Source organism: Macaca fascicularis, chromosome 11 (assembly GCF_037993035.2).
Source record: "Macaca fascicularis isolate 582-1 chromosome 11, T2T-MFA8v1.1".
Classification (NCBI taxonomy): domain Eukaryota; kingdom Metazoa; phylum Chordata; class Mammalia; order Primates; family Cercopithecidae; genus Macaca; species Macaca fascicularis.
The window spans coordinates 66,452,159-66,740,516 of record NC_088385.1 but is presented as its reverse complement, the minus strand read 5'-3'; the positions used below and the strand labels follow the sequence as shown (position 1 = coordinate 66,740,516).

Genomic DNA, 288,358 nt, shown 5'->3' with positions numbered 1-288,358 from the left:
ATTGTTCAGTTTCTTTGACAGGGCATGGTCTTGCCTGCCATAGGGCTTTTGACTATCCTGTCATTTCTATTTAAAGTGCTCCTCCCTCCTTTGTTTATCCGAGCCAAATCCACCCATTCTTAAGGTATTTACTTTAATATAATCCTCTTAGGTAAATCCTCTGTGGGTAGGTTAAGGCTTGTTCTTGTTTCCTTCTCCCTTGTTCCTTATATTCCCATTAAACTTAACTCCACAATTAATTGCTGTCTACTCCTTCCACTATATGAGTAAATCCACATCTGTTTGTGTATCCATTTATTTCTAGTTCCTAGAGCAATGCTTGCCACATAAGAAGCCTTCAATAAATATGTGTTGACAGACACCTACAAATTCAATGTTTTGTAAATTTATATAACAAATACTATATCTCTGTAGTCTAGTAATATGGGAAAGGCTGGTGTGCAGAACTGTTTAACAATAATTATATACTTCAACTCTGAAAATTTTTGTTAAGTCATTCCATGCTGCAACAAGTTATTATTTGAGAATTTTAAACTCATGAAGCCCTACAGTGAGTTTGTTTCACAATATTATCTTCACTTCAAGACAGTTTTGACTTTTCCGTCTCAAGTGTTTCAATACCATGTGTTTGTGCATTAAAAAAAAAAAAAAAAAAAAAACTGTTATTCAAAGACACGTTGTGGGGCTGAAGACCAAATTTGTCCTTTCTATATTATCTTTCCCTGACTTTAGCTTCATGTACTATTTCATGTACATGAATAGTACATGAAGGAATAATTTCCTTCAAATCTTTGATCCATTTTGCATAATCTTCATACTGAGTTAAAATAAAATCTTGTTTCCAAGGAGTTTAATAGGCGGTTAAAATATAATTGGCTAAATGTGCTGGCATCAGCATCCCAGGAATGTCTGCCCCATCTGCGGAGAATGAAGTTTGTGAGTGTATGAGTTGCTAAGTGGCCTACCTTTTTTTGCAAAGCACTAACATCATGGTTATTTCCATTTGTGCTTTTAAAAGAAAGGACTTAACTGTATGTTAACATGGTTAAAACTTGTAGTTGGGGAATGGCAAATTCATCTTAAATTATGTGCCTATCCAGAATGCTTAGTTGAACAGGATTCTGAGAAGTTCTCTGAAATATAAAGGGAAGCACATACGGACATTGTTCTAATGAGATACAGGACTAGCTGGATTTCTTCAGCTGATTAAGAATCCCTAAGCCCAGCTAGGAAGGTGACCACATCCACCTTTAAACATGGGGCTTGTAACTTAGCTCACACCCGACCAATCAGAGAGCTCATTAAAATCCTAATTAGGCAAAAACAGGAGGTGTAGAAATAGCCAATCATCTATTGCCTGAAAGCACAGTTGGAGGGACAAGGTTCATGATATAAACCCAGGCATTCGAGGCAATAGCAATCCTCTTTGGATCCCCTCCCTTTGTATGGGAGCTCTGTCTTCACTCTATTTCACTCTATTAAATCTTGCAACTCCTTTCTACTGGTCCGTTTGTTACGGCTGGAGCTGAGCTTTCGCTGGCCGTCCACCACTGCTGTTTGCCACCCTCGCAGACCCCCGCTGACTTCCATAAAACTATATCCCTCTGGATCCAGCAGGATGTCCACTGTGCTCCTGATCCAGCAAGGCCATTGCCAAACCCATTGCCACTCCCAATTGGGCTAAAGGCTTGCCATTGTTCCTGCATGGCTAAGTGCCTGGCTTGGTCCTAATCGAGCTGAACACTAGTCACTGGGTTCCACGGTTCTCTTCCATGACCCATGGCTTCTAATAGAGCTATAACACTCACCACATGGTCCAAGATTCCATTCTTTGGAATCCATGAGGCCAAGAACCCCAGGTCAGAGAACATGAGGCTTGACACCATCTTGGAAGTGGCCTGCCGCCATCTTGGAGGTGGCGGCCACCATCTTAGGAGCTCTGGGAGAAAGGACCCCCGTAACACTAATGCATATATATAACATGTATAGAGGTGTACATACATTTAATATGTTGTATATATATTACATATTTATGTAATCCCATAAATTAGGAACTATTATTATAGGAGAAAACTTAGTGAAGATGCTGAGTTCCTTGCTGAGATTCACAAATTATTTCAGCCAAGGCAAATTTTACCACAAATGTAAGATTATGATGATAATGATGATGCTTACACCTATTACTGTGGGCTCTTCGAGGTCTGCATTATTTACATAGCACTAATTTGAACCTAAATAGCCTAATACTAGAGCCCATGTGCTTCAATACCAATGTACACTTTGCCTTTGGCTAAGCTAGGAAAAGTGTTTTGGTCAATGAGCAAAATCTCCTCTCAGCATCAGAGGGAGAGTGTTGGTACTCACATCAGACATGGTTGCACCTGTACTAGTCTTTTAACACTAAAATTGCGCCCTGACCTTTGAACTGTCTTTAGGCAACAAGAACAATAATCCTCATTAAGGCAGGATAAATAGAGAGAAAGAAGCTTAGTTGGGTTGGGCAAAAAAAGAGTTTTTCTTTTAACTTTAACTATTTACTACATAGCAAATATTAGCTAGCTGTTTTCATAAACGTTCTGCATTCATACTAAATAACTGTTGTTATTACTATTTTAAAGATCAAAACTAAACTGACATTCAAAGAGTATAGGTGACTTGCAAAATTGTATATCCAGTAAGTACTACAGAAGGCCAGATCCTCATATGCTAAGTTCACTGCTCTTTTCAATACACGGTCTCTGCCTAATGTAATTAAATTTACATCTGAATACATGGGAAATTTGAGATTTTAAGTCAGAGGAATATGCTTGTCAAAAATATAAACTCAGTACAATGAATAGCTCCATAAAACACTTCCTAAAGAGTGTAACATCTTAATCCTTTAATATCTCTAAACTTGAATCAAAAATAGAAAGCCCTTTAACTCATTTTCAGTCCAGGATAAATACAAAAAGCTAACCATGGAAAGGGCATTCCAGGAAAAGAGAACACAGCAGCATTTGCTTGGTGTGTGCTAGACTGTATAGTAAAGAATTTGGCCTTGAGCAAAGAGAGGTCTGGCCTTGTCCCAGACTCCTTGCAGGCAATCTCCAAATCCTCGGAAGTTCTTCAGTGATGAGTGTCTTTGTTGTTTATGATGGGACCCTTGGGCCACACTATAATCATGAGACTCAAGGTGAGCCCTTGTGGACCACGTGATACCAGCCTGACTTCCAGGAAGAGGGTGCAGAGAGCTGGAGACTGAGTCAAACCATGTAGAAAATTAATCGATCAATTATGCTTACATAATGAGAATCCAATAAAAATTCTGGACAATGAAGCTCAGGCAAATTTCCCTTGTTTGCAGTCCTCCAAGTGTATTGTCACACATTGGTGTCAAGAGGGTAACATCCTGATGACAATGGAAGCTTCCTTTGGAACCTTCGAAGATTCTGTGACTATTAGTTTGGCTGGTTCTCATTTGTATTATTTCCCTGAAATAAACCATAACTGTGAGTGTAATAGCTTTCAGTGGGTTCTGTGAGTCCATCTATTAAATTATCAAAACTAATTTTGATTTTAGGAACCTTATTCAAATTGTAGTCAGTGTCACCAGTGAGGGTTATCTCTTGTGAACTCTTTCCTCTAACTTTGTAGTTCTACTCTAACTCCTTGTAATACCTGTCAGATGCCTTGGGCAGAGGTGGAAGTTCTGGGGATTTTGTTTCGAAACCTAGACACTACAGCAAAAGAGAAGGGATGTGGGCAAAATTTAGGTGAGTGTCTATTGATAGCAAAATGTTCACCAGGAAGAAGCAAAGGAGAAAAACAATGGAGTCTTAAAAAGTTCTTACATAACACACTCTAACACAAAGAATTATGCATGTGGGAATTATACATGTGAATACAGTTTTAAGTGATCAGTTATGACTGTTATGACAGGTGGTATAGCTTTTCTTTCATACCCTCAGAGTCTGAATTCTTCAGATTCTTCCATGAATTGTTCATTTTTCAATTCTAATTTGTTCATTCTGGGCGGAGCCTGATGAAAAGATTAGAGAGAAGGGAAAAGAAGAAGTATGAAATCAGAAGGAAAAGAGATCCTGATTTTGTGGTCTATCTTCACATAATCAGACCTTTTACATTGACTAGGAAGAATAAGAATAAAAGAGGAAAATCTAGCTTACCATTTATATGTATCAAAAAAGTCTATAACCAAGTTACACACTTAGATATTGTAACTTGAACAATTGTTATTTCTATAATTTACTTTAATATACTTTGAGTTTGAAAATGCAGCATATTTGTGCATAAGTTAACTTGTATCTATTCTCTAGGTAGTTGTTAACATTTTTAAGTATGTTTATCAGGAATCCACACATCAAATGAGGTTAAACTAGCATTTGAAAAAAATCATAATCACCTTTCTACATTCCAAAAGCAACTATGGGCAAATTTCAAATACTGATATTTAAATGTGTACTAGAAATTTTATTAATTAGTACAAATAATGCTAGAAATAATTTTTAATTTTTAAAATGAGTCATTTTCAAGATAAATGGCTGGAAATATTTTACAGATGAGCCTAATTTTTTAAATGGGTTATAACAATCTAATGAACACAGAAGCTTAATATCTTCAGGGTAACTTTTTAAGTCTAGAAATATCTTTTAACTAAGTATTCTGTTGCAAAGTTTAGCAGGCCCTACAGTCAGAATATTATTGCATTATTGTTTTCTATTGAAATCTTTTTTTTTGAGAAGGAGTCTCGCTCTGTCGCCCGGGCTGGAGTGCAGTGGGGCATCTCAGCTCACTGCAAGCTCCACCTCCCGGGGTCATGCCATTCTCCTGCCTCAGCCTCCCAAGTAGCTGGGACTACAGACGCCCGCCACCATGCCCGGCTAATTTTTTTTGTATTTTTAGTAGAGACGGGGTTTCACCATGTTAGCCAGGATGGTTTCAATCTCCTGACCTCATGATCTGCCTGCCTCCGCCTCCCAAAGTGCTGAGATTACAGGCGTGAGCCACCACGCCCGACCCTATTGAAATCTTTCTACAAAATGTCTGAAAGCCTATGATTAACAACAGTTTGTACAATTATAACTATATGCATATAAATATATGTAAATAAATATGCAAATAATCACATATATAAATACACATACATATACACACACTTACACATACCTATGTATGTGCATAGGTATATACATACCTGAGTATATGTATGTATACACACCTATACATACCTATGTATGTGCCTATACATACACAAATATATATGTGTGTGGAGATACATGCATATATATGTATTAATAAGAGGCTTGTACATAACAAAATTCATTCTGAGAAGACTTGCTTTAAAACCACCAGGTAACTTAATTTGGGGGAGGAAACAAAAAGTTTCTGCCACCTGTATTTGTAAGGATTCATTACTGTTTATCAAAAATAACCGAAATAGCCAAACTGAATTAAGTTGTCTTGCAACAATGTTTAAAAAAATTTATCTCCATCATTTCTAAGCCAACTGATATTATTAATGAATTCCCACTAGCTGAAAAACAAGAAATAAAACTAAAAATAAAATAGTGTTGAAACAATTTATTAATATTTCTCTCATAAAAATATAAACACGTTTTGGGTAATTTATCAATTTTATTATATAAAATCCTCTTTTTCTCAGATCTCCTATTTTTCCCTCTGTTTCTTTCCACAATGGTGGCTGGATACATGGAAGAAAGGAAAGTTTCTGAAAGAGTTATAACCAAGGAAGACTGGATCTAGAAAAGTCTTCTGGATTATTCAAACTCTATTATCAAGCTTGAATTTCAACTATTCTTCTGAGATATATACTTGTATATTCACCTCCATTCTTGACAGCTATACTAAGATAGCTCGTAAATATGTCAAAACAACAAAGTCCAAAGATTGTTTTTTTCTATACCTAAACCTCCTCCTCCCCCAGTGTTTCTCATCTTAGTAATGTCTCCACCACACACTTCATTGTTCCTGCCCCAAACATAGAATGTGACGTAAGTTCCTCTGTCATACCCATATTGTCATGTAGACTTGGCTATTTCTATTATACACCTATTCTATCCTTTCATATTTATCTCCAAGTTGCCATCATCTCTCAACCTCACCTACTATAATGGCTTTATCACCATTCTACAGGCTTCCATGGTTACAACTCACAATCTATACTTCACACTGAAGTCTTAGTGATCTTTTCAAACTTAAATCAAATCATGTCACTACCATGCTTAAAATCTTCCAGTGGCTTCTCATCATATTTATATTGTACTCACATAGGTGATATACTTTTAAAAAAGAATTTGATATGTCTCTTGAATACTTTTCCAACCATAACAATGTATGTTGTTTGTGCTATAGAATTCCCTGCACTCTAGATATGCTTGTGGTATAATTTCACATGTTCTTCTATCCCCACATATTTCTGGTAGCTGGTAGTTACCTCTAGAGGTTTGGTGTGATTCCATTCTTCTTGTTATTTTGTGGTTTTCTTTCTTTTTTTTTTTTCTCTATTTGTTTTTCCCCATGATATCAGGAGGTACATAATGTGAAGTGATTCCTCTTTTGGTCATGTTAACATTGATATGAACATTTAGGCTAATAATGCTAAAATCTATTAGCCTAAATCTTCTATTAAAAACTTTCATATCAACATTTCTCCTAATATTTTAGCATCTATTGATGGTCATAAACTAGCTCCATTATTTCATTAGGTAGAAGTCATATTTATTATATGCCAAAAATCAGTCCACATTGTCTTACTTCAAAGGAAGTTTTTTACATGAGTTTCTATGAACTATGTATGCAGAAAAGTACTGTAGTGTTTAATTAATAGAGACTTCTTAGCCATAGCCTAATGGAATTTTACTCTTTTGTTAACATGATGGAGTCTGAGTTGCTTTTTAATGGCCTTATACAATTGACTCTTCCCATTAGAGAGCAACATTCTTTGCTGTATATTATTTTTATGCATCTATAAGGCAATTTGTGTTTTGAAAGCACTTTGTATTTTACCTGTCATTATCTGGCTATTCTTTTGTAATTCTTCTTTCATACAGAACATAACATGAAATCAGATAACAAACTAGAGAGTAGCTTATCCTTCAGTTGACGCATACACAAAAATTCACACAATTTAGCTGAGACATCAACTGAGAAGTTGGTCATACAGAGAACAGCATACTATCATTCCAGTCAGAGAGGACAGCCAGTGCAAAGAGCCTAAAGAAGGAATGAATTTGTCTTCCTTGAAAGCCTGAGAAAAAATTAATGTGGCTACAGCATACTTAGTGAGAAGTGGAATTATATGCAATAAGATCATATGAGTGGCTAAGGGTCACATCATATATGTCTTTCAGTGGAGGCCATGATAAATAATTTGAATTTTAATTGATTCACCATGAAAAGGAATTGCGAGGTTTGTGTATGGTGGTGACATGATATTATTCATGTTGTCGAAAGATTAATTTAGATTGGTGCTATGTAAAGAAAGTATGTGTGACAATGAAATTAGAAGGATCAAATAAGAAGGCAATTGCAATAGTCCAGGGAAGAGACAGCAGCCTGGTTTGGGTGGCAGCAGTAGATATGGAAGAAACAAGGACAAGTTCAAAGACTATTTGGAAGTAAAACTAATAGGAATTTCTGAGGTATTGGATGGAGCCATTGCTAGGGAAAATGGAAGAATCAGGGTAAAACTCTGCCTACGCAAATAGAGGAAACTGAGAAGGAAACAGTTCTGTAAAGTCCCGGTTTGAGCTTGATAATAATAGAGTTAAAAATGGAGTTCTCAATAGGTGGTTAGATATTTGGCTTTAGAATTCTGGAGGTTAGCAGCTTAATAAACAAATTTTGAATCCATCAGCAAAAAAACTGATGGCAGTGTGCACCTGTAGTCCTAGCTACTCTGGAGACTGAGGCAGGAGAATTGCTGGAACCCAGGGGGCAGAGGTTGCAGTGAGCTGAGATCGTGCCACTGCACTCCAGCCTGCCAACAGAGTGAGACTCTGTGTCAAAAAAAAAAAAAAAAAAAAAGTAGGAAGAGAGTATGGGTAGGAAACAGCGACTGACAATGTCTCAACCCTGGACCACTTCAAATATTTAGAAGTTAGAAGAAAAAGCAGCAAAGGAACCTGAGAAGGAGCTGCCAGTGAGGGAGAAAATTAGAACACTGTAATATCAAGAAAGCTGAGAGGAAGTTGAGAGCAGCAGAAGTAACTATTGGCTATGGCAGCATGGAAGTCATCTGGGACTTTGACAAGGAATATTTCATAGGGAAAAGGCCCAGACATAAAAATGACATGATTTAAAGTTAATCATAAAGTACACTAAGATAAATAATCTGTTTGAGTAACAGAAATATGTGGAACACAAGAAGGAAAAACAGCCCCATTAAAATCCTTGAAAATGAGAGACTAACATATGGGGCTTAATGGTTGGGTTTGTCTCTGTTCAGAGTAGACAATTTTCTTCTGCTGTTAAAGAAGAAAAGACAGAAAACATTGAGAGTGGTTGAAGGTAGGGTGGTAAGCCATTTTGTTTATGCTTGTTTATTACAAACCTGAGGATGTCAACTTAGTGTGAAGATCCAGAAAAGAATGTGGAAACTTAACGAGCATAGGTATGCAACAGTTCTATTGGGAATGGAGATTTAACAAGGGATGGAGATAAAAGTTTAATCTCAATGCCCATTTGAGAGATATAACTCGGACATAGCAAGGACGAGTTTTGTCAGACAACAATTTGGAGTGAAAAAGGGGCAATGGTATTTAGGGCATTTGCAAAGAAGTGATTATGATACTGGAAGCTACTGAGGTGAGGGAGTGATAAACAATGAAAGTGTTATGTGAAGCATAAATGAAATGTCTAAAGAGAGTAACAAATTCTGAAGTAATGCTTAGAGTAAGTGAGATGGATGAGTAGAAGTTGGTAGTTTAAGAATGTACACTTGCGGCTGGGCGCGGTGGCTCACACCTGTAATCCCAACACTTTGGAAGGCCGAGGTGAGCAGATCACATGAGGTCAGGAGTTCAAGAATAGCTTGGCCAACGTGGCGAAACTCCGTCTCTGTAAATACAAAAATTAGCCAGGTGTGGTGGTGCACGCCTGTAATCCCAGCTACTCGAGAGACTGAGGCATGAGAATCACTTGAACCCAGGAGACGGAAGTTGCAGTGAGCTGAGATCATGTCACTGCACTCCAGCCTGGGTGATAGAGCAAGACTCCATCTCAAAAACAAAAACAAAAAAACAAAAAAAAACATGTACACTCTAAAGTGGAATTTTGAAGGAGGAACAGCAGACACTGCAAAGATTTGGGGGAACCTCTTATGAAAGATGAAATAAAAATAAGTTATCATCTGTAAAATAAGTGAATGAAGTTAAAAACTCATGTTTGTGATGATTATTTCAATAATGCTTATGTAATATTATCACATTCTTTTAAAAATAAACTTTTGCTATGCTTGTGGCTATGTGTTACAAATGCCCTAAGCAAGAGTTCTGGCTACCTTTCAGATTTTTTAGCGCTGGGCTGCAATTTCTGTTGATGAGTAGTGAGACAATGCATGAGTGAAAAACCATAGGTTAATTGATTAACATCTCTACTTGTAGTGTTGTAATCTGCAAAGAGGGGGACAATGCTACTTAACTGGATGGGTGGATTGACAATCTGTGTGTGTGTGTGTGTGTGTGTGTGTGTGTGTGTGTGTGTGTGTATGTGGGCATTGTACTAGAGGTGTTCAATAATATTTACTTATGTTTGCACTCTGGTCCTGTTTTCAAAAATGCTATATCAATGTTTGCTTAAATACATTTACAGAATCTTAGGTTAAACAATTCTAAATATATGGTTTTGATTTTAAAATATTGTCATTGGTGGCATGGGAAATGAAGAGACATTAGTTAAAGGGAGTAAACTTTCATTTATAACATAAATAAGTTTTAGAGATACAATATACAATGTGGTGACTACAGTAAACAATATTATATTATATACTGGAAATTTGCTTAGAGAGTAGATATTAAGTGTTTAGCCACACATACAAAAAATAACTATATAAGGCAATGGATGTGTTAATCAACTTGAGTATGGTAATCATTTCACAATAAATATGTATATAAAATTATTATATTGAGCACCTTAAGTATATATGCAATTTTTATTTGTCAATTTTGCTTCAGTAAAGCTGGTAAAAATATTATTATACCTTTTTTCTTCAGGACCTCCTAGGATCTTTATTTTACTTATGCATATTATGATTAAAGAGGAGATTGATTATATTTATTCTGAATTCTACAAAAATTTATTATGATTAAAACTATTTCTAAGACACTGAATTTCCAAGGATCACACTTTAGGAATGCTGAGCTACACTGTCTCTCAGAATATCTTTTTCTCAAGATAATGAAAATATCATTTCTTTTTAATACATGGACTGAGTTTGAGTATTGAGAGCAAAATGTAGTTAAGATTTGTTGATATAGGCCGGGCGCGGTGGCTCATGCCTGTAATCCCAGCACTTTGGGAGGCCGAGGCAGGCATGGATTCGACATAGTGAAACCCCATCTCCACTAAACATACAAAAATATTATCCGGCAATGGTGGCAGGCACCTGTAGTCCCAGCTACTTGGGAGGCTGAGGCAGGAGAATGGCGTGAACCTGGGAGACGGAGCTTGCCGTGAGCCGAGATGACGCCACTGCACTCCAGCCTGGGCGACTGAGCAAGACTCCGTCTCAAAAAAAAAAAAAAAAAAAAGATTTGTTGATATAATGATTAAGAAGAAAGGATGCTATGGTTCTTACCCTCAAGGAACTTAAAATCTAGTTACTTTTGGTTATTTAAAGTTATCCCGCAAATATTCTTCAAGGAATACTTTTTATCTATCCTTGTTTCCTGGCAATAGTACTCTCTAAATAACATGTAGCTAGTAATTAATTGTTGTAACAAAATGACAAGGGCTTAGGGTGCAACTCAAAATTGTCAAATACCAACATTCCCAGACAGATCACATATGCTGCAAATATTCTCATCAACATCTTCAAAGTAAAGGCAATGACTTTGTTAGACCTTTTACAGACTAGACAGAAAGATTGAAAAAAATTAAGAAAATCAATACATTGTTTTGCAAACTGGCCTACAGTCAGACAGCAGAGACTTCAAGCCCCAAGCCAAACTTAAAATCAGAATTTCCAATGTCACGTAACCTTCTCAATGAGCAGAACTGAGATAATAGACATGAAGCTCCCATTTACTCAAGCACTTTGATTAGAGCTATCTGTGTGCCCAGCTCACCATTCAAAAGATAGAGCCACTAACAATTTCCACCTCCAAAGGACATAACTGTTCTCCTCTTAGAGAAAAGCCATACACAACACATTATGTGGAGAAAATGAATCACTGTGAAACAACCCAGAAATGCCATGGAAAGAGAGGATGAGAATAGGTTATGAACTTACATAAACAGCCTGAAGCTCATCCTGTAGTTATAAAATGATATTCAGAAGGGGTGATGAGTGATGATAAGATCCTGGGTGTTAATGATTGCTGCAATCAAACATACAGTAGACCAGATCATGAGATATACCTGTGGGGGCTGATTCATATGTGTGGTAGTTGACTTATCAATCTCAGGAAATCTCCAAGTATTGTCCTGGACCAGCATCATTGGCATGACCTGGGGACATGTTACAAAGAAAACTTCTTGGATGCCCTTTTACACACCAGCTGAATCAGAAATTCTGTGGGTGGGGCTCAGTAATCTGTAACAGGTCCTCCAGGTGATTCTCATGCACACTAAATTTTAAGAACTATTGATCTCTCCAAATCATTTTAATAATTTGCATACTAATGTAGTCTCTTCTCCGAAAATCCTGCCATAAAACAGTTCTGTACTTTTTCACATGGTTTGTCCACATTTGGCAATGGCCTAATCCAAGGGGGGAAGATGAAAGAATGTTGATGAAAGGCAGCCAGAAAGGAGTCACTGGCCTCAGTTTTCAAGCTAGGCTATATGTATGCAAACAGTGATGCGACAAGCAATGGTCAGTGATTAGCAGATTTGGCCACAACTACACACAGCTGTAGGGTCACAAGCATCATCTTTGTTGGCAAAAGCTACATAAATAAATCCTTAATTATAACGCCTGTTGCATACCTAAACAAAATGAACCATTAGTATTTAACTTATCATTTTGAAAAGTTCTATGGACTATGAAATGTTGAAAATAAATCATATTATGAGCCATTTTTCAGCAAAGAACAATAATAAGACACCATGGGATGCTTGTTGCTAATAGAGGGATATTTCATGAGGCCTTGTGGAGGAAGATTTTTTTTTTCAGACTTCACATTCATGAGACAGCACTTGGTTAGCTGCCATTGTAAACCCATTAGGAATACGCTAACTAGCAGCCAAAGAGAGAAACCTGTGACAAAATGATGAACTCAGGCAAAACATATTTAGGTTTAGAGTCTCTGAAATGTTTATCCCACCCCAAACATTCCCTACTATCAGCTTTGGCATGGCTCTCTGCTCCATCATAAGGTGGCTCTTTTCCTGCTGCTTAGTTTAGTCCAGGAGGGACAGCAGCCAAACTTGCCCTGTCCAAACATCAGCTGGCTGCTTATCTGACCACAACAGCTCCATGGGACAAAGTTCCTCTCCTAGAGATAAGCAGTCCCTTCCATTCTGGGAAACAATTGGCTCTGGAAATGTAGTATGTGCAGAGCAAGATTAGTAAGAAAGTAGAAAGAGAAGCCAGAGTAGGACATTGTAGAGAAAAAGGGATAAAGATGGAAGGAGAAAAGGAAGAATATTCTGCTTTATCAGAGACTAGGATTGTAACCCCTGGTTTTTGTTTTTGTTTTTGTTTTCTTTCCATTTGCTGGGTAAATATTTCTCCATCCCTTTATTTTAAGCCTATGTGTGTCTTTGCACATGAGATGGGTCTCCTGAATACAGCACACCAATGGGTCTTGACTCTTTATCCAATTTGCCAGTCTGTGTCTTTTAATTGGGGCATTTAGCCCATTTACATTTAAGGTTAATATTGTTATATGTGAATTTGATTCTATCATTATGTTAGCTGGTTATTTTGCCCATTAATGTATACAGTTTCTTCATAGTGTCAATAGTCTTTACATTTTGGGTTATATTTACAGTAGCTGGTACTGGTTTTTCTTTTCATATTTAATGCTTCCTTCAGGAGCTCTTGTAAGGTGACAAAATCTCTCAGCATTTGCTTGTCGGTAAAGGATTTTATGTCTCCTTCACTTATGAAGCTTAGTTTGGCTGGATATGAAATTCTATGTTGAAAATTATTTTCTTTAAGGATGTTGAATATTGGCCCCCCACTCTCTTCGGCTTTGTAGGGTTTCTGCCGAGAGATCTCCTATCAGTCTGATGGGCTTCCCTTTGTGAGTAACCCGAACTTTCCCTCTGGCTGCCCTTAACATGTTTTTCTTCATTTCAACCTTGGTGAATCTGATTAGTATGTGTCTTGGGGTTGCTCTTCTTGAGGAATATCTTTGTGGTGTTCTCTGTATTTCCCGATTTTGATGTTGGCCTGCCTTGCTAGGTTGGAGAAGTTCTCCTGCATAATATCCTGAAGAGTGTTTTCTAACTTGGTTCCATTCTCCCTGTCACTTTCAGGTACACCAATCAAATATAGATTTGGTCTTTTCACATAATCCTGTTTATTCCAGGAGGGACAGCAGCCACACTTGTCCTGTCCAAACAGCAGCTGGATGCTTACCTGACCACAACAGCTCCATGGGAAAAATTGGAGGCTTTGTTCATTCCTTTTCATTCTTTTTTCTCTAATCTTGTAATCTTGCTTTATTTTATTAAGTTGATGATCAATCTCTGATATCATTTCTTCTGCTTGATTGATTCAGCTATTGATACTTGCGTATGCTTCATGAAGTTATGCTGTGCTTTTCAGCTTCATCAGGTTATTTATGTTCTTCTCCAAACTGGTTATTCTAGTTAGCAATTGGTCTAACTTTTTTCAAGGTTCTTAGCTTCCTAGAGTTGGGTTGGAACATGCTCCTTTAGCTCAGAGGAGTTTGTTATTACCCCCTTTCTGAAGCCTACTTCTGTCAAATCATCAAACTCATTCTCCATCGAGTTTTGTTCCCTTGCTGGCGAGAAGCTGTGATCCTTTGGAGGAGAAGAGGCATTCTGGTTTTTGGAATTTTCAGCCTTTTTATGCTGGTTTTCCTCATCTTCATGGATTTATCTACCTTTGGTCTTTGGTGTTGGTGACCTTCGGATGCAGTTTTTGTGTAGACATCCTTTTTGTTGTTGTTGATGCTCTTCCTTTCTGTTTGTTAGTTTTCCTTCTAACAGTCAGGACCCTCTGCTGCAAGTTTACTGGAGTTTGCTGGAGGTCCACTCCAGACCCTGTTTGCCTGGGTATCACCAGCACAGGCTGCAGAACAGCAGAGATTGCTGCCTGTTCCTTTCTTTGAAAGTTTCGTCCCAGAGGGGCACCTGCTAGATGCCAGCTGGAGCTCCCCTGTGTGAGGTGTCTGTTGACCCTTGCTGGGAGGTATCTCCCAGTCAGGAGGCATGGGGATCAGGGACCCACTTGAGGAGTCAGTTTGTCCTTTAGCAGAGCTTGAGCACTGTGCTGGGAGATCCACTGCTCTCTTCAGAGCTGGAAGGCAGGAATGTTTAAGTCTGCTGAAGCTGCGACTTACACTCCCACACAATAATAGTGGGAGACTTTAACATTCCACTATCAATATTAGACAGATAAACAAGACATAAAATTAACAAGGATATTCAGGACTTGAACTCAGCTCTTGACCAAGTGGACCTAATAGACATCTGCAGAACTCTCCACCCCAAATCAATAGATTGTACATTCTTCTCAGCACCACATTGCACTTATTCTAAAATTGGCTACATAATTGGAGGTAAAACACTCCTCAGTAAATGCAAAAGAATGGGAATCATAACAAACAGTCTCTCAGACCACAGTGAAATCAAATTAGAACTCAAGATTAAGAAACTCACTCAAAACCACACAACTACATGGAAACTGAACAACCTGCTCCTGAATGACTACTGGGTAAATAACAAAATTAAGGCAGAAATAAATAAGTTATTTGAAACCAATGATAACAAAGATACAACACACCAAAATCTCTGGGGCACAGCTAAAGCAGTGTTGGAATGAAATTTATAGCACCAAATGCCCACGGGAGAAAGTGGGAAAGATCTAAAATTGACACCCTAACCTCACAATTAAAAGAACTAGATAAGCAAGAGCAAACACATTCAGAAGCTAGCAGAGAACAAGAATAACTAAGATCAGATCAGAACTGAAGGAGATAGAGACATGAAAAGCCTTCAAAAAATCAATGAAACCAAGAGATTTTTTGAAAAGATTAACAAAATAAATAGACCTCTGTCCAGATTAATAAAGAAGAAAAGAAAGAAGAATCAAATAGACACAATAATAAACAATAAAGGGAATATCACCACTGATCCCACAGAAATGCAAACTACCACCAGAGAATACTATAACACCTCTATGCAAAAAGAAACTAGAAAATCTAGAAGAAATGGATACATTCCTGGACACATACACACATAAATTGATGAACATATCTCAAAATAATAAGAGATATTTATGATAAACACACAGCCAATATCATGCTGAATGGGCAAAAACTGGAAGCATTCCCTTTGAAAACCGCCACGAGAAAAGTATGCCCTCTGTCACTACTCCTATGCAACATAGTATTGGAAGTTCTGACCAGGGCAATCAGGAAAGAGAAATAAAGAAATGGTATTCACATAGGAATAGAGAAAGTCAAATTGTCTCTGTTTGCAGATGATATGATTGTATAATTAGAAAACCCCATTGTCTCAGTCCCAAACCTTCTTAAGCTGATAAGCAACTTCAGCAAAGTCTCAGGATACAAAATCAATATGAAAAAATCACAAGCATTCATATACACCAATAAAAGACAAACAAAGAGCCAAATCAAGAGTGAACTCCCATTCACAATTGCTACAAAGAGAATAAAATACATAGGAATTCAACTTACAAGGGAAGTATAGGACCTCTTCAAGGAGAACTACAAACCACTGCTCAAGGAAGTAAGAGAGGACACAAACAAATGGAAAAACATTCCATGCTCCTGGATAGGAATAATCAATATTTTGACAATATACAAACTGTCCAAAGTAATTTATAGATTCAATGCAATCCCCATCAAGCTGTCATTGACTTTCTTCAGAGAATTAGAAAAAAAAAAAAAAAAAAAAAAAAAAAAAAAACTACTTTAAATTTCATATGGAACCAAAAATAGCCCATATAGCCAAGACAATCCTAAGCAAAAAGAACAAAGTGGAGGCATCATACTACCTGACTTCAAACTATACTACATAGCTACAGTAACCAAAACAGCATGGCGCTGGTACCAAAACAGATATATAGACCAATGAAACAGAACAGAGGCCTCAGAAATAATGCCACACATCTACAACCATCTGATCTTTGACAAAAACAGGCAATGGGGTAAGGATTCCCTATGTAATAAATGTTGGGAAATCTGGCTTGCCATATGCAGAAAACTGAAACTGGACCTCTTCCTTACACTTTATACAAAAATTAACTCGAGGTGGACTAAAGGCTTAAATATAAGACTTCAAATCATAAACTCCCTAGAAGAAAACCTAGGCAATACCATTCAGGACATAGGCAATGGGCAAAGACTTCATGACCAAAACACCGAAAGCAATGGCAACAAAAGCCAAAATTGACAAATGAGATCTAATTAAACTAAAGAATTTCAGCATAGCAAAAGAAACTATGAGAATGAACAGGTCACCTACAGAATTGGAGAAAACTTTTGCAATCTATCCATCTGACAAAGGGCTAATATCCAGAATCTACAAGGAACTTAAACAAATTTACAAGAAAAAACAACCCCATCAAAAAGTGGGCAAAGGATATGAACAGACACTTCTCAAAAGAAGACATTTATGCAGCCAACAAACATATGTTAAAAAGCTCATTATCACTGGTCATTAGAGAAATGCAAATCAAAACCACAATGAGATAACATCTCATGCTAGTTAGAATGGCAATCACTAAAAAGTCAGGAAGCAACAGATGCTGGAGAGGATGTAGAGAAATAGGAATGCTTTTACACTGTTTGTGGGAGCATAAATTAGTTAAACCATGGTGGAAGATAGTGTGGCGATTCCTCAAGGATCTAGAACCAGAAATACCATTTGACTCAGCAATACCATTACTGGGTATATACCCAAAGGATTATAAAGCATTCTACTGTAAAGACACAGGCACATATATGTTTACTGCATCACTATTAACAATAGCAAAGACTTGGAACCAACCCAAATGCCCATCAATGATAGACTGGATAAACTGTGGCACACACCATGCAATACTATGCAGCCATGAAAAAGGATGAATTCATGTCCTTTGCAGGGACATGGATGAAGCTGGAAACCATCATTCTCAGCAAACTAACACAGGAACAGAAATTCAAACGTTGCATGTTCTCACTCCTAAGTGGGAGCTGAACAATGAGAACACATGAACACAGGGAGGGGAACATCTCACACTGGGGCCTGTCAGAGTGTTGGAGGGCTAAGCGAGTGATAGCATTACAAGAAATACCTAATGTAGGTGACAGGTTGATGGGTGCAGCAAACCACCATGGCATGTGTATACCTATGTCACAAACCTGCGCATTCTGAACATGTATCTTAGAACTTAAAGTATTAATTGAAAAGAAAAGAAAAGAAAAGAAAAGAGTAGTTAGGGAAGATAAAGCAGAAAGGCAAAAGGGAAAACAAATTATTATTATCCAAGCTCAAAAAGGTTATACAGGATTTAGAATTCTTGCACACCATGTATCTCTCTTTCAAACAACAGCAAGACAATAAAATATTGATACTTTATTTCCATACATTAGCTCTACCTGTATGAAAACAAAACAAAGTTTATCTACCCAATACAATATAAATTATCCTTTGCATTAATTTCTATCAGTCTTTTAAAATTTCTTACATTAAATATGTAACAAATTAGGTCTGTGATTAAGGATATTTTAGCAGTATCACCCAATTTGGGCAATTAACTTTATGCCATATTGGTAAAATGTACCTACCTTTAAGACCTGATTTTATTCTGTAAAATAGCTACAGTTGAATAAGTTTATTCTCCAACATCTATTTTTCAGGGAAGATTGAAGTGATAAATATGGTTGAGTCTGACTTATAGTTCCAGGGGAATCTTTTTCATTCAACTTTGTGACCCACAAAATAGATCACTTTCATTGACTGCAGACATAACATTCCACTCAGGTGAGTTCATCAGGTTGAGTTGGGAAAAAAATTTCACATTTCTGTTCAAGGAATTATTTCCAAATTTCCACTTATCTTTAATATAAGTCACAAAACACCCATGTAGATGATTTAGAAGAGTACAATTAATGTAACTATTTTAAATGCCAATTGATATTAATCATGATGGATATCCTCCAGTTAATCTCAACTAATCTCAAAAAGAAGATTCTGCCTCAGTATATCCTTTGTTTATCTTACTGTAAATAGTAGGACTTCACAGATTTTTTTTACAACTTTATTTTTTGTCACAAATATTTAAATTTTATGAAATCAAAAGTCATGATTAATTCTAATCAAGAGGTAAATACTTTGAAAGCTTTCTACTTAGTTCAAGTGTATAATTGCATTTTCTTTGCTACTCACAAACATTCTCTATACCAAAATATAGTATTCTTATGCCATTTGCTAACGGTAACATTATCCTCCCCCCCAAAAAAAGTCAAACCATCCTAATTTTAAAAATAAGTATATAGCATTCCTGAACATCATATTAATTCAAAATCAGCAAATAGGAAGAGAGATATTGCATATTTCAGCATGCAAATGTAGACACAGATCAACAATTTGGTTATGCCATACAAATCATCGTTGTAATTCATAAAAGTCAAAGCAATTGTGCAATATGAAATTGTGTAATTTTCTTCCTATTGCAATTTATATTTCAATTATCCTGGTTAAAAATAATTTGTCATATTTGTAATGACTTCCAGGAAAAATAAATTCATTAGCAACTCTTGAATTGCAGTTGAAAGATCAACTAGCCAAGTTTTAGTTAGTAAATATTTTAATACTGCCATCTGAACATAAATGTACATTTGTCAACTTACTACTCAAGATCACTCACCTAACCAGGCGCGGTGGCTCACGCCTGTAATCCCAACACTTTGGGAGGTTGAGGCGGGCGGATCACGAGGTCAGGAGATCGAGACCATCCTGGCTAATATGGTGAAACCCCGTCTCTACTAAATATAGAAAAATTAGTCCGGCGTTGTGGCAGGCGCCTTTAGTCTGTTACTCGGGAGGCTGAGACAGGAGACTGCCATGAACCCGGGAGTTTGTAGTTAGCCGAGTTGGCACCACTGCACTTCAGCCTGGGTGACAGAGCGAGACTCTGTCTCTCAAAAAATAAAATAAATAAATAAATAAATCACCTGATGCATTAACTTTGACGGGAGAATCGGCTTCTCCCTGTTGACTCAGTGATCTGTTTGATAGAGAACACCACCTCTCAAAATATAATTTTGAGGATCATTTGGATACACTACAAAGCAGCGGTTTGTTCCTCTGAGATGGTCTTGATACTTTCCTACTTCCTCAAGCTCCTTCCAGCCAACCTCTACTTTACCTTCATCTTCTGGGTATATCTACCTCATCCAGCTCATTCAGATGTGTGCTGTGCCTTTCATTCTCAATAATGAGAACAAACCGATTCCTTAATATTGAATGAATCTGACAAGCACATTTCAGACATGTGAGAGACTCCAGTAGAAACAAAGCTTTTGTTTCTCTTAAGCTTTATGTTAGATTTTATTTTCAAAAAAGGAGTCTTTTTTTTTTTTTTTTTTTTTAAAGACAGAGTCTTGCTCTTGTTGCCCAGATTGGAGTGCAAGGGCGCAATTTCAGCTCACTGCAACCTCTGCCTCCTGGGTTCAAGTAATTCTCCTGCCTCAGCCTCCTGAGTAGCTGGGATTACAGGCGCCCACCTCTACACCCAGCTAATTTTTTGTATTTTTAGTAGAGACGGGGTTTCACCATGTTGGCCAGTCTGGTCTCGAACAAAAAGGAGTCTTCTTAAACTGCTTCAGTGTTTCCAAAAATTGACCCAATTATTGCATTCAGAGCACTAGGATAAGAGGGCTTCTGCCTAGAGTGTGCTAGTGACTTGAAAATGAAGGAATTAGGAGGGACTTGGCTGGAAAGGCCTATAGTAAGTTACTTGCTTTCTAACAGCTAATAAATGCACTGCCATGTTTTAAATAAACTATCTTAACCTACAGTCAATAATTCAGGAAACATCTAATTGACACAAGACGATAAATTCTCCTCTATGGAAACAACAGGTTTTGCCTATTTCCCTCAAGGTGCTTGTCTCCAGGAGATGATGGTAACTGTTCTCCATTATTCCCTATAATACTGTTATAAATCTGTAGACTATACTTATAAAATTAAAATATAGTACCTGCAAGTTTTCTAGGTAGTTATTTGCATCTGTTGTTTCATTCTTATGCCTTAATAAAAAAGCATTGTAAAGACCAGTTACTTTTCATTTTTTTAATAGAAGTTGTTGCTTTCAATAGAAGTGTTCTTTTCTAAGACTACAGGATGAGGTGGTAACCAAGTGAGATAAAATTTCAAGAGAGGACAGAATGAGGAGTCTTCACAAAAATACTGTGTTAGAGACTAGGAGTTGCAATACCAAAATAAGAACAGAGATTTGAGTCTTGAATTTTTTTTTAAAATATGCCTGTAGGAAAATTCAAGACTAGCGGCAAAACCAGGCAACCTAGGAAAAAGACAACCGGGTCATGTGTTTCAGGGTTAGTCTTGGGTTCAAATTAAGTTCAAGATTGGGGAGACTCTTAAAGTAGTAGGAGAATGTCAAATGTTAAGGTTTTAATGGTTGCAGAAACTCCAGGAGCTTAGAACAATTGGTGTGATGGTAATCGGAGTTAGAGCCTAAGAAATCAGTGCAAGAAATCCTGAAATTCGGGGAAATAAATAAGGCCATGGGTTATATATTTAGAACTCACTTAGAGTTCTAATTTTCCATTTCTCAATATAGCTAATGAGTCATCAAGTTCTATCAATTAGAACTTTTTAAAAACTCCTCTGTATGATCATTGCACTCGTCATTTCTCTCAATTAATACAAAAGCCTTCCTGTAGGTTTCACTGTGTCCTGCTTTAACTTCCTCTGTCATCCAAACATCAGGGAAAGTGACCTTTCCATTCTAGGAATTCTTATCTTAAAGCGATCAATGGCTTTCCATTTCCTTTAGGATGGATTGCCTTGACTCTGCCAAATCCCTTACAACTACCTGATCCCAGTTGCTCTTAAGTGTGCTGGTATTCTCCAGAGAAGCCAGGGTGTCTCAGGGCTAATCAGCTTTACACACTTCACTGCCTCTGCCTCCATAAAGTGCCCTTCACCCACCTCCATATTTATCAGGTCAGTTTCCACTTGTTCCTCTAAACTAAACTCAGGCTTTCTCCTATCTGAAAAGAGTCTTTGTTAGCCTCACATCTGCCTCCCCACGTCCTATTTTTCTTAAGTGTTGTTGTTTTTATGATCAAATCTATAATAACATATTAAGTACTATACTGTAGCTAGTGGTTTGTTAGTCTTTCTCACTATTCTGTGTGGTCAGGGTATTTTTCATTTGTCATTTGCCATACCTAGCACAGAAATCTTAAGTAGGTCTCAAGTAGGTTTCAAGTAGCTTTCAACTTGCAATCTAACTCCGAGATACTATCTATCCAGGACAGACTGTTGAGAAGAATCAAAATCATACTTCCCAAAGTAACAGGATTGATTAATGATGTCCATCTTGAGCCCTAGTTGTAGGAATAGCAACATGAACATCATATATTTGCTCTCTGTGGTCTAGCACATAATACATTCCCACAGTTTGGGGTGAATAGTTTAATGAAAAATATGCAGAAATTAAGAAAGAAGAGTAGTAACGTTACACAGGACCAAAAGCAAAACTGAGCTAATGTTGGCCCAAGGGCATTAAGCTTCTTCATGCCTGTGGACAAGATTATTACTGTTGGAATATGAAGATGGCTGAATCAATATATTTTGGTAATGCAGGAAGAGATCTTAAGGCTGGAGTGCAAATAACATGTTCTCAATATTCTAACTCCAAACACAAAGGAAGAATTGTCATAGCTAGCCAATGATATACACTAAAATTGAAGATTTTTGAATGGAAGAATAAAGCTTCTTGAGGATCTACTGAAGAGATAGATTTGTGGAATAATCAACATAACCATTTTCAGTGTCTCTGTAAAACTAAACTACTACAGTTATGGAAGTAGCTGAGTGAGGATAAGGGATGACTACCAATGCCCTTAGTAGACTCAAGACAATATTAAGGCAAGGTTCACCGATCTTAATATCTTATATACATATATACAGACATATGTGTGTATATATGTATATTAGATTTATGAAGCTAATAAAATTAAGATCATTATTTAAAACTAGAATTCAAAGAGACTTTGTTATGCTCACTAGCAACTCCATAATAAAGACAGAGCGAGCAAGTGCTGAAAAACTACCTATTGGGTCCTATGTTCACTATTTGGGTGACAGGTTTGATAGAAGCCCAAATTTTAGCATTAGTCAATATATCCATGTAACAAATCTGCCCATGTACCTCCTGAATCTAAAACTTTAATAATTTTAAAAGAAGCATCTATATACAAAGAGAAATAAACTTCTTGTTTTGTCTCTCACATTTAAGAAAATTCACTTTGTGTTTCTTGGCCTTTTTCTGCTTATTTGAAAAATGATGGTGTTGAAATAGGATGATCAACTTTTAATAACTCCTTTGTTATTAAATTCTTCAAATCTCATGAGTCATTTGGCTAACTAATAATACATTTACCTTATGCATATTACTCATCAATATTTTAAGATTAGTTGATATTAAGTAACAATTATTTTCAAAATTCTCATGTTATATAAAAAAGAAACAAAGCATTGTGTACACAAGATCGATTATTTTTAAAATGCATACTGTAAAATGATTTCATTCATTATTAACTTGGCTTTTTTTTTTTTTTTTTTTTTTTAAAACTCCAAGTACTGTCAAATATATTACAAAATGGCTTGGTGAGCACAAATTTAAGGTGAGAGTTGGGTTGCCTGATCATTGCTGCTGATGCAGTGGGGTAGATATTTACCTCTTTTGTGAGGAAGAACTGCTTCTCAAAATCTCAATTCTTTTCCTTTGTTTGAGGATGGAGGTAGACAGAGCCCACCTCAAACAATAGAATCTGAAATTGCTTGATACTTGCCTTGCCCGCTTCTTCCAAAGCTGGCCAGAAGCTCCTGGAGAAACAACCTGGAGGCCAGCACTGGCAGCCTCAGAGGCAATGCAAACTTTTTCCAGGGCATAAGAGAAGGGTGCTGCCATTGGAGCTGGCGTGCAGTTCAGGAGGTGGCTGGGCCTCAGATATGCAGTCCAGGGCTTGGCAGCATGGCAGCAGGGTCCTCACTGAACTGGTTTCATCATGTTTAACTGTGGATATGGAAAACTTTCGATTGCTTTAGCCTTCTCAGTGAAACTGAATTACTCAATATTCTTACCATAAATTTATTTTGCTGCTTTAATAGATTGGAACCAGGCTATGATGCTTGCAGTTAATGTTCTGAATTGGGCCAAGTATGTATAGTCATAGACACTTGTGCAACAAATTTTAGTTGTGATTTTGACAAAATAGATTGATTACAGAAAAATCTGTTTTAAAGCATATATCTATTTAATAGTGTGTCTAGAATATTGAGTTGTCCAATACTTTATTAATGTGTGACATTGGGAAAAGTAGGGACAAAATCCTGCTTACCTCAAAAGACTGTTTTTAGAATTTAATTAAAAACATATACACAAAATATTTCACTGAAGTAAACATTTTATAAATATGATCTACTATTTATAATAAATGCATTCTAATGTTGCAATAGAAAGAATATACTTTTTTAGAATTAATTTGACATTTAAATTTTGCTTCTGCTTCATTCTGATAATGGTGACAATTTTTTTAACATTGTTTAAATAATTTGTTTAAATACCTCATCTTGTTTAAATCATTTGTTTAAATACCTCATCGTATGATTCACAGACTTACATATGTGAAATAACCTAGGTAAAAGGTTTAAACAAGTAATATCAGAAGCTACCTATTGTATACAATATTTTTTAGAATATTATATTAAGTCTTTACAAAACTTGATTTTATGGTGCGAAGGATTGAGTCAGAGAGTTTAAGTGATTGCCTGGAGCTACACACCTAGTAAAGAGGACAATCTGTAATTAAACTCAAATCCATACAACTCAAAAGCCTTTGTAACTCATGCATGAGATGCATAGTAAGTACTGAATACACTTTAGTTCCTATACTGTTTTCTTCTTAATTTGAACAAATATATTTACTTGATAAAAAGATGGTGGGGGGAAGCTGAGTGATAAATTATAACAACAGAAAAGTGACTGGAGATCATTGGTCTCTTGTTGTCTCTGCCCAAGGATTAGAACATGCAAGGTTCTAATTAGATGCAGTGTCAGAAGGTCATGTACACTCATAAGAGACTTCGAGTGAAATCTCCTTTTCTTCACATCTCACTCTAATAATGTGTCTGGCTTCCATTTACTTTTCTGTATAATAGAGGTACTATTGGTATCTTTATAAGGAATGAATGAAATAAATATCAACTGTACCTAGACTGAAAATAAAATATATTAAGTTTCCTTTTATTAGGAGAAAATAATACACAATTGGAATCCTCGACCCAACTAAAACAGCATCTAATTTAGCTAGACTTGGGGCATCAGCAAAAACTGTGAACACTGTAAGTCAAAAATAAAATTCTAAGCCCCATCAGTCAACTGTATGGACCCCTCTTCTAAGCTAAGGGCATTCCAAACTTAACGTGAAACACAAGTTTGGGTCGTGATGGAAATGGGTGGTCAGACATACCTCATTATGCCCTCCTCTCTTTGGAATTCAGGCACAACTGACCAGTATTAACATTAAAAGAAACCTTAGGACAATCTATTATTTTTGAAACCTGCTACCTGGAGACTTCTTTTACAAAATATAAACCTTGGTCTTCACAACCTGTTATCTTAACCAACGAACTCCCTTCTATTGATTCCAAGTCTTTAGATAAACTCTTTCGGGCAATTGCCGATCAGAAAATCTTGGAATCTACCTATGACCTAGAAGCCCTCCATCCGGCTTTGAGTTGTCCTGCCTTTCCAGACTGAACCAATGTACAGCTTACATGTATTGATTGATGTCCTGTGTCTCCCTAAAACATATAAAACCAAGCTGTAACCCGACCACCTTGAGCACATGTTCTCGGGACCTCCTGAGTCTGTAATAGGCATGTCCTTGATCTTGGCAAAATAAACTTCTAAATTGATTGAGATCTGTCTCTGATACTTTTGGTTTACATCTCCAATAGTAAACAAACCGTTAAGCTTAGTCTCTGCAATTATCAGAAAATTGGATGACCATTATGTATGTTGCTTTAGTTTTCTATGGTTCGTCAATGCAGCAGATATACAGAACCACGACTAGACATTCTGGCTTCATGGCATCATTCATTAAGACAATTGGCAGAGAAAACTCATCTAATTCATGTATTGGTTTGAATTATCCTAGGATACATTGATGTGTATTTGTACAAAATTGTTTTTTTCTGCCATTTACTCACTTTCATAAAGTGAGTATTCAGTTTGTCTGCTTTCACTTATTTTAGACCCCAAAGTATTCAGCCTTGATTTATCATCCCCCAAATCCAAACAAGCACATGCAAACCGACCTGTTGTTTCAGGTCCTAAATACTTTTACATTTTTCCTCTTCCAGCTTTACCACATAGGCTGATGTCAAGCTCGTATCATCTCTCGCAACTACAGCCTCCTATTGACCCCACCTGCATTCAATACTGGGCCTGTCAAATGCAGTCTCCACACAATTCATGGAATGATCTACACAGATGCAAATTTGATCAGGTCATTCCCAGGTTTAAAACCTCAACAACCCCACATAGCCTGAGGCTAAAACTAAGTCTCCTTAACAGGACAGAAAAGTGAAAAGTTACCATATTTTAACCCCTCATGCCACTTTATCTTATATTTTATACTCAAGTGACACGGAACTACTTGCAAAGTCACAGACATGCTATGCTAGTTCTTACTCCCATGTCTTTGCTCATGTTATTTTCATGCCTAGAATGCTTTTATTCCACCTTTGGTCTAGCTAACCCTCATCATCCTGTAATATTTAGCTTTGGCATTATTTCCTCCAAGAAGTTTTCCTCATCTTTCTCTCACCACCAGGCTGATTAGGTGCTTCCACAGCATTTTGTGTGTATCTCTGTTGCTATCATTTCCTCGATAAAAAGTAGTGGCTCACGCCTGTAATCCCAGCACTTTGGGAGGCCGAGGCGGGCGGATCACAAGGTCAGGAGATCGAGACCACAGTGAAACCCCGTCTCTACTAAAAATACAAAAAATTAGCCGGGCGCGGTGGCGGGCGCCTGTAGTCCCAGCTACTCAGGAGGCTGAGGCAGGAGAATGGCGGGAACCCGGGAGGCGGAGCTTGCAGTGAGCCGAGATCGCGCCACTGCACTCCAGCCTGGGCGACAGAGCGAGACTCCGTCTCAAAAAAAAAAACAAAAAACAAAAAAAGTAAAACAATCAACTTGCCTATTTACTTTCGCCTACTTTTCTGAGAACTCCTTTAAAACAGAAGATATATGATCATCATCTTTTATGTCAGCACCTAGCACAATGCCTGAAATGTTGCCTAGAAGATGTACAATAAATGTTTGATTAAATGAATATGCTCGTGGCATAATCTGCCAGAAAATTTGTTTTCTGCTCAAATTTAAATGCCTTAGTGAAATTTTTCACATTTATGAGCTGATTCATATTTTGCTTCAAGTCCAGTATGAAAGCATTACAGTCATAGAAGACTTACCAGTTAGCAAAGCTCTGTTCTTGGTACTAGATACAAATGCAGATGGACCCCTTGAGAGCTTGCCTTGCAATTAACATTCCTAGAGGAGATTTGGATGGAATTTTTATATTGAGTTCTTTCAACTTTGGGGGGTTTTTACAATGAACTAATTTAAGTCAACTTTAAATATGTCCCACCAAATTCTCTGGCAAGGGCAATGTGGTCTTGCTAACAGCAAAAAACAAGCCTGAAACTGGGTCGTCTTGGATATAAAGAAAAAAAAACATATTATTTTTCAAAAAGAATGAGTAATGAATAAAAGGCTGATAATGGTTTATTTAAAAGAAAGAAAAGAAATAAAATTCAAGAAGCTATTCAAAAGTCCCAGATTTCATACCAAAGACATAATGGTCTATTCTCATATAAATAAGTTCATTACAATGAAAAAAAGAGTAACCTTTTTCCCTTCTGAGTTCAAGTCTCTCCAGCAATGGCTGAACTCTTATTCATTAGTTGACTAATGATGAAAGCTTACTTTTTACTAACACTGTATAAAGGCCAAAGGCAGACGTTTGCAAGTGTAAGAACTGGGCTCAGCATTATGTGTTAAAGGAAATAAAAATCAAAGCAATTTAGACCAGGAGAAAGAGCTTTCAAAGAATAGCATTATCTTTAGAAGTCCTAAGAGTAGCTCCTCTTTTTTGTGATCCAACTAGTCAACAAATAATTACTGAGGAAATCACATGTGAACAGCACTCAGGGTATGGGGCAGGGGAGGGGGACAGGGAGGATAAACAATGGAACAAGGGAGCCCTTTTTACATGTCAGGCATGGTTCTAAGTACTTTGCATAAATTAACTCATTAATGATTCACAACCCAAGGAGGCAAGCACTATTATTATCTACATCTTACTTATGTGAAAATGGAGCTGCAGAACTGAAATAATGTGCCCGGTTTTCAGCTTGTACTCTGACTGCAGTGTCCGGGCTGGGGGTAAAATGATTAGGACAGAAATAGACATCACTCCATGAGTGCCAGTGCCACTCATGAAAATAAAAATATGGGTACTTGTAGAGTGATGTCTGTTCCTGTGATATTCATATATTTGTCTTAGTCACCACATCATCCCTGGCAGGAGAAAAGCGTTTGGCAAATTGGAGGCACTCGGCAAATATTTACTGAGCAATTAATTAAATAAAGGCATCATTTTAGAGGGTTCAGAAAGATAAAAGAAAACGGGAAGAGAACAAATTTATTGACTGGCCTTCTTTGGGATGGACACTATCACTCCTCAATCAGTAGCTTGGTGGTGTTGTTATGAACAAGAATTCTGGTACTAGACTAGCTGGTTTTAAATCCTACCTCTGCCACCCTCTAATCATGTAGAGTTGGGGACACCTACTCTCCCTATGCCTCACTGCCCTCATCAGTAAAATGGGGATAACAGTAACTACTCAAAACATTAATATGAGGATTAAATAAGTGAATACACCAAAATGTTTATTAGAATAGTACTTTTGCAATATTAGCTATTATTGCTGTTAGCTACATTTAATTTAACCATAATTAACCATATTTAATACCCTAACTAGAGAAGAATCTAAATCAGCTCTGCTTTGGACAGTGTATGGCCTGTAATAAATGTTTACATTTCCATTGATCATTAGAATATCTGTTTTTATCAAGACTGAGTAATATAAATGTTCCTTGACAAGTGACACAGATCCTGTACTCTCAGGTTCCATATGTTTGAATTAAATCTGTGTGAGAGCAGTAGTGGCCTAAAATCATACTAGGGGACATCTGCTTAACAGCTTGTTGAGAGCATCAGACAGGCCTTAAGAGAGAGCCCAGTGAATTGAAGCTTACCTGTTAGCTGACATTGTAATTGGAAGTTCTCAACAGAGCAACAAAGTAATCAACAGTCATTGAAAATGGATGGCCCTTTAATTCTGAGCAATGGTCCCTCTGGACCACGATTCAAGCAAAATGACACAACAGCACAGGGCAGTCTGCCTTACTGACTTCAATGCTATGTTCCTAGGCGAAAGACAGACCAAATGATGATGCATTTTTCATCTCTTCCCAACTCTTAATTTTTTCTTTAAGTCTTTTTTTGGTTTTGTTTTTGTTTTATATTTTTGATACGGAGTCTCTCTCTGTCCTGCAATGGTGCGATCTCAACTCACTGCAAGCCCCGCCTCCCAGGTTAAAGTGATTCTCTTGCCTCAGCCTCCTGAGTAGCTGGGATTACAGGCACATGCCACCAAGCCCGCTATTTTTTGTAGTTTTTGTAAAGATGGAGTTTTATTATGTTGACCAGGCTGGTCTTGAACTCCTGGCCTCAAGTGATCCACCCAACTCGGCCTCCCAGAGTGCTGGGATTACAGGTGTGAGCCACTACACCAGGGCATTTTTTTTTTCTTTTAAAATACTTGTTTTTATAGGAAGTAACTATTGTGTTTCTCTATGGTGGGGGTGGGGGGTAGAATGGAGATTCTCTGGCCGTCTATAATTCATTCTAAGGACAAAAAGGATTCAGGTCTCGAGCTTTTTAGCAAACTCATTTTCTCTATACGGTAAAATCAAATAATTTTCATCCTCTCTCCAAGGTTGATTTATTTCATCCCTGAATCAGCGGAAAAGAGGCACATTAAATGATAATCATGTGCTCAATTTCAGGTTGTTAGACTCTCACTGTTGACCTTTGTATGTTAGCCTGTTTATGGAAACAAATCATGGGGAATGCAGTCAGCAAATTTAGGCCTTTATGAAAAAAGGAAATAAAGCTTCAGACTTAAGCAAGAGGCTATGATAAAAGCACTTGCTGCACAAATATATTTAGTCAGTAAGACAGTGAACTAGAAAACCAAATTAGGATCTTTAATATAAAAATCTAGAGCTTAGTGGGAAAGGCTTAAAGAGAAAACTCACTGAGCTAGTAGAGTGATTTGTTGTAGAAAGCAATCCCATTGAACATGATGTAGATTTATTTCCTAGTCTGAAAGAATATAGAAGAGAGTTACAGGACAAAATAAAGCTTCTACAACTCTTGACTAAGGATACTTGGGAGACAAACAGAAAATAATAACATTTAAATTTGAAGAATGTCAATTTTTCATTTTTGATCCAAAGTAGAAAAAAGGGACATATCAACATATTGTATACATTTAAATATAAAATTTGAAATGCTATACTTACTATATTATCCCAAGAATAAAACAGTGTATATATTTCCAGATGCTTGCCTGAAATTTCTTAAAATTTTTTTTTTTTGTCAAAATGAGAACAAATAAATTATTATATTGGAAGTCGTAAATGGGTAAAGGATTCTAGAATACTAGGAGAGAAACAGAGTAAATTGTACCAGTTGTTATTCACAAATAAAGCTTACACAATTCTCATTAGAAAGATAATTCCAATAGTCTATTAGTTGAGGCATTTTAGACACAAAGTACTTTGTCTGATATTAAGACTTCTTGGCAAGGAGTGGCATTTGAAAACCTGGAAAAGCCTGCCTTACTGTGTAAGTTTAGTAAGAGAAACCAAAAAAGGGTAGTAAGCTGAGTGGACTTTATGTCTAGGGTGAAAGAAAGTATTTGTAGCAGCAACATATCAGAGCTAGTGAGATAGTCATGAATATTGAGAAGTTTTAAAGTACAGATGGTAAAATGAAAAAGGATAGATATGAGACTCCTCTATATACAAAAACAAATACAAATTCCAGAAATAAGTCATAGTGCCAGAAGTGGAGGGTCTTGAGCTACAGAAATGTTCGAAGGAAGTAAGAAGTGGACAGATGTATGAAAGGAGAGCCTCAGAGGATTCCATGGTTGAGGTGATTCTGAAGTCTCTTCTCCATAGACAGACCACGCAGTTCCATGCTCTTCTTCAAATAGGTTTTTCTGGTAGTACAGAGGGATTACAAATGCAACTAAACACCATCATTCATGAGGACCGTAAAAGCTTTCCCCATAGCAGGATGCAATCATAATTGTTAATTCAAGTAGATGAAGCATTCATTCATCCTCCCATTCATTCCGCAAAAATAATGCATGGAAAAGGATTTGCACAGTACATGGCAAATAGTCGTTCTCATTAAAGGGTGACCAACATAATTCTTTTCCTTCTTCCTTATTAGTATTATATTAGTATTAATATTAAAATTATTATTACTACTATTCTTATTTTTACTCACTGCCAAATTCTTGTTCTAGACAACCAATTATTAAGAGCAATAACTATGATTAACTTTTTTTTCCATTAGCACCTGATATTGCATACAAGACATAGCTGACTGGCATTCAATGACTGTTGAATAAAGACATTAATGATGGAAAGACAAAATACAGATGTCTTTGCGAAGGTGTAGCTTAAGGGCTTGTAGGCACCTATAAATCAGTGTGATTAGTGCTTTAGTAGAGATCTGCACAGGGGGTTGTCAGATCACAGAAGATAATTAATTAACCCAGGGAAGTTAGGAAGCAAGACACTCAGAGAAGACACAGCATATTTGGAGAGTAATAAAATAGAACTGCTAAAAATGAATAATACAACCACTGAAACTTAAACAGACAAAAACAAAGCAATTTAAATGTTGAAGAGAAGATGAAGCATAGGGAAAGAAAAACTTAAAACTTAATGACCCATAATATTCTTGAAATTAATTTAACAAATATTTATTGAGAAGCTACTATGTGCAAAGGTTTATTCCAGGTACCAGGGTTACATGAACTAACAAAGCAAAGTCTACCATCATGTTTCTAATTCAAATGGAGGAAGCAGATAATAATCCAAAAACCACCAGAAAATATTTATAAACATAATATAGAAAGAAGCACAATAACAAGGAGTTAAAGGGGTAAGGAGGCAATGCCAGCCTGCTGGTGATGGTAGTATTAAGAACTTATTATATAAAAGTTAATAAGCAAAAGCCTCTATAAGAATATGACTTTAGAGCAGAGAGTTACAGGAAGTGAGGGATCAAATGACTCAGATATCTGGGGGAAACGGATTCTCAGAAGGAAATTACAGATGCAAAGATCTTGAAGCAAGAATGAACTCTGACAGAAAGAGGAAAAAATAATCACTCAGAAATAGGCTGAGTGGTGGTTACAAGGGAGTCAGCTAATCTCCTTCTATGCATGGTAGATAATTCTTGTCTCATGATTGTCTTTGCTGAAACTTGTTTTTATCTTTCTTTAGAAGGGTTGGACCAAACTTGGTTTCTGCTTATGCAGTTGTTTAGTTCACTTTCAAATGTACATATTTATAAATACATTTTATTGAGGCTTTGCTAAATGGCTGTTTCTCACTTTTTTTTTTTTTTTTTTTTCTGGGGACTGGCTTTTCTCTCCAAGTGGCTCCTCACCTTTCTGATAATGTCTTTCTGATACGAGTTCTATGTTCTTTGTTCATTTGTCTCTCTTGTGCGCGATCATGGTTCTACCATATTTATGATGTTGTTTTGCCTTTGCACTCTCTGTTATTGTACTAATAAAGGAAGAGGAGAGAGATCATCTTTCATAGGAAGAGCACTTTTCTCATTAGGGCAGAATCATGATGCCTGTGTATTAAGACTTCATGGCTTAACTGCTTTGTGCCTTCTGCCCGGGGATGATAGTGCCATATCCAGACAATCTGAATATGTGATCCTATCAGCAAACATATCTATTTTGTGGCAATGGAGTCATCATGTACAATAACTTGCTACTATTGAGCATTAAACTCATTAAATGAAAAAAAAAATGCCCAGCGCATCCTCTATAACAAAGACCTACTATCCTGGGAAAAAGAGCTTCCCAGAGTTTTATCACACCCAACAGGAGCGGCGTTTACCCAAGGGAACTTCATTCCCATCTAGCATTTCTGTCTCACCTGAAAGGGGAGAACAAAGCTAAGAAATACTGGTGTAGATCCCAGCCCAGGAACACAGGTCTAGTAAAGGACTAAGATGCCATCATAAGATTATAGAAGGATTCCTTTAATATACATACTACCACCACATCAATAGGGTACTAGTATATACAATAATAGTAATAGTGGAGTACAGTTTAAAAACTGCAAGGCACAGATACTCTTTACATATGAGTTTTTAGGAAAGTCCAAAGACAGTAGAGAATAAAAAACAGAATCTCATAGAATATGAAGTCTCTGGAACACATAGCTAAAGCAAATGTTGAACATAGTACAACTGCTAGCCAAAATAACATAAAACCTCACACAAATGGCCATATACCACCATTCTTATTATCTAATACAACACGTAAGGCTTTCAACAACAGAACATTTCAACAAAAGTAAAACATGTTAAAGAACAAGAAACATCAGTTCAATATTTAAAAATACCATTTACAACAGTACCAAATACATAGAGAAGCTGCATGTGGAAAACTACCAAACTTCGATGAAAGAGATCAATGCAGATCTAACAAATGGAAGGATATTTTATGTAAATATTCCACCAGATTCAATATTGTTGAATGTCAGTTCTTCCCAATTTTATCTATAGAGTCAATGCAATCCCAACAAAAATTTCAGCAGGCTATTTATAAATATTCACGAGCTCATTCTAAAGTTTACACGGAAAATCAAAAGACCTAGAACAACCGACCTAATACCGAGGGACTTAACACTAGTTGATTTCAGGACCTACTCTAAAGCTACAATAATCAAAAGAGATTGGTATCAACAAAAACAACCAAAAATAGGCACATAGCCAGAAGTGGTGGCACACACCTGCAAACTCAGGAGGCTGAGGTAGGAGAATTGCTTCAATCCGGGAGGCAGAGGTTGCAGGTTGCAGTGAGACAACTCTGTTGCCCACTGCATTCCAGCCTGGACAACAGAGGGAGAGTCTGTCAAAGAAAAAGAAAAAAAGCCCATAGATAAGTCAGTGAGAATAAAACCCAAGAAATATACCAAAATGAATGTGCTCAACTGATATTTGAAGAAAGAGTAAAAGCAATTCAACCAAGAAAATATTGCATGTTCAGATAATTGAATGTCTGTATGAAAAAGGGGAGAAGGACATCTAGACACAGACTATACACTTTTCACAAAATTTAGCTTGAAATACCTTGCAGACTAAATGTTAAACTATAAAGCTTCTAGAAGAAAACAAGAAAATATCTCAGTGACATGCGTTATGGAAATTTTTTAGAATAACACAAAAGGCCCAATTTGTGAAAGAAAAACTAATAAAAGACTTAATTAAAATAAAAACTTTTGCTTTATGAAAGTCATTGTTAAGAGAACAAAAAGATAATACTAGGAAAAAATATTTGGAAAATACAGATCTGATAAAGAATGTGTGTCTGAAATATACAAACACTTAAAACTCAAAAATAAAAAAGCAAGCAACCTAATTTAAAAATGGGCAAGAAATCCAGAGGCACTGCAATATAAAAGATAAACAGATGGAAAATAAGGATATAAAAGAATGCCCAACATCATTTTCCATTAGGGAACTGCAAATCGAAACAATAATGACATTCCAGTACACACCTATTAGAATGGCTAAATTCCAAAAAACTGACAATACCACATACTGGCCAAGATATTGAGTGGCAGAAATTGTCATTTATTGCTGGTGGGAAAGAAAAATCATACTGCTACTTTGGAAGACATTTTGGCAATTTCTTTCAAAGTTAAACAAAGCTTACTATATATCCAGTAATTTTTTCCTAGACATTTATACAACCGATTTAAAACATAAGTCTATAGAAAAACATGCACACAAATGATTTTAACAGGTTTTTTTTCATAATCACCAAAATCTAGAAGGTGATTTTTCATAATCATCAAAATGGCCTGCAATAGGAGAATAGATAAACTATGGTATAGCCATGTATTGGAATATTATTTGACAATAAAAATAAATTAGCTATGAAGCCACAAAAATACATACATGAACCTTAAATATGTATTGCTAAGTGGAAAAGAAAATCTGAAAGGGCTACATACTGCATGATTCCATTTATATGACACTCTGGTAAAGACAAAACTATACAGACTCACAATATCAGTGACTGCCTGGGGCTGGAGGAGAAAAGGGTAGGGCTAAAAAAGGAACAGGTGATCTCCTATAGTGGGGAAATTATTTTGTATTATATTGTAATTGTAAATATATAACTATGCATTTGTCAAAACTCATAGAGCTTTCCAGGACAAAGAAGAATGTTAATATATGCAAACTTTAAAAATCATTTAGCAGGTAAGAGGATCTCAAGATGGAATGCAGAATGGGACAAAACAATCTAATTGTACTACAAAGACACTAAATTGAAAAGGAGAAAAGTTTTGGAAATTAGTGGACTGTAAGACTAAAGGCAAAAGGAACTATACTTCAGCCCTACATTTGAGTTAATCATTTTTTTTCTCATAAGGGCACAGATGAACAACTTTGAAATCACTCTACATGTATACTGAAAAGTAAATAAACGGATAACAAGTAGTTGAAACCAAGTTCTCATTGCTGGAGTGGGAATTTTCAGACGTGCAAGGAGAGGAGACCAGTATGATTCATGTGGTAATGGATTAAAGTTTGAGATATCACTATGATCTCATTTTTAGCAATATAAATGCAAATGGTTACATATAGAAATATGCATCGATAAGTAGATGTACATGGGTTACATGCACCGGTTAATTTTATGTGTCAGCTTGACTGGACTAAGGAACGTCCAGAGAGCAGGTAAAATGTTATTTATGAGTGTATCTGTGAGTATTTCTAGAAGATATTACCATTTGAATCATAGACTGAGTACAGAACATCACCCTCACTAATGTAGGTGAACATCATCCAATAGGGTGAGGACCTGAAGAGACAAAAAAGGCAGAGGAAGGGTTTTTTGAGCTGAGACTTTCATCTTCTTCTGTACTCTGACATTGGTGTTGCTGGTTCTCAGGCTTTCAGATTTTGGTCAGATTTTACACCTGTGGGCCCCAGTTCTCAGGTCTTTGGGCTGAATCACACTACCCACTTTCCTTGTTCTCCAGTTTAGAGATTGCAGACTGTGGCGCATCTTAGCTTCTATTGGGAGTTGTAATCCAAATGGTGTAATTTGAGCAGGCCTCTTTGAAAAGCTGACATTTGAATTGTGGCTTAAAGGAGATGAGGAGGTGAAGACAGGAGCCACAGTAGATATCTGGTAGAAGTATGTTTCTAGGAGAGAGAAATATGGGTGGGAACACCTAGAAATGGGTGGTGTTTGGCATCCTCAGAGAGAAGTGAGAAGGTTATAGAGGGAACAAGGTAGCAAGACGTGAGGTCACTCAAAACGATTGATTGTGGATGCACAGATCTTGGAAGACCTCTGATTTTTACTCTGAAAAAAAATAGGACCCTTTGATTTATCTCATTTTATTTTATTTTATTTATTTTTTGAGACAGGGTCTTGCTCTGTTACCCAGGCTGGAATGCAATGGAACAATCTTGACTCACTGCAGCCTCGAACTCCCAGGCTCAAGTGATCCTCCCACTTCAGCCTTCTGAGTTGCTGGGACTATAGGTGTGTGTCACATGCTTATTTTTTAAAAAACATTTTATAGAGATAGTGTCTCCCTATATTGCCTAGGTTGGTCTTAAACTTCTGGGCTCAAGTTTTCTTTATGTCTTGGCCTCCCAAAGTGCTGGGATTTCAGGCATGAGCCACTATGCCTGACTTATTTTATTTTAACAAGAGGGATAGTTAGGAAACATCATGAAAAAATCATGTGAGGGAGGCAAGAAACAGAAAGACTATGTTTATATTGAGAGATGTGTCTCTAAAGAGCTATGGCACTGTGATCTTTATCCACATGAAATATAGACAAATTAAATTCAAGTAACTAGTTTGAGTCATCTAACTTCAGCCAGGAAGCAGGCAATCCATTTAACCTTACTGATGGTAACAATGCTTCTAGCGAATGAAGAAGAGGGGTCTCTGTAGAATCTCTAGGAGTCAGCAGTGATACCCACCTCAGGCTTAGCAACCACAGAGTAACCCACTGGCACTCAGCCGCCAGCAGCTGTTTTAGAGTCCTCCATTGCCGGGGGATAAACCTAACTTCCCTCTCCAACGGAAAGGTTAGGGACCAAAACTAGACTTGTGGAGTGACGATGCCCTTAAGATGCTTTCAATTATCTTGACGAAAGGCATCCTTTGAAGGAAAGAAAGGTTTTCTCACTAGAGGAGAGAGAAGATTTTGGTAAAATATCTTCAAAGTTAAAATAAGTACAATGTTATTTTTATCACAAACTAATGACCCGGGTTATATAATTGTATTTCAGCGTAAGCTTCCCAAGCATATATGGTCTTCCCATCTTACAAAATACTCTCATTATTTATGTTGAAAGATAAGGTGGTATAATTTTATTTTATTTTATTTTTCTGATGGAATCTCACTCTGTCCCCAGGCTGGAGTGCAGTGGCATGATCTCGGCTCACTGCAACCTCCGCTTCCTGGGTTCAAATGATTCTCCTGCCTCAGTCTCCTGAGTAGCTGGGACTACAGGCACTCACCACCACACCCAGCTACTTTTTGTGTTTTTAGTAGAGATGGGGTTTCACTATGTTGGCCAGGATGGTCTCAATCTCTTGACCTTGTGATCGGCCCGCCTTGGCCTCCCAAAGTGCTAGTATTACAGGTGTGAGCCACTGCACCCGGTCAGGATAAAGTTTAAAGGACAGTAGAAATGGTTAATACAATGAAGGCCTCCTAATCAAAGTGCTGTCTTTCTATCCCACTGAGTTTCAATCACAATCTGCATGAGAATTCTTGGTTTGCCCAATTGCTTACCCTGTACAATTATTTTATAATGGAGAACAGTTTACTCAGGTAGTCCAGAATTATAGTGGTTAAGAAACCAGACAGGAGAAAGCCGAAGAATATACATGGATGAATAAATGGGAGGATGGATGGATGGATGGATGGATGGATGGATGGATGGATGGATGAAAAGGAACAAAAGAAGGAAGAAAGGAGGGGGGGAGGGAGGAAAGGAAGGAAGCAAAGAAGGATGGAAGGAAAGGAAGGAAGGAAGGAAGGAAGGAAGGATTATTAATACATAGATGTATATCTCACCTCCGTTATTTTTGCAATATATTCTCATTTTTGTGTGTAATTTACTGGGAAGAAGAGAAGGTGGTGAACTGCAGAGAAATATTAAAATATATTTAATACCTTCAATGTCAGTACCAACACAAATTATGAAACCATTTTACTTTAAAGCAGGTTTGCATGAGGAATTTTTGTCAGAAGTACGTAATCAGATAATTTCTCCCAAATTAGAAAGATTCTGCATCCCTGAAGAGGGCACTGCTACAAATTAGGATATGGTGAAGAAAAAAGATTATATTATGAATGACAATAAAGACTAGACAACAAGAATTGTTTGCAATCATTTAAAAGGCAATCCATTTAAAGCACATTGAAAGCTGCCCTTACTCAAGTGTTGGGTCAAGAACAGAGAAACCAGGGATATCCTAGCCCAGGAGGCTATTTCATGAAATTGTGACAAGGCACTTCCTCTAGGCAGGCATATAGCCTTAAGCAGGCACATGGCTTGGTTCATGGAGTATGGAATGGATTTCATCACATGTGTCCACTAGGACGAATACCCCTGAATACAGGACCTGAATATTACAAGACCAAAAACTGGGTGAAGAGAGAATGCTCCTCCTGCTTTACTCTCAGTAATAATTCGGTGAAAGTCCTCAGAGCCACTACAGTAGCACTGAACCTGAGCACTGGGTGTGAAAGTTAAAAAACTACTCTCCAGGAACTTAAAAAGAAAAAGAGTCTTACACATAGACAATGGAAGCTAACTGGCATATACAGGAAAGAGAGGAAAGGGGATTCTGGCTACCATTTAACTTTTGTAATTAGATACCATTTTCACTGACATCAGCTTCTGGTGGCAGAGGTGGTACCAACTCTTAGTATACACCTTGCAGAGTTACTACCAAATGTTATGTTTTACATCTATGCCTCATAAGAAACATGAAGAGGAAATAATTATTGAAGCTGCATAGGCAGGAGAAATGTGTTTTCCTCTTGTCCACACTCAGTAAAGCATTAACAGAATATTAGTACTTATATTTAGTTTTTCATGACAGTGAACCTAGGAGTCACTAGAGACCAACTGCTGGGTTACTCTCTCTAGAATGTCACTGATTAGAGAACTAAGTGTTAACCATATGTTACTTTATTTGTTCACTTCTTTCTTTGAGGAAATAATTGAAAAAGACATAGAATCACTCAGGGTTTTCATATTTAGAGTATGTTGATGGATCCTGAAGGATAGAAAATGAAAAGTGAGTTGAACAACTTAACCAGAGAAAATCCACTATATGTCAGATGTAACATTACACAATGAGAATACAATGGTTAATGGGATACTGACCTACTCTGGAGAACTTAGCAATCTGGAGCAGTAGATGAAGGTGACTTTCATAGCACTCTGTCTGTACGAGACTGTGCTAGCTGCTTCAGACACATATGTGATTTACTCTACAAAAGACCCAGTGAGAGAAGTATTTAATTATTCCTTCTACATAGAGGAAATTGAGGATGAGAGGACTATAACTTGTCCAGCATAAAAGAGATGGAGCTGTGATTCAAACTCAGTATGATTGACGTGAAGTTTATCTACTTTATTAGTCTCTTCTAAGTTCAAAACTTATCCTTTTATTAACTCTTTTTTACTTGGGTTTATATTATGACAATTATTGAGGTTAATTTTATTATAGGACTATGGCTTTGAGTGGAGGTTTCATCTACTAATTAGGCATATTAACATAAAAGCACACAAGACATTGTGCTTATTATCACTTGACCTCTGTATAGTTACTGTTAATGAACTTGTCAAAATACCATCCAAGTTCAACCATTAAAACTTCAATTTTAAAGTTAGATACAATTTTAAGGTTAGAGAGGTTATGTGAGGTGACATTCTAGCTTTTATTTACATCAATGAATATAAATAATCCAGTGTTGTTAAAGGGCAAATCTGTGTGAATTGGTACTCAAAAAGTAAATGTACAACATGAATTTTAATTCTGAAGTCCCTACTTTTTTTATTAATATACTTGAGAGAGACTTGAAAGTAATGAGAAGTTATTTTTTTTTAACCATAGCTTAGCCTTATAAAACAAACCTCTTCAAGTGGTACATGAGTTTATTCTTTAACTACCTTTCATACATAACAGTCTTTATGATGGCATTATTTAACATCTGAGTGCCAATAGTTTACCTTCTGTTGTGTGAAGAAGAAGCCACAGCTTTTTTGGCTTCCAATCAGTAATAAAGTGTGCAGGAGTGTAACAGATGCTGACTATTTAGTTGTGCAGTTTGAGGTATTATTGCAGGAGGATTGAGCTGCCACACGCTGTCCTAGACAAACACGCTGAGTGCCATGTGCAAGACATATTTCAAAAAATGTTTTCTCCACATCATTTCCAGGATGTAAAAATGCAGAATCTGGAACCTAAGGCAAAACAGTAGTGTGAAGACATGATGTCAAGTATTTTATCACCATAGTTATTCTAAATTTTCCGTGATACTTTTCCTATAACCTTCTCCCTCTGCAACTTCAAAGCATTAACTTCTTCATACTCCATACCCGGTTCAGAAAAATATACCTCCTCATTTACAAGGAGCAAAACAGATGAATTAGATTTTTCCAATATAGCATTAGGTGGGATGTTTTCCAAAGTCTGAATGTATGATAAAGGGAGAAATTTGTTCCTTTTAATACGTTGATGCATCCTCTTGAGACAAAGGACAACAATTATGGAATCTTGGAACTTAAAATTCCCATGTAATTTCACCTACTTGACTTATGGATGAAAGAACCAAAATGTAGATGGTGGAAGAGCCAATAGCAGAATCTACTTTCCTTGCCTTCCAGTTTAGCTTTTCTGTATAGCTCCAAGAAGGGTGTTTGCACATCGCATTTCCATCACATTGGAAATATGGAAACCAAAAAATATTTGCTAGCATAATAGGGAATTTTCCCTCCAGTCTTTTTGTCATTTTTCCTAAGTAATGTATGAAATACTTGGGTTTTATTTTTATTTATTTATTTTTTTTTACAAAATTTGTCTTCTTTCATTCCTCATCTTTATCAACACTGCAAGACCTACATGACATCCATATATTTGATTGTAGCCAAAGTGCACACAAACAAGAGAGAGTTTGCAAGGGCAGAGGCTTGATAGACATTTCTATTCTGTAAAAGGAATTCTATACTAAAAAACTGTCATAATTCAGCTGGTTGATTGACCCACCCCCTACCTATCTTTCTTCCACTGCTTTGTGGTTGTGGCAAATGTTATAAACTGTCGATGGTGAAAGAAGTAAATTGTGTTGTGAAGATTTTGTAGTTTTTGCAATGTGTTTGTTTAGTTACTTATTACACCTTTTTATTTTACGTTTAATTAGCATTTGTGTTTTACAAACATATTTGAAGATCAATAGGACAATTTTTAAAGATGAGAGGTGAGACAGGAAAATTCCAGGCCTGTGCCTCTGGGAAATTAATTTAATGTGGTTATTGATGGGAAATTAAAATCTTATATATGTTACTTCACTGCAGTAGTGGAGCAGGGGACACAAGATCACCTGTTTTTGCAAGGAAGGTTACTTATCAACCTGTTTTGTATGGGTTGGTAATTCACATCTTCCTATTCTGTTGTGCATGGCCTATGGAAAACAACTTTCAAATGCACCAATGGCTCCACCAAACTCACAGCCATTTTATAAGTAAAGGTGTTGATTTTTTAAAACAACAATTGGAAATTCAAAACAAACAGTCAGTTTGAACAGCCTGAGAAGCATTTACTGAGCAACAAACTTCTTGCCCAGAAAAAGAAAATTAATAATGCCAACATGTAAAATTAGAGTGAGGAAAATGCTACAATATGCAGTATAACAAAATGAAATGATCCCACTTTCCAATAGTAAATAAGGTGATGTATTGATGGTGGTTCACATCATGCTGAGAAGGTTGTATGTAATATACTGAAAACAACAACTTCTCTCTCCAGGTTGTTGAGTCAACAGATTTCACCAATAAATGTCATGCTGTAGCATATGTAAGGTTTGTAAATAACATTGACATTTAAGAAAACTTTTTCTGCTACAGAGAACTACAGGAAACAAGCAAAGGCCAAGATATATTTAAGAATTTTGTAAACAAAAGATTTGTCTCGGAGAACTGGGTTGGTATCTGCATAGACGGTGTACCTTCAACAGTTGGCTTTATGAGAGGTTTCACTTCACTTGTAAAATAATGTCACCATACACTGCTTTTTTTCACAGAGAGATACTGTGTCAAAAAATTCTTGAAAATGAAATTTATAAGAGAATCCTAGATGACCATTTTATTTAACTTTATTAAACAATGATTGTTCACTTGAGAATGCTTTACAACTTTGTAAAAACCTGGAAAAGAGCTAACTCTCCTGCTGTATACAGAAATCTGAGGGTTTAGCAGAAAAAGAATTATTTTTTTGAGATGGAGTCTCGCTCTGTCGCCCAGGCTGGAGTGCAGTGGCCGGATCTCAGCTCACTGCAAGCTCCGCCTCCCGGGTTCACGCCATTCTCCTGCCTCAGCCTCCTGAGTAGCTGGGACTACAGGCGCCCACCACCACGCCTGGCTAGTTTTTTGTATTCTTTAGTAGAGACGGGGTTTCACCGTGTTCGCCAGGATGGTCTCCATCTCCTGACCTCATGAACCGCCCGTCTCGGCCTCCCAAAGTGCTGGGATTACAGGCTTGAGCCACCGCGCCCGGCCAGAGAAAGAATTCTTAATAGAATGAGTTGAAAGCTAAACTACAGATTTTGCTGAGTGTTTGAAGATGAAAAATAGCTACAGAAAACCAGTCTGCTTAATACATATTTTTTTACTGCATGAACCAGTTGAACAAGTCTCCATGAAGCTCTTCAGAAAATGCCTTGACTTCATATGGTAAGAGTATTAGATTTAAAAGCAAATAAAATATTTTGAAAAATCATGGCTCCAAAAGGAAATCTTGAAATGTTCTTACTGCCTCTTGGTCTTGATAATGAGGAAATATATTTGCGGATCTTAAGTTGTAATTGAAACTACCTAAACAAAACAGTACAAAGTTGAACAGCATCTTCCCAATGACCTCATTTCACAATGCCTGTATAATAGAGTAACAACCCTTTCTTTGAATCTTCTCAGCCTGAGAACTTGACTTGGAGAAAAGAAGAAGAATGCCGTGAACTGTCTAATCATATGTACCAGATAAGATTTTCCAATCTGTCCCAAGACAAGTCCTCTATTTCTGTGAAAAGAGAGTAACTTGCCATTCATAGGAAAATACTGAAGAATTTCCTGCAGTTTGCAGCTCTTCCATGTGTGAGCAAGTTTATTCTTAACAAGACAAGCATCAAGAGTAAGGATAGAAATTGTCTCATTTCAGTTGATAATGAGATCCATGTGCACTCATTTCAAGTTTGACTCTGAAGCATAAAACAAACAGATGGTTTTTAGTAAACAGGTAAATTCATTTTATTTGCTTTCAAAAATAACACTATATATCTGTGTGTGTGTATGTGTGTGTGTGTTTGTGTATTCCTAGAACATTTTTTTAAAAATGCATGTATAATAAGTTTGGAAATGCTAGATCTATATTTGAGGCTAATCATGTCACTATTTGAAAAAAAATGGTTCTCACTCATAGGGGGGAACTGAACAATGAGATCACTCGGACTCAGGAAGGGGAACATCACACACCGGGGCCTATCATGGGGAGGGGGGAGGGGGGAGGGATTGCATTGGGAGTTATACCTGATGTAAATGACGAGTTGATGGGTGCAGCACAGCAACATGGCACAAGTATACATATGTAACAAACCTGCACGTTATGCACATGTACCCTACAACTTAAAGTATAATAATAATAAATAAATTTAAAAAAAAAAAAAAAAAAAAAAAAAGAAAAAAAATGGGTTTTTTTGAAGTGTTATTAAAAGTTCGGTCTTCATTCATATTGCTTTGGACAAAAAGGTTTTAGTAGAGCTACTTAAAACATTGCCAAAAAAATTTCACGTAGTAAATAACACAAGTTAAAATCAATTTACAACCTTTAATTTAAATCAACCTCTAGAAATAAAAAACTTGTTATTTAAGCCAGTAGTTTAATAGAAATTCATTATAATATATGTTCTTCATGAAAAGAAAAAATAAGATAATTTAATGAATAGTAAGCTAAGTTTCTTTCCCTCAAGAAAATTAGACTCTAAAATTCATTTTTAGTTTTTTTTTTTTTTTTTTAACTTTTATTTTAGGCTTGGAGGTATAATTGCAGATTTGTTATATAGGTAAATTGCATCTCATGGGGGTTTGAGTTACACATTGTTTTGTCACCCAGGTGACACACATAGTACCTAATGGGCATTTTTTCAATCCTCACAATTCTCCCTCCATCAACCCTCAAGTAGACTCTGGTGTCTGTTGTTCCCTTCTTTGTTACCTTCTTTGTTGTTCTCTTCTTTGAGCAGAAAACCAAATACTCACTTATAAGTGGGAGTTTGACTTTGAGTACACCGGACTCTCGATGCTTATAAGTGAGAACATGAGGTATTTGGTATCTCAGTTATAAGTGAGAACGTGAGGTATTTGGTTTTCTGTTCCTGTGCTGGTTCACAAAGGATAATGGCCTCCAGCTCCCTACATGTTGGTGCAAAGGACGTAATCTCATTCATTTATGGCTGCATAGTATTCCATGGTATATATGTGCCACATCTTTATCCAGTGTACAATTGATCTAGGTTAGTACATCAGATCCATGAAATAATACTTAAAATAGAAATTGTGTAAGTTGTACTCCAAGACTGCTGATCACCTAATTTCTATTTAAGTACTTGCCATATTGTAACATACATAAATATAATTCTTTGTTGTGTTTTTCTATTATTTTGGTCTGTTTTACCTAATTAGCATATATACTTCCTATGATCAGAAAACTTATCTTTTTACATCAGAAATACTTTGCCACTTGAAATACTTTCTGGTACATAGCAGTTACCCAATAAGTATTTGTTGATAAATAAATATTTGACCATCATAATTTCCTAATTTTTGATAAGCAAGGAGTATATTTCAAAGTTTTTTAGAGTAATGGTTCAATTATAGGAACCCTAATATTTCAGCAAAAATGCATAGTTAACATTTTTCACAATTTTTGCATAAAGATTTAAATAACGTAGAAAACAGAGGCAGAACCTTTTGTATTTAAACTTAGTATTAGTACTTAAATTATTAGAATTTATCCCAAAGTGCGTTCAAAGAGATATAAACACTCTAAATAGTTCCTCAAAAAAACCTCTGAATCTCTCCAAAGTATCCGCTAAAGAAGGAAAAACACTATTTACTAAAATAAAATTATGTAATTTCCTTAATCGTGACCTTTTCTATCCATAACTGCAGTTATACAATCACATATGATACTTTAATTTCATAGTCTTATTCACATTTCTTATTCACATAATCTTATTCACATTTATGTGTTATATCTTGTTCTCAACTATTCTAAGTTTATATTTCAGCTCTTATTTAAAAATTATCCATGTGCCTGAGTTAGGTTTACATGAAAAAACTATTTTAGGCACCTTAGCAATGTCAACAAGAAAGTACATTATTTAATATTTATTGGAATGTTTTTTGGTAAGTGATTCATTGAACTTATTATTATGAGTCATTTAATATTCATCAACATTACCTAGAAAATGTATACAGAATTGAAATTAATAAATATTAATTTTTCATCTGCTTTTTGCAAAGTTCTCTGCTAAATGAAGTAAGGAATGTAAACAGTGTCCAAGCCATGTTTCCTGCCTCTTGGTAATTTGTAATCTGCAGAGGTGATATGCAAATTTAACTGACTGCAATAAAAGACAGTATGTAAATTTGTGTACATAAGTGGTACAGAAAACAATTTTTTCAAGAATTCATGAGAGGCATAAATAACTTTAGAAAAGAAGTCAAGGAAGGCTTCATAGGAAAGGCGGCCCTTGAGTCAGGCTTTGAATAATTAAAAAAAATAATAAAAATAGAAGTAGATAAACCAAGACCAGAAATAGAAACAAAAGGGTGAAATGACCAGAAATAACATAACTGGACTTTGAGTGGACTTGCCTTGGGAGATGTGCAGGGATTGTGCTGAAGAATATGAGCAAGGTAAGCAAGGAATGGATGGTTTGAAGATATTTGAATGACGGGCCAAGGAAGTTAGACCTCAAATAGTAATTAATTGGATGATATCTGAGGCGTTTGGAGGAATTTTATTCTGATCATCATATGAAGTGTGATTTAGAGAAGTGAGAGATTAAAAGCAGAAAAACCAATTAATAATCTCTAGCAATAAACGGTCGTAAATTAATAAAGGCCTTGACTAGAGGCGTCGGTAATGTTCATGGAAAAGAACATTATAATTTTTCTTGCATTTTCATAACTTTTTCTGGATGAACTTCATCAAAATATTCCTGGAACTTGAAATCTATGTTTATTCTCCTGTATCCAATTCTGCAAGTCTGAATAAGTGAAATGAGTTTCATAAAGTTGATATGAACTCATTAACTTCATCAGCGAAGGTGTGAAAGGCTGCAGTCTTACTTTTCCTAGCCAAGTGGATTGTCTATAATAAAACACCTATCACTTCAGGGACTTTAAATTAGCAAGCCATCTGGCAGAAAAAAAAAATAATGAGGACAGCATTACTCATGAGGGAGGGCTTGCGTTTGACTCAGAGGGCTAAACAGCACTGAGGATGATCTGATTATATATTTTTTCAAGCTAAAAGTTTCAGTTCTTATTAAAATATCGTGCCTCTAAGGGTCACATTTGAAAATAGATCTCTGTGTTGTAAAACCAAAAATATGCATGCAAAAATGGACAATTGTTAATTAGATGTAGACCCCATTATTTTGTTCAAGTGTATACAGTACCCTGTGAAGTTCTCACTGTTGTTCATATTCACTCTCTACCACATGCAGTACCTGTTCAGGCCCGCAATGCACTATTCAAATTACTTATCTGCAGGGTCCTCTTGACGTGGCTCACCTGATGATCCAGGCCTATCACTGTTTCAGAAAAACAAAACCTAGTATGGGAGAGGGTGAGAGGGTTTATTCACTGCCAGATGGTGAAAGAGTGATGGGTTCAGCCTTTCAGAAAAACAATTTGGCAATATTGTTGAAAAACAATAGGTCTTTCCAACTTTTAACCTATTAGTCCCATCATACATTTGCTCAAATAATAATAATTAACAAAATTTTTTAAAAACCTGATTGTCTAAGAGTAGGTCAATAAACTAGTATTTTTGCAGACTGAAGTATTATCATGCTTATGACAGCTGAGGGGGGGTTGGGGCTATCCTTGGACAGTGAGTAAGTGAAGAGGCAGAGGACCAGTTTATTTGAGCCTCACATTCTCAGAGACTGAAATTTAGACTTCTCACTTTATATCCATACAGCATAAATATAGTCATACATTGATATTAACAGAATCAAAATACATATATATTTCAATTATACATACACATGTTCATTTATTTTACAACTTTATTATTTATTTATTTAATTAATTTATTTTTTTGATACAGAGTCTCGTTCTGTCACCCAGGCTGGAGTGCAGTGGCAGCATCTCAGCTCACTGCAAGCTCCGCCTCCCAGGTTCACGCCATTCTCCTGCCTCAGTCTACCGAGTAGCTGGGACTACAGGCATCCGCCACCACGCCCGGCTAATTTTTTGTTAATTTTAGTAGAGACGGGGTTTTGCCGTATTAGCCAGGATGGTCTTGATCTTCTGGCCTCCTGATCCGTCTGCCTCGGCCTCCCAAAGTGCTGGGATTACAGGCATGAGCTACCGCGCCCAGCCTATTTTACAGCTTTAAACTTGTGTCACACTACCTGATGAAAACTCTTGGATGGCAGGTCTATAAGCAATAGTTCTATAGACTTTTGTAATATCTGAATGTTCTGTTATGAATATATATTACTCTATATATAGAAAAACAAGCAATAAATGCTGTATTAAAGAAAACACTGAGGAGATGAGCGACTTTTAGGGTTGTTTTGCCCAATTCATTTTAATTTGGTACACGGAGCACAGCAATGTAGGATGTCTAATAATAAGCATCTTAACACAAATGACAGATGGACTTTTCCCCAACACTAACATTATTCCTGGCTGTCCGACTTATATAATGTAAAACTATTTTTATTGCTTCTGAATAACTGTACTTAGTTATTCTTTGCCCTGTTTGGCTTCCTAGACACATGAGTTAGTTGTTATATGCAATTCTCATGTATACATATCCTTGTTTTCCAAAATACCATTATAATTATTTAGCTTGAATTATCCCATAAACAGAACCTGAGACACAAATTTAGGTACAGGTATTTTACTTGGGAGTTCATTCCAGAAAGCTGAAGAGAAGAAACACAGAAAATGTGACAGAAAGCAGGAACACTAATGAAAGGTGAATTATTGAGGTCACAGTTGTAGGCAACAGGGTTTCAACTTAGCCACGTCTTCTGACAACTATGTAGAATGCCTCCAAACAGCATCCACGTGAAAGATGGCTGAGGTGTTTATCAGATCACAACCTCTCAAGCATTAACAGCCCTGAACTGCCAGCCAATGCCTGCCCCTGTGAGCTGACTGGATTTCTGCCTCTTCAGGGAAAATTGTGAGACAGAAATGCAGCAAGATTCTTGACTCACACTCAAGAAGGGGTACCGTCAGCATGCAGAGAAGTATCTACCATCACTACAACTAAAATTAGGAGTGAAGTAAGACGATGTGCTGCAGGCCAGTAAAAGCATCTTATCCAGCCCACTCATACATCACCCAGATCTACTTGTAACCCACATCAATTATATTATGTCAATTAACTCTTCATGAGTTAGCCGCATTTCCTTAATAAGACTCAATAATTAAGGTTAATGAGAAAAACACAGTGCCCACTCCTGCAGCTTTTCCTGAGGTGATAAATAATGTTCCTTGTCTCCAATCTCTACCACCCATTTACCTTTGTCCTAAATCAGCATGGTAGCTGATTTAGGCGTTTGTCCAGTCAGATGATGGAGTTATTCCCTGAGAAGTCTGAGACTTTGGTTGCCTTTTTCTTTTCAATGACTGATTAATGAGAGATACACTACTAAACTTCCATATTCTAGGTGGTATGATTCAAGACTTTATTCCTGAGGAGTCTGAGCATTTGGTTGTTTTGCTTTTGTCAAGCTATGGAAAGTGCAATTTTCCATTCAGTGTTATCAGGCAGGCATGGGAGCTCCAAGAAATGCTTCAGTCAATCTCCAAGTTCCAGATGCACTCCTCCCCATTTTGGTTTTGTAGCTGTGAACCTAGATCCTCATAATAATCAGAATTCATTTTTCCCCACCAGCATAGTAAGCATTTTCTTTGCTGGTCTTCTCACATTTGATGCTCCCTATTACCATGCAGCTATCATAGTTTTAGTTTCAGTGAAAGTGTCACTCTGTTCATTGGTGGAAGTGTTCCTCTTCTAGAAAACAAGGACTTTTAAGTCAACAGAGTCTAAAGTTGTAGGGATAAGAAAGATACAGTATGTAGGTAGATCTCTGGACATAATAGTAAGAGGGTCTGATTCTACATATATCCCTTGATTGCAAGGCCCATATATTGCGAGTACTTGGGACACAATAGTATTGAGTCAGTGCTTTACAACATTTTAGAGAATAGCACCCCAGCTCCACCAGCTTTTATCCCTAAGCTGGAACCTCGTGTGAGCTGTGTAAGGATCATTACAACATTATGGCTACTACCAGGTGATGCAACGCATTGTACTACAAATGGAGCCCTTGGTGATGCACTGGTTGTATATCCTTAGCCACAAAATGGGAAGATTACTGATAGCACTCCCAGGAGCTGGACACCAAATCCTTCCTAGAAGGAAAATTGAAGCAGCACATGTCCACAATCCCATTAGTAAGTCGTTCCAATATCTCTGGACACCACATAAACAATTTTTATAATCAATTCCAACTTAACTTTCCAAACTGAATTCCTTCAACTCTGATTTACCCACTGATTTATTTTTTTTTCCAGCCAAACCATAAAACTTTCTTTTGGAGATATACATCCAATTATTTAAAGATTCTGGGGTCCTTTGCTCATGCTGTTTCTTCTATTTGGAATGACTTTGCCTTCAACTCCACATGATAAAATACATCTTTCAAGGACTGGTGCAATGCAGTCTCAATTACCAAGCTTTTGCTATTCCCCCTTTTCCACACCATCTCTCTTTGTTCCACTACAAAACTTTCTGCACCACCACAAAGTTGCAATATTTTTCTCCTTCTCGGAAAAATCCATAATCTCTCGTCTATATCTCTGCCATACCACCTCCTATCATGTTATTTATGTGTCCAAGTTAAAACTGTGGCCCTGGGGTTCAGTCTTTGAGCATTGTTGAGCTTAAAAAGCATTCCTCTTATGCCTCCCCTTTCCCCCTGGTTTTGTACAGCAAACACCCAAAGAACAGCGAATATCTCCTAACAGGGGAATATAGTTTCTGGAGGGACAAACGCTAACTGCTTAAATGTTATCCCATCATAATGTCCTGTTTCTATCTTCCCTAACAGGAGATTAACTCCTTGAGGGCAGGAACTATGTCTGATAACACTATTCCCCTCAGAATAGTGACTGACACATATTAGGCACTCAATAAATAACTGAGTATGCAATATTTATCTCACAGTGGTGTTGAGAGAATAAGAGAGTAAAGAATTTTTAAATATGTACTATAAAGTATTATCCTTATTACTATTATTATTATTTACCATGACCAACTGGCTTATTTTATTGAAGAAGAGGGCTATGTACAGTAAACAATGTGAGCAAGATTTTTGAGACCTGGAGTTAGAAAGAACATCCCCCTTTATGCACATCTGTCTTCTGAAAAATTAAGCAAATATTTTTTAAAACCCCCATGGTTACAGAGGGTAAGAGGAAGAAGACATCAACGTAAGACCACAGTGGTAAAGAGTCCATGTGTGTGCTGGGTGGCCATGAGGCAATGGCTACACAAAGCATGCAAGCATGTGTCTCTCTTTCATAACGATGTATATAAATATAGATATTTGTTATTTTTTTTTTACTCTTTCTAGCCTTTCTGCCCTATTCTGCTTGCTTCTATCATCAAATAATGAAGGCAAATAGATGAGATCTCAATAAGACACCTCCAAAATGTAACAGACTCACATAAACTGACTTCTGGATCTTCTGAACTATTAAAGGATTCAGATATGTGCTATATATCTGGGGTCCTTATACATTTATTCCAGGTTGAGTTGTGTTGTTGGATTATTCATTATCTGCTTAGCCTCAGGGTCATGGTTTATCACTTCACGTCTTCAGGGTTGCTGGGTCACATGTAATGGGGCAGAATATAATGTGTGTAACCATCTGTTTCTTCCTTTTGGTTGAATTATATTCTAGAGGCTGCAGAGTGGTCCTTTAGAACATTAGCAGACCTTCTCTCATAGTGTAATTGTGCAAAATTGGCTTCAGCTAGAAAGATTTTTTTTTTTTTTTTTAGTACATGCTAGATTTGGTACTGTATATCATTTATCAATATACTCATGTCCCATGCTATTCAGAGAAAGTATAATATTTTTATTTATTGTAAGACAGTGCTAAATCCTAGACTTACTTTGTTTATGAATTAAACTAGCACATATTTCTAAAATAAATAATATGGTATATTCTAGACACAGTACTTAGGGCTTAGATACAATAATAATATAGCTATGGTCTTTTCCAATATGAAGTTTACATAGGGGAGAGGAAAAAAGCAAGAAGACAAGCACATGAAATAATTATACATTGTGCTTGATGCTCTAAATACTAGCTGAAATAGGAAATGACAGGAAGTGGGGTGACACTGGGGAGGGGTTTCACTTTAGATAGGGTAGTTGAGGAAGGCTTGTCTGATAAGGTGACATTTAAACTGAAACCAAAATATAGGAAAGAGATGAGACATTTGAAGAGTTTAAGGAAAATATTTTATGTTGAGTGTCTGAAGAAAGTGGAAAAGCAAAGGAGGAGATAAGAGAGGAAAACAAAAGCAGTGATGCAGGGCCTTGTACAACATAGGGGAGAGTTTTGGTTTGTTATGAGTGAAAGAAAAATGATGATAAAGTTTTAAACACTAGCATGAATCTATTTACATCTAAAGGAGTTGGCCCTTGTTTTAGAGAGTATATTGAAGGTAGAGGCTAGGAATGAAGAGAAGAAACCACCTAGGAATCTGTTATCATGGTTGAAAAAAGAAATAGAAGTGCCCTGGATAAGGATGGTGGCAGTGGAAGCAGAAGTGGGAGAACTCTAGAACTTTTTTGTAAGGAGAAACAATAGACTATACTGTGTAGGAATTAAGAACAAAGAAATTTTGACTTGCTATAGGAAATTATGTTGTGTTTATGCAACAGATTGTATTATTGTTCAAAATGATATCCTTTAGAGGATTTAAAGTCCTCACTCCATTAGCATCAGTATTGATCATATAACTTGCTTTGAATATTGAAATGTAAAGGGAAGTGATGTATGCTACTTCTGAGCAGAACTTAAAGGACCATACTATAGCTCCAACCATTGCTCTGCCAGAGGAAAAATGTATCCTCAAAAGGGGCTCTCTTCTTTTCTGGATTCTGAAATAAAGGATCAGAACCATAGCTGACCTACAACTGATATGTCATGTGAATGGGAAATAAGTCACCAAGATTTGAGATTTGTTTGTTACTGCAACATAATTAGTGACTAAAATGATGTGCAACTATTCAAAACTCAATACATTTTAAGCATTTTGTCACTTTAAATTATGTCTACAACTTGTTTTTCTGTTTCTGTTAGTTATTGCATGGGTCCAAGAAAAATTTGGAAGATTAATAGATCTACCTCCTTCCAAATTCTTTCAGTTTCCAATGTATCAATATCTGACTATATAACTCATTGTAATTCCCATGGTTGTTTCTTCACTTGGCAACATTGGCACTGAAGACAAAACATTTCAATATTTTCTGACTTAGGCTAGCAGGAAAATAAATTGAATTCTATAGAAACGTAAACCACTTAGAAGAATTCACTGATGGTGTGCACTTTCAGTGTCACATAATTTAGATAACAGTTTATTACCTCTCCACAGGCACTACTCTCAGAAGATATAATTAGTCAGGTATGGTAGCATGTGTCTGTGTTTCCAGCTCCTGCAGAGGCTGGGTGGGAGGATGACTGTCTTTTCACTGTATATTCATACGGCAGTATGTGCAAATGAGCTCCCCTGTGCCTTCTTTCTAAAGTCACTAATCCCCCATTCATAAGGGCCCTACCCTTATGACCTAATAGCCTCCACAACAGCCATGCTTGCTAATACTATTGTCTTGGGAGTTAGGATTTCAACTTATAACATTTGGGGACACACAGACATTTAGATCGTGGCATCTCCCATTATTTTCTCTCATATATTTATCTTCCGACAATTTGCTGCCCCTAGAAGCCCAAACCCCTTTTCTTTTGTCTTGCCACTTCTCCAGAAATTTGTCACTCTTTGTTAAGATGGTATATAAGCTCCCAAATCAAACCACTTCTTCGAGTTATTCACCACTGAGTTCTCTCGTGCATATGCATGTTGTGTGCATAAATAAACTCTGTCTTCTGCCTTGTGCTAATCTGTCTTTTGTCAGTCTAATTTGTAGGCCCTATCTGTTGAATATAAGAGGATAGAGGAAAAAAGTTCTTTTGTCCTTCCCATACATGTATAAATATAATAATAGAACATTATTATTAATGATTATGTCTCAGACAATTTTTTTTTGTTGTTTTTTGAGACAGAGTCTCACTCTGTCGCCAGGCTGGAGTGCAGTGGTGTGATCTCGGCTCACTGCAAGCTCTGCCTCCCGGGTTCATGCCATTCTCCTGCCTCAGCCTCCCGAGTAACTGAGACAGGTGCCTGCCAATGCACCTGGCTAATTTTTTGGTATTTTTAGTAGAGTCAGGGTTTCACCATGTTAGTGAGAATGGTCTTGATCTCCTGACCTCGTGATCCACCCACCTCAGCCTCCCAAAGTGCTGGGATTACAGGTGTGAGCCACTGTGCCTGGTCTCATACAATTCTTATGTACTCATTAGATACAGTGTTTTTTTTTTTTTTTTTTTTTTTTCCCCACAACTATTATATTTAACCAGAGCTTTTCACATATATTTAATTTGTAGCATATGGGGAGAAATTTGGAGGATAAAACACAGTTTTAATTGCCAATTTTATACTATAGAGGGAGTTTTAAAAATTGTAAAAGAAAATCACTTTAATGATGTTTTATTGTTTAAAGAAGTAGATGATTATTCTGAAAATGATTACCTGGATACTATCACAAGAAATTAATATTCAATATTAACTTTTTAATGCTTGAGTCCTTAAACATATGTTAAAAACTAAAACTTACAGGTAAATTTCTTCCGATGTGTCTGCACAAATACCTCTTGTTGGATCGAAACACTTAATTAATGTAAAAATTTTCCTGTTGTGGATTCTTTCTCACAGTTTCCCAATATTTTTCTTCTTGATCATCCTGATTTCTTTCTACTATTTTTCTTTGTCACTAAAGAACATAAATATTTTCTTTTAGGCAGCAAATCAAACAGTGAATTTCTACCAACTATGGATTATTAATTAGGCTTGGATATTATATTGTTTCTCTGTTATTCTTTTCTAATATGCAAAAAAGTGGAGAAATTGAGGATATTTTGTGTACCAGAAGGAAGCTAGGTATTCAAAGTCTCCCTCTTCCATGATTTGCACATTTAGGCATGCCATGTAACTTCTCTCTGTTGCATTTATTTCATTCAAAAGAAAATATTTTTATATATCTCAGCTAAAAATAAGGAGATATATGCCATTATATCTTTTTAACACTTACCAAAGACACAGGAGTAAAAGTCACAATTTTATTAGACTACTGACCATTTGTAACTGATCACAGTAGCTCATGGATGTGGACTTGCTACCTATTTTGTACATATGTAATTATATATTTAGTTTTCCCCTCCCATATTCAGCGTTAATAAAGCACAAATTTAAAATATTAATTGTAGGCTGGGTGTGGTGGCTCACACCTATAATTTCAGCACTTTTGGAGCCCAAGGCAGGCGGATCACCTGAGGTTAGGAGTTCAAGACCAGTCTGGCCAATATGGTAAAACACTGTCTCTACTAAAAATACAAAAATTAGCTGGGTGTCATGGTGCACACCTGTAATCCCAGTTACTCAGGTGGCTGAGGCAGGAGAATGGCTTGAGCCCAGCAGGTGTAGGTTGCATTCCAGCCTGGGCAACAGAGCCAACACTTTGTCTCAAACAACAACAACAACAACAACAACAACAACAACAAAACATTCATTCATACAAGAAAATATTAATGTAAAATACAAACATCATATTATAGGGTTACCTCAGTGGTTAGTTGTTCTCTCATTTTAATTTTAAATAAGATGATCTACCTTCATCTTCAAACTAAAATAAGGCTTAAACTTATGCCTCTTCATTTATCAGTTCTAAAATACAGTTCTTCAGATAACCTTTAAAGGACAGGATATTAAGAAGATTAAAGAGATGTTTAATAAAATTTATCCCTAACTTTGGGAATTTTAAATCTCTCATTTTAAATACTGACAATACCTCACTATCTATGCCCTGAGATTGTGTCTCTCCAGCATCCTATCTTATCTTTTCAGGGTGCATTTCAAAAACCATAATAATTTTCCCTAGCCAAGCTTAAAACCAGGCACCTCAAAAGTTGATAAGCAACCTCCCCCTACCCTACTTTATTCCTTCTTGGCTCCTTCCCCTTGACAGCTGTCACATATTCATTGGTTAAAGTATAATTATCAAACTAATTCCATGGATTCTTTTTCTGCCTGTGTTTCTTGTGTCTTAGGCTGGGACAGCCCTTGGGTCTGTGAGAGATTCAGATTTTATCTCTATTTCTATCATGGCCTGCAGTAGACTTTGGTGATTTAAGTTAGAATATTTCCAGTCAGACTTTTATAAATTTTTACTTATAACAAGCCAGACTGATGATTTTCATAAGACACGCTTCAGTGCCCAACCGTATGACTGCAAGGCACAGGACAGATTTCAGAGAAACTCCTTTAGCTTTCTAAATGATGTGACTTCATTTCTTTCTCAGGACACACCAAAAGTAATCTTCCATTTTGTTTTAGTTGCTTTCCAGCAACTCTACAGTTTAATTAATTTCTCACATAGCTTTAAAATGTGACAAAGTCTAATCATTCCCAATTGTCTGTGCTGCCTCAGGGGGTGCAGCAGGGATTAAAGGAAAATAGTCATGGGTGATGTCCTTCTCTACTGCTCTCTCTCACCTCAGCCACCCCCCACTTATATTCTGTTGATTTAGAGTAATAAAGATTTTCACCCACAGTGTGTGGTCGTCGTCTTCTTCCTCTTCCTCTTCCTCTTCTTCTTCTTCTTCTGTTTTTTGGAAGGGGAGGAGATCCTCAGCAGGGAGAAATGTTTTATGGCTAATTCTACTAGGTAAAAAGATTCAATCCCTCCCTCTCCTCTGAGGGCAAATGAAAAGGTGTAATCTAAATAACCACTTATTAATTTTATCATTGAGATAAGAAGATGAAAGATAAGATAATGATAATAATTTCTCCCTTTTCAAGCTATATTTATATTTCCTTTGGATTAATCTGTAAATTCAATCATTTTGTTTTACAAAAGGAAGGAATGCTAATATTAGGTAGCACTCAGTATCCTAAAGTTCTTAATTGGTTACAATTGGAATAAATTGACCTTAACATTTCATATGTCATAGAAATAAAAGTAAAATGCTATAATTGTGTCCCAAAACCTGCAGCATCTCTATAAATGAAGAAGATGTGGTTTAATAGAATCCTACATGAAGATGAGTTAGGTTTCCTTGATTGTAATTAACAATGTGATATGTACATCTAAGAGGCTAATGTGACCTTATGCTGCCATTAGTGGCAGTAGAGTGCCCAGAAGAAATGATGTGATAGTTTAACAGCTTTGGACTTCTAAGGAATTCTGCCTCATTCTGAAGACATGTTCTTTCCAAGTGATTATAATGTTGAGATGACTTTTTTTCCTACTTTTATTTTGGGTTCAGAAGGTACATGTGCTGGTTTGTTACATGGCTCAATTGAGTGTTGTTGAGGTTTGGTGCATTAATGATTCCGTGACCAAGGTAGGCGAGCATAGTACCCAATAGGTAGCATTCCAACCCACACACCCATCTCACCTTCCCCCACTCAAGCAGCCTCCAGTGTCTCTTGTTTCCATTAAGATGACTTTAAATAAAATGATAATCAAATATATTTTTAAAATTTAAAATATGAAAAACATATTTATGAGACTGGATGGGATACAAAGAATATTATAGTTTATTTACTTGAAGAACAGTTTAATGAGAGGTGATATGTTTATTCTTATCTTGCTATCACGCTTTCCTCATGCCGACATGTTAAGTTCAATTCATGTTTATTGAGTGTCTACCACATTCCTGGCAACATGATGGGATTGAGAACTAGAAATAGATCCCGGTTTTGGTTGTTGTCATTTGCTGTTATATGACCCTGGGAAAGTATTTTACTTTTTTGTATTTCATGCTTCTGAGCTGCAGTATTCTCAACTGTAATATGGGCATGATATTACCTTTTTCAAAAGGTGGTCAAGCATTAAATTAGGTAATGTATGGAATGTAACAGAGTTCAGCTCATACAAGCTCCAGATATGTATTTCTGAGTATTGTTCATTTCATATTAGTATTCAATGTATTTAGCAGGTTCTCAGTGGAATGAACTAAGACCAAAGGGTAAAAATTGCTGACATATTTCTTTTTTTATGGAGTTTTTTTTCTTTATTGAGAAATGTTAAGACTTGGGTACACGAAATAAACCAATTTATTGGAGGACAAATCAAAACCCACAATAGAAAAAAAAGTTAACACTGGGCCACAGCAGAACCCTGAGACCATATTTGTATAATTGAAAAATTCTAGGCACTTCATAATTGACGTTTTGATACAAAATTACCTATTAAATTTGCAATTTGTAGTTCTTGGTGTTGAGGTCCATAGGACAAGCTAGGAAGTCTTCAAACCTTGAGCTGAACTTCATGAGGGGTTAATTGGCTTTTGAATCGATTTTTCCTTGTCTAACAGGTAGCAGCAGCAACAGCGCCCACCTTCTGGGCAGCTTCTTTCTTGGCATGATGAGCCTGTAGAACTGCTACCGCTTCATCCACCTTAGAGTGGAGAGACTGGGGGAACGCTAACATGTGCAGCAGCTCAGAGTTGTCGATCTCCAGCAGTATTCCCGTGATATTCCCCGTCAGGTTTGAATGCATTGTTTGGATGAGCGGGAACAAGCGTTCTCTCAGCATCCGCTTCTGTTCCTGGGGGTGTGCTGCGGCCAGCGTGGAGGCAGTCAGTGGCTCCTGTCCCCGCACTTGGACCTCAGGCTGGGGTGCCTGCAGAGGCTGTATGGCAGGATGAGGGCTGCGAACACTGGAGGCGTGTTTGTAGAGGGAAACAGCCCCAGCCCGGGGAGCAGCAGAGGCAACAGCCGCGCGCAGAGCTAAGTTCTGCACAGCTGTGGGAAGGCCTCCAGACTGGCAGCTGCTGACATATTTCTATTCAAATAAGCAATAACTCTGTGTTTCCCCCATTTTAAATGGTTTTAAAGCATATTTTAGTTTACAGATGCCTTGGAAATTCTGATAAAAGCTATGAGTCCCCTCTCCATATATGTTCATGCATAAATAAACACAATCACAGGCACACCATTTTGTTAAATGTTTCTGGAGATAGACTGGGTCACTAACATTCTTTCCTTAGTTCATGTCTTCAATAGGTAAAACTTAAATCAAATTGGCAAAATTAGAAATTTTACAAGGAAGTGTGAGGAATGCTCTTCTGTTGGGAAAAAAAAATAGTATTCAAGAATCATCTGTCAGGAATGCTGCTAATATTGCGCTTTCTATCTCTCTAGGTGACAATGTGATAAGCATAATAGAGAAGAGATTGAATATGTTATCTCAAGTTGTTCAATTAGAAATTAGAGTTCATCAAGAAATATCCTAAAGACTTACTAAATATTCCCTAGATATGACATGACACATATGTAGAAAGTTAATTATTACTTATTTGCTGAAATTTAGCATTTCATTTCCAAGCATTACTTTGGGATCAATTTTAGGGTTTGGGTTTTGTCAATAGAACAAAGTCAGTTCTGTTACATTAATTTTCTAAATCTTTATAAACTCATGGTCACTTTTGCTAAGCATACAAATATTAAGCTCTCATTTAATGTAATTTGAAATTTCAACTAAATATTTGAATAGATTGACAATTTTGAAAACATTTTCCAATTAATTTTCTCCTGAGGATTCCAATATGCCTCTCTGCATGCTCATTCCCCCCATATATTGCCCTTGTTAACTCCAGAGTTTGCACATACCTACCTAATGTTTTTATATCTCTGACCCGGAGGGAAGCAAAAATAAATAAAGAATTAGAGTAATCATTCAAATTATTCTAACCAAACTTTCTCTTTGGTTATTGTGGTACTTAACATCTTCACCCAGTAGATCTCCTCCTCCTGTCTGATAACCTAACCTGGCCCTTGACCCCAGGGGTGCCATGTGACCCAAGTTGAAAGATTCATAATCTATAAACAGGCTTCAAGGTATTGGTCCAGGGGTAGGCATAATAATCCAAGAAGGGACAATAAGAATCACTCCTCTGGCTTTTTAACTGGAACATGTGTATGTGTTGGAGTTGGAGCTATTATGTACACATGCATGTTTAGAGGATGGTGAATATCTCTTTCTTCTATGGATATAGAGTTTCAGGAATATAGGCCCAGAATATATTTACCTGTCACAAAGACAGAAAGAATAAGCCTGCCACACAGAGAAAAGCAGAGATGATAGACAGCAGAGTATCCTGAGAGTGCCAATTTCAATGTGCCAGAGATGCCCTGAGGCTTACAATTCTTCCTTCAATTCTGTGAAGTACTCTGATATCTTGTGTGTGTGTGTGTATATATATGTGTGTATGTGTGTGGGTGTGTGTGTGTGTTTGTGTGTGTATTTGCTTAAGATGGATTGAATTGAGTCCCAACCATTTGCAATTGTTATGGCCAATACAATTGCTAAGAATCCCAGGTTATTATAATACAGTTATGTGTCACTTAGCAATGGAAATATGTTCTGAGAAATGTGTTATTAGGCAACTTCCTCACCATATGAACATCATAGAGTGTTCTTACACATACCTTGAGAGTATAGCCTACTACACATCTAGGCTATATGTATAGCCTACAACACATCTAGGCTATACGTATAGCCTATTGTTCCTAGGCTACAAAATTGTACAGAATGTTACTGTATTGAACACCACAGGCAATTATAACACAATGGTAAGTATTTGTGTATCTAAATATAGAAAAGGTACGTAAAAATATGGCATGAAAGATTTAAAAAAGTGGTACTCCTATATAGGCCAGTTCCATTATAATCTTATGGGACCACCATCGTATATGCAATCCGTCATTAACTAAAATGTCATCATGTGGTGCATGACTGTGTGTGTGAGTGTGCGGATGACTGCATCTATTATGCTTTGCTTTATTAGTGATATATTTGGACTTCTTTTTTCTCATACTAGTTTTTAAAAAAGTATTATTTAGCTAATATGTTATATAAAAAACCTGTGAGATAATAGTTAGAACTTTAGAGAAATATGTGTGATTACACTATTTCCTAATGTAAATATACAACTTGACATATATTTTTCTTAAAATAGTATTCAAATGATTAGTATCATATAATCATGTTTACAATTTAATTTTCATTTGCTAGAACTTCAAGCTAATATTATATAAAATTAACAACACCAAGCTTAAGATTGGCTTTTTAATTTTAAAACAAAAATTATGTAAACAAAATGTATAAAGAAAATTATGTGAAGAGGACAATGGGAAAAACTGCTGTAAATAGATTTTCTTATAATTAACTTGAAAAGTAAAATATAGTATGAAAGTTTGACTTGGTGATAGTGAATATAATTATGCTCTATATTTAGTTATTCTTTAAAATAGGAAATGATTACATTCATCTCAACTTAGGGTAATGAGCAAACATAATTTTAATATAGTGCCTTTCACATAGAAGTCAAGAAGCTTGATATGATGATAATGACAATTATATTTTTAATTTGAATCTATGAGGCATAAGTTATCTCAATTAAAGCAAATTGGAAATGAAGAACTATAATCAATAGAAACATAGTAACTTAATGTCATCATTTTTTTTTTTTTTCCAATACATAGTAGCCATTTTGTCTTTCAACCTAGCAACTCTTCCTCTCAGGCATAAAATCTCAAATTTCCTTCAGGAAAATATCCTCCATTCAAACTCAGACCACAAGGTTCAGGAGGGTCTCTGTCACAAGCTAAATCTCTGCATTTGAGATTTAGCCTGGCCAAGCAAAGCCCTGAACTGCCTTAGACACAGGGATTGGTTGAATGATGAGCATTTGGCCAACTATATTGAAGCAGAATTCTGGGGCTTGTGAGGAGCCACTAGGACGAAATGGTCACTGTTTTGCTAGACTTGAAGCTATGATCATGTATGTAAGCCAGGAACAATTGACAAACATTTTGAAACTATAAGAAGTCTTAGAATGTAACCTGTATAGAGGAAGTTGATACTGAGCAATGGAAAAAGACTCAGTCCTAAAGACTTAAGTTGAGATCCTTGAATCAAGTGGCATGTCAAGTGATTTCTGAGGAAGAAATTTCTTTTACTTATCTAACTTGGGTGCATTTTTTTGGTCAAAAATGGAAGACTGTACTTATAAACTAGGCCTGGAGTTGATTTTTTTAATGTTTTATAGATGTTTATCTAATTCATAGTACTGGTTAAGTGAGGCATAATCCTATATAATTTTACTGTCAATATTCCACACTGTAAACTAAGTTGAGACTTCAGTAAATTCTCAAAGATAATCAGTATGGATGCACAGTCATCTCGTGCATTCTCAGCACTTTATTGATATTCTTTTTTAAGGATGAAAGCATGATGCTTGCTGTTAAGAAAGTTATAGTATATTTTGGAAGAAAATAAAGATACATTAAGCAAGAGCAAGTAAAATGCTCTCTGTGTCTTACAGTGCTCCCTATGTCTTATAATTAAGTGCTCTGAGTAAACACATCCCCTCAGGGTCTGTGTACCGTACCACACAAATTACATGTTTCATCCACTAGGGGGCTGAATAGCAGGCAACTCTTTGGTTAGAGTAGCATTGTAAATTTAGAATTTAGTGATTAGACAAAGGGCAAAACCTAGGGAGATTATTAGCAAGGAGAGGAAGATTATTTGCTAGCAGAGGATGAAAATACTTGAGCTTGATTTCTATGTTAATGGATGATAAGATAGGAGCTTGCAGGAGGATCAGGGGACATTTGATGAGGAGCAAATAGCAAATAGTCCCAAAGCATTTTGCACATAGCTATTCTACATATTATAAAGATGAAATTTTGGTTTCTGGTGTGTTTACATAATTTTCCCTATTTCAAATACAAGTGTAGATTATCTTTCTGAGCCTATTATAATTTTGTTCAAAAATTAGAATGTGTGGAATTCGGTGTGTTAGAAGAATTAAATGTCAAGGTTCCATCTTAAATCTTATTGCAAAAATCAATAGCTGAAAATCATTGACCAAACCTTGGTAAGCAGGAGTTTATCAGGTCAAGAAATGGGAAAGAGCATTATAGGCTTATGAAATAGCATGAGGCAAAAAAAAGGGGGGGGGGGCGGGGCAGACTTATGAAAATAAAGAGACACATGGGTCTATATTTTAGAAATGATAAAAGGACTTATTAAGAAATAAGTCTGGAAAGCTAAGTAGTGATAGCTAATGAGGCATTTTTATACCATGCTCTTGATATTGATCTTTTTATTTTACAAAACAAAAACGTCATTGAATATTTGGAAGGATGGTGGTAATTTGATAAGAATCTAGGTAGAACACAAAAGTTAAATAATCATGGGGAAAATTTGAGTGAAAGAATAGATATGGAATATTTATGGGATATAAAGAACTAGGGGATTAGATAAAGACCTATGTGAATTAGAACAGGGACCACAGGTGGAGTGTGGTAATGTCCATGGAGATGGTAGAGCCCTGTTGATTGATTTGTGACATTTTTATTGTTTTTATTTTCTATCTTTATGAAAAATAATTGTAACCAATGCTACTTTCTCTTAGTGTACAAGTCAAAGTCCTTTATCTGATCACCAGGTTTCTAAAATTGGTCCCTAATTCCCTCTAAGATCTCATCTGCTGCTTTCTCCCTTTTTTCTCTGTTTGAACCCTGCTGAACAACACCTTGCCCTTTCTTGAACATGCCAGATGTACTCCTGACTTAGAGCTTTTGCACTTACTGTTTTCTTTGCTCAGGATATTCCTTCTTCAGAAATCTTCATGGCTTGTTTCTTCACCTCCTTTATCTTTATATGCAAACATCACCGAATTTACATTTTCTGTTCTATCTAAAATTGCAACCTCTTTATCCCCCTTCCTTGCGCTGTTATTTTCTTAGCACTTATTATGTAATGATTTACCTTTACATATGTAATGATTTACCTTTTTTGTTTGTTTTCTCCACTAGAAAATTATGTGTTCTAAACGTTTTACTATTTTGTTTACTGCCATAAACTTAGCATTTAGAACATCTCTACAATTATAAGTATTCAAATATATTTGTCAAATGCATGAAGTAATATGTTTTATGGTTTATATAGCTGTTTATGTGCTTTTAATATTTTTATTCATTTGTCATATATACCACCCTACCACTACCACTTGTGAATTTGTCCAAATTTGTGTGCAGAAAACCTCTGAACACAATATACAACTCCCCCATGCCCACCAGGCCCTGTTCCTAAAAAACACACGCACAAACACACAAATGCACTTTCCTTCTCCCTTCCTGTCTAGGAGAAAATATATGAGAAAAATATTTTCTATTTTGACTTAATAACCTTGTGGATGAAAGCTATATTACATAATGTTTTTTACCTAATTTTATCTATTAGGTGAAATTCATTCATATATATTAAGCTAATCTATGTAGCTTATTATGTCAAGTTCCACACCGTGACAGGCACCTAATATTTATCTGAGCTTCTCTCTCTCCCTCTCTCTTTTTTTTTTTTTCTTTTTTGAGACAGAGTTTCACTCTTGTCATCCAGGCTGGAGTGCAATGACACAATCTCGGCTCACTGCAACCTCTGCCTCCTGAGTTCAAGTGATTCTCCTGCCTCAGTCTCTCAAGTGACTGGGATTACAGGCACCCACAACCACACCCAGCTAATTTTTGTATTTTTAGTAGGGACAGGGTTTCTGTCCTACTAAACCATGTTGGCCATCCTGGTCTCGAACTCCGGACCTCAGGTGATCTGCCCACCTTGGCCTACCAAAGTGTTGGGATTACAGGCATGAGCCATCGCACCCAGCCTGTCTGACCTTCTGTTATTGTTACTAACCTGTTAGAAATAGATGAAAGGCCCTTGAGCTCAGGGGAGACAGAGTCTACGGAAACTTCAGGGAAGAATCACCACTGGACTGTTTAGGAGTGGTCACATTGTCACCCAGTCAGTTCTGGCTAGTGAGATGGCAGTGGGATGCTCCCCAAAATAGACTTCAGAGAAAGCCCCTTATTTAATGATTGAAGGGTCACATTCAATTGGCACAGCCCTTTTCCCTCTGCACTGCATCACTTGCACTTTCCCAATCATCCTACCTGGAATGATTGGTGGGAGTGATGGTGAAAGGTGCAGCAGTCATGAGGTGATAAATACAGTGAAAACCATTTGTCAGTACTAAGACTTACCAAGCAGAAAGTCAGAAAGACTCTTGGTCTCTGATGACATCACTCAGACTTGAAACAGCTCTTAGGCAGCTATTTCTGGATTTCTTGTTACATGAGGGGGATAAAACTTATTTGCATAGGCCACTGCAATTTGGTTTTGTATTTCTAAATGCATTCCTAATTACTGCAGTAGTAAGTTAGTGGTTCAAATATGTTGATTAGTTTGTGTTAATTAAGAGTACTATAATACATAACTTACTTATCTGCAATACTACATTCCTTGTGAAATCCTTTATTTGATAGCGATGAGTTATATTAAAGTAAAAATGGAACTGTTAGGGAACTTCATATGTAATTTTAATTTATTGACATGGGTTAATGGCTTCATGAGGTAAAATTATATTTGAGAGGTAGGATCTTATAATAGATAATAAAGGCTAATATATATTGCTTATTACAAGTGAAATAGAGTTTTAAGTGTTTCACATTTAATTTTCCATCCAATTTTTAAGATAACTCTATTAATTTGTATCAAATCAAATGTAAATCCATTACTAAATATGTCTCAAGCTCTCTTTGTTGTATATATATCATTTTTCCACAAAAGTTTCTCTAATTTCCACATTGTAAAATGTTCTGTATCTGTTAACGGAATGTTACAAAATTAATATCACCCAAAATAGAACTGCATCAAGATAGTTTGGTTAATAGGTGAGACTGGTACAGATTAATTATCAATGCCCCATTAATATGTACTTTAAATGCAAGCACATAAGTCTTCCCATTATGATGACCAACAATTTTCAGGTTGATAAATTTCAGAACCATTTCCTTTTCTTATTATTCAAAAAATGTAGTTTTAATCACTATCTTGAAATAAACTGTGTGATAAAAGTTCAGGACAAAAACGAAAATATTGAACACTATACTTGCATTTAAAATAATGATTAGAAGATGAGATATAATTTAGCAGCAATTTTTTAGAAAGGATGGGGTGAGATTAGTTTCTAGCCCAGCATCTAAAAACTTGGAAGTCACTTCTCTGTTCTAACCACAAGTAAAACACTGAACAAACCAAAAATCAGCAACTCTTCTTAGCTCTATAAGAGTGAAGATCAGGGCGCAAGCTGCTACCCTCTTGCTCAAATGGAGACACCAACAGGTAAATACAGATAATCACAATTTATGGAAGCAGAAACCATGAGTAATAACTTCTGCAGGAACCACTGTCAAAGGCATGTAAACCAGAGCAACTCCTTCTTAAACAGGAGCTGGGGAAAATAAGGTTGAAACCTACTGGGCTGCACTCCCAGACAGTTAAGGCATTCTAATTCACAGAATAAGATAGAAGGTCAGCACAAAATACAGGTCATAATGACCTTGCTAATAAAACAGTTTTCAGTGGAGAAGCCAGCCAAAACCCACCCAAAGCAAAATAGCCATAAGAGTCACCTCCGGTCGTCCTCACTGCTGCACTCCCCCCAGCTCCATGACAGTTTACAAATGCCTTGGCCATGTCATGAAGTTACCCTATATGGTCGAGAAATGGGAGGCACAAGTAATCCACCTCTTGTTTAGTATATCATCAAGAAATAACCATAAACATGGGCAACCAGCAGCCCTCGGGGCTGCTGTGTCTACGAAATAGCCATTCATTTATTCCTTTACTTTCTTTAAACTTGCTTTCACTTTGCACTGTGAACTCAACCTAAATTCTTGTGTGAGATTCGAAAACCCTTTCTTAAGGTCTGGATCAGAACCCCTGTCCTGTAACACCACTGCCCAGGTAGCAAACCTGAATTGTACTTGAATTGCTAGAGGCTCAATGAGGAAAAATCTGAGAGATAAGTACTCTAGGGGGACCCAGCCATCAGAGGCTACCACACGCTTTTATAAGACTTACCTCACAGAGCTCTGCCAGGTCTTCACAGTGAATATCAGACTAACACCTTATGCTTCTGGCAGGGTGAGGGGAAAATGAACCATTAAGAAATACCTCAGAGCATTCAGTTCTTAACAAGAAGAAACTAGTTAATCAAAGCCTAACCTTCTGGAGTTGTATCCAAGTCTAAGTGACCCTAGCTAAGAGAAATAACCAGCTCCATCCAGCTCTAGCCATCCTGTCCCACAGAAGGGGAGGAAAGGAAATTGAGAAGCTGGTGAAGTTCACCGTCCAGACACAAAGGCTCACTAAAGACTGAAACATAAGAAGAAGACTATAGAATGCTCCCCTCCCCCACACCTTACCACCACATTACTAAAGGCCTATTTACATCCATTTATTTTACCCAGTTATTCATGTCTGGATATCAGGAAAAGATTATAACACATAATAAAAGGTAAGAAACAAAACAAAAGGCACATTTTAAAGAAACAGCAAGCATCAGAGTCAGACTCAAATAAGGCAAGGATGTTGGAATTATAGGACTACAAATTTAAAGCAACTGTGATTAATATGTAATGGGATTTAACAGATAAAGTAACAATCTGCAAGAACTTAGGTGGCAATGTAAGCAGGGTGATGAAAATTCTAAGAAAGAATAAAAAAGAAATGTTAGAGATCAAGAACACTGTAACAGAAATGAAGAATGCCTTTGGCAGGCTTCTTAGTAGGTGAGAAATGACGGAGAATAGCTTCTCTGAGCTTGAGGATATCTCAATAGAAACTTTAAAAACTAAAAAGCAAAGCTCCCTGAGAGAGAGGAGAGAGAGAGAGACAGAGACAGAGACTGAGAATACCCCAGAATATCAATGAACTGTGGGACAACTATAAAAGGTATAACATATGCATAATGGGAATACCAGGAGGAGAAGGGAGAAAGGAACAGAAGTAATATTTGAAACAATAATCACTAAAAATTTATCCTATTTGATGTCAGACATCAAACCACAGATGGAGGAATTTCAAAGGACACCAAGCAGGAGAAATATCAGAAAAGCTATATCTAGGCATATAATTTTCAAAGTACAGAAAATTAAAGACTTTTTAAAAAATTCTGAAAGAAGCCAGAGGGGGAAAACACCATACTTATTAGAAAAGCAAAGCTAATAATTGAATCTAATGTCTCAGAAACCATGTAACCAAGAAGACAACACAGTGAAATATTTAATGTGTTGAGAGAAAAAAACTGACTGATTTATGATTCTATATCCTATGAAATTAACTTTCAAAAGTGAAGAAGAAACATAGAGTTTCTCAGAAAAACAAAAATTGAGGGTAGTTGTTACCAGTAGAACTCCCTTGTAAGAAATAGTAAAAGAAGTTCTTTAAAGAGAAGAAAAATTATGTAGATCAGACATTTGGATCTACAGGAAGGAAAGGAAGAACATCTGAGAAGAAATAGGTGAAGGTAAATGTAAAAACTTTTAGTTTTCTTATTCTTAATTTGCCTAAAAGGTAACAGTTTGTTCAAAATAATAATAGCAACAATGTATTTGATTATGTATGCATGTATATATAGAGAGATATATCTTTTTCTTTTAATTTTATTTTAAGTTTTGGAATACATGTGCAGGATGTGCAGGTTTGTTACATAGGTAAACGTGTGCCATGTGGTTTGCTACACCCATCAGTCCATCACCTAGGTATTAAGCCCCACAAGCATCAGCTGCTTATCCTTCTGCTCTCCCTCCCACTACCCACCCAACAGCCCCCAGTGTGTGTTGCTCCCCTACCTGTGTTCATGTGTTCTCACTGTTTAGATCCCACATATGAATGAGAACATGCAGTGTTTGGTTTTTCTGTTCCTGTGTTAGCTTATTGAAGACAATGGCTTCTAGTTACAGCCATGCCCCTATAAAGAACATAATCTCGTTCCTTTTTATGTCTACAAAGTATTCCATGGTGTACCAAGTTTTCTTTATCCAGTCTATCATTGATGGGCATTTGGGTTGATTCCATGTCTTTGCTATTGTGAATAGTGCTGAAATAAACATACGTGTGCATGTATCTTTATGATAGAATAATTTCTATTCATTGACTATATACCCAGTAATGGGAGTATATACCCAGTAATCATCAAGCTGTCTTCCACAATGTTGAACTAATTTACATTCCCACCACCAGTGTAAAAGCATTTCTATTTTTCCACAGCCTTGTCAGCATTTGTTATTTCTTGACCCTTTAATAATCATTATTTTGAATGGTATGAGATGGTATCTCATTGAGGCTTGGATTTGCATTTCTCTAATGATCAGTGATGCTGAGGTTTAATATATGTTTGTTGGCCACATAAATCTCTTCTTTTGAGAACTGTCTGTTAATGTCCTTTGCCCACGTTTTAATGGTTTTTTTTTCTTGTAAATTTGTTTAAGCTCCTTGTGGATTCTGGATTTTAGACTTTTGTCAGATGGATAGATTGCAAAATTTCCATAGGTTGCCCGTTCACTCTGATGACAGTTTATTTTGCTATACAGAAGCTCTTTAGTTTAATAAGATACCATTTGTCAATTTTTCCTTTTGTTACCATTGCTTTTGATATTTTTGTCGTTAAACTTTTTCTGTACCTATGTCCTGAATGGTATTGCCTAGATTTTTCTTCAAGGGTTTTTATAGATTTGGGTTTTACATTTAAGTCTTTAATCCATCTTGAGTTAATTTTTTAAAAGGTATAAGGAAGGGGTCCAGTTTCAATTTTCTGTATATGGCTAGCCAGTTTTCCCAGCACCATTTATTAAATAGGGAATCATTTTTCTACTTCTTGTTTTTTGTCAAGTTTGTTGAAGATCAGATAGTTGTAGATGTATGATCTTCTTTCTGAGATCTCTATTCTGTTCCATTTGTCTATGTGTCTGTTTTGGTACCAGTACCATTCTGGTTTGGTTACTGTAGTCTTGTAGCATAGTTTAAGTCAGATAGTGTGAGGCCTCCAGATTTTTTTTTTTTTTTTTTTTTTTTTTTTGCTTAGGATTGTCTTGGATATACAGGCTCTTTTTTGACTCCTTAGAAAATTTAAAGCAGTTTTTTCTAGTTCTGTGAAGAATGCCAAGGGTAGTTTAATAGGAATTGCATTGAATCTATAAATTACTCTGGGCAATATGGCCATTTTTATGATGTTGATTTTTCCTAACCAGGAACATGGAATGTTTTTCCATTTGTTTGTGATTTCTATTATTTCCTTGAGCAGTGGTTTGTAGTTCTCCTTCAAGAGGTTACATTGCTTGTTAGCTGTATTCCTAGGTATTTTATTCTCTTTGCAGAAATTGTGAATGAGAGTTCATTCATGACTTGGCTCTCTACTCATCTATTGTTGGTGTATAGGAATGCTTGTGATTTTTGCACATTGATTTTGTATCCTGAGACTTTGCTGAAGTTGCCCATCAGCTTAAGGAGTTGTGGGGCTGAGACGATGGGATTTTTTGGTATAGGTTCATGTCATCTGCATACAGAGGCAATTTGACTTTTTATCTTTCTATTTGAATGCCCTTTATTTATTTATCTTGCCTAATTGCCCTGGCCAGAATTTCAATACTACGTTGAATAGGAGTGGGGAGAGAGGGCATCCTTGTCTTATGCTGGGTTTCAAAGGGAATGATTCCAGGTTTTGCCCATTCAGTATGATATTGACTGTGGGTCTGTCATAAATAGCTCTTATTATTTTGAAATATGTTCCATCAATACCTAGTTTATTGAGAGTTTTAACATGAAGGGATGTTGAATTTAATCAAAGGCTTTTTCTACATCTATTGAGATAATAATGTGGTTTTTGACTTTAGCTCTATATGATGAAACATGTTTATTAATTTGTGTATGTTGAGCCAGCCTTGCATCCCAAGGATGAAGCCAACTTTATTGTGTGGGTAAGCTTTTTGATATGCTGCTGATTTGGTTTGCCAGTATTTTTTGTTTGTTTTTTGTTTTTGAGATGGAGTCTTGCTCTGTTGCCCAGGCTGGAGTGCAGTGGCGTGATCTCGGCTCACTGTAAGCTCCACCTTCCGGGTTCAAGCCATTCTCCTGCCTCGGCCTCCCTAGTAGCTGGGACTACACGCACCCGCCACCACGCCTGGCTAATTTTTTGTATTTTTAGTAGAGATGGGGTTTCACTGTGTTAGCCAGGATGGTCTTGATTTCCTGACCTCGTGATCTGCCTGCCTCGGCCTCCCAAAGTGTGGGGATTACAGGCATGAGCCACTGTACCCAGTCAGTTTCCCAGTATTTTATTAAGGATTTTTGCATCGATGTTCATCAGGGATATTGACCTGAAGTTTTTTGTTGTATCTCTGCTAGGTTTTGGTATCATGATGATGCTGACCTCATAAGATTTAGTTAGAGATAAGTTCCTCCTTTTCAATTGTTTGGAATGGTTTCGGAAGAAATGGTACCAGCTCTTCTTTGTACCTCTGGTAGAATCCATCTGGTCTTGGACTTTTCTTGGTTGGTAGGCTATTTATTACTGCTTCAATTTCAGAACTTGTTATTGATCTATTCATGGATTCAACTTCTTGGTTTTATCATGGGAGGGTGTATGTGTCTAGGAATTTATCCATATCTTCTAGATTTTCTAGTTTACCTGCATAGAGATGTTTATAGTATTTTCTGATGGTTGTTTGTATTTCTGTGGGGTCAGTTGTGGTATTCCCTTTATCATTTTTTATTGCGTCTATTTGATTCTTCTTTATTTTCTTCTCTATTAACCTAGCTAGCAGTCTGTCTTATTAATATTTGAGAAAAAAAAGCTCCTAGATTCATTGATTTTTTTATTTTTATTTTTTATGTGTGTCTCTATCTCGTTTAGTTCAGCTCTGATCATAATTATTGTCTTCTGCTAGCTTTTGGATTTCTTTGCTCTTGTTTCTCTAGTTCTTTTAGGTGTAATGTTAAAGTGTTGATTTGAGATCTTCTAGCTTTCTGATGTAGGAATTTAGTGCTATAAATTTCTCTGTTAACACTGCTTTAGCTGGAACCCAGAGATTCTGATATGTTGTCTCTTTTTTCTCCTTGGTTTCAAAGAACTTGTTGATTTCTGTCTTAATTTCAATATTTGCCCAGGAGTCATTCCAGAGCAGGTTGTTCAATTTCCATGTAGTTTTGAGTGGGTTTCTTAATCTTGAGTTCCAGTTTTATTGCACTATGATCTGAGAGACTGATTGTTATGATTTAAGTGCTTTTGCATTTGCTGAGGAGTGTTTTGCCTCCACTCATGTAATCAATTTTAGAGTAAGTGCCATGTTGCACTGAGAAGAATGTATATGCTGTTGTTTTGAGGTGCAGAATTCTCTAAATATCTATCAGGTCCACTTGATCCAAAGCTGAGTTCAAGTCCTGAATATTCTTGTTAATTTTCTGTCACAATGATCTGTCTAATATTCACAGTGGGGTGTTAAAGTATTTCACTATTATTGTGTGGGCATCTAAGTCTCTTTGTAGGTCCCTAAGAACTTGCTTTATGAATCTGAGTGCTCCTGTATTGGGTGCATATATATTTAGAATTGTTAGCTGTTCTTATTGAATTGATCCCTTTACCATTATATATTGCCTTTCTTTGTCTTTTTTGACGTTTGTTGGCTTAAAGTCTGTTTTGTCAGAAACTAGGATTGCAACCCCTGCTTTTACCTGCTTTCCATTTGCTTGGTAAATTTTCCTCCATCCCTTTATTTTGAGCCTATGTGTATCTTTGAACAGGAGATGGGTCTCTTGAATACAGCACACCAATGGGTTTTGACACTTTATCCAATTTGCCAGTCTGTGTCTTTTAATTGGGGCATTTAGCCTATTCACATTTAAGGTTAATATTGTTATGGGTGAATTTGATTCTGTCATCATAATGCTAGTGAGTTATTTTGCAGATTAGTTGATGCAGTTTCTTCATAATGCCATTGGTCTCTATGTGTTTTTGCAATGGCTGGAACCAGTTTTTTTGTTTTTGTTTTTTTCCCCTATATTTAATGCTTCCTTCAGGAGCTCTTGCAAGGCAGGCCTGGTGGTGATGAAATCCCTCAGCTTTTACTTGTCTGAAAAAGATTTTATTTCTCCTTCACTTACAAAGATTAGTTTGACCAGATATGAAATTTTGAGTTAGAAATTCTTCTCTTTAAAAATGTTGAATATTGGCCCCCACTTTCTTTTGCTTTGTAGAGTTTCTGCTGAGAGATTCAATGTTAGTCTGATGGGCTTCCCTTTGTAGGCGGCCTGGCCTTTTTCTCTGGCTGCCTTTAACATTTTTTCCTTCACTTTGACCTTGAAGAATCTGATGATTATATGTCTTGGGATTTATCTTCTTGTGCAGGATCTTACTGGGGTACTCTGGGTTTTCTGAATTTGAATGTTGCCCTATATTGACAGGTTGGAGAAGTTCTCCAGGATGATATCCTGAAGTTGTTTTCCATCTTGGTTCCATTCTCCCATCTCTTTCAGGTACTCCAATTAGTCATAGCTTTGGTCTTTTCTCATAGCCCCATAGTTCTTGGAGGTTTCGTTCATCCCTTTTTATTTCTTTTTTTTCTAATCTTGTCTGCTTGCCTTATTTCAGCAAGATAGTCTTCAAGCTCTGATATTCTGTCTTCAGCTTGATTTTTTGGCTATTGATACTTGTGTTTGCATCACAAAGCTCTTGTGCTATGTTTTTCAGCTCGGTCAGGTCATTTATGTTCCTCACTAAACTGGTTGTTGTAGTTAGCAGCTTCTGTAACCTTTTATCATGGTTTTTAGCTTCTTTTCATTGGGTTAGAACATCTTTACCTCAGTGAAGTTTGTTATTATCCACCTTTTGAAGCCTATTTCTATTAATTCATCCATCTCAGCCTCTGCCCAGTTCTTTGTCCTTGCTGGAGAGGTGCTGCAATCATTTAGAGAAGAGACATTCTGGTCTTTTGAGTTTCCACCATTTTTTTTGTTGCTTCTTATCTTCGTGAGTTTGTGTAGTTTTGATCTTTGAGACTGCTGACATTTGGATGGGGTTTTTGTTGGGACTTTTTTTGTTGATGCTATATTGTTGCTTTCTGGTTTTTTTGTTGTTGTTGTTGTTGTTTGTTTGTTTTTCCAGTTAGGCCCCTCTTCTGTAGGGCTGTTGCAGTTTGCTGGGGGTTCACTTCAGGCCCTCTTCACCTGGGTTCCCCCTGCACCTAGAGATATCACCCAAGGAGGCTGGAGAACAGCAAAGTTGGGTGCTTGCTCCTTCCTCTGTGATCTCTGTCCTTGAGGGGCACTGACCTGATGCCAGTAGGAACACTCCTGTATAAGTTGTCTGGTGACCCCTGTTTGGTGGTGGGGGGGGGACTCAACAACTCAGGGAGCAGGGGGCTGGGACCTGCTTAACGAAGCACTCTGGCTGTCCCTTGGTGGAAGGGGTGTACTGTGCTGAGGAGAAAACTAGTGTCTGGGCTGCTCGAATTCCTCAAAGCTAGCAACAGGAAAGACTAAGTCTGGGAGATCAACCCACCTTTTCCCCTAGGGGCTCAGGCCCTGGGAGATCAGAGTTCTGTTCCTAAGTCCCTGGTTGGTGTTGCTGAAGTTCCTGCAGGGAGGCCCTGCCCACTGAGGAGGGATGGGTCAGGGTCTGGCCTAAAGAGGCAGTCTGGACACCAGCTGCCACAGTTGGTGGTGAATACCTCTTGGGTGCAAGCCATCCCCTTTTCCCAGCACCAGCGGGGAACAATGATGACCTGGAGCTGTAGTAATGGATGCTGCCATTCTCCACCAGGAGTTCAGCATTTTAGGCAGCTGGCAGTGACAGTGATGGCTGCCATCTCTCCCCTGGGGAGCTCAGTTTTCTTAGGCAGCAGGTAGCTGCAGTGATGGCTGCCACCCTCTCTCAGGGAGCTCAGATGACTCAGGCAGCAGGCAACCACAGTGATGATGGCTGCCCCTCCCCCTGGGAACTTGGTAGTCTTAGGCAGACTCTCAGCTGAGTGGCTGCTGAGAATCTGACCAGCTCTATGGTTGGGACCCAAGGTACTGGTAGTGTAGGCTCACAAGTGGGATCTCCTAATCCATGGGTTGCACAGATTTGTGGAAAAAGCATGGTTTCCAAGTCTGGGTAGCACAATCACTCACCACCTCCCTTGGTTAAGAGTGGGGGCTCCCCTTGCCCTTTGTGGCTCTCAGGTGGACTGACATACCACCCTGCTTTTCTTTTCCTTCTGTGGGTCACATCAACCACCTCGTCAGTCCTGATGATAGAACCTGGATACCTTGGTTACCAGTGCAGGATTTGCATGCTGTTTTCATTCTTTTCAGTGAGAGCCTTTGACTACAGCTGCTTCTAGTCAGTTATCTTGGCCCTGCCCTCCTGCATGTATATATTCTTATGCATGCTTATGTATAAGTGAAATGAACAACAGCCATGATACAAGGGATGGAATAATTGGGATGATTTTGTCATTATAAGGTACTCACACGACCCATGAAGTGGCACAGTATTTTTGAAAGTGTACTTGAATTAGTTGTCAGTATTGTAAGTTCTAAGTTAACCACTCAAAAAAGTAAACAACTGTTATACTTAGAAAGAGGAGAAAATAGAATAAAACGCTAAATTAAAACCACAAAAAGCAGAAAAAGAGTGAAAGACAAACATAGGAACAAAGAACAAGGGTAACAAATAGAAAATAGTAAGAAATTGGGTGATATTAATCCACTAATATCAGTAATAAGTCAATGGTTTAAATGGACCAGTTAAAAGAGATTGTTACACTGGATCAAAAAACAAGACCCAACTATATATTGTCTACAAAAAAAACCCACTTTAAATATACAGATGCATATAGATTAAAAGTAAATAGATGGAGAAAGATATAACATACTAACACTAATCAAGAGAACAGAGGTAGCTATACTAATTTCAGACAGAGCAAAATTCACAGAAAGGAAAGTTGTCAAGTGAAAAGAAGGGCATTGCATAATGATTAAAGAATCAATTTTCTAATAAGACCTAACAATCTTTAATGTATGCACCTAACAACAGGTTGTCAAAATACGTAAGGCACAAACTGATAGAATGATAAGGAGAAACAGATGAATCCACCATTATAGTTGGAGACATCAACCCACTTCTATTAAAAATGAACAGATCCAGCAGGCAGAAAATCAGTAAGGACATAGTTGAACAACATTATCAATCAACTGGACATAATCTGCATCTATAGACTGCTTCAATCAACAATAACAGAATATGCATTCTTCTCGAAGTCACATGGAACCTTTACCAAGACAGACCACATTCTGGGTTATAAAACATATCTTAACAAATGTCAAAGAATAGAAATCATTGTCTGCTCTCAGGCCACAATGGAATTGAACTAGAAAGATAGCTGGAAAATCCCTAAATATTTGGGTATTAAACCACACACTTCTAAATAAAACACAGATGGAAGAAGAAACCTTAAGAAAAATTTTGAAATATTTTGAACTATACTAAAATAAAAAAAAAAAAATCAAAATTTGTGGGATATAGCTAAAGCAGTGCTTAGAGGGAAATTCATACCCAAATTTATACATTAGAAAAGAAAAAAGATGTGAAATAAACCATCTAATATTCCATCCTTAGAAAACAGGAAAAAAAAGAGAAAATTAAATCCAAGTAAGTGAAAGAAAAAATAATAAAAGAGCAGAAATCAATGAATATGCAAACAGGAAATTAATGAAGAAAATTAATAAAACCAGAAGCTGGCTCATTAAAAAGATCAATAAAATTGTTAGGTCTCTGGTCAGGCTATGTAAGAAAAATAGAGAGAGAGAAAACAAATATTGCCAATGTTAGAATGAAAGGGAAGACATCACTATAGTTCCTATGGACATTGAATGGATAATAAAGCAACACTATGAACATCTCTACGCTCACAAATTTAATAACCTAGATGAAATGGGCCAATTCTCTGAAAGACATCTGCCAAAACTCACATGAGAACAAATAGACAATATGAATAGGCCTGTACCGATTAAATGAATACAATCAGTAATTAATAATGTCCCCAAACAGAAAGTATAAGACCCAGTACTGTCTTTGTTCACACATGGCATAGTCATTTATGTAGAAAATCTGAACTAACTGACAAAAAACTCCTGGAACTAATAATCAATTATAGCAAGGTTGTAGAAAATAAGGGCAAAATAAAAAGTTCATCACTTTCCTATATGCCAGCAATGAACAAGTGACATTTGATATTAAACACACAGTACCATTTATATTAGAATCTCCCAAATTAAATACTTAGGCATAAATCTAACAAATCACATACAAGATCTATGTAAGGAAAACTACAAACATCTGATAAAAGCAACCAAAGAATAACTAAATAAATGGAGATATATTCCATGCTCATTGATAGGAAGACAATATTATCAAGATATCAGTTATTTCCAAGTTGATCTACAGATTCAGTGTAATCCCACTCAAAATCCCAGCCAAGGGGGTGGATCCATGATGGCTGATTAGACACAACGATGGTCTGTGGCATGCATGGAGAGGAATGTAAAGGAGCGAATGAATTCAGCACCTTCAAATGAGATATCCAGGTTCTTACATTGGGACTGACTGGAAGAACATCTCAATCCACAGAGAACTAAGAAAAGTGGGCAGGACCAAAGGAACCCCCACCCCCAGCCAAGGGAAGCGGTGAGTGATTGTGTGAGCCTGCTGGGAAACCAAGCTTCTCCCACAGATCTTTGCAACCCACAAAACAGGAGATCCCCTAGTGAATCCACACCACCAGGGTCTTGGGTCTGATACACAGAGTTGTGTGAAGTCTCAGCAGAGCAGCTGCTCACACACTCACAGAGACCCAATAGTTTTACATAGTCCAGCCCTGCGATCCTTGGCAAAGTGGGAAATCCATCTGTACATATCCCCAGGAAGAGGGCTGAATCCAGGGAGCCAGGTAACTTTGTTCTGTGGGCCCCACTTCTATGGTACCTCACAAGTTAAGACCCACTGGCTTGGATTCCAGCCAGCCAATGGCAGTGGGTTGGAGTCTGCCTGAGACAGGTCCAAGTTCCCTGGAGGAGGGGTGGCCACCATCTCTGTGGTTTGGTAGACTCAGCCACTCCATTCTGCCAATCATGGAGAATACAGATGGTTCAGATGAAAACAGATCCCCCACAATGCAGCACAGCTGCCTTGCCAGATTGTGACCAGACTGTCTCTTTAAGTGAGACCCTGATTCATCCCTCCTCACTGGGTGAGACCTCCCTGTGTGGCTTTGGCCACTCCAGCAAGGGTTCTACTGACAAAGCGATCTCTCCCTGAGACGGAGCTCCTGGGGAGAGGGGTGGCTGTCATCTCTGCGGTTCAGTTGACTCAGTCACTCCAGCCTGCCAGGTTTGGAGAATAGAGGTGGCCTAGATGAGGAAGGGACCCTCCCACCCCTAACACAACACACCTGCTCTACCAAAAAACAGCCAGACTGCTTCTTTGGTTGGGTCCCTGGTTCCATTACTCCTGACGGTGTGAGACCACCCAGTGTGAGACCACTTCCTACAGGTAGGGCAGGCTGGCAATGGGTCACTACTTACCTGGGACCAAGTTTCCAGAGGAAGAAGCTGACTGCCATCTTTGCTGTCTCACATCCTTTGCTGGAGATACCTCCAGGTATGGGAGAAACCAAGTCGACTGAAGTCTGGAGCGAACCCCCAGCAAATTGAAGTAGCTCTAAGGTAGAGTGGCCTGCCTGTTTTAAAAACAAAAACAAAAACAAAAACAAAAAAACCGAACAAACAGAAAACAACAACAACATCAACAAAAAGATCCCACAAAAACCCCAAAGGTCAGTAATCACAAAGATACAACGTAGATAAGCCCACAAAGATGAGAAAGAATCGATGTAAAAACACTGAAAACTCAAAAAGCTAGAATGCCTTCTCTCCCTCAAATGACTGTAACACCTCTCCAGCAAAGGCACAAAACTGGGCTGAGGCTGAGATGGTTGACTTGACAGAAGTAGGCTTCAGAAGGTGGGTAATAATGAACTCCGTGGAACTAAAGGAGAATGTTGTAACTCAATGCAAAATCCTAGACAGTCATTTTGTGGATATAAATAAACTTTCTAAAGTTTAAATGAAGAGGCAAAGCCCAGAATAGCCAACACAGTATTGGAGAAGAATAAAGTTGAAGGACTAACACTACCTGACATCAAGACTCACTATAAAGCCACTGTAAACCGAACAGTGTGGTATTGGCAAAAGGATGGACAAAGAGATCAAGGAAACAGAATAGAGAGTACAGAAATAGACCTACATAAATACCATCAACTGATCTTTGACAATGGGAGCAAGGGAGGCAATGGAATACTACGGAGAAAATTCTTTTCAACAAATGGTGCTGAAACAACTGAACACCCACATTGCAAAAACAAAACAACAATAACAAAATGAAACTAGACACAGACCTTAAATCTTTCACAAAATGTAACTGAAATTGGATCATAGATCTAAAAGTAAAAAACAAAAACATTTAAAACCCCTGGAAGATAAGAGAAAATCTAGATGATTAAGGGTTTGGCAATGCCTTTTTAGATGCCATCCCAAAGGCACGATCCAAGAAAGAAAGAAGTGACAAACTGGACTTCATTAGAATTAAAATATTCTGCCTCACAAAAAACACTGTCAGGAGAATAAGAAGAAAAGCCACACACTGGAAGAAAATATTTGCAAAGGACATATCTGATAAAAGATTGTTATCCAAAATATACAAAGAAATTTTAAAACAATAAGAAAACTAACAACCCAGTTTATAAATTGACCAAAACTCTAGACTAACACTTCACCCAAGAATATACACAGATGGAAAATTCTCATATGAAAAGATGTTCTATATCATATGTCAGCAGGGAAGTAAATAGCAATGAGATACTACACACATATTAGAATGGCCAAAATCCAGAGCACTGATGGTACCAAATACTGGAGAGGATGTAACACAAAGCCTCATTTAAAGCTGGTGGGAATGCAAAATGGTACAGCCACTTCAAAAGACAGCTTGATGACTTTCTATAAAACCAAACATTCTCTCACCATACAATCCAACAGTCATACTCCTTGGTATTTAATCAAAGGAGTTAAAAACTTATGTCCACACAAAACCTGCACAAGGATGTTTTTAAGCAGCTTTATTAGTAATTGCCAAAAGTTGGAAACAACCGAGATGTCCTTCAGTAGGTTAATAAATTGGAACATCTAGACAATGGAGTATTACTCAGCTTTAGAAAAATTGAGCTTTGAAGTCATGAAAACACATGGGGGAGACTTAAGTGCATATTCCTAAGTGAAAGAAGCCAGCTGAAAGCACTACACTCAGTAGGATTCTAACTACATGACATTGAAAAGAAAACTATGGAGCTAGTAATCAGTGGTTGCCAGGGTTTAAGGGATATGGATGAATATTTGGAGTACACAATTTCAGGGCACTGAAACTACTGCACCATGCCAAAAGTGAACCCTAATGTAAAAAACTATGATCTTTGAGTAATGATGATGTGTCAATACAGTTTCATCAACTGTGACAAATTTACTACTCAAGAGGCTGGGATGGGGAGTGATGTTGATAACCAGGGAGGCTATGCATGTGTTGGTGTGTCCAGAATTGGTGGGTTCTTGGTCTCGCTGACTTCAGTAATGAAGCCGTGGACCCTCCCAGTGAGTGTTACAGTTCTTAAAGATGGTGTGTCGGACTTTGTTCCTTCAAATGTTCAGATACCTCTGGAGCTTCTTCCTTCTAGTGGGTTCATGGTCTCACTGCCAGGAGTGAAGCTGCAGACCTTCAGGGTGAGTGTTAACAGCTCATAAAGGCAGCATGGGCCCAAACAGTGAGCAGCAACAATATCTATTGTAAATAGCAAAAGAATCTAGCTTCCACACAGTCCAAGGGGACTAGAGCTCACTGTGCGTGATAGCTCCTGCAGTCTGCTTTTATTCCCTTATCTGGCCCCACCCACATCCTGCTGATTGGTCCATCATACAGAGAGAGGACTGGTCTATTTTACAGAAAACTGATTGGTCTATTTTACAGAGAGATTATTGGTCCATTTTACAGAGAGCTGATTGGACTGTTTTGACAGAGTGCTGATTGGTGTGTTTACAATCCCTGAGCTAGGCACAGAGTGCTGATTGGTGCATTTACAATCCTCTAGCTAGACCTAAAAGTTCTCCAAGTCCCCACTAGATTAGCTAGACACAGAGCACTGATTGATGCCCTTACAAACCTTGAGCCAGACACAGAGTGCTGATTGGTGTATTTACAATCCCTTAGCTAGACATAAAAGTTCTCCAAGTCCCCACTAGACTCAGGAGCCTAGTTGACTTCACCTAGTGGATCCCGTGCCAGGGCCCTGCAGAGCTGCCTGCCAGTCACCTGCGGTGCACCACACTCCTCATGCCCTGGGCGGTTGATGGAACTGGGCACCAGTGGAGCAGGGCGGTGCTGGGGAAGCTCGGATCACGTGGAAGCCCCCGTTGATGGGGGAGGTTCAGGCTTGGTGGGCTGTAGGTCCTGAGCCCTGCCCTGCAGGGAGGCAGCTAAGGCCCTGCAAGAACTGCAGTGCAGCACCCGCCAGCGGCACTGCTGGGGAACCCAGCGCATCCTTTGCAGCTGCTGGCCCCGGTGCTAAGCCCCTCACTTCCTGGGGCCCAGTGAGGCTGGCTGGTGCTCGCAGGGCGGGGCTGTGGAGCCCATGCCCACCGGGATCTTGCACTGGCCAGCAAGAGCCAGGCACAGCCCGGGTTCTGCCCATGCCTCTCCCCCTACACTTCCCGGCAAACAGAGGGAGCCAGCTCCCCCCTCGGCTAGCCCAGAGAGGGGCTCCCACAGTGCAGTGGCAGGCTGAAGGGCTCCTCAAGTGCCACCAAAGTGGACGCAGAGGCTGAGGAGGGACCAGAGTGAGGGCTGCTGGCACACTGTCACCTCTCATTGGGGCAAGGGGTATATGGAAAATCCCTGGACTTTCAATTTTGCTGTAAACATAAACTTGCTCTAAAAAAATGGTCTATTTTTACAAAAAGTCCAGAGAATAAGAATAGGCTGGGAAGGGGTTTGAGGGGAACTTCTGTGATGCCAGTAATGTTCTCCTTTTGAACTGTGTTAGTTTATTCTGTATAAATCTATTAAAATGTATACTCATGAAAAACAACAGTAAAAATTCATTTCAACCCTTAGGAATTCATTGTATTTTGGGCCGTGTCTGACTTCTGTTGACATTATCAATTATGTACATTCAGGCAAAATAAATGCCCTTATTTTGGTCTGGTGTGGGAAATTATGTGTTGATTAGCATTGAGTAACAGCATTTAATGGAAACTTAAGAATATATAGTATATATTTCATTTCAAAAGTTTAACATGAACGTTTTTAATTTTAATTTAATAAGCAATACAGGTTTTTTCTTACATATTATAGAAATATATATGCATGTACTTTCCGAGAAACAGCACAGACCTGCAATAAAAATTAGTGATAAGAAATAACTAGAATATAGTAGGAATAGAGTACAGAGGAACATGGACAGGGTTAAACTGCATAATTCAGACAAAAGAGATATTCTGATTTTATTGCATCCTTCCCACCAAACTTTCTGTCCAAAAAGAATAAATAAAGCTTAGCAGATAGAAGCACTTATGATCAAGGTAAATGTTGAAAAATAAGTAGCACCTTTGGTCATCAGAATGATTGTCGACATTTCCAGGAAGCTAAAATAGAGCATTTCTGATTTTGAAAAGAAAATAAAACTAATTAATTTGTATCATAAAGTTTAGCTGTTGCATATTTCAGTATTTGCATAGAATGTTTGACTGACAATGTAAAAAGGATTCAAAACAGAGTTTCAATTTTAAATAAAGAAAATGCTACAGGTGTTTTGTTTTCTATGTCTTACTTTTAAAATTAGCCAGAGAATTTCTTGAATATACACTCAGCCTGCATCATAGAATACTGTAGTAGCATTTTAATAATCAGTATCTATCAAATCATTTCAATAAAGGAATACTCTACGCCTGGCACTTTGCTAGATATTAAAGTTGTCATTATAACTAAAATAACATCCTTGTCCACAAGGAGCTCACAGTCCAGTAAAAAAGAGATGAATTTGAAAATATATTTGAGGCCGGGTGCAGTGGCTCACGCCTGTAATCCCAGCACTTTGGGAGGCCGAGGCAGGAGGATCATGAGGTCAGGAGGTCGAGACCATCCTGGCTAACATGGTGAAACCCTGTCTCTATTAAAAATACAAAAAAATTAGCTGGGCATGGTGGCGGGCACCTGTAGTCCCAGCTACTCAGGAGGCTGAGGCAGGAGAATGGCGTGAACCTGGGAGGCGGAGCTTGCAGTGAGCAGAGATCACACCACTGCACGCCAGCCTGGGCGACAGAGCAAGACTCAGTCTCAAAAAAAAAAAAAAAAAAAGAAAAGAAAAGAAAATACATTTGAAACTGTAGGCAAAATATGTACCCCCACAGAGAAATTCAACATTTGGTTTCAAATTTGTTATGCAGTGAAAATTACAAACTACAACAGAGATTTCTCTAAAACATTATGTTCATGTAACACCGTAGTATACCTGAAAGGCAAGAACTTAAATAAGTGTGCCGAAAAACAAAGTAGGAATAATTGAACAAAATATACTTTAAAAATGATCAACAACATAATATATTCCTGATTTAAATAAATCTAAGTTATTTTATTTAGTTTAAACAAAATACGTATCCATATGAAAATGCCAGTTCTTTCATTTTTGGTTAATTCCTTTACACATATTATTTGCTAAGTTCAGAACTGCTATATATACAAAAATTTCAAAAATAAGTATCCCAAGATCGCATAACAATCACTTTAAGTACATTCATGTGTAAGAAGGCAAAAAAAGAAGGTTCTATCTTATATTTTAAAACTTTGACAGGTATTTAAATGTATTATTTATATTTCATTAATTTTCTTTAAAAATGAAATAATACAGCCATGATTTAGGTCATGTAAAAACAACTGTTTGGATCATCTTAGGTGTCAAGCAAAACTATCCTCTTTAATTCACTATCATAGTAACCATAGTTGATAGACCATGTGGCAATATGATCATTTGTTCAGTGGTCATCAAGATATCTATAGAATAAACAAGACAATTACATTTTATTTTTTTCACTTAAAAATCACAAAAATACAGCCTAAAATATAATTTATACTTTAAAAATAATTCTAAAGATTAACCCCTAAATCTAATCCCTTAAAAAATTCTTGCAAAAGTTAGCTGGATATGTCTGTTGCCAAGGAATGTCTTACTTATTAGCAACAAGTTACTATGTATAACTTTTATTCCAACAATCTTATTTTAAATATTTGTTTCAATACTGAGATGAGTAAAACATATTTGTTCAAAGAATATAAGTAGTAAGTAAAATGATTTCAAAAATCTATCAAAAAAGTAGAATTATTCATTCTAGGAAATAATTAACATACTGGTTTAAAATATCTGGGAGAACTTTTACATAAAAAGCTTCAAATTTAGTCAGTTTTAGCAAACACTTGAAAAGACCTTGCTCTTTCTTCTGCAATATAGGGAATTACTATATCTGACTTATATTTGATTAAGTTACAATCTCATTTTTGTTGTCACTACAAAGAAGGATCCTTATATTAGTAAATGCACTCACTGTAATTACTGAGGCCGCCTCCTGTCAGAATGACAATGCTATTTTAGCATACGGGTGTCAGTTTGGCTGAATCTAACCAAATACATCATTTACTACAGATGTTTTTAGGGCCCACCCAATTCATAAAAGATTTTACTGTGATACATGAGTTTACCCAAATTTTTATTAAAGTGTGTTTTTAGGGTAGATCTTGATGAACTATCTTGATGAACTAGGCAAACAAATACTGAATGCAGATTACTCTTTTTACAGTTTTACCAGGAAAATTAATAGCAACCCCTTCACCATGGATCTTTAATTTAGGTGTGATTTTTGTTTGTTCTCTGCAAGGGAATAAAGAAGAAAATCTAGAAAGACTATATCTATCTAGATAAGACATAGAGGTAGATGGAATTTCTAACATAAAAGAAGCTCTAGTTACACTATTGCCAGACAGCTGTTGTGGATTTTAGTGTTATTAGGTGAAAAAAAAAAATCACCAAAATAAGAAATTTGAGATAGACCTTATTCTAATAATTTCATTAACACATCTTCAGGTTCTTAGATCAAGAAATACTGTAGAAGTGTTCTCCTCAAGACTATGCTACAGCAATAATTTCTTGCATACAATTAAAGAATTTAATAAACTTGTAGTGTGTGTTCTGCGCTCTGGCGTTCTACTTTAGAAAACAAATGAGCACTGCTTCTAAAATAAAAATGAACAAACTGAAAAAGGAATTAATGAGATATTGACATGTTTTCTATTAATACAATATTGGTATGTTTAAATGATTTTGATATTGCTATAACAACATATATTGTGCAAAATAATTAATCTCACTAAATATTATTTCTGATTTGCCAAGAATTATCTGCCATGGCAATCAGGAAATAGTCTTCAAAGTAAGTTTGCAAACATGATTTTGTAAACCATGATTGGAAAAATATATTCATTTGGGATATAAACTATCAAGTAGGGTTTTCATATGTATTTCTAGGAAAATATTTTATTCACTCTATAAAAGTCATCATTATGACCTTATGGCTTCTGTAGTTCAATAGAGAAAAAAGTGTGTTAGAAGTTAAAAGACCTGAATTCTATCCTCAACCCTGCATTTACTCAGAGTATTGGTATAGGTTTAGGCAAAATCCTTAATCCAGTCTAGTTTTATACGGTAAAAATGTGGATACCTAACAAAACTGAGGGTTGAGAGGATGAAATGAATTCATTAAATATATATTCTGAGACATAAATATATCAAAACAAATAAAAATACAATTAGATCTAATGCTTAGAAATAAATATTTTAATTCATATGTGCTATTTCACTAAATCTAGAAATATTAATGCTTTAGTTAGAATTAGAAAGTTGATGGTAGAAAAATAAAATCTATTGTACCACTGAAAAGCTTGTCAGAAATATGTACTCTTGAGATTCATAGGATGATAAAAAAAATGTGTACTCTAACAAGCAAGCTATATAAACTGAATCTAACTCAAAAAACTTATTTTAGATGCATATAAAAACTGAAAAAACAGAATTAAAGACTTAGTCAAAATAATGTTTTAAAATTTCCATCCTAAATTTATGGGAGATAAAACGCCATTCTTTTGTTTTTCTGAATAGAGGAGGTTTTTATCAACTTATTCTATTTTAATAAAATGTTTAGTATCAGTGTTTTCACACAGAGATTCTCTAGTTTATTTTGCCACATTTAAATTAAAAACAAAGAAACAAAATTCCTGTTTGATCATGTGAAAAATATTTGCTCAAATGTGAATACATTTATGGTCATTAAGTAATTGCCTACTGATATATCCCTGAATATTGCTCACCTTATTAACAAGTATATACAAAGACTGAAAAACATGTAGATCATGCAAACAAGTGTAAGTGTAAATAAATACACCAAAGAAAAAAAATCCATACTAAACATGTCCATAGTTAAATAAAAATGTTAAACAAGTTTTACCTAGATATTATAAAAACATAGAAAGTAAAACATTAAAAAAATAATTATATAAAGAAAAGGAGGGGGGGATGATGAGGAAGCAGGAGATTGGGATGGGAGATGTAATTTGATCTAAATTCCCATATGCACCTGTAATATCAAAAATTCATTTTGCAATATTAATTTTGCTCTTAAGGTAGAGACTTTTAAAATGACCATTCTCAATACTACAGCAATTCTTTCATGATTTGGACATAAATGAATTAAAGTGAAGAAAAATCAGTAGATAAGACTAAAATAAACCAGATTGTAGCACCCTGTAAAGAGCTAAAATCTCCAGTGTACAAACAACTGATAGGAAAGAAGAGAAAATCAGAACCATAATAAAATGACAAGCTCAGAAAATCACTCATTTTTAATTGCATCAACAAAGATAATTTATAATTTTGATTATGCAAGCATTATAATTACTGATAATTGGGTCTCTCAGCTTTTAAGTGCCTTCTCAAACATGAGCTCTGCATATGGTTGTGCAGAAATCAAAATTTTAAAGAGAGATGAGTCAAGTTTGTAATATTAGTCTTATATTCTCAATACTTTAGATGCTGATTGGTGCTCTGAATGGTTGTGGTTAGAAATCTTGTTGGTATGATGTATCAGTGATGTCACTGCATTGATGGAGACTACAGAATAATATGTAATGGTGCAATGTGGTGATGGTAAGCTTTGTTACTCAATGTTGTCAGGCACTTCAAGAAAATTAAAAACATTCATGATAGTGCCAGTTTTTCAAGACTCTAAAATTATGTTCAATTATATGTGTATGTAATTATAAACGTGCATCACAGTTGACTTTGAAAAGAATGCAGCGCCTTGCAAGTGCACTATTTGAATAGAGGTAAGGAGAACTACAGTCTAAGGACTGCAAAAGTCTAGATGGAGAAGACAAAAGCAATGACACTTGTTTTCTCTATAGAACAAACAAAGAGACAAATGACAACAAAGATGTTCAGAGAAACTTGCAAAATAATCTAGAGTGTAGGGTAAGTTGTATTAAATGATGAAAATTAATATGTAACTGTATAGGTAAACCAAATCATTTGTATCTTACAGTCTTTTTTTTTTGGTAGCTAGGGATATTATAAATGGGATAATCACTAACATTCTAAATATAATGTTTTCTAGTAAGTACATTTTCCCTTTTTCTTTTTTTTTTTTTTAAACAGAGACAAGAGTCTCACTCTGTTGCCTAAGCTGGAGTGCAAGTGGGACCATTATAGCTCCCTGAAGCCTCAACCTCCTGGGCTCAAATGACCCTTTCACCTCAGCCTCCCGAGTAGCTGGGACTATAGGTGCACACCACCACATCCAGCTTATTATTGTACTTTTGGAATCATGATATGTAGCAACCAATCTGGGAATTATTTATTCATAAAAGATAACATTTTCCTGATAACTCCAACCTCAGAAAAAAATGTATTATGCCTGACTCAAATATGTTATTATTTTTATGAAAAAAGAGTCATATTAAAGCAATTATGTCTATACATAATAATTATCATTATTTGAGATAATTTGCACTGGGGAGAAAAGCAGGCAATTAGAAATTACATATTCAAGGCTGGGTGTGGTGGCTCACACCTGTAATCCCAGCACTTTGGGAGGCAGAGGCAAGCGAATCACCTGAGGTCGGAGTTCGAGACCAGCCTGACCAACATGGAGAAACCCTGTCTCTACTATAAAAAACAAAACAAAAAAACCCCCACAAAATTAGCCAGGCATGGTGGCACATGCCTGTAATTCCAGCTACTCGGGAGGCTGAGGCAGGAGAATTGCTTGAACCCAGGAGGCAGAGGTTGCGGTGAGCTGAGATCGTGCCACTGCACTCCAGCCTGGGTGACGAGAACGAGACTCCATGTCAGAAAAAAAGAAAAAAAAAAAAAAAAGAAAAAAGAAATTGCATATTCAGGTTCTAGCAAATGCAGTTCTCTAATAAACACTAAATAAATCATAATACAAGTTACAGTTAAACCTAATTGTATTACTATATAGGATGTACCATTTTTGTACCTATATTTTATCTTCCTTTGCTTCTCTGGCCTCTATCGGTAGGCAGCATGGTAGTGAACACTCTAGGGGATCTTTCTGGTTTTAGGTAAACCTGAGTTTTAAATTTGGTTCATATCACCTTTTAACTTCGGGCAGTTTGCTGGGCTTCTTTGTTTTTGGTTTTCATTCATCTGTCATGTCAAGCTGGTAATAATTCTGCCATGATTTTGGTTTGAATATTGAAAGGCATTACATAAGCAAAATTCATCTCATAAATATTAGTTCCCTTTCCACTATGTATCTAATCTCCCTATTAAGCCTAAAAATAATACTTTTTTATTTTGTTTTATTAAGTCTTCAACATTCTACTTATAAAAGGGATTTTTTAAAGGTGTTTTAGATAAAAAATAAGTTTCAACTAACTGATCACGAATATCTCTTCATATTTATATCATCTACATAAAAACTTACATTTATATCAGATATCTTTTAGTCTTTTCTATATTCTTGATTGTCATGTTGTACAGCCAGAAAAAAATGAGTAAAAATTATCTAGATTTTTTAAAGTGCACATTCCAACATAACAAATCTAATTATTTTACCTATTTCTTAGTATTAGGCTGAGGCCAATAAGTCCATGAGCTAAGGTGTTGAAATTTGGTACCAAAAAAGTGATATTTATGAGTCATGTAGATTTATACTGAGAAAACACCATGTCTTCCAATGTGAAATACACTAAAACCTGATCTGTTGTCTCCTAAGGTATGCTAGGTGAATGCAAAAAATGATTAGGAAAGGAGGTGAGGATAGGTCAGGAAAAGTGCAAACTCAATGTTCTATTCATAAATTAGTGATGGCCTATTTAAGTAGTGAAAAATATGGGGGGCTCCATTAACACGAATGAAAAAATTCTTAAAGTAGCCATGAATTATTTTGATACCTTAATTAATGACACCCTTCCTTCTGTACAATTTCATAATGGGGGAATACAGATTAGTGGGGATTGTAGTGGTATACACTGACTTTGCTTCATGATATCTCAAATGTTTAAAACCTATTGTTCCCCAGAGGAAGAAATATGTTCAGCATTAATTGTTGCAGAGGCGGAAGCCAAATATATCTCCTCTTCCATTTATGTGACTAATAATGAAAATCCTAGGTTGATACTCTTTTCTCAATCTTGAAAAGATTCTGCTAAAGCAGCAAATCTTCAAACAAGTTCAAGAGGGTGGGGAGCGTGAACAAGTAGAATAATTTATATTACCCTGGAACAATTCTGAATCCTGTAGGTATGTATGTCACTGTTTCATGTGTGTTCTGGTTTAACTGTCAATATTTATGCATGGCAGTTAACATGTGTGCATATTTGTAACTCTGTGCAGTGCTACTGCCAGGTGTGACTGTACAAATCATGTGCGTTGAATGTGCAATTTTTACTTTCTTTTCTAAAAATTTAATACAATCAGCGTTAGAAATAACGAATGAAGGCTGGGCGCGGTGGCTCAAGCCTGTAATCCCAGCACTTTGGGAGGCCAAGACGGGCGGATCACGAGGTCAGGAGATCGAGACCATCTTGGCTAACATGGTGAAACCCCGTCTCTACTAAAAAAATACAAAAAATTAGCCGGGCGAGGTGGCGGGCGCCTGTAGTCCCAGCTACTCGGGAGGCTGAGGCAAGAGAATGGTGTGAACCCGGGAGGCGGAGCTTGCAGTGAGCTGAGATCCGGCCACTGCACTTCAGCCTGGGAAACAGAGCGAGACTCTGTCTCAAAAAAAAAAAAAAAAAAAAAAAAAAGAAAGAACGAATGAAGATAACCAAAGAGCAGCCAGACAAATGTGAATTGGTTTTGACGTAATGAGAAACTGATCAGTAAGTAAATAAACCTCCCTGGAGAAGGCCACTGAAATGCACCCAGCAGAACGTCTCTACTAGAAGGTAATAAAAAATATATAATATAGCCTTTGACCTAAAACCTCATGATTATTACTTTGTCATTTATTTCCCCCTGGAACATGATATTCATATTAGTTTAATGTACCTTTTCAGAGAATTCAAGACACTTTTTGGGAAATAGAATTTTTTGTGTGTGTTTGGAAATTTATGATTGGAGAGTTACTACACAATTTAGGGGTTACACCTCTTGAGAAATCCGAGTTGAATAAAAAAGAACTAAAAATATAAACATAGCTAATTCAAGAATCAAGATTGGGTGAAACTAAATTAAAAACAGCCGTAAAGTCCCACATTTTTTCCTAATTTATTTACCTATGATATTGGCACATCTTGTTTTACTTAACATTTGAAAAATACAAGTATCTCTTCATATGCAAAAGAGCAAATGTTAAATGAAAAACTGAATTGTATATAGCTTCCTAAATATGAGCCACATGCTTAAGCAGTGAATTAACTTTATGAATCAAATCTTTAATGTTAACTATTACAAAAGCCTGGTATCCAGGTGCAATCTTACCAGAAAAAAAATAGCACCTGCCTTTATTACAATAAAAAAAATGAATGTCTAATTTGCTTTGACATCTTAGGAGTGACATGACATTGCTTTAATAGTCAAGCACTAAATACTTTTTAAATTAATCATAATGTTAAACTTCAGATTTATAGATGCAAATATATTTATAGCTTTAGTCGTACTGTACAATTTCTTTCTTGTTTAAAAGTACTTTCTCAGTCAAAATGGTATTTATAGTTTAAAAAGAATATGCCTCTGTATTCAGGAGTGATTCAGGTTCCCAGATGTTTTCACATAGTTACGAAAATGGGAAAGTGCTGAATTAACCTGGGCTGCAATATTTCAAGCTTTTTGCTATCAGGTTATAAACTATACATACAATTGCAAGTCACACAGTGCCTCTCTTTCTAGAAGGCTTTTTACGTTTCCTGGCTTAGTTATGTCCAAAGGCAGCAGGAAGTACTGCCATTCTTATCCTAGGAGACATTTCCAGTGGCTGAGCACAAGGCCTGTTTGTGGTTTGCTTTTACTCTTGCATTTTGTGGAAGGGAGGGAGCTGAGACAGCTTAGAGAGTTCATTAAAACCACCTCTCACCCTTAGTTGTAGTCAGATGAAGTATTCATAACACTAACCTCCAATTACTACTATGTGTTGGGAAAAATTAGAATTCGGTCTACTTACAATCCTGCCAACTAGGATTTTACTTTGATATTTCAGTATAACAGCGAATCTGGATTGAGTGCTGTTTAAAATTAAATCCCTGATTACTACTTTCTGGATTACGAACTAAAATCCTTGTAAAATCAATGGATGTGGTTCATTGTTAAGAGTCGTGCAGACTTTTACATGTTAGGTAAGAATTCTAAAAAGTATTTGAGGGTTTTATTGTCTAGCACCAGGTACTAAGGCCCCCTACTCAAAAAAAAAATCATGCTCATGGATTAATCAAGTCTAACAGTGCTCAGATTTAATGGTTTAACATTGATTTTCTTTTCTTTGTCAAATTTATATATGCAAATATTTTTATAGCAGTCAGATATATTTTTGAATAAGGATCACCCTCATTTTTACCCATGTGCTTATCTTTAAAACTAACATTGTAAAGTAGCACACAGACATATGTTTCTTTTGTCTTCATGGACTTTTTACCTTAAAAATAAATTATCGCTTTTTAATTTGTTTTTTATTCTCCAGATACTCTGTGTACATGTGGGTAAGCATGTGGGAGTATGTGTGTTTGTGTGTAAGAGGAGATAATTAATTGTCTCTCATCTCTATCTCATACATTAATATCAAGCAAAAAAATGAAATGTATTAAGGATCACTTTGTAGGATTAGGCATCCTCCTTCTACCTACTTAAACTAGGGGTTTGAAATTCAGAACTTTCCACATAACCAAGACCGAAAGTCACTGGGAGACTTTAAAATTAGTATTTTCACCACCACATCCAGAGTCAGGTATGGAAATAAACCTGTAGCATGGATTCTTTCTATGCATAATCTCAAAATTTACCCAAATAAGTTTTAAAACTAATTTAAAATTTGCCATTGAGGAAAATATCATCTCCATCCTTAATTGTGACTCCTAATTTCAGCTAAAATCTTTTCCAATACTTTAAAAAAACAAAATGAAAAACAAACTGCTAGGGAAAGCAATAAACACTGAAATCAGAGATGTGATTCTTGTTAAATATTAGTTTCTCTTTCTGAGGTTACACTCGGTGGATTTGAAACTTTGACATTAACATCTTCCGAATGTTTAGATTTGCTCAAGCGTTCCGATTCTCTGGTTGTCTTTCTTGCACTTTGCTCCCTCCTTTCCTTTGCAAGCAATCTATAGTTGATAGCATTGCCAATGAGCAGCCACACGCTTGCTGCTACCACAATAGCCCCACAGGCCATGTACATGTATTTATAATCTCCAGTTATATCCACCAATTTACCTAGAAGACAAAGAGCATCTTTTTAAGTTGGCATCATAAAACAGTCATATAATGATAAAAATTTCAAATAAATTATTCTTCAAAGTATATTCCTCTTATTTAAATTAATATCAAATAAGACTTTAAAAATAAAAAAATCTAGATTATGACTTCTATATATGCTTAGTAAAGGTATGCAGAGACACTCACAGTATTATATTACCAGTACATTAAATTTACTAAAAATTATTTCTCCCAGTAAGATATACAAACAAGACAAGTTAGGTATATATTTTTTGTGTGTATATATTAATACATACAAGAGTGAGGTATATTTTTATATCCATACATGTAAATACAGATATCTCTATTTACAGTACACATGTTAGGATTGCTTCACCTTTTCCATGCTTCCTTTTCTCTTCAACAGAGAAAAATTACTTTCTTTAGGAGAAACCCAAAGACTTTTACATGGTTCCTAACAGTGTCTAATATTTACTAAGTGTTTTCTCTATGCTCCATACTAGCCTAAGAATTTTATCTGTAATATCTCACTCTATCCTTACAAGGAGTACTGTGAAGTAATCTGGGCATGGTTACGTAGCTCGTTAGTGGTAGAATCTAGACTCTTAATTGAAGTCTGTCTGGACTTATTCTTAACTACTCTGCAGAATGGCTTCACCTAACCTGTTGGTTAAGTGTAACACTATTTGAGCTAATCCCAGTTTCTTACTTTATCTGAGTCTAAATTATTAAGGGCAAACTAATCAGTAAAAAACTACTTGTTCCATTTGATTATTGAGACCATTTAAAATTTAACCTGGTGCCATTTAATCTAGACGTTTACTGACTTTTAAAATTTTGTCAGCTTATATTTAGTTTTGTCTCTTGCTTATGCAGGCATCTAATTCTTAGTAATTATTAACAGCAAAATTTAGTGTATACAAATCTACATAAATTAGCATATGTATTCCAAGTGACTCTGATATACAACTTTCAAACCAGTCTGTTTAGTCAGAATCCATAACATTCTCCCTAGAATCTAGTCAGTGGCTCAACATTAACTTTGTCTACTTGCAATATATTACCTATTTGAACAAAATTTTCTGTTTTAATCAGGTAGATGGTAGAATGGTTTTAAGTAAGCATGATATATTCATAAACATAACAAAAATTGCATAATTTTAATTTTCCTTCCTAACTTGAGTCAAATATTTCTATTTCTACAATGATTGTTATACTTCTAAATATAAAAGCATTAGATCCATGGCCCATCAGAGTGAACACCACTTTGGGCTGCCACATCAGCATACTTTCTAAATGTTTTAAGAATTTTTTAGCGTCATCAAGAAACCAGATATGCTTTCCAGAACTAAAGCTTCAATTCTTTCTGAGAGGAGCAGTGAAAGTATAGTCTGAAAAAAACAAATATGAAATAGAAACCACACACTCCCTACTTTTCATTGCTATGCTGCAACTATGTCAGAAATAACAGCAATAATATTCAATCATTCAAAAATATTAACTCAGTGCCTACTATGGGCCAGGCAGTTCTAGCAATAATCAAATACTATAGAGGAGAAGTCAATCTAAAAGTCAAGACGAGTTGATGGGTGCAGCACACCAACATGGCACAAGTATACATATGTAACAAACCTGCACATTATGCACATGTACCCTAGAACTTAAAGTATAATAGAAAAAAAAAGTCAAGAAATATTAAGGGTAGCAGATGGCAGATATGGAATGAAAAAATGGATATACAATGGCTACAGTCTGAGAGTTTCAACAATAGGTCTAAAATCAATTACTGCCATTTGCTACCAGTGGCACACGGTTTGGCAATGTTAATGCAATAAGCATTCAAAAATATTGAAACTGTTTTTTAAAAATATTAATGCACATTATCTGCTCAGGTGGGAGTGGCCACATAAGATTCCTTTATTTTAATTCTTAGAGTCTATCCCCACAATGTATTTGGACTTGATTCTTTTTTCATCCCCTCATGCATGGTGACTTCTCTGTTAACACTAAGAATTGTGTGGATCATGAATAGGCTCTAAAACTCATTTGATCAAACTAATACTATATGAAAAGAAGGACCAGTCGTGCTTATCTTATGTAACAAAATCAACTGCCTGATAAATAATAAGACCTACTGGCTTTCACTCTTTATTGACAATTGTTTTGATGTCATGGTATATTTATATTGAGAGATATACCAACTACCATCAAAAAGTCAATGATGTCATTAAAATTAACAAATTAAACATGAATTTTTACACTTTCAGAATGGTTCCTTGATGTCATGTAGAAAACAGTTTAAAAACTGACTAAATAATGGAAAAATTTACATTTAGCCTGGCAGTGACTCTGACCATGAGAGAGCACGCCAAGAGTCTAAGTCAAGTATTAACCAAAACAATATACAGTGGTTGCTGGCAAAGGCTGGTGCACAAACAGAACGTAATATTTATAACATTTAAAGTCTAAGACGAAATGAAGTTTTAACTTCAAAATGCTCTTATACATGTCTTTAAACCAGAAGTTCAGAGGGCATAATTTATTCCTTAAAGCATTCACCACTGTAATTCAGAAGGAAACTATAAAATAACCACAAGCAATTCTAACAAAACTCTAATGCTTCTGTGATGACTATTTTATCTATTTCTCTCTCTCTCTTAAATATCAGACCAGCTTCTCAATTTGTGAGGGTACTCTTTGGTCATGCCCTAAACATGTACTGCATCTTTTTACTGAATAATTTAGCATAGACACTTTTATTGGCATTTTGAAAATATTTCAGATTTTAAAATCTGAAGGTAATCTTTCCAATTTATAAACATGGAACATAAGTGGCACCCAAAAAACCTCTGAATAAATTTTCAGTCCTCCCTGTCTTTCTCTATATGTAATACATACATGAATATATTCCTATCAGTGATATTATAAATGTATTTTCTCAGCATGTAACAAATTTCAAATTAATATATCTAATGTACTCTATTAAAAAATAGATTCTGACCTTTAGAGAGAATATTTTACATTTTTGGCTCATTTCAATATAAACAGTTAAGAAATTGTTCACCAATGATAAAGATAAAATAGCATTTTTTTTCTGATATATTTTTAAGAGACCAAAACAACTGAAGTAGATAAAAATCCTGAAGATTATGATGCTAATTATCAGTCTAACATAAGTTCTTAAGTTCATAGGTCCAGGTTCTGAAACAAATTTAGGTCTAAAATTGACTAATTATGAAATTTTTAAGTTTATAGTAAAACCTAAAATTAGCCTGCCCATATTCCTTCAGGCTATTAGTATTATAAAACACATTTAAAAATCTGTATATAGCCAGGCGCGGTGGCTCAAGCCTGTAATCCCAGCACTTTGGGAGGCCGAGGTGGGCAGATCACAAGGTCAGGAGATTGAGACCATCCTGGCTAACACGGTGAAACCCCATCTCTACTAAAAATACAAAAAAAAAAAAAAAAAAAATTAACTGGGCATGGTGGCGGACGCCTGTAGTCCCAGCTACTTGGGAGGGTGAGGCAGGAGAATGGCGGGAACCTGGAAGGCGGAGCTTGCAGTGAGCCCAGATCGCGCCACTGCACTCCAGCCCGGGCAACAGAGAGAGACTCCGTCTCGAGAAAAAAAAAAAAAAAATCTGTATATAAAGTCTCAGTTAATGGTTATTAATTTTATGCTTTATATTTTTCTTGATGAAAAATGTTCTTACCAGCAAGAGGAGGGCCAAGAAGAACTGGGCCACACTCCACAACTGTGACAAGTCCGACGGCACTGGAAAATCTTGGTGCACCCACGAGGTCCATGAGAGTTTCAAAGAGAACACTGCTAACACTCCCAAATCCAAGGCCAAAAAATATAGCATATAATACCAGGCTTGTGTAGTCCTGTGCCAGCGGGCACAAGAGATGACACACTCCATTGAACATGATTGCAAAACTGAAGAAGTACTGAATTCGAGGTCGAATATGTTTGGAGTTTGCAATTAATCCTACAGAAGGCCTAGCAAACATATCAACGAAAGCCATAATAGATAGCAGAAAAGCTGCCGAGTACTCATCAATTCCCTGGTCTTTAGCATATGGAGCCAAGAATATAATGGGGGCAAAAAAACCTAGGAACATAATGACATTTCCAGACAGATATATCAGAAATCCTCTATGCTTAAAAAGGGAGAAATCTAAATACTTATTAACTTTTTCCCAAGTTGATTTCTTCGGTTTGATTTTCTTCTGGCCTGAATCGTCTTCTGTTGTGACAGTCTTATTTTTAGACTTAGAAGTGGTTTGACTGGGTCCAAGGGGTCTCATGAGGGACCCAGCCACACAGGCATTCAAAAGTAGACTTCCCAAAATCAGGAAACTTCCTTTCCAGCCAAAAGTATTAAAAAGGTACTGATTGAAAGGAGCCAATGAACTTAAGAAAACAGGACTTCCTGCCATGGCCAATCCATTTGCCATGGGTCGCTTCCTATAGAAGTATTTGCCAATTATTGTTAAGGCGGGTTGCAGGTTGAAGGCTAAACCTAAACCTAAAAAGAACAAAACAAAAGTGGGGGAAAACACAAACACATTATGGCACTCACAAAAGAAATTACTCCTCAAAATTTACATTCAAGGGGGAAAGGCAGAATTAAAAATGCAATAAGAGAGAGTACATTTTGATTATTATAAATGTAATTGCACAAAAATAAAAAGGTTTTCATAATTGAACACTTGAAATGACAGTTTCATATTCCTTTAATTTTAAAGCACAAAAATAAAACTAAGAATTTCTACTGATGTATCAACAGTCATACAATAGGTTGAAACTAGGACAAAATTATTAGTTCTCAATTAAAATCATTTAATTACACAGATCCTTTCCTCTTGACATATACTTATATACACATATATGGAATAGATTTCTTCCTTGTGAGCAAGAGGGCAATATAAAGGTGTGAATACTTTCCTTTTGGCATTGAAGAATTATAAACAAACTAAAAAGGTCATAATTTGTAACAATCTTATGTCTCCCTACAAACGTTTGTTTGAACACCATGCAAATAACAAAAAGAGTAATGAATGTATGCCATTAATTTCATGCTCTACATCCCTCACATTCCACATTTAATGTATATAGATGCACATGTGTGCTAAGTAAAAAGGAATTTTTTGCTTGAAACATAGTTTTTAATTCAGGGATTAATGCTGATTGTTTATATGAGCCAAAGTCCCCACTGTCTAGGGAGCTCCTTGGCAGTGTTGAGTGTCACCTTTGGAAAATTAATTACCTCTTGTAGCTCACTAAAGTACTACTGAGCGATTGTAATAAATAAGGTCCTTTAAAAAGTACATTGATTGAGGCCGGGCGCGGTGGCTCACGCCTGTAATCCCAGCACTTTGGGAGGCTGGGGCAGATGGATCACGATGTCAGGAGATTGAGACCATCCTGGCCAACATGGTGAAACCTCGTCTCTACTAAAAATACAAAAATTAGCCAGACATGGTGGCAGGTGCCTGTAATCCCAGCTACTCAGGAGGCTGAGGCAAGAGAATTGCTTGAACTGAGGAGACAGATTGCAGTGAGCCGAGATCACACCACTGTACTTCAGTCTGGCAATAGAGCAAGACTGTCTCAAAAGAAAAAAAAAAAAAAGTATATTGATTTACATAAAATTGACTTATATAACTATCTGTTGTTTTTCCTTAAACTAGGCATTACTCTATATTTATTTTAGGGGCTAGAGAGGTAAGAGATCTTCTATATTTACAAATTTACCTAAATTGAAACAGTTCTGTAAAGTGGTTAAGTATTCCAGTTGTGAAATACACAGGTCTGTGTACAATACTCCAACCCTTTAATACAGACATTTTCTATAAGAGGACCCCTAAAAGCTGACAGGAAGGAACAAGAACATGCTTTGGCGAGTAACAGAATAGCATGTTCTCTAACACTATACCTCAGCCATACCTGTGAGAAATGCAGAATGAGTGTAATTAAATCCGATTTATAAATAACAAAACTGACCAGCCTGTGGTCAAGTAGCTTGTAAGTGGAAGAACCCAAACTAAAATCCAGGTATTACGGTTCAGAGCTTAAGTTTTTTTTATCTTATATCATTTTCTCCATTCTGTCGCCTGGAACTTTTGCCTTCAAATGTTAATCCATATTTTCATTTGGAAATAGTTGCCATCTCTTTCTCATTCTGGCATGGTAAAACGAACATAGACCTGAAATAAGTAGAACTGATCTGCTCCAAAAAAGTACCTATTTTATATTACTGGGCAAAACACTTAGACTTCCTGACCTCGACTTCACCTAACAACACAAAAAGATTTTGCCAAAATAAAGTAAGTTCTAGAACTGTAAGATGTTAAATAAATGGCATTGTGATTATTTGCAAACATTTATTTATGAACAGCAAAATTCTGGGTACACTGTAAAGTACTATGTATTCATTTTTTACATTAATCATTCTAATAACTCCTTTAAAAAGACCTATTATTTATCTAATTTTATAGATAAAGAAACTTAGGTATAAGGAGGTTAACGTACCCATGATCACACAGATAATATGTGTCAAGTTTAAATGCTAGATCTGTCTACTTTTGGAAACTGAAGTCAAAGTATTTGCTGATAATGATTTAAAGTAAATCCCTCATAGATGGACTTAATAATTAACTTTGGGGGCATCAAAGTATTTGAGACGCAAAGAATACAATTGTAAGTTGGAACACCAATAATGCCATTTATATCTGCAGTACAGGAAATAACAAAATCATCTTTTCCCTACTTGTAGGCCCATCCCGACTTCTACAGTCAAATGCAGTGGTCAATTTCTCTACACAAAAGAAAAGGCACTCTCTTCGCTATGACAATGCTTAGATATAAGATGATTTTCATTTATAATATTAAATGCATTTTGTTATACCAAAAAAGGAGAGAGATGTGGATAGATTGTAAAGAGAAAGATTTTAACATCACTATTATTGTACGCCTCAATACATTTTTTTCACCAAATGATACATGAGTGTAAGATTACACAAGTGTAAATATGTTTGCCTTTTTATCTCTGGGCAGAAAGGAAAGATTCCGTCTCTTTATATATTGAAGTCCAATTTTTCCTAATATGTTGAATATAAATTTGTAATGCAATTTTTTATTTTGACTAATAAAAAAGTGATTTTTGAAGTGTACATATTGTTGTCAGTTTGAGTCAATAGATATGTGCATGAGAAACAACTATGATCAAGTGACAGTAGGTCATTTTTAATACTTGTGTTAGAAGAAAATGTGGCTCACCAAGCTTTTAAACAGGATCATTTCAATAAGAAAAAGAAGGAACAGAGTCAATGAGCTCTACCACTAATCGGAACAAGCAACAATAATTTTATTGTTGAAGCTAAATCAGTGCATCCAGAAAATATCTCTCTGGCATAATTTTAACATATTATGAGTGGAAAGTCAGATAGATACTGCAAATGGAAATAACTCATGAAAATAAGTTTTATAATAATTAAGGTATTTATTTACATCAGAAAGTCTATGTCCAACAACACCATCTCCACTGGCTGAAAAGTAAAAAGCAAAAAAGAAAGAAAGAAAAAAAAAACGACAGCTGTTTTATTTTAAATTTATGTGATAATATGTAACTTGTCTGATAACTTTATTTTTTTAAAAATGAAATGTTTGGCCATTATATAGCTTGAATTTCATTTCAATGTACTAGATGGAAATACTTTAAAACTGCATTGTTTAAAAAAAGTAAATTCAAAGAAAATAAGAATTTTCTATTGTTCATTCTTCTCATAGAGTTTTGAAAACAACAGAAGAGTTAAGAATAAACTGAAGACTAAACGACTTACCTGTAATGAATCCCACAGTGAGGTACAGCTCGATCACGCTGCTACTGAAGGAGGCCAACACCATTCCAAGACAGCATAATAAGCCTCCTGCTATCACCACCGGCCGGCTGCCGTATTTATTCACCAAAACACTACTTATAGGACCTAGAGCAGAGAGGAGATAAAGAAATACTCAGTTGCTATTGTCATTTATTTGTTTATCTCTAACATCCAATCATTTGGAAAGGCAAGAAAGCACATTTTAATGGTCAGAGGAGAAATATTAGTTCACATAAAATATAATGAGAACTTTCCAATACTTCACAAATGATCAGTTTGAGAGGTTATTTTCAGTCTTATGTATAAAAGCACATGAAATAATAAATTAGAAGTGTTTAACATATATTTTGTCACAACCATAATCATTCAAATCTTGATGGAAAAGTTTTTCAATAGAACATAGCTAAAATATCCAAAATATCTTAACAGATACAGGTAAATTTATGTAATAAAAAATCGAGGAATTACATAAATGACTTGTCTGTTAAAATTTTATTTTTGAGAATAATATGTGTATACACATACATATGCCATTAATTAGAGCTGAAATTGTTTTTTAAAATTATCTTCAACAATGATTTTTCTTTAATACCATAATTTGTTGATTCTGGGACACCTATTGTTTTCACATCCTATCATATTAGCAATAAGGATGTCTTACACCTAATGACTTCTTCCAATCTAGGTTCATCAAGAGGCAGTCATGGTAGTAATGTTGTTATCATGGACGATGCATGTTTGAATTTGCTTATTATTTCCTGTGGCTCGATTGGACAATGCTTAATCACATTTCAATAGAACCTTTTAAGGAGCATTTGAAAAACGAATATAAACATGGATCCTGATTTTTGCCTGAAAGATCTTCTGTTGACACATTCTAGTAAGGTAGAATAAATAGCAACATCAAAACTTAAAGATTGGGTGCAGCTCTTTGGATGAAATTACTAGAAAAAATGGTGGATCTCGCTGTTAAAATATATTGCACACTGACAAAGAGAATAAGCTTAGGTGTGAGATGTGAATGTTGAAAACTCAGACTCCAAAGTAATTTAGAAGAGTCAGATAGTGAAAGGGAAGAAGGTTTAGGAATGTCTTACCAATTTTTTAATGTATATTTTCCATTGTATGTCTGTGTGTGCATATACATAAAATATTCACAAGTGATTAAAATTATTAAAATAATCTGCATTTAAGTCTAAAAAAGTTCTTTTGGTAGTTATAAAAATTCTAAATGTTGAGAAACTGTTTTATTTCAGTGACAGCATTATTTTCTTTCTTGGTATACTATAAAATAACAGTGCAACTTAACAATTGAGACTATCTTAGACTCAATGAAATTCCATAGTATTTTATGGGACTTGTCAATGTATAAATGGCTTGCTTTGACATTTCATTCTTAAAGTAAAATTGTATTTCATCTGAAACTAGGGTCACTATTTGGAGGAAATAAATACTATGTTAGGTCAGAATTTTCAATCAAATATTTGGCCTAAAAATTTTTTAGCTAATACTATGGTGTTAAGAATTTCCAAGTGTATTGTATTTGAGAATTTTTACATGGATCATATATAAAACACATTGAGATTCATTTTTCAATGCACCCATATCCTTTTATACAAATATAACTATGATTTTTATTCTGCAAAAAAAATGTAAAATTAAACGTCAATGCCTAATATTATTTATTACTCCACAATATCTTTTGAAAGAATATTGGTAATAACACACAATTTCAGAAAGAGATAAACACAGAATACAAAAGTTTGCATTTATAATAGCAATCAACATAAAACTCTAAAAAGGCCACATGAAAGCTCTATAAAAACAACAGGGTTTGGAGGGAAGAAATCAATGTAAATTGTACTAGTTGTATAAAAAGAATATAATTATGTCCATAACATGGTAAAGTTCACCTGAAGAGCTGAAGGAAATTAATAATTATACATGTAGAGAATATACATAACACATATTATATAAGATATACCCCAGAGACATTGCAGGTGAGGTTCCAGAGAACCTTGATAAAGCAAATATTGCAATGAAGTGAGTCACAAATATTTTGGTTTCTCAGTGCATATAAAAGTTATGTTTACACTTCACACACTATATTAAGTGTGCAAAGAATTATATCCAAAAAGTGCACATAACTTAATTAGAAATATTTTATTGCTAAAACATTTAATGATAATCTGAGCCTTCAGTGATTTTCAGTCTTTTTCTAGTGGAGGGTCCTGTCTTGATGTTGATGGCTGCTGACTGATCGGGGTGGCAGTTGCTAAAGGCTGGGGTAGCTGTGGCAATCTTGTTGTTGTTGTTGAGACAGGGTCTTGCTCTGTCACCCAGGCTGGAGTGCAGTGGATTGATCATAGCTCAGTGAGGCCTTGACCCCCGAGACTCGAGACCCTCCCAACTAAGTCTCCCTAGTACCTGGGACCACAGGTGTGTGCCACCACGCCTGGCTATTCTTTTTTTTTTTTTCGTAGAGATGGGGCCTTGCTATGTTGCCCAGGTTGGTCTTGAATTCCTGGGCTCAAGTGATACTACCACCTCAGCCTCCCCAAATGCTGGGATTATAGGTGTGAGCCATTGTACCTCGTTGGCAATTGCTTAAAATAAGACGAACAGGTTTGCTGCATCAGTTGACTCTTCCTTTCATGCAAGATTTCTTTGTAGCATGTGATGTCATTTGACAGCATTTTACCCACAGCAGAACTTTCAAAATTTGAGTCAATTCTCTCAAACCTTGCCACTGCTTTATCAACTAAGTTTATGTAATATTCCAAATCTTTTCCAGTTATATCAACAATATTTACAGCATTTCCTTCAGGAGTAAATTATATTTCAAGAAACCACTTTCTTGGCTCATCCATAAGAAACAACTCTTCCTTGATTCAAATTTTATAAGACTGCAGCAATCTAGTCATATCTTCAGGCTCCACTTCTAATTCTAGTTCTCTTGCCATTTCTACAACATCTGCAGTTACTTACTTCACTGAAGTACTGAACCTCTTAAAGTCACCCATGAGGATTGAAATCAACTTCTTCCAAACTCCTGTTAGTGTTGGTATTTTGACCTCTTCCCATAAATAATGAATGATTGTAATGTTATCTAGAACAGCAAATCCTTTCCAGAAAGTTTTCCATCTCCTTTTCCCAGATCCATCAGAGGAATCGTAAGTATGGCAGCTGGTAGCTTACAAAATGTATCTAAATTTTAAGAATTGAAAGTTGAAATGACTCCTTTATCCATGAGCTACAGAATGAATGTTGTATTATCAGGCATGAAAACAATATTAACCTCCTTGTACATCTCAATCAGAACTCTTGGGTGGCCCAGGTACATCGTCAGTAAGCAGTAATATTTTGAAAGGAACTTTTCTTCTTAGCAGCAGGTCTCAACAGTGGGCTTAAAATATTTAGCAAACTATGCTGTAAACAAACGTGCTATTATACAGACTTTGCTATTCCATTTATAAAACACAGGCAGAACAGATTTGGCATAATTATTAAGGGCCCCCGAATTTTCAGAATAGTAAATGAGCTTTGCTTCAACTTAAAGTCGCCAGTTTCATTGGCCCCTAACAAGAGAGTCAGCTTGTCCTTTGAAGCTTTGAAGACAAGCATTGACTTCTGCTCTCTATCTATAAAAGTCCTAGATAGCATCTCCTCCCAATAGAAGGCTATTTCATCAACACTGACAATCTGTTGTTCACTGTAGTTACCTTCATCAATGATCTTAGCTAGATCTTCAGGATAATGCTGCAGTTTCTAATCAGCATTTGTTGCATCACCTTTCACTTTTATGTTAGCAAGATGGCTTCTTTCCTTAAACCTCATGAATCAACATTTACCAGCTTCAAACTATTCTTCTGCAGGTTCCTTACCTTCAATAGAATTGAAGACAGTTAGGGCTCTGCTCTGGGTTAGGCTCTGGCTTAGGGAATGTTGTGGGTGGTTTGATCTTGTATCCAAACTTCTAAAACTTTCTTCACTTTTCCTTTGCATTCACAACTTGGCTAACTTTAGTGCTAGAGACCTAGCTTTCAGCCTGTGCTTTCAGCACCTTTCTCATAAAGGTGAATCATTTCTAGCTTTTGATTTAAAATGAGAGACTTAAGACTATTCCTTTCACTTGAACACTTAGAGGCCACTGCAGGTTTATTAAGTGGCCTAATTTCAATACTGTTACATCTCAGACAATAGAGAGGCCCTAGAAGAGGGGAAGAGATAGCAGAACAGCTGGTCTATGGAGCAGTGAGAACACACACAACATTAAACTTACCCTCTTATATGGGCACAGTTCATGGCACCCAAAAACAATTACAATAGCAACACCAAAGATAACCATAACAGATAAAATAATAATAAGACTTTGAAATACTGTGAGAATTACCAAAATGTGACACAAGACACAAAGTCAGCACATGCTGTCAGGAAAAATAGTGCCAACAGAGTTTCTGAAGGCAAGTTTGCCACAAACCTTTAATTTGTAATTAATGCCATATTTGCTAAGTGCAATGAAGTGAAATGCAATAAGTAGAAGTACACCTGTATTCCAATTTTTTGATTTTTTGCCTCTAAATGATAAAAGGGCAGTATAGTTATTTTCATTTCTTAAGTTTTGGTAAATGTTTTTGATAGACTTCTCAGAAATGCTAAGTTTATTGACTAGAAATAATCTTTTTGTTAATCAGATGGTTTCCAATTTTCTGCTTTTCACAATATTGAGGACAATTCAAATGAATTGTCAGCCCACAGATCATTACAAATAACATTTGATAATAAACCATTATGTGATTTTTGGCAAGTTCAAATAATTGACTAACACTGAAAATAAAATACTTTCCACTGTCATCTACTTTATTATGTGAACAAGTTACTCAGCCTGTACCTCAATTAAAAACCAAGAAAGAAATACAATGGAGACAAAAACCTGTATCTGCTTAGCTAGCACTAAAAAATATTCATCTATAGATACACAGTATGGCTACTGATTTCATTAAAAGACACATTTCGAGTCAAATGTTTACATTTTATTTAGTAATTATCTTATTTTGGTTGGAATCTGCTATAACAGTATTATAATAGAATATTTTAACCATGTAGTGTCTTATGATCCCAGAAAAATTTTTAAAAATTAGATATATGTGCAATGGTTTTGCAAATAAAAATAAAATGAATTGAAATACTTAAACCTATGAAAATAATTTGCAGAGATGTAACAAAAATATAAGTTCAAATATAGACTAAATACAGAATTTACCATTTTTCTATCCCATGATCATTCATTTATTTTTAAATGATTGATATTGAGCATCAGATTTTTTTTTTTTTTTTTTTTTTGAGAAAGATGAAGTCTCATTATGATGCCCAGCTTGAAGTACAGTGGCTATTCCTAGGCACTATTATAGTGCACTGCAGTCTCAAACTCTGGACCTCATGTGATCCTCCCAGCTCAGCCTCCCGAGCAGCTAGGCTGTACTAGCCTGACTAATTTTGATATTGAGATTCCATTGTTGTTTTAGAAAGAAGTTACTGTTTCTGTTATTATGTAAAAATTTGTAGTTGAAAGAAAATTCAAAAGAAATTTTTAGACCTTTTTTAGTTCTGGGAATGATTGTTTTACACTGAATATGTTCCTTATGGACAATTTGCAGTCAGTGGATAATTTTAGAGATATAAATTTTAGAGATAATTTTAGAGATATAAATAAAGCAACAGCACAGCTTTTCAGAATTTTATAAGACCTTTCATTCAATTCACAATGTGTCATAACTATATAAATAGTATAATAAAAGAAATGTAATTATGAATTTATCTTAACACATTCCATTTGGATATTCAAGCTAAAATGAAACAATTTAATAAGAAAACTTTTCATGAAGAGTTTCAAGAGAGTGTATAAAAATAAAGGCTCCTTACTCATCCCATTTTATTCTGGCTTATGATATGAAAATTGTAAAAAATTTCTCAAATAGCAGGTGAAAAACAGAACAATTTTGACTCCAGAAACAGAGAAAATTCATATGACACAGGAGGATGACAAAGACCCACTCCATTTGTTCTCCTTGAGTCAGATTATATTAGAGAACAATTCAGCCAGAGCTTAAGTATGCCATTCATTCTATAGGGTGGTAGCCTGATACGGGCCCAAAGAAAGATGGAATCCCCTTAATACAATGGGCATAATGAGTAAAATCATATATAACATTGCATAAACACCATGTGCTACTTATTTCTCCCATAAAATGACCATGTTTAGGACTGCTCTTTTAGTAAATATGGGATGACGCCCAGATAACATGAAAATGCTCTGAATTTCTGTTTGGAAGCTTGAAACCAAGGGATCAAATAGATAAATATGTGAAAACAAATGAGTAGCCCTGCTAAGTGTTTCCTTGGGCATTTTGGCATTGTCATTTCCAAGGAATTATGCCTGGGCCTCAGGCATTCTTCTGTTTCTTGCCAAGAATGTGTGTGGTTCACATGAAATAGCTACTGTTTAAGTTGATATTCATTGATTTACACATGTACTCATGGTACATATTTTCAGAGAGCAATCTATGCTACAAATAAGACTATATACTACAATTTGGTATCATTGTGATTAGTTAGAAAGAAAAATTAAATAAAATTTATATGAGCCATACAACGCAACAGTAATAAAAGAGTTGAACAAATAGATTCAGGTGTAAAAGGGAGTCTGTGGTAAATCACTATTTTCTATAGTCTTTGTATAACCAATTACTAGAGAGTTATATAAATGCATTGAGATTTTATATGTGCCATTACCAATAATAAAGCATTTACGTACCTTAAGTAGTACATTTACCAATCCAAATATTGGAAAAGTTAGAAACCTAACCATCAGACTTTGAGAGAACATAAATGCCTCTAAAACAGAAGACGAAAAAAGAAAGCTAAATCTTATCAACCAAGTATTTAACAATAAATAGTTCCATGTTCCTAGGAATGATTCTGATTGAGTAAAGCTTCACTGAATCCTAAAGGATGTGGAGATCAAAAAGTTTTCAAATATTCTACCTGTAAACACAAGTACATTTTGCAGTAACTTCTTCAATTAAATATCATATTGTCAAGACATATGTGAATTTTTTTAATATTTAAAGTATTTGAAGACTAGTTGTTTAAAAAATACACTTGGTTTAATATTTAACAGAAGAATCCATGCACAATGTTACAATATATTTCACTAACAACAATGAAACCATTCACCAATCTGCTCCTGGCTTCAGGTCTTTTTATTACAGTAGTCCCTCTTACCCAAGGTTTCACTTTCAGTGTTTCAGTTACCTGTGGTCAACAAAGGTCCAAAAATGTTAAATGGAAATTGCAGAAATAAATAATTCATAAGTTTTAAATTATGCAGTAGCATGATAAAATCTCGTGTTGTCCTGCTTCAACCTGTTTGGGATATGATGTGAATCTTTCCTTTGCCCTGTGTATTCATGCTGTATAGATTACCTACCCATTAGTTACTTAGCAGCCCTCTTGGTTATCAGGTTAACAGATTGCAAGAAGATAAAAGGCAAGTATACTACAGTTAGATATTTTGAGAATAAGAGACCACATTCACATATCTTTTATTTAAGTATATGATTGTTCTTTTATATGAATTGTTGTTAATCTCTTCTTGTGCCTATTTTAAGGGCATATAGTGTTGAGCACTATCTGTGATTTCAGGCCACCACTGAAGGTCTTGGAACATATCTCCCACAGATAAGAAGAGATTACTTTATATGCAATTGTGGGTTTACTATGAAATGCAGCTTAATCTCCAGAGCCCTGCACTTTCATAGGTCACTTCCAAGGACCTGGGAAGACCTAGAGATGTGTTCACATGGTCATAGGCTTAATAAAATTTGAAAGGTAAGACATATTCATATTTTCTTTTTCTCAAACAGTTTCTCCCAAATGGTATAATCTTTAGAGGCAACAAAATCTAGATTTACTCCTGGAAATGCCAATGCTTTTTGTCTGCACTCTACATAAAAGTCTCAAGTTTAGATTTACTTTAGTTTCACAGGGCCAAGTTTGAATTGTTTTGTTCTTGTAATAATGGGGTATAGTTTCTGTGTATTTCTCAGACACTAAGATCTATGACAGATTTTTAAATTAATGTGATCCACAAAACTGGGAAAATTCCAGGGTGTTCACAAGAAACACATTTATTTTCTCTATGGCCATGAAGATCAGAGGCCATCTATTTTTGATCCACACATAAATCTCATTAGAAAAACGTAATTGCTAGGTTTAAAATGTCATGCTAATATTAGTTACTAGTGCAATTTAAGGAAGAAAAAAGACTGTTTATATGAACTTACCAAAAATAATTTTACAGAAAAGATAGCCTTTAATATTGTATAAGTTACCCTAAACACACCATTGCATTGTTCTGTGTCTCAGAGGCACAGCATCAGAGCATTCTGAAATAAAATATTTTCCCCTGAATTTATCTCAAATATAGCCTACAAATATTTTATAAAATATTTACTATTGTGCCTTAATAACATAAATCACAAGAAATATGTCTATTTACATTCATTAATAAAACTGTTACTTTTCTTGAAGTATAAATATTGTTTTTCATGGTTCACCAATCTGTAAAGAAACATTGGGACATAAATAAAAAACTGTATTCTAAAGGCAAATGATAAAATTAAAAGTATCTGGCAAATAACCGATAAAATAAGAATTTCAAGGATATAACTTATCATGTTTATTTGTATCCCTAACTATTGTCAAGAGGTTTTAAGAAAAATGCCCATAAAGATGAAGTAAATCTTATTCAGTGAACAAGAAAATGGGGTCCTATTTTAATGACCCTCAAATGTTTCCAATGATATATAAAGAACAGACTTCAACAGAGAGATAAATGTGCAGCTATGTAGATAGGCAGATAGAAAGATGGATTGATTTTAGCTTAACTACTATGCTAGATACCTCTTTACACTATAAATTGTTTACTTTCATAATTCTGAAGGATAAAAGTTCCAAGTTACATGTTTATTATTAAAATATTCAGTAGCCATCAGATTAGATTAGTATATGTAGTAGTAGATTAATATATGTCCAGTTTCAGAATGTACATGTTTTTCCTTAAGTAGAAAAAAAAGTCCATACAGAAGATTCATGAAAAAAACTAATGATTGACCCAAAATATTTTCCATATCAAATTATATAATACAGCTCACAGCTCTTAAAAATGGCAATGAGACTTGGAGATGAAACAATACATAAGTGCATTAAAATAATGTTATCCTAAAGCTATCTGACAAATGAAAATAAATTTGTCATAAATTGATGCCCAAGAACCAGTTCACTGTGAATTACAGACTTATCTTAAAACAAAGTGGCACAGAGATGTACATGTGGTACTGTAGCAACAATGAATAATTATCATAGTTAAGAAATTTGTTAAATTTATAGAAATGCCAATCATATGAGACAGTGGTTTACATATTCTTCTCAAATACATATTAGGTACATATAAACTGGTAATCATTAGTGACTCCATTCACATTCTACTGGGTCTATTTTCTTGTTTCTCCTTGCTTTATTTTTTACATCAATATTATCATTTTATTTCTATTTACATTATGAATTATTATGATTGAATTAATACCCTATAATAATTATGCTATCCGTAGTAGAGATTCTACTCCCCTTTTTTTAGGATACCTCGTGCTAGTTTCATTCAAAATAAAGTTTTAACATTTAAATTTAAATTATTCCCATCTTCCCTTGTAGAGGAAGTAGCATATAAGACAGTACAGTATCTGCTGGAAAATATAGAATATCCTTTAATAAGTGAAAATCTAATAATTATTCATAAGTTTTCTAAAATATTTTTGAAAATTTTATTTTATTGTGGTAAGAACACTTAACATGACATCTACTCTCAACAAATTTTTAAGTATATGATAAAAGCATGGTATAGTTTTTCCTAATTGTTTTGTTAATTGACAAATAAAAATTAGATACGTTTGACCCTTGAACAGCACACTCTGTGTATGCAGTTTGGAATGCATGGAGGATTGGTCCCCCTAACCCCTGTGTTGGACCCTGTGTTGTTCAGGAGTCAATTATATGTAATATTTATTTATCAATTAACAAAAAATAACTAATAGCTAAAATAGCTAAAAAACTAATAGCCTTCTTTTGACTCTGAAAGCCTTACTGATAACATAAATGATAAACATACATTTTGTAAATGTATTATATACTGTATTCTTATAATAACTGAAGCTAGCCAAAAGAAAATGCTATTAAGAAAATCATAAGGAAGAGAAAGTATATTTACTATTAATTGAGTGGAAGTGGGTTATCATAAAGGTCTTAATCCTCATTGTCTTCATATTAAGTAGGCTGAGGAGGAGGAGGAAGAGAAGTTGGCCTGGCTGACTCAGGGGTGCCAGAGATGGAAGAGATAGAGGGGGTGGAAGGGGAGGCAGGAAAGGCAGGCACACAGTGTAACTTTGTGAAACTACACAGAAATTTCTGTCTGACATTTTTGCACTTTCGTTTCTCTAAAAATGTTTCTATATAGTACTAATCTTCTTCGACCATTTGCTTTAGTTTCAGTGCTTGTATCACAGAAGAGCACAAGTCATTAAAAAAATATCAAAAGCAGTCTTGAATAATCAGAACCCTCTGTCAGATTATCTAATGTCAATTTGCTTTCTGGCATTGCTTTATCTTCTTTTTATTATTATTGTTATTATTATTATTATTATTATACTTTAAGTTCTGGGATACATGTGCAGAACGTACAGGTTTGTTACATAGGTAAACACGTGCCATGGTGGTTTGCTGCACCTATCAACCCGTCACCTACATTAGGCATTTCTCCTAATGCTGTCCCTCCCCTAGCCCCCCAACTCCCGACAGGCCCCGGTGTGTGATGTTTCCCTCCCTGTGTCCATGTGTTCTCATTGTTCAACTCCCACTTACGAGTGAGAACATGTGGTGTTTGGTTTTCTGTTCCTGTGTTAGTGTGCTGAGAATGATGGTTTCTAGCTTCATCCATGTTCCTGCAAAGGACATGAACTCATCCTTTTTTTACAGCTGCATAGTGTTCCATGGTGTATATGTGCCACATTTTCTTTATCCAGTCTATCACTGATGGGCATTTGGGCTGGTTGCAAGTCTTTGCTATTGTGAATAGTGCTGCAGTAAACATACAAGTGCATGTGTCTTTAGAGTAGAATGATTTACAATCCTTTGGGTATATATCCAGTAATGGGATCGCTGGGTCAAATTGTATTTCCAGTTCTAGATCCTTGAGGAATCGCCACACCATCTTCCACAATAGTTGAACTAATTTACACTCCCATCAACAGTGTAAAAACAGCCTATTTCTCCACATCCTCGCCAGCATCTGTTGTTTCCTGACTTTTTAATGATCGCCATTCTAACTGGTGTGAGATGGTATCTCATTGCGGTTTTGATTTGCATTTCTCAGATGACCAGTGATAATGAGCTTTTTTTGTTCGTTGGCTGCATAAACATCTTCTTTTGAGAAGTGTCTGTTCATATCCTTTGCCTACTTTTTGATGGAGTTTTCTTGTAAATTTGTTTACATTCTTTGTAGATTCTGGATATTAGTCCTTTGTCAGATGGATAGATTAAAAAAATTTTCTCCCATTCTGTAGGTGGCCTGTTCACTGATGATAGTTTCTTTTGCTGTGAGGAAGCTCCTTAGTTTAATTAGATCCCATTTGTCAATTTTAGCTTTTGTTTCCATTGCTCTTGGTATTTTAGTCATAAAGTCTTTGCCCATGCCTATGTCCTGAATGGTATTGTCCAGGTTTTCTTCTAGAGTTTCTATGGTTTTAAGTCTTATATTTATAAGTCTTTAATACACCTTGAGTTAATTTTTGTATAAGGTGTAAAGAAGAGGTACAGTTTCAGTTTTCTGCATATGGCTAGTCAGTTTTCCCAACACCATTTGTTAAATAGGGAATCTTTTCCCAATTGTCCTGTTTCTTCTATGCCTTCTACCTCATTGTCTGGTGCTAGTTTGGAAACACTCATCTCCATCAAGTCATCTTCTACTAATTACTCTGGTGTGGTTTTTATTAGCTCTTGAATTTCTCCAAGATCTGTATCTTGAAGCCCTTTACCTTCCCACCTTTTCTGCCATATCCACAACCTCTTTCATGATTTCTCTGATTGGCTGTATCATAAATTTTGTGAAGTCTTGCAAAACATTTTTTCTCTAGCAGAAATGTATTGCTTCAAGCTTGGTGACTTTCATGGCTTTTCCTATAACAATAACGGCATCTTCAAGGGTGTAATTCTTCCAGACATCCATGATACTCTCTATACAAAGGTTCTCTTCCACAGCGTTGACAATTTTTTTCCATAGAGTACCATGTGTAATGAGCCTTAAAAGTGCTATGACCTCCTTATCTAGAGGCTGAATGAGATACTCTGTGTTTGGGGGCAAGTAGACCACCTTGACGCCTTTGGCATTGAGCTCACGGTGTTTGGGGTGGTCAAGGTCATTATCCAATATATAAAAAAATGCCAGTACGGCAGCCCTTACTGGCAAGGTACTTCCTGAATTCAGGGACAAAGCATCAATGAAACCAATACAGAAAAAGGGTTCTCACTGTCCAGGACTTCTTGCTGTACAGCCAAAAGACTAGCAGCTGGTGTTGATCTTGCCCCTTCAAAACTCAGGGGTTATCAGCTTTATAGATAAGGACAGTCCTGATCATAAATTGCATTTTCTTAAAACAGTACAGTTAGCCTGTCCCTTACTACCTTAAATTCTCAATGCTAATTTCTCTTCCTTACTAATAAATGTCCTTTGTGGCATTTTTTTCCCCAGACTAGTACACTTTTGTCTGCATTAAAAACCTGTTAAGGCAGATATCCTTTCTTCTCAATGATTTTTTCAGTGGTCTCTTGGAAGTCATCTGCTGCTTCTTGGTCAGCAGAAGCTGTTTCTCCTGTTAGCTTGACATTTTTTAAAGACAAATCTCTTGTTAAAATTATTAAACCATAGTTTGCTGGTATTGAATACTCTGGATTTAGATATTTCATTTAGCTCGTACCTTAAGTTGTCATTTGCTTGTTTTCAAATCATATTAAAGTGCCGATTTACAGGTATGTCTTATAGCAATCCCAAACCTACATAAAAGCTGCATTTTCAATACAAGATAAAAAGTTTGCAAAAACTATGAAGTTTTCACACCTGTTGGCAGAGCCTGCCACAAAAGTTTCATAAATTTCCTTTTATTTTCTTACAGTAGTAGTTTTGCTGTATTCAATTATCTTGAAATGAGAGACAACTACAGTAGCCAACTTCAGTCTATGGTCCATATCAAGCAATTCAATTTCCTATGGGTCCCGTGGTGTTATTCAAGGTTTATGGTATTACACTAAACTTGATACAAAATATGTAAGAACTCTGAGAGTCCATTTTTTTATTGTGATAATTTACTGGAAGAAAGAACTGCCCACATAGAGATAAGTGTCACACTTATAAGTGTTTTAAGCATCACACAACACTTTAGCCCAGCACAGTAGCAACAGGAGATGGCTACAAAATTATTACAGTAGCACAGTATGTATTACAGTTAATTTCAGACAGTCTGATTTTACACTGTGTCCTTATGTTTGTTTACATTTTTCTGCACTGTGAATGGTGCCCTGTAATGTGTTTCTGTGCATAAGTTTTGATAAAATTTAACTTCTAATAATAGATTTGTAGCTAAAATCCTATCCTTTCTAGCTAAAATTTGGTATCCTTTGACTGATGCCTCTCCACTTCTACCAATCCCTGGATTAACCCTTGCAATTCTCCTGTCTCAGCCTCCCGAGTAGCTGGGATTACAGGCGCCCACCACTATGCCCAGCTAATTTTTGTATTTTTAGTAGAGATGGGGTTTCACCATATTGGCCAGGCTGGTCTCAAACTCCTAACTTCAGGTGATCTGCCTGCCTTGGCCTCCTAAAGTGTTGGAATTACAGGTGTGAGCCACAGCACCTGGCCTATGATTCTGTTTTTACGATTAATGGTATCTAGACTACTTCACAAATTGTTGTAGGATCCATGTTGGAGGATCAAGTGAAATAATATATGGGAAAGAGTTTTGCAATTATTAAACAAATAAGATCCACTTTTTCTTCCTACACCAAGGTTGCCTCTGTTTACACAGCTTCCGGTTATACAACCCTACCCTACCCATTACCTAGGCTAGGCCTAGAGAGAAAGAACTGCTCATATAATTGGTTAGGGTCTGCAAATTGATTCAACCTGTTTGACAGTATTGTTTGCTTTAAACAGTGTGAGCTAGACACTTTGCACCCTTTTACTTATGGTGTCTCCTATGTGCTCCTCTTCCTGGATTATTTCCCTCCATTTGGCCTGAAAGAAGAAGTTAAGATCACAAGTTCTAGATATATGGTGGGGATCAGGAAGCAGAATGATACAATCAAATGTTCATTTATTAGAAAAGAGTTAAAAATAATTGATTAGAAAAATCGTTTATAATTTTTTAATTTGAAACAATACATTATACTATTTTCTGTACAACATATTTTGAATTTCATATTAAATAACAATTTCACTGTTGTTTAGAGTTATTTAATGATTTATTTATTGAAATGTACAACACAATAACTTTATTATAATAGTCTAATAATTGTAAAAATTTCTGCTTAAATAGTAACTTAATTTAATGCCTTTCTTTCATATTACTATATCATTAGATGTATACACACATATGTATGCATGTGCAGTTCTTGGTAGTAAAATGTCATTTGTTCTAGAACACACTAGGCCAGGTGCACTGGCTTACACTTGTAATTCCAGCTCTTTGGGAGCCTGAGGCAGGAGGCTCTCTTGACCCCAGGATTTAGAGACTAGCCTAGGCAATACGGTGAGACACTGTCACTACTAAAATTAAATAATTAGCCAGGCATAGGGGTACACACCTGTAGTTCCAGCTACCTGTTAGGCTGAGGCAGGAGGATTCCCTGAGCCCAAGAGTTTGAGCTATGCAGCAAGCTATGATCATCACTGCACTACAGCCTGAGTGACAAAGTGAGATCCTGTCACAAAAGCAAAAACAAACACATACACACAGACAACAATAACAAAACACACTAAATATTGCCTTTCTGATTTTGAGGGGGTAGGGATCATATTGCAAGGACATCCTCATCCATAAATTTCTCAATTATTTTGCTGTTACTCTGTCAATATTCTTTGAAGGAAAAGATAAAATAATTTTCTGCTAGGTTCAGATGCATGAGAAGACAACCTATTTGGAATGTTAACATGGCTTGAACCAAACTGGGGTACTATTAAAGATGTTCATGAGGGAGTTAACATTAACGCAGAGTCTACTTTTGCTCAGCTTAACATTAAATGTGAAGCCATCTTCTCAACTCACTTTCTAAGTTTTCTTTAGACTTTAACTACCAGGCAGGTACCAAATATAAAAAAATTGTACATTAAAACTCTTTTCTGATTGTATAACAAGACAAACAAGACCTTTCTAGCATTTTCAGGTGCTCATGTCACTGATGCCTCAAAATAAACTGAGTCATATACATTGTTTAATTCATGTCCCAAAATAAAATTTGCTTTGGCTCTTGTATTGCTGATTTCATTGATAGACATCACTATCAGAGGGTCAGTGTGATAGTCTTTAGCATCTGCACCCGAGCTCTTGTTTGGCATCCAGGAAAAATCAGGTCGCACAAATGAATTGAGGGTTGGTGAATATGGAGGATTTTATTGCCGACGAAAGTGGCTTTCAGCAGGAAGAGGAGCTGCAAAGGGAATGGAGCTGGAAGATAAGCTTCCCCCAGAATCCAGCCTTCCCCTCTGGACTCTTCTCTGAAGCAACACTGTCGTCACTCTGAAGTCAAGCTGCTTCTCTCTGATGTCCAACCATAGTCTCCGATGTCCAGTTGCTTCTCCTCTTCTCCTCTTCTCTGCCAGTGGAGCCTATGGTTTTTATGCATACAGGATGGGGGTGCCGGTGGTGGGCGGGGGTTATGGGTGATTTTGGAAAAGGCAACATTCAGTGGGAAAAAAGGAATGTAGGTTCTCACTTGGGGTTGCTGTTCCAGGCTTGAGGGTGGGGCACTCGCCAGGGGACCTGCACTCTTCTGCTCAGAATTTCCCTGCCTCCAGTTCCTATCAATAATCTTACACAAGATAATATACGTGCATTTTGTTTAAACTGAATTTTTTTTCTGTTTCTCATATGGAAAACATTCTAACAAGAACTTTTTAACAGTGATTGTTATTGAATTACAAGTACTCCACTAAGTGACTTTCATTCATTATTTCATTTTCTCTCAGTAAGACTGTAAGTTAAATAGTTGAACTCATATTCTACAGATTTGGAAATGGAAGCTTGGAAAAATTAAGTTCTTGTGACTGAACAAATTACAGAGCCAGGCTTTGAATCTAAGTCTTTTTAATTGCAAATCCTATGTCCTTAAGATTATTGTAAGTTCAGCATAAAAATTCCTCATTTTCAAAATTAGAAATTGATATGTAATGAGAAAATTTCTGTAACAATTGTACACATTTAAATGTAATATTTCGATGTAGTAGCTTCTAAATATATTTAATTTGTTTAATAAAAATTTGTTAAAGTCTTAATTTACTTGAAAATTGATTTAGGTAATTTTTACAACAATACAAGTGAAAACATTTGTTCATTCCTTTACTCACCACATATTTACTGAACATCTTTCAGGCTATGTGTAGGGATTATGATAAACAAGAGAGTTATGATGCCTGCCTTTAAGGAGTTTATATTTTAAAGGATTTATATAAATGCTAAAAATGCAAAGCATGTCATGTAAGATTATGATGTTGTATCCTTTTCTCTAATTTAGAGATGGCAAATTATCAGAATGAATTTTAAATGCAAAGGCATTTAAATGATCTTTTGTAAATACAACTTTTACAAGTATTTTCTTAAGTCCAAAGATATTAATGTAGAAAAATGATGTTTTGATTTATAGGTAAATAATTTACAAAGTTTGCCTTTTGTTCTGACTCCTCAGTAATTATTTTAGCCTCTTTCTTTAATGCCAGCATCCTCAATTTCTCTTTTTACAGTATGGCTAATTATCAGTGAAACAGCATGATAAGTCCCTTGAGTAACTGGTATTCATATGCATTTTCCCTCTGGTACCTCAAGCATTGCTTCTTCTGCAGCCTAGCATTATACATATTAAGTTCTGAAAGAGTGGTTTCTTCTTTGTCAGAATAATTTCTGTGCACTGAATCATCTACTTTTTTTGACAATTTACAGACACATGCAGTTTCTTGTGGGTGGGAAGATCCTTTCTTAAACTTCCAATAATATAGCACTAGTAACAAAACAAAACTAAACTATTATGAAGAAAAGTAACTGTGCATGGATTTATACAGAGAGGAAAAACATGCTGAAGGGAAGAGAATCTTCAAAAGATATTGACTGATAAAGATGTAGCCCAAGAATATCATTAATTCCCCATCTTTACTTTCAGCTGAGCCCAGAAGATCTCTAGAGATATTCATTTTGCTAAAAGTGTTTCCCTTCTTTGGGTTTATCTTTTAGATCAGGACCATTATCTACAGATGCTTGATTGTTTCAAACCTCTCTATACATTTTCATCAACTTTCATTAGGATATTTTTCCTTGCCTTTAATTTCTCTTTAAACTGCAGAACACTCGAGTTTCCCACCTCCATTGTGATTTCTCACTTTCCTCCTAGGTTGACATTTAGGGACACTGTGAAGTGTTACAGGTTGTTAGGCATGAGGAGGGCAAGAGCAGGCTTTTCTCCCACATCCACTAGGAATATTAGGTGGTGGTTTGACAATTATCACACTGCCTCTTTAAAAATGATACTTCAGCAACCCCACCTAGGCCACCAGGGAGAGACAATCTCCTGATGATCCAGAACTGTTAACATTAAAGTGTTAATGGAATGCAACCAGGGAGAAGCAACTTCCTGGGCATGAGCTTTAAGAGACAAAATGTTGGAGTATGACTTTCCAGGGGCATTCCACCAGAAAAAGGAAGAAAGCCTCAGATGGGCACGTGTACAATTTCCTAAACACACTGCTCATGCTCACTTCCCAAGGGTAAGGAGGGCACTGTGCATGTGAGCAGCCCACCCAAAGGGAAGAATCATGGGAAAGGGCTGCAAGATGCCAGCCTATAAAGACGTAGAATCACAGTTAAACACCCCAAGTTACCCGCTAGGATCTCTTTTAAGTGTTCTTTCCTTTCTTTCCTACTCTAAAACTTTTTAATAAACATCCGCTCCTGCTCTGAAACTTGCCTCAGTCTCTTTTTCTGCTTTATGTCCCTCAGTCAAATTATTTCTTCTGGGGAGGCAAGAATTGAGGTTGCTGCCGACCCAGATGGATTCACCACCAGTAACTAAGATGACTTCTACCACAACAGGAGGACTGGCAGGCAACAAAGTGAGCACTGAAGACACACTCCTTTCCTCTCTGTCCTAAAATAAGCTGTAAATCAACTAACCGATAGCATAAAGTTATTGCTTTTAGCTACTGGCTGGCTTCAGAGACTCCCGTGAATTTTCTTCAGATTCAAATCGATGTTTTCTTGCTTCTTAAAAGAACTCTAAAACTGAATGAAAAGGATGGTGGTAACTGAAAATGGTGACTGTATTAGCATGCTATCCCTACGATAACTTTCTTTTCATTTCCTTCTGAACGAAAGAAGCAGAACGCTTCACTGTATCTCTGGATTTTTTGCCGTATTTTTAATAAGCATCTACAAGAAACCCTAGGAAGCCCATTATTCCTAAGACTAACCAGAACTAAGAACAAAGAAGGGGAAAGTTCTGGCATCTGTTCAGTACAGCTGTGAAAAGTTTGTTCCTCCTGGTACCACATTTACAAAAACACTGGGTAGGGTTTCTCAAAGTGCTCCAGGGTGTGAAGCGGACTTTGGTACCTCCTGCATTAAGAATCTTTGAGGATAGGAAACAAAAATCTACTCTTAATAACAGTCAATATCCTTAAGAGATTCCTTTGTACCTAAGTGTTAAATTTCCTGAGAGCTAAGCTCTGTGCTCATAGCCTTTCACCTATGAGCAGTCATTAGCATTTTCTTTCTCTGAGGCAAAGCTCATCTGTGGGTCATACTATTCCTGGCCAACAACGTTCTCGTTAAGATCAAGAGTCAAAATTAGTGACAAGCAAAATGTTGAAATGCCAGCAAAGGGTAGGATGAATGCAAAAACACGGTTTATATTTTGGAAACAAGGACAGAGGCTTGGTCTATGTCAGAATTTGGAGCTGGTACGTAAGATTTTTAAAAAATCCAACAGGGTAATTGTGAGAAATGTGTAGGTCACTCTACTTTTAATAAGCCACAGGGGCAAATAATAAATGCACGCTTACACATAGACATATAGCTTGGAAGGTATATAAGCTCTGGAAAACTTTGTAATTTTGACTTGGTCTGGGGATAATTTCCAGGCCTTGTCCTGTAACCGGTTGCAGAAAATAAAAACTTTTTTCCTCCCCAGTTCATCTGCATCTTGTTATTGGTCCATGAGAAATGGCAGCCCAGCCCTCAGTTTGATATGGAAACAAGTTCAGATTTGTACTTGCATTTCACAATCATTCACACATAAGCTTCGAAAAATTACGTTTTTGTTAGGAGATATTCTATCTTGGAAATCTTATAGTATAGTTGCATATTTTATGTATAAAATTATTCCTTGGCAGAAAGACTTCATTCTTGTTATGGTGTGACATAGACTGCTAAAGCAATTCTCCAAATCAAAACCAAAACCACCCAAATCCAATGTGGCAGACGTGCTGGGCGAAATAGTTTAGACCAGACATCTGCCGTGGAGTTGACGTGGACACATTTTTTATAAGTACAACATCTCTGTGATAAAGCACCATAAGAATTCATAGTCTAGAGATCTTTAAGGATATAATTTAATACAAATCTTATAAACAACCAAATAATGAAATAAAATAGGAGAATGGATCATTATCTCATACTGTAGAGGCAAAGCATTTATCAGTATCTGCAATCCACAAGCTCTTTGTGTGGTGTACTCTAGTTTAGACCGGTGACTTACAGGCACAAGCTGACATGCTAAACCATTGGAGAAGTAAGGAACTATTCTATTTGTTGGGTTGGTATAAGAGTTGACAGGATAAAAACAGGACCATACCCCAAGTATCAGTTAATGTAACTGTGCTTCTAGGGCCAGGAACACTGGTTCAGAGCTACGGAAAATTTTGTAACAGGGATAAGCTAGAGTCAGTATAATCTAAAGATAGGGAGTCCCAGTCATCCCCCCAAAAGTCCAGTCTTTTCAAATAAAAGCAATGGTATTAAACATTAGAAAATCTACAAAAAGTCCTATCAATTTACCTAGTTACTCACGAAGTCAGCTCCCTTTTTATCCCAGCCAAAGGAGTTAAGGAGTATAAACATTGTGTTAGCAATCAAATGCCTAAGAGGACACAGTTTAAAGTAAAATTATTTAATGATGTTTCAAGAGGAAAGAGGTTTTAGAGATTCGATTATTTTAAAAGGTCCATTACTAAGCAAAAATCACTTCTTAGAATTCTAATAAACTGGTCTGAAATTCCTCTTTCTCAACAATGCAATCAACCCAAACACGGGCATTTTTAACTTATTATAAATCTTCAATTTTAATTCATCAATGATTTCATAGGACAACGAGTAGCCTCTTTATTATTATTATCTAGGCTTTTAGGTGTGTGCCAAAATTCTCTCAAAGAAGATAACCTCATGGAGAGGATTAGTTGAGTGGTACATCCCGTTTGATGCTGACCCTAAATGTCCTTTGTGCCTCATTTGCAGATCCCTTCCCCATCTGCAATTGTGCCTCACAGCAGAAGCACAGATGCTATCTGAGTCTTGAGAGCCGGTGTCTGTGACTCGCTGTTGAAAAGCTGTGGAACAATATGCAATCTCCAATATGCATATTGGAAGTAGAGTCAGAGAAGACCTCAGGACTTGCTTAGGACAAGCAGACAGAGGAATTGTTCAGTGAAAGGGGCTGAGTGTGTAGAGAACAGATGACCGGAAATGTCTTGGAAAAGTAGTTCCAGAGGGCTCAGTGGGAGGGTTTAGAAGGCATGCTAATGCAAGACTAGAAATCATGAGAGAATCATTGGTCAGCATGTGGAGGAAGTTACATATGAGGAGGACAGATGATCAGGACTTGCTTGGTAACAAAGGCTAGAAAGAGATGAAGAACTAAATAATTAAGAAGAGGTCTTAATTTCCAGGCAGAATTAGGCAGTTGAGCTCTAATGAGGCTGGTCATCTGTGGTCAAGTTATTTTGATAGGGTCCTAAACTGACATCTGACCAGTCTGTTGTTTAGAAGGAATGGTTTAACTGCAGTGGTGGGAAATACAGCATCTGCAGCAGCTGATAGTGGAGAAAGTCACCAAGTGTAGCATCCTGAACCAATCCAACCTTGGAGTGATGCCTGACCAAAGTGAAAATGAGTTCACAGCAAGAATTCACCCTACAATGGACCTTAGTGGCTGCTGGAGTTAGTAATTTGGATATGGTATTTAAAATTAGTTTTAGAAAAACCTTGTTTTTGTTAGTTTTTGGTGTGCATTCCACTCAAGCCCTCCCTATTTTCTATTATTTCATATTTATGAAATCTCTTCTCCCAGATAAATCATTTGGTTTAACACCCACTCTCTAGCAATTCTTATTTTGCCTCCACTGTGCTTTGTGTGCATGCTGCTTCTGCTAATATTTTGCTCTTCCTTTAAGATCCAGCTCAAACTCAGCCACGTCCATGATTCTGTCCCTGGAGGCTTGCTCTCATATTTCCAACCACTGATACCTCTACTCTCAGATATGAGAATAAATCTCTCACAGTTTTATGGTGTCTCACCAGCTATATCCCTGAGTTCTTATTAAACCATGCATTAAAATAATGTTTCTACCAAAATCTTGTTACCTCAAGTAGATGGTGATCTCTTTAAAGGGTGAATGATGCATTCTGCTTCTCCTTTTTTCTTATCATACCAAAGTCATAGAGAATTTATATCTGATAGGGGCCATTTGAAAGGTTAATTTTATTCTAATGTTGGTGTGTTTTTAAATACATGGCGATATTCATAACATAAAATTTATAATATATTACTTACTCCACAAAATTTCATGATAAATATATATTAATAAAGTGTTCAAAAAACCCCAGTGGAAACTGCATATTAAATTTATGTTTTAATATAATGCAAAAGCAGTAAGGCTACAGTTTTTCATTTAAAAATACCCCCACAGTTACCTATGATAAGGCACAATGAAGTGCATGATATGTTGCTAGATAGAACTGGTAAACTTCTGACCTGATTCCACTTTAGGACGGGCTTTGTTTTCCTTTTGAAATAGTCATATTTTCTCATCTGACATCAAGAAATAAAACCTACCACAAACAGAACTCTTATTCGCCATGAACTGATGTAAAGCAGCTTACTACTAATGGCTGCAATGCATCATAAATTCAAAATAAATTAGTGGCCATTAAGCCACAGGCTCCCCATCATTTGTATTACAAATGATGCTGAGACATCAGGCATTACTGGAACCACCTTTCATCTGAAGAGTGATATTGATATTCTTCAGCCAGAGCACATTAAAATGATTCAATGAAATACACCAACTTTGGGAAAGATACAGCATGTTAAGCTTGTGATGAGAATAATACTGAAGTTTCCTAGGAGCAAAAAACATTTTCTTCCAATATAAAAACTGTGTCTTCGAGGTAGAAGTTAAATATATCTCAAATCAAAGTGACTTTTTAGAAACCCAGTAGTGGTGTACTATTTATACCTTAGCCGTTCACCACCTAAATCACAAAGCACAAAGGGAGTGTTCAAAATTTATTCATAAGCTATAAAAGACAATTTCAATTTCATTTTTGTATCATGTTTTAAACTCTTTTCAAGATGATTTAGTTATACAGAAAATGTATTGGGCTTTATTGGTGTCATAGAAAAGGAAATGTCAAGCTGAATGTTAAGAAACTAGAGAGTAATGCATAAATGCATGAATTTATAGCAATGGGTGAGATTTTTAAAAATATAGCTATAGACCCAATGAAACTACTCTTTTAATGTGTTATTTTTATATATATTTTGAATTTAACATCTGAATAATATCTAGTTACAAATAAAATAGAGAATGCCAATGATGTAAATCATCAAAGTCCTCAAATCCATTCAACTATAATCTCAAAGGAATTTTACTAGTTTTGGTCCTAATGGCAACAGAGACTGCCTGGAGTGGCCTCTACGAAGACAGGGGCTGCAGTGGGGGAGGTGTGGCCAGGGCCCCACACTATGTAAAGCTGGCAGGGACCAGGAACAGGTGGCAGCCCTGCCCCCCACCAAGTTAAAGGGATTGGAGCCCCACACTCCCCAGTGCAGGTGTAGCTGCTGCTGCCACTGCCCAATCACGCCTCCGGACCTGGACATCCCTGCACTCTCTGGGGCCCAGGAAGCTCCCCTGCCCCATAGGCTCAGAAGTGCCTGCTCCTGCTCCCTGGCCTACCCCTGCTTCTGGTGGCTGCCTAGATTTCAGGTCAAAGTTGAAGCCAAGCCTGGGTGCTGTTGCGACCTGGCCATGTGCACCTCTTGGGGTAGTGTTGACATGCCAATCCTTCCTGGACTCCCTCTGAAACTTTGGGCATCGATGAGCTCTGGGAGGGAGGCTGGGGCAGGGGAGCTGAGGGCAGCTTGGTGTGAGCCTCCAGGTGACCCTTGGCACAAATAACCTGAGTGCCATGGAGGGCGTGTTGATGGTGGCAGTCAGACAGATTCCTGGGCAGAAAGGGGCTGGATCCTCAGTGAAACCCCACCTTTAATTCAGAGACAGCCTAAGGCCTGGGGCCAGACAGTCAGTTCTGGGTAGAATCTGCAGCCCAAAGTGAGAACTTATGGAGCTTTTTCCTGGCCCACCCATGGCTGCCTACAGACCAATCAGCATGCACTTCCTTCTGAACCCTTAAAAACCCCAGACTCTGCCAGACTCACACAGACGTCAGGATTACCAGCTGCAGGAAGGAGCTACCCACTTTGGGTCTCCTCAATTAGTCAGGACAACCTGCCTGTGGAAAGAAGCTGTCATCCACTGTGGGTCTCCTAAGAGCTATTATGTTGCTCAATGAAGCTCCTCTCTGCCTTGCTTACTCTCCAATTGTCCATGTACCTCATTCTTCCTGGAGGTGTGATGGGAACTTGGGACCTGCTGAATGGTGGGACTGAAACAGTTGTAACACAACCAGGGCTGAAACACCCCTGTCTCGCCATGTCGCAGGTGATGAGAAGGAGAGAGGAGCTGTGGCCCTTTGGGAAGCCCCTAGGTCTGGGCTCCCTGAGCCAGGGCTGTGACACCCTCTTTGGGGCTCTGTGGCTCCTGGCATTGACAAGCTTCCAGGTACCACTGCATTCCCCAGTGCCCACAGCAGAAGCTGCTTTTAGTATGCCCGGTCCAGCCAACAGCCTCACATAAAGCCAATACCTGTGCCAGCACCAGGAACTGCCCACCTGCTGCAGCCGGCACGCCTGGCTGTGTGCTGTGGCTGGACCCCCATGCTCACTGCTCACTCACACACCCCTTGCCGCTTTGTACCTTGCTCACCCTTGGCAGGTATGGGATCTGGGCAGATCCCACAAGCTGAGCACAACCTGCTGGGCCAAGTAGGCTGAACAAGCCCAGCAGGTTTGAACAAAACTTGGGCACAGAGGTTTTGGGCTGGTGAAGCGACACCCCTAAGGACCCCATGACCCTAACCTAAATCTTCCTGTTGATTCCCTCTACAGTCAGCAGATCCAGTGTGTACTAAGACAACTCACATTTGTTGAGTTGCACATTGAGAGTGTAAAGTTACCATTTGAATGTGTTCGCTCACCTCCCAAGAGCCCTTTTGGGTGTGTTGGCAACCTCAGGGATTTTTTTTTACCCCCACATATCAATGAGAATGAATTACACACTCTTTCTACAAAGATATTTAAAAGTGATCTTGTCTGTCAACTCATAGCAATCAGCCCTTCATATAACACCTTCTCTTTTGCAAAATTAGTGTTGGCAGGGAGAGGATAAGGAGGCCTCTAGCTATATCTAGCTCAGAAAAGCTGTCAATTTAATAAATGAGTGGGGTGAAGAACTACGCATGAAAGGAACAGTCCATATGGAATGTCAGTTCAACTCTTATGAAGTCCCTCAGAAAGTGGTAAAAAAAAATTAAGAACACTGGGTGTTTGAGATATTTAAGTAATACAGGAAGAAAGGAGTTTGAAATTCCCTGAGAAAGGGAAAAGTGTGAAGATGAGTGAGTTACAAGTCACAAATTAGGCTTCAATCACATATGATCTTTCTGGGCACAGCACCCTCTCATATACCTACTTTGGCATATTTCCTTTAGAAGCCAAAAAGATTCAGGAGCCATTATGTTTTCTGACATAGCACTAAAACTATAGCATTTTTTTTTTCCCTTGAGATGGAGTTTTGCTCTTGTCACCCAGGCTGGAGTGCAATGGCATGATCTCGGCTCACTGCAACCTCCACCTCCCAGGTTCAAGTGATTCTTCTGCCTCAGCTTTCCAAGTAGCTGGGATTTCACAGGCATGTGCCACCATGCTGGGCTAATTTTGTGGGGTTTTTTTAGTAGAGATGGGGTTTCTCCATGTTGGTCAGGCTGGTCTCGAACTGTGACTTCAGGTGATCCGCCCACTTCGGCCTCCCAAAGTGCTGGGATTATAGGCGTGAGCTACTGCGCCCAGCCAAAACTATAGCATTTTTAAGTATACTACATGCAAATAATGCTTTTCTCCATATATATGGAAATACATATATGGATATATATATATATTTGCATAGATCCTTTTCATTGAACAAAGACCTTCACACTTTTGTTTATCCCATTCAACCACTCACAACAATTTATCATTGATAAATATCACTATTTAAATGATTTAAATATCACTCAAAAATCCTTATTTTACAGTGAACAAAACAAATTCTCACATAGGTTCAAGGACTTGTCTGGAGTCACACAGCTTCTAGTGGTAGAGTTAAGGTTTGACCCTGTATCTTTTACCTCTGGGTTAAATCCTCATTACAAAATACCATGATGGCATGACACAATATTTATGTTTTCAAAAAGCATTCAGTCATTTTCAGAGCATTTTTCCTTGGTGTGGGCCACCTGAGCTCTATGTGGAAGAGCCAGAAGCTGCACTACAACCATGTTGCAGATACAGAAGTCAGGCTCAGAGAGTTTACACCACTTGAATAAGAATCACATGGCTAGAAAATAACGAAGACTGGAATTTGGTTTTTTTTATTTTAAATTCAAAGTTCTTAGCCAGTGAACTCCATTAATTGAAGACATACAAGGAAAAGTTAATGGGAGGGCTATCTGGGATTCTTATTCTACTATCAAACACTTCAAAGCACTGAGCTTGGGGCTACCAAGCTTGCTTTCCTAGGAACTAGTCCTGTGATCTTTCACCATTTAACCTTTTTGTACTTCAGTTCTATAATTTGGAAAATGATGATCATATCCTTCACAAACTCATAAATGGATTAAAATTCAAATGAAGTAATACATGTTAAAGGATGCTATAAACTTTACACTGCCATACAAATGTAAATGTCACTACTTTCTACCACTTAACTCATGATTTTCTGAAAAGGTCTTATGGGCAGTTTCTTATTTGATTCAGAAATTTGGAACATACATTTGAATAAAGTTAAAATATATATACATATTTAAGCTTGAATATCTTACATTCAATTTTATTAGCAGTATACAATATTAACTATATTTATTAGGTAAAAGGAATTATACCAGGCCAAAAAAAGATACTTGGCATAAACACCTTGAGGACCTGTCTTGGCAGAAATTTAATAAACAAACATGTATGCTTTAGATTTTCATGATCATTTATTTTGTAGAGTGACAACCTCCCCCACTTTGTTTCCCATTGACTCAGTAGTGCAAAGATCTTGATGGGTCTTGGGATAAACACTGCTATATATAATCACAAGTGATGAAGAGACTTGAGAGTAAGTCTCTCAAAAAGCATGAAACTTTCTTAAATCTAATAACAAAGTAATATTTCAGTGGAGGAGAATAGTACTGAATCATTCCATTCTGAAAAGCAAGTATTTCAAGAAAGAGTTTCTGAGCATACAAATGCCATTTGGAATCTGAATGACTCTCAAAATAAACTAGGAAAATAAAAATAAAAATACATGAACTCTGCGTACTCAGATAAAATGTCCTCTGTCATATGGTCACCTACCTTGTCCTCCTTAGCTAAGTCAATCCCAATGTCTTTTGGTGACTTCCTTTGTTCATTACATAGCATTATTATTATTATTATTATTATTATTATTATTATTAATTATTGCTTTACCAATATTTGTACTCAGCTGCAACTATACTATATAACAATAACCTTAATAATCATATGCTAACATATATCCCACAGTTATATTAATATAATAACATAAGAAATAGGTGGCATTTTGGAAATTCCAGTAGGTCATCATTTTAGGAGGTGTGTTGTCTATTTTTTGTTTGTTTGTTTGTTTTGTTTTTTAATTTTAGGAAGCCTACTCTTTTAGAGTGGACATAAGACTATCCATATGGATGGGAGTAGAAAATTAAGTTATTTTTAGTAGACAGTGCTAACAGAGAGGTGCCTAAATATGAGTCAGAGGTGTTTTGTTTTTTTTTTCCTTTTGTACTGGGGATCCTAAAGAACCCTGCAAACAGTGAGGAAATATGTTAGTTATAACTGATGTGGACACCAGCAAGCTAAGGCTCCAATAATTCCTGGTAGATCCTGAACTAATTTTTGGGAAGAACCTCAGTCCTGAAATTTCAAATCTAGAATTCCACAAGTGATATGGCCATAACTGACCTCTTTGTAGACACAGAACAATCTTTTTGAAAATGTGAAAGTTTGCAGACCACTCAATAGAAGAATAAGAGATGCTCATTAAGTTTTAATTATTTGAAAGAATGAATCCTTTCCTAAACTTTCTTATAACTTTTCCACAAAGGCACATGACTGGATAGGATTTTTTAGGTATAGGGTCAGCTAAATTGTCAGCAAGTCACACTGTGCTATTGAATACTGTGTTTAGATTTTCCTGAACTCGTCATTCCACATTCAGATGCCTACTTTTGATAGGTCAATTTTAAGTGACAAATGAAGACCTATTTTAAGCCAAAAATTAATGAGACTATCCTGTTTACATGATGAGGATCCATCCCCTTGCTATATAATCTTTTTAAGAACCACAAAAGCATCTATCTATGCAACTTATACCAGAATTAAGGGGTGGCGGCGGGGGGAAGTGTTGGGCTTCTTGTAGAGAAAGATGAACCATAAAAGGCTATATTGCACACAGGTGCAATGAAAGGATTAAAAGCTATAAAATTATAACCAAATGATAGGAATGAAAATGTCAAAAAATAATGATTTTGGAATTAGAAGAAGGCATTTAATAAAGAGAGAATAGAGAGAGGGGGGCAGGGAAACAGAAAGAGAGAGACATGCTACTTTTCACTTTTGTCCCAGAAGATTTACATGAAGTATGAAGTCAAAAAGAGATGATGGGAAAGGCAAAGACAATGCCCACCTGGGCAGCATGGTAATCCGCATAATGAGTTATAATACCAATAGATTCCTTTGACATTTATGGATTCTGTGAAATTGTGTAAATTGTGTAGGCTTTAACAGTAACCTTAATATGAAGAATAAATGACTAAAAGGAAAAAAGCATAATTATTAACTCAATTATACAAACCATACACAAATATGGTTAATAAGAACACTGGCCATCAGAGAAATGCAAATCAAAACCACAATGAGATACCATCTCACACCAGTTAGAATGGTGATCATTAAAAAGTCAGGAAACAACAGGTGCTGGAGAGGATGTGGAGAAATAGGAACACTTTTACACTGTTGGTGGGACTGTAAACTAGTTCAACCATTATGGAAAACAGTATGGCGATTCCTCAAGGATCTAGAACTAGATGTACCATATGACCCAGCCATCCCATTACTGGGTATATACCCAAAGGATTATAAATCATGCTGCTATAAAGACACATGCACACGTATGTTTATTGTGGCACTATTCACAATAGCAAAGACTTGGAATCAACCCAAATATCCATCAGTGACAGACTGGATTAAGAAAATGTGGCACATATACACCACGGAATACTATGCAGCCATAAAAAAGGATGAGTTTGTGTCCTTTGTAGGGACATGGATGCAGCTGGAAACCATCATTCTTAGCAAACTATCACAAGAGCAGAAAACCAAACACCGCATGTTCTCACTCATAGGTGGGAACTGAACAATGAGATCACTTGGACTCCGGGGCCTATCATGGGGAGGGGGGAGGGGGGAGGGATTGCACTGGGAGTTATACCTGATGTAAATGACGAGTTGATGGGTGCTGACGAGTTGATGGGTGCAGCACAGCAACATGGCACAAGTATACATATGTAACAAACCTGCACGTTATGCACATGTACCCTAGAACTTAAAGTATAATAATAATAAAAAAAATTAAAAAAAAACGAATGTGTTGAGTATCCAGTGACAGCATATAGAGGGCATAACTTTCACCCAACTTAATGGCACCACTAATAATGCGAAGTGAAAAAGTATTTTGCAATTTTTCATTGACAACAATGAATTATAACATGAAAGTTGAGACAAATTGGAAAAATAATCTCAGACAAGTATCTAGGTAAGACACCTATTTGATGTTTCCCCACTTAAGAAGTTAATAAACTTTCAGAATTTCTAGGTTCCTGTTTTCCTCTACTAGGAAAAAAAGTACACCACAAAGTATAAAAGTATATGTCTTTTCATGGGGAAATACAGCTGATTGTCATCCCATAGGTGTCACATAATGGCATTCATTATCTAAGCATTGCTTGATGATAGTTTCTTATTTATGTTTTAAGAGAAAACATCTTGTTCTATCATCCAGGCTGGAGTGCAGTGGCACAATCATAGCTTACTGCAGCCTCAAACTCCTGGGCTCAAGTGATCCTCCCACTTCAGCCTCCTGAGTAGCTAGGACTATAGCTGTGCTCCACCATGCTCAGATAATTGGCTTCCAAAGTGCTGGGATTACAAGCATAAGCCACCACACCTGGATGACGATAAGTTCTTGTGCTTGAAAGCTCCAATACCTTTTTTGTCAGTAATCTGAAAGCATATCCATCTCTCAGGGGCAAACTCATATTGATCATTTACCATCTTAGTTCAAGACACTATGACGTATCTGCAAACTGCTACATTGCTTAAAGAGCTGCTCACAGCCAATACGGCCTCACTCCAGTGTGTAGCTAAGAGAAGAATATGCAGTGGATGCCAGGATGTCACTAAAGGAAGTATTTGGACCCAGAGAATTAGCAGTGAGTGAATGCCCACGCTCTTCCACCTGGCCCAGACCCATTATGTCCCAAATCCTTGATCATCCTAATCACCCCTCGAAGAGATTTTTTTTTTTTTAAACATCCAGGTTGCTCTATTAAACCCACCATGCAATACCCTGCTTTATAATTTCTACATTTTTACTGTATGCTTTGAAGCTATTTCCATCAAGTCATAACACCTTCTCCAACCTCCTTGTTATTATCTATTGGAACCTGGGTCTCTACTCATCTTTTTCATGCTGGCTTATGGCTAAGACTCTATCTCTGTTCCATTTCCAATCATCTTTCATAGTGACATCAGTATACATGTGGCTTCTTAAGTTTCTCAACATCTTAAAATTTCCCTTGATCTTTTGTGTTTCTCTTTTTTTGGATATTCTACCTTATCATATACTGCATGGTCATAAACTAAAATTTGTCATTAACTAATATGACACTACCTCCCCCCCAACACAATTAAAATGTAAACATCGCCCTCACCAACTTAAACCACTGTCAGTTCATTTCACTTGCTCAAATACTCTTACTATTAACAGCTTTTTAGCCTCACCAAGATTTCCAATACACAAATGCTATTACTTCACTCAAATCCCCGATATTTACCAAATTCTCCTACTTTTTGTTCCATTGTTATAGAACTTAAATTAGATGGCTAATTCTTACAGCAACTCCTTTGAAAGCATTTCTGAATTATTTACTCCTGTCTACATGATGTTTATCTGGAAAATACCTAACCCAGGATGAACTCAAGTGCATCTCTACAAAGACCCGAAAACTGCTGGATTCGATCACAAAACCATACTAACTGGTGCCTTTAAATTTCATGACATACAACTTCAAATGTAATCTCAACAGTGTCCCAATGCTGCAATACAATTTTCCAGTAATTTGGCTTTCCCCACATCTGAGACTATGTACACCTCTTCCTCTATCCTCTGTTCAAAGTAGCCACTGCTCCATTGTCAGCCTACGATGAAACTGTTAATGTCATCACCAGAGACTAACTCATCTTTTCATGACTAAATACCTCACTCTATCTGAATAAGTATTTTCACTCCTTCTAAATTATATATATATATATATATATATATATCTCATATTTTTAATGATCTTGCTGACAAATTGTAACACTCAATATCAGTTGGCTAAAGTTCCTCCACCACTGGTCAGTGTTTGGATAGATACTGACAAGTTTTGTCTCGTGACTCTCCTTTTGATTGTCATCCTTCTTTAGATAAGTAAAGGAATTTAGTATAATTACTATTGCAATCTAGATGTTTTTAAAAATTTTCTGAGGTGACATTGCGTATCTTTATTCTGATCTATTATGTATTGATCATAAAGTATAAATTTCTAGACAATCTGATTTTCAAGTATTGTTTCCCATACAATTCTTAATTTTTTTCAGATATGTATATAATGATTACTGGGTGGTGAGTTTCTGGAGGGGCTTAGTTGAGGTTGCAATGTCTCAGACAGGAAGGTAAGGAAAAGCGTGACCTGAAACACCACAACCAGCATCCCTGACAGCCCAAGATGGAGGATCCATGACTAGAAATCAGATCTCCTGGTCCTTAGTTCTGTACCCTCTTAATTTTTAATGTTATTTACTAACTTGCTCACAACTAACACAATCATTATAATCTAGTGGATTAGAAATTGGTTAATAAGATTTTAGACCATATAATTCAATATCCAAGAGCAGTAAGCATAAGAAGATTGTATGAAACAAACAAAGCTGTCTGTCATACTACCTGAAATGAATCCAATCTTCCCCTTCTTTCCCTTTTCCCCTACCCTTCATTTTGTTCTATTTTTAGAGTGGAAAATCTACTTGAAAGCCATACACTTAATATTTCTACTAATCTACAACTAAAAACTTTATTCTGTGCTTTCAGCAGATTTAAACATACTGATTCTTTAAAAACACACACTTTGGCTACCTAAAAATAGCCATTCTTTATATTCCCAAGACCCTTCTCAAAACAGCCTCATGTCACTTTTAATTTCAGCATGAACACCACTAGAATTCAAAGAAGCATTCTGATAATTTACAGGTCTAAGACAAATCAAATTAGATGTGCACTCATTGATCACTTTAGCTAAAATAGCTTTAAACATGGTCAGAGGAGAAATGAGATTGAGACTAAAAAATGCTTCTGAAGTCTAACCACTGACTGTGAATTTTGATTGCTTCTTCATATTCTGTACAAGATTAGAATGGCTTAGTCCAGTTAAAGTTCAGTCTGTGACTTCCGAGAACACATTAAACACAATGTGGCAATTTCAGTCATGTCTGAAAAAAAGATGTTGTGCTGTGAACAGTGCCAAGTAAACTGTCAACACTCAAAAACTAAATTACAATAATAAGAACATGTAGGAGGCCGTTCAAGAAAAGACAAGTGAAATGTCTGAAAGCTTAAGGAACTAATTTATGAGGGATGATTAAGAGAAAAAAAATGAATACCATGGCCAAAGAATACTAAGGACAGTGATGGAATAACTTCATATTTTTTGAAAGGCTTAAACATATTGAAAAGTAAAAGCATTTATTATTCGCCAGGTAGGATAAAAATGATACCACTATATAACATTTTCTTTAGTATAGTTTTCAAAATACATCTCATATATCTTAGAGTGTAGTTAAGCTGTAAAGAAGCCATTTAAAATCTATAAAATATTATTTTTGTGATGAAATAATTTGGCAGAGGAAAGTTATTTCTAATGAAAGAACCTGATGAGCCATTTTTAATAGGGAAATGGAGACTGACCTAACAGGGATAAAGAATTCTAAAACAATGATTGAAGGTACCACAAAATCCTGGAAGTTGCAAGCAGACACCCTCATCCTACCTCGCACTGACACTCTCTGTATGACGTTCAGAAAACTCCTAACTTTCTCAATCTGTAAAGTAAAGCAGTGGAGAAAAGTTTCTCTCGCTTTGTAAAGATCTATGAATTCATATAATAATGATTCAATGTGGTAGATATTTCTTTAGATAATATTAACTTACATGGAGTTGAAAGTGGAATCTAGCTAATGACAAACCATACCTATAGCATGGCATTAAGAACTCATCAATAGTATTCTATACTTTTAGTGATGAACATAGCAATGAATTATGCCCAGTATCTCTGTGATTAAATTTGGATGTGTTCCTGAGGAAAAGCATTCATGCAACAATATTTTTGGAATTATACTATTATTCCTTGGTACAAGAATATCAATAGGTATCATTCTTGAGCATGTATTACATGGCAGGAAATACACTACACTTTGAATAATTCATCTAATTTATTGGTATTATCACAAACCAAAAATTTTCCATTATTACCTTCATTCTACGGATAAAGAATTTATATTAGACTTGCTTTTAATGTTATCCTCTTAAATGCAGAAATTCCATATACATCTTAATTTTTAAAAAGTTGTTCTTAAAATACATAAAAACCCTCCACTTCTTTAAGTATAATTTTAATGATAATATTCTGACATCATAAACTAGTTAATCATGCTCTGTAAAATTAAATACAAAGTCACATTTATATTTTAAACTCTAGCTCTTTTCTTTTGTGCAGCTTGGCAAGCATCTCAGATATAAGCACCCAACTGGTTCCAGCAAGTCCTGTAGCAATAGTTACTTAGAATTCCAATTGAATTTGCTAATCTGAGGTATTACTTCCAAGTAAATACATGTTGCAAAGTAAATACATGTTGCAAAGTGCAACATGTATTTACTTAGAAATATATGTTGCAACATGTTTTTACTTGGAAGTAATACAGCAGATTATCAACTTCAATTATAACTCTTTTTTGTTATCTATAATTGACACAAAAACCTACAGACTAATTTATTTTCTCCTTTCCTTAATATACACCTGAAAAGCTGTATTAAACTATGACAACAAGCTTAGCTTCCAGGGGAGATACCCAATATGTCCTTTGGCTGGTGTGAAAGGTGAAAAGTTGTCCTGCTTTATCACATTACCAGTACTTTTTATTCCACTGACACTTAATCCTCAGCAGTAGAATGAGACACACACACAAAAGCTGTATTCTGCTGAGGATCTAACAGAAACTTTTCTGCTTTAAGGTTTCTTGGAAAGTGTATCTGACTACTTATGGAGCTGGTGAGGTATCTAAAATATTAAAATCATATATATATATATAAAATCGGTAGGTCGACATTACATACATATATATATATTTTTAATCACCACAATTACATTTTTCATTTTGAGTTTTTATAACCTGCATGCCTGTTTAAGAATGAAAGAAAAAGAGAATTTGTAAAATATTCACTAACTGCAAGTGGGAATATACTTTTCACATGGAAGAAAAAAAGGCAATGGAAACAAAACAGCAATATAAACAGGGGAACAACAGTAGAAAACAAATACGTATCGTTTTAGAATTTTGTAAGAGAAAATAGCTGAAGGAGTTTCAGATCTTATAAGAGTATTTGTGCATATTTACACTGCGACCTCATAATAGCACACAGTCATTGTGCAATGCCTTATGCCTAAATATCCCACATTTCCACATTTCATACTACAGGAAGGAGTTAATTTTGAATATGTTATATGTTGCCTTTATACTAAAACGCTGATTCTTTCTAAACATTTCAAACCTTTTTTATCCTCAAAAAAGTCTTGCATTTTCCCTTTCATCAATTATTCCTTTGACCATTAAGGCTTTTATTTCTTCTGTCTTCTCTCATAGCAATTCACATCTTCGCCTTTAAGAGTATTATGAAGCTTTAATAAATTTTACTTCTCTTTATTCCTGACTAAATGGAACTCCTTGTCAGGCACCACATCTCTGTAATCTTTGTACATCAGTATCTACCATAATTCCTGGCACAGAGGAGGATCTTAATACATGTTTATTAAATGAAAGAGAAAAATATGAATGAAGGAAGTCGGGTTCCAAAAAAGTAAGTAACTTCTGAAAAATCACCACATTATTGAGTGGAAGGGCAAGGACTAGGATTGTATTTCAATGTCTTATTTGATCATTATTATAATAATTTTTATAATGTTCAGTTTGTTCATTCCTTCAAAAATATTTTCTACTATATGCCAGGGCATGTTTAGGAATACAGCAATGAACTAAATAGAAGGAAAACAAAATCCCTGCTCTCATGACATTTATATTCCAGTGGGGCACTGAAAGTTTACATTCTAAACATGCATTGTCCAATATGGTAACCATTTGCCAAGGGAGTTTTTTAAAATTTAAATTAATTAAAGTAAAATACAATAAAAATTCACTTCCTTTCTCAGACTAGCTTCAAGTGTTCAATAGCCACATGTAATATATATATATGTAATATATATAGCCACTGGGTAATATATATTAGACAATCAGATTTATAGAACATTTCTATCACCACAGAAAGTTCTACAGGACAGTATTATTCAAATACAAAGTAAATAATAGATAGTGATAAGTGTTATGGAGAAAAAAAATAACACAATGAAGATGGATAGAACCATGTGATATGGTGTTGAAATTTTAGACAGAGTACACCTAGAAGACCTCTATGAGAGGTGAATTTTGAGTAAAGACCCAAAAGAAATGAAGGCATTTTTAAATCCAAGGGAAAATCATTCCAGGTAAAGGAAAGAATGGGTGCAATTCCCTAAGATGAGAACATGGCAGGTATATTCTAGGAATAGCAGGTGGATAGCATAGCTAAAGCAGAGTTAGCAAAAGGGAGGATAACAGAAGACAAGTTCATGGAGATAACAGGGAGAGTAGATAATTAGAGTGAGTTGGGAAGTCTTAGGTAGGCTTGGACATGACTGAACTTAGGTAATGACAGGATTTCATTGGTAGGTATATTCAGAAACAGGAACACCAAATCATAGACTACAAAGATAATCTAGACTATAAATAATAGTACCTTGGGCCAGGTAACAGCAGCAAAGGTGATGAGAAGTGATTAAGTGTTGGATTTATTTAGAAGGCAGCACCAATAAATTTGCTAATAGAAAGTTAAGTGGGTAAAAGAAGAGAGAGGAAAAGTCAAAGCATAGCACCAATGTTTTTTACCTGATCAACAGATTTGGAGGAGAATTTCAGAAGATGAATTTTAGATATGCGAATTCAGAGATGCCTGTTAAGCATTTGAGTGGAAATAGTGAAAAGAGGCTTTATATATAGGTCTAGAGTTCAGGAGAAGTTGAAACTGAAGATATAAATTTAGGAGGCATCAGCCTATAAATATGAGCTACAGTCATGAGAAGGTGCAAAGTCATCTATGGAGCAAGTATATATGGAAAGGAGATCCAAGAGCCAAACTTTTGAACATTGAGAGTTTAAGGGGAAAGGAAGAACCAAAAATAGATACTGAAAAGATGTGGCTAATGGCATCAAAAGAAAAAAACTTAAGTGTAATATTTTATAAGTAAAATCAAGAATGTGTTTTATGGAAGACCGAGAGTGATTAAATACTGTATCAAATGCTCCAGAAAGGTCAATTACAATGGGGACTAAGAAAAGACCACTACATTGGTAGCACTGAAGTCCTGAGAGACTTGAAAAGAGCAATTTCAGATGAGGGGGTAAAAGAAAAATTCTGACTGGAGTTGGGGCAAAAAGAAGGGGGAAGAGAGAAACTGGAGCAACACTTTCAAGAAGTTTTGCTTAAAGGGAAAGACATAAGTATGGTTGTAGCTGACAGGTAACGTTGGTCTAAATAACATTTTCCGTTTGTTTTGTTTTTTTCCCAAGTCGAAGGATGGAATACCATGGTTATAAGCTACAGGAATGACCCAGTTGTGAGAGGGAATATTGCTAATGGAGAGAGAAGAAAGAATTTTGTCCACAGTAATGCCCATTAATAGTTGAGGGGGTGAGAAAGGAAGTGTATAGTTGACCTTAGTTAGGACAAATACTGATACAGGAAAGAAAGTAAAGTATGTCAGATCTGGATGTAAACAGGTGGGAGATTGTAGTAGTAGAAATATGTGGAAGTTTTACTGATTATGTAAACTTTCAAATGAAGTGGGAATTGAAGTTACCTTCTGGGTAACTTCAAGGAGGGAAGACAGTGGCTTTGGGGAATACGCATTAAATGACAAATAATCATCTCACTGAGTGAGAGAGAGACTGGGCTAGAGTAACAGAATATAAAATATGGTTAGCAGGCAGCATTTTGGGCCCACCTAAGATTATCGATCATCAATTAAAGAGATTAGTAAATCCTACAGTGTGGTTTACATTCTGCCATGGAGATAAAGGAACTAAGCTGATGGCTTTAGCCAGAGTTCTGGTTTCATCAAGAGATTAAAAAAAAAAAAAAAAAAATTAATGGTAGGTGGATAAGTTAAGAATGTATGCAAGGAACTTAAATTAATTGAATCTGAAGTTTAGCTCGGTAAGGGAGGTGAAGATGGTATGGAAAGCAGTTATAGATGAGGTAGTATAGCAACACCTTAACAGTACTGATGGAGCTAAAGGATTATTACAGTTGCAGTACTAGAAAACAATGGGGTGGAAGATAGGACATGGTGACTGAGGAGTAAGTTATTTAAAAATTGAGATTATTTGAAAGTTATTGATAATGACAAGTTTAAGGGTGTGAACATGGGAGTTGGGGATCTTCTGGAAGACAAGGAGTGGGGAGGAGACTGGATGATGATAATAGCTATTGAATAGCTATTGTTTCATTCATTCCCTTTTTTCAATTACGACAAAGTGTCTGGATTGGATATATAATTTCCCCCTATATTGTAGAAAAATCACTAAAATTTAGAAGGGATGGATAACACGTTTAAGGGAGATACTGGAAACAGGACATTCCTCGGTCTGACATCAAATATATACTTTTGTTCACTATTTTATTTTAGTGATACAAGAAGGTTACACTACTATGACTGGTCCTTTTCAATAACAAAAATATATACATTTCTGTTATTATGGGTACTAATTATGGTCTTACAAGATGAAAAATCGATTTCAAGAAAACACAGACCAAATTTATGATAGGGTGCTTAAAAAAAGAAAAAGATCTAATAAATTTTAGTCAACTATAAATATATAAGTAACAATTAACAATAACTTAAGAAAATTCCAAACTGGGACAAATGTATTATCTTTCCAATTCTGTGTTCTTTAGACAGTGATCCTATAATAACATGTCAATCAACTGATGGACTATATAGCTACTGCATATGACACCAGCCTGAAGAATTAGAAAAGAAAGGTATAGTCATGAGGCATTCCTATTCCAGAAAAGTTAACAAAAACATGAGATTCAAAGTCAGATAGACCCAGGTATGCATCCTGTTTCCAATATTTACTTAGAAGATTAACATGTTTATTCTTAGTAAATTCAAAATACAGCAATCCTCAATAAGTGCAGATTGATATAAAATATATATTTAATACTTTTGTTTCCCTTTAAACCTACAGCTATTGCTAATGAATTTATCTAAAGTTTATTTGTTACAAACTGTTACAAAATTTGGTTTAACTCATTTTTTATTGGGATCATACATTTTGTATATTTTTCCCTTATGTTATAAAGTAGATCTTTTTCAGACTTCTCTTGGGCCCCATTTTTCTGTCTTCTTTCCCACTGCAATTCCAATATTGTGGAATTTAATTAACACATCTCTTCATATAATCCATACTCTTCAGGATTTCATATTGTTTTATTATATCTCTTCTTAGACTTGATATTTTCACCTTGTAAAGATAAAATCTGATTTGTCTTTCTTACTAGAACAGGTATTCTTTATATCAAAAACAAACATGAATTCACAAATAAGTGCTTTCGATGATTTTAGCTTCTCTGTTTTTAATTTTCTCTGGATGCCATGTTATGAAGAATGGTGCTCATTTTGTGCACCTATTTTGTTAAAGTCTATCTGAACACAATACACAGCTATTCACAGCAAAGGTAATGCACAATGACCTCTGTAATCACAATGGATTTTGCAATTTATGCATTTTCACATGTGACAAGTTTTCTTACTCTACTGCATTGAAAAAGACAAAAACAAAAAGTGAGGGAATGGGGTCCTAGATGATAGAACATAAAACCTGGACTAAATGTTAAAACATCTAATTTAGATAGTGTCTAGAAGTACCATAGGCTAAAGATGGGCAGAGTAACAGAAAGATGGATCACTTTTTTTCTTCTTATGTCTACAACTATTTTAAGTTGAAATATAAGGCAAAGCAGGCTTTATCATATGATACTTATTTCCTTCTATATCCATTTTTCCTAGTTTCCATGCTGCAGAAGCTGTACGTATCTTTGGACAATTTTGAATTTTCAAAACAGCTTAAATAAATTCAATGTTAGAACATAAACTTAACATAAACAGGTTGAGATGGTAGGACATCTTCTCCCAGATAGCCACAGTATTCTTTGTTACTGTATTTAATTATGAGATATGAACTAATCATAGAGTTCAGAAATATTAGTTCATACAAATAAACCACAGGCATTTTATATATAAGGAATTGAAGCAGAGAGGTGTTGAGTATCTTCCCAAAATTCCAATTAATAGGAAGCAGCACTGGAATCTGAACAGACAAATCCTCCATGCCCTACCACTATTCCACTATGTCAATGCCTCTTAAAAAAAAAAAAAAAGGCAAAACATTTTTTAGGTATTTTGTAAAAAAGATGAGTTACTCATCTCTGAAAGCTTTTGGTATGCTTTGAAACAAGATTGTATGTAGGCTTTTTACTTAAAAATCAATGATTAAGCACTCTAAAGAAATAAATAAACGAGACTGCCAGTGGAAAAAAGAATACCTCTTAGACAAAAATCACCATAACAAATAAAGAGTTATATTTGGAATATTACATAAGTATCATTGAAGCTATAACTAGTACTTGTATATATAGCTAATTTAATTTGGACCTTATTAAATTTATTCTTTAGCTAATAAATATGTATGACTTAGCTAAAGCAATAAAAAGAGAACTGTCTGAAACCAAACAGAAATTTAGATACTTTGTGAGATGTGTTTTTCTGACACTATTACTGATCCTCCTAAGGGAGCATGAATGTCTTCAGAAAATTTATCTTTTAAAAGGCATTTCTGTTTCCAATTTTGTTTCTTCACAAATAGGTAGAAAAAAATCTAAATATAATTGTTCAACATTCACTGCTGTTTCATTTAATAAGCCAAAGAGAATAAAATCACTCAAATAAACAAGAGATTACAAATATAAAATTAAAATATGAGGTGAATAAAAACCTTTCTTTTTCTCCCACATTTGTATTTTGGAGTGGTTTATAGGGCACAGAGGTGAGGCTATTTTGTTAGGGAAACAGTTTCAGAAGCATGCATGAATTGCCTCAGGTTTCTAGTACAATTGTGTCTGATCTAATATGGGAGCCAACTCTAAGGGGCAGAGGTTATGTTGGCTTTGAAAAGTTTTATCTAGCTTCTAAAACATATCATGTTTGACTTAAGAAATACTATTAAGTAATATTTTTGCCACAACATAGAGGTACTTAATATTTCTCATGAGAAGGACTTATAGTTCATTTTATCGGAGTCATCTGACTAAACTTGTTTTTCTTTACCTGCAAGAGCCAAACTAACTCTGTGTAGATATTTTACCTACATTTTAAACGAATCATGAAATACTCCTGGTGCCCAAGAGGCATTTGGAAAGTTAATGACAGCCTCTGTATTCAAGGACACTGTAACTAAGGTTATTAAAATTCAACCCTTTGCATATTTCTGATGAAAGTGGGGAAAAGTTTGTCCCACACAAGAGACTAAGAATACAAAGGGAGGCTTTAAAAATTTTCTGTCTCTAGATCCATGTTCACTCTTTGGAAGATGATAGAAATCTGAAACATTGAGAAAGACCTATTTCAACAGCAGTTTCTATATTCCAGTTTTACCCAAAAGTCAAATAAGCAACCATCTGTTGTTTGCTATGTAGATTTTACAGCTGCCATTGCCAAAACACCCATCATTTCATCTTCGTACCAATATCACGGCCATTTACACCAGCTGAGATAAAATCCTAAATGTTCTGAACTTACTATATGGTTTTTTCCTAATAGAACCAAAAAGATACTTTAAATGCCTTTGATTTACAGATTATTCTTTTATTTATTTATTTTTATTTATTGTGAGACAGTCTTGCTCTGTTGTCCAGGCTGGAGTGAAGTGGTGCCATCTCAGCTCACAGCAACCTCCCCTTCTTGGGCTCAAGTTATCCTCCCACTTCAGCCTCCTGAGTAGCTGGTACACAGCACACACCACCATACTCCAGTACATTTTTATATTTTGGGTAGAGGCAGGGTTTCACCATATTGCCCAGGCTGGTCTTGAACTCCTGTACTCAAGTGATCCTGTCAAAGTTCTGGGATTACAGGCATGAGCCACTGCACCCAGCTGATTCTTGTATTTCTATATCAATATAAGTCATATACATGAACTTAGGATTATCTAGTAGAAGATTGGAAAATTTAAATGAAATTCCAAATTGCCTGCACACACATCATATTTCTCCTTTTGCTCCCCTTTGTTCACTATCCATATTTCTCTCATAGTCCTATTTACAAATGCTCTTTACTCATTATATAAGGGGAAGAGATGAATCTGAAGTAGATCAGAGTTCTATTTAATGGTTTTATTCCGTTTCAGCCTTCCAAGAATGCACACTCATTTCCTGGGGTGCTGAGAAAATATACAGTTGCTTCCACTGACTGCTGCTAATCCAATCATCGATTGCATGAGACACAAGGCCAAAGTAGGAAACCACCAGCCAACAGAATGCTACAGTCATGCACAGCACATTCTAATCAGAATAATTCAAGCCTGTGGATCATCAGTTGTTCATCAGTTTTCAAAAATCCATCAAAGCTTCCACAGAAGCTTTCCAAAGCTTTATACTTAACGCCCTTCTAGTGATTAGGACTATTCTAAGTGTAATTATTATTGCTTTTATAGCTTAAGAAAGTTGTGTTCCTTTAAAAAGAACTTCAGTAAACTCCAGGATGATAACCAATACCTATCTACAAAAACGCTAATGTAAATTAGCTTTGTGGTTGTGCAGGCTTATGCAATTCTTATAAACAACAGATAAACTACAATAAAAACATTAGGTAATTACAAACACCTTTATAAAGTACAAGAAATGCAGTAATTTCACCAGAGAAAGGGCATAGGTATATTATTTGCAGATTCTATATTTACAAATGTCTTCATTATTTGCAGATTCTATATTTACAAATTTGTCTACTTACTAAAATTGATTTGTAACCTTAAAATCAATACTCTCAGTTCTTTTGCAGTCACTGGTGGATATGTGCAGAGTGGCGAAAAATTTGGATCACCTGACATGCATTGTGTGCCCTCATCTTCCCAGCTGAGGTCAAACAAGGTGATGATCTGCTTTCTTGTTCCAGCTCCCAGAGTATAAACAACTGTCCTTTTCAGGGCCTATATAATACCACATTTTCTGCATTTTCGTGCTTTTTGTTGGTAATTCTTCTGTTTAAAATGGCCTCAAAGCATAATGCTGAAGTGCTGGCTGGTGTTCCTAGGCATAAGAAGGCTGTGATATGCCTTATGGAGGAAAGGTATGTGTTTAATAAGCTTAATTCAGGAATAAATTATAGCACCTTCAGCCAAAATTCAATGTCAGTCAATGACATATATTGAATCCAATGTCTTTAAATGGAAACCCATAGAAAACAAAGCCATGGATTGCTTGGTGAATGAAAATTTTATGATCAGAGGTTCAGGGAACTATAACCCTAAATCTCCCCTAGCAGCAGCAATTTGGTATTTTTTCATTCAGTGTTTGTGGCACTTTATAGAGCATAACTACCACAAAGAATGACAACAATGTATTTTAACACATTCTGGATTATGCATCTGCTCTTAAAATTGATTAAAAAGGAGAGTACTCAGAGTTCTGATCCTAGTACCTGTTACGAACTAAATTGTGTCCCTCCAAATTCATGTTGAAGCCCTAACACTTCGTGTATCTGTCTGTGAAGATAAGACCATTAAGGAGGTAATTAAGGTTAAATAAGCTCATAAGAAATATTAAGTTGGGCCATAATCCACTATGACTAGTTTCCTTATGAGAAAAGAGAGAGGCCGGGCATGGTGGCTCATGCCTGTAATCCCAGCACTTTGGGAGGTCAAGGCAGGTGGATCACCTGAGGTCAGGAGTTCGAGACCAGCCTTGCCAATGTGGTGAAACCCCATCTCTATTAAAAATACAACAGAGCAAGACTCTACATCAAAAGGAAAAAATGAGAGACAGAGAGAGAGAGAGAGAGAGAGAGACACCAGGGATATATGCACACAAAGAAAAGACCATGTGAGGACACAACTAGGAGGCAGCCATCTAACAAGACGAAGAGAGAGGCCCCACCAGAAACCAGTCCTACTGGCACCTTGATTTTCAACTTCCTGCCACTAGAGCTGTGAGAAATAAATTTCCATTGTTTAATCCACTCAGTCTGTGATATTCTTTTATGGCAGCTAGAGCGGACTAACATGGTAGCATAGATATCTATCCTCCAATCCTCTTCTCTTTTGTTTATGTGGATATAATATGTGGCCCAGGATCATTTCTGGTAGGTTTTAGGCCATCAAATACAACTTTCTCCATCTTTTTACCGTAGATCGATCACATTTACCTCCTCTGGACTACGAGAACTCTCTGTGACTCTTCCTTCCACGGCTTTCACAAATACTGTTTCCTCTGCCTCAAACACTTCCTTTTGCTTGACTAGTGCTGCCTCCTTATCCTTCAAATTCAGCTTCAAGAAATTTGCCTGATCACTCAATTATGAGATCAATTTCCGTTTTCTGTTGTTGCATGGCACCCACTGTGCCTCTTTACTAACATTTATCATAACTGTAATGAAATAAGGAAAAGTGTAAATGGCTATTTCATATTCTGAAAGCATAGCCTGTGTCTGTTGGCTCGCTGTGGTTTTTCCAATGCCACACCAGTGTTTTGCACATTTAAGATGCTCAGTGTGTATCTGTGGAATAGATGAATGAGTGAAATTATATATAGTTTTCTTCTTAATTGTGATGCTGGATTTCCCGGACATCCCTACCTCTGGTGACTGCAAATGAATCCTCAGACAACAATTGTGCAGGGATAGTTTATGCCATCACCAGGGCCTTCCCTTAGGGTCAAATATATGAACCACACTCCTGTAGCATATACTTCCATCCAGCTGAGCAAATTCTCACTCAAGGAGAGCCATCTAGATTAACCATTTAAAAATCCCTTTGGAACAATGCAATTATTCCGCCAAAGTCACTACTATTATAACGAAAAAGTATTCAACGTGTATTTACTTTGCATTCTGTGACATAATCCATCAAACTTAAGTCACCCACAGCATATGAAAATATAAAATTTAATTTCATTTTTTACAGAGCTCTTTAAAATGGTTAATTAAAAAGAACTGCGGTAAATTCTTCAATCCTAATATGTTGTTGAGGAAGAGCTGGGAAACAGTAGGAATGTTCCTTCTTTTAAAGGAAACATTCAGCTGGGTGCAGTGGCTCACGCCTGTAATCTCAGCACTTTGGGAGGCCTAGATGGCTGGATCACCTGAGGTTGGGAGCTTGAGACCAGCCTGGCCATCATGGTGAAACCCTGTCTCTATTAAAAATACAAAAATTAGCTGGGCGTGGTCTTGGGTGCCTGTAATCCCAGCTACTCGGGAGGCTGAGGCGGGAGAATTACTTTAACTCCGGAGGCAGAGGTTGCAGTGAGCCAATATTGTGCCAGTGCACTCCAACCTGGGCAACAGAGTGAGACTATATCTGTTATGTATCCACATGAAGGGAAGGCGAGGGGAGGGGAGGGGAGGGGAGGGGAGGGGAGGGGAGGGGAGGGGAGGCGAGGGGAAGGGAGAAAAGAAAAGATCCATAGAAAGTTTTCAAAATAACCAGTTAGTTCATGACAGCATTTCATTCTAGAATTCACTAGGACCTTTGGGGAACTTAACTCCATATATATCTATCAAATATCCTAGTTAAGGAAGAAAGCATTCATTAAGGATATAAAAGTAAGTCAGAGAACATGAGGGGAGATTTAAAAACCCAAGCTAGGATGCTGACCAAATCACATGACAAAACTGATTGCTCCAATGGGGACATCACAGATGCCACCAATGACTACATAGTTTACAGTGAAAAGTCCCATTGACCCTAAACACTGACACTAGTTTTGCGTGAATGGGTTATTAATTATCTATAACCACCTCATCTGAATGTTTTTCTTGAGGAATCTGCTTCTTCACATCAGTAGTTTCTGAATGAAAACTGGCCTTTCTACACTGGGTTGACGGAGCCTGGGTCACATGCCTGTGCCCTAAGTGTAATAAACTCTGAGAAAGTATATATCTGTCTTTTCCCTTGGGGAGGCAGAAAATGATGATGTTGGGAATCCCCTAAACATAGGAAGGATTTTTCAATATAGGATGGCCCAAAAAGAATGACCAATGTCTTGTCCACTATCCAAATCATAGGAGGCACAAGGGAAATGCCACAGAAAATATGAGTAAAGGGCATAGATTTCTTCTAGAAATGATTATTGACCTATTTATTTCTTGCATTCCCAGTTGTTTTCAAATGTTATTGGCACAGATTGATCGAGTCAAACTTACTATCTTCTTTGTTCCTTATCTGCAGTTTCACTGATTAATGGAGAATACATATATATATAAAAAAAACCAGCAGCAACAAACTGCAATGAATCAAAAACTACAATTTCCTAAGTATCATATTTGGTGTTTATTATTAATAATGACTCTTAGCAGGAGAGTGTACACTATACATACACACACACTCACATATGCACACACAAATGTATACATTCTAATGTAATTTTTATAGATAAGGAAACTGAGTGTCCGAGGTAAAATGGCAAATAGGCTGAATGACCCAGTAGCAAAGTCTCAATTTCATACCTGTTATTAATACTTTGGAGCTCACTCTCCAATTACAATGCTCTTCTGCTTCTCATTGCACAATTACATCACTAATAATCCATTTTGAGATCCTGGGACTTTCCATATCTATGTTCCACTCTAGGCACCAACTCATATAAGATGCAGTTAGGGCTGGGTGGGTGTGGTGGCTCACGCCTGTTTAAGTCCAGCCCTTTTGGAAACCAAGGTGTGAGCATGGCTTGAGTCCAGGTGTTTGAGACTAGCTTGGGCAACATAGTGAAACCTCGTCTTTACAAAAAATCAGAAATTAGCTGGGCATGGTGGTGACCTCTCTAGTCCCAGAATATTCAGGAGGCTGAGGCAGGAGAATTGCTTGAGCCCAGGAAGTCAAGGCTGCAATAAGCCATGATCACACCACTACACTCAGCTTGGGCAACAGAGTGACCCTGTTTCAAATTTTTAAAAATTACAGTTGAGTCCTCTGGGTGGCTACTAAGCATTATATTTCATTAGGCAATAGTTTCCAAATATGATATACGCATTTTGACATGTAACCTATATATGCAGCTTGCTAGCTAGTTATAAAGTATCTACATGCAAAGTTCCCGGTGAGTGACTAGTAAAACCCAACACATTTTTACTCTTGAAACATAACATATTAATCTCTTTAAAAAGACTAAAGTAGTAAGTGCTTATTGTTAATACTTTGTCTCTTCAGAATCCTTCCTTCCTCTAGGAACAGTAGTGTCCTTCCATTACGGAACTGCTCCTTTCCTATCTCAGAGGCATAGTTCCGCTCAGGCTGCCAGTGTTAGTCCCTCATTCACCCACTGCCTGCAGGGCAAATGCAAAGTAGGCCATGTCCTAGCAATCTTCCTTAGAATTTGTCAAAGTATAACTTAGGGAATAGTGGCAGTCTTCCTAGTGTCAAATTTAAGCTGAAATATGAGGCTGAAATGTTGGTAAACATCTTCCTGGTGCCAGGGGAAGAATATCAATATAAATAAACAAAGCTGCCCTCTGGAAGAAGCAGAAGAGAAAAGAGAGAGTGCAACACGCTGGACAAATAGAATTATTGGTGCTAGTTGAGCTGGACGACATTGGTGTCTGTGCTTCTCCTCTGTATACATGATTTGTATACATGAACATTTCTCTTTAGGCTTTATGGTATCTGTATCAGGTTTCTGTCATTTGCAACAAAAACACGTCTGCATAAAGTGAGTAACGATATAATAACATATTTTTGAATTTTTTGAAGCCAAAAATCAGGAAAGGTAGTCTTATTCTCATCAGGTCATAAATTAATAAACAGGTTCTTTTTATATATCAGTAAGTGAAGGGTTCACTGTCTAAGGCACATGTATCAGTCAGAAAAGATTTCAACAAAGGTTCTTAAAATTTCTGTTGAAAATAACATTTAGTAACTCTCTGATATTATTTGTACTAGATTATCCGCTCTCTGTAGGGAAAGTATGTCCTGGAATAATTTCAAAGGCTCTAAGCACACTTCCAATCTGTCGTTGACCTCTGTCCCCTTTCATCCCTGTTTTGGAATAGACACACAGATTTCATCACAGAAAGCTCCAGGGCCATGACTCCATTCCTACTTTGTGTTTTGAAGTCCTTGCCTCTCACTTTTATTCCATGGAAACTGGCAATGATAATATCCACTCACAACTTTTTCATTTGAGATACCAAAGGATATCTCTTCTCTAACAGAGATATGACCAAGTAGCACTTGTACATTTCATGATATAATATAAGCTAAATTGACTAAGGATATCTCATAGTGCATTCTCATCCCATGTAATAATGTATATAACTTATATTGTGGTTACACAATAAATCAAGCTCTCATGTTTGTAATGATCAGTATAGTCTATATAACTGTAGAAAAAGGGAAGATGCATGCCAGATCAAATCACCTTGCCAGGAGGTGTCCAGAGGGACATACGTCCTTCCACTTATATTTAATTGGTCAGAAATAGTCACTTGGCCTCAGCCTAAGGGGAGGAAAGCTGGGAAATATAGAGGAGTGCATGGATACATGGTGAGCATAATAGTTTCTGCCACACTGTGCCATATTTCCTAGAAAGGTTTAGTGATATTTATACCTACGGATGAAAAAAAGAGCCTAACATGGCATAGATATAAAAAGTCCACAGCCTACTTGCACAGGGCTGTCAAAGTGTACCTCGTACTTTGTGCTTTTTATAAATCTAAGATGAAAGCCCTAGCTATCTCAAACACAGGAATGGAATGACTTTCTTTTTTTATTGTTGCTAAGACATTGCACAGTATGAATTATTTTAATAGCCTCCCTCATTCTGTAAAATATTAGGGCACAATGCAGAATAATATATTGAGCTTATTTAAAATTTTAAGAGAATAGAAAAATACATATTTGATGTTATGACCACCAACCTGCTATGTTAAAGCCTTTTGCTTCTTGGCCTCCAGTAAAATAAGGTCAGTGTTCTAATGTTCAATCCCTGTGTAAAGTAGTACATCACAAAACTATTACCCTTACTTTCACACAATTGGCCTTCACTATTCACATAAAACAGAAAAATAAGTTACCATGGAGACAAAGCCAATTCTTCTCTCCAGAATGGCTGATTCTTCCAAGTCAGAACGGATTTTTATCAGAAAAGTCACATAAAGTACTCATAGAAACTGGCAGTCCAAAATCTGTAGTCAGTAACTGTATAGGTAACCATGTATAGATTATCATTCAATAGAATACAAAAACAAATATTGTACTAAAGACAATCCTATGTAATCGCTATTTACAAAATAAAACCCTATGTCCTTCTAAACAGTGTAGAAAGTTTAAATTCTGTTTTCTACCTCTACTTAGTGCTTTATTAATGGGGTGACCATACTGTTTGACCTATTAGCTAAAATTTGCTAGACCTCCAGGAGAACATATGGACATCCAGATGGGTTGCTGTAATTTAATGCCATTATTCTAAGGATGAAGTAAGGTATAAACATAATTTGCATTCTTTTCCATCCTTCCTGCAAACCTTTCATTAGTTTCATTTTTAATGCAGACATCAGAAGGGAAGATAATACCTTGCTACCAAAGCCCAGATGCCAACTAATTACTACAAGAGACTCCAGTCCTGACATCACAGGCCAGGCCTCTGAACACGCTCTGTCTTACTCAGTGACCCCACAGTAGTGATTAATAGGTTGAGTGCTAAGCCCTAATGAATGTGTCAGATCTTAGGTGTTCTCTAGGCTAACGCAATTAGCATTGCATTGAACAGAATATTTCAGCTACTTGCTAGAGAGACTCATTATACTTCATATTAAACTATGTCTTTTCACCTTATGCTCTTTAATTTTATTTTATAATCATCAACCTAAAAGACTCCTGTAAATATATTTCATATATTATATGAAAATTTAAGTATTTTAAAATCAAATATTGATTTTCTTCTACAACAGTGAACCCCTGTGTTGTGTATAAAGTGAAGTTGTTTTCAGAGATGCTTGTTAAAATGCAAGTTTCTGAACTCTATCAACAGAAATCCTGATAAAAGGGGATTTGGGATAAGGCCCAGGACTTCATTTTTAACAAGACTCATGACTCAGAAGCAAAGCATTTTGTAGACCACACTTGAAGAAAGACTGCAATGTGAGTAACAGGACTAATACCTGTGTCTTAGATTAACTGACTATATCTAAATAGTTACTATGTTTCTGAAAAAAAAATTATCGCATCCACATTAAGAAAATTGTTTCCACATTAGATTATAATTTTAAGTATGCCAATTATTTTTGGTTAAAAGATTAGAAACTAATTATCAGGATAAGATGTAGATGTTATTTCCAACAAATTATGTAAATGTATAAGATCTATATTCAACAGTGGACATGGCAGGTAAAAGCATTTTCATCCACTAGACAATGGGCATAGAATTGTGTTTACAGTTTTAAAAGAAGGACCAAAGGTGAGCAGAATTTCTTCAATTCCTGACTTTTCTCTATGGCCAGAGATGAAACATTAAATGTTTTAGCCGGAGGACGTTAGGCAATATTCCAGGTATTTACTTGGATCTAACCTAGATATTGCCATCATCAATTACTAAATACTAAGAATTTGTATGTATCTAGCATTGCTTTCACAAAACAAGCATATATAAAATCCCTATCACCCTAAAAATTTTAAGGCAGCTTTTTCCAAATTTATAACTATTTTAACAAACTACCATTTTCTTCCTGAATTTCAAAGAATTCTTTTGTGCTTTTAAAAATTTATACCATACATAGTAAAATAGAAAAGTAAGTATGAATAAAATGAAAACACTTATTTGTAGTAAATATAGGATATTTACTTTTCATAATTTCATATTGAGATTTCGTAGTTGGAGAAAGTTAATTATGCCACTGTACATTCTAATGTTCCTTTTAGATCCAGCCAGAGGGTGGAGGGCTGTCATAGGCAAGTCTATAAACACATGCATATTTTGTTCAATGGAGAATGTTGAGAAACCAAGCTCTGTCTAGGACTGGCTGGATGTTTTGTAGTTCTGTTTCTTCCTTTAGGAAGGCTGCATTTCCCAGCATCCATGGTCCCTGACTCTGGGTAGGGCAGTATAAGTGTTCTAATCAATGGAATATGTACAGAAATAATGTTTATTCCTTCCAGGCCTACCCCCTAAAATAGTCCACATGATCTTCTGTGCTGTCTGCCTTTACTATTTGTCCAGCAGATGGAGCAGATTTAGGGAACAACATACAAAGCCTTGGGTGATGGAATAGCCACCTGTTGAAACATTGCTTCAGCAAGAAATAAACCATATTGTTTTAAGCCATTGAGACTCTGAGGTCTGAAAACTAATAGACAATGTAAATTAAGATTTGGTTAACTAAAACGGTGTATAAAATTGTGTCCTACTGATGAGTTAGTCAACTATCTGCTCAATAAAGAATTATGACTATATAAGACATGAAGTTCAAATTCAATGGACTTACATTAATTCAGTAGAAGAGACTGTTTCAATTGTATTTAAGAGGCAAAAAAAAAAAAAAAAAACTCCTACGTATCTTAATATTAGCACGTTTTGGAGTTTAAGTCAAGATGATTATGTGCTGCTCTATACAGGAATATCTATTCTACAATACCTACTGTTTCTATGGTCATAAGAAATAACATTCTTACAATCTATAAAGCAACTGCCCAAAGGAGATTCACAGAATGTGTGTTAGAAGTAGAATTTTGCATTGACATGCCCAAATAGTATTTAAAGGATACCTTTTGATACTGGAAGAAAAATGCATGTTTAACCTAACCAAATGGATAAGGGAAACATATGCTGTATTAATATAAAATCACTATACATAAAAAGTAGAAAACACATTCCAGCACCAACACACATAAACACACACACACACACACACACACACACACACACAATTATTTCAGGATCAACTGTTTACCTTCATAGTACAAGAAAAAGATAATGTCCTAAAGAATAATTATTATGTCACTGAACAAATGATGTTGGTGGAGGTGGTACACAAGCCACTGAGCTGAGATGGAAAGAAATGAATCAGGTTTACGGAAGGCCTGGGCTGAATCTGGCTTTGTCACTCTCTAGATGTAAACAGAAAGATGTCACTTTCTAGATGTAAAAGTCAGAGACCATAGGTGTCAAATGCTTGGAGTTGCAGTCTCTATTTGCCACTAACAAGCTGTTTGACTTGGGAGAGCTATCTTACCTATTTCCTCAGCTATGGAATAAGGAGAAGATAATACTTATTTCACGGATCATTAAGAGGATTAAGTCATATCACACATATTGAGTACTTAGGCCTTGGGTGAAAGTAAATATTACTAAATACTGGATATTATACTAATGTCCTATCTCCATGACTAAGAGCCATATTATCCTTACTTGAAAAATAAGAAATCACAGAAGATAATTGATATAATTTCTTTAAATGACTATAGTCTGAGTCTATATCTATCCCTTAAAGTCAAATATCCACTTGAAAAATAAAAACTCTAAAAGACATATTTTAAGTAATGACTTTCAAAAAATTCTACAAGAGAGTCTGGTCTGCTACTGAGATTGATTTAAAGAAAATAGGTGACATAATAAGGCACCAATAATTCCAAATTTTTAACATTTAGAAGTGGGATGGTACTTTGATCTATTCATTATCCTTCATGACTCATACCCTCATTTGAACATAGAAGGTAATAAGATAATTTTCAGGCAACCATTTAAGTTAAAAATATGTCATATTTAATGAGTCTTACAGAGATAAATAATCATTTCAGTCACACAAATTTGAATGGGTCTAGAATGTACATGTTAACACTTCATTTTTGCAGCTTAAAGCGATGTACTTTCTGGGCTTATAAACTGTCAGCAACTTAAATTTTCTTCTCATTCAGAAGAAAGCATTTCTACCAGAGGTTGCAATAGTGAAAAATGACATCAGCAATATGATATGGACTTTATTTCAAACTAAATGAAGTAGCTTCACTTGGAAATTCCATAATTTAGTAAATCTTGCTTTGTGCTTACCAATTCTTATTCAAACAAATCCCCTATTAAGACTCGATTCAAAGCAAATAGCTTAAGATGCTGAATCACTAAAATCATTGAAAGTTCAGTTCTAATTATACTTTTGATTGGTTTTAAGTGACTATAACATAAAAACAGGTTTTAATATACCAAGACACTATATGTAAAACATTGTGACACGGAGGAATTGTTTTCTTAATTCAGGATTCTATTTACTGCAAGAAGCTTACCTCCTGCGTACATAACAGCCAGCATAATGGATGATATCCATGCTATTTCACTGTAGGTAGTGTGGAATATTTGCTGAATTTCTTTGAAGAATACGGTGACGGCTTTAGGGAATGCATATGAAAATCCAATGGAGATAAAAGCTGCTCCAACCACAACCCAGCCCCATCCTCCATCTGGAGGTGGATGCGGAGGTGGGGTACTTGGCATTGGTGGCATTTCTGCTCCTCTAATGAAAATTCAAGTAATCTATATTTAAAAAAATGAAATAACAGTTTAAATTTTATTTCCCCTTTTGTTTACCACTCTTGATAGTCACTAAAATAGTACTTTCTAGTTAAAACTACAATATGATTTTTCATGAATATTTTTCACACTCTTCTATTCAGAAAATTACCAGAAAATGTACAAAAAAAATCAATGCAAGTTATATACCTTTGATTACTGTGGGCTAAATATTTAAATAATTTAATGTGATTATTGAAACAAAAATTACTCAAAGTGAAGAATTTAGATCTGAACTGAAGTACAATTTTACATTATACATCAGACATAGCTCTAAGATAGATCTCATACATATTCTACTTCAATCATCAGTTGTTTTAACCTCAATAATTGATAATTTTGGTCTCATTTTTCCTTCCTGCTTAAGGCTAAGCCAAGGAATGAAATGATGGTTGCACAGCCTTTTGACATGATCTATTGGCTTTTTTTTTTTTAAGTGCTTTCTGTTGTCTAGCTTTTTGATGATTGTCGAGACAACTCTAACTCACTTTTTTTTGTGGGGGGGGGGGGATGGAGTCTCACTCTGTGTCCCAGATTGGAGTGCAGTGTCATGATACTGGCTCACTGCAACCTCTACCTCCCAGGTTCAAGCGATCCTCGTGCCCCAGCCCCCTAGTAGCTGGAATTACAGGCAGGTGCCACCATGCCTGACTAATTTTTGTATTTTTAGTAGAGATGGGGTTTCGTCACATTGGCCAAGTTGGTCTCAAACTCCTGACCTTAGATGATCCACCCACCTCAGCCTCCCAAAGTGCTGGGATTACAGGCATGAGCCACCACCTCCGGCCCCCACTATTTTTTAAAAATAAAAATTATATATTTAAGGTGTAAAACGTTTTGTTATACACATTCATAGCAAAAATGATTACTACAGTCAACCTAATTAACATACCCCTCGCCTCATAGAGTTACCGCTTTTCTTTTTTGTGCTCAGAACACCTGAAATCTACTCTGTTGGCAAATTACCAGTATACTATACAGTATTACTAACTATACTCACCCAGTAGTTCAAGGCTGCAGTGAGCTCTGATGGAGCCACTGCACTCCATCCTGTGTGACAGAGAGAGGCCCTATCCCTAAAATGTTTTTTAATTAAAATAAAATAGCTAAATAAGCTTTAATTGCCACAATGATTTGTACAGAAAATATCTCATTTTTAAAAATGTTTTTTATAAATATATTTTACATGTCTTATTTATATACTCATACATCAACAAATTTAGCTTTTTTATATATTTACTTGTATCTATTACATATTTATGGGGTACAATGTGATGTTTTGATATATGGTTATTTTTTAAAAAGCAGTCTCAAATTACTCTTTTATAGGAAGTAGAGGTATAATTGATAAATGTGCCTACCATTCTATTAGACACTATAGGTGAAAAAAATTTTAAAAATTGTTAAATGGTATGAAAAAGGTAAATCCTTCTGATTTTCCCAAGAAAATACAATAAAGTAAAATTTAAAGTTATTCCTGACTAAATATACAGATATAAAATATGGCTTTAGATACAGTGGCATTAATTTGATGGAATAGTCTCAAGAGTTCAAATTACTTATCTTATTGAATTAATGCATGATACTCAAAGTAATCTATAATGTAATCTATAAGTATACAAAAATGGATAAGGGGATCTCACTCAATAAATATTGTGTACTTATTATGCTAAATACATGCTTTTTATTTTCAGTAAGTATTCAATTTAGTTTCAATAAAAGCCTTTTCCGGTATTTTTTGTTTTTTGTATTTTTAAAATGTGACAAATTTCAGAAATATTAAGAAGCCTTACCCAAGTAAAATAGTAATGGAAGGGACTCAATTTTACTAATCACTGCTGACTTTACAGATAATATAAATAGAATTAGAAATAAGACTACCGAGTAATGTAATTTAGGGGGACAAAAAGCAAGCAAAAAAATTGTTGGCATTTTTATTACAGCTTCTCTGCATATCTATAGTATTCTTATTGATCAAAATGGTCACAGGCATCTAATTTTCAAAAAATGAATAAAATAACTTGAAATATTTTATTTTATAGGTATACATTTGTATGTTAGAAGCCTACCAAAAAATGTCATGGAAACTATAGTGACAAGGTCAAATGAAAGGCTTTAACCACAAAGAAATAATGCACATAATGTAGAGCTTAGTCAATCACAGTAATCGGGGCAAAGCCACTTCTATAAGTTAATGTCGTGCAAATGCTAAAATTGCTAAAATCAACCCAAAATACCACACCTCTCAATAATTATTTTGAGATGGTTTGTAGTCTTCAGCATGTGTACAGCTTGCTTTTGCAATCATTTTTGCTTTCTTAGAAACATAAAAATTACCTGTCTTCTATCTATCAATTCATCTATTAATTGGGAGATAAGTTTATTTCTCCTTGGTCTTCAGTTAACATAACATGATGACTTTACATCACATGTGAATTGGAAATAGTATCTTTGAAGATGTATAATATTTAAGGAAAAAAGAAAAGGAAATAAATATTGTAAGTGTTAGTGAAACCAGTTGAAAATAGCAAATGATCTCTGAAAGTTGTCTAAAGTATCTGAATCTATATATTACTAAATTTTATTGCTATATTTTAAAGTACCTATTTTATTGCTTGAAAATTTAAAAAAGAAACCATAGAAGAATACTGAGGAAATACCAAAGGACATTTATGTGGTAAACTACTCTTTGTTGTATAATCAGCATGTAAAAACAGTTACGGGGCTTAAAGTCCTCACTCTGCAGTTTTCCTGCTTGCATAAAGAAAACTAAACCATCTTTTATTACTAATTCATGAGTTTAAACTATTGTAGTTTTTATCACATCTGCTATAGTAAACATTCAGAAATACAACTGGATGATTGTTTTTACTCACTTCAAAGATCATAAATAACATTTCTAAGTAATCTTAAACCCATATTTTAAAATAATAATATCAATACAAATATTATAATTCATTAATATTCAAATCATGTTATAAATATGGGATTTCCATTTTACAGACAGGAAACTATGCCCATAGGAAAGTAAAGAGGTGTGTGTAGACTCACACAATAAATAGGTGTCAACACTAGTATAAATTCTATGAATTAGAATTTTCTCAGCATTTAAATACGCTCCACCTTAAGAAATGGAACACTCTTATATTAAAATAATTTGAACTTATAGACCCTTTAAAACCATTCTACTTGGTTTGCTCCTATACAAAGAATAAAATAGAAAAGAAAATGTATATACACATGCACACACACATATATACAATTCTATTTTCTAAAATTCTAGTTTATTGTGAAATTGTACATTTAAGCCTATTTTCCTTTACATGGTTTCCTCTTGTGGCATGAAAATTAAGCATAAGAGCTTCAAATGCTACAAATACCGGCTCCATCATTTACTCTGTAACGCTTAGTAAAGTAATAAAACTGAGTCTGTGGTGTCATCTGTAAAAACAGGATAATACCTATATTTAGTTTATAAGGTAATTAAGAACACTGACAGAAGACTACATGTAAATGGCATCACTAATATGTACTAGACAAATTTACCTATCATTATACTAATTTTTATTAAAATTATATATAAAATGACAATGAGTGAAGATCTTAAAATTACATTTTTAGAGAGAAAAAATATATATGTGGCTTTCAAAATTCCATGTCTTTTATTACATTTAATGTAGAAGCTATAACTTTTAAAAGCCAAATCTTAAAGTGAAATTTGCATGACAATCTCATCTTGAGTGTCAAAAAAAAATTGCATGAAGAGTACCTACCTCACAAGAGTAGTGTGAGAATTAAATGAAATAGTGTGTGCTTGCCTCAGGTTTGTGATCTGCACATAGTTCAGTGTTCAATAAATCATAGTTTAGGTTGAATGTGAAATCCTCCAGAATTTCTCTAAAAATATTAAATAATTTTAGGATCTTCAGAAAATAGCAATAGCCATTTTTAATCAAATCACCTCCGTGTGTCCATCTCTGACCACATCGCTCTTTCTCTACCAAACGGCAACAACTATCCCAAATTGTATGATGGCTTTTAAGTTAATGTTATTTATACTTTTACCATATATGTATGTGTGTATATGTATATGTTATATGTTCCTAAATTTATATATAATACATAAGCTAAATATATATTATACATAAAATTTGTATTACCTAAAATATATATAGATCAGAGTCAACATTTAATTCTTAACAATAATAACAATAATAAAATTATTAATATTTCAAGTATATATTACATTTTATACATTATATGCATGTAATCATATGCATATGACATATATAATCTTGGAAACCGTTTTTTAATTTAATATTATAATTTTAGATTTAGACATGATGTACATAGACTTATAAATCTCATGTCACAGAGTACAGTTGATTCTCATTATTCATGGAAGCTGTGCTCTATAAAGTCACCATGAACACTGAATTACCAAATGCTGAACCGCTGCACATAGTAGAAAAACTAGGTTAGGTTTCTGTGAGACTCTGATCACATTTTTATCAACCAATCAATACAAAACCTTGTTTTACGTGTGTTTCTGTTTAAAGATACCTTACTTAATACATATTGCTGATTCATTGACACTAAACTTACAGGGAATAGCGCCGTAACTCATGTCTGGATGAAGCTTATCTAACACAAATATTTTTTCTAAAAGACACTTCATAGTTTTCTCGTGCGGAGGAATGCTAGACAGCACTTCAGCATTACTCTTAGGGAATATTTTAAACAGCAAGATCACCAACAAAAAGCACAAAATGTGAAAAACATGGTATTAGACTATAAAAAGAATACTGGTTTACAGTGTGAGAACTTAAACCAGAAGGCAGGGTCTTGCCTTGTTTGACCTCAGCTGGGAATGTAAGTGTTGCATAACACCTTTTTTTGCTGTTCTGTGCATGTCAGCAAATGATTGCAGAAGTGCTGTGAATCACAAATTTCTGTGGATATGCAAATTTACAAATATGGAATCACTCATAATAAGGATTGACCATACGTCATTTTTGAATATACATGTGTATGTATCTATATCTATATGTAACTCATACCTAAGTATATATAAAGATTTGAACTGTCTCCAGTTAGATGTCATTATGCTCCTATGAACATTCCTGTACTTTTCTCTCTTGGGGCATTTGTGTAAACAATTCTGCAGAGATACTGGATAGGAATTATAGAAGATTTATTGTAGAAATTTACACTGAAACAAGCAGTGCATAAGAGTTCTCCTTGCCACATATCCTGACCAATGCATAATTTTTAATTTTTTTCTAATGCAGTAGACATGAAAAAATTCATTGTGCTTTTAATTTGCATTCTGTGATCACTAATACTTTTGAATATCTTTTCATGTAGTTAGAGCCATTCTGTTCTTTAAATACCAGTTCTTGTATTTTACTAGTTATGCTTACACCAATGGAAGAAAGCTTCCAACTTGTCCTTCTAAAATTTGGACACTTATGCATCATATTTCCACTTCAGTAATTATCCTACAAATTCAGAATACATTTTCACTTAAAGATTAAAATAAGTAACTATTTATCATTTGCCAATGATATAAATACTAATTAGTAATTTAAAAATTTTAAAAATAAAAAATACATAAAAAAATATAAATCACCCACAGTCCTAACACTAGAGTAAACTATTATAGACATACTGGTGAATATATTCTGCTATATATACTCTGCTATAGCTTCAGTTATATATGTTTACATAATACATTTTATCCAATTGAAAATGACAACAATTTTTATATCAAAATTATATGTATAAATATGTACTAAAAGAAAACAACTTCCAACTCATTAAGTATTGCTAAATATTTTCACAATCGGATTATGATTCTTCTGAATCGCTTTTTGAATCACAGTTTGCAATAGCTGTGTTTTTTTACACAATATCCTCCTCTGGCCTATAAAGAGCATCCACGGTTTGGCATTTCTACAGAGTATTCCATTACTGTCTCTAGGAATTTCTTTCAAGCTGCTTACACCACTTTAAATTTTTACACTGATGTTCTTCGTCTTACCAGAAAATATCAACAGAAGATACTCAGTGAACAACAGAACTTATATTCCTTCCTCTAATGGTCCACAAATGGTTTATTGACTGAAATATCAAAAGACTGAAACTGTCCAACCATGATCAGAAACAATCACTAAAATGTGCATAGGCATAGGCAACATTAGCAACAATGATTATAAAATGCCATCCAGTGTAAGACATCCTGACTTCAAAGATGTTAAAATGTGAAATATGTGCTTCTTAGAATTGAAGAAACAACAAATGCATAAATATTTATCTGTATATATGTATATTCAATGTGTGTATATATTTATGTATATAAATTTAATTAAAATGTGCTGTATAGAAGTAGAGTTCTAAGATTTGAATTTCTCATTTATTTGGATTTCTTTAAAAATCACAAATAGCTGCATAATCAGTTTTAATATTTCACTGGTTAATATTCTCTTAATTATTTCATAAAAAATTCAGGACTGTTTAGATTCTTACCTTATCTCAATATTATAAGCTATTGTAATAAGTACTTTTCTTATAGTTCTGATTTCAATTTGAATCATAGGAAAACATAGATTTCTCCAAATTCGTCATTCTCCCAATGAATAATTTGGAAACAGCTACAATATTTTTGCCTTCAAATAACATTTCCACTGACTTATTCACTATCCATCTTTCCCATCAGATTCTAAGATAACAAGGCAGTTATTGTATTCCAAGTTCTCAGTATAGTTATTAGCATATAATAGACAAATTGTCTTTATAATAAAATTTGTCTTTATAATAAAAGACAAATTGATCAATAAATAGCTATAAATATTTGAACTTGAAAAAAAAATTTCACCCATTATGCCATCCGCTGTCATTTTATCTCTGTAAGTATGAAGTTTCAGGTTTTGTTTTGTAATGAAGTTAAAGAGAAATAAATCAGAATAAAATGTTAGGCCCCTATATGTTTGTTTGAGGCAGACTTTTTTTTTTTAACAGTCCTTTCTAGACAGGGGCAGCAATCTCAAGGCAAATGCTGGTAGCAATTATGGTATAAGTGCCTGAGAAGAGGTTGGCTTTAGATGACATCCTAAATGAAAAGTAAAGGAAAGGAATATTTGCTAAATGTATCTTGACTATGGTATATACAAGTAAATGATGAGGCCATCATCCAAATTCAGAAAAGGACTAAAAAAATGGAAGCATCGGAAAAACTGAAAGGAGTAAAAATGGATAGTAATAGCATACACTACCAGCCCTTCCTTTGACTCCTCCCATTTTTCTATCTCAAACACACATACACATGTGCATCCACATGCGTGTGCACATGCACACAACTACATATTCACCTCCTCTAAGTATCAATCATATCCCCAGACATATTTTAATGCACAAATGTTCTTTCTTTAACAATTCTGAATGACAATAGGTGACCTGCACATCAGCCTTCCATAGATAATCAGCTGTTTCACATTTCTCTAGATTCCGGTCTGAAGGAATATCACCGAGGAATTCTGATTTATATTCCCTATTAAATTCATGTTTTTCTAATGTACTGCATGTTCATTCTCTGAACTGTCAACTACTCAAATTGTTTCTGCTTTGTTATAAAAGTGAAGCTATTTTCTTAGATGCTACACAAATCGTTCCTTTCAAAAGTATACTTGCCTTTAAATAAAAAACATATGATTAAGCATTTTTTCTCCTCAATCTTTTCTGTTTTTGCATTACATTTTTCCCACAGTTCATCAATTTATTTCTCATTTATATGATATTTTACTCTCTGTTTTCAGCACATTTCCTTGATTTGAATGATAACTGTGGGCTCCAGGGTGCATGGCGCCACTCATATACTTCTTCATTTTCTTATCTACTACTTCTTTTGTTTTTCTTCATATAAAATGACATCTTATGATCTCTTAACTGATCCATTAGAAAACAGACCCAGAACCAATCAGTTTCAAAAATTATAATTCCAACATTGTTACGTCTGCCTTATTAGTGACTCTTGAGTTGACCAGTTGTCAAGATCCAAGTCATACACACTCATTGGCTTCATGCCTTTTTTTCCTATGCTCAATTCTATAATATTTTAATACAATTTATATCAGTTGTGTCTTATTTCTTTTAACAAGCACAACTTGTAAGCATAGACAAGAAAAACAGAGTTAAAAGCATAGTTTTACCTGTTGATAGATGTCCACTTGAACAGATTTCTTTGGATTATATGTGAAATCTTTAGGCCTAGTCACTAAACCTTGAAGTGTGATATTTGAAGGTATTACAAATGAAGAGAGGTAGAGTAGATTTTGGATTATCTAAAGAAATAGAAAAACAAATTGTTACATGCATATTTGAATTCAGTAAGCCAAATTAGAGCCACTGCCTTTAAATCACCTCAATAAAATTTGAACATCTTTTAATAATTAGTGAAATTGAATACATCTTTGTCAATACAATAATAGAACTAAGATATGACTAAAATGACCAAACATGGCATGAGAAAAAAAATAAAAAGTATAAGATTTAAAAAATCAGGTTTTGTTAAAAAGAAAACAACAGTAAACTACAAGCCTATGATTATAAGAAAGAAAATTCTTATTGGCATTCACTATCTGTCACTTAAATAATTCCCTATACTCATTTAAATAATTTTCTCTAAAATTCAATTAAATAAATTAAATATCCATTGACAATGAAAATAAAAAATTGAAATATAATTATTAGAAATACTGTCAGTAATATACATGGCTTATAATAAGACAGACTGGGTTTCAGGAAAGAAACAAATTATTTTAGAGATCTTGTGATTTAGAATTCAAACTTCCTAATCAAATCGGGGTGACAGAAAAATATGCTAAATCTCTAATCCATCAGATATATTTGTTTCAATTTAAATATGCTGCTGAATATATAGAATTTAGTACCTAAGAGTTTGTTTTGTTTGGACCAAGGCTTTCTTTGCCTAGATCAAAACTAAGAAAAATGTCAATACCTTCATTAAATACCCAGTGTCTGTCTTATATCCAGGGCCACCTATTCTAAAGTGCTGAACAAAGGCAACACAGCCACCAGGTCAAATGAGGTTTGTATGAGAGTATGAGGAAAGTGTGATCTGCATGCCAAGTCCATGAGAAATGGCGGGTGGGTGGGGACTAGGAAGAAGATGAGTGAAGAGGCTTAAAAGTCATGAATAAACACTGAGAAATTCATAAGGATGGAACTAAAGGTCTAACTTGTGCTAGGAATGAAGAGTTCACACTAAATGGGTCTCCTGGGCCTGGGATTAGAGCAGTGAGAAGAGGCACATACATCAGCTCTGGTCCTACAGGGAGCCTTCGGACCCATCTGCTGCTTTTTAAAGCTGGGTAATTTGAGAATAGCAGCTCCATCCCACCCCAAGTAATCAGCTCATCCAAAGGTAGAAAACCTTTATATTTTGAAGAAATTATTTTATATCTATTTCCTCTGGCAGGGAGAACTTCCCTGGCTTCCAGGCAAAGCCTCAGAAGAGAACCTGAGGCATATCTAAAAATTAGGTTCTGATCTTCCAGTCTATGTGCTTAATTATACTCATAATTTATACAGGCTCCATGTGGCAACCCTCCAAGAAAATAAAAAAATATATATAATTTATGCAGGCCAGCTTAGGGACCAGATAAAAGAGACCTTGACAAGTCCAAATTCTACATGCTCACCAACATTTCTGTGAAATTTCACAGCACCTTAACTTAATTGGCCTATTTTCTTCCAGAAAGACTAGCTCACATCCAGAGTTCCTTTCAACAAATGAGTAAATAATCCAGGAAGACTCTGCTTGATAGTTATATCTATATCGATCTATGTTGCATCCTTTTCTTTACATATATTAAACTATCATCATATATTTCATATACATTTATGCAGATATATTTATACAATGCATTTACTAATCTTTAGTTTTAAAAATGAAAGGTAGTGTTTTAGTGGAAACATTAAAGATGAGGAAGCATAGAAGCAGAGAATAGTATAGTTGTTTCCAGGTACTAAAAGAGGAAAATGGGGAGGAATTAGTCAAAGAAACAAAGATAAAATTATGCAAGATGAATAGATCTTAGAGATCTACTGTACAGCATAGTACCTATAGTTAACAATACTCTACTGAACACTTAAACCATGTTGTATGAGGGTAGATCTTATGTTGTTTTCTGTTCAGAATGTAACAATAATAAATAAGGAAAGCAGGAGCAACCTTTTGGGGGTGGACATATTTAAGGCATAGATTGTAGTGATGGTTTCATGGGTGTACACTTATCTCCAAACTAACCAGGTTGTACACATTATAGACAGCTTTTTTTGTATGTAAATCATACCCCATTAAGGTGGTTTAAAAGTATTTTTAAAAAGGTAGTGTTTTAGAGTTTGTATGTCTGACTACAAAGCCTGTAGAAAACCAACAATCCTTAAGCCAATGAGAAAGCTTTCCTTCGATTTGGAAAAACCATTATTTAGAGGACTGCTTCTTGAATTCCAAGTAGGCATAAGCTTATTCCCCCTACAAAAGTAGCTTTAATTATTATAGCCAGAAGTTGGGCTTTGCCATCTGCTAATTTTGTTCCTTAGTAATAACTCATATGCCGTATGTTTTATGATGGGCTTTACTTATAACAGGGTGCATAAAAAATAAAAAATGTTTTAGAGCTTTTTATTTTTCTAAAAATGCAAATAATTTACTTTCTTAATCCCATGAACTCCAGGGAACTGGTATTTTGAATCACGTTTTATAGACGAGGGCATAAATGATCAGAATTGCAAAGTGACTTTTCTAAGTAAAATGTCTACTCTAGTAGGTGACCAAACTGCTACCACAACTAGTATTTTTTTATTAGGGCCTTTGTTGCTGATTCTACTATAACACAACATGAAAGCTAACTCTTTCTGCATACAATTATACTCCTTCGGTTTTATTCCTCTGGAAATTTCCAAATTTCAGTTCTTGTACATGTCCATTCTGATGGTATTGTTCATCAGAATTCATATTCTTATCTTTGGAATTCAAAAACTACAACTATCCTTCAAAGTCTTTTGAAATTCATCATCTTTCCAGCTCATTGACACCTGTGCTTTCCACAATGTTTTTGAATATATAGGCTCCAATAGAATATCACCGTTTACAAGAATGACCTGCAAGTGTTTTTCAACAATTTATGTGGTGGGATGAACTGAAGCCCAATAACTTCGCCTTTTCTTTTAGAATCAATACCAGTTGATTAAACTATGGAGAAAAATATGTAAGACATAGGAGTAATTAAACTATCAGTGATGATCCATGGCTAGACTATAATGTTATATTCAAGGCTCTTTCAGTCACATAAAGTATTAGAATATTCCTTTATTTATTTTGTGAAAAATCTTTCTTCCACTTTCAAAGCCTAAACCAGCATGCCTCCATTCTATGAAGTCTTATCAATATCCCATGCTATCCAGAAGTTTATATTTCAAAATACAGTCTAGAAATAATGGACTCACCAAACTAGTCCCAAAATAATCAATAGTTCTTCGACTATTGTTTTCAGTATAAATTTCTCTAGAAGCCCTATAGTTAAAGCATGAGTTTTTCTCTACATCCTACTTATAAAGTGTTTATGAGTAGTAAGTTATATTATGTTTTCGCCTAAATGAATTAATTTGTTCTCAAAGAATGATTGTCTGGTTTTTTAGCTATTTCCTTTTTTAATACAAAAGGATATAGCAACATCAAATTAATGTACAATGTTTAACTTTAGGTGACAACTCACCCAATTTTACAACAGAAATTAAACTGAACCAAATCTTTTCTTTCCCAACATGTAATTAAATTAAAATTGGACTCTAATCCCAAGAGGCTATTTTATTCTTCAAAGTGGACCATCTCGTAAATCCTATTGACTAATTTACTTTGATATCTAGACAAGAGAGATATCAATAGTGCATAGCTCACAAAATGTCAGTAACACAAAACCTGTTTTTAGACTAAACTATTGCAGTGGTTAAATGACTCTGAGAATGCTAATTGGCAATAAGGATCAAACTAACTAAAAGTGTTTTATAATGGGAAAGTTAGAAAAAAATAATATAAACCAGTATGTAATTATCTATGAAGAATTGGAAGTGGACCTCCCATACCAAACAATTCCCCTGATTCCTAATACAGGTTGAACATCCCCAAATCCAAAAATCAAAAAAATTATGCTTCAAAATCCAAAACTTTTTGAGTGCCTATGTGACATCACAAGTGAAAAATTCCACAGCTGACCTGCTTACAAGCATTTCGGACGAGATATACTCAGACTGTAGAATTATGTGTAAAACAGTTATAATAGGTTTAATGCCAGCTATGTCCATGTTTGGATCCCCAGAACTTGTAATATTACCTTATATGGCAAAAGATGTGTATAAATTAAGGCTGTTGAGAGAGAATCTTATCCTGGATTACCCAGGTGGGCTCTAAATGAAATCACATGTATCCTTATAACAAAAAGAGACAGAGGGAGTTCAGAGACAGACACACAGAAAAGAAGATGCAGAGAGGAGATGTGCTGTGAAGATGGAGGCCCAGCAGAAAGTGATGTGACCACAAGCCAAGGAATGCCAGCTGCCACGAGAAACTAGAAGAGGCATGGAACAGAGTCTCCCATAGAACCTTTTTAAGGAATGTGGTTCTTCATCTTGACGTCCAGAAATATTAAGAATACAGTTCTATTGTTTTAAGCCACCAAGTTTGTAGTAGTTTGTTACGACTGCACTAGGAAACTAGGATAGTAGTAGTGGTGACTCATTTATAAAAGCCATTAACCAAGCAACTGCACTACTAAGATGTTTTTCTTGTAGGCACAATTGCACAGGTATGCAAAGACACATGATGTCCAGGGCAACATCATTTATCACTGTGGCAAACTGAAAGTCATTAGAAAATGTATAAATTGTACATTCATAAAAAAGTATTAATATCATATAACTATAAAATGAATAGGCAGATTTACACACATTGATATGGCTGAAATGTTGCTAAAAGTGTAATAAACGAAAAAGTAAGATGTAGAACAGAATATAATTATTTTAAATTGTATACACAGAAAGACTACTTAGGTTGAGAAAAGAAAACTAGCTCAGAGCAATATAAGCTATATGAAGTATCGAAATTTATCAGGCCCAGAAAGACAGGAGTATGAGACTTCAGTCAGCCCAGACCCTCTTCCCCACCCATGCCTGGAGGCAATTGTTCAAAGTAATTTTGTTCTTGACTAGCTGCTTCATCCATTATCTTCACGTTCTGGAGTTTGTAATACAAAACAAACAAACAAAAACAATATATAGCCAATGAATAGCTGATGTTATTTTAATGTAATTTTTTACAAACAACTCAAGAACCCCCTCTTCTTTTCCTTTAAAAATTCACCTGTAGACTGCCACTAATTGGAGTGTATATTCAAGGCAACTGAATCTATGTTCCAGAGCTGCAATCCACAAGCTTGGTCCAAATAAACTTTCTATGCATATTAATTTTGCCTCAGCTTCTTCCGTTAGTGAGATAATACACATACATTTACATATCTATACAAATTATGCCTTTGGAAAGTGACCATGTGGGATTTATATATTTTTGAAATGTTTAAATGTTATATAATGAGTAAATCTTATACTTCTATTAAAAACTTGAAAATACAAAAATGTTGAAATACAAAACTTTAGTATGCAAATATAAATATATTTCCTTACGTGTTTACTTGGTTGTGAGTTGTACTTCTGTTCATATTAAATATAAAATTTTCTAATTTTTTTCTAATGTTTTTCTCCTTGTAGCTAAATTTCTGTCATATTTAAGAGAAATTGATCCTTGCTTATAGATATTATCTAGTTGTTACAGAAAACCAGAATATGCGACCCCAGAATATGACTCTTTAGCTTAAGGATTACTTTGAGCTGATTATTTTGAGAACCATCAGACACAGGAGAAGCTCTGAAAGTCAAGTCACCCTTTTGTAAGGGAAATTTGTATCTATAAAGGAAATTTCTATTTTTAATGGTGTCTCCCTCTCTGCACCAGTAAGAGAGGAACAACTAAATCGCTAGAGACTTTTCAAAAGAGAAGGCATGGACTTAATCTGTGTAACAAACCTTATCATTGTTTATCTGGTTTTCCTAGGCATCTCCACATAACTGGCTCTTCCCACAACTTTGTTTCTTTTAATTAGTGGACAATGGTATTTAAGCCTGAATTCAAATCCGCCTCCTTGAGATTCACTCATTTTTCTGGGTATCTCACAAGTATAATGAGGTATATACTTTAATAAACTTCCTTTTGTTTTTCTCTTGTTAATCTGCATTTAGCTACTGGGGTTGCAGCTAAGAACTCAGAAAGTATAGAAAGAAATTATTTTTTTCTTCCCTTACATGGGAAGCCGGAACAGTGCTGAATATCATGCCCCTTCCTCAAAAGGGAGTCAGCCCAAACTTTTAAATATGATTTTCATGTCCTTTAGGGAAAAATTTATCTGGGAGTTTTACATGTTAGCATGTGCAGTCTTTAATTCTCTCCCAGAGAGAAATTGTGTATATGGCTCTACAGTGAAAGAGGATGGCAACAATCATTGTGTGTATATCCTGTTTTGTTTGTGTTTTTCTCCTTCTAAAGTTTTTAAAGCCACAGAGTCCTTTCTAGGAACGAAATCTTACTCAGAATCCTACTACGCAAACCAGCTACTCTGGTTTATGGGGTTGGGAGTGTCATAGAGAGCCTGGAACTCCACTTATCGGCATCCCCTGACTCCTGAAATGGTCCCTGGTTCTTCCTAAAAAGCTTAGAATTCCTTAGAGCATAGCTGGGAAGCCACTTATAATACTTTTCTTACCTCTCAACTTAGGAAAAAAACAGAATTATATGTAAGAGATTTTTGATCCTCCATTTTGCATTAGTCTCCAAAGATTCTCTGGTGTTTTGGTTATTTTCTCAATTTGAAAGCATTGGATCATTAACTGGCACTACAAAAGAGGAGGTAAAGAAAAATCCCTGGATACTTCTGGGAAGATTACATGGCCAAAGAATATCTTTCTGACTTTTATATTAAAATGTCCATTTTTAAAAAAATCAAATAAAAAAACCCACAGGATCTCCTGATATCAATGATGAGATTCAGAAAGATGTTAGAATCCCTAAAGTTTCTAAATAATACAGTATTACTGAGGCAGGATGAAGAAAAGTACCACAGCAAGGTGAACCAACCTGGCCACAGGCATTGAGAAACAGGGTCTTCCATTTCACCAAGACATAAGTTCCCCTGATGTATGGACTCCTCTGCCCACCTGAGGGCAGAAGCTTCCTTGTGAACCACTGCTCTTCAGAATCCTGAACATATTTAGTTCCATCTATGACATATCTCTTTGTCACTCAACACTTTGTCAGCTATAGTCTCATAATTCTATGACCCCTTCCCCTAGTTCCCGTGAGTAATCATACTTATAATATGGGAAAACTAACCTAAATGCCAACTCGGAGAAGTAGTTGCATATGTTACTGTCATTCATTTGATAAACTATTATATATACATTAATTATGAAAGCTATATAATAAAAGGGAAGTATTTGTTATATAATTTTTAGTTTAAAAATACTGATAGTAACCTGTATGATAGCATAATTCCAAAATGTTATAAAAGATACACGTAAAAAAACATAAACATAGGCTATAGAATTAGGGTAAGGATTGCAGAAAAAATTATAATTCCTTAATTATATTAAGTTGGTATAATACCACTATAACACGATAATATATAAAGTACTTAAATTAATATTACACATTTACTTATTTGCCCTAATTTTTATTTTTATGTCTGCTTAGAAAAATAGGTTTAACTAGTCCACAACTGATTCAAATACAGTTTTTGTAAGGCAATACAATGAAACTGGAAGCTGTATTTTATTTAGAGATCTTACCTTAGAGATCCTGTGGGTTTTTTTATTTGATTTTTTTAAAAATGGACATTTTAATATAAAAGTCAGAAAGATATTCTTTGGCCATGTAGTCTTCCCAGAAGTATCCAGGGATTTTTCTTTACCTCCTCTTTTGTAGTGCCAGTTAATGATCCAATGCTTTCAAATTGAGAAAATAACCAAAACACCAGAGAATCTTTGGAGACTAATGCAAAATGGAAGATCAAAAATCTCTTACATGTAATTCTGTTTTTATCCTAAGTTGAGAGGTAAGAAAAGTATTATTTTTTAACTTTCACCTTTTTTGTTTTATATTGATGTTTTTAGTCATACCTAAATGAAATTACGAGACTCCTACATAATTGTAAAGAGGAAACCCACAGTCACCACATTAAAATTTAGATATAAATAACATTTGTTGATTACCAATTGCCTATATACATATATCATTGCTGCCACCTATTATGGTACAGGTAAGTATCAATAAGCAAGACACTTAACAATTTAATACACATTTTCTCATAATACTATCTTTTGGCTACTGTCTTCATTTGGCAGGCAATGAAAATAAAATTCAAAGATGTCAAATATCTTGTTTAAAGTCTGAAAGTCTACCACAGTGTTTGTCTCACTCTAGAACTATGCTCTTAATGAATTAAAAGCCATATACTTCCTACCAACTTATTATCTTTCATTCATGAACTCCTTAAAGTGGTCATATTGCCACTCCTTCTCCACCCTCCTGTATTTTGCTTGTTCTAATACTTGCTTTCCTCGTGGTCACTTGCCAGGTCTTCTGCCTCCACCATTCCAGCTATGTGCTTCCCCAGTGACTTCAGGAGACACTCAATTAGTTGGTAATTGCCAAAACAAGAGGAAATGAAAGCTGAAACTCATAGAATATTAACTATCCACTAGATTCAGAAAATAATACCAATAATCAGGATTATGAAAGAGCCATGTTGAAGGGAAGGACTGTAGAATTCATAGGAACATAATAAAGTTACCAGATCTTTCTTCTATCATACACTTACAAGTGAATTGAATTGATAGATTTTATTTTTGTTAATACTTATTTGTCCCCTACTCATACTTGTCATATTTCTCTGTAGGCAAAGTATAGTTCCTATTCATTGACTTTAGGTTTGGACATGTGACTTCCTTTTGTCAATGGAATGTAAGTCAATGCAGTGTGGGTCATGTCCAAGAGTATGTTTAAAATATGTTTGCATATTTTGCCTTTATAGTAGTCCTTGCTTTCCAAAATAAGAACATGTCCCTTCAGCCTGGATCCCTCAAAATAAGAAAATGTTTGATGGTTAGCTGAGCCCTTCAGAACCAACCAGAGCCACAGCTGACCCATAGTGCCTAAGCAGCATAGCATGGGTAAGAAATAAATATCTGTTATTGTAAGCCCTAAGAGATTGCAGTTGTTTGACAGAATAACAAAATCTGAGCTAGGGTGCATAAAACAAAATCCCAAGAAACACGTTGGCTCCAAGGATGCGCAGCCAGTAGTGAGGAATCTGTTAGAAGAAGTTAGAAAAATGGCAAGATATGTTAAACAGTAACAAAATATTTGGTAAAACTTTTCCTTGATATCTTCAAATGCAGAAAATGTACACAATGTATTTGGGGCTCTGGGAAAAGAGGTTTGGAGATGATGCCGGTTGCATGAGTTGGTGGTAATTAGCTACATTTAGAAGGTTACTATGGAAGCTATAAAGCCATAATAGCAGGATGGCAGAGACAAAAATAGGAAAAGGGATAGGTATTGTAGGACTTGCAGGATGGAAAGATATGTTCCACCCCCATCCCCCACTTAGCTTTAGCCTGGTAAAAGATTCTCAAGTTAAGACACTCAGGACAAGTAAAAACAAGGTCACTAAGCCAAAGAAAAGACCAAACCAAGAGTATGACTTTAGCTTTTTTTTTTAGTTTATAGCATTTTATTAATATATTCCTTAAATTAACAAGTAAAAATTGTATATATTTATGATGTAAAATGTTTTGCTATATGTATACATTCTGAAATGACTAAATCAAGGTATTTAACATACATAGAACCTCACATACTTATTTTCTGTGGTGAGAACACTTAAAATCTACTCTCAGCGATTTTCAAATATACAATATATTGTTATTAACTGCAGTCACCATGATGTATAAAAAATTTCTTGAACTGATTCCTCCTAACTGAAATTTTGCTTAGCATCTCTTAAAATCTTTTGCAGGAGTAAGTCAGACACCAGTAAGTCTTTTCAGTTTAAAGAACAGTCAGGAATGTAGCAGGGAGAAGAGATCAATGGTGTGGTCTCATGCAGGTCTGATAAATTTGAATTTTCTGCAATGAAGCACATAGAGAGAGGCATGTCTTTTATAAAGAATCGATGGTACTATTATTTGTATTAACTAGAACCAAATAATCTTTTCAATGTCTTTAAGAGTGTTATACTGTAAAATATGCTACTAAGCTGGATATGGAAAAGAACAGTGACTGTTGGAAATGTAAAATGACCAAGCGATTAAGATGACTCAATATCCAGTAACTTGCTTTATGTGATATGCAAAAATATAATCCCATGTGGTATTTAAAAACATATATCACAGTAAATGTCACTAAAGTGTTGTAACATTTTGGCCAAGTGACAATAATACTGGATCTTAGTTTCTTTATTTGTAAAAAACACAGTGCAGAACTTAGTATTCTGAGTCCCTCTGAGCTCCCATACTTTGATTCAACGACACTAAAATAGTTCTCTTATTGGCTGTCTTAGCATGTAAAACACAAATTTCTTCCCTGCTCTAAGAAAATGCTACTGCCATTCAAAATAAGTAATAAACATATGGACAGTGTTTTAACAACTTTTCCAAGCTCCTAAAAACTATGGCGACAGAACAGGGACCCTCCCCCGCAAAAAAAAAAAAAAAAAAAAAAGAAAGAAAAGTTATTTTGAAAGAATCATTTGAAGAAATTACATTATATAAGCAGACAGGGCCTGTGCTTAACAATTAAATACTACAGGCTCCCAAAGGCCAAGTCTTAGTTCCTTAAGACTGCTTAGAATTTTATTCTATTCTCAAATCACAATTTAGTTTCCATAAAAGCTATAATATGAGATCCTCAGAGAATCTAGTATATGTTTAGTTTTCCTTTTATGAAGATTAAATTAATAAATTTTTTTATACTACTTAACAAAATATGTTCCTACAAAACTGGTACAATTTAGCTCAATATTGCAAATAAATCACGTGAAGGCTTTTTTCAAAGACAATGAAAACAGAAGCTTGTATACTGTATATTCAAATATAAAAGAACTAATATTTCAATTCATAAACTATATATGTTATTTAGTTCCCCGTATTTGCCCAATTCATATACTCTTAAAACAAACATTTATACTATACGACTATCAAGTGGGAATCATGTCAACCATATGTTGTTGGATAAAAATATCATGATCAATAGCATTTAAAAAGCCATGAAATACATCATAAATAATGCATAATAGTTGACTATTTACAGACACTCCAAAAAGTATTTCCTTTTTTGAGCTTCTATATACATTTTATGACACTGACATCAGTGAGGTCGGTTCACCACCAGCATGTCCTATAAAGGATCAAAAAAACCCATTAAAGTAAGAGGCAAAGCTGAAATAGATCATTTCCATCACATTCTATAAACATCAAGATTCACTATGAAAATCCTCTCCAAGGAAATGTCATATTAAATCACAGAATTCACAACTTTAAGTCCTTATATTTAGAATTTGTTATTGTTACATAATAAACACTAAACACTGATAATGAAGTTGGTGCTGAATGGAATAAAAATGAACCCATAGTTAAAGATAACCTAGATGAAAGCTATAGGAGCTGCTAAAATCAGTTTGTTGGATCCTGCTTGTCAATTCTGGAAGATGACCAGAAAGAACCATCATCTTAAATACAGAGAAAAGAAAAACTTAGCTTTTTCTTTTCCCCATACCTTCCTGTACTAGTCAAGATTCTGAGTCTCCCCTAAAACACATCAACAAGCACACACAGTCCTCTGGGAATTGATGGCATACTTGTACCACACTAAATTAGAAGTAACAAAATTATTAGGAACATTTTGTCTTTACTCATTGTGTCCATTTTTCTTCCCCCTTTGCCTCCCCCTAAAGACCTGTAGACGGGCCTCTTCCAGGTTTGGTGACAACAGGGAATAAAATATATCAATAATGCCAGGCATCAACTTGATACTAATTTAATTTCTCAATTTTCAAATTATGTTATTGTTTAATTTTGTTTCCATCTTGACCTTTCCTCCTATATCTGGGTATCTGCTCATCATCCTAGACCAGAGATTTCCCTGCCTGACTGGGTTCCACTCTGCCCCAGTCTACACACTCATGTTTGCTCTGACTTTGCTGCAGCATGGAGAAGCAGCTGTGTGTTCCTTAACACTTCTTCGATACACCTTCACTCTCCACCAGAGACACCATGCTTTTCTGACCTTTGGTTTAGCAACCCCATTCACTCCAGCCTGAGAGACAGCCCACCAACAGCTGAGTGGGGAGCACCAGGTTGCTGTCCTTCCTACCCTGCTCACTAGAAGGACAACATTTCAAACCTGGGAGCAGCAGGAAGAAGGTTTCTATCTTCTATCAGACAACCTTTCCTTTCTTTTCTGTCCTACAGGAAAAGGAGTCCGTCTCAGGCTAACCCATTTACTTATGATTTTTAATGAAGTCTTTTGCCTTTCTAAAGGATTTGGTGTCAGTAATTTTCACACTTTATTTTTAATTTATCAGTCATTTCTAGTTCTTTCCTTAGCCTACAAAATGTGTATATTTCTCTGAGCCTAGAAAAAGTAGGAAAAATGTCCTCTTTTAGAGTTGCCTTTATCTTGAGCCACCAGTAAATTTCTTTCATCATCTTTACTTCAAAATTTCATGCAAGAGTCACGTTTCCTTGTAGACTCTATTATCTCACCACATTGGCATTGTGAATTTCTTGCACTGGACCTTTCTCTTATAAAGTCTGACTGAATAAATTTTCTCCTAAAGATGAGCTATAGCTTTCTAATCTCCAAAGCCACTGAACTTCATCTCATTAACATTTTTAACGGTATGTAATAATATTCAATTGTACCTTGTACTTGAGACTTTGCAGTCCTTGGCCTCTCTCTTATTATATCACTACTCTTTATTCAATGGCTACTTTTCCTCATTAGGTCCTACATATGTGGGTTCTCATAAAGGTTACATTGTTGGCTCTTTACTCTTTACGTATCCCCCATAATATTATCTATCTCTATAGATTCAGTTACCACCTTTATTCATGGTGTGCTCCAATTCTCTACCTCTTGCAGTAATCCTTTTCCTAAATTTAAATTCTTCATTTATTGCTACTTCCTAGATATTTTCAAATGGGCACCCCACTGAAATGTTAAATTTTTGAGTTTGTACATTGCAGGAACCGTTCCTAAGCTGAAAAACCCCAAGTCCTTTCTTTAATAAGTAATTCCTCTTTAATAGCTCTTGAATGCATCTTTCTTTTCATTTCTCTCTTGATCATCATGGTTCATGTGCTTTTCACCTCACACACGGACAACTGTAATAGTCCCCTAAAGGACTGTCTTACTTTCAGTTTCCCAACCTTGCCTCCTATATCTCTCCACGCTTCTGGCCTCTCTCCAACGCATCCTAGCAGGATTGATCTCCCAATAGTAATTCTCAGATTGGGTCACTCCTCCATCTTCAACAGAAGGCATACCAAAGTTTGACTACCTTAAATTTTTCTTGCCTATTTTCCATAATTTCATACATTTTATTCAAATTGCATAACACTCTATCAGAAGACACCTGTCTCACAGGATGTTGACAGGTATTACACGGAAATGATTGGTAGATTTGAGAAATTTTCTGTTAAATGTTATATTTCACAATTTCTCAACATCTTCATTATGTCAATATGCATTTTTTTTTTTTAGATGGTGTTTCACTCTGGTTGCCCAGAATAGAATACAATAGCATGATCTCGGCTCACCACAACCTCCGCCTCCCAGGTTCAAGAGATTCTCCTGCCTCAGCCTCCTGAGTAGCAGGGATTACAGGTGCCCACCACAATGTCTGACTAATTTTGTATTTTTAGTACAGACGGGGTGTCTCCATGTTTGTCATGCTGGTCTCGAACTCCCGACCTCAGGTGATCCACCCACCTTGGCCTCCCAAAGTGTGGGATTACAGGTGTGAGCTACTGTGTGAGGCCGCAATTTGTTTTAGTTAGACAATACAGAACTCCTAGACTGGCTTTCATGTACAAAGATTTTTTCTTTTTTTTTCTCAAGAAAATCTAAACTGTAAGCATCCTGAGACCATAAACAGTGAATAAATCATTTATATTCATTATAGTGTCTAATAAAGTGACCTTAGGCCAAGGAAATAACTTCATGTCAGGATATGCTGAACTTTATTTTTTTATAACTATTCATAAAATTATTTTTATAGTAGTCTTTTGTCCCCCAAGATGTTAAAATTTATGTACGTTTAATTATATAAACTAGCAGTTAAAAATAAAATGATAACCCTAACATGTAGTTTGTTATACATGTAATCCTAAAATAGATATTGCTGCTAGAATCATTATCTGCAGATAATGATAAAGTTTAGATCTACTCAATGGATTTAGCTTAAAAGCCGAATGTATTTCCATAAATGAGGTACAGGATTCACAAAGTACTAAGTACAGCTAGCTAAAGAAATTTTAGTCTCAGCAAAAGTTTTTTTAATGACCAGTAGAATTCTACTTGGAATTTCTAGGGTCAGTTTAACCCGGTTCCTTTGGGATCAGCATGTAACATGTATTTTCAAAGACCTTGGGGAATAAAGCTGTATTATGAGATTCTTGGGGTCGCAGGACTCTAATTGGCTCCAAGCTGGTCCCTATAGGTGATAGAAATAGACCTATTCTGAGAGGAGTTCAACTGAATTCAGCCATGCTCCTCAGGGGCCTAAGAAAAAATGACCCAAATGCTATTGTTTCCCTATATGCCCACAGCAGACCCTCTCAAAGAAACCAGTGACAGAGAGATCCCTATCCAAATATAAGAAATTAATAAACAGTATAAATTGAATCACTGTTCGAAATACTACATTCAGTAACATTTAAACTTGAAAGGAGCTGCAAGGTGAGAATTACTCTTCATTCCTTTTCATTCCATCCTCCTCCCCATGCTTAAATCTCTCTAACTTGTAGGAATTACCTGATGAAAAGGAAGATTATTACAGGAGATAATTTAGTTAGGAAAAATATTAACAATTTTTCTACAATTTTCGAAGCAGCTCTATAAAAACATATTTGCAATGAGCCACAGAAGTACCTAGATTAAAAAAACAAAACAAAACAAAAAAAACAGCATTTGCTGGCACAGGTAAAGCTGGGACTCCCAACTGTATGCTTACAGAGCTAGAGAACTGATGAACATTCTAGGAGTTTATTTGCATGAACTGACAATTTTGTTTGTTTTGCAATGTGGCTACAGACAGACAGGACAGTGCATCGATGCCCAGGAGGGAGTAAAACAATAAACAAGATGGATGACATGATACATACACTTTTCTCGTCTGCAGGAAAATTTGAGGTTCCAGGGGATAGGTGATTTAAGAACTGATGCTACAGAAGCTGTTTTCACAAAATACTTTAAGACTCTAAACACAATGATGTTTTACAATTCATATATGGTCAGGTATGGCATGGATTTGAACAGGGGTCATTTTTTCCATTGCTGCCTGCACCTCAGTTTTGGGTATTTGGGAATCAGTTACTTTGGAAGCACAAGAGGACAAGAACTTTCCATAGGCAGTGTTTTTGTTGCGCTGTTGCTTTTTCCACTGAGGGCATTAGCAATGATGAGAAAGCAGTAGGGCAAAAACTCATTTGACCTCTCTACTCATTTGACCTCTCTTTCAGCTCATGTGCTTCCCACAAATATTTGGTGCAGGAATTTACAGAGAATTCAGGGTCATAGAAAAGGCAAATGAAGGTGAACAGTCCAAAGAACTACAATTATTACTATCAACCTAACTTCATTTTTAGTCATCAGTTCATCTATTCATTTGTTCAACAAATATCAATTGAAAGCCTATTATTTGTCAAGCACTGTGGCTACAGGGCTAAACAAAATATGAATACATATTTTAGTAGAGGAGAGAGGCAATGAGAAAGTTAAAAATATAAATAAGATAATTATAGATTGCATTCTATATAAAGAAAATAAATACAATATTATAATAGAGATTAATCATTCAGGGATAGAGGTAAAAAAAAAAAAAAGTCTGCAAGTAGAGAGTGGCCAAGAATATAAGAGGTGGAGAAATTTTCATTTTACTTATTCTGAAGAGTAGAGGCTAAAGAACCTCCTTCTCTCCTACCTGCCTCCTTCTCGATCCAAAACACAATAGCAATCAAGATAACTCATTTTCAGTCTAAAAGAAATAAGACTAGACATAATGCCTATACATTCCAAGGCTATTTTTCAAATCTGGTTAAATAATATCTTGAAAACACTACATTGGAAAAAGTCCTCTATCTTCTGTGACGTTCGGCCCCAGACTCTTGGAAGCTCTCAGGACCACCTCAGTGATGCACTGTTTCATTCTTTCTTGGCTACGAATCCCACAGACTTGGACTGGTTTCTACTTTTCCTGTCTTTTGCCTCTCTATCCTTTGTAAAAGTTCTGTTCTTGGACGTTTTGACTGCAAAGTGGGATAGCCTTTCTAACTTGCTTTTCCTTGATGCCAGTAAAGTCAGGCAGAAAATGCCTTTATTTTTCAGGTTATTACTAATTACTGTGGAAAAACACATGAGCATTGTAAAAATGATTAACATGAATAAGTTCCACAGCTTGGAGTTATGGAATAACTAACTGTGCTGGTCTTCAGTTACAGATCCTGCCTGTCTCTGAAATGATCATTTTAGTGGCAATAACTTTCTACCTTGGGTTTTTATACTTAGAGGTAACCCTTACCATGCTTCTTTCTTAATTCTAATTCTGCCCTTATGATGAAATCAAGGTAGAACATTGTACTTAATGTCTTGGTGTCTCCAGCATTCATTCATCCATTCATTCATTCATTCACTCACCAAATATTTATTTGGTATTTCATTTTATGCCAAAGACTGTGCCACACATTGGAAATACAAAGATGACTAAGACGTAAGAGATAGTTTCCTTTCTATAAAAGGACAAAATGTAGGAGGTAATTATAAAGTAGATAATTACATCATATGATAAACTTCCTGAGACAGGTAAGTTCAGATTTCTATGGGGCAAAGAGGAGAATAACCTAACCTAGATAATGATAGTCAAGAAATTAGAACAAGAAGAGTTAAGGTTGCACTGAACTGTTTGAACTGTCTTGAAGAATGGGATTAACTCCTGGGATGAGTTCAGGTAGGGTGAAATTGGGAGTAGGGTGAAATAGGTAACAAAAAAAATACCAGTTGATGATGGCAGTGGTGGCCCTTCTATAGTGGCCACTGGCATGATGCCAGCTGCAGTGGGAGGGGTACATCTGGGGCTCCAAATAGCCGGGAATAGGTGGAAGCTCCGCTCCTTTCCGACTTGGCAAGGCAGAAGTCTTGCACTCCCTGGGAGCAGCTGTGGCCACCGAGCCATGGCTGGGGACCCAGGCATCCCTGTGCTCTTGGGAGCTGGGGGCAGGCAGGAGCCCACCTTCCTAGGTGCAGCTGCAGCCACTCAAGTCACACTGCGGACACTGGCATCTGTGCACTCTTGGGGGCCTAGAAAGGCCCCTCTGTCCCTGCAGGCTCAGAAATGCCTGCTCCCACAGCTTGGCTTCCCTCTGTTCCTGGTGCCTGTTCTGATCTTGGAGCAAAGATGAGGCCAAGCCTGCACACTGTTGGAACCAAAGACACACACTGGTGTGTCTTTGCTCAGGGCAGCACTGACATGCCAGCCCCCTGCCACCTCAGCCCCCCTGGACTTTGGGCATCAACAAGCACAGGAGGGAGGCAAAGTGGGGGCTGAGGGTAGCTTCAGCACTAGCTTGCAGCCACCCGTTGGCACAAGCAGCCTGGGCATCATGAACAGCTTCAGGAGACAGACAGACTCCTGGATAGAAAGGGATGGGTTCCAGGTGAAACTCCACCTTCAAGCTGGGGAAGGCCTAAAGCTTGGGTGCCAGGCTGTCAGACCCAAGGACCAGAATGGGAAATTATGGTGCTTTTTCCGTGCCCACCTGTGGCTGCCCATGAACCAATCAGGAGGCACTTCCTCCCATCCAAAGCCCATGAAAACCCTGGACTCAGCTAGACTCAAAGAGATGATGGGACAACCTGCTTGTGTAGAAGAGTCTCCTCTCTGAAGAGAGCTGAGCAGACATCGGAACTACTAGCTGCAGACAGCAGTTACCCACTTCAGAGTATCCTCTCTGCTAAGAGATGAACACTCATCAGGATACTGTGGCTGCAGAGAGGAGCTACCTACTGCGGGTCTCCTCTGAGCTGTTCTATTACGCAATAAAACTCCTCTTCCCCTTGCTCACCCTCCATTTGTCCACATACCTCATTCTTCCTGGACACAGGACAAAAACTCAGACCTGCTGAATGGTGGGGATAAAAGCTGTAACACAAACAGGGCTAAAACACACCCCTTCCCCGCCATGTTGCAGGCAACAAGAAGGAGAGAAGAGAGAGGGAGGGAGGAGCTATGGCCCTTCAGGGAGCCCAGACCTGGGAGTTCCCTGAGCCAGGGCTGTGACCTCAGCCAGCATGCCTGGCTGTGTGCAGTGGCTAAGCCCCATGCTTGCTCACTCATATGCCCCTCGCTGCTCCACACCTGGCTCACCTTGGCAGGTATGAGATTCAGGCCAGCAGAGCAAGCCAAGTGCAGCCTGCCAGGCCAAGTGGATGGAATGAGCCCACCAGACTCCAGTAAAAACTTGGGCAAAGGCACCACCAGCCACAGAGGTTTCTGGCTGGTGAAGTGACACCCAAGGATCCTATAATATTTGTATGTCCTAGAAGTAAGGGACACCATGGCACCATGACCTATGTAGTTGGAAACAAGTGAGGGTAGAAAAGCACAAAGCACATTTTTCTTAAAACTTTCAAAATTACTTACTGGTTTTTGAGTAAGGGAATGATTTGGCTAGTTTGCATTTAAGAGATAGGGTAAAGAATACAGTTGAAGACAGAGGTTATAGCAACAACCTATTAGATTCTACTGCAAGTAATCTAGAAAAGCCATGACAAAACAGTAGCCTTGTGGAAAGACAAGAGGGAAGATTTGAGAGCAATTAAGGAACTAGAACCTTACTGTACTTGGAAGATGGATGCTAAAACTAGTGGAAGAAAAGAGAGGGATTGAGAATGAGACAGATATTTGACCTGAAAGTCTCGCTGAAACCATTTATTTATTGAGACAAGTTTTAGGTAAAAGAAGATAACATGTTTAGTTTGGAATAAGTTCCAATTTGGAGTAAGCTATAAATACCACTAGCTTTGTTAATAAACATTTGTATGCAAGGTTTAAGAGCTCCTTAAAAAAATCTCTTTAATATTTCAATGTTCGATTTTCAAATTTTTCCAGCTTACGTGTCACCCCTTCCAATATGCCTCTGGCCTAGCCAATAATGATGCATTGGACCAACCTCTTCACACACAAACCCTGATTTTGTCTTTTTACTAGAAAGGAAAATGCAGTTCACAAAAAGACTGCACTCAAAAGATCTCATCCTAGATTCCATTATAAATTCGAAGTATCAAAAATTCACAACTATTCATTAAATCTTTCTAAGAAAAAACACTAAGCACTATATTAAAACACACACACACACATGCAATGAGCTAAAACATAATAAAGTTTAAAATAAGCTGTCTCTGTATGAAACAGGGTGCAGATGAAACAGGAGAGGAATAAACTCATTTCAAGTGATATTCTAGTAAATTCTTCAGTTGAATGGTAGTCCTCTGGATATTAATTTTGTTAATATGCTTTCTACCTTATGCAAATGTTACTTAAACTTTTGCATTTAGCGAAAGATTTTAAGTAACATTTGCATAAGGTAGAAAGTATAAATTATATAGGAAACATAAAATAAAAATATGTCCCTTTACCTACTTAGTAGATAAAAATACTCTAGGAAGGAATTATGTATTATCTACACTCTCTATTTTTTGCATTTTGTTTCCTTCTTTAATGTGGCATACTTTAATTCTTAAAAAAAATTATAATAACTTAGAGTAATTGAGGAGTAAGAAAAAAGCGATTTATTAGTTCTCTATTTTCCAGAAATTATAAAGTTTGTTAGTGGGGGTTGTACCTAATTGTTTATAATTGTTCTTCACATCCATTTGACATGCTTGAATGAAAAAAATGGTAAAAAAAATCCAATTATTACTAAACAGATTTTATATGAGTAATAGTTTGCTGTTAGCTACAATTAAAAAAAATCAGGAACTACTTCACATCAAAAAAGAAAAGGGCAGAAATCATGCCAGCATACTTAAAAAAATAAAAATTGTACTTTAAAAAATAAAAGTTCAATTTAAAATATTAGTTTACTCAAAATGCAAATATATTCAATATAAAAATTTATTTTTTTATCCAATTAGTGAAAGAACACAGTAAAAATACTAAAAAATGAAGTAAATTGTTTTTACCTAGAAGCATTATAAATCAGAAGCAAATTCTGTCAAATGTTAGTCATTGAGAACATCAATCTGTACAATGACTCTGCTGTCAACTTCAGGTTTTGAGACTTAATCATTTCAGAAGCAAGAAAGCCATAAGTCATATTTTACCCAAGAGACACTTGGGTACACATATTCAAGCTGTTACCCTCATAAATTTCTTGACAGTTTGCCTGAAGGTCAATTGGCAATGAAATAATAAAAAATTTAATTTTTGAACAGATTATGTGAAGAAAGATTTAAAGAAATATTTAGTCATTTGGCTTTATATATAACTGGGGAATCTGCAATAGCTGCAAAACTAGTAAACACATAATAGTCCTGAAGTATACTTAATATGTAAGTGCATGATGTGGAAAGTGGAAGTGCTAAATAACATCAGAACATCTGACCCAGTTCATTTTTTTTTTCTAAAAGTGTTCATTTAAATTATTTTATATAAAAAGAAGCATAGTTCATTAATGTGTAATCCCTACACAGATTTTATTACATCATGCATTGTATTTTTTCAGACTGTGGTAAAATTATGGTTGATAACAAAACAGGCCACAAATGCTTCCCCTCTCTATCTTCCTCTTTTAACATTTTCCTTTTACCTTTACTTTGAGGCTTAAACATGTGATCTGCTGTGTATGCCAGTCTGCCCTGGCTGCCGTAACAAAATACAGTGGTGGCTTCAACAATGGAAATTTGTTTTATCACACTTCCGGAGGCTGCAAGTCTGATATCTGAGTGCCACATGGTCAGGTGAGGTTGAGGGCTCTTTTGCTGTGTGCTCACTTAGCCTTCCTCTGTCCAAGAAGACAGTGGGAGAGATCAAGTTCTCTGTTGCCTCATAAGGACACTGATTTCATCAGAACAAGATGCTACCATCACAACTTAATTACTTCCCAAAGGCACCATCTCCAAATTCAATCACACTGGGTATTCTGGGGGTATACAAAGACTCAGCCCGGAATACTATGACCAGTGAATAAGACAATAAGAAATATGAAAATATGAAATAAGTAGATATTTGAAACCATTTGTGCATTTGAGCCTGTCCTCTCTTGCTAGTTCTTAAGGATGTCTTGGGACCCTTGTCATCACCATGCTATGAAGAAACAAACTAGTCTGCTGAATAATGACTGGCATACAGCCTTGTTCCATCATTGCCCTCGTTGACCCAGACTTGCTTAGCTGTGGGTAAGATGATCTGAGAGATGAGGATCAGACCTACCACTTTATGAGACAACTGTAACTGAGTCTTAGCATTTTAGAAGTCCTAAACCCTCTAGCATGTTTGAATCTGATCTATCTTCTGTCCCATTGTATCCATTGTGATCTGGGATACCAGAATATCACATGAGTAACAGCATTCCCAAATGTACTCCTATCTCTGTAGCATGACTTCTATCTTGACTGTTGGTTTTCACTCCAGTTCCCAAAGGACGGAAATTGTGGCCTAAATTTTAGCCCTTTTTATTGGAACACAGATCTCCTGCCTTATTTCTGCCAAGCTGCTCCTCTTTTCTGCACCTTCTTCCCAGCACCTCTTACTTTAGAGAGCTGATAAGACTGTAGAGAATTTTGACTTAACGTAAACAGGCCTGCTATCTATACATATAACATTGGTGGGCTGACAAAAAAAATATCAGCACAGTTCAGATTTCCTCTGCTTTCCCCACCTGACTGGCCCTTTCAAATATCAGCACTAGTTCATGTGTAATCTAAGCTCTTTGGACCCAGTGATATGGATTACCCGTCACCTTAAACAGTTCTATCAACAAAGTTTTGCGAGAAGAAGAAAGCCTCTTTCTATCATTTAATTCACAAATATTTATCAAACGACTCCTATGTGGCAGAAGTCCAGTGTGCTAGCACTACGGGTATAAAGAGGAAACAAGATATAGTCTATGCCTTCATGGAGTATATAATCTTTTTAGAGATAATAACAAGGAAAAATGAATATAACACTCTATGGCAGCTTTTCAGCTAGAATTATCTGAATCCCTAAAAATGGAAAATTGTTTTAGTGGCTATTTTCTTAGTTCTTCTAATATTACATAAATATTATGCAACATAATGCAAAAGAGAAAAGTTAACACATAAAATGGATAAATCAGGTGTAAGGCTTAGGTCATTAGGGAATAATTTTTTCATCAAAATCGAGTTGGGAAAAACTGCTCTAAAGTAATAACTAATTGTATAAGGCAGCATAACTAAACCAGACTGAGATCATAAAAATATTTTGGTTACTTGAGCCTTGAATGATGAGCATGATTTCATCAAGTGACAAGCAAAGAGTAAAAAAATCCAAAAGAATATTTGCAAAAATTCTTCTCAAGAGAGATGAGGATATCCTTGGAGAACTAACAGATAAATAAATGCCCTCTTCCAGTTAGATAACCAATGATGTTCCAACAAGTAGCACAGCAAAGATCAATAGAGACTTAAGACATTTGAAGAACTGATACACAGAATTAAACATGCAGTGTCATCTTTATAAACCTGCTTCAACATTAAGTTCAGTGTTATGGGTAAGAAATGAATATTGCAATATTTTATTCATCTTTGTTAATGTCCTTTGGGTTATATGAGACAGTTTTTCACTCCTTCTATGATGTTAGGCTGCACAAAAGAGAAGAAAGTGTACTAATTAAATGCTCAGGTAAATATTTTATTGCTAACAAAAATTACTAGAGATTACTTGTGGACAAAAAAACCCCAGAAAAACAAAAAAAACATATTCTCTGACAACTTGTCTAAACTATAAGTAACACAGTGTCCTACCTTACTGAGCTAGGGCTTAATTTTGTTCAACATCATGGGAGTCTCAATTTCAGCACTTATTCTTTGTTATGACATATTCTTACTAGTATATTTTAGAATCAACTTTAAGAAATAACTGAATCTATTTGCCAATTATTGTCAAAAACAACAGCTCAATATTTATTATGCCAAAACCAATTCATCAATTTCAGCAAATGTTCTTCTACACTCAGATATAAAATGATCAACGTTTTGTTCAAGAGGTTAGCTTCATTATACGTGGAAATATTATGTGGCAAAATCATTCTGACATGTTTAATATACTGCTCAAAATTATAAATTTCGTAAGAACCTTGTAAGTTATTTTATCATAGAAGTGATGGAAATGAGACTTTAGCCTACAAAATATCCTGAGTCAAAGTCAACTCTTTTATGCTTTAGAGTGGAGAATTCTATGGCTTTGTTAAAGCTCGGGTCAAATAGCTGACTAGATCCAAAACTGCATTTGAATTAAAGTCCTTGGACTACTATAAAGTACACTTACAGAACTATCTTGATAGAGAGATGGCACAGCCTTCCATCCAGGTACGAACACAAATAAGCTCTTTGATTATTATATAAGAATGTCATGTTTGCAACCCACACAATTAGAATTCAATGCATATCTAATTGCAATAGGCAATACAGAACTGCGATGCACTTTATATTTGATAATTTGCTATCCACCTTTAGTCCAAAGTCAGCCAAAGAATCAACATGTTGCTGTAAATTCACATGTGAATGTAACCTCTCTGCTGCAAGCACATGATGATAAAAAAATCTGAAAAGCAAAAAACAAATTAAATATCTAACCTAAATGGTGATCATAATAACAGTATCAACAAGAAGAAGCATCTCCATTGCCCAGAAACAGAGGGAAAACACAGCATGGTTTTCCAACACAACACTGGAAAACACAGCATTGAGCCTGCTGGAATGTGGGACTGGAAGTAGTCAATGAAGCAGAAGTTCATGCTCTGCGTGGTAGAGGGGGCTCTAAGTACTCCACACAAGATGGGAGATAAGAAAGTCTGTCTCCCTGATACAGGCCTGGTGCTGGTCCGGCCTGCTGTCCGTACCTTTAAACCTCCTGAATGGAGGAATACAAAAATAAAATCATTGCTCATCAACACCTGAGAATATGTGAAATTATGAACCTGTCAGCATGGCTTTGGTGTGTATCTAAATGAGAAGTAGTAATACTATCCCAAATGTTTTGGAATGAAATTACCTAAGTCCTATAATAAAAATCAATTTATTTTTACTATTTTTTTCCAACAAAGTACACACACACAGTTATAAAACACAATGATTCAGAATAGGAAAAATAGGTTACTTTTGGCATTATAATATGAAATACAAATAATTTAATGATTAAAGATTTAGTCTTATTTTCAGAATGTCAATGTTAAAAATTTTTTAAATTTTCCTTACTAGCCAAGACTTGGCACACTATATAATGTACCTTATTTTAAATAATTATGATTAATACATCTTTCAGCCAGTAGGATTAAGAACCACAATTGATAGTTTCATAAAAACATGTAAAAATTATCTTCCCATCTAATATAATACAGAATCTCTGCTTAGCCTTAACTTGGAATACTTCAAAAATAAAATATTTTTTATTACATTAGCCAGCATATATAAAGTTTTTCACTGTTATTCCAATATACTTAGAGCATGAAATCACATGACACTAAAGGAAAAAAAAAAATCACCTCTATAATCTAAACTACAATGAACATGAATACGATTTGTATCATTTTTAAAGTTACCTGAATAGAGAGAGAACCCGCGTTTGACACTTTTCTCCTGGCTCAGGGCTAAGAACAGAGGCAACTGATCATTAACTTTTAGCCACAAGCAAACTTACACACATATCTCCAGAGACTCTGCTTTGCCCTTCCCTCTCTCTTCTCTCAAATAGGGGAAAGTTAGTTCTTTCTCTTTTTCAAGAACCTGCTTTGACATGCACAATTAGTTGATACTTTTCAAAGTCTAAAGTAAGCTTGGCTTAAATTATATCATAGGTCAAAGAAGGTGGCCAAGACTGGCAATGTGAACTGCTAAATTTAACCTTCTCATGTGTTATGTTGATGTAGCCACATTTTCAAGCACATTTTCCATCATGTGATTTAATATGCATAAAGCATATTGCAAAAATGCTGTACTATATAAATTAATAGTTGAGTGACTTTTCACTGAGTCTGAGACTAGGTAACTTTGTAAGTTACGAACAATAATAAAGAGGCCAGGGTCAAAGTGTTGAATCTCTTGTAGGCCAGCCAGTTTAATCTGTTTCCTGATCACACATAACACTCCCTACATGGTCAGCCATTCTGTAAATGCCTGTTCTCTGCCCCAAAGAGTCCCCAGCCCTGTGTGAGGGTGAATCTGGTGATAGATCATTAGTACCATCTTTGTGTTTGAAGAAATTACAATAACCTTTGGAAAAATGCAGTGCTGTAATTTATTAAATACTTTTCATATTCTAGGTAACCATTGTGCCAAATAATTTATACCTATTACCCTATTCTCTAAATGATACATGATAGACATTATGATAAATATTTTCCTATGGGGACACTGAAGCTCAGAGTTTTGATTACTTATTTCACATAGCTGTGAAATATTGGGTCCCGGATTCCGACTCTAGATTGTCCAGATTTGAGGCCTATGTTCCTCTCTATCAAACAGCATGCCAGACTCCCTCTATCAGTGGAAGAGAAATATCTGATTTCCTTTGTGAAAGATGCTATTATTTACATCTAAGCACTAAGCAGTTGCCACTTGTAAAATATGCTTCCCAAAGATTTGGGAAGGCTGCATTTCTAAATGTGTAATTATTAAATAATAATAAACAGGTAATAACACAAATAACTTCTAGAAATTTTATCTAATTTATTTAACCAAATAAATTAAATGCTTTTACAAAATATGTGGTATGTTTCTATCATTTCTACTGAAAACTTAAGCTTAAAAACTAAAATGAAATAAAAGCATAAAGAAATTTTACCCTAGTACAAAATTAGACATAAACTGAGATTTTAACACAGTGAACAAATTGTACTATGAATTTCACAATTATATAATATATCTGACAATCAAAAGCAGTCTATATATTTACTGAGAAATCTTCAAATGCTTCTTTGTCCCAATGAAACAAGGTGCTTAGTGGCTAGTGAGTGTTCAATACATTTATTTGGGGTAAAATTACTAAAATGTAATATAAGTGATTAACCAACGAATAACTTCATTTTGTACCCTGTACATATACCTCAAAGTAGTTTCTTTTTTAAAAAGGGTAAAAGAATAAAATTTCAATAATATTGTTTGCTTTATCAACTACTTTTTTATATTGATAATATGACAAGACTCAATTTTATGTACAGAAATTATCATCAACATTATTCAGTTAATATGTTATTTATTACATCAAGAATAATAATTTTAAAAGGTTCCCATATGTATAAGTTAACTGTTTTAGCTAGTATTATTACAAAATATTCTAAAGTTAAACAAGAAGAGAAATACAAAGACATACTTTTGATATGTAAACATTGTTATCAAGGAAATAGTTTGATAAGATCTATAAAGAACAAAATTGACAGGAGTTTGAAAAATGTATTTTGTACTTATTTTGTATTATTTTGCTTACTGTCGTTACAATATAAAATCCTCAAAAAATACTATCCACTGATAAAACCAGGGTCTGTTAAGTCTAGTGTGCATGTTCGAAAAGTTTAAAGAGTTCAAATTATAAATTACATATTTTCTTTCTAAATGTAGAATTCATCTTTCTTCACATAAGATATTTCTTCTATCATATTACTTTAACATGTTAAATAAACATTTTAAGCAAATATATCAAAAATTAAAATTCACCTAAAGCAGCAAATTATGGGTTGTTTGCTGGTGTAAAACAAATAGCAAATAGAATGAACTGAGTTTAATATTAACTTTAGTCACCTTTGTAATCACACTAACACCTTCAACAATTTGACTCACCTTTTTTTATAAGAATATAACTTAGAGTACAGAGAAATCACATTACTAAAGTTGGGCAACTAAATTCTGTGAGATGTAAGATAAACACAGACAGTGTGGTTTCTACATGCACCTTTGAGAAAAGAAAAGCCAAATGCAAAACAGACCTGTTCACCAGGAGCCCTGGGGAGAGAATGGCTGAAGGTGACTAACTTTTGCCAAGGTTATAAATTCTCAAAAGTAACTCCAAAAATAGGATCATGCGAGATTTTTTTTTAATTTCCGGTTTCCAAAATTCTTCAATAATATGAGGACAGGAGAGAAAGGAAATGCAGATAGTCTTAGGAGAAAACCTTGATAAATAGCCTGTGTGCCCTTGGAACAGGTTATTAATTCCATGTTTAAAACATGACAATAAGTTCTTGGCAATAGATTTATTTATAATATTATTCCCAAGTTTCACGAAGCATTTTACACATTTCCCTTGTGAGATTATGATGTTTTTCGCATTGTAACTAAGGAGTAAAACTGAATTAATGTGCAAAATCCAAGTTTTTCATCTGAATAAAAAGTACAAGAAATTCTAAAGAACAGAAAGCTCACATATATCTTGTGAATGGAAAACAGCAGTAAATTAATCAGAAAACACAAAAACCAAAGGTCTCACAAACATAATGGAAATAATATAACACATTTCTTTTCTCATCTGGATACAATATTTTTTTCTATTCTTTTCCTGGAAACAGTACCATAATCCTAACTTTCACTGAGTAGTACTAACAGTGATTCTATTTTCTAAATTCTAGAATTACAATGGAGCTAAAAGTTAGCTTACAGCAGAAGAAAACAATCCACATTAATTATCTCTCAGAGTTATAATGTAAAAAGAAATCATTTTTAACCTTGATAAGCATAAGAGAAAGATGCCATCAGTCAAATTTGCTTTCACAGAATAATTCCTTTAAAGTTTTAATACATCCTAGAAAAATCTAATTGGGGGAGGGTGATCCTAAATATGCAAGTATTCTACCACCTTAATAGATTCCTCCTTCTTGCTGACAACAGGAGTTCACTAATGGAAAAGAATTATTGGAAAGGTGATTTGAGTACATAGTACATTTAAGACCCTTACTTTCTTAGCTATTATCCATTCAATAGAAGATACTACTGTATTTAGCCAATAGAGGAAACAAGTTCAGAGAGAGAGTGCTTTAAAAATATTCTTCTAGCTCAGGACCTTGGGTTCCACTTAGCTCCCCACCATCACTCTCAGCTTGCACTGTGGTCCCACAGCTTTCTATTAAATGCACTAACATTCTGCCACTCAGCTCAAAGTCTCAGAGTCAGCAAAAATGTCTCCTCTTCTCTAAAATGAAACCAAAGTTGCCAATCCTTGTAAATTCTACTTGGAGAAGTTAAATCTATCTTCTTTCCCTAATTCCCACAGGCACCAACAAGTTTAGTAGCCTTCCAAGTGTTATCCCAGCCTTCAATCTCTCTACTCAAAACCCCAAATCTTTGCCTAAATTGTACATCTAACATGAATGCAGACAACGACATGCTCCTACTCAAAACTGGTCAATATCCCCTCCCCTTCCCAACATCCACATACCACAAGCATCTTCCACCCACCCAACCACCTAACCACTTCTCCTCCACATAGGAATGCCAGAGAATATGTTAGAAAACATAATATGATAGGGTGTGTAGTTTCCATCTGTTGCTATTGCCAATTACACTAGAATAGGTATCTTAATGTGCTTTGACTTTTTACTGCTATTTGTAAAATAAGAAGTCATTATTTCTCCTGGTTTAAAAACACTACAAAGGCATTAGTCATTAACCAGATATAAATAAACGAAGTTTAAGGCAACATTAAATCTACTGTCTCAGTCACATCTCACAGGGCATGAGATCTTTCCACACCTCAAAACAAATTTACATCTTAAATAAAACTTAAGGTAACCTTTTGTTATTTTAGGATTTTTATCATAGTTTATTTTATTGTGTTTTTCAATTTTGTGACAGGGTCTCACTCTTTCACCCAGGATGGAATGCAGTGGCAATCAAAGCTCACTGCAGCCTTGAACTCCTGGGCTCAAACTAGCCTGCTTCAGCCTCCTCAGTAGGTGGGACTACAGATACATGCCACTACCTCTGGACAATTTTAAAAATGTTTTTGTAGAGACAAGGTCTGGCTATGTTGTCCAGACTGGGATTTTAAGTTATTTTAAATAAAAGTAGAAAACCTCCATATGATGATGTCAGAATATAACAATTTAAAAAGCAATGTAAAATTACATGGCAAAGACAGTTTATAGAAGCCATAACTATGCCCTAGAAGTTAAAGTCCCATGGCTTCAATGCTTTTATTACCCTCTGGGTTCCCCACAGGGACTAGACTCTCTTGGTGTTCTCCTCAGCAGCAGATGGAGGACATGGACCTCTTTTGCCCTGGACTGGCACTGTGACAGACCTCAGCCTGTTCACTAAACGTCATTCCCCCGGGACCACCAGTTATTACTATTATGATGCAGCATAAAATTCTTTTAAAAAAGATGTTTTTAAAAAAATCTAAAGGATTCTTTTTAAAAAAGGATTATTTAAAGGGCTCTTAAAAAAAAAAAAAGCAGCAGCAGCAAAAGCAAAAACAAAAACCACAAAATAAAACGACGACAAGAAAACACCTTGATTTAGTATTAGAAGAGTTGGGTAAAACCTATACTCTACTTCTCATCTTGAACAAAGTATCTAACCTCTGTAACCCCCAGGCTTCTCACCTACATACTGGCCTCATATTTCCTAACGCAGATACTACTGTTAAAATAACACTTCAATCCACTCCACATCTGATAGCTGAATTTTCAAGAAAAAATTAAGCAAGCTTGATGCAGCAATATTCCGGGCTCTCCCTTTTCCAGATATGCCTTCCTACGGAGGAGACAGATTCTGATCTGGTCTACATTGTATGATAATTTTACTAGAGCAGGTTCTTCCCATACAAGGGAAAGCCTAAGTTTTGATAAGTTCAAATGAGAAACCCCATTTGACCATATATCCAAGCAATATTCTCCAGTTCCGCATCAATTTTAAGAATTAAAGGTTTGAATCAAAGGGACTAGCTGAATACATTTTTTCCTTGTGTTTAATTAAATAACTAATTTAACCAACATATAGTGAGTAGCTAGCCACAAAACCCATTATATTATGTACAGGAGGGATGCCGGGATAAATAAGGCAGCTTTACTTTTCTCAAACAGTCACTCGCTGTAATAATAGACATTGGAGGCTACAAAAGGTGGGAAGCTAGGAGGAGGATGAGGGTTGAGAAATTACCTATTGGATACAATGTTCACCACTTGAGTTATGGGCACACTAAAAGCCCAGATTTTACCACTGCACAATATATGCATGTAAGAAATATGCACTCATACCTGCTAAATAAATTAAGAACATTTTTTAAATATTCACTTTCCCATGGTGGGAGGCTATATATGTGTGTGTGAGTGTGTGTGTGTGTGTGTGTGTGTGTGCATATTTTAAAACCAGAATTGTCAAAGCTAAAATAGAGTTATAAAGTAGTATTAGCAAAGTCATATATTATAAAATCTTGCATAATTTAATTGATCACCACATACATTCACATAAGCTAAAGGTACGAGCCAAAATAATAAAACTACCTACTCTAGGCATCTGCTGTCACATCATAAAGCTGTTAAGTAATGTTAGGATTTTAATTATCAAGACAGTATCACAGAAATGTTTCCCTGTATCTAAAACCATTTATACTCATTTTAACCATATTTTTATAGACACATTACCACATTTGACGGATTATTTCATATCAGAAACTCTCAATTCATTATTTCTGAACCATGTTATGAATGGAGAAGAATGAACATTTAAAAACTTTCCTAAGTTTAAGATACTGCCAAATATGTAAATCTGGCCAACTCAACATGAAAGAAAAAGCCTAATTATTTGATTGTTAGCATTTATACCAACCCACACAATCCATAGTCTATGTGAAAGAAATGAGGACACAGTGAGAGGCTTACTGGAATATTAGGGAGGATATATTAACAGCCGGGCATGCTCAGCTTACCTCTGTACTGATTTATTGATGCAGTTTCAAGGTAGAAAGGCACAGAAAGGCATAGAAGGCATGGGAAGGCATTTGGCACATAATTCACTTGAAACCTTCCACTAACTCATTGCAGTGATTTTTTTGGTCAAATAGTTCTATTTTCCTCTGCTACCCTTCTGTTAACTGCTGGATTCAAGTGAAAACATAGGGAAGAAACAGTGATACCCTTTGTAGCTTCCGTGTTCAAACGGTTCTCCAAGGCTACCCAAAGATCCAACCATTTCCACATCGTTGAGTGCCTTGGGGAAAGCTCCTCCTAATTTTCTGTGATTTCTAGCTTTATCCAGGTAAATGAGATGCCAATTAGTTAAGTGTGGGAGAAGTAAGACTGTAAAATGAAAATCGAAGGAATTGATTGAAAAACACCACAAAGATACCACATGTATTTGAGGAAAAAGAGAAACCTCGTTTTACTAAAACATACTATGTGATTATTGATATCTGTTTCTTAACCACAGACTCAATAGGCCTGTGATTATAGTTTTTAAGTACACAATTTAAAGGGATTCCTTGTATTTCAGGTGTCTATGTAAGGAATGTATTTTGTTTTGTTTTTCCTCGTACTAGAGAAAACCTAGGGTGTCAAAAGACAGGCACAGACAAACTGTTTTGTAAGAGCAATGCACGTTTTAAAACTGCATAAGAAATCATGGCATGCTGCAACTGGCCTTTGTGTGTGGGTAGCTAGAAAGAGTAAACAGGTCTTACCACCCTGCCTAACTAGACTGCTAGAATCTATGCTACTTCAGGGATCATTGGTTCTTCCCCACTAAGCTGGAAACATCTTGAACAGACATTATTTGTTTATTGGCATTAGGAGGTGTGTAACACATGTTGGTTGAATTAATTAATATATTGTCCCTTGGGATATAGCCACTGTGGTGAAGGCCTAAAAGACTGATCAAATATATGCTCCCACCAGGCCTAAAGCAGACCCACCACCGTCAAACACAGAGAATGGGGCACTGACCGAAGTAGTCATTTCTATGTATCCACTTAAGAGACTCCTCTCTCAACAATGTCTTTGAAAACTCTATTCAGATTAGGTTTTTCTCAATTGTGAAGTATTTTTAATCTAGGATCTCTTATTACAAGGTGCTGCATACTTTCCCTACTACCAAGATATTCGCATGCTGAAGTAGTAACATCAAAACTAACCTAAAGACTCACAATATAAAACAGTTAAGACAGTACAATAAGTAAAGTCAATGAAATGAATTATTATAGAATATACAAATTTGCTTCATCTACATATTTATGATGATGAAAACAGACAAAGAAGAGGCATTTCAAAGCACGAAAGGTTTTAAAAAATTAAGTAAAATATCAAATTACAAAATTCACGTAATTATACTAAAATGCCTCCACCACAAAGGCGCTCATCCCTTTGAGATAGTTTTGGATACTTTCCTATCTAGATCTGAATAAAGAAAATGAATCTAGAAAATACAGTATTTGAGGAATAATTTAGTAATAATTATAGCTACCACTTAATTAGTCCCTACAATATGCCAAGTATTAATAGTATTTTAAGCACTTAACACAAATTAATAGCTAATTCTCACAACAGCCCTATAAAGAACTTGTATTATCCTTATTTTACAGATGAAAAAACTGATGCTCAAAAAGATTATAATTAGTAAGCATCAGAGGCAGCATTTGAACCCAAATGCTCCAAGATCTATATTCTGTACTCTTCATAAGAACAGGCAGGGGTAAGCTGGTTTCCTTAGCAAACTATGTATCCAAAAGGAACCATACGACATATTACAACCTAGCCCTATGATCATACTTAACATGGAACAAAAAATTCAATCAAAGCAGCAAATACCCCTATGACTGACCTAGTAACCTCTTGGCACAAACCACTGTTTCTACTCTGAGGCTCTCCATAATTTCACAGTGTTGAGCTGTATTCTTTTTCTGTTGCTGCTGTAACAAACAACCACAAATACAATGGCTTAAAGCAGCACAAATTTATTATCTTACAATTTCAGAGGTCAGAAGTCTGAAATGGGTCTCACTGGACTAAAATCAAGGTGTGAGTGGAAGGTTTAGGACAGAATCTGTTTCCTTGCTTTTCCATACTCTGAAAGCCACCACTGGCATTCCTTGGCTTCTGGCTGCATTCCTACATCAACAAACCGTCAAGGTTGGACTGAGTATCTTTCATGCTGCCTTCTCTCTTTCACTTATAAGGATCCTGGTATTTACACTGGGCCCATGCACATAATCAGGGATAATTTCAAAGTCACCTAATTAGCAACCTTAATTCCATCTGCAACCTTAATTCTCCTCTTACCATGTAACATAATATTCTGAAGCGGCAGAGTTTAAGATGTGGGGGTCCATTATTCTGTTTACTACATAGATATACCAAGATTTGTTCATGAACTTGAGGTAGAAGACAGAGTACATGATACAACAGAGGTAGAAGATAGAGTACATGATACAACAGAGGTAGAAGACAGAATACAGCCATACAGTTGGTCTAGGAATTGTTCGCAACAAACAGGTAATATAACTTTGTAAATTTATCACACTACTCTTATAAACTAGTTAAAATATGTAGCAATCCAATGCAAAAATAGAAATTTGACCAGTTGAATACAGTTGCTTACGTTTATTTGAAAGAGTATAGACTAGTTATAAGAACAGTCTAGAGAAGATAGTATAGACTGGTTATAAGAACATTGAATTTTAAGTCCCTTATAAGTTATGCAGCCTTCAGCAAGACACAATGCTGAGCATCAGTTATCAGTTTTCTCATCTGCACAGTGAGGATTAAAATCCCTGACCTGCTTTAAACCAAGATTGTATGAAGGATTAAATCAGATTGAATCATGAGTGTGAAAACTTCATGAGTGATAAGCCCTTTGCAAACAAAATATGAATGTAAAAAACCCCAATATGATCATTTTTGTTCAAAATGTAGATTTTTAAAAAGTGTCAATGATAAAGGTAAATAACTAAAAGTATATATCTCTAGCTTTCTCGTTAATTTTAAAATCAGAATTCGTTAGTAATAAAAATAGAATATAATTCTATTAATATTATTGAAACTTTATCATTTACTACTTTTTAATCATTTTAATGAAGGAAGTTTATATTTAGCTTCTTTTTATATACAGAGAAACTGAGACTTAGTCTCTTGACCAAGATCACACAGTATATTGGATCATGAAAACACTAGAAGCCAAAAGTACCAAGTTTAAGGTATGTCCTATTTTAGAAAATGAACTAAAACAGTAGTCATGCCAATATTACCATTCACAGTAAGATTTACTAATTGCATAAACAGCATGACTTACAACAGCTAGATGGAAGAAAGCATCATTACACACCAAGGATACTCACAGAGTAGCTCTGTTGGCACCAAGAGTCCTAGAGTCTTTGGTTCCCCAGATCACCTTGTTTCAGGTTTCACATGAAAGCATCACATCTTAAGATTGACTCCTAGAAGAATCAAAGAATATGGTAACCATCTAAATATTTTTATGCATGTTTAGAAAAATGGAAAATATATCCAACTTCATATCTGAAAGACTTAATAACATATAGCTTTCTATTGCACTGGCTGAAAATGCTATTTACCTTCTTTTAAAGCTCCAAGGTTTTATTTAAAGGCCCCTTTAGATATAAACAGATTATTTAGTTAAATTTGTTCACATCACTACTAGCCCCATGTTATAATTATGGCACCTGCCTTTATTTGTGCCTGCCCTTATATTTTCTGTCCCAAGTAAAATTTCTCAAGGTGTAGAGGATTTCCTGCCAAAACATCAGAGAGACTCATTTCAGTCCAGCATCTTTGGGATTTCAAACCAATAGCTTGTTTTTAACTTTTGAGTGATGTTTCCCTCCATTTTTGGTACAAAAATATATGTGAGTGTGAGTGTGTGCGTGTGTGTGTGCATGCATATGTGTGTGTGTTTATAAAGTTATATCTTGAAATTTTTTACATAAATACACTAAAATTCTATTTATATTAAATGTCTTAAAAATTGAGCAAAATTTCAGTGAAGCATCTAAGGTTTAACAATACATCAGAAATATTATAAAAATATAACCAATGTTTAATAATCAGTTCTTGTATGTTCTTTGATATGAACCTTGAAACAAGTTTTTCACTTCTCTGTCCAACTTCTTTACTTGAAAACAAAGGATATACTAGTATTTACCCCAAAAATTTGACTATTGAATTAAGCTAGTTAACATTTGTAAAATACCAATACATACAGTGTTTGGCAATGAAATGATAACAACATGAATAATAATTGCTATTATTGTTATTAATAACAATTGTTGAATGAATAATTGTTATTGATTGTAATAATTGTTAATAGTTAATATTAATTAATATTAATTAACATTAACAATTAACTATTAACTCTTCTCTTAAAGCTACAAAGTTCTATATAAAGACTCCTTTACATACAGATTATTTAGTTAAATTCATTTGCATCACCACTAACCCTATGTTATAATTATGTTACCCCATAATAGTCGATTAAAATATAATTATTAATAATGACACTAATTAATAATATTAATATTGCTACTTAATACAGTAAAAATTAGAATATATAGATGAATAAACATTAGAGCCCTGCAGATTCTTTATTTTAAAAATAAAATATTTAAGTTTACAAATTCTTATATTTATCTTATTATTAAATCAGTATAATCAACTTTGAGATGTAATCAAGAAAAATCAGATTGTTCTACAGTAGCATAGTGCAGTGCAAAGGTTTTGAAAGTATAAAAAATATCACATGAGTAAGGCCAAAGAAAACAGAACAGAAATAGTCTGAGGTCATTCTGATAGCACTTGTAATGTTACGTGATTTAACCAGAGAACCTTGACATTGTAGTTTAAAATGGAAGGAATTTTAGGTTGATAATCAATTGTTTACTTTGTAAATTCCAAAACTATAATAAGTAGACCATATATATACATTGTAATTTAATAAAAATTACACAAAAACTTGTGAATTTTACATGCAAAATATCTCCTTATAACAATAAATTCATTTGAATTTAGAATCAATATTAAGATATACTTCACAAAACTCCCAGTATTATTATGCCACAATAATTAAACTTTATATAGTAAATATTTTTAAAACATAACATCTTACTCTTTCTGATTCAGTAATTACCACTAAAATTATATAATTTTGAATTTATTTCATGTATAGATATGGTGACAAACTGGTATTATTTGCTATAATCCATTTTTGTCTGTGTAATTATATTTCTTACCTTGTACCTAACAAGTGAGATCTCCCACATTTTGATTCTCATGTGAAATAAAATAATATTACTAATATTTGAGAACCATTAGTTAAGGAAGTTTTCTTTCTCTTTTTTATTTCTCAACTAAAAATTTGTTTTAACAACGTGACTTTAGAAATTCCCTGGCTCTTCTCTACAACATTAGAATATTACAGTTAATTTTAGTTTACAGTATTTTGTTCTGCAAATACAGGGCAGTAAAAGTTTCATTTGTCTTAAAGAGTGACTTTATTCTTTTAAAACAGGAGCCAACTTTAAAAGTTATGTTTGAGGGCTGATATGTAAATCATGTCTACTAAATAAAGATTTTTTAAAAAGAAAGGTAGTTGAAATGAAATAAAATGTTTTCTATTTGTTTTAGCATGCCTTTCCATATTCCAAGTAACTTTTACCTTGTACAAAAGTTAGAATACCTGACCTTCTGAAGCATGCATGTGTAAATCACAGATAAGTTCTACAAAGACTTTTACTTCTATTAAAAGGCAACTTTTGCATAATTTCTTTAATATAAAACCAATAGCAAAAGTATAAGCTATATTTACTTTTCTAGAAAGGTTCATAAACTAAGAGAAATTCCTTGATCTGTTTTACTGAAAATAAAATTAACACAAATAAGAAGGAACAGGAAAGAAAAAAAAAATGGAATCTCTAGGCCTTTGGAAGGCTAGGTTAATGTCTAATTTCTCATCCAATTATCAGGTAGGAAATAACGTGGTATTTTTAATTCTGTAATTTCAAAGATCATTACTTAGGTGATTTAAATGGCCATACTTTTTAGAAAGGGCCAGCAGCTATTTCAATACTGCTATTTTAATAGAATACCCTGGGTGTCATAAAGTTCCATGTCTGGCGTAACTCATAATTAATTGACTTAAGAATTTTAGTTACAACCAAAATGCATTACCCAGGGTTCATGATCTCTTCCAACTCATGAAACAAATTTTAATCAAGACAGAAATGAAATATATTTTTGCAAAGGTGCTTATTCAAAGGGCTAGGAATGTATGATGTAATAGAGGAAATATATTACTCATGTTTACACCTGGTTGATTATTATCTACAGAATAATAAAAGTGAAAAATTATGTCAGCTGACATATGTAATTTTATTAATTTATTTCACAAAATAAATAAATGTCCTCCTAAAACAAGAGACTGTTTTAGAAACCACAGTAAATCTAAAAGGAATATTTAAAACTATGTAAACCCACACTCAAATTTTCAGAAAATCACCAAACAATCTATTATCTTAGGAGAGAGAGTCTCTCCCTTTAACTTAACAGCACCATCCCATCCAATCATGTTTATAAATTCTCATAAGGGCTGAAAAAAAGTTCCTTGAATAAAATATTTATTAATACCTCAAGCTTAGTTCTTGCCTTATGATAGGAGTTGGCATTAGTAATAAAGCCAAAGTAACTGTGAAACCATCTACTATCTTCTTTTAAATCTTTTTGCTTTTCCCTTCCTTAAGCCCAGAAAGCATGTTTGTTTTGGAAGCAACTGGCAAACACTACAAAAGGAGAACTTAAAGTGAATGATTAATGATCAAGGCAAAAATGTAAAATCACATCAGCTGATAAGTGGCTGACTAACTCAAGGTTGAAGAATGTGAGGGCATTGTGGCAAAGCTGAAGAGTAACATTTCTTTTGCTGGCAAATGACAGGCATGAGACACCGCATCATACTCTTAAATGTCCAAAAGCAAATCCATTGTTTTAAGTTTACATAACCAGCAAAGGTGATCTTTGAAAGTCACTGAAGACAGATTCTAAAAAGCCATGTTACAAACAACTACATGTATATAACTGTAAACACTATTTACAGCTACGGTATATAGCTGTTTTCATGGTTGACATAAGAAATTCTACGGTACTCCTTAATAAGTAGTGTAACTTAAAATCTCTAAGCAAGGGCAATACAGTTCCATGAATCGAATCTAAGGAAATGGCCTACATCATCATATACTGAAAATGAGTAACAGAAACACTAGGACAATAAGCTTTGATCTCAGAACTTTAACAAAATTATTCAGTTCACCAATCTTGTTCTCACTTCTTTGTTATAGAGACATTAACAGCCTACCCTTTTCCTAATCGAGGAAGTCAAAGATGAAAGAAAAATCAATAAACATTGAAAAAATATAATTTGTTTAGTGGTGTACTGAAAATTAACCATGAGGAGGGGCAAAGCCAAGATACACTGCAAAGGCAAATCATACCAAGCTTGTCTTGGAATGTTGCCATGCTCAGTTTATCATCTTACTTTGAGGGAAGCATGGGTGGTTGTGAGGGGGGCTCTGCATGGGAGTAAGAGAGAAGCATAAATCGTAGCTTCTTTTAGCTACCATCTCCCCATAGCAAAATTTACATTTATCTTTCACTCTATAAAGCAAATACTACACTAGAGCTTTTAGCAATTTTATTTTTATATACAATTAAGGTGGACAAATATGATGTGGTGTTCTTAAGCATGTGCCTCAAAGGCCTACAACTAGAGGAAGTATAACTGGCCAAGGGCTCAAGCTGCTGACCTCTGAAATCCATTGTTGAATTTGCGTGAAGTCCACATTTCCCACACGCACCTCCCAACCCACGCCTGAGCACAGCAGGGATACCAAAGCAGACCCATTCCCGGGACATATGGGACTCCTCTGATGATCAAATTTGTCCAGGAGACTCCCAGATGCCCTTGCCTGGCAAATGTAGTTATTCAATCATTATCTTTGGGGAAAATAAGACATGGTTAATAATGAGTTGTTAAAGGCCAGGTTGCTGCATAAACACCAAAAATTATACAGTGGGAAACTCAGTTTTAAGATAATTTTCAACTTCCTAACGTGGTCCTAGGATGCTGAACTATAGTGAATTGATTAGAATTACAGAGAGATAGATTTTTGTTCAATATAAGTATGACCTCATAGTCAAAGATATCTAAAGGTAAAATGGGCACTCTAATCCTCTTAATCACTTTTTGATAATGGTAACATCCCCATTTTACAGAAGAGGAAATACAGAAGAGGAAATACTCGGCTTGGAGAAGCCAAGTTCTCAGGGGTATACAGATTTAAGGATAGAGCCAATATTCCAACTTTGATCTTGCTCACCGTTTCCACGATACCAGTTAGAAGAAATATCTTTCATGAAAAGATACCAAATGCACATGAATCAGCCATAAACAGGTGGTTGGACTATGTGGTGTATAAAAACACTTCTAGTGCTAAACTTTGATGAATTGCATGCTTAGAATTCACTTCATAATACAGTATCTCCTTTATTTTATATAAAACACACATTCTTTTTCATGTCTTGTGAAACAAGTAAATCTACAGACCCAATTTAAATTTTTGTTACAGTTATTCAAGTGCTCAGGTAAGACTATGCCCTTTTAAAATTTAACAATGGAAATTAATATCATCAAGTGGGTATCTGTCCTAATAAGCAAAGCATAAATGATGATATGCAAATCCTAAACAATAAATATTAAATAATATAATATAATGCCTTGAAAAAGTGAAATATTAGACAAATATCTATAAAATTTGTACTAATATTTTTAGAACTTTTTTTCTGGTGGGGATGGGGGATGGAGTTCCACTCTTGTAGCCCAGGCTAGAGTGCAATGGCACAATCTTGGCTCACTGCAACCTCCGCCTCCCAGGTTCAAGTGATTCTCCAGTCCCAGCTTCCCGAGTTGCTGAGATTACAGGCACCTGCCACCACACCTGACTAATTTTTGTATTTTTAGTAGAGATGGGGTTTCACCATGTTGGACAGCCTGGTCTTGACCTCCTGACCTCAGGTGATCCGCCTGCCTCAGCATCCCCAAGTGCCGGTATTACAGGTGTGAGCCACCGTGCCTGGCTTAGAATTTTTAAAGTAAAATACTATTAAGCAAGGCCACAAAACCAGAGGTATAGATCCAGTTAATATCATCCAAATTTTCCACTGATCTGACCAACAAGACTCCTGTATCAGCCCCAACCACCACTGAACTTTGAACACTGTCATCCTCACTTAGCTCAAATAATAATGTGGTTGAAAGTCAGGTCATGGTAGTATTTGGAAATGAAATAGCAAAACACCTTTAAACCAAAGCTCTGTTTACAAATTTAAAGCCACTAAATTCCACTGATGCCTATTGTCTCTCACTGTCAAGCCCCAAATAAACTGCTTCCTCTAATCACTAACCTTCTTTCGCAATCTCTCACTCACACAGCTATGCACTTTTTCCCATTTGGTTCATACTCTCCACCCTACCACACTCCTTTTGATGTCCTTCTCAACCTTGTCCATTGTACACTCTATGACTACCATTTTTTAATAAACAAACTTCCTTATTCCTAACCGAGACATTATGTTGTCTCTAAATTGTTTTCTCCTTGAAAGCCTGATTTATGTAAGTCATTGTCTTCATACACTCAGACCAAGATAGAGGCTCAGAATAATCTTACTTCCATTTTGTGGCTTTTGTATCATTACTTTTCCACCTTCATGCAAAAAAATATTTTTCACTTACATTCACCAATCTGTATCACTCTGAATACTAGGACTCATCAGCTTTTAGATCAGTCCTTCAAAATCCATTTCTCCTGATTCCAAAATCTCACCAAATCAATATTGATAATCAATACCTATGTACTACAATAAATAATCTATCCATAGAATTCATGATCTCTACTTCAACTCTCATTTCAGAAAACCATTTCCCACTTGGATCTCACGGCCACTCTGAATGCCTCTATCACTAGAGGCTTAAACATTGATGTTCTACTTACCAATTAGTTGCCTATATTTCATGCAATCTAAAATATTTTATTTCTATAAATCCTGTTCTGGAATCCTCTTGAGACTGGTTAGTCTCTTGACATATTTTCTCCCAAACTATGAACCCTTTTTTAGCCTCACTTTTTTTTCTCTATTCAGCTGCAATGTTAATCTTCACTCAAATCCCAGTTACATTACATCATGGTAAATCTATCTTGAGAAAATTACATACCTGGATCCTCAGCTGGTTTTTAGAAAGTGGGAACAATATTTTTTCCTCATAGAAAAAAAAGGTTTAAATGTGGCAACATATGTAATGTACTAAGCACAATTACTAACACATCATATGTACTCAATAAATATTAATATCATCTATAATCAATCACTAACAATCTCAAGTCCCCCATGCCTATGTCTTCTTTCAACAAGAATTCTCAAAATTCCAAACTTGGAATGGACTATACAATTATTGTACTAAATAGAGCAAAGGAAAATGGATTAATTGTATAGATTGATACCACTACATATTCATATATTTCAATTTCAGCAGGACCCCAAGGCCTGTTCTGTAAGCTCTTCACATATATCTTTGTATCTTCCTCTCCTCCATTAAAGTTCTAACATCATCCGTTATCCTTAAGTTCCCTAAATATCCTCAATCACCTCCTGCAGTTGACCTGGCTTCTTATTGTTGTTGTTCGCATTGTTGTTGAGACAAGGTCTCACTCTATCACCCAGGTTGGAGTGCAGTGGCACAATAATGGCTCACTGCAGCTTTTACCTCACCAAGTTCAGGTGATCCTCCCACCTCAAACTCCAAAATAGCAGGGACTACAAGCACATTCCACCACATCTGGCTAATTTTCGTATTTTTTTTTTTGTAGTGACCATGTTTTGCAGTCACCATGTTGCCCAAGCTGATCTCAAACTCCCGGCGTCAAGCAATCCTCCCGACTAGACCTCCCAAAGTGCTAGACTTACAGGAATAAGCCACACACCCAAGTGACCTGGCTTCTTATTTAAATAAAAAATTAATGCCATCAGATCAGGCATGAACTCCCACAACATCTTCGTTACCTATGCACACTTCTGTATCTCTATTAGTCCTTCCTTCATTCCCTTCTGCTTCTGGAGTGTAAGTGAACTGCTTTCTGGTCACCAAACATTTTACCCGATGTGATCATTTCTTCATGAACTTTACAGTGCATTATTAGTACATTCTCAAGTTGCTATAAGGACATACCCGAGACAGATAATTTATAAAGGAAAGAGGTTTAATTGACTCACAGTTCCACAGGGCTGGGATGGCCTCAGGAAACTTACAATCATGGTGGAAGGGGAAGCAAACACATCCTTCATGTGGCAGCAGAAAGGAGAAGAATGAGAGCTGAACGAAGAGGGAAGTCCTTTATAAAATCATCAGATCTCATAAGAACTCACTCACTATCACAGGAACAGCACAGGGGTAAGAGCCCCCATGATTACATTACCTCCCATCGGGTCCCCTCCCATGACACATAGGGATTATGGGAACTACAGTTCAAGGTGAGATTTGGGTGGGACACAGCCAACCATATCATTCCACCCCCGGCCCCTCCCAAATCTTATGTCCTCACATTTCAAAGCACAATCATGCCCTTCCCAATAGTTCTCCAAAGTCTTAACTCATTTCAGCACTAACCCAAAAGTCCAAGTCCATAGTCTTATCTGAAACAAGTCAAGTCTCTTCTGCCTATGAGCCTATAAAATCAAAAGCACATTTGTTACTTTCTAGATACAATGGGAATACAGGCATTGGGTAAATACACCCATTCGAAATGGAAGAAATTGGCCAAAACAAAGGGGCTACAGGCCCATGCAAGTCTGAAATCCACTAGGACAGTCAATAAACTTTAAAGTTCCAAAATGATCTCCTTTGACTTACTCCATGTCTCACATCTAGGTCACAATGATGCAAAAGGTGAGCTCCCATGGCCTTAAGCAGCTCTGCCCCTGTGGCTTTGCATGGTACAGCCCTCCTCCTGGCTGCTTTCATGGGTTGGAGTTGAGTGCCCGTGGCTTTTCCAGGTGTACGATGCAAGCTGTTGGTGGATCTACCATTCTGGAGCCTGGGGGATGGTGGCCCCCTTCTTACAGCTTCACTAGGCAATGCCCCAATGGGGTCTCTGTGTGGGGCCTCCAACCCCACATTCATCTTCTGCACTCCCCTAGCCCTAACAGAGATTCTCCGTGAGAGCTCCACCCCTGCAGTAGACTTGTGCCTGGACACCAAGGCATTTCCATACATCCTCTGAAATCTAGGTGGAGGTCTCCAAACCTGAAATCTTATCTTCTATGCACCTGCAGGACCAACACCATGTGGACACTTTCAAGCCTTGGGGCTTGCACCCTCTGAAGCAATGGCTTGAGCTGTACCTTGGCCCCTTTTAGCCATGGCTGGAGTGGCTGAGACACAGAACATCAAGTCTTGAGGCTGCACACAGCAGGGCGGGTCCTGGGCCCAGCCCAAGAAATGATTTTTCCCTCCTAGGCCTCCAGACCTGTGATGGAAAGGACTGCTGTGAAGGTCTCTGACATGCCCTGGAGGCATTTTCCCCACCGTCTTGGTGATTAACATTTGGTTCCTCATTACCTATGCAAATTTCTGTAGCAAGCTTGAATTTCTCCTCAGAAAATGGATTTTTCTTTTCTATCACATTGTTAGGATGCAAATTTCCAAACTTTTATGCTCTACTTCCTTTTGAACATTTTGCCACTTAGAAATTACTACCACCAAACACCCTAAATCCTCTCCCTCAAGGTTAAATTCCACAAATCTCTACAGCAGGGGCAAAATGCTGCCGGTCTCTTTGTATAGCAAGAGTGACTTTTACTCCAGTTCCCAACAAGTTCCTCATTTCCATCTGAGACCACCTAAGCCCGGACTTCATTGTCCATATTACTATCAGCATTTTGGTCAAAGCCATTCAACAAGTCTCTATAAAGTTCCAAACTTTCCCACATTTTCCTGTCTTCTTCTGAGCCCTCCAAACTGTTCCAACCCCTGCCTGTTACCCAGTTCCAAAGTTGCTTCCACATTTTTGGGTATCTTTATAGCAGCACCCCACTCTATGTGGTTCTAATTTACTATATTAATCTGTTCTCATGCTGGTATAAGGACATACCCAAGACACGGTAATATATAAAGGAAAGAGACTTAATTGACTCACCATTGCACAGGGCTGGGAGGGCCTCAGGAAGCTTACAATCATGACAGAAGGGGAAGCAAACATGTCCGTCTTCACTTGGCAGCAGGAAGAAGAATGTGAGCCAAGCAAAGGGGGGAGTCCCTTATAAAACCATCAAATGTTGTGACAACTCATTTGCTATCATAAGAACAGCATGGAGGTAAAAGCCCCCATGATTAAATTACCCTCCCACTGGGTCTCCCCACAACATGTGGTAATTATGGGAACTACAATTCAAGATGAGATTTGGGTGGGGACATAGCCAAACCATATCAAATGGTTTTGCTATCTGATCTGACCCTATGCCACTGCTTTATTCTCTTTTAACATCATGCCTTCCCTTGCACTACATCTAATAATAACATTGAACTAATTTAACTTTCTAGTCTGAATAGATGTCAGTGCCTATTAAGAAATCCTCTAACTCATCTTTCTGTTGAGCAAGCTCCTGCTTATTCTTCAAGACCTAATTTAAGGGTTTCTCCCCTGTGAGAGTGGTACACAAGAAAGACATAAGAGGTAATGAAGAGTACTAACAGGATAAGGAAATTCCAGGAAAAACAATAATAGGGAAGACAATGTCTAGAGTTGATAAATGATAACAGGTTTCAATTATGATATTGGATTTCATGCTTAACTTCTATCTTTCACATACATTTTTCCTTACTTCATGAAAATCATTTCAACCACTTTCTAATAGCATTAACAAATAGAATCTTAAGCCCCTCAGGTTTGCAGATAATTACAAAAATGTCTCCAACTGTCAGGAAATTATGTTTTCTATCTGTTATAAAGACATTTTGAAAGAGGAGGGAGGAACGAGAAGTAAAGTTACAACACACATTTGTTGGTGAGAAAATAAAAATCAAATAACAGAACATTGACTCAGAAATTTTTTTGCAATCAGAAATTAGTTAAGTACCAGTTATTTATGTTATTATATTACAGGTCCAAGGTAACTTCTAAAACTAAAACATAAGACTTTATAACTGTTTTCAGTTTTGTTTTTTGTTTCTGAGAAAGAGTCTCACTCTGTTGCCCAGTCTGGAGTGCATTTTCTTGGCTTACTGTAGTTTCCACCTCCCAGGCTCAAGCGAGTCTCGTGCCTCAGCCTCCCATGTAGCTGAGATTACAGGCATGCAACAACATGTTTGGCTAATTTTTGTATTTTTAGTAGAAATGGGATTTCACTATGTTGACCAGGCTTGTCTCAAACTCCAGACATCAAGTAATCCACCCGCCTCAGTCTCCCAAAGTGCTGGGACTACAGTCATGAGCTACTGTGCCTGGCCAAGACTTTATAACTTTCGATGTGCACTAAAGTCAGGGTCTAGGTTGTTGTTAACATCGGCAAAGTTTCACACAGTTTTGCTTTACTTTGTGTTTTTTTTGTTTTTTATTTACTTTGACCACCCAGCTTTATTAAGTTCTGAATGAAATAAATTCTCCTGTTATATTACTATTTTGATTTTATGCCAAATGTTATCAATATCTTAAGCCTAATATTCAAACTTATCAAATGCCGTATCCATATTTCCAATTGAAAATCTGCCATATGCTCAGAGTTGCAGCAGGACAGATACTGCTATTTAAAGGGCAACCTAAGAGTTATCTCCATGGATAATTATGCTCTTTTGTGAACTGATGTAGGTCATTGTTGAAATAGTTTCAAAGTCACCCTCCAAAACTGAAATACAGATGTGACATTTGGTAAATTTTCAGAACCTATTGAAGTGTAATACCATGATTTTCTTCAAGAATACCACACAGTTTGCCAAAATTCTCTCTGTGCTGTGAAAAGGCTGCTAGAAGACCAATGTTTTCAAACTGTTCAGCTTGATTACACTGGGGTGGTACCATTTATCTAAAGCTATTTTAAGCATCTTCTTGAATTACAGTAAGCTATATTGTAAATCTAATTACATTTGCCCACAGGGAAGTAAGTACATAAGAAGCCTGCTCTGTAATCTACTTAATGAAAGGCACTCCAGTTTTCTTCACAGCATTTATCAAAAATTGTCATTATACAGTTGTTTATCTTTCTAATGCCAGTCTCTTCCACTGTAACTTCCATGAGGATATATGGATGTGTTGCATATGTAGTACCTAGCAGTACCTAGAGGGTCAATAGATGTTTGATGACTGAATAAACAAATGAATAACCATGTAAGAGACAACTAGATTTATAGACATGTATACTTACCACTTTCAACTTGTGCAGAAAACTTTTATGTATATTAGAGACTCTTGGGGTCATACTGCAGAGTAGTGTAAGTACAGTTTTTCAATTCAAATGGAATGGATTTAATGTCAGAACTGTTATTTAATAGTTCTATGATCAAAGACAATTGGATTGAGCTTTCTTACCCTCTGTTTCCTCAACTGTAGAATGTGAATAATTACATTGGAGTAAGTATTAAAGTTAATGCAAATGAAAGTATGTACGCAACATAGTCCGTGGCAGAAAGTAAAGTCTAAATCAAGGAAGTAATATCATTTACTAATATTTTATACAGAATCTAAGTGAATTATATTAATCTAAATTAATTATCCAAGTGCTTTTAAAAATTGACAACATAAATGTCTTCTGAGGATATGCTGGCAGTGATAACTCATCAATAATTTATGGCTGTAAAATAAACTTTCCAACATCCTTTGTGCCTGTATTCCCAATTACTATAAGGTTTTTCAACAAGTTACTTTCAACTAAGTTTCAGAATTCTTTAATCTGTGCACAATTTCCAAATTCTTCACAACAATTATGGAATCTATCTCTACTGAACTCCATAAAGACAATCTTAATTGATGGTTACTCAATTCTCTAGTCTACATTGCATGTTCTTCCTCAAGCAATTTTTATTTCATTATTGCCCATTCATTCTATAACTCTGACTACTATCACAGTGGGAAAAGCCATCATCACTGAATCGTGCTCTCCCTTCTGGACTATACCTTCCTTGAGGCTCTATCGTCTGCATGAAGAATCAGATCCATCTTCATTCTTAACTTTTATTCATCCACTAATCCAATGTAAATTTACTGTGCACTGTCTATAAGACAGGTACTGTGTTATACTTCAGAGTTACAAAGAGTAACACATAAAATCCTGAGTATCAAAAAGGTCACATTCTAATAGGAAATGCAAATGAAGAAACATAATTATGAAAAATATGGTAAGCGAAATAAATATGTGCATGATTTTATGGGAACACTAAGAAAGGATATCTAATCACTCTGGAGTGAATGAAGGGCAGAAATAGGTTCCAGAAGAAAAGAATGGTTAGAATAATTCTTAAAGGATAAGGAGGAATCAATGGGCTCAAAGGACTATAGGTAAGGAATTCCAAGCCTAAGGGTCAGAACGAAGCACAGAAACAAAGGATAATGAATCTGTATAGGAAATGCTAACAGAGCAATTTATTTTGAAACACTTGTTAGATCATCTGTGCAGTTCACAAACTTTGTCTCCAGAATGTAAACGTATAAGAAAGGACTTTATTTAGATTGTGTTTAAATTAAAATGAATTAGCATTATAATGTTTTTAATTGATACTTTTTTGTAACACTATATAAAACAGTATTAGGAAACATATGGTTTGCTAGATGCTACTCAATGTTTCAGGGCACATGGATACAGTTTTGATATTCCGAAATGGTGAAGTGTTACCACTATTATACATCTTCCCACCAAGGACAAACTCTACACTGCCTTATTAATGACATCTAGGAAAGGGCCACAAAGACATTCTATGAAAGGAAGTGACACATATTGAAAAGTACAATGAATAATGGTTCTTTAAGCCCTAGACTGTAGAACAGCATCAGAATTGGCTCCCTTCGTTCACCTATGGAAAAAGTAAAAAACAGTGACATCCAATAATGTTAAGCAACTCTCCCCAAATTAGAAATATCCATGTAAAATGGCTCCCTTCAACGTAAATATTAGAAAAGTTACAACGCAATATTTTGTACAACATACTAATTTTGTTCCTATGCTGATATATGCTAAAAAAAATAGGCCTAGAAACTATTGCACAATTATCATATATATTTGGACCCATCAAAAAAGTGTGGCTTATAAATTAACTATTTTTATATCCTATCAAAGTAGAAACTTCACTTTTCGTTCAGCACGGTAACCCCACCAAAAGTAAAGTAAGTTCTAAGAATTATTTTTGAATGAATGAGTAAATGAACACATACCATGTATAAGAATAACTCTGGAGAATTTGGCAGTAAATGAACACAAAATGTCTCTGCCCTAGTAGGGAATACAAACACATTAAAAAGATTGCTTTGTATCAATTAAATTTAAAAAGGATTATAAGAATAAGACATAGTGGAAACTGGTTCTTTAGCTTGTGTGACAAAGGAGGCCTCTGAGATGGAAGAGTTGGTGATAGGATAGAGATTTACCTAGGTAACTACTTTGTATGTGCTATTTCATCATTTCTCACTACACCATTTCCTGGCAGCTATTACATCTCCAATTTATAAAGCTTAAAGAGTTAAATAAGATTTTTAAACAATATGTATGTGTAGACATATAAATATATATATTTTTTTTAATTTTCTATACAAATGTTGCCTTCAAGGTTTTGTTCAACTAGAAATTTTTTTAAGTGTTCAATTTGACCACATAAGTCATTTTTTATACATGCAGTTCCTCTGAAAAAAATCTACACAACGTAAGTTTTAAAATTCTTAAGGGAACTTTGGCAAAACACCAAAATATTTTCTTTTTTTAATGTTTTGGAAAATACATTTACAATATCAGACTCTTTATGAGGTTTCCAAGATGAAGGATGGGTATTTTCAGTTAATACATGGCAGCACTTGTTTTTGATAGGAGCTGTGAACAAGTTTCATTGCATCTGTCAATCAAATGGTAAAAAAGGAAAAAATCATTGAAAAAAAGTCCTACACAATTGCAAACACATGGGATGATAAATGGTTTTAGTAGTAAACGGTGGCATGGATCCGCTTGTTATCTGGATAGATAGAATTCAAGACTATTTTAGGAAAAGCACTACTTTTTTTCAGAATGTCATGTATTTAATTTCTCGTAGCAAGCAAAAATAACAATCCTAATGTCTGGAAAAGTGGAATTCTAAATTATTTTTTCTCTGAGGGGGGCATAAAGTTCAAGTTAACCCAAGATTTAATTTTAAATGATAAAACAGGGACATTCGCCAAAATTTAAATAGGACACATAAGTTCTAATCAAGAAATGTCCCCCAAAAGTCAAATATTAAAAACATAAGAGTAAATTGCAAATTCTCTTTTGTTCTGCTTACTAATTGTGTTGAGTCTAATGTCTTCTTTGTTTCTAGCAACATTCCTGAGTTTCCTTATAACCATTTAAATTTGTCATGTGGCTGAGAAAGTTACAACTGTTAATGCTGCTCCAGGTACTGGGAAGATGACATGCCTAGAGGGAACATGGAGGCTCTGTACCCCCACCCACACCATGTTCTGTGCATCTCTTCCATGTGACTATGTCTGAGTTATATCCTTTATAATAAACTAGTAACTATAAGGAAATGTTCCCTTGAGTTCTGTGAGCTGTTCTAACAAATTATTGAACCTGAGGAAGGACTTGGAATCCCCAATTTGTGGCCATGTTGGAGAGAAGTTGTGGGAGATTTGGGGACATACTACATGTGATTGGCATCTGAAGTATAGAAATGTATTGTAAGACTGAGTCTTTAACCTGTGGAGTCTGCACTAACTCTGGGTCATTAGCATAAGAATTGAGTTAAATTGTAAGACACCCAGTCTTACTAGACAAAATTGGAGAATGGTAGGCAAAGGAAAAAGTATCACATATTTGGTGTCAGAAGAGTTGTGTGTGTGTGTAGACAAACAGTAGTTGGCCAGGTATGCTGGCTCATGCCTGTAATCCTGGTACTTTGGGAGGGCAAGATGGGAGAATTACTCGAGCCCAGGAGTTGAGACTAGCTTGGGCAATATCGGGACACCCCCGTCCCTACAAAAGATACAAAAAAAGTAGCCAGGTATGGTAGCTTGCATCTCTCCTCCCAGCTACTTGGGAGGCTGAGGTGGGAGGATAGCTTGAGCCCAGGAGTCAGAGGCTGCAGTGAGCTTTGATTGTACCGCTCTACTCTAACCTGGGCAACAGAGTGAGATACAGTCTTAAAAACCAGAATGACAAAAAAGAAGCAGTAGTTTTCGTTTTTCCTTTTAATCACTTTGATTATACAGCATGACTTCAACCCCCTCGTTGTTACAAAGAGTTTTATATTGCAGTTTTAGGTTGCTTTTGTGTTTGTTTTATTGCTTATAAACAGTAATATCTGTAAAAACATTATAAGGGGAGAAATAAGAAAGGAGCAAAACAACGCACTGTTTTGTATCAAACAAAACTGATGGAGTAAACTACAAAATGATTTTCAAAATAGAGAAGGATAAAGCCAAAGAATGATGGTAACAATTACAAGACGGTTATGAAAAATTAGCTCTCAACTCCTAAAACAGGTGTTGAAATTGCTAAAAAAAAAAAAGAAAAAAAAAAAAACTTTGAAAAAATATAATCAATGAGGTTTTAAAGGGTTATTCAAGTCAAAAGCCCATCACCCAAAAAGATTATATGGTTTGCTCATGCATGTATTACTCAGTTTATATTTCCCAATGAAAGATAAAAACTGAATAGGATTGCAGCTATTAAATTAAAACGTAATGTTTACGAACTAACTATTCTAGCTCAAATCAGATTCAACTATCAACATACAATGCAGCTCACATGTTAATAGTAAAGGTGTAATAACCCATCAGGATACATAAAAATACATAAACTTTTCTCATAATTTGATATCCATATAAGTACTTAGTATCATGTTTCCTGTGTTAATTGTAGGTCAAAATAGCTAACAGAGATTCTAGTCTCCTCTGATAGAAACCTATAAAAACCTTTTCCTAGAAAATTATCATGAAAAACATTTTACTTTTATTTATTTATTTATTTATTTATTTATTATTAGACTTTAAGTTCTAGGGTACATGTGCATAACATGCAGGTTTATTACGTATGTATACTTGTGCCATGTTGGTGTGCTGCACCCATCAACTCGTCAGCACTCATCAACTCGTCATTTATATCAGGTATAACTCCCCATGCAATCCCTCCCTGCTTCCCCCTCCCCATAATAGGCCCCGGTGTGTGATGTTCCCCTTCCCGAGTCCAAGTGATCTCATTGTTCAGTTCCCACCTATGAGTGAGAATATGCGGTGTTTGGTTTTCTGTTCTTGCAATAGTTTGCTGAGAATGATGGTTTCCAGCTGCATCCATGTCCCTACAAAGGACACAAACTCATCCTTTTTTATGACTGCATAGTATTCCATGGTGTATATGTGCCACATTTTCTTAATCCAGTCTGTCACTGATGGACATTTGGGTTGATTCCAAGTCTTTGCCATTGTGAATAGTGCCACAATGAACATACGTGTGCATGTGTCTTTATAGCAGCATGATTTATAATCTTTTGGGTATATACCCAGTAAAGGGATGGCTGGGTCATATGGTACTTCTAGTTCTAGATCCTTGAGGAATCGCCATACTGTTTTCCATAATGGTTGACTAGTTTATAATCCCACCAACAGTGTAAAACTGTTTCTATTTCTCCACATCCTCTCCAGCACTTGTTGTTTCCTGACTTTTTAATGATTGCCATTCTAACTGGTGTGAGACGGTATCTCATTGTGATTTTGATTTGCATTTCTCTGATGGCCAGTGATGACGAGCATTTTTTCATGTGTCTGTTGGCTGTATGCATGTCTTCTTTTGAGAAATGTCTGTTCATATCCTTTGCCCACTTTTTGATAGGGTTGTTTTATTCTCGTAAATTTGTTTGAGTTCTTTGTAGGTTCTGGATATTAGCCCTTTGTCAGATGAGTAGATTGCAAAAATTTTCTCATGAAAGACATTTTAAAGATTACAGTAAATTACAGTAAAGATTAAAGTATTTTAAAGATTAAAGTATTTTGAAAATGTTTAAATTTTCAGAGATAAAAGAATTACTTGTAGAATATTTAAGATGTTAAAAGCCAGTTCTGTCTTCTTGGGTCAACCAGTAATGAACTGAGTGAATTTGGAAAATTTAGTTAATTTCTAAAAATCAAATTTTCTTCATTTCTAAAATAGGATTATCTCATAGATCAGTGAAAGAATGAAAATGATATACTACTTTCCCAAAGTGAATCATAGAAACTAGAACACCTCTCCTCCAACGCAAGCAATACAATCTAGAAAGTCACTCCCTCCTTTCTCCCTTATTTCTTGAAGCTTCTCATTCCAGAAAGATCTTGCCCCTTCCTGGGAGAAAATAATGCTATACAAAGAGTCCAAGAAGAATCTGAACAGACAGGTTTTGCTGGGTTTTCCTCCTTCAGCCTATCACCATTACATTTTACCCATAATTTTATCCAATTACATTTCAACACAGCTGTCTATTCTTTATCAAACAGGTCTTAGCTCATTTTGTACTGCTGTAACAGAAAACCACAGAGTAGGTAATTTCTAAGCAATAGAAGTTTATCTGGCTCACTGTTCTGGAAATGGGAAGCCCAAGAGCATGGTGCTGGCACCTGGACAAGGCCTTCCTGCTGCATCATTTCATGGCAGAAGGCAGAAAAGCAAAAGAGCATGAAAGAGCAAGAGGGAACCAAATTTGCTTTTATAGCAAGCCAACTTTTGTAATAACTTATCAACTCGCATGATAAGGGCATTAATTCACTCATGAAGGCAGAGCCTTTATGACCTAATCACCTCATTAGGCCCCACCTCTTAACACTGTTGCATTGGGAACTAACTTTCCAACACATGAACTTTGGAGAACACAGTCAAATCACAGGAGAAACTAAACATAAACTAGACAGTTTCCCCTGGGTCTTTGGGTCTTCATTTCTGAAGGCTTCCATGTCACATAAAACTATAATTAAATAAATTTGTCATGCTTTTCTCATTAACCTGTCTTTTGCTATAGGAGTGTCAACCTATTATGTAAGTCTAATGCCTCTGATTGATGTATGAGAAAAGGTCTCACACCTTTCTAACCCTACAAAGGTGAATGCTAAAACAGAAAGAAGAGGAAAAAAAAAAAAAAAAAAACCAGAAAGAAAATGATAAATGAGCAGGGAAGCCTCAAGGAGACAGAGGTGAAAATGACTAGTCACTATAAAATATCAGATTATTAGATTTAAAATATTTGGCAGAAAAAAATCTGTTTGTCCCAAAATGCATTTTCCTAGTTTCTTTTGAGCTCTGGGCATGTAGGCAGCACATGACAGATTTGAGAATAACACTTTGTGGTATCCTAAATTTATGTACTTTTTAAAAATTTAAATATGTGTGACATGTTTCTTTCTTTCTCTTTCAATGTGCACATGAAAGGAGCAGTGAAGGGACTGCTTCTTTTACTAAAAGCAGTCAGAGCTAAAGCAAAGATAATCTTTCTACTAAGCCAGAGCAGGAAGCTAGATTTACATTTGAATCATGTGACATGGTGACAGTTTCTTTTTTAATACTCAAAGGGTAGAAACTCATTATTCTTAACGATTTTCTGTTTAAAGAAATGAGCTAAAAGGTCAGAGGTACTTGACTTTTACAGGTCCATAATGGAAATAAAAACAAAACTTTCTAAGTTATGGGAAATCAGGAATTATTTTCTCATAATCCACATACTACATGAAAAGGAACATATCAAGTTGATGTGCTTAAGGATTAGCATCTGGATTATCACAGTGTGCCCAGCACTACATAAACTGGTATAACACTGGAATTTCTAATCTTAAATTCATGTAATCAAATTCATCATATATCTCCAAAAGTATGTGCTACTTATTGTCTCTCCAGCTGAATTTGTCCACCACCCTTATAATTCTGCAAATTGCAATATCTGATAATAAATTCCTATTTTAAAACATATTAGCTCGGTGTGGTGGTGCACACCTGTAGTCACAACTACTTGGGAGACTGAGGCAGAGGACTGAATTCCTATTTTAAAACATATTAGCTCGGTGTGGTGGTGCACACCTGTAGTCACAACTACTTGGGAGACTGAGGCAGAGGACTGCTTGAGCCTGAATAGTCAAGACTGCAGTGAGCTGTGATTGTGCCATTGCACTACAACCTGGGCAACACAGTGAGAACCTGTCTCAAATAAATAAATAACTTCCTATTTTGTACATATGTTTTTGTCACCAAATGTAAAAAAAAGTATGTTGCCTGAACATTCTATAGAATAACTTAATCAGAAAAGGCCTAAAATACTTTTGTTCTATACATTAGAAAAAAAGAGGATAATAATTTAACTTCAATTTTCAATGATGAAAATTTTCTACATTAATGTTTTCCTCTTTGATTGTTTCTTGACATTAATGCTGGGAAAAATAAATTCATCTGAGGGAAACAGAAAGTGTTCTTATTTAATTTCTTCAAAATATCGTAAGTGTAAACAGGTAGTAATTTAGAATCTACATAGTTTTGATCATTTTATCTCACGAGTTCATGAAGCCTAAGTTTCCTTTATTTGAAGATTGGTTACTTAGTTTCTAATAGAAAAAAAATAAATAAAAATGTAAGGAAAACAAAATTCACATTCAGCATACCCTATACAGTTTTTTTTTTTTTTTTTACATAAGTACATTTAATAGAAATTGGTGAAATAGCTGTTTAAATATTTAAATATGTACTAAAACATTAATACTTCTAAGTGTGCACTTAAGATGAGTCTGTCTGAATACTACTGATTTCTAGCATGTCATTATTAACATACATAAAGAACCAAGAGCAGGGATTTTTGAGTGTTTCAGAGTTTTAAGTGCAGTGTATAGTCTACCTTCCTCTGAAGAGAGGGAATATTTTTTTCTGATGGGCAGATAAATCAAGTCAGAAATATCCCCTCTGCCACCTCCGCGCTACATAGGAGTCTTGTCAAAATAGAATCTATCTGAAGTATAGATAGGTTTTAGGAAATTATAACATAATTCCTTATAAAATCTTCATGGAAAATACTATTGTATAACTGATACTTGGATTTTCAAACAGATAAAAATGAGTTTCAAACTGCTGAAAAATTCATGAATTTGTTTCTAGATTATTAAGTGGAAAAAAATGGTGTTCAAGTAATTAATTAGTAAAGTAAAGGATATTTTAATATTCTCTAATGGCAAAAGCATTAGATTGTGTTCTCATTTATTGCATTGCATGATTTGTAATGTGTTCTATCATAAGCTCACTTTGTATACAAAACTGAGGAATTTGTTTCAGCCACCTTTCCAATGGAAAGAGAAGTGAGGAAATAAGTCAACAAGGCAATCAATGTTAATAAGGGGCAGAAATTCAAGTTCTGATAGTACATTTTGTACCTGTACATAGCAGAGAACTTTCCAATTAGGGCCAACAAGTAGAAAGCTGATAACTCCAAGCTGAGATTTATAGGGAGAGGTCAGCAGCATGTAATGAGAATTTGGAGCACATACATCCAGCTGTAACACCTTTAGTATAAGTATAGTTTCTAATGGCAAAAGCTAATGGTTGCGTGACAATAATAAATAATGGGGAGAGAATATTCTAGCCGTAGGCCTCAGAAAAAGAACTGTGGTGGCATTACACAATTTTCACTAACACTAGATGAAAGAATAGTTCTAAAGGGGTAGTTGCATTCTCAAGTGCCTCAGCTCAACTAGAATGTGGAAACCATAATAGGCAAGAAACAACATTTCCTTGAATTCTCCCCTTCTATCCTTTTTTTCAATATAATTTATATCTACAAATATCTTTGCAGGGAAAACAAAAGAAATAAATCATTTCCCACTTTCCTATCACCCACTGTAGAGCATTCAAGATAAACTTGTTTTAATTTACAAAAATTCTCTACTTGGCCAAACTTTAGTCAGACTCTTAAGCCTTCTCCAAGGCCCATCTGTGCACTTTCTTGTAAAATCCAGTTTTAGCAAAGCACCCTGCTAAGTCGCTTTAGCAAGAACCTTACATCTTTGATATAGGATTGCCCTGGATATCTACTCAGGCTCTTCATCCTCCACCATCCGTCAGGTGATATCTGACCACCCTGGCCTATCCTCAGTAAGAATTTCATTAAGGTTGGTTTGGCCAGAATCCCCCTTATCCCAAAAGTCTCTTCTTAGTAATTTTCCATCTACTAACCCCTACCCTGCTCTTTGGCTATGAATTCTCACTTGCCCAATCTTTCTCACCAACTCTAACATACAGTTGCAATGGTTTCCCATACCTATGGTAATAATATTAAATAAAGTCTTTCTTACCAAGCTTTAACAAGTAATATTGAATAATTTTTTTTCTTTAACACAATAAACAACACTTAAAAGCACTGGAATTTATCTGGCACTTATCGTGTACCTACCAGTATAATCTCAGTGTGCTGATAATGCACACAGTGTGCATAGTGCTACCACCTGGAGGTACTCTGCACCATGTACAAGGCCATCTACAGGTAGACTTGAAGTAGTATGTAAGAAAGGATTCCAGAGTTGGCAGATTTGGAATCAAGTGATCCTAACCATGTGACTATGGACAAGATAATGAACCAGGCTGTTTTAGTTTCCATATCCATAAAATAGGGATAATGTTAGTAATCATCACTAAAGATTACTAAGCATTAAATGCAAATAAAATATACAGTACAATGCCTGGAAGAAGTTAGTGAGTGATATGGTTTGGCTCTGTGTCCCCACCCAAATCTCATCTCCAATTGTAATCCTCATGTGTTGAAGAAGGGAGCTGGTGGGAGGTGATTGGATGGATCATGGGGCGCTTTGCCCCATACCGTTCTCGTGATAGTGAGTGAGTTTTCAGGAGATCTTATGGTTTTTAAAGTGTGGCACCTCCCCTGACTCTCTCTCTTGTTGACATGGAATATGTGCCTTGCTTCCCCTTCGCCTTCCACCACGGCTGTAAGTTTCCTGGGACCTCCACATCCATGAGAAACTGTGAGTCAATTAAATCTCTTTTTTTTTTTTTCATAAATTACTCAGTCTCTGGTAGTTACTTATAGCAGTGTAAAAATGGACTAATACAGTGAGCTATTAAGCTGAATGGTTTAATTTGTTGTATTATTTATCAACTTTTGTAATAAGTGCAGCAAAAAATGAAGCACCATACTTGGTGTCACATCTCTGAATGTGAAACATGTGGAACTGTAGGGATTGAACTCTATTGCTAAAAGTTAAGTAACAATATCTCTTATTTAAACTGTAGACTACATACAATACAATGTGGCTTTGTTATCTCATATGAACTGACATGATTAGTAGTCCATTAGTGTCTGATGTATCTGTGACTTTGGCAGCCATACTGCACAAATTGCAGTTTCCAAAGTATCATAGCTTCCCTCAAAACCCAAGAAAATAGAATACAGTAGGCTGGGGTAGAATTGATATTAGCAAATACAAATAGTACAAAAGAACTTTAACCAAAAAGACTGCCTAACTTTGTATAATGTAAATAAAGTACAAGCACATGGCAGATTTTTGAAGAATTTTTACAAGGATCAGAAAAATGTAATTCAAACTCTTGTCAGATCCACCCCCAGATGAACATCAGAATTATTATTCTTCAGTGCAACCAAGGCCTAGAAGTCGGATATATTATTAAGAGCAGAATAGATACCTCACCGTTTGGTAACTTTCACACAATCCCCAATTCTCCCTAACTCAACACTCATCAGCCCATTAATTCACAACAGTATCTTTCCACAGCTCTCTTCAATACCTTCTTCCCCAAGTGTGACTCAGCCACTCATGCACTGCCCAAAGTACACCTGTAATTAAAATTGCTACTTTGAATACAAAAAAAAGGCCACACTGCTGGCTGCTCCTTTTGGCATTTTACAAATAAAAAAATATGCTAAGTTATTCCAGTTGGATTGCCTTTCATCTTAACCGGGGGTGATACTGTCCCTCAGAGGATATTTGGCAATGCTTGGAAACATGTGGCTTTCACAATTGGGAGCATGCTACTGGCTTCTAGAGGACAGAGGTAGTGCGAGGACTAGGGCAAGGCACGGAAGGTGCCTAGGGCTCAAGATTTAAGGAGGCATTCAGGGTTGTGCAAGTACAGGATTAAAATTTGCGAGCCCCAGAGAATGAATGCCTCCTTAAATATTGTGCCCTAGCTGCCTCCCTTACCCAACCCTAGTCCTAGAACTGGGTAGATGCCAGGGATGGGGCTAAACCTCACCCATAAAAGGAATTATCCCATCCGAAATATTAATAGTGCTGAGGTTGAGAAACACAGATAGATTTTAAAAATCTAAAGAAAATCAGGGTTAGAAACTTTCAATTCCCTTTATTTTCCACCACTTTAAGTAACAAATCTAAAATTGTACATTGTTACAAGTGCATAAAAGTCAAAGCAGATGAAATTCTAGCATTTAAGTTTAATCTTCTTTATTCCTATTTACATTGTATACAATGAAGTTACGATGAGTTCTACTCTTTCCTTTCTGTTCCATCTTCCCTCTGCTAGCATGTCTTTTACTCATCCCATCTACTTTTAAGGTATAGATGTAAAGATGTCTTCTAATTGACATCTTCCCATAAAAATGTGACCTCTCACTTCTCAGGACAAACAAATTCTCATATTTGATTCTACTGTCTTAGGGTTTTATAGTCTTACAGTAATTTATGTGCTTATTTATTTCTCCCCACCCCACTTCCCACATACAAACAAACATGCACACAAATACACACACACTAATTTAAGCTACTTATGTGCATGAACAGTGCTTTTATATTTACTCTCCCAACCATCTCTACATGGAACAGTACTTTAAACAAGTAGGACACTCAAACCAACGCAGGAACAGAAAACCAAACACTGCATGTTCTCACTTACAAGTGGGAGCTGAACAAGGAGAACACACGGACACAAGGAGGGGAACAATACACACTGGGGCCAGGGTGGGAAAGAATATCAGGAAAAGTATCCAATATATGCTGGGCCTAATACCTAGGTAATGGGTTCATCTGTGCAGCAAATCACCATGGTACATATTTACCTATGTAACAAATCTGCACATCCTGCACATGTACCCTGGAACTGAAAGTAAAATAAAAATTTACAAAACCAAGTAGTATACTCAATGTGTTATAAATGGACTGATGAGGCAAGTATATATAATAATAGCTAATGGACAACAAGAACCATAATATTCCCTGTAGGCTATATAAACATAATAGTGCATTACTAGGCCTTGTTGAGTCCAGTACCAATGCTCTCTTCCTAGCAGATATCTTCATCTATTCCAAGTCTGATGTCCCAGAATGTTTGAGGTTTGTCTTCTGTAGATAACCAACTTGAATTCTGCTACAAGCAAAAGTACAGAAGGGAAACTATTTTCTTCCAAAAGGCCTATTCTAGCAGCAGAAGACCCAATGTCTTTGCCTGACCTATGAGGTCCAATTCAAAAAGAAAATAAATCCAATTATTAGTAACAGTTGGAGAAAGAACCTTGTAGTACATGTAAAACTCTTCAGGATACCAAACTGATGCAGCTTGAAAGCACATTTCCATCAATCTCTACCTCACCCTTGACACTGTAACTATTCTAAAACACTTCTAATTTTGAATTTTAGCCAAAAATAAGCTGAGACTACCTAAGAGGTTAATATGTAGCTATAAATATCCCCTTTGAAAAAGAATACAATAGATATGCAGCAAATTTTTCAGTTATTTGTCCTTGAAACAAATCTAATATATTTTGTTTCTAAATATGCAATTTGACATAAATCAAATCGAAAGTCTTCTCCTTGTGAATACCATGAAACCACTGATTTTAATCATTTAATCTTATCAAGGAATTAGCTTAGCTTTTAACTAGCACCTGGAAAGATTAAACTCTAACTTTACAAACTTATTATGAAATAGTTATTGTGAAAAAAAAATAACTATTAGAAATTTGATGCATGTATATTCCATTGACATAATAATTTTCAAAACTTGGTCTCAGAGATAGGTTTTCTCATAGTGCAATTTGACTCTGTGCTAAATACGAATCATCTTGCTTAGTTCATAGCCATTAGGTGAAAGAAGAAAGCTGACTTGTTTTGAGCACTCAGTGAGGGTGAGCCAAGTAATTTCCGTATGTGTTTCATTCAATACTTGTAACAACCCTGATGAAAGAGATTTCACCAGACACATTTTACTGATGAGGAAACAGCCTCAAAGAGGTTTATTAAGTTGTCAATTTTCATACCACTGGTAAATAGCCAGTGCTTCTAAAGCATGATCTTCCAACTGTGTCTAACTACTACCATTTGCAAAATGTACTGGATTACATTTTGTCCCATGAAAGACAGAAAATCTGTTCATATCTTCAGAGTATTCCACAAGTGAACCAATATATGCAACTTAATGCTAAGCTGTAATAATGCTCAAGATCAGGACCATAAACTTCCCAAAGAGAAAATGTACCACACCAAGGAAAGTGACCACAACAGAGAGCCATCATCCTGCTGAATTTTCAGTGATGTATTCAAAGAGAAAGAAGGAGAGTCAGGGTATGTCACAATTACTACAATGCTAATCCAGTTCTCAATCCTTTGTTCTTCGTTTCAATAATTGTTGATTTGTGACTACTATGTATAGGACAATTTGTGCCTACTGCATAGAATAAAAAGATTTAAAAATGCTGTCTTTCCTCAAAAAGTTTACGTGCAATGAATACAAAATTTAAAGGGCAAGATAATACACAATGAGTTCCAGAAGCATGTTTCTATCAGTGAGAAAAATTTCAAAAGAGAAAACAGATTCTTCCAGCTGGAGTCATCATGATAGCATCATTAAAATGGGTGGACTCTGAGTCGGACAGCTAAATATCAATAGGTACCCACAGTGAAAAAAATAAAAGTATATTAAATTGAGAAATCAAATGTTTAGACACAGAAAGTCATACAGCAAATTGTGGCAATGACAATAAAATCTGAAGGATAAGAATTCCTATTAGGCACATCCTCTTAAGTGCTTTATAGTGGAAGGCTTTTATAGCAATGGGTTATAATACACTCTACCACTTCCATTTAAATGTTGCTTGTAAAAAGATTTTATTTTCTTTCATTTTAATACTTATTAGTAGTTTAATAGTTTATCAATGTAATAGTTTAATGTATAACATGTATATATGGATACTGGTTATAACATAATAGCTAAACAAATATGAGAAGATAATATTTTAATAGGCACATAGCTTCTGAATAGAAGATTTTATTATAATTATTTGAGAAAACATTGAATGATTCCTAGATTCTCCAAGTACTGTTCTACCACTGTATATGGCAGAAATTGAGACAGATAGAGTTGGATGAAAAATTTTATGGACTAAATGTGTGTGTTCCCCCAAAATTCATATTTTTAAGGCCTAATTCCCAATGTGATTATATTAGAAGGTGGAGCCTTTGGAAGGGGATTAGGTTTATATGAGGTTGTGATGAGAGGAGTCTTCATAATGAGATTAATATCCTTATAAGAAGAGACCAGAGAACTTGCTGGCTTCTCCCAAGCCTATCATTGAGGACAGCATGAAGATGGCCATCTCTAAGTCAGAACAAAAGGGCCCTCACCAGGAACTCAATTGGCCAGCACCTTGATCTTGAACTCTCCAATCTCCAGAATTGTGAGAAGTAACTGTCTCTTGTGTAAGCTCCCCAGTTTACAATATTTCATTATAGCAGCCCATGCCAACCAGATAAATGGACAAACTGACCTCAAAGCAACTGCAAATGTAGATTTTTAAAAGTCTTTTGAGAATCTAACGTAGTCTTACGTGATTATTTCTAGCTATATCCCAAAGATTGGAAAAATTCAATTCAGAGGTTAGGTGGGCCATTAATTAATTGATTCACTTATTTAGGCAGTAATTGAGAACCTTTCATATACCAGGCCCTGAACTAGGTACTGGACTAAAATACGCATGCGCGCACACACACACACGTGCACACGCACACATACACACGTGCAAAGAATATGATGGGTTTTTTCCCTCACCATATAACAGGGAAGACAGACATATAAGCACATAATTGTATTCAAATGTGCTAAAAGCTACTAGAGGGGTTGTTTATGGCTCTATGAAAGCAATGACTTATTCCTGTGGGAGTCTGGCATAATTCCCTACAGAAAGGGACAACTGAATTGAGTCATGAAGACAAGCACTTAGAGAAGAAGATTGGATAGGTCATTTCAGCAGAGTATTCAAAGACATAATTCTTGATGGAGGCTAGTATATGATGGCCCTGAGGAACTGAATGAGTGTTCAGAAGGGGCAAAAATGTACACTAAAAATATGTGATGGCATAAGATGTTAGATAATTTAAGATTAAAAAAGAGAGCTAAGGATTAAAACAACAAATAGAGCTCAATATGGGCTTTTAAGCATGGCAGGAATAAGATTAAATTTGTTTTTTAGTAAAACTTCTTTGAGGGCAATGTGAAGAATTATAAAAAAGAAAAGAGGAGCTATGGAATAGTTCAGGTGGACGATATTAAAGATCTCACCTAAAGTAGTGGCAACAACAATGGAAAGATGTTGGATTCAAGGAGATACCCAGAGTCTCAAGAGTTTAGTAAAAATTTACATGTGATAGTAAGAAATGTCAAGAATGACCCTAGTGTTTCCAACATGGAAGACTGGGTGGATATTAATTAATAGGTTTGTAAAACTGGCACACTGAATATAATATGTATATACACATATAGTCTATATATAGTATAGTATAGGAAATGGTCACACATGACTGCTGGTAAAGAGATGAGTTAGGGCAACAAGTTGTAGGCCTAGAAATCATCAGCTTAGAAGGCCTGAGCTGAAACTGAAGAAATCTGTCACTGAAAAATATCAGTAAGAAAGGGAGAAAGAAGGGGTTTCAATAATAGTGTCAGGTAATAGAAAAACACGAATCTGTGAAGGAGACAAAGGTAAGGAGAAAGGTAATTAAATGTATAAAAAAGAATGAGAACTGAGTGAATATGATGGATTTATCCAGAGAAAATTTCCACATTTCATTTGACTTCCTCTGAAGCTTTGTGGGCAAAAGCATGTCATTATTTAAAGGTAAAAAATCTTTCCTCAGCAGGCTAAACCTGTTTTCAGCAAAATTAATAACAAATAACAGACACAAAAAGACTAATAAATAAAAATCAAAAGTACATACATACACACACATATATATAGATAACTGTACTATAACCTCATTTTCATAAGAAATTGATATGTACTTTATACAGAACAAGAAATGTAAATACTGGTATATCAAATTTTATGTACTTATGAAATAATTCATTTAATTTTTCTAAATAAGTGCAAACAAATTAATGGATTTTTTTCATCGTTGAGGATGTGACATAATGCCACAGGAAATTATTTCTGGACTAATTCACCAATTGTGCATAAACTCTCTTGGGTTCCAGGTCAATGTATAAAGCACAGCACATTGTAAGCGATATGAGTCCTGTGGGGAACTGCAAGATTGGCTTCATTTCTAATAAGGGAAAAGTTTTATTTACAAGACAACTCAACTGTGAAACTGAAATAATAACATGAATTAATTTAAACACACTGCATTTAAAGGTTGAGTGCTTTTAACAACCTCTCTCCATGTTCTGGAGACTAAGAAAAAAAATATATCAAATAATATTTATAAATATTTACAAACGTCTCTTGTTGCTAAATGTTGAACCCCCACATGCAATATATTTTGTTGAAAAGTTTACATCTATTTTACTCAGTGGCAAAGGAATTAAAACTGTACTGGTCACAATCTATATTTCTTTTGTTTTTACCAGACTTGCTTTCCCTCTTTCACAATCTGATCAATTTGTCATCCACTGTGAGCCTGACTGTCCAAAGGCTAAATAATCGAAGGAAAAATGAGTAGAAATCTGCATCTTAAGAGTTACTCTGAGCTCAGCCTGTGTTTTAATATTATGACAGTCATATGTTCATTTCTGTGCCAGGATGAGTGGCTGGCAAATGTGGGAAGAATTTTGGGCTTAGATCAGCACTCCTGTGTTTGAGTCAGGATCTACTCTATTTGCTATGTGACTACAAGTGAGTCACTTAAAGTGCCTGAGACTCAGTTGTACTCATCTATAAAATGTAGAGAATTATAGCATTAGTCCACCTCACTGGATTAATGAGATGAATCAATGAAAGCACTGGGTTCATTGTAAAGGACCATACAAATTTGTAAATAATTAGTAGTTTTATTTATACATTTTTGAGTTATTGAGGGCCTAGAAATAACCCAGAACATAATTAGATATACTCATTTGCAGAGAATTAAGGTGGGTCAAGATGATCGCTTTCAAGTCATATGTTCTTCTCTTCAAAAGCAAACAAAAAAACCTCAGGCACTTAAAAGGAGGACTAAAAAATTATTCCTTAAAATGCTTAACATTTTCTTAGAATTATTTACACAAATAATTAAGATTATTTTCTGTAATATAGTGATGATTTTACTTTTATAATCTGTAATTGTACCTACTGATATGTTTTTTCCTTTATGCTCTGACCACATAATATGGCGTTTCATAGACAATGAATTTGCAATAACTATAGAATATATTGGAATAGCAAAAATTTTAGATGTTACACATAATATAACTCAGTCAATGTAATTTTTTCAAAGAAATCTCCTCCTTTAAGTAACAATTCTATCATTTAAGTATTTTTATATAAAGGGAATTACATGATAATTTTTTTCCAAAACTGACAAGTTGTTCTGTTTTTATTTCCTCAATGTATATTAGGCATAATTGCTACTATCTTCCTTTCCCTCAATTTGCTTCTCAATGGTGCTGAACGCACATACCTAGGTAGACATGCTTATATCACACGATCCTTACCCAAGGTCACAGCTAAGTAGACCACAGGTCACATCAAGTGAAAGGGAAAAATAAGTAATATTTCTTGAGTTGCTACCATAACCAAATCGTTACTCTTATTTTGAACTTTTCACATGTAGTAACTCATTTATTCCTTACTACAACTATGAGGTAGGCAGTATTACCCCAGCATCCCCATTCATAGATGAAGAAATTGAGTCACTCAATCATTAAGGAAGCTTCCCAAGATTACAGATCTAGGAAGATTTGGATCTGAGATTCAAACCCAGCCAGTCTGGCTATAGAGCTTGCGCTATAACCATTGTAATATATAGTATTCTTAAATAGTATCCCTTGTTACCATCTGTAAGTGAGGCTAAGTCAATTTTACTTTCTCTCTTAAGAATGTGAAGTAATACACAGGGAGACTGCATCAGTTGAACTGTGCTGGACACTAGAAGTGTGATGTCATTTTGCATTGCAACAGAATGGAAAATCGGTAGTCCATGAAGAAGATCAGCACGGCACTGTCATTCCGGTAAGGTCTCATAAAATCAGGCTTCAGAAAAATCCTCCATATTTCACATTTCTGAGTTCATTATTGGAGTTAATTTGTACAAGTCTCTATCCTTTGAAATATAAAAAATTCTTCCATTGAAAGCAACTAAAAAGTATACATACAGTAGGAAAAACAAATAGCAAGAAAGTACAATATATCCAGAGAATAAAACTAACTGAAAGGGGAAACCAGATGGCTAAGACTAGTACTTGTTCCAGGTATCCTCTTGGGACAGTTGATGCACTGGTGGACTTGAACTTGGGGTTTTATAACCCAAAAGGGTACGTGCAAAAAGCCATAAAGCCCAAGGCCAGACAGAAGTAGAAAGTGTAAGAAGTGATATGCCCTGCTGTCACTGAATAAAACTGCGTTGTCACTATACCAGAAATATGCTTGCAATAGTACACACACATATAGACACAAACACACACACACACAACTAACAATGCAAAGAAACAAGTCTGCCTCTAAATTTGGTGCTAATAGTGGGGAACAAAAAATATCACCTGCAGATTAATGACCGATAGCTATTCCAATTTCATATTACCAATTTTATATTTAAAAAGTGATTTAAAACATGTTGACAATGTTTGAGAGTTTACAATATTGGATGATGTCCCAGACCCCAGCAGAGAGAAATGCAAACTTTCTCAACTAGGAATTCAGCTTAATCCAAGTTTCAAATAATTCCCACATGATAAAGATCAAAGTAATGCTCACTTATACAGCATTATGAACAAAATCAGGAGAAAATACAGATAGCAGAATCAGGCTCAAAACACCATTAAGTAGCAAGATTATCAAAAAGAAGACATAAATTAGAGAACATGAAGAATTGTATGAGAACTATTTTAAAAACTGTTTGCTCATATCTAAGTTATTATTAAAAGAAAAAAACAAGGGAAAGCAAATGATGATAAATACAAAATTGACAATGGTGATTATCTCTAAAAAAGAGATATGAGTAGAAAAAATGAGACTATGGAGATGCATGTAGGTAACTTTAGAGTTTTGTTAATATTTTAATTATTGACTTGGCTGGTAGGTTCAATGACTTTCATTATATTAATAATTAATTAAGACAGAGATATCTATGATGGGAATATATCACAACCTAAAGATTATGATTAGTCTAATCCAGTTCTGAATACTTGAGGGTCAAAAAAATACATAAATATTTTTAAATCTATTATTGTAATTTACCACACTGATATAATATAGAAAAAAAAAACTATAAAAAAATCTCAAACCCTACCAACCTAAAAATAGAAGAAAAATTCCTTAATCTGATGAATGAAATATATAATAAATCACAAATAAAACAAAAAAACAACCAAAATCTGTAACATCATACTTAGTGCTATCCCTTTAAGAGATCAAGACTGTTACTTTCTTAAACATCCTATGCAAAATAGTAAGACAAAAAAATATAAATGGAATGTAAGAGGTTAGAAACAAAATTCTCTTTGCACACATTACAGATAAACTATCAGAATAGGGTAGAAAATCTACAAATAAAACATGGAATTAATTAGATAGTCTAGCAAGTTTGATAGATAAAATATTATCACATGAAAATAAATTGCATTTAGTCACAAAATATAGAATATGTAATTTTTAAAAAACAACATATATGATATCTCAATATATAGTTTTTCCTTAAAAATATAACAAAATATATCAAATTTATACAGATAAAATAACTTTTAAAAACACAAGACATAAAAGACCAGAATAGGGAAACAGGCCATTCTCATTAATTGAAAGCTTCAATATCATAAAAATGCCAATTCTCCCCAAATTTGAAATTGATGTATTGATTTAAATGCAGAGAAAACTCCTATTATTATGATTTTCTATTTGAAAGCCCTAATCTAAAATTTCTATGAAAGATCAAATGGCCAAGAATGACAGTCATTTCTAAAGTAGAATAAAGGTAGGGATAAGGGGGATTTGCACAATTATGAAGACTTATTAAAAAGCTTTGGTGATTTCGACCATGAGAGGTGCTAATGCCACAACAGATGAATTTAACAAGGTACAGAATAAAAGCCCCAAAATGTACACATACGCACATATAGACACACACACACACACACACACACACACACACACACACACAGAGCATTCTGTAGGGAAATGCCATTGCTCTAGGCTAACTGGTCATGCATAGGGGAAAATATGACACTACCCTTTCCCCTCCGACGATGCAGAAAAAACAAAAACAAAAAAAGAACACCAGATGGATCACCATAGGTGACAAAACAAAGCTGGAACTGAATTATCCAATGAAGTAGTCCATAGCCACATGATGCAAATTAAAACCTACATTAATTAAAATTAAATTTAAAATTCAGCTACTCAGTCACACTATCCATAATTCCAGTGTTCAATGGCTACATGTAGCTAGTAGTTACTGTTTTGGATATTGTCAAATATAAAATATTTCCACCAGTGCAGAAAAATGTTTTGAACAGTGCTGAGAGATATTTAGGATAGAATCTTTATGACCTTGAAGTTGGGAAGCATGTACTAAACAAAAAAACCACAAAGTAAACAAACAAAAAAATCACAATCGGAATATAACTAATAAGTTTAGCTAATTCATAATCACATATCAAAAAAGACTGTGTAGAAAATGAAAACGAAGGCTTTAATCTGAAAGGTGTCTGAAATACACGAAGAATATACAGAATATATAACATATATAAAACAATTAGAAGATAAAACAATCATAGAAAAATAGACAAAAGATTCATGAGGTGCTTCATTCTCATTGATGAAATAAAAAGATAATTGAAGTCTAACATTTTATCAATATATGTAGGACTAAAATGTTTGATCAAGTTCTGTGTTCTATTTTAAATTATCAAGAGTACTGGGGGAACAACCACCTATGTTTTTTCAGCCTGGAAAAAAGACTACAGTGGCTTACACAGAAGCCCAGCAACATATAAGTAGGTTGAGAATAATGTTTGAACATGTTATTAAATCGATACTTCTAATGTTAGCTTATCCTTCATTAAAATATAGTTTTCTAGCTCACTTAATAATTTATCTTCATCTCATTTTGAGCACACAGCAAAATACTTGGGAGGCCCATAGTGCATTCATATCACGTTTCACTCTGAGTGTAGAAGTTGACAGTAACTAAGGCATTAATTTTATGTTTACTTCAGTTAGAAGAATCAGAGACCACAAAAGTGTGTGTGATCGGAGGGTGGAATGGAAAAAGTAGACAGAGTTATAAACATATGAGGAAATACTGTAAATATAACTAAAATGCATAGTTTCCTCAAAACAAAGATAGATTTCAATCACTGAAATTCATGAATAAGTATTACTCAGCACCACCCCACATCCCCACCCCAACCTCCCCACCTAAATAAAACCATAGACATGACTTTTTAAAATCATACTTTCTTAGCATATAAAATTTGAAATCCTTGAAGTCTTTACACATATAAAGACTTCATGTTTTAATAATTGTTAAATGTTAAAAAATAATGTTTGTATACCTTAAAATTCAAAACAAAACTATGTTCATACTACATAATCTAAGTGTTTTGCCTCTGAAGGTCCTTGGAATCTAAGAATGAGAGGAAAACAATTACTAGCCTGGCAATTCTGGTACAAAGTGAAGAGCATTAAATGGTACACAGAGAAAGAAGACATTCAAGTCAGATTAAATATTAGGAAACATAGGACAATGACTACTAATAATTAGGAAGAATCCACACCATAAACAAGGATCCCGGCCCAATGGATGGAGAGTGAATGATGGGTGGTAGCCTATAGTCCAGGGAAACCAGAAATCATCACAGACATGATCATTTTACAGTAGTCAGACTTCAGCTTTCGGATGGGGTTCAAGGACTGCTCGATCCAGGAAACAAGACTATCCACAACATGGCAGTGCTACAATACTCACAAGGATTGGGAGACAGATTTCTACAATCAATCAGTGTGAAGAGCAGCCATGAGTTAACCCTAATAACAGAGGAACATGAAATTCAAGGTCATGAATGCAGGCCTATAACTTACCAAAAAAAATAGTGGTCTAGACTTTAGAGAACAATAGTGGAGACCCATGGATAAACCATAGTGCACCAAGTCTTGCCTCAGACTTGTTATTTAAAAACACTGCTAAAAACGAAAACCTCCAGTGGTCACTAATAGGGCACTCCATTCCAGGTTAGCTTCACTAGTTGCTCAGATCTTAGGCTGAGGCTGTTTAATTATATATTCTGCATCAAAAAAGATTGAATTTGGGCTTGAAAATACAACAGATGTGCCAACTTTGCATAGTTAAGGAAAAGAGAAGGCCATAATCTTGGACACTGGTGTGAAGGATAAGTTTTTAAAGTAATGCTGTGATTAAAAAAAAACTATAAATATTTCTCCCAGTTTGGAGGGGGTGAACTTTTGTGCCTAATTTTATTGGTTTCTGATTAATACTCCTATATGCTTCCCTTTTGAGCCATGTTCTTTTCATACATTTCATTTCTCTTCCTCACAAATGCTTGCCTTCTACTTCCTCCTCTGCTACACAGGCTCTCAATCACTTCTGCTGCCAATTTCCTATTTTCTGTTGCTTCCAGTGTAGACACACAATATCTATGCTATCCTGCTGTCACGAGGGTGAAAGCACAGACACTATTCTTTTCACAAAACCAAAAACAGGAATGGTTAGAAAGGCCTTAGTCATCAACTTGCCAGGCTGACAGAAATGCAAAAATAAATACTATGACTTCCACATACCACAGGGCAAAAGCATACCCTGAACACACAGGCAAGGTCAATTAGTTGATATCTACTTCCTTAAAATTAATTCTAATGTGGACCATTTTGTGCTGTCTTCCTCTTTTGTAAACATACCTCACTGTAATTTTTTTTCCAGAGGAAAGTGTTTTTATATGAAGCAGTAGATAATTGCCAAGTCAATCAGTTTTGCTTTGTATCTAGAATCTCAACAATGAATCTATAATACTCAGAGTTCTTTACTATGGCAAAACAGAACAACATGAATATCCAAACCTTTTTCATAGGCAGGGACCAATGGTTGCAAAAAGCAAAATCCATACAATGTAGTTTTTAAGAAAAAGAGGAGAAAACAAAGACAGTATCAACATAGAACTCAGCTGCAGAGTGTTGTCAGGCAGCTGCCCTCTCTGTCTCTGTAAGGAACAATTCAGTTGCTATTAGCATCACCTAAGTGCTAAAGTGTGGAATCTGGGGTTAGAGTGTCTAGTCTCAAACATCATCTCTATTATTTACTAATTTTGTGAATTTTAGTGAGTCACTTAAAGCCTTAGTGCTTGGATTGTTTTCTGTAAAAACTGAAGTAATAATGGTCCCTATCTCATGTGTATGGATTAAACAAGGTGACACATGTAAAGTGTTTAAGATAGTGCCTGGAACAGTAATCAATGTAAATCATTACAATAATTGCTTATTTGGAACATACGCTCCATTCTTCTCCTTGCCCAGCAATTTATTCCATTTGCACAGGTCAAAAGAGTTACCAGCTCAGAGTTAACAGTATCTCACAACTGTAGTGCCCATAACCTCTGGCATACTCAGTCCGTGTCATGTGAGGTACACATGGCTATCTTCACCTGATCTGTGGGTAGGAGCAGATTCTCTTAAAATCTGACAGCAGGAAGTCAAAGACCTGCCTTTCTGGTGTGAATGTTTCTAATTTGTAGATTTAAAAACATGTAAATAACACAAAGCACTCAAATTATATGTATTCTACCTCTCAAGATAATATTAAAATAACATTATGAACAAATGAAGCCGGCTGAGGAAAAATGTTCTGCTTGTAAGGTGGTGAGGTCACTGTAGGCCTGCAAACCTTTTAATTGAAACTGGATAATCACATTTCATGGATTCAGTAAGATTAATTCACTGGGTAAAATAATGGGCTAAATAACCTCTAAGATTCTTTGATTGCACAATTCAATTTTACACAGAGATTGTGTAATACAATGCATGATATTAAATTGAAATGAAGTCTTGAATGCAAATCAGGAATGTAAATTTCCCTTTGTCTGAATCCTACAAATCCAAAAAGGAATAGGGTATGTCTTGCAAATCAGATTAGGTAAAGGCTAAATGTCCATTCGAGTAAAAACTATTTGGTAAAATGTTCATGTTAAAGTGTGAAGTCACTCTAAAAGGTTAAATGTTCACATTAGATACATTTAACATTTAGGGCTATTAAAGTAGCTGAGAAATAAAACAGAGCCATGGAAATTTTCTTTATAATCAAGTGTTGCAAATGGGAAAATAGAGGAGCAGAAAAATCACAAAATTATATCGGTATTAAACTTTACATAGAAAACGCAGTCAATTGCCAAGTAAAACATAATTTCTAATATCAAATATAACATTTATTATGCCAAAATTTTACGGAAAATAGGTGATTTCCCCAAAATTCAGGAAAAAAAAATGATTTGCAGTCAGGGAGGAGGAGATGATAGTGCTAGTGATACCATTTCTCTTTGAAAGTTCTTGATCATAGTATCTGTGTACTTTATTACCAGAATAACTATTGGAAAGGGAAGATCACACACCTTAAGAGTATGATTAATGAACAATTAAGACTACAAATTATGATGTATTTTGGACTTGGAAGGGAGCATTCTATAAGAATTAGTTTCCCATAATATGTATTTTAATTACAGTGGGGAGTGCAAAAACTGTGGAAGGAAAATTCCAGCTATTTCAGTAGATTGGCAAACATTAGCCAAAATTTAGGAAACTTACTCTTGTGCTTCTTGAATATAGGTGACTGTTACTCATCTTTTTTGCCCCATTATTGAATAAAACGTTATTTGTAATTTCACAGGTCTCTTATGGTAGAAAGAATGAAATGAGATTATATGGAAACATAGATAGAAAAAGTATTACATTTATAATAGTATAGCAATTTATGCTAGTCATGTGGTTTAACAAATGTTTGACTACATGGTATGTGGGATAACACTTTAGAATGAGGTGAGAAAAATGATTTAGGGATGCTGAGTTGTGTACCTGATAAGCACATAAATGGTACTGATAAGCAATGTAGCAATATAAGCTATAATACTATGGCTATAAAAAGAAAGATAATTTGGGATAAAGATATCAGGAAATGATTTCAATATTCACTATTCCTGCAATATAATCTAAATGTCTTTGCTCCAATGAGGGGAAAAAAACTCAAAGATACAAAAAACTGAGTCACAGTTAGTTAACAATAGTAAAATATAGCTATATTTCAGTAATTAAAAGCTTGTACCAGGAAACGAGTCCAAAATTTTAAATTGCCTCTATGATATGGCAATGCACAGAAATAAGGAAAATCAAGATGTCAGTAAAATGCTTTTTCTAATTATTAAAACTCCAAAGTTTGGGAAGATAGAGTGATTCTATCAATAATAAAGCAACAATAGTGATTTCACATTTACTGCCTAAGGATGTTCAATTTAAATTATTTGAGTCGATCAGGCCAGACTTTAGGTCTCAACAATTAATTCGGACCTCAATAATTTCAAGTTATTATTTTGCTATTATTACATACATATTAAAATTTGAATAAACCATATGATTCTGATATTTGTGATTTTTATTATGAAAACAAGCACAGAGCCTACTTTGATACGCATTGTAAATCACCTAAGATCAGGTCACATGTTTAGAACTGTGAAAATGAAATCCAAATTTAAGTACTCTTCAGGTATGTACAAGGCATTATAAATAATATTTTCAAAATTCTAGTTTTTCTATAAAGACAAAGGTCTTTCCTTAAGGCAATGTTTCCTAAATAGCCTTCCATAAAATACCAATGTCCTAAAATCTTCTATAAAAACAGCATCAATAATCAAATAAGCTTGAAAATTTCTAAACCTATCAATTGTCTGAATATAGACTATAGATTAGAGCCTAGTGCCTGTCCAATATCAAGTAGGATTTTATGAGTACATTAATCAAATGGATGAGAAAGGTGCATGTATTTAATAAGAAGAAATCATTTTGCCTTTATAATTTTTACAAATGTACTCTAATTTAGGTGATATATTCACATAACTAAAGGCTCACAGAATAGAGTAGGAATACAGGCAGATTAAAATTTTTATTCCCTATTTTGCAGAGAAATGAGGCTAACAAATACAGAAGTGATTTTGTTCATACACCACAATATTAACTCAAAATATTATTCACTGGAAAAATCTAGATTAATTATGTAATACTGTTAGCCAGCCACCTATCCAAATAATGTATTTACGCTATAACATATAACAAAACCTATAGAACTTCACTTAAGTAAATTCTCAGGCAGAATATGATTTTTAACTGGGTAATGATGCTAAAAAATATGCTATTAACTGCCATAGTAGAAATAAGTTCTAGTAACCTTTTAAATAATGAATGTTGGGAAAACGTGAAAATAAATTACATGTATCATAGTTCTCCTCATATACTAGTCTCACTCTGGAAATAAAATTTGTTTAATTTCCATGCCCTATACTTTTTTCCAGAATAAAAGTTACCCAGTCTTCTTGTGTCATTCTGTTGAACATTCGTTATTTTTACCCTCACAAACACCTGACTTGAGACACTTGAATAACTAAGAAATTGAGTCAAGCAAAGTCCTAAAGTGATGGGCCTATTTTTGCACAAGTGAAGGTAAATAACATAACCTAAAAATCAACGGCACATAATTTTTTGTATTTAAAAAAAATCTAATTTTTTTTATTAAAAAAGCTAAAATATTTATCAAATTTAAAATAAATGCAGAAAAATGTAAGAACTTACAGAGAGTAAGTGCAAATTTAGGCATGTTTAATGGTCTACCCAAAATATTGCATGACAGATGATTTTTTAATTGTTATCATTGTTTAATTCTCTTTACTTTTGCTCAAAGTAAATGACAAAATGCTTGGGTAAGAAGTAAAAGAAAAAATTTCAACAAAATGATGTTATTTAAGTACTATCGGGGTGCTTCCCACCTTCAGTAAATACTTTAATAAATGCCTTCAATTTTTCTGTTATATGCCAAGCAAAATGCTGTACAATAATATCCCTACTCTATGTATTTATACCTAAAGGTTACAGGCCCAGGGTGGTAAAGCAAGCCAGTTACCTCAGGCATCATGCTGTTTGTGTGTCCTTTATGTTTTTCTTTGTCAGGCTGGCTTCTGGGAACTGTTAGGTTCCCATGACTATTATCTGTAGTTTCCCCTTCCAGTGAAATTGAAGGGCATTACAGGGAACAGTCACCTGGTCCTGGCCAGAGTTAATGCCAAGATCCCACAGAGTCAAGTCATGGAGCAGGAACCAGGCCAGGGTGCAAGATAGGTAGCAAACAGGTTCCAGCAGACTCTCTTTCGGATTTCCTGGCACTTTGGAGTTTGCAAGGATAAATTTGCATCTCTCATGAGTAAAGTGATGTCCAGAAAACACTGTCAGCTACACAAGCATCTTTATGCTGTTTAGGACACTGTTCTCAGCAACAGTCCCAGAGCAGATTTCTGAGGCAATGGCAACAATATCCATAATACTCCAAGAGCATGAACAGTCACCAAAGGGAAGAACGCCTGGTAACTTTGCTGGTATTATTACTGATGCAGGTGTGTTGCTATACAGTGTGATAGTTTCACAGATGCAGGAAACACTCAGCATCTGAGTGTCTGCCAGTCTTGACACATAGTCCTCTCCATATGCCTCTTTTAAATCTTATTGAAAATTCCTCTTACAAGAAAATGTAAAAAATCAAAAGGTAAAAGTCAACGTCAAATGAAGTAAGAGCAAGTTTTTAATAGTAATCACTGCCATAACTGAAACAAAATTATGCTGAAAAATTGGTGAATGATATGTGGTTTTATTTTATTTTCACTTTCAGATTTCTAGGAATTTGAGAGACTTCTCATGGATGTGAAAAGGAGAGACCTGTTCTCTCAGTCTGTTTGTGCTGCTATAAAAACAATAACACAGAATGAGTAATTTATAAAGAATGCAAATTTATTTCTTATATTTATGGAGGCTGGGAAGTCCAAGATCAAGGCACAGGCAAGTTTAGAATCTGGTGAGAGGCCCTGTCTCTCCTTCCAAGATGGTGCTTCGTTGCTGTGTCCTACAGAAAGGAAACACTGCATCCTCAAATGGCTGAAGACAGAAGCGCAAGAGGCCCAAACGCCGCATGAAACCTCTTTTATTTATTTATTTATTTCTTCATTTATTTATTTATTTAATACGAAGTCTCACTATGTGGCCCAGGCTGGAGTGCAGTGGTGAGATCTCGGCTCACTGCAAGCTCCGCCTCATGGGCTCAAGTGATTCTCCTGCCTCAGCCTCCCACGTAGCTGGGACTGCAGGTGCCCACCACCACGCCTGGCTAATTTTTTTTTTTTTTTTTAATTTTTAGTAGAGACGGGGTCTAATCATGTTACCCAGGATGGTCTCGATCTCCTGACCTCGTGATCCACCCTCCTAGGCCTCCCAAAGTGCTGGGATTACAGGCTTGAGCCACCGTGCCCTGCTGGGTCCTCTTTTATATAAGGGCCTGACTCCTATTCATAAGGCAGGAACCCTCACAAACTAATCACCTCTTACTGGCTCTGCCTCATAATGCTATCACAACGGCCATTAAGCGTCAACATGTAGATTTTGAAAAAGACACATTCAAATTACAGCAGCTGTACAGGCAAAGAATATATAATTTCTCAAAATAAAGTTGGATTATGTAATGAAATAAACAATCATGGCACTTCAACCGTATTATATTATTCTGATGACTTTAATAGCATAAAGAACACATACAAAACACTTCATTTGAAATCATTAATGATTTGATTACAAGAGATGGTCGTTTTCTGGAGCCAATATAGTGCATGTAAAAACGTTTCTTGGCCAGGCACAGTGGCTCATGCCTGTAATCCCAGCAGTTTGGGTGGCTGAGGCAGGTGGATCATCTGAGGTCAGGAGTTAGAGACCAGCCTGGCCAACATGGCGAAACCCCATCTCTGCTAAAAATACAAAAATTTGTAGCACGTATAGTTGCAGTTACTCAGGAGGCTGAGGCACATGAATAGCTTGAACCCAGGAGGCAGAGGCTGCAGTGAGTCAAGATCGCACCACTGCACTCCAGCTTGGATGATAGAGTGAGACTGTCAAAAAAAAAAAAAAAAAAAGGCTCTCACTCCAACAGACCATCTGGGAGCACATGCTGCATCAGGACCAGAATGGACCTGCCATTTGTAGATCATATTTGTTTCATTCAGTAAGGGTTTTAACAGTATTACTGTTCATAATCTTAGCATGTTCTTCATCATCTTGTATCTCTAGTTCTGCTTTTATGAAAGAAACCATATTCATACAGAAATACTTCATTTATATAACTTTTTGTTTGAATTGTTGGTCATAGACTCTTAGCTTTGGTAAATTACAACTTAAATATTGATTGTCTAAAACACAGATGTTCCATGCTCTTGACCAAACCATAAAAGTTCTCTATTAACAATGAAGTATTTCCTTTTCTTCCCCATCATCTCTCTCCTATAAAATACCACTGAGTGGGTAGTATGTATCTTCTACCTGATAGTGTTCCCACACCTCCTTGATTGTGTATCTTTTCAGAGTCAAGGAAGAGATATTTTAGTTCCCAATGCATGGATCAGATTCTCTTGTCAACTATAAAGTTCCACTCATACTGTAATACTATTAGACACTACAAAACTTTGCTGTACACTGAATATATAAGTCCCCAAAACTAATACGTTGTAACCTAACTCCTAACGTGATGGTATTTGGAGATGGAGCCCTTGGGAGGTGATATAATTTGGTTGTGTCCCCACCCAAATCTCATCTTGAATTGTAGTTACCATAATCCCCACATGTCATAGAAGGGACTTGGAGGGTGGAATTTAATCATGGGGGTGGTTTCCCTCATGCTGTTCTCATGATAGTGAGTTCTCATAAGACCTGATGGTTTTATAAGGGGCATTTCCCCCTTTTGCTCAGCACTTCTTCCTGTCATCATGTGAAGAAGGATGTGTATGCTTCCCCTTCCACCATAATTGTAAGTTTCCTGTGGCCTCGCAGCTGTGAGGAACTGTTAGTCAATTAAACCTCTTTCCTTTATAAATTACCCAGTCTGGAAAATGTCCTTATAGCAGCAGAAATTAATACAGTAAATTGGTACCAGGAGTGGGGTGCTGCTGTAAAGATATCTGAAACTGTGGAAGCGACTTTCAAACTGGGTAATAGGCAGAGGCTGGAACAGTTTGGAGGGCTCAAAAGAAGACAGGGAGATGTGGGAAAGTTTGGAACCTCCTAAGGCTTGACCAAAATGCTGATAGTAATATGTACAATGAAGTCTGGGCTGAGGTGGTCTCAGACGGAGATGAGGAACTTGTTGGGAACTGGAGTAAAGGTCACTCTTGTTATGCCAAGAGACTGGTAGCATTTTGCCCCTGCCCTAAAGATCTGTGGAAGTTTGAACTTGAGAGATGATTTAGGGTTGTCTGGTGGAAGAAATGTCTAAGCAGCAAAGCATTCAAGAGGAAGCAGAGCATAAAAGTTTGGAAAATTTGCAGCCTGATGATGTGATAGAAAAGAAAATCCCATTTTCTGGGGAGAAATTCAGGCAGGCTGTAGAAATTTGCATAAGTAACAAGAAGCCAAATGTTAATCACCAAGACAACGGGGAAAATGTCTCCAGGGCATGTCACAGACTTTCATGGCAGCCCCTCCTATTACAGGTACGAAGGTCCAGGAGGGAAAAATGGTCCTGTGGTCTGGGCCCAGGGGCTTCTGCTCTATGCAGCCTTGGAACATATTACCCTGCGTGTCAGTTGCTTCAGCTCCAGCCATGGCTTAAAGGGGTCAAGTTAGAGACAAAGCCATTGCTTTAGATAGGGCAAGCCCCAATCCTTGGCGTCTTACACGTGGTGTTGCACCTGTGACTGCACAGAAGTCAAGAATTGAAGTTTGAGAACCTCTGCCTAGATTTCAGAGGATGTATGGAAATGCCTAGATGTCGAGGCAGAAGTTTGCTTCAGAGGCAAGGCCCTCGTGGAAAAGCTCTGCTTAGGACAGTGAGGAAGGGAAATGTGGGGATGGAACCTCCACACAGAGTCCCCACTTGGCACTGTCTTCTGGAGCTGTGAGGAGAGGGCCACCATCCTCCAGACCCTAGAATTGTAGATTCACTGACAGCTTGCACCACGTGCCTGGAAAAACTGCAGTCACTTAATGCCAGCCGGTGAAAACAGTTGTGACAGGAGCGGTATCCTGCAAAGCCACAGGTGTGGAGCTGCCCGAGGCTGTGTGTGCTCATGCTTTGCATCAGCATGACCTCTATGCAAGACATGGAATCAAAGGAGATCATTTTGGAACTTAAGGTTAAATGACTTCCCTATTGGATTTCAGACTTGCATGGGGCCCATAACCCCTCTGTTTTAGTCCATTTCTCCCATTTGGAATGGGTGTGTTTACCCCTATGGTATCTATTAATAGAAAGTAACCAACTTGCTTTTGATTTTACAGGTTCATAGGCAGAAAGGATTGCCTTGTCTCAGATGAAACTTTGGACTTGGACTTTTGAGTTAATGCTGGAATGACTTAACACTTTGGGGGACTGTTATAAGGGCATGATTGTGTTACAAAATGTGAGGACATAAGTTTTGAGATGGGCCAGAGGCAGAATGATATGGTTTGTCTGTGTCCCCACCCAAATCTTCTCTTGAACTGTAGTTCCTAGAATTCCCACGTCATGTTAAAGACCTAGTGACAAATAATTAAATCATGAGGCAGTTACCCTCATGCTGTTCTCATGATAGTGAGCAAGTTCTCACAAGGTCTGATGATTGTATAACAGGCTTCCCCCTTTGCTCAGCACTCATTTCTCTCTCCTGCTGCCATGTGAAGAAGGACATGTTTGCTTCCCCTTCTACCATGACTGTTAAGTTTCCTGAGTCCTCTCCAGTCATGCAGAACTGTGAGCCAATTAAACATCTTTCCTTTATAAATTATCCAGTCTCATATATGTCCTTATAGCAGCATGAGAACAGACTAATAGAGGAGATGATTGGGTCCTAAGGGTAGATCCCTCATGAATGGAATTAGTGACCTTATAAATGAGACCTAAGAGAGCTCTCTCACCACTTCTCCTATGTAGTACACAGGTATAACACTGCTATCTGTGAATCAGAAAGCAGGCCCTCACCAGACACTGCATCTGCCACCAGCTTCATCTTGGACTTGTCAGCCTCCAGAGCTGTGAAAAAAAAATTCTGTTGTTTATAAGACACTCAGTCTCTGGTGTTTTATTATAGCAGCCCAACCTAAGACAAAACATAAACAAGACATACTGTCATTCAACTCAACTGCCTCACAGTTAGAAACATATATTATCTCAATTATGTATTTCAGGACAGTGTATTACTATTAAAGAAACACGTTTTTAAACATGTAAGCTGGAACAGCATTACAGCACTACCTTTATGTTTCCTATCAGAGGGCTACAGTCAAGAGCTAAACTGTTTATAATGAAGGACTTCCTAAATCTTCTGGAATAGGTTTAAGATGAACTCTTACATTGAATTTCAAATTATAATGAAGTTCTGGTATTCTAATGAACAAATTATTAAGGTTTCTTTAGTAGTCATTCTCATTAAAGAATAATTGGAACTGAATACACCTGTTTAATAAAGCATAATCAAGTACTCAAAAAAGAAGAAAACAATATTCAAATCCAAATCAATAACATTATCTGTGTCTACTTGCTTTCTTGATACTAGCATCAATCCCAACATAAAATTTATAAGGTTAACACTTTTGAAAGAGGAATTGTATATGTGGAAGACTCACAAAGTAAAGTATTGCCAACATTTCTCTCCTTTTTTTTTTTTTTTTTTTTTTTTTTCTTGACACGGAGTCACTCTGTCGCCCAGGCTGGAGTGCAGTGGCCGGATCTCAGCTCACTGCAAGCTCCGCCCCCCGGGTTCACGCCATTCTCCTGCCTCAGCATCCCCAGTAGCTGGGACTACAGGCGCCCGCCACCTTCCCCAGCTAATTTTTTGTATTTTTAGTAGAGACGGGGTTTCACAGTGTCAGCCAGGATGGTCTCGATCTCCTGACCTCGTGATCCGCCCGTCTCGGCCTCCCAAAGTGCTGGGATTACAGTTACAGGCGTGAGCCACCGTGCCCAGCCTCTTGTTCTTTTAAGTTTGCCTTTTGTTTCTTGAAAAAGACTTCCAGGTATAATTCTGACATTTAAAAATATGATGATTTTTATTTTTAGCTACCACATTTTAAAAGAACAGAATCCTAAATATTTCTCTTGCTGCCCTGTAATTTCCCTCTTCTATAAACTGTGTTTGCAAAGAGGGAGGACTCCCTCTACCTGGGAAGAAAACATGTAATATAAGGGAAAATACGGATTTTGGAAATAAACCTTTGTTTCCTAACCAGCCAGAGCCATCCTAAATTGGAGACAGCAATGCCCAGGTAATAGAGATGCTGAGGTTGTCAGGGAATGATTCAGGATTGCATGAGGTGATGCTGTAAAAACTGCATAACTATATGTTTGGCACACACTTAGCACCCAGTTTGTTACCTGCCTTCACTTTCTCCTTTCTCATTCCAAAAATCTGAGTGTATAAACCCTTTTGCAAATCCTTCAGACACCAAGAGAGTACAAAAAAATCATATATTTAAATTTAGGTTTTACAGACCACAAGTGGTTATCTGAATGCATAACTGAGCAAGCATTAAGTATTGCTGCTTCAAGACAAGAGCTAATAGAATAAAAGGACTAATAAAATGTAAAACAATTTAAAATAGCTCATAGATTTTTAAAAGTTGGATAGAAATGTTACAAAATTGGCTCAGAAACCAACACCCTAAATATGGCACTTTGATATTCAGAAGGAGCCACAAGGTCTCTCTCACCTTCTCCACCCTCCACCATCCTCAACCCTCCAACCCCCTATCTATCCATGCCCCCTTACCCACATCTCTCAATCTTCTATGTCTCCCAAAGCACAGAATGAAGTTGTTCTCTAAGTCGCTTACCTGCCTAAAGTCCAAATATGCCAAAGAATAAAACAATTACCACTGGTCCCTTCCCTGAGTTTTCATTAACTGAACTCATATCGCAGAAAGGAAGACTGAAGTCTGTCAATAAAGCAGGACAGATTTTTGTCAATGACAAAAGGACAGGACAGATTTTTGTCCTGACAAGGTTCTTTGGTACAAATGGCCTTTGTCCCAGGACACTGTATGTTCTTCAAGTCTATTGAATTCCCCTAAAAATCATTTAGTATCTCCCTAAAATCATCCATCCTTTGCCATCTTCCGTTCCCCTAGGAAGTAGGTTATATAAGCATCTGTACTACATTGGGATACTGGGCACTCACTCGGTGATTCTTCCCTGGGCATGATAATAAATTGCATGCCTTGTCTCCACTAATCTGTCTTTTGTGAATTGATATTTCAGCAAACCTTTGGAGGGTAAAGGGGAAATTTCCCTTGGCCCCTATATAATATTCACATTTAAAGTAACTGAGCAAATATACATAATAATTTTGATCACAAATGCTTAAGTATCCCAATGAACAGTCATAATTAGGTTTCTAGGCATTTAAATTATTTGTTGGTGAAACTGTTTTGGAAATGTTTCTTCCTCACCTTTATTTGGAACATTTGAAAATAAATGTAGAAAACGGATTCAGGTATCTTAATGAGGTAGAGTAACAAATTTGTGTTATTAACGAAAATAAAATGAAAACAAATAAAAATACACATTTCCTCATAGAAGTATTTTTTCTTAAATTAACAGCATATATTACTTAGAAATTTAATGGTAAAAAGGAAATAATTGTATATGAGCCTTAGATCTGATGTCTATAAATCCTCCTGTACCAGGATATTACTGTGTTCAATTAATGCTCTCCCCATGGCACAAGAGGCCAGGTTACTTTCACACAAATGCTAGCTAATGTGGCCTACAGGGAATACAGACTTACATTTTCTTCGATTATCTGTGGCTTCCTCTGAATCATTCACCTTTTCCTATCTACTTATTAGTTTGTCATATCCATTAGTGATATTCAACAATTCTGCAGTTTCTGCCCCTTTTTCAGTTCAGAACAAGAAGCTGGTAGGAAGTTGCATTGATTCTTTCTTTTTCTTCTGGAAGCTGTCACTACTTTATGAAAATGCTTTCAAGCACTTTACTGCTACATCAAAGACACTGTGCAACAGGTAATGGATAATGAGGACCTATATGAATATTATGAACTGATACTACAGGAAAAGGAGAAAATTACAAATGACTGAATGTTAAGCAGCAAGGTAAAGAGAAAAAGAGTTGTGGACAGAAAGTGACAAAGAAACAGAGAGGATGCAGAACGTTATAGTTCCATAAAAAATCAGTATATTCAATAAAATTTGCAGAGCCATTTGTACTAAGAGCTAACTCAACTTTTTAAAAAATGGCACAATGCTTTGAATAGAAAAGAATTAAGCCACATGATAGAACAAATTGGGATATTCATTTATATAAACTTCTAAAAGTACATTCCTAACTATGTTCTAGCTCAAAAAGGTTTTCATTTTAAGAGTCCATTTCTGGATGCTATTGGATAAAGAGGATCTACTTACTAGTTTTGTAGACTTATGTCAATTACTTGATACATCTGTTTCCTAGTATTCTCTGTTACAAAAATGGAAATAATAACATCTACCTCATTTGGCTACTGCAAGTTTTTAATGAGATAAGGCATGAAAAGCTCTGGGGACACTGCTGGTACTTAGTTGTATGCTCAGTATCTAGTATTTATTATAAATAGTGATTAGAAAAAAATATTAGTGTTATATCCAGCATTCCTTCATGTTACGAAAATAGAGACATAGATCAGTGACTTTCCACATGGATTATATTTTAGCCTTACAGATTATTGAGTAAAATATAACTTTTAAGTAGTTAATTAGTTGATTCAAATGTTTCATCAAGTTTAAGAATCAGTGTTCCAGATACTTACAAAAAAAATTCATAGACAAATGGTTATAGCATTATATAAATTATATACAATAATATGATCCTTATTCTTCAGCAGACTTATCTATCAGTGTACTTTTGATCTTGAGTTCTGTGGCACTTACTATGACAAGCTCCTCTCTTAACTAAAGACTACCCATCTCTCAGCTCCAAAATAAATTTCGCTTGTTTCATTAATGCCTTCTTTGATTCCTCCATCAGAAAGCAAAGTATCTTCTGAAATTCTAGAGCAGGATTCAATAAATATTTTTTTTTTCTCTAAAGTGCCAGATAGTAAAAATGTTAGGTTTTGCAGGCTAAGTCACAACTAATCAACTTTTCCCGGCAGCAGGAAGGCAGCCACAAAAAACAGGAAAACAAACAGGTGTGGATATATTCCAAAAACACTTTATTTACAAAATCAGGCAGTGGTCTGGATTTGGCCCAAGGGGCTATACTTTGTCAACCTCTGTCCTAGAAAATCATGTTCTCTATCATTAATTTTGACACTTATCCTACTCTGGGTTGTGGCTTTAATATATGTGTGTGTGTGTGTGTGTGTGTGTGTGTGTGTGTGTGTGTATACATTTTTTAAATGGCACAATGCTTTGAATAGAAAAGAATTAAGTCACATGATAGAACAAATTGGGATATTCATTTATATAAACTTCTGAAAGTACATTCCTAACTATGTTCTAGTTCAAAAAGTTTTTCATTGTAAGAGTCCATTTCTGGATGCTATTGGATAAAGAGGATATATACACACACACACACATATATATACACACACACATATATATACATATATATATTTAGTATCACCTTAAAATCATATATATACACATATATACACACACACACACACACACACAGAGATATAGTCACACACACACACACACACACACACACAATCGCTCTAAAATTTCAGTCTCCTTTGGAGGATGACAGTCAGAAAAGATGTCTTATACTTATTTGTCCAGGTATTTTTGCAGAGTACTTCATATAGCAATGCTTAATTATTTACTGACTTGAATTTATGTAAGGTATGAGAGCCAAGATCTAGCTGTCATTAGCATCTTACCTGTACTGAAACACTGGCTGAGGCATTGACTCTTGGGGTGCTAGAATGGCCAGCCTCATCTTGCTGAGTCCTTATTCTCCCTGCCTGTAAATGAATATAATCTATCCTACATGACAATATGAGGATTCAAAATACTATATATAAAACAGAAAACACACAGAAGACACTTAAATGACATCAATAATTATGTTGGCATATGTTTTAATTGGAACAAATATCTCTAAGTCATTATAACAGAATGATTATTGTCTTGCTCTTTGCGGTAGTTTTCAAATGTGCTTATGTGTGCTAACACGTCTAAATGGAATTTCCATCTTAAAATTCCCTTAGGTTGTATTCCCAACTGGTATTACTAACTTTATAGCTAAGTGAAAATTTCACCACTTAAACATTTTTGCAGCATCAATATTAGCACTTGAATCTCCTCATATATGTGCCAGAAACTAGAATTTTATCCATCTTGAAAAGATCCACATTATTTTAATATTTGTTTATTTTCTGACCTTCCTACTTGGGTCATGCTGGGAGTACCAATATTATAACTCATAAATACTTCTGCACAGAACAGATGCCTCAGGAGTAAAGAAGTTCTGCCTCAATATATGCCAAAAATAAAGGTAGAGATAAAAATTACATTATTATGATTATCATTTATTGGCTACCTACATTATTTCTCCAACAACTCATAAAATAAATTTTATTATTTCCAAAATGAGAAAACTGGGCTCTAAAAGTTACATATCTTGATTTTGGTCAAATAGCTTAGAAATAGCTTAGCTGAAATTTCATTGAGGTATATCTATCTGTCTTCAAAGTCTCTGATCTGACATGTGACATTGAGATTGAAAAAAAAGGAGAAGAGAAAAAAGAGATAACTACAAAATAAGACTGACTACATAGAGAAGATGACATGAGAGGTCTACAAAAAAAATTGGCTCAAGGACATGAATTGCTTAACCTTGCTTTGAGATATGTTTGATATCTGGGTAACTCAAGACTAAAAATGACTTACCTGTTCTATTTACAGCCATTTCTCTAACATCCAAAATAGTGTCTAGAACACAGCAAGGGAATAAATAGTTGTTAAAGTATTGCATTCTATGGCTTAAAATATGTCAGAGGCTTTATTCAAAATCCCACTTCACTGTGAATTTGATATATACCCATCTATGAGAATTCTCCAGACCCTACTCTATTCATGCACTCACTGATACCCACAGCACAGGGCTTCCATGGGAGTCTTGCCACCTCTCACACATTCTATCCCTACAACCTTGCAAACTGAGTTACAGGAATGACATCCTGGATTTACTGTTCCTTTGGTCCCTACTGGTTCTCCAGCCTCCTTGAATCCATAAGAGGTTGTTACTTTCTCTAAGCTTCCTAGCTTGGTTCCAGGTAACTCCTTCAAATAGTAAGGAAGCCTTATCATTCCTGTTGACTTTGTGTTGTAACAGACCCAAACTCATTATACCTGACTAGCCTCCATTTTAAAAAATATTTATCAGACTTTGCCTGTAATCCCAGCACTTTGGGAGGCCAAGGTGGGAGGATCAAAAGGCAGGAGATCAATACCATCCTGGCTAACACAGTGAAACCCCATTCTCTACTAAAAATACAGAAACAAAAATTAGCCAGTCGTGGTGGTGGGCGCCTGTAGTCCCAGCTACTCGGGAGGCTGAGGCAGGAGAATGGCATGAACCCAGGAGGCGGAGCTTGCAGTGAGCTGAGATCAGGCCACTGCATTACAGCCTGGGCAACAGAGCAAGACTCCATCTCAAAAAAGAAAAAAAAAATTATCAGAATTTTCCCCCCAAGAATATCTTAAAATTTACTGCAGCATGAAATACTTTAAATTAATACTATTGAAAAGGTACATTGTGTTCAACAGATTAAAATCCAGACCCTTCCAATGACAAGATGTGTAACCTTGGGCAAAATACATCACCTTTGTTCTCTACTCTGCCCATCTGTAAAATAAGGATAACCATAATGTTTCCTCATAAGGTTTTGAGGATTAAATTAATTAAAACATGTAAGGTATTAAAATGATACCTGACATATAGAAATGTTCAACAAATGTAAGTTATTCTTACTTAAAGCTTATCTTCATAACTTTACTTAATAGCCACTTATTTGGTCCAATGTCTTTAAATTCACTTATTATACACAAAAGACATATTTGTTGTTTTACTACTTAGGGCATTAATCTATAAAACAGTATAATTTTACTGAGTGGCTAATTTCTAATTATAATCAAAAGTTAAAGTGAGCTTTCCTATCATCCTCCAGTGGTTTATTCATTTATTTATTTATTAAACTGTGGGCACAGACAGGAAAGTTCAGCCCTGAGATAACTATGGGATTCTCCCAGAGGTAGATCTCTATGTATACCTTGATTTCCCACTCTGACTTCACCTGAAGAGATATTGACAAGTTACATCATGAACAATAGTTCCAATATTTACATTGAAAACCACTGTTATCCTTGAAGTATTCTATGCATTTGTGGACTTTCCTAAACTTGAAATAATCCATGATAGAGCAGCCTTAAATAAAGAACTTAACCAGGTCACATACAAAAAACAGGAAGAAAAACTGAATATGTTAAATTGATAGAGAAAACAAAAGACATGTGAACTGTCACCACATAGGTATAGTATGTCATTCAAACAGGAAAGGGATTCATTGCACATGGCCCCAGGAAGCTGAACAAAGACTCTAGGTAGAAGCAAGAAAATTTCAGTCACAAGTAGGACTGCCTTTAAAAGAACAGTCTTCCTCAGTGTGTACACTTAATAGATGGTGGTTTATTGAACACAATGAAAACAATACATAAAAGTGGAAACAGATGTCTTCCAAGTTTCTTGCAACTCTATAATCCACCAAAATGCTAAAGATGACGTAAATATGAATACATTATTATTCCCGACATCTACCACTTTATAGAATATTCAGAAACTGAATAGTTATATAAAATCAACTATAATAGAATGTTAAGAACAAATAAGACATTGTAAACACAATGTTCCTGAAATTTTAGGAAAATTATTCCACCTATCCAGAGGCATCAGAGGAAAATTTGAATGTGGTGTTTCAGTTCAGTTTAGAAGGTGAGGTTAGAGCTAGAAACGGAAATACTAGGAAGTTAGATTCATTTCAAGATAAAAGAACAGTATGACCAAAGATTTGGCAGTAGGAAGTAGAATGAGAATGGACAAGGCATGGGGACAGTTCAATTTGAGTTGAGTATGATGGTAGTGGGAGATGAACATGAAACAGCTGTTTGGAATTACATCATGCAGGGACTGAAATGTCAGTCCTTGGACCTAGGTGGTGGGAGTGTTAGTTAACCGAGGTGTGCTTCAGTGAGAGTATCTGATACCATGTACAGAATTAACTGGTAGGGTGAGAGACCAGAGGTGGGAATACCCACTCAGAGACTATTACATGACTGCAGGTAGTATGTCAAAAGCACCTGAAACCTCTGGCAACAACAGAATAAAAGGAAATAATTTTAAAAAATTATTTCAGATGTACACAAGTCCAGAGAAAGGGCGGTCTCAAAAGCTTCTAGGTTAGAATACTGCTGAGAGCAATATGAAGAATGAGGGCGGCAGAAAGAAAGAAGACAAAAAGGAAGGAAGAGATCACAGGATACTGGAAGTATCAAAGGCACAGTAAAGAGAAGCTGTCCTGCAAACATCTAGAAATGTCTGGAAATGCCTAAAAGTTGAGGGCAGGTCAGGACTGCAGCAAATGGCTTGGGAGTTATTCCTACTGAGGTGAAAGCAGAGGTCAAGAGCAGATGAGCTTTGTCAATCAACAGAATGCAGGCTAAAGAAAAGCCCGGCCAGGCTCAGTGGCTCATGTGTATAATCCCAGCACTGTCGGGGGCCAAGGCAGGCAGATCAGTTGATGTCAGGAGTTTGAGACCAGCCTGGCCAAATGGTGAAACCCCATCTCTACTAAAAATACAAAAAATTAGCCAGGCGTGGTGGCGGGCGCCTGTAGTCCCAGCTACTCAGGAGGCTGGGGCAGGAGAATCACTTGAACTCAGGAGGTGGCAGCTGCAGTGAGCTGAGTTCACCTCACTGCATTCAATCTGGGTGTCGCTGCGAAACTCTGTCTCAGCAACAACAAAAAAAAGCCCAAAACAGAAACTGGGGAACACATACTTATATTGAATAGGAGGTGAAAGGCGAGCTGGAGAAGCAGCAGTAAATAAGCAGTGAGAGAAGTAACAAAATAAACAACACAAGAAAGCCAAAACAGAAGTTCAAGAAGCATTAGGCATAACACTGCCAAAGTTTATTGACAGTCCAAAGCAAATAATTTGGAGTCTAGGAGGTCAATGATGCTCTGATTATTAAAGTTAACAGTTGTTATGCCTTACTAATAAAGAACTCATTGTTTCAAAACAAAATATTTTAATACAAGGGTATTATTTTCATCCTTTAATGAAAGGCAAAATAATTTTGAGAGTACTTTGAAAGTACTCTGATCCCACATAATTTTTTAAACAATCTCAATTTGATCTTATTGGCCAATAGTTTTCAACCATATCGATCACCATTCCACCACAGGTATCTTAAAATGTAGACAGGCATTTTTGACTGTTACAATGGCTAAGGGAAAGCCACTGACTTACAGAAAACAGAGATAGATAATTGTATGGACCTAATGTGTGCCTCCAAAATTCATGTTGAAATCCTAATCCCCAAAGGAGTGGTATTAAGATGTGGGGATTTGGGGAGTTAAGTAGGTCATGAGGATGGAACTCTCATGAATGCGATTAGCACCCTTATAAAAGAGAGTTCTCACTCTCATCCCACCATGTGAAGATATAAGAAATCAGCAGTCTATAACCCACAAGAAGCCTTCACCAACACCTGCACCACGCCAGCACCCTGATCTCAGATTTCCAGCCTCTAGAACTGTGAGAAATAAATTTCCATTGTTCATAAGCTACCTAGTCTATAGTTTGTTATCGCAGCCCAAATTTACTACAAAAGGTCACAGACACCCAATGCTCTGCAATGAAAGAGACAGTCCTACACAATGAAGAAGTGTCCCACTCCAAATGCCAATAATCCCACCTGTTGAAAAATACTGTCACCGACTGCTATTTATCACTGAATTTGCCTTTCATATATTTGAGAATTGATGGAACTTCAAATGCTAGAATTTTTGAAAATCATTTTTAAAATGAGATAAATAGTAACATCCCTTTGAAACTTATCAAATGCATGCTTTGTAGTTTTATCATGTATTCTTATCTAATCCAGTTACAAAAGACACAGCTCTTCAAGTTAATTACATACTAGGGCAGCTGCTTTGTATAAAGTACCATTCTTTTACATATTAGCTTCAATAAAAATCTGATTAGAGATATTGACTAATTAATAATGATACATATTGTGCTAGGTGGAGAAACAGCAAATGCTTGTAATAAAATTCTTTCTACAATATACCAACATTTTATATAGATCTTTATTTATCCAAACAAACATTTCATTTGTGTTCACCACTTACACAAAATATTTTCTATTGAAAGTTGCTATTTTAGTGCCAAATATTATATAAAACTAATCACCAGACTCTATAATTGAACCACATAGACATTTTTGTAGAACTATCATAACTGCACAAAACCTTTAATGGAAGTACCTTTAAGCCGGTATCTTGTAGCTGTCGTTCAATTGTCCCATAGGATTTTCATGAGGTCCTTTGAGACTTCAATGAATATTAATGTAAACATTTGCAGGAGTTTTAGTATTAGGTCCGAAAAATTATTTCTAAAAATATTTGCTTGATTTAACAACACTGATATTTGTGAATATGTTGAAATTGTCCATGATGCACCTAAGTCCCAGTTAGTCCAGCTCCAGCTGGACTAGTTTTATTATAGTCAACTCCAATTTGTTTAATTTTCTCCTATATTTTTAATGATTATAGTTGATATCTAAATGCGCAGACCCTCTACTTATTTACTAATTACCAAATACATGTGGTAAGTATTATTTATTCCTCTCAACAATGGTTAATTTTAAGTTAGTCTCTCAAATTATGATTTTAAACAGCTGGATCTCTCATAGAGGTAGACTTGGTCCCTGGATTCACCATTTAAAGGAGCAACTGAGAAAATGAAGCTTTTTCACAAGTTAAAAAAAAAAATCCATTATTCACTGAGAACTAGTGCGCAGTTGTTTCCCAAAGTATTTCTTAATCACTTTCATCCAAACAGTTTTGAGAAAGCCTGGGACAAACCAGGATGACCTCTCAAAGGGAGTCCACTTAATAGTTTATTATGCAATTCAACTTTGTTGTGCCATCTAATGGCAAGTTCGGCATTTCAGAGTTTCCAAAAATCTACTAAAAATAAGCCAGTGATGCTCGTGACAAACTAAAACGTGTAAAGTCAAATATTTAATATCTAACACTAGTTACTGAGTTATTTCTATGCATGTGCTCAGCACAGTGCTATTTCACAGATATTATCTCATTCAATGTTTACAACCAACATATAAAATTGGTTATTATTCTATTTTTACACATGAAGAAACTGAGACTTAAAGAGGTTTAGCAACTTGTCTTTGTTGGCAAGTGGCAAAGCTAAGATCAAAACCCAGACAGGTTGGACTTCAGAGCACCTCCTCTGCCCTATCCTGTCCCAAGTACCAGCTAAACGGGGGTTCCCAGATGAATCAGATATACATACCATCTACTCTCAAGGACCATGTAGCCCAGGAAGAGAGATAGGATGCCTTCCCAAATAATTGTAATTCAAGGTAATAATGTAAGAATCAGCCTAAGAGAAGCCTAGATCAAGTTACGAAGTAGTTCAGATGAACACAGATTGCTTCAAGATGTGGAAACCAGGAGGATACTTTTTATTTGGGATGGGCTGGAGGGAGGAGAGGAACAAAGAGCAATAAAAGAATGTAATTACTCTTTGCTGCATGCCACTCCATTTATCAGATACAGTAGGAAACAGCTTTGTTATGTTCTTTGGTGTTCAGAACAACCATACAAGTACTACCACAACATTGCATAAGACAAAGCCAGTCAGTGGCTTAACTAAAATTTAAATCCAGTGCCCCTGCATTACGGTCTGCCCTTTTCATTTCTTTCTTTCTTTCTTTAATCTTCTTTTTTTCTTTTTTCCTGACCACCTTGAGTAGGTCACTCTTTGATGTTTGCACTTCATGGGCACCTTTTGCTAATCTGTCAGACCAAAGAGAGTATTTTCCTATTTTGCACAAATGAGCATCATAAACTAGATGATTAGATGCAAGACAAGGAAAAGGAATCCTCAAAAGAGCCTCAAAAATTCTGTTCTCAGGGCAGAGTTCATGCTGGATTTCCTGCCAGATTCAGAGTTGAAGGCAGGAGACACCTGGCTTGCTAATTTTTATTTCCTCCTCTCCCCACTTCCCTCCAGTTCGGCCTCCCTCCCTCTTTCCTTCTTTCTATAATCAGTTGTTCTGAACCATGATATGCCAGACACTGTACTGGGCTATGGAGAAAACAACAGGTAAGATCTTTGCTCTTATTTAGCTTCACACAAGGCAGAAGCTATATTACATAGTGGTTAAAGCCAAATAGATCGCATGGATTGCTTGTCTCAGCCCAGCCACTTACTAGGTGTACCAGCTGAATAAGCTATGAAACTTTCTGGGCCTAAATTATTTGTTCTGTAAATATGGATATGGACAGATCTACCTCACAGGGTTGTTACGTGCTATCAGACAGTAGTAGCACAGTGCCTGGAATATGGTGAGCATTACAGAGTTGTCATTATAGTCGTTATGTACTACAGTTACTTTATACTCTTAGGAGTGAGTGGATTGGTTTGTCCAAGGTGTAGTAGAAACTGCAGCTCAAACTCTTCTCTCAAATGATGGAAACCAATTCATTGACAAAGATAGTCTTCAGAGAAGGATCATCCTCCCCTCCTAACATGAAGAAAAATCCTTCATTACCTGTTTTTATTCATTAAGGATCACTATTAATGAACAAAAAACGGGCTGAATACAGGTTCCTGAGAAAAGACACTCTTCTCAAATTTGCCTTTTAGCAGATCTTACCAACATCTCTTACAACTGCGGAGTTCCTTTCAAGTTATTTGGGATATATGTTTCTTCCATCAAGAGGAGAAAAAAAAAGGGGGGCACTAAAAGGCAAATGGGATACAAGAAAAGATTAACCTGGATGACTGCCTATATGAGAACTTCTTGAGAACAGAATTCCAGCCTCATTCATCTTGGTAACCCTGGTAGGGTGTCTAGACTGATTATAGGAGCTCAAATATAGCCTGTCTAAATTCTAGGTGTTTACCACACACTTTATTCTTCCCAATAGCATTTCAAAGTGGGTACCACCAATCTCATTTTATAGATAAGAAAAAGGTAAAGCCCTGATTGTTAAACAACTACTCAACCTTACAAAAGTGCAGAACCAATCTGTTCTAAAGTTAATTCCCTTTTTCCATGTGAATGTCTCAAAAATGTTTGGTGAATGAATACAGAATTAAAATCAAATTCTGGAGATGCCTTTTATTTCAGATCCATGATCCAGGAATATGACTCTAGACAAGGGAGGTTTCTTTAGGTAATGTTTCTCTCCTTCCCTTTAAAAGAGCTCAAAGCCAAAAATATAAGCCAGACATTATCAAAGAGCAAATGAATGTCTAGAAATAAACTGAGCATTTATAGAAGGATACACTAATTTGAACTTTGGGAAACAGGTGTTAAAATTTCAGATCACTTAATATTAAAACATGCCTTGGGGGAAAAAATGTAATATGTAACTGCAAACTGTTGATGTATTTACAAAAAATAGTTTCTGACTTTGTAAGTTGTTACACAATACACTGAGTTTCTTATGGTTATAATCTTTCCTTTCCACTGAGATCATTCAGTCCCTCACTTGGATTGCTTTAAATGTAATGTGCTCAGTTAGAAGTAGAAGCTGGAGTTAGGATTGCTTCACCGGGGCTAAATATTAGTCACTTTGCTCAACCCTCATTTGCCCTCTCCAGTCCCCACCCAACTCTCATTTTTCAGCCACACTCCACCAAATGCATACTTAGTGCTTGTGGTTCCAGTGACACAACACATTCAAGCTAACCTGTCTGTGGAAAGTTGGCAACCCTCTGAGTTCAGACTGGGGTTAGCCATGAAGCATGGGGTGACAGGAAATGGCATCCAGTAGTCACTCCTTCCTCTGGTCCAGTCTTTTTCACATCACCTTCATCACTGCCCGCTATTTTATTCTTCTGCTGTGTCTCCTTTGGGACCCAAGAGGGAAGAAGGACATGAAATAACAGCTGTCCTAATGCCACTAACCAGCCCTAACGCAACGCAGCCTAGTCCTACTTATTTCTCCGGGAAAGGCAATCAAAAAACAATTATAGAGAAACCACTCCTCATTTCCTCTTCTATGTCTCTCGTGTGTGTGAGTGTGAGTGTGTGTAAAATTTTAATTTCCCTGGAATTGGAACTACAAAAGTCCCTCCTCAGCCCTACCGGGAAAGTGGTATTGGGCACGACCGCCCTTTCCAAGGCAGTCTGCAATCGTTTTCGCGGAAGTAGAGGAGAAAAGCGGGTAGAGAAGGGAGCTGCCATGCAGCATCCGTTGGGAAAACAGTTCGCACGTGAGCGGGCTCGCACGTGAGCGGGCTCGCAGCCTGTGGCGCCACCTGACCGGGCCTAGTGCCCCCAGTGTGGTGCAGTAGCTCAGGAAGCCCAGCAGGCACAGGCCCTCCTGAACCCTTGCCAAGTCAGCGCTCCCTTTCTGCCTGGGCTCAGGCCTCGCCCGCATACACTTTTCCATCTGCTTCCACCCCTGCCATCCTTCCTGGGGACCAAAAATGAAGAAAGACAACCCCCACGCCCCAATCCCCCGGTATTTCGTCTTCCCCTCGCAGCCTCTTCCTGTCCTGATCATCTGCTCAAAGAGAAGACGTTCCCTACACACACCCTCACCACCCCCACCTCCACCTTGTGCAGCAATGAAGCCACGCTACCCTAGGGGGTTCGGGGGCCGGATGCTGGCAGGGCGCGCACTAGAGACACGCCGCACGCAAGCAGCCCTCCGAGTCTCGTGAGCCAGGGAGACTGGGGTGCACCGCGCCACGCTGAGTCTAGGTGTAAAAGCCTAGAGCGTGGGTACCTCCTGGCCGAAAGCACGCGGGGCGTTCCTTGCCCGGGACCCCGCACACCCCCAGCAGCTCCCGGGCCGCTGTCGGCGCTCACTGGCTGACGCGAGCTCTCCTCCCGCGGCCGCTTCGGGGTTTTTTGTCTATATAAGGGCTCGCTGGCCAACTCTGCGTTGGCACGTTTGTCACAGGCTGGCCATTATTTGCACACACGCGTGCGGCTCCGCGGGCAGCTCGGGTCGCAGACGCGGGCTTTCGCTCCTCTTCGCCTGCGCCGCCTCCTCGTCCTCCTCCTCCGCCCCCCTCCCTCCCCAGCTGTACTTACTTTATCTGGTCTCTGGCGCAGGGTGGGCGCTGCAGCTCTCTGTTCCCCGCAAGCCGCAGCCGGTTCGCCTTGCTGTCAACGGGTGAATGGAATTATTTATTTATTTATGGCCCCTGACGTGTCCTCGCCCGCCACAGCCAGCGGAAAAGGAGGCGGCGGCGGGAAGGGGAGGCGCGGCTGCTGAACGCCCGTGTGGGTGCGGAGGAGCGCGCGCCGGGGGTGGGGGCCGGACAGACTGCGGTGGAGGCCGGCCCGGGGGGTGGTGGGGGGGAGCCGCCTCCCGGTGCCTGGAGACCGACTGAGCATGCTCCAAGCGGCTGTCAAAGCTATAGGCAATTTCTCTATCGCTCGGGGCACTCCACTTCGGATTTTAGTTTTGACCAAGGAAGAAAGCCAAAAGGCAGGTAGATCTGTCGTTTCAGATGGGTCGTGACTTGCTGTATCCGAAGTACTCTGTAGCCTGACCTAGGAGTCAGGTGTGGGGTAGCTCTGTCTAGATATTCCAGAGAGTTGTGTAACCCATGCATGGGAGAGGAAAGCATGCAAAAAGAGAAGAGTCTGGCCGAATGCAGGGAGAATAGGAGATCCTCACTGTGAACTTGCAGTGAAAGTGTTGAGCCATTTTTCAACTGAGGCCTTTTTGGGAGAAGGAGGTAGTGCACTGTTGGAGATTAGACTCACTAACCAAATCACTTTACAGAAAAAAATAAAATTGACACCATAGGAGGAAGGGTATGGAAAACAGCACCAAAAGACATTAAAAATAAGGATTTTTTTTTTTTTTTCAAATCATTTATAAGTAATTCCTTTCATTTTTGGTTTCTCCAATTATTTAGTTCTTCAAACCAGCATTTAGTTATTTGACAACGAATAGTGCTAGAGATAATGGTAATTGTGCAGTCATTGGTTTGGTCTCTTCCTCTGTCTAAAATATGCTTCTTGGGAAAGTTGGAAAGAGGAAGGGCTGGAAGAGAACGTTTAACCTACCCCAAAGATTGAGTTTCTTTAATAACTTTAAGTTAAATTGCCACTTTAGAGAAAAAGAAACTATCCAAAAGAATAATTGTAGGTTTTGACTTGACAAGTCCTATTGCAGTTTGTCTACCAGTTTAACTAGCTTTCTCCTCCTTGATTTCACAATAATCCTTTTAAGATGTGTTCTATGATTCTTCACATTTTACAAATTTATAAAAAGATAGTTAAGTCATTTGGGTAAATTCACACTGTCTTTTGCCGCAGCTAGTCTGTTGTAATGGACAAAATTTGAATTTCAATTTCTGTAGCTATGAAATAAAAGTAATATCAATCTTGGGTTGATTTCATAAGATTTAAGTGAAATAATATACATGAAGTGGCTGGTAGGCATAATATAAGGTGAATAAATAATGGTGATTAATAACTTCAAAATTATTGGAAGATAATTTTATTGAAAGAATGATATTTGAAACTGAAAAAAAAGGCAGAAAATTACAGAAAGGATTTTATATTTTTAAGCTAAAAATGCTTAAATAGACGTTTGTGTAAGACATAATAGGCATTTTGATAATGATGGAATGTCTAGCAGTGACTCTAAATACTTCATTTAATTACAAAAAAGTTAAACATTTCAAAGAAACAACATGAAGGCACATTTCAAGGTCATATTCTTGAGTGTTTGCTATTGACATTTTTCCTGCTCATTCATCACTTTTATTTCCTGTCAAAGAAGAGGAAGAAGACCATATGCTTTCTGAATTTCGATCCTATTCTCCCTTTTCCTTCTCTTTGATTTTTCTTTTTTGTTGTTTTTTTTCTTATAGTCCCATGTTCTTGGCTTGTTTAACCTATTGCTGAATGCCAAACATCACTACTTATAGCATGATATCATAACCTTCTTTTTAAGTCTTGTTTTTTCAACAATTAAAATTCTGGATCTAATTTACCTACTGTCACAGAGTTAGTATTTGGGAACTCATTTCTAAATTGCTTTGTTGTGGTAACTAGGTATGTTACGTAAAATTTGATTTGACTAGAAAGGAATCTGAAAGGAGGGAGAATCAGCTAAGAATAAATTCAGCCAATTTATCCTATTACTTATAGTTTAATATTGTTAAGAAATGGAGAAAAAAAATACAATTTAGGGAAAAAACAAGCCATATGATTAGAACTTGGAATGCTCTGGTAAAATGTTTGCCTTGATTTCTTTTCATAAGCTGAAATAACAGTGAGAGAAACAAACAGCAATACACTTAACATTCTAGCAACTCATATTCCACAGATGAGCAAACTGTGAATACGTACATAACATATATACTCATGAAGTCCACGTGTCTTTTACTATATACCCACATCTTTGTGGTTTAGGTTGTTTATCCCTTCTTCATTCCTCAGTCATGCACAATCTTCTCACATTTTTCCATCTTTTCTCATTCACCACCCTCTTTCCCATATCAAACTTGCCTAAGCCTTTTTTCTTCCTTTAATGCCCAGCAAATATATCATCACTTCTACAGCATTTTAAGGATTCCTTGTTAACAAATAAGGGTTAAGTTCATCTTTCTCTGTGATCCTGCCCATAGAAAATGATTTAGGCCTCTATCTGGGGCATTATCTTTCTGCTTCACATATGACTATATTATAATATGATTTTTGTTTCTGTAGCCCCAATATATTAGGTTATTTGAAAGTAAAGATGACATTTTATTCATCTCTGGCATTGTCACAGGCTTTTGAACCACAGCGACTCCATCTTGAATAAGTCCTGAGTAAAATGAGGCTGAGACTTATTGAGCTGCATTCCCAGGAGATTAAGGCATTCTTAGTCACAGAATAAGGTAGGAGGTTAGCACAAGATACAGGTCATAAAGACCTTGCTGATAAAACAGCCGGCAGTAAAGAAGCCAGCTAAAACCCACCAAAACCAAAATGGAGACAAAAGTGACCTCTGGTCCTCCTCACTCTTCATTATGTGCTAATTACAATGCATTAGGATGCTAAAAGATATTCCCTCCAGTGCCATGACAGTTTACAAATGCCATGGTAAGGTCAGGAAGTTACCCTGTAAGGTCTAAAATGGGGAGAAACCCTCTGTTCTGGGAACCCTCCATTCCCACCCCTTTCCCAGAAAACTCGTGAATAATCCATCTCTTGCTAACATATAATCAAGAGGTAATAATAAGTGTTAGCAGCTGAGCAGCCCATGCTGCTACTCTGCCTTGGGTGTAGCCATTTTTTGTTCCTTTACTTTCCTAGTACACCTGCTTTCACTTTATAGATTCATCCCAAATTATTTCTTGCATAAAATCCAAGAACCCTCTCTTGGGGTCTGGATCAGGGCCCCTTTCTGGTAACAGAATCATCTATCATGTAGCACAAATCCTTGCAGAGAGAAAGGTAATTAGTAGTGTTTGCTGAATGAAGAAAAGAGATGACAGTGTGGCTGTAGACAACACATATGTGGTAGAAGCTATTGGTGCTCTCAGTATCTATGATCTTCATGGCTACACACTTCCTGGCTTTCCTTACAGTTATATTGGGACAATGCAACTATGTAGTTCTAAAAGAGTATGAATGGAAGTGACATGTGTAATTTCTGTTAAAGGGAGTTAAGACCCCGTGTGCCTCCTTCATCACTCTCTTTCCCTACCACAGTACCATGTTTCTGATGAACTAGCTACACAGTGGAATCGCTGAAAAAGAAAGACGGCTTGAATTGCACTGTACTTTGTGTGAGCAAGAAACCATTATTTTAAGCCTCGGAAATTTCAGGCTCTATTTGTCATGGGAACAAAACCTAGCCTATTCTGATCAATATAAGATATTACTTAAAAAGACTGTAAATCGGCCAGGCGCAGTGACTCATGGTTGTAATCCCAGTACTTAGGGAGGCCAAGGCGGGTGGATCACCTAAACTATTGGTGCTCACAATATTTATGATCTGCATGGCTCCACACTTCCTGGCTTTCCTTGCAATTATATTGGGACCATGCAACTATGTAGTTCTAAAGCGTATGAGTGGAAGTGACATGTATAAGAAGTTCAAGACTAGCCTAGCCAACATGGTGAAACTCCATCTCAACTAAAAATACAAAAAAATTAGCCGGGCGTGGTGGTGGTCACCTGTAATCCCAGCTACTTCGGGAGGCTGAGGCAGAAGAATCACTTGAATCCAGGAGGCGCAGGTTGCAGTGAGCCGAGATCGCACCACTCACTCCAGCCTGAGCAACAAGAGCAAAATTCCATCTCAAAAAAAAAAAATTGTAAATCATAATGGCATAAAATCCCCAATGAAACACTGAACTTTTGAAAATGCACTAATGTGTTCTTAAGTCAAAACTAAAAATATCGTCTCATGACCCCGAAATTCATATAATAGCATTTTCGGAGTAAGACTGTGAGATTAAAGTAAGGGTGTGTGTGTTTATAAACTACACACAATAGAGTCATTATAGCTAAGTACAAAAGACCAAATGTCCCAATGCTTCCCTCAACTTGGGTGAAAACAAATGTATACCTGTTCCAGTGGCAACATACTGTGGCTGAGATTGCAACTGGCTAGCAGCTGTGAATATGATTGCTGTAACCTGCTTTCACAGACTATACAAACTATAAAAATGTATCTCCACTGCTTCTAGATTTAAATCTTGAGTATATCTATATAGGCTACTTTGGAAATACCTTCTATGAAAAACTCCCATAGAATTTTGGGGAAAGACAATCTAGTCCAATTCTATAAAGCATATAAAAGGGGAATCAATTGCATTGACATTGCTGTATGGTATGCCTTTAAATAATAGCACACAAGGGTCTTTGGTTTAAAACAAAATGGCTTTTTTGGCTCCAAAAATCTCTCAATGGATTATATATTAAAACACTTATTTGTTGGGGTATTTTTCTAAATTTACATGTTATCAATTATTATCTATAAACTAAACTTAATGGATTCGGGGTGTTTTACAGATGCTTCGCCACGTAAATATTCTGATTATTTTGAATGCATATAAGATTAGAAACTTAAATTAAAAGTTATCATCAGACTGTAAACTTTTCAGGCAGAAATCTTGTAAATGGTGGCTAATAAGTATTAATACTTAATACATTTTATGAAATGAATCAATGATGACTGAATGTGTTATCAAGAAGCTAAGGCTTAGTGCCTTTTTCTGTGCAGTTGATCTTTGCTGGGTTCCTTAAGCTCTCCGAGTCATAGGTTTTTACTTTAAGACCTTAATAATTATTAATAGCTTCGCTTTCTAAAATTCAGTGATACTTGTGAGCACTTCAAGGGTGCAAAGATCCACAGAATTTATGCATAATCATAACTAATGAAGAAAACATTTGTGTAGCTTTTTTTCTATTAAACTAAAAATAAATGTTTACTTCTCAGATTTTGGAGAACAGTGTTAATTAGGATGCTTTGTAAAATGTGACCATAAATTTACCCGCTTAATTTTTAATATTTGTATTACTTGCCATGTACCTGGAATGTCCTTGAAGGGTTAGTCATTGTTTGCCTCAACATAATACCTCATAGGTCACAAGAGAGTTTCACGCAAAACATTCTCAACTGCAGGAGGGTTTCTTAGTAAACTGGGCTTTCAGCTGCTGTTGCCTCGTTTCATTGCTCAAAGTTAAGGCCAAGTTGCCATTCTGTTTTCCATTCAGGAACTTTTCTTCTGCTTTCCATCTAGCAGGAATTTTTGTGCCATTTTGCTATACAGGCATACCTCAGAGATAATGCATTTTCATTTCCAAACTACCTGAATAAAGTGAATATAGACATAAAGTGAATTACGTGAATTTTTTGGTTTTCCAGTGTATATAAAAGTTATGTTTACACTATATCTGTTAAGTGTGGAATAGCCTATATCTGAGAAAACACTATATGTACCTTAATTAAAATTATCTTATTTCTAAAATATGCTAACCATCATATAAGTCTTCAGAGAGTCATCATCTTTTTGCTGGTGGAAGGTCTTGCCTTGAGGTTGATAGCTGCTGACTGATCAGGGTGGTGGTTGCTGAAGTTTACCGTGGCTGTGGCAATTTCTGAAAATGAAGTTTGCCTCATCAATTGAGTCTTCCTTTCAAGGAAGATTTCTCTATAGCATGTGATGCTGTTAGATAGCATTTGATCACTAGACCTTCTTTCAAAATTGGAGTCAACCCTCGCAAACCCTGATGCAGCTTTGTCAACCAAGATTATGTAATATTCTAAATCCTTTATTGTCATTTCACCAATAATGGCAGCATCTGCACCAGGAGTAGATTCTACTTCAAGAAACCACTTTCTTTGCTCATCCATAAGAAGCAACTCTTCATCTGTTGGCAAGTTTTATCATGAGATTCTTATGATAAAATGATCAAATGTAGTCAGCTTCAGTCTACACTTTTAATTCCAGTTATCTTGCTGTTTCCACTACATGTGCAGTTACTTCCTCCACTGAAGTCTTGAACCCCTCAAAAGTCATCCATGAGGGTTGGTATCAACTTCTTCAAAACTACTGTTAATGTTGCTATTTTGACCTCTTCCTATGAATCATAAATGTTCTTAATGGCATCTAGAATGGTGAATTATTTCCAGGTTTTCAATTTAGTTAGCCCATATTCATCAGAGAAGCCACTATCTGTGACAGTATAGCCTTATAAAATATATTTCTTAATTGATAGGACTTGAAAGTTGAAATGACTCCTTGATCCATGGTCTGCAGAATAGACAATGTGTTAGCAATTTTGAAAACAATATTCATCTTTACATCTCTGTCAGAGCTCTCAGGTGACCAGATGCATTGTAAATAAGCAGTAATATTTTGAAAGGCATCTTTTTTTTCTGAGAAGTAGGTCCCAACAGTGGACACATTTCCATTTAAATTTTCCATGTACATGGAGTTGTAAATTGTAAAGCTTAATAGAAATAAAAGATGATATTATTATATATAACATATACACACATTTCTAAAATAAATAGTCCTTCAGAAATAAGATAGTAAAAGTTCATCTCAATGGTTTTTAAAAAGAAAAATTGGACAATTGCAAAATCTAGAAATAGTTTTCTACAGAAAATTAATCACTTCACTGGTATATTGCTCTAAATAAATTCCTTATTCCATTAATATTAGATGTTTATCTTTGGTTAACTATAAGAAGCAGCATTTATCACGTAGCAGTTACAGACCCAGTTATTAAGTAGTGCACTAAAAAAATATATTTATTTTCCTCTGCAATTCAATCCCATTTTACTCTGAGACTGAAATTCCTCCTCATAACTATTCTAGAGAGAATTTTATCTTTTTTCACTCTAGATATGGGATCTTTGAAAATTTTCCCTCTTTTGGTTGGGTGTGGTGGCTCACAGCTATAATCCCATACTTTGGGTGGTTAAAGCAGGTGGATCCCTTGCACCCAGGAGTTTTGAATAAGCCTGGGCAACCTAGCAAGACCCCATCTCTACAAAAAATAAAAAATATTAGTTTCATGTGGTGGTGTGCACCTGTAGTCCCAGCTACTTGGAAGACTGAGGGAGGATGATCACTGGAACCCAGGAGTTAGAAGCTGCAGTGAGCTATGGTCGTGCCACTGCTACCCAGCATGGATGACAGAGTGAAACACTGTCCCTAAAAAAATAAATAGATTATTCCTATTTTTATTTGAAAGAGATTTTTTCCTTCCTTTCTGCTCTGCTTACTATTTGTGTGTTTTAAAAAGGAGTATAAATTGACAATAATGTTATGCTCATAGATTTTGTTTCCTGAACGAGTGTTGCTTGTCTCTGCTCTACAATGTCTGAAGCCCCAGCTGACAATACTGGAACACAAAAACACAAGCCTCTAATATCACCTAGAGGCTTTTTCAATCACATGTCTGATACTTGGGCAGGAATGACTGAAAGGCCAGGTTCACTTGGGCCTCCTGATTGGGGCACCTAAACATGGCTTCTCTATGTGGCTTGAGACTCTCAGAGCATGATAGCTGTGTTCCAAAATGTAGCATACTGAAAGATAGCCTTGCAAGAACAAGGTAGAAGTTAACCTAGACTCAGAAGTTACTTGAGGCTTAAAATAACACAAATGTGTGAATTCACTGTTTTGTAAGTCAAAATTCTGAATGACTTGTGGTTCCTTTGCTCTGGGTCTCACAATCTGGGGGAAAATCTTCCAAGTTCTTTCAGGTTGCCAGCAGCACTCAGGCCCTTGCAATTGTAGGGCTGAGGTCCCCATGTCCTTGGTAGATGTCAGCTGGGAAACTATCAGCTCCTTAAGCCCACCTGAGTTCCTTGTCACATTGCCCCTTCATCTTCAAAAAGCAACAGAGCCTGGAGTCTTCTCATGTTTCAAACTTCTCTGACTTTTTCTTCTGCTGCATCTCTTCTTCTGCCATAACAGAATGTGATACGCTGGGTGGCTTAACCAACATTTATTTTTCACAGTTCTGGAAACTGGAAGTCAAAGATCAAAGTGCCAGCATGAGCAGGTTCTTGGCGACAGCCTCTGCCTGGTTTACAGGTGGCCATCTTGCTGTGTCCTCACATGTCAGGGGGGTAACTCTCTTATTTACTTTTATGAAAGGAATTCCATCAGGAGGATTCCACCCTCATGACCTCATCTAAACCTCATTACCATCCAAAGGCCCCATCTCCAAATACCATCACATTGTAAGTTACAGTTTCAACATGTGAATTTTGAGGGGACACAAACATGCAGTTATTGGCAACTGTAACGTTGTAGCAACCCCCATATTGAACTCTTGGTCTCTGTGGTAAAAGATATTATAGTAGAAAAGCCAAGCCTCTGAACCTAAGTCACCCTGCACAGTACGCTGCATAGTATCACAGCCAATGAGGTTTATCTGAGGCACAATTATTGCTAATTGAAATCTTTTCACAATATCTTGCCATGAAGACTTGAAATATAGTCATATAGTCAGTATTGGCAATTATTGACAGTCTCTATGGAGACTGAACAAAAACAAAACAAAATAAACAAAAAAATATATCACCTAGTGGGGAAAAAGGGGACTCTCAGGAGATTAGTGCCACCCTTAAAGGAAGAAGGAGTGGTAGTCCGATGATATTCTAATTCACAAACTGGCTGCTATAGAAAATGAATAATTTCTGAAAGATAATTATAAACTACCACGAACTCAACCAAGTAGTAGCTCTGATTGCCACTGCCATGCCAGAAATTGTATCTTTATTTAAGCAGATAAATATAAATACAGCCTCAAGTACATATCATGGAGTCATTAACTGGGTGAATGCACACTTTTCTATGCCAATGAGAAAGAAAAGATGAGAACCAGTTTGCATTCATATGGAATAGACCAAAAATAGTAACAATACATTTAGAGTTTTTCTTCAAGGATTTCCTGATTTTCCTTTTCTCTCATATGATATAGGATGAAGAGATCTGACTATCTGGACCTCTCACAGAACATCACGCTGACCCATTACACAGGTAGCATGATATTCATCAGACCCATTAAGACAGAGGTGCCTAACACACTGGAGTTCTTAGAAACACACATCACTCCTGTGAGTGGGAGGTAAACGTAGTGAAGCTTAGAAATCTTCCACTTCTGCACAATTTTTAGGGATTCAATAGTGCAGGGTGTGTCAGAATAGCCCCTCCAAAGTAAAGACACATTATTACACTTTGCACCTCCTACCTTGGAAAAGGAAGTATAATGTCCATTAACCTCTTTGCATTTTTGGCAGCATATTTCAAACCTACAAATACTGCTGTAGCTCATGCCCTAAGGTACGTGAAAAGCTGCCATCTTTCAGTGGTGTTCAGAGGAAGAAAAGTCCTTATAATGTAAGCACCCTTCCCTGCTGAGAAACATAATCCAATGGGTCCTATGTTGTTGGTGGTAATCAGCCTGTTGGATTGTGTGTGTGTGTGTGTATGTGTGTGTGTGTGTGTGTATTATATCATGTGGGCTTTGTGGAAATCCTCAGTGATATATACAAACTTATAGGCAGTAGCAAATGACCTGGCTGCTGGTCAGAGGCCCATTTAACAGTAAACACCTTTACTACTAGAAGTTGCACTAAAAATACTATGAAGAATAAAAAAGTTTATTTTTAGATAATGGAAATTATTTAAATGGCATGGTCTTGAACCTGAAGGAGCATTAATGTGATTACTAGTAAGACAATCACATTAAAACCTCCCTGGGCCTCAAGACCATGCCTTTTGCAACACAGTATCTCATACCTTTTGAAAAACTACTGGCTACTGGGCCCCGGGAAAGAATGAGTGTCTGATATCAAATGAGCATGACCAGGGAATTGCCAATTATCAGCTGAATCCTGTCAACCCCACCAAATCACAGGCAGATCCAGCAACGATGCATTATAAAATGGCAATGGTGCATGTGGGATCAAGCATGAGCAGCACCAGCGGGTACAAGAAAGTAACATGAGCAGTTAGCTCAGACTCCCATGGCACCCACAACTACTGCACCAGCACACCTCCCCTAGCCACACATACAGCTATATGAGGGATCCCATACAGCCAGCAAGGAGGAGACAAAAAGACAAAATTTATTTTATGTATGCATCAGTTCAGCATAGACAGCTGTGTTGCAGCCTTATTCACGGGTAGACTTAAAAAAACAGAGGTGAAGAAAGATCTTGCTAATGGGAAGAACTTCAGATGGTGTACCTTGTCATGCACATTGCTTGAAAAAAGACATGGTCTAAGATTAGGATATATACAAACTCATAGGCAGCAACAAATGATCTGGCTGCTGGTCAGAGGCCTGGAAGGTAAAGAATAGGGAGAATGGGGACAAAGATGTCTGGAATACAGGTATATGGATGAACGCAAGGGAGTGGTCATAAAATGTGAAGATGTTTATATCACATGTTGGTTCCCACCAGAGAGCGCTCATCACAGAAGAGTCGCTAAACAAGCAAGCACTCCAAGTGACCACTAGGTTGATGTCAGCCAGCTTCTGTCATTGACCATGCCAGTGCAGTTATGATGGACATATATAAAGCAGGAATGAGGGAAAAAAAAGTGGAGGCTATGCATAGACCCAAAAGCATGGAGCCTGACTTTTACCAAGGCTTATCTAGGAACTCCTTCTGCTAAGTATTCAATTTGCTGCAGTAGACACCAATGCCAAGGCCAGATATGGGACCATTCCTCCAGGAGGCCAATAGACCACCTTGTAGTAAGTTGTCTACACTGGGGCCCTTCAATCATGAAAGAGCCAGCATTTCATGCTCATAGAAATAGACACATTTCACATACGAGTTTGCATTTTCTGCATACAGGACCTCAGCCAGGACTATTATCTGAGCTTATTTGATCCACTGTCTTGTTATCTCACATAACATCGTATCAGATCAGGGGATGTACTTTTCAGTGAACGAGATGCTGGAGAGAACCCTAATTCATGTTATCTACTGGTCATTGCACCGACTGGATTCAGAGGTATCTGGCCTGATAGAGCATTACAATGGACTCTGAGGGCACAGCTGGAGTGTCAGCCCAGAGCCACCTGTCTGCAAAAATAGGTTACCATTCTCCAGAGTGTGTATGCATTAAATTGGTGGCACAAACTTGCTTACTCCCCCTTCTCTTCTCTTTTTTTTTTTTTTAATTAATTAATTAATTTATTTTTTTGAGACGGAGTCTCCCTCTGTCGCCCAGGCTGGAGTGCAGTGGCCAGATCTCAGCTCACTGCAAGCTCCGCCTCCTGGGTTTACGCCATTCTCCTGCCTCAGCCTCCTGAGTAGCTGGGACTACAGACGCCCGCCACCTCTCCCGGCTAGTTTTTTGTACTTTTTAGTACAGACGAGGTTTCACCATGTTAGCCAGGATAGTCTCGATCTCCTGACCTCGTAATCCGCCCGTCTCGGCCTCCCAAAGTGCTGGGATTACAGGCTTGAGCCACTGCACCCGGCCCCGCTTCTCTTCTCTAATAAACACTTTGGCCCCTAAATTCAGTGTCATTGTATGCTTCTTGAGAAACCAATCTGTGACATTATAAATATTTCCTCAGTTTAGAAGTGAGTGAGGAACTGCAGATCAGGCACAATTTCTCTCATCTTTGCATTTGAAATTCACTTTCAAGACACAGAACTTGTGAAATTCCTACACATATAGAATATATATCATCATTAAGCCAGTAGTTTAAAAAAGAGTTAAATATGCAATTTTAAGCCCCTTCTTTCTAAACTCTGGTTATCTCTTGATTCACATGCAGTAATTTAATTTTGAGTATGTAGATTAAATCATACACGTACATGTATTTTTTAGCTTTTATTAGCAAGCTCACTTTTCTAAGTGAATCATGTTTACTTTTAATACATTTTTACCTAGGCTTTATGAAGTATAATTTACTTCCAGGAAAATTCACGTTTTGTAGGTATATAGTCTTATGAATTTTGACAAAAGTATACATCCGTGTAACCACTACTATAATTAAGTGGTCAGTTCACTAACTCTACCACCAGCCCTTGGAAACCACTGATTGAGGTTTTTGGTTTTGGTTTGTAAATACTTTGCAAATGCTTTTCTTTCTTTTTAAAAAATATTCTGCAACATTGTTTCTTTTTGACACTTTATCGCCCTTCACAATCATGCCTGGTATTTTAGGATGACTCCAATTTAGTGATATCAGGACAGTCCTCAGGAATTTCCTTTTTTTTTCCTTTATGTTCTGGACCATCTTGTACCCACCTGGGGAGAGTTACCACTGCTGCATGACATGATGTGTTAATCCAGTTTCCACACTGCCTAGCTCTGGGACTTTACCTTCTGCCTTTTCTAATCAGTCAAGCTAGCTCCTTGTTTCTCAGAGTTCATTGCTTTAAGGTTCTCAAAGATTCTCTGCTTGAACTGAGTCATCACACACAGCCTCAAAGATTCGTGAAATGAAATGAATTTATGTTTCAACTCCAGTAATTCTATCACCTACTTTGTCCCTATAAGTCTTAGATTTAAAAGACTTACTGCTTCATTAAATTGCAAGCCCATTTAATGGGAAACATCTTTACTACTAGAACTTGAAGGAAAAATATTATGAAGAATAAAAAAGTTTATTTGAGATAATGGAAATGAATCTTAATTTAAGCCCTCATTAAGGTTCAAATAGATTATCAAAATGTTCTTCTAAATGATTTCCCTACTTCTAATTTTATTCCACCTTCAGCATTTTATCCTTTGTAAGGACATCTGTATTATCCTTCTCCCTACTAACTCTTCTATTGAAAGTGAAAGATTAAAAAGTGAAGACTAAAAAGAAATCACGTGAGAAGCTGATGTAACATTCAAGGTGATGTGCATGTTTATTTAAAATAATGCCCCTGTTCCCTATCCAATGTACTACAATGGCTGTTCTTCTGGGAAGCACTTTCAAGAAAGAAATATAGACATATAATATTTGCTTTTCCACTATAGCAACACTTTGTCATTCATGTAACATGTTTTGACCAAGCCTGAATTTCATGTTGTAATAGGAGAAAGCAATTTGGAAATTAGGGGAGTCCTATGTTCTTGTACCTTTTTGTAGTCTGAGAAGAGATTCAAGTTTGCAATACTATTTGCCTTATTGAGTCATAACGTCCTTTACTAAACATTTCCTTATGAGAATCTGGGAAGGATAAATCTATATAAAATCTATAACTCAGGATTTGATGAATGAATCTGCTACCTGTTTCTTAGAAAAAAAATCTGGGCATTTTTATTGTTATTTAGAACAAAAAAACGGCTCACAAACCCATTAGTTTTCATTCCAAATTGTTGTAATTTAAAAGATTATTCTTAATATTTCTTATTTCAATTTCCTTATAAATATAATTAGCCTTAATCAGGGCTTCTGATTTATTAAGGACAGATGAAAACATTGCAATATTCTGGATGAATTTTCCACTTAAGTTATCCTCATGTTTTCCATATCTGATATTATTTGAACATTATCTAACAAATATTATTTTTATATGCACAATAATAAAATACTAGTTAATAATTGATAGCTGTTTCTTACAAGTTAAAACATGAAATGGATGATTAGTCAATACACATGAAAATAGAAATACCTGATTGCAATTACATTAGAAGACATTTCTCCTGTAACTTTATGTATGGCCTCTTTCATGCTTGATGCCAGCCACATCTATATGTAGTCTCAAAAATGGAATCAATGATTTAACGAATATTTATTGAGGACTTATTATTATGTGCAGCACAAATGGAAACAATAGGTATTTCATGAGTATTCGTGATGTATTAGGATCTATGTCCAAATTTTGATGTGCATTATGTCTTTTAATCTCCACCACAAGCACAAGAAAGATTAGTACATTGTGCAGGTGAGGAGTCTGAGGCACCTAAATCTTAAGATCAGTTAGAAACATCCAGTCTACTCAAGCCTGTCTGGTTCCAGGGTTTTTGTTATTATCAACTACACTTTAAGGCTGTCCTTTTTTATTTGTAGGCACAAAGATGAATGAGAAATGATCCATGTCTGAAAGAACTTTACCAGCTAGTAGATAATCTAGTTAAAACATATATAAAAATAATGATAACTCAAGATGGAAAGAAGGCCAACATATGAATTCAGATCAAGGTAGGGTGAATGGAGCAATTTCTTGTGGTTGAAGGGATCATGAATGGCTTCTTAAAGGACAGAAAGCTAGCAGAGTGCAATGATTCAAAGCTTGGGCTACTTGAATTTAAATCCCAGTTCTGTTACTTAATAGGTACATAACCTTGGGCCTCTTTTAGAGTCTCAACTTCTTTATCTGTGAAATGTGGATGATGATGATAATAATAATAGTAATTGCTTAATAGGGCCATTGTGAGAATTCAAAGATCTAATATTTTAAAAGTAGGTAGACTCTGGCCGGGCGCGGTGGCTCAAGCCTGTAATCCCAGCGCTTTGGGAGGCCGAGACGGGTGGATCACGAGGTCAGGAGATCGAGACCATCCTGGCTAACACGGTAGAAACCCCGTCTCTACTAAAAACTACAAAAAAACTAGCCGGGCGAGGTGGCGGGTGCCTGTAGTCCCAGCTACTCGGGAGGCTGAGGCAGGAGAATGGCGTGAACCCGGGAGGCGGAGCTTGCAGTGAGCTGAGATCCGGTCACTGCACTCCAGCCTGGGTGACAGAGCGAGACTCTGTCTCAAAAAAAAAAAAAAAAAAAAAAAAAAAAAAGTAGGTAGACTCGTGCCTGGCACATACTACAGACTATCCAAAAACAAAAACAAAAAACAAAAAACCTAGGCTGTTACAAGACAAGAGTAAAAATCACTTTTTACATTGAGAAAAAAGAAATTAGAAGAGGGAGGGGTTAGCATTTCTTGTGGATATATTAGATCCTCCAAGTCAGTATGGAATTGTTACTATGATAGAAATTGTAAAGATTCTAGGACTCTGAGAAGTAATAATTGCATGAAAATATATAGCACATATGTAACAAAATTAGTTGTAAAATACAATGTATAGGATTAACATAACTAATTCTGAAGTTTCCCATATCTAGCAGTATCTTTGATTGAGCCTATTTATTTTTTCATATCTGACCAGTCACTATAGTCTGCCATTTGCACATCCATAATCTTTCTTGAATCTGTCTTCTCCTCCCAGTTCCAGTTGCTTCTTCCTTTTTAAGGATTGCTACTCTTTACTTCCTTTAAATTATTCCCGTAACCTTCTAACATACTTTCTCCCTGCCTTCCCCTCTTGTTTTTCTTTTAAAGGACAGATTTGAGTCTGTCACTTGACAGATAATATATTTGAAAGCCTCACAATACCGGAATATCTTTTACATAAAAAACAAAACGAAACAAAAAAACAACACACACGTGTTTCTAATTTCTCACGGAATGACACTGGCTCTCTGAAGCAGATGATTCCACTTTGCACATTCTTGGCTTCCTGAATTTATTTGTCATGCTTTCTCTTTGTTGTCTGGTCAACCTCTTCTCTTGACTATTTTTACAACATGATTTAATGGATCTTTCCAATAGTCTCAGAATTCTGGCAGAAAGACTGGATACATTCATTAAGCACCTACTACAAAACTGCCAAAGGAACAGAGTGACCACAACCTAGATAAAAGAAGACTAGAAAGTTAATGTAGGAAGGTTCTTAATGGGAATTTGTAAAAATAAAGGACACCTTTGTTTGCCCCTTTCTAACTTTTCAATCAAACACTGTAAGAAGTTTTGAAAGTACCCTTGGGAGGACTTGACATGAGTTCTCAAATATTTGGGAATACGTATTACCATGGAAACATAGAAATACATGCATCCTTCTTGTCTTCAAGAGTCTGATGGAGGGAGCTGGCTAAGATATTTGGAAGGGAAGAGAGAAAGTGTTAATTTCAGAAACCATACATCTACTGTTTGGCAAAGCAAAGTTGCGTAATTTCCACAAAAGGCAATCAGATGCCAGGGAATGCACGTAGGCTTGAGTTGTCTCGCAGAGACCCACCCAAGATAATCTATGATGTCCCTCCAGGAGACAAGAGCTGACGAAAGGTAGCAAGAAGTCAGTCTGTACATTTGCTCACATCAAGAATCCAATAAAGTTAACTCAGGACTGGATTAAATAGCACTAAAAATAAGACCCTTGCTACTTTTCCCCAGTCCCTACTCTGTTTCTGGCAGTGCAAACAGCAGAGAGAGGAGCAAGTGAAGGAAGACCAAACCATTTACTTATTTGACAGAGCAGATCTCTAGGAACAAAAGGAGGCCTAAATTGGAAAAGGAGAAGAAACTTTAACTTGTACCAGATGGATGTTTAATAGAAGAAAGAGCCAGACTTCTTAGTTCATAAGATTGATACTGAGGTTGTGGGATCTTCCTGAGATGTGCTTAATTTTAAAAGTAGATCTGAAATGATGTATTTGAAGGCAGAAATAAAAAAAAAAAAAAACATATTTAACAATTTCTTATTTGTCTCATCAAAGTTTCTCATTTAAGAAATGATTTGTATATAGAATCTTTCTTGGCAGTGTCTAAACTTCATTAAATCTCCATGATTTAAAAAGAGCATAAGTAAAAGGGCCAATTAAAAAGAAAACTTTCCTTAGAGCCTGCACTTTTATCTACATACTTCACTATCTTCATTATCTCTTTGCAATATACCTTTGTTTTTATTGTTGAGACAAGGTCTTCCTCTGTCACCCAGGCTAGAGTGCAGTACCACAATGACTGATTACTGCAGCCTCAACCTCCGAGACTCAAGCATCCTCCAGCTTCAGTCCCCTGAGTACCTGGGACTACCTGGCACAAGCCACCATGCCTGAATATTTTGTTAAATTTTTGTCCAAGTAGGGTCTGCCTATATAGCCCAGGCTGGTCTCAAACTCCTGAGCTCAAGCAATCCTCCTGCCTTGGGCTCCTGAAGTGTTGGAATTACAGGTGTGAGCCACCATGCCAGCTTATAGCATAAGTTTTTGAAGTGGTAGTATTTATACAATCCATCTCCACTATCTCCATCACCTTACTGCCTATTATTTCTCAGTTTAGTGCATTCTGACTTATCCCATGTTCCCTTTACTGAAGCAACTCTTCATTTTCTAAATCCAATGGATACTGCTCAGTTATGTTTTACTTGATATCTCACAAGTATGTGACACTTAAAAACTCTGTCTTCCTGAAACTCTCTCTTTGCTTGGCTCCCATAGTGCTGCATTCTTCTGTTTTCCCTCCTACTTTCTTACTCAGGCATTTTCAATCTTCTTGCAACCACATCCTCTTCTACAGGAAACTAAATGTTGACGTTTTTATGGCTTGGTTCTAGACTATCTTTTCATCTTATTTTATGTGCTTTTCTTCAGTAATCTTACTTATGTCTGCAACTTTAGTTATCTTCTATATGCTTACGATTATGATGCCCAATTTATTTTATGACCACCTATTTAACAACCTACTTGATATGTCCATTAAATATCTTAAATGCATTTGCAACTCAATATGTCTTGAACCGATCATAAGCTTCTGAGCCTCTAATCTAGATTTCTTCCAATATTCCATAGTTCTTCAAATAACAATTCATGTAGTCCTAAAAGCCACAATATTTAAGCCTTCCCTGCCATTTACCTCTCCTTCAACCTCCATATTTATTAAATCATCATATCCAGTGTATGTTTGTTCTTATCGCTTTCGTCTACACAATTTCTTTATCTCCAGTAGAACTGGCCCTGCTTCATGTTTCTCCTGCACTGTTGGGACTTGAGCCCCCTGACTGATCTCTCTACTTTTACACTTGCCCTCTGTAATCTATTGTTTATATGGCAGTCAAAAAATTAAAAAACACACTTACCCAAACTGTAATCAGATTAGGCACTACCCTGCATAAATCTCTTCATGGCTTCCATTTCACTTAGAATAAAAAACCTATTAATGCCTTTTGCACAGTTTGCTAATTCCCTACCTAATACCTATTCTCTGTTTTTCTTGTTAATAGAATCCCTACCTTATTTGGTGCAATATCAATACACTTGTCTAACAACTATAATATCTAACTTGTTTTTGCAACTAAGTGATGCCATATAACTAAATTTCTGCCAGTGAAATGTAAATGGAAGGCTTTTAGACTGAGTCTCAGGTGAAGGATACTTAATAGGTATAGGCCTTTTTTGTTCTTTCCTCACTCTTCCTTTATCTTGCCTGGAATGTGGACATGATGACTGGGGCTTCAGAAATCTTCTGGAGCCATGAGATAACCATGAGGATAAGCTATACCTAGCGCTGAGCCTCAGAAAATTATACACCAAAGTATGCCCTTGGCAGGCTGAGTACTTTGAACTGAAGTCGACTGGGAGGGCCTCAGAAACAAGGTCTCTCTGATATTCTCCCACCCTCCCTTTTCTCATACCTCTTTCTCCTCCAAGGTGAGCCATAGAAATCAGAATTCCTCTCCCCCAAAACAAGCTATAAAGCCTAGAAAGTTTATTCTCTGACCTACATTCTCTGGAAGTAAATATTAAGACCCCCTTCCAGAGTGTCCTACTATGTATGGGGGAAGGAATGCTACACACAGAGGCCTGGAGTAGTCTGAACAAACAGACTTTGCCGAGTTCCCGCCGCAGTTTATTACCATCAGATGACACCCTTTTTGTCTAATCTTGTATCTCCACAACTATCCATATGTCTTATCAGACTTAATGCAAAAACACACAGTTTTCCCTGGGTCTTTAGGTCATTTCTTCTGAAGGCTTCCATGCCAAGTAAAACTTTGGTTAAATACATATTTAATGCTTTCTCGCTAACCTGTCTTGTTTTATAGGCGCATCAGCCATTATCCTTGTGATGGGTGAGGAAAGTGTACTACAGTGTACTACCTTTTCACCCCCACACTGGGAATGTTGAGAAACCAAGATAGACTATGATCAGGCCAGGACTTCCTACCTCTGTAACTTTTTTTTTTTTTCCCCTGAGAGAAAATTAAACCTCTATCTTTTTAAAGCTCTTCTTACTTCTGACATATGATACTAATAGACAAGTGCAATTCCTAATTGATACTATGATCTTCCCTTATCTATTTATAGAATTAGGATAATAATATATCACCAACCTGGGAAGCTTCTGAGAGTGGAAATGGCAGTATTAATTATTATTGATTATTTCTTATCTTAAACCTGAACTGCCCTAAGGAATTGGGATATGTGGTCACCCTCCCTATAAAGCCCCATGTAATCTACCTGCTTTACCTCTTGCCTCCTCCCTCATGCTCAGTACACATAATTGATTACTTTTCATTTCCTAGACCATATCAAGTTCTCTCCCTTCTGGAGCCTGTGCTTCCCCTTCCTCTAGTTTTCTTCCCTCATCCACTACACAAGTCATCATTCAGATCTCAGCTTAAATATCATTTCCTTAGGAATCCAGACTAAGTTAGTTATCTCTGTTACATGTTAACCATCTTTGCTTTTTAGTGTTTGACTCTTGCTATATTTAATCGTAATTTTGTGTTGATTTGATTAAAATCTGCCTTCTACCTAGATGGTACCTTCATGAAGGCGGTGATGGTGTCTGCCTTTTAAAAAAATAATCAGTAACTAACACAGGGCCTGACGCAGTAATACTTACATCTTGCATGCATGAATAAATGATATTTAAAGAATTGGATGTGGCATCATTCTATTTGCATAATAACTTTGCACAGTTTCTTAAATTTTTTCCAATGTTTTTGAAAATAGCCTGTGTTTCATTACGTAAGTTCATGTTTCCCTTTCTTTTTCCTTTTTTTTTTTTTTTTTTTTGAGATTGAGCCTCTGTCTGTTGCCCAGGCGGGTGTGCAATGCAGAGGCACAATCTCTGCTCTATGCAACCTCTGCCTCCTGGATTCAAGCGATTCTCCTGCCTCAGCCTCCTGAGTAACTGGAATTACAGGTGCGGGCCACCACACCAGTCTACTTTTTGTATTTTTAATAGAGACGAGGTTTCATCATGTTGGTCAGGCTTGTCTCGAACTCCTGACCTTGTGATCTGCCCACCTCGGCCTCCCAAAGTGCTGGGATTATAGACGTGAGCCACTGCACCCAGCCTCATATTTCCCTTTCTTCTCCATTCTCCATTCTTTGTTCTACTTTGTAGTAACAGGTGCAGGTAAAAAGATTCAAGAAACACCTCAGCATTGGACACTGATTAACAAGGTAGATACCAAATACTTAATGAAATTGATCTAACTTTGAAATGTAAGTAGAACCTGATAAAGATTAAAACAGAAAATTTGTAAATAACTCTATAGCATGTATACAATAACATTGATGTTAAATTTACTAAGCAGACTGGTTAAATGTATAAAACTAGTAACAGTTTTGTGGTCCATTGTTTTAAACTGAGCTCCTACACTAGGCTTCAACACACCAAACCAAAATGGAGTCACTCATGCCAAATAGCATATAATCACACTGAAACTGTAAGGAAGCAGAGCAAATAGCTAGGTTTTTCCTAAAAAGAGGAGATTCACAGCAACGGATCAGAAAGGGTTCAGTCAACCTGAGCTGGCCAAATAAGGAAGTCCCCTCCATTTCAACTTTTACAAGAAAAATAAACTGAAGTAACCTAATGTTAACCAATCTGCTTTTTGTGTTATTCTATTTCCTTGTTCCTGCTCAAAAACCAACTGTTTTGTGACGCCCAATGGAGCTCCTTCTCTTTTTAGACAGAATGATTTCAGATTTCATGAATTGTTAATAAAAGACAAGGAGATCTTCAAAATGTGGGCTTTTTAAAACAGTTTTATTTTAGGAAGCTATGTATAATTACGACTTGTTTTTGGCAACTAATTTATCTTCCATGAGGAATTTATAATAGTTTACTAAATTATAAGTTATATGTGTGTTTATTTTTTTTTTTTAATCTTGTTTGTTTTCTGGCCTTTGCTTGTACTCTTAAGTGCCTCAAATTTTCTTTATCTATCTGAGCAAGTCATTATCTTTGGTGATACTTCTGTCTTTTGCTGTGTATTTTCAAGGAGACTAAGAGATTCTTATCAAATGGCTCAATGTTATCTTATTTCTACTACACAAGGGTTTTCAGCCATTGATATGCATTCTTATATTTTAACTTGAATTCTATATTTCACCTTTATTTCTACTCATGCCTCTGTTTATCTCCTTGTTCAATCACTAATATTAAATACATTTCTACTTGTACTGACAGCTTTCACATTCTCTTAGCTGGTTCATCTTCACTGATTTCTTGCAAAGCGGGAAGATCTGCTTATCTAACACAAAAATCACAGCAATTCTCTTAATGGTGTGTTGTGTTCATTTCACTAAGAAAGGAGTTTCTGAAATTTTTTAGCATGGATCATTTAGCCACCTGTTGAAGCTTCCTTCTCAGATTTAAATGAATACTGTGAAATGCATAGGGTTATCAAGGAAACAAATAATATATATAACATAATATTATATATAATATAATATTATACATATATATATTTTTTTTTAACGGATTCTTGCTCTGTCTTCCAGGCTGGAGTGCAGTGGCATGATCTCGGCTCATTGCAACCTCCGCCTTCCTGGTTCAAGCGATTCTCCTGCCTCAGCCTCCCGAGTAGCTGGGATTACAGGCATGTGCCACCACGCCTGACAAATTTTTGTATTTTTAGTAGAGATGAGGCTTCACTATGTTGGCCAAGCTGGTCTCGAACTCCTGACCTCAAGTGATCCACCCGCCTCGGCCTCCCAAAGTGCTGGGATTACAGGTGTGAGCCACTGTGCCCAGCCATAAACATGTCTTTAATTACATGTTACATAGAATGGTCTAGCAGTGTATCTAATAATTACCATATTCCAAAGCAGTTATGGGCTTAAAATATTTCCTATATCTACAATAACTCAAACCTGATATGAGCAAATTTGTGATTTTATTAGTGACAAAGTTATAGGTACTATTTTGTTTTGTTGGCTTAAAAACAATGCTAAATTTAGTCAGAGGTTAGTAAAAAGTAAGATAATGTCTTTTTATTACTGACTTATGAATTCTATCCACGGATCCCAGGTTAATAGTTCCTACTTTTAAACATGATCAATCTATGGAAAACAGCCATGCAAAGAATGCATTCATCCCATAAAAATTTAGTGTACTTATACTGTTCTAAGGATTGAAGCCTACAATTTGTCCTTGAGGAATTTGTATTCTGTTGGAGATAGACATGTGTGAAGGTTAATACTGAGTGTCAACTTGATTGGATTGAAGGATACAAAGTATTGATCCTGGGTGTGTCTGTGAGGGTGTTGCCAAAGGAGATTAACATTTGAATCAATGGACTGGGAGAGGCAGATCCAACCTAATTTGGGTGGGCACAATCTAAAGAGTTGACAGTGTAGCTAGAATATAAGCAAGCAGAAAAACATGAAAAAAGAGACTGGCCTAGCCTCCCAGCCTATGTCTTTCTCTCGTGCTGGATGCTTCCTGCCCTTGAACTTCAGCTTCGGACTCCAAGTTCTTCAGATTTGGAATTTGAACTGGCTGTCCTTTCTCCCCAGTCTACAGACAGCCTATTGTGGGACCTTGTGATCATGTAAAGTTAATACTTAATAAACTCCAGTACTCATTTGTATATATATATATGTAGACTCTCCTATATGGTAGCCCTCCCCCTACCAGTCAGGGAGGCAATGTGGGGGTTATGCCAGCTGCTAGGTATGTCTATGCCAATTATGCATTCTGGCACTGGGGAAATGACCACAGGATGAGTCCGGGCCATTTATCAAGTGACCTGAAAGTCTACCAGTTTTGAGTAGGATCCAGAACAGGAGAAGGCTCTGCAACAGGTCCAGGCTGCTGTGCAAGCTGCTCTGCCACTTGGGCCATATGACCCAGCAGATCCAATGGTGCTTGAGGAGTCAGTGACAGATAGGAATGCTGTTTGGAGCCTTTCACAGGCTCCTATGGGTGAATCACAGCGGAGGCCTCTAGGATTTTGAGCAAGGCCCTGCCATCTTCTGCAGATAACTACCCTCCTTTTGAGAGACAGCTCTTGACCTGTTACTGGGCTTTGGTGGAAACTGAATGTTTGACTATGGGTTATCAAGTCACCATGTGACCTGAACTACCTATCATGAACTGGATGCTTTCTGACTCATCTAGCCATAAAGTGGGTAATGCACGGAAGCATTCCATCATCAAATGGAAGTGGTGTATACGTGATCCGGCTCAAGCAGGTCCTGAAGGCACATATAAGTTACAAGAGGAAGTGACACAAATGCCCAAGCTCCCCATTCCTGCCACCCTTCCTACACTTCCCCAGCCTGCACTGATGGCCTCATGGGGAGTCCCCTATGACCAGTTGACAGAGGAACGGAAGACAAGGGTCTGGTTTATAGATGGCTCTGCACGACATGTAGGCACCACCTGAAGGTGGACAGCTGCAGCACTACAGCCCCTTACTAGGACATCCCTGGAGGACAGTGGTGAAGGGAATCCTTCCCAGTGAGCAGAATTTCGAGCAGTGCACCTGGTTGTGCACTTTGCATGGAAGGAGAAATGGCCAGATGTGTGATTATATGCTGATTAATAGGCTGTAGCCAATGGCTTGGCTGGATGGTCAGGGACTTGGAAGAAGTATGATTGGAAAATTGGTGACAAAGAAACTTGGGGAAGAGGTATGTGGAAGAACCTAAATGGTCAAACACTGTGAAGAAATTTGTATCCTACGTGAGTGCTCACCAATGGGTGACCTCAGCAGAGGAGGATTTTAATAATCAAGTGGACAGGATGACCCGTTCTGTGGACACCACTCAGCCTCTTTCCCCAGTCACCCCTGACATTGCCCAGTGGGCCCATGAACAAAGTGGCCATGGTGGCAGGGGTGGAAGTTACACAAGGGGTCAGCAACATGGACTTCCACTCACCAAGACCGACCTGGCTAGAGCTGCTGCTGAGTGCCTAATTTCCCAATAGCAGAGACCAATACTGAGCCCTTGATATGGCACCACTGCTCGGGGTGATCATCCAGCTACCTGGTGGTAGGTTGATTATATTGGACTTCTTCCATCATGATGAGGGCAGAAGTTTGTCTTTGCTGGAATAAACACTGATTCCCGATATAGGTTTGCCTATCCTGCATGCAATGCTTCTGCCAACACTACCATCTGTGGGCTCATGGAATGCCTTATCCACTGTCATGGTATTCCACACAGCCTTGCCTCTGACCAAGACACTCACTTTATGGCTAAAGAAGTGCAGCAGTGGGTTCATGCTCATGAGATTCACTGGTCTTACCATGTTCCCATCATCCTGAAGCAGCTGAATTGATAGAATGATGGCATGGCCTTTTGAAGTCACAATTACAACACCAACTAGGTGGCAATGCTTTTCAGGGCTGGGGCAAAGTTATCCAGATGGCTGTGTATGCTCTGAATCAGCGTCCAATCTATGGTACTATTTCTTCCATAGCCAGGATTCACGGGTCCAGGAATCAAGGGGTGAAAGTGGAAGTGGCACCACTCACCATCATCCCTAATGATCCACTAGCAAAATGTTTACTTCCTGTTCCCATGACATTATGTTCTGCTGGCCTAGAGGTCTTAGTTCCAGAGGGAGGAATGCTGCCACCAGGAGACAACAATAGTTCCATTAAACCTGGGGTTAAGACTGCCACCTGGATACTTTGGAATTCTCCTACCTTTAAGTCAGCAGGCTAAGAAGGGAATTACAGTGTTGGCTGGTGTGATTGACCTGGCCTCTCAAGATGAAATCAGTCTACTGCTCCACAATGGAGGTAAGGAAAGTACAACAGCCCAATCTAGGCAGTACTACAAATGACTCAGACCCTTCAGGAATGAAGGTTTGGGTCACTTCACCAGGAAAAAAACACAACCTGCTGAGGTGCTTGCTGAAGGCAAAGGGAATACAGTATGAGTAGTAGAAGAAGGTAGTCATCAATACCAGCTATGATCATGTGACCAGCTGCAGAAACGAGGACTATAATTGCTATGAGTATTTCCTCCTTCTTTTGTTAAAAACATATTTGTGTAGGTATACACTTGTACTAAGAAAATATCTTCATTTTATTTCCTTTCTCCTTTATCATGTGACATAAGATTTATTGACTTCACATCAGTATTTAAGTATTGTTAGCTTTATGTAATAGAATTTGGGTTGGGGATTGGTGCATTTCCGGTTGTATGAAGGATAATTGTATTTTGTTAGGCATAATTATTACTTTATTCTTTTCTTTATTTGAAGATTGTATATGGTCTCCCCAGATGTGTATGGGTTCAAGCTGACAAGGCATGGACTTGTGATTTTTAATACTGAGTGTCAACTTGATTGGATTGAAGGATACAAAGTATTGATCCTGGATATGTCTGTGAGGGTGTTGCCATAGGAGATTAACATTTGAGTCAGTGGGCTGGGAAAGGCAGATCCACTCTTAGTTTGGTTGGGCATAATCTAATCAGCTTCCAGCTCGGCTAGAATTTAAGCAGGTGGAAGAATGTGAAAAGAGAGACTGACCTAGCCTCCCAGCCTACATCTTTTTCCCATGCTGGATACTTCCTACCCTCGAACACGGAACTTCAAGTTTTTCCATTTTGGAACTTGGACTGTCTCTCCTTGCTCCTCAGCCTTCAGACAGCCTGTTGTGGGACCTTGTGATCATGTGAGTTAATACTTAATAAACTCTCTGTATATATATATGTATGAATGTATTTCCTTAGTTCTGCCCCTCTAGAGAACCCTGACTAATACAACATGTAAACAAAGTATAAACTAGATATTCAAACTAGGTTGTTACATGCTATAATTATAAAACAATTCTGTAGATGAGAAGTGGAAAAATTATGGAGTAGTAGAGAATGTTAAATAACCATCTGTATTATACATCAAGGATTGCTTTTAAAACAGGACTTTAGGAAGCACTGTATAAAGAACAAAATTATTTGAAAATCTATCATGATAATCATAATGGTAATGATGATGATGATAATGTATGCATATATAGGAGGGGGAGGTTGAAGACGTGGCTAAAAAAATAAGGAAGTAAGGATATTTTCAAGATTTCTACTTGGATTACTTCATGGATAATGATGCTGTTTGTCAAAACCAGGCTTGTAAGAAATTTTGGTTTAACAAAAATGTTGCACTTTTCCTTTCTTTTGTTTTTTGTAAGTGTAAAGTTGAGACATTGGATGGAAATGTCCAGCAGGCAATTGAAACAACAGAAAAAAAGTAAAAACTGCTTATGGGAACCTGTGATATGTAGGTGGTTTTAATCACTAGAAAGGATGAAGTTACCAAGGGAAACAGAGAAAATAGAAGAGTTGAGGATGGAACCATGGAATAGATTAACATTTAAGGGTAGCAGAGGAGAAGAGACCCCTTAAATAAGTAACTCTCAAGAAAGTAGGAGGAAATAGAGATTGATGTCTCGGAAGATAAGAAAAATGTTAACTTAGTCTTTTACTGTTCATTCCACTATGTCATCTCTTTCATTCTCACGCAGTGTTCACATTTTTCATTGTAAAATAAGATTTAATATTGTGTACATTTACAGTTAATTTCTTATTTTTGAAGAAACTGACAAAGATGCCACACACTATATTAATTCCATATTTCTACCTCTTGAAGATATGACGTATAGATATTCATTGTTCTTTTATTGCATCATTTTTTTTGCCAATGTGTTTTACCTTCTCTGGTCAGTGTGGATGGCTAGCTTTTCCACAGTTATGATCGAAGGATTTCCCTTCCAGATGCTATTTAATCACAAAATTGTGATTCTTTCTTACTCAATTGCATTCATCTTTAAAAATAATATTAATGCCATAAACATTTTTTCGAGTTATTGTTTATATTTTTCCCTCTCTTTCTGCTTCTCAGTAAGTCTTTTTCATAATGGAAGACTAATTTTCTTGGGTACATTCAGAAATAGGCATTGCAGGGTCTTCTCACATGCTTCTTATTACAGGGAGATTAATATTGGCATAAATCAGATTGAGATTTGAAAAACAAAACAGCGAATCCATTTTCCTGCCTTGTTGAGACTTTTAAAATTTTCTTATGTTACATTAAGAATATTTTAAATGTTATATTTAGATAGAATATTAATTTATCTTTCCAAATCTATCAATCTCATGTTTGAAATATTTTGCATATAATATCTTGATTTCTTGTTTTCTGAATTGTTACGCCAGCCTTCAACTGCTTGTTTAACCATATGACTTCCAGAATTTAGCCATTTACATTAAATTTTTTACTTCTTTAAATGTGATATGGTTGCATATACAGAAAAGTACATATAACATAAATGTATACAGCATCACATTATTAAAAAGTGAACAGCAATTAAACTACCCAGGTCAAGAGAACATTGTGACTCCATAGGAGTTTCCTGTTTGCTGCTCTCCATTCTTCACCCACCTTTTTCAACTTTTATGTAATTTCTCCCTTGTTTTGCTTTATATTTCTACACCCCAAAAATATATACCTAAGCAATATAACTGTTGCTATTTAAAAAATTGTACATCAATTAAATCATGCAGTGTGTATTTCTTCTCTGTTCTATTTCTCTTGCTCAATATTGCTTTAACCATTTCTCCAATAGTGGTGCAGGTCCATTTAGTTTTCTCACTTTATTTTATACCATTCTAGAATGAATCAGAATGTGTTAATTTATCTTATTCTTGATGGACTTTTAATTTACTCTCACAATGTTGCTATTAGCTTTTGTGAGCTTATTTCCTAATGCACATATACACTATATGCCCACAATTTCCATGACTAAATACATAGGAATAAATTTCTGTATGAAGTTTTGCACATTGATGGCTTTATTAGATAATTTCTGTTTTTTTCCAATGTAGTTGTAAAGCTTGCATTCCTAGGAGCGTTGGAGTAATTCCTGTGGCTCCATATTTTTTCTAATATCTGATATTATCAGACATTTAAAAAATCTCTTTTGTTACTTTCATAGTACTATTTCATTATAGATTTAATTTAAATTTTTCTGATATAAATGAGTGTTCCTTTTCATGTGCACATTGGCCAATTATGTATTCCCTTTTGTGAAGTTATAGCTCCTCATTTTTTTTTATTTTTCCATTGTGTTGACTTTTCCTATTGATTTCTGGCACTCTTTATATGTCCTGGATATTTTTATATGTCCTGGATATAAGCCCTTTGTCAATTTCATATACTGTAATAATAGTCTTCTATTATGTTATTTGCATTTTTATACCCCAAATGCTGCTTTTGATAAAAGGATGATCTTAATTTTAATGTAACTCAATTAATACATATTTCTTTTATAAATATTTATTTTTATGTCTTGTTTACTAAATATTTCCTTTCTCTAAGATCATGAAAGTATTTTTTATTAACTTCTAAAAGCTCTACTGTCTACTATTTTCCCTTTCACATTTAGTTCTATAAATATTAGTAGTGTGAAGTAGCGTCCAATTTTAGTTTTCCACGTGAATGAGTACTCAATTGCCCCAGGACCATTTATTGTTGCACTGCTATGCAAAGCCATCTCTGCCTTATGCCAAGTGTCTCTACATCACTGAGTGTGTTACTGGGTTTTCTATCTGTATTTATTTCTGTATTCCTAGGCCAATACCATAATATATACTCTTAAATGACATAAAACAGTATGATTATTATATTTATTTTTAGTTTATAGATGTTCATCTGGATTTTTTTACAGATTTGCTAATTTCTAGTCTTTTTGGTTGTGTTTTTTCCCCCCATATTAACTTATCATCTAGTAGAAATTCCTTTACCGCCAGTCTGCTTGTGGTGAATTCTTTCATATTTGGTTTCCTTGAAAATGCCTTTGTTGCAGTTATATTTTTGAAGGAGATTCTTTTAGATAGCAAATGGTTGGTTCTAGCACATTGATAAATCATTCCACAGTTGTTTGACTTCCTTTTTGCTACTGAGACAGCTGTCAGTCTGTTGATATGTGTTACAAAATTCTTGGCTCTTTCTTGCTCTTAAAAAACATACTTGGTGTATTTTGTCCAGTTTTAAAAATTGCTTCATGTGGAGGTTGTGGTCCAAAATACACAGTATGTCATCAAATGGAACGGGAATCTATCTATTCTTTTCCAACAAAACACACACACTTGCAAAAATACACACAGCCATCATTTTTATCTCCTTGGATATAAACAGGTAAAATTTGAAAACTATATCTCCAAGAATGTGTGTGTGTTTTTTTAAATCATTGAAACAAGCAACAAATTCTTCATGAAATACGCCTATGCTTCTTTGAGTCGACAGTACATACAGTAATTTTATCATTAAAAGTGTCTATGAGTTAGGAAGGACTGATATGGCTATCACTATTTTATAGGTAACAAGAGGAAAACAACTAAAGTTTCCTTTTTTTTTTTTTTTTTTTTTTTTGAGACAGGGTCTGGCTCTGTTACCCAGGTTGGAGTGCAGTGGTGCCATTTCAGCTCACTGCAACCTCTGCCTCCTGGGTTCTAGTGATTTTCTTGCTTCAGCTTCCATAGTAGCTGGGACTACAGGTGCATGCCACCACGCCTGACTAGTTTTTGTATTTCTGGTAGAGACAG

At 36.2% G+C, this 288,358-nt stretch overlaps 2 protein-coding genes and 1 non-coding gene across 14 annotated transcripts; 1 reads left to right on the top strand and 2 right to left on the bottom strand.

Annotated features, from left to right (window-relative positions):
- Positions 1–58,188: 58,188 nt before the first annotated feature.
- LOC141408101 (polyadenylate-binding protein 4) lies at positions 58,189–78,032 on the bottom strand. The gene is made up of 2 exons (XM_074007698.1): positions 77,928–78,032; positions 58,189–58,834 (listed from the first exon to the last, which is right to left on the bottom strand). Exons 1-2 carry the CDS (start codon positions 78,030–78,032, stop codon positions 58,358–58,360), a joined length of 582 nt encoding a protein of 193 aa, XP_073863799.1. The 3' UTR covers positions 58,189–58,357.
- Positions 78,033–88,661: 10,629 nt separating this feature from the next.
- SLC16A7 (solute carrier family 16 member 7) lies at positions 88,662–258,614 on the bottom strand. 12 transcript variants are annotated; one of them, XM_065524507.2, is made up of 9 exons: positions 258,376–258,452; positions 248,901–248,942; positions 242,992–243,042; positions 197,410–197,508; positions 162,658–162,789; positions 154,168–154,414; positions 100,891–101,034; positions 96,756–97,574; positions 88,662–93,036 (listed from the first exon to the last, which is right to left on the bottom strand). In XM_065524507.2, exons 6-9 carry the CDS (start codon positions 154,382–154,384, stop codon positions 92,780–92,782), a joined length of 1,437 nt encoding a protein of 478 aa, XP_065380579.1. In that variant the 5' UTR covers positions 154,385–154,414; positions 162,658–162,789; positions 197,410–197,508; positions 242,992–243,042; positions 248,901–248,942; positions 258,376–258,452; the 3' UTR covers positions 88,662–92,779. The 12 variants fall into 12 exon arrangements, with proteins under 12 accessions (XP_065380579.1, XP_065380576.1, XP_005571465.1 ...); XM_065524504.2 differs by lacking the exon at positions 258,376–258,452 and adding an exon at positions 257,021–257,157; XM_005571408.5 differs by lacking the exons at positions 242,992–243,042; positions 248,901–248,942 and adding an exon at positions 257,021–257,180 and having other exon boundaries at positions 258,376–258,614.
- Positions 258,615–267,159: 8,545 nt separating this feature from the next.
- LOC123567842 (U4 spliceosomal RNA) lies at positions 267,160–267,307 on the top strand. The gene has a single exon (XR_006690934.2). It is a non-coding gene; the product is annotated as a U4 spliceosomal RNA (small nuclear RNA).
- Positions 267,308–288,358: the final 21,051 nt, after the last annotated feature.

What these genes read in the sequence shown, in the direction of transcription:
- LOC141408101 (XM_074007698.1), bottom strand. Translation starts at nt 78,032, where the DNA reads ATGGTGGCCACCCCTCCTCCAGGGAACTTGGACCTGTCTCAGGCAGAC. An exon ending in AGTGGGTCTTAACTTGTGAG is followed by an intron (nt 58,835 to 77,927) that starts GTACCATAGAAG and finishes TTATTTGAATAG; the next exon opens with AAATATGTCAGCAGCTGCCA.
- SLC16A7 (XM_005571408.5), bottom strand. Translation starts at nt 154,384, where the DNA reads ATGCCACCAATGCCAAGTACCCCACCTCCGCATCCACCTCCAGATGGA. An exon ending in CACTGTGGGATTCATTACAG is followed by an intron (nt 97,575 to 100,890) that starts GTAAGTCGTTTA and finishes TGTTCTTTTTAG; the next exon opens with GTTTAGGTTTAGCCTTCAAC. An exon ending in TCTTGGCCCTCCTCTTGCTG is followed by an intron (nt 93,037 to 96,755) that starts GTAAGAACATTT and finishes TTTGTCTTCTAG; the next exon opens with GTAAATTGGTGGATATAACT.